The 284,423-nt window shown below is 46.6% G+C and overlaps 4 protein-coding genes and 1 long non-coding RNA gene across 6 annotated transcripts; 2 read left to right on the forward strand and 3 right to left on the reverse strand.

Moving 5' to 3' along the window:
• Positions 1 to 54,058: 54,058 nt before the first annotated feature.
• POLR1A (RNA polymerase I subunit A) lies at positions 54,059 to 154,317 on the reverse strand. 2 transcript variants are annotated; one of them, XM_040419257.1, is made up of 35 exons: positions 154,162 to 154,317; positions 145,246 to 145,450; positions 143,849 to 143,998; positions 143,659 to 143,766; positions 143,488 to 143,573; positions 141,985 to 142,073; positions 141,628 to 141,714; positions 140,015 to 140,111; positions 139,379 to 139,541; positions 135,494 to 135,667; positions 132,376 to 132,498; positions 131,561 to 131,785; positions 129,975 to 130,229; positions 129,006 to 129,197; positions 125,974 to 126,123; positions 125,643 to 125,826; positions 125,478 to 125,560; positions 119,272 to 119,430; positions 119,081 to 119,179; positions 116,602 to 116,754; positions 113,807 to 113,889; positions 113,436 to 113,601; positions 107,529 to 107,750; positions 106,534 to 106,748; positions 97,816 to 97,983; positions 97,392 to 97,527; positions 85,670 to 85,827; positions 84,886 to 85,015; positions 75,783 to 75,890; positions 75,419 to 75,442; positions 75,143 to 75,376; positions 67,321 to 67,521; positions 65,947 to 66,064; positions 64,725 to 64,889; positions 54,059 to 54,492 (listed from the first exon to the last, which is right to left on the reverse strand). In XM_040419257.1, exons 1-35 carry the CDS (start codon positions 154,236 to 154,238, stop codon positions 54,392 to 54,394), a joined length of 5,088 nt encoding a protein of 1,695 aa, XP_040275191.1. In that variant the 5' UTR covers positions 154,239 to 154,317; the 3' UTR covers positions 54,059 to 54,391. The 2 variants fall into 2 exon arrangements, with proteins under 2 accessions (XP_040275191.1, XP_040275190.1); XM_040419256.1 differs by having other exon boundaries at positions 75,143 to 75,442.
• On the reverse strand, positions 99,250 to 103,436 carry LOC120990443. The gene is made up of 3 exons (XR_005776416.1): positions 103,416 to 103,436; positions 100,574 to 100,584; positions 99,250 to 99,517 (listed from the first exon to the last, which is right to left on the reverse strand). It is a non-coding gene; the product is annotated as an uncharacterized LOC120990443 (long non-coding RNA).
• Positions 154,318 to 154,468: 151 nt separating the features above from the next.
• MRPL35 (mitochondrial ribosomal protein L35) lies at positions 154,469 to 159,906 on the forward strand (the record flags this gene model as incomplete). Its single annotated transcript, XM_040419961.1, has 5 exons — positions 154,469 to 154,589; positions 155,619 to 155,650; positions 155,723 to 155,877; positions 157,267 to 157,411; positions 159,663 to 159,906. Coding segments are annotated over 5 exons (642 nt in total), but the record flags the coding sequence as incomplete, so codon positions are not given.
• Positions 159,907 to 180,243: 20,337 nt separating this feature from the next.
• On the forward strand, positions 180,244 to 217,593 carry PTCD3 (pentatricopeptide repeat domain 3). The gene is made up of 23 exons (XM_040419259.1): positions 180,244 to 180,497; positions 182,504 to 182,544; positions 190,498 to 190,534; positions 191,356 to 191,401; positions 191,482 to 191,550; positions 191,722 to 191,826; positions 194,854 to 194,977; positions 196,635 to 196,747; positions 198,152 to 198,216; positions 198,416 to 198,503; positions 198,582 to 198,642; positions 199,966 to 200,048; positions 200,736 to 200,880; positions 201,681 to 201,731; positions 202,064 to 202,150; positions 203,134 to 203,162; positions 207,432 to 207,538; positions 207,654 to 207,732; positions 207,839 to 207,929; positions 208,156 to 208,241; positions 209,918 to 210,066; positions 217,023 to 217,063; positions 217,453 to 217,593. The coding sequence occupies exons 1-23, from the start codon at positions 180,439 to 180,441 to the stop codon at positions 217,461 to 217,463; spliced, it is 1,767 nt and encodes a 588-aa protein (XP_040275193.1). The 5' UTR covers positions 180,244 to 180,438; the 3' UTR covers positions 217,464 to 217,593.
• Positions 217,594 to 222,792: 5,199 nt separating this feature from the next.
• Positions 222,793 to 267,278, reverse strand: IMMT (inner membrane mitochondrial protein). The gene is given in 16 exon segments (XM_040419279.1): positions 222,793 to 223,707; positions 224,179 to 224,313; positions 224,392 to 224,476; positions 224,478 to 224,525; positions 225,304 to 225,527; positions 227,010 to 227,024; positions 230,113 to 230,242; positions 230,462 to 230,597; positions 231,198 to 231,301; positions 231,429 to 231,565; positions 233,192 to 233,311; positions 233,966 to 234,100; positions 237,557 to 237,653; positions 244,011 to 244,200; positions 250,712 to 250,782; positions 267,094 to 267,278. Coding segments are annotated over 16 exon segments (2,280 nt in total). The 5' UTR covers positions 267,139 to 267,278; the 3' UTR covers positions 222,793 to 223,099.
• Between the last annotated feature and the right edge of the window lie 17,145 nt (positions 267,279 to 284,423).

Here is a 284,423-nt window from a genome sequence, read left to right on the forward strand (position 1 = left end):
CAATTTCCTCTCCAAATTGAAAGCTTTGTTGGTAGCAGAGAATGCTGACACTCAGGTGGATGCTTGCAGAATGTGGAGCTAGCATACAGGTAATAAAATATGGGCTGCCAGGAGAATATATATACCTTTATTAGACTCTATGGTGGCATATACAGTACAGGCTCTATAGGAGACAGGCAAATATGGGTTAATGGTGTACAAATGAGTATTCAGTAAACAGCAAACTTTGGGAAAAAAAAACATTATTATAATATTATAACCTATGTATATTTATATTACCCATGTTCTAAAATGGTGTTACTGAGTATTTATTAACATGCTAGGGATTCAGCAACTTTTGTAGGAGTTCACTGGTTTCTGCAACTCTGTCAATTATATCTTCAGAATCAAGGTTCATTAGTATATCTTTTTCTGTTGCCATCAGCATGAAAGAGTTCAAATGTTCCTTGGAAATTGAATTTCTCAGACGGTTCTTAATAAACTTCAATGTAGAGAAACTTCTTTCACAGGCAACTTAAGTGACAGACAGTGTAAGCAAAAATTTGTAGGCTAAACCAATGACATTGTAGGCATCGGTTAACAAATGATAGCGCTGTAGAATTTTATAGCACAGTTCTTACATGTTGAGCAAGACTTGTTTACCAGTTCTGCCTCTGTTAATTTGCTTTCCTCATTTTCCACATCTGCTGTAATCGTGTACTCTTCAAGGGGTGATGTTTTCCGCCTGTCCCAATGCAATGCAAAATTTGCCAGCTGGGAACGCAAATTTTCAGATGTTGCTTCCTCGTCAAATTTAATTAACTGTTGGCTAAGTTCTTCCATTGCTGGTGCTGTAAGTCCACATCTTCTTATGTCAGAAAAGCAGCTTGGCTCCAAGCAAGCTAAATCGACAAAGAGAGCTCCACGGGACAGAAATCGGCGATTCATGCTCTCTGTGACCATATCAAGGATTACATTGTGAACATGTATTTCATAGGCTGAAATAGCATCACAAACTGTTACATCTTCAGCAGTCTCATCTGCCATTCGTTTTCTTTTTCTTTTTTGAGGTAGAGTGGTCTGTATGTCAAGGTAGAACGTTTCTTCTTCTTCTTGAAACTTGTCATTTGCCCACTTAACAAAATTATCAGCAGATCGCTGTCCAGATTCAAAATCCCTTGCAACTGTCCGAAGTTTCTCATATGTTCCCTCTACCGTTTGAAAAGCTTTTGAGATGTCCATTTGACTTGTCTGTAGATAGTTGGACAATGGTGTTGTCAATTCAAATATTCTCAGAAATATTTGAGCTGTGAGTATGGTTTCATATTTCGGCAAGGATTCTGCATACGATTTTGCTCTTACTCGGACCTCAAGTCTTGATGACACATTGTCTTCTATTCTGTTCAATGTGCAAATTAAGCTAAAAAACAAAGCAGAATCAGGATTTGAAAACTCCCCAAACACTTTTCTCAAAGCTGCATCTTTTGACCACCAGCGAGTTTCACCAATCACCGAAATTCTTCGATGGTGAGGGTCTTGACTGACTTGTTCCCAGGTATTCATACGCAGGTAAGAATCACGAATAAACACTGCAATGTCATTCAACAAACTGAATAATGATGCACTTACAACCACTGTTTTTGTAGTATCTGCAAGTACTAAATTCAGTATGTGTGCATAGCACCAAATGTGAATTTGGCCTGGTGATTTAGTTGACAGCCAAGAAGAGAAACCATTGTATTGGCCCTGCATAGTTGCTGCTCCATCCGTTGAACTGCCAATGCATTTCGTAATATCAAGTTTGCATGAATTTATGACGTTCATTACCAACTTAAAAAGATTTTGTCCTGTTGAAGATTCACATTCAACCACTGCAAGAAGCTTCTCATTGATGCAATTGGTCACATAACGAACAATTATGGAGCACTGATCCTTGGAGGTTATATCTTGAGTTGTATCAACTTGAATTGAAAACATCCCAGCTTCCTGTACTTTGTTGGATATATTTTCCTGGATGAGCAGCCGAATAGTTTCTACTACTTTGTTAACAGTTGTTTTTGAGAGCAATGTTATCAAAGATCCTCTTCCTTTCCCTCCAGAAGACTGCAATTTTTTGCTGTGTTCAATACATTTGTTTACATGCTCTTTCAGACAAATATAATACTTGCTGAGAAGGAGAATGAGCTCTAAAAAATTTCCGTGTTCTTTTGTTATGTCCTCTAGACTGTATGCGGCCTCAGTTCTCTATCATCTTTGGTGAATAAGTCTGATGTTACATCAACACATTCCACTAAATCATCTTCTGCATTTATTTGTTCTGTGTGTGTTGCCCCTGTACTTGGCCCTGCCATGGAATCACTTGAACTCTGTGGATAATGACTGAACGTATCCGTAATTTTAACACATTTCTGAGCATCGAGTTCCAAAGACTTTCTATATTTCTGCCTGAATTTTTCTGCTCCTCCCTTTTGTTTTTTTGGAGACATGTTTTTATTGCCTAAGTAAAAGAATACAAATAATGTAATGCTTCTAACCTATCTTATGCTTTCCTAAGTTAACATTTAATTATTAAAACAGCATGCCCATGAGATATCTGTTTAGACTAGGGCAGTGGTGGGCAAACTTTTTTGTCAACTGAGCCAAATATCGCCAAAACCACGATTGAAATTTCTTTCGAGAGCCACATTTTTAAAACCTAAAATATTGCGTCAACAGTACCAGTGAGGACTATGAGGGCTCATGCACACGACCGTGTGCCCGCCGTTGCCATATTGCAGGCCGCATACGGCGGGTACGCAATACACGGGCACTGGCCGTGTGCAGCCCGCATCAAGGACCCATTCACTTCAAAGGGTCCAGGATCCGGGATATGAGTGCTACAGAGTGCTTCCAGGGTGCTTCTGGCTGTGCCTCCGCACCGCAAAAAAGTAGCGCATGTACTACTTTTTTGCGGTGCGGAGGCACAGCCAGAAGCACCACGGAAGCACGTTGTAGTACTCATATCCCAGATCCTGGACCCATTGGAGTGAATGGGTCCATGATGCGGGCTGCACACGGCCGTGTGCAGCACGCATCATGGACCCATTCACTTCAGCATGCGCTACTTTTTTGCGGTGCGGGCAGTCGGATGCAGATCGCGAACCCCATTTAAGTGAATGGGTCCACGATCCTCATGCAGCTGCCCCATGGTCTGTGTCCGTGCATTGCGGACGGACCGCTATTTGTGGTCTGCAGCACAGGCACGGCGCCCTTACATTCGTGGAAATGAGCCCAGAATGTGTTTTTACATACTTTTATATGTACTTTCTTTTATTTGGATCTTGATTATTATTTCATTTTATCTTTATCATTTTTTACTTTTATTAAACTTGTCTGCAGATGTGGATGTAATGTGGATGACGCACTTATGGGGGATATCTGTGGATGACGCACTTATGGGGGATATCTGTGGATGACGCACTTATGGGGGATATCTGTGGATGACGCACTTATGGGGGATATCTGTGGATGACGCACTTATGGGGGATATCTGTGGATGACACATATATAGCATAAGATGCTATATACAGTGGGGGAAATAATTATTTGACCCCTCACTGATTTTGTAAGTTTGTCCAATGACAAAGAAATGAAAAGTCTCAGAACAGTATCATTTCAATGGTAGGTTTATTGTAACAGTGGCAGATAGCACATCAAAAGGAAAATCGAAAAAATAACTTTAAATAAAAGATAGCAACTGATTTGCATTTCATTGAGTGAAATAAGTATTTGAACCCCTACCAACCATTAAGAGTTCTGGCTCCCACAGAGTGGTTAGACACTTCTACTCAATTAGTCACCCTCATTAAGGACACCTGTCTTAACTAGTCACCTGTATAAAAGACACCTGTCCACAGAATCAATCAATCAAGCAGACTCCAAACTCTCCAACATGGGAAAGACCAAAGAGCTGTCCAAGGATGTCAGAGACAAAATTGTAGACCTGCACAAGGCTGGAATGGGCTACAAAACCATTAGCAAGAAGCTGGGAGAGAAGGTGACAACTGTTGGTGCGATTGTTCGAAAATGGAAGGAGCACAAAATGACCATCAATCGACCTCGCTCTGGGGCTCCACGCAAGATCTCACCTCGTGGGGTGTCAATGGTTCTGAGAAAGGTGAAAAAGCATCCTAGAACTACACGGGAGGAGTTAGTTAATGACCTCAAATTAGCAGGGACCACAGTCACCAAGAAAACCATTGGAAACACATTACACCGCAATGGATTAAAATCCTGCAGGGCTCGCAAGGTCCCCCTGCTCAGGAAGGCACATGTGCAGGCCCGTCTGAAGTTTGCCAATGAACACCTGAATGATTCAGAGAGTGACTGGGAGAAGGTGCTGTGGTCTGATGAGACCAAAATAGAGCTCTTTGGCATTAACTCAACTCGCTGTGTTTGGAGGAAGAAAAATGCTGCCTATGACCCCCAAAACACCGTCCCCACCGTCAAGCATGGGGGTGGAAACATTTTGCTTTGGGGGTGTTTTTCTGCTAAGGGCACAGGACAACTTATTCGCATAAACGGGAAAATGGACGGAGCCATGTATCGTGAAATCCTGAGCGACAACCTCCTTCCCTCTGCCAGGAAACTGAAAATGGGTCGTGGATGGGTGTTCCAGCACGACAATGACCCAAAACATACAGCAAAGGCAACAAAGGAGTGGCTCAAGAAGAAGCACATTAAGGTCATGGAGTGGCCTAGTCAGTCTCCGGACCTTAATCCAATCGAAAACCTATGGAGGGAGCTCAAGCTCAGAGTTGCACAGAGACAGCCTCGAAACCTTAGGGATTTAGAGATGATCTGCAAAGAGGAGTGGACCAACATTCCTCCTAAAATGTGCGCAAACTTGGTCATCAATTACAAGAAACGTTTGACCTCTGTGCTTGCAAACAAGGGTTTTTCCACCAAGTATTAAGTCTTTTTTTGTTAGAGGGTTCAAATACTTATTTCACTCAATGAAATGCAAATCAGTTGCTATCTTTTATTTAAAGTTATTTTTTCGATTTTCCTTTTGATGTGCTATCTGCCACTGTTACAATAAACCTACCATTGAAATGATACTGTTCTGAGACTTTTCATTTCTTTGTCATTGGACAAACTTACAAAATCAGTGAGGGGTCAAATAATTATTTCCCCCACTGTAAGTGCCCTCCACAGATATCCCCCATAAGTGCCCTCCAGTAAGTAAAGTAATGTATTAGTGGGGGGAAGGGAGCAAGCAGGGACACTTGCGGAGGGGGCCGGTGCACACACCGGGGGCAGCTCCTACCTTTCTGCTGCAGGACATTTCGCTCCTCCTGGACCTGAGCGGCGGCCTCTTCACCACTCCTCACATGGCTGGTGTTCTGCCGAAAGTCCGCCGCTGCCCGCCCCTTCTGCTGCTGTGCGCAGCGTGACATCTCACCCTCCGTCATGCGCCTCCTGCCCCGCCTGCCTGCTTCATTCATAAAGTGGAATGAGCAGACAGACGGGGCAGGAGGCGCATGACGGACATTTTGCAAGCTTGAGCGGCGCGATATGGCGGCCGCCCACCCGCCAGCCCGAACCAAAGAGCCGCATTCAAGGATAAAAAGAGCCGCTTGTGGCTCGCGAGCCGCACTTTGCCGACCACTGGACTAGGGCTTTATCTTATTTTTGTACTAACCTAATACTTAAAAGACAAGCTTTCAAGAGTTTTCCTTTCTTCCTCGGTACGCTTGAGTATTAAGGGTAGGTTTACATCTGCGTTATACCATTCCATTATAGGTTTCCGTTTCAAACGGAATATAACGGAATGGCCAGATGGAATGCAAAATGGAAACCTTTAAGAGGCATTCAGTTTTGCTCTGTCCTAATAGAAGTTTATGAGAAAGCATAACGGATCAGTCTGGGTCCCCTTATGCAAGACGGAAAACAAAGTCCTGTCGACAGAACTTTGTTTTCCGTCTTGCATAACAGGAACCAGATGGATCCGTTTTGATTCCTATAGACTTTTATGAGGAAGGAGAGCAAACTGAAAGCCTCTTGCAGAGTCTGCACTGTAAAAGAGAGAGACAGCAGTGGCTGTGAAGGGAAAAGTTCCAGAGCACAATGACAGCCCCAGAGCCTTTCTGCTGCCTGACCAACCGTATGCTGCCACAGCGCCAGCCCAGCCTGCAGGACATCAGAGAGGCCTGGGGTACACATTATAGCACCACTACATTTACTTACTACATTTATAATAAAACTATTTACTTATAAAAGAAGCTATTCAGTTGTCTGCTTTGCCGTCATCTGCTTGCTTCCACTGATTATTTGCCCTCCTTTATGTCTCTCCTCAGTGCGCAGGCGCACTGTTATGGGGGATCTGTGGATGACAGTATGACACACTGTTATGGGGGACCTGTGGATGACACACTGTTATGGGGGACCTGTGAATGACACACGGTTATGTGGGCATCTGTGGATGACACTGTTATGGGGGCATCTGTGGATGACGCACTATTATGGGCATCAGTGGATGACACACTGTTATGGGGGCATCTGTGGATGACACTATTATGGGGGCATCTGTGGATGACGCACTGTTATGGGGGCATCTGTGGATGACGCACTGTTATGGGGGACCTGTGGATGACACACTGTTATGGGCATCAGTGGATGACACACTGTTATGGGCATCTGTGGATGACGCACTGTTATGGGGGCATCTGTGGATGACGCACTGTTATGGGGGACCTGTGGATGACACACTGTTATGGGCATCAGTGGATGACACACTGTTATGGGCATCAGTGGATGACACACGGTTATGGGCATCTGGGGATGACGCACTGTTATGGGCATCAGTGGATGACACACTGTTATGGGCATCTGTGGATGACACTATTATGGGGGCATCTGTGGATGATGCACTGTTATGGGGGACCTGTGGATGACACACTGTTATGGGCATCAGTGGATGACACACGGTTATGGGGGCATCTGTGGATGACACTGTTATGGGACATCTGTGGATGACGCACTGTTATTGGCATCTGTGGATGACACTATTATAGGGGCATCAGTGGATGACACACTGTTATGGGCATCAGTGGATGACACACGGTTATGGGAACATCTGTGGATGATGCACTGTTATGGGGGATCTGTGTGGATTTTGGAATGATGGAATCTGACACAGATGCGGGGGGGCATCTGTGGATGACACTTATGGGTGGCCGGGGGGGATCTGTGGATGACACACATATATGGCAGCGCAAGCATCTTGTGCTATATAAATGTGTCATCGTCCACACGATCCACAGATCATATCTCCCCCCCCATAACAGTGTCCCTCCCTATTGTAAGACGTCACGGACCCCGCCGTTCCTTATGTAAGTGAGCTATTGAGCTTGCAAATAAACTTGTGCAAAGTATATGAGTAGTTAGTAACTACTCATATACTTTGCACAAGTTTATTTACAAGCTCAATAGCTCACTTACATAAGTTACTATCTAATATAATCTATCACTATCATCACTAACTTACTGCCTGGGACAGTCAGGAGGACTCCAATTTTATTCAATCACAAGTACAAGTTCAATTCACAGTTTTTCTTTTTCACAGACAGACAGTGCAGTAGTCAGTGCTGCAGTGCACAAAAGACTGTCATTCACGGCCGGCGGCAGGCGTAACGTAACGTGGCGTCACTCACTACGTCACGTCGCACGCGCATGCTCCTCCCACTTTATTAACGAAGGCGGAGCAGGCGCGTGACGTCGGAGTGAGTGACGCTGCCGGCCGCCGAAAGATGGAGTCACGGAGGCGGAGCACAGACTGTCTCTACTCTACAGACTCACAGACAGTCAGTATGTGATGTGTCTTCTTTGTGTCACTCAGTCATGATGATTAAGCTGTGCGGCCGGGGTTGGCCATACCCGGCACACCCACTCGAGCCCTGAGGCGGCCCCCCTGAGGCAGCCCGGACCACCGGGCAAATGCCCGGTCTGCCCTATGGCCAGTCCGGCCCTGACCACTCACCACCGCATGATAATTATATTGTATGTTAACAGGATGCGCCATCTCGGCGCATTGCACAATCCACTGCACATGTCCAGGGACATCAAGACGTATCACGTCTTTCAACGACATGAGGTGATCAATGATAGAGACATCTCCATCGTATCTTTCCTTTGCGCATGTATAATAAATCAAAATACCAGAGCGCCATCTTGACTCAGGGAAAACCAAAGGGCAAACACAAAGGACCAGGCTGGAGCATTAAATGAATTACACGCTAAGGACAGTGTTTTGTGCAACACCCGCCATGTGTGTAGAGTTGATACTTAGTAACAGCCCTCCGCCCTCTAATACGCGTATGCGTCAAGAAAGGCGGAGACCTACCCAACTCCTGTCACCTTTCCACATGTCATATAATAGTGAAATTTAAGCAAATATTGCAATTCAGTCCATAATGCCCTGTAGCTACCGTAATCAGACATGGAAAATGAAAAAATAAAATTAAAAATGCAAATAGGTGTTATCTGTCATTGTAATCCTGCCTATGATAATAATGAGATGACTGCTGAGTAGTGATCTGTAAAGTACAGGCAGTATTAGCCGATTGAGGGTTACATGAATGATGTGAAAACTGCAAGATATCAGGCTGTTTTTTTAATTTTTTTATTTACCTTATATATACAGGTGCATCTGAATAAATTAGAATAACATCAAAAAGTTTATTTATTTCAGTAATTCAATTCAAAAAGTGAAACTCCTATATTCCATAGATTCATTACACACAGAGTGATTTATTGCAAGTGTTTATTTCTTTTAATATTGATGTTTATGGCTTACAGCTAATGAAAACCCAAAAGTCAGTATCTCAGAAAATTAGAATAATATATATTTAGAATATTAGGACCAATTCAAATGATTTTTAACCCCTTCACGCAACATCACGTACATGTACGTGGGGGAATGTGGTGCCTCACCGCATCCCCACGTGCATGTACGTGATCGGGTTTCACTGTCAGTGCAGGGAGCGAAGCGCTGAAGCTCCAGTGAAGCCGGCGTGCTGGGGTTGCTAGGCAACCAGAGAAGCCGGCAGGAGCTGTATTGGAGCTCTGACCCGCCCACGATCGCTGTGATTGGTCCATTACTGCAGAGGGACCAATCGCAGCGCATCGGGGCAGGTAAGGGGGGGTTAGGGAGGGACTATGTGCTTCTCCTTCTCTGATCGCCCCAATTCCTGTCAGGGAAGCGATCAGAGAAGGAGAGAGTGTGAAAATCTTCCCCACCTATGACGAGTATACTCATCATGGCGCACTGCTACTTAGCGCGCCATGATGAGTATACACGTCATGGAATAAACTGTCACCATGTCTGCAGACATGGTGACAGCGCTGAGATCCCGGCTGTCACACACAGCCGGGCACCTTAGGTCAATGCCGAGGGGGGTCCTGTGACCCCCCCATGTCGGCGATCGCTGCAAACCGCAGGTCAATTCAGACCTGCTGTTTGTAGCGCTTTCTGCGGTTTCTGATCACCGCGGGGATCAAAAACTTTAGTATGCCCAAAATAAAGAGGTTTCACCCCCCCTGCACCCCTGAATGATGTTATGTGGGCGGGTGGTGCAGGGGGGGTGTCGCAGGCGGTGGGGAGGTGCGGTAAACTGTGGGAGGCAGGCGGTGCGGCAGGCGGGATCGCGATCCCCCGCCCGCCTCCCCTTCAATGATCGTTGGTGTACAGTGGGTATACCAGGGTGCCAGCACATTGCTGGCACCCTGGTATAAACGGCTGACATCTGCGATGCGATGTCAGCCGTTTAACCCTTTCCATACAGCGGTCCGTACGGACCGCTGTATGGAAAAGGTTAACAGCGCAGGGAGCTCCCTCCCTCTCCCATCGGGGGGCTGCTGTGCCTTTGCAGCCCCCCGATAGGAGAGGGAGAGAGCCCCCAGAGAGCCCCCCTCAGCCCTGTGCTTACCCTTCCCCGTCTGCGCAGTTCTGACCAGTACTGAGCAGACGGGGAAGGTTCCCATGGCAACAGGACGCCTCTCAGGCGTCCTGCTGTCCATGGTGCTGAACAGATCTATGCTAAAAGCAAAGATCTGTTCAGTGTAAGTAAAATACAGTACAGTGCAATATATATTGTACTGTACTGTATTATACAGACATCAGACCCACTGGATCTTCAAGAACCAAGTGGGTCTGGGTCAAAAAAAAAAAAAGTAAAAAAAAGTGAAAAAAGTAAAGTTTCAAAAAAACACATTTATCACTGAATAAAAAAAAATAAAATAAAAATACACTACACATATTAGGTATCGCCGCGTCCGTAACGACCTGATCTATAAAACGGTCATGTTACTTTCCCCGCACGGTGAACGCCATAAAAATAAAAAAATAAAAAACTATAAGAAATTGAAATTTTGCCCACCTTACTTCCCAAAAAAGGTAATAAAAGTGATCAAAAAAGTCGCATGTACGCCAAAAAAGTACCAATCAAACCGTCACCTCATCCCGCAAAAAATGAGCCCTTACATGAGACAATGGCCCAAAAAATAAAAAAAAATATGGGTCTCAGACTATGGAGATACTAAAACATGATTTTTTGTTTGTTTCAAAAATATTATTGTGTAAAACCCTGATAAATTATGAAAAGGTAGACATATTAGGTATTGCCATGTCCGTAAGAACCTGATCTATAAAAATACCACATGACCTAACCCCTCAAGTGAACACTGTAAAAAAAATTAAATAAAAACAGTGTCAAAAAAGCTATTTTTTTGTTACCTTACATCACAAAAAGTGTAATAGCAAGCGATCAAAAAGTCATGTGCACCCCAAAATAGTGCCAATCTAACCGTCATCTCATCCCGCAAAAATGATACCCAACCTGAGACAATCGCCAAAAAACTGAAAAAACTAGGGCTCTCAGACTATGGAGACACTAAAACATGTTTTTTTTTTGTGTCAAAAATGATATTATTGTGTAAAACCTAAATAAATAAAAAAGTATACATATTAGGTATCGTCACGTCCGTAAAAACCTGCTCTATAAAAATAGCACATGATCTAACCTGTCAGATGAACGTTGTAAATAATAAAAAATAAAAACAGTGCCAAAACAGCTATTTTTTGGCAAATTTTCCATTTTAATTCATTTTTTCCCATAACAAAGCAAGGGTTAACAGCCAAACAAAACTCAATATTTATTGCCCTGATTCTTTAGTTTATAGAAATACCCCATATGTGGTCGTAAACTGCTGTATGGCCACACGGCAGGGCGCAGAAGGAAAGGAGCGCCATATGGTTTTTGGAAGGCAGTTTTTGCTGGACTGGTTTTTTGACACCATGTCCCATTTGAAGCCCCCCCCGATGCACCCCTAGAGTATAAACTCCAAAAAATGACCCCATTTTGGAAACTACACCCCTCGAGGTATTCAAAACTGATTTTACAAACTTTGTTAACCCTTTAAGTGTTCCACAAGAGTTAATTGCAAATGGAGATTAAATTTCTGAATTTCTATTTTTTGTTACTTTGCCTCACAAAAAAGTGTAATATAGAGCAACCAAAAATCATATGTACCCTAAAATAGTACCAACAAAACTGCCACCTTATCCCGTAGTTTCCAAAATGGGGCCACTTTTTTGGAGTTTCTAACCTAGGGGTGCATCAGGGGGCTTTAAATGGGACATGGTGTCTAAAAACAATCCAGCAAAATCTGCCTTCCAGAAACCATATGGTGTTCCTTTCCTTCTGCGCCCTGCCGTGTGGCCATACAGCAGTTTACGACCACATATGGGGTGTTTCTGTAAACTACAGAATCAGGGCCATAAATAAAGAGTTTTGTTTGGCTGTTAACCCTTGCTTTGTAACTGGAAAAAAAATATTAAAATGGAAAATCTGCCAAAAATTTGAAATTTTGAAATTGTGTCTCTATTTTCCATTAAATCTTGTGCAACACCTAAAGGGTTAACAAAGTTTGTAAAATCAGTTTTGAATACCTTGAGGGGTGTAGTTTCTTAGATGGTGTCCCTTTTATGGAGTTTCTACTCTAGGGGTGCATCAGGGGGGCTTCAAATGGGACATGGTGTAAAAAAAAACAGTCCAGCAAAACCTGCCTTCCAAAAACCGTATGGCATTCCTTTCCTTCTGCGCCCTGCCGTGTGCCCGTACAGCGGTTTACGACCACATATGGGGTGCTTCTGTAAACTACAGAATCAGGGCCATAAATAATGAGTTTTGTTTGGCTGTTAACCCTTGCTTTGTAACTGGAAAAAAAATATTAAAATGGAAAATCTGCCAAAAATGTGAAATTTTGAAATTGTATCTCTATTTTCCATTAAATCTTGTGCAACACCTAAAGGGTTAACAAAGTTTGTAAAATCAGTTTTGAATACCTTGAGGGGTGTAGTTTCTTAGATGGGGTCACTTTTATGGAGTTTCTACTCTAGGGGTGCATCAGGGGGGCTTCAAATGGGACATGGTGTAAAAAAAACCAGTCCAGCAAAATTAGCCCTCCAGAAACCAAACGGCGCACCTTTCACTCTACGCCCCGCTGTGTGGCCATACAGTAGTTTACGGCCACATATGGGGTGTTTCTGTGAACATCAGAGTCAGGGCAATAAAGATACAGTCTTGTTTGGCTGTTAACCCTTGCTTTGTTAGTGGAAAAAATGGGTTAAAATTGAAAATTAGGCAAAAAATATGAAATTCTCAAATTTCATCTCCATTTGCCAATAACTCTTGTGCAACACCTAAAGGGTTAATGACGTATGTAAAATCAGTTTTGAATACCTTGAGGGGTGTAGTTTCTTAGATGGGGTCACTTTTAGGGAGTTTCTACTCTAGGGGTGCATCAGGGGGCTTCAAATGGGACATGGTGTAAATAAACCAGTCCATAAAAATCAGCCTTCCAAAAACCAAACGGCGCACCTTTCACTCTGCGCCCTGCTGTGTGGCCGTACAGTAGTTTACGGCCACATATTGGGTGTTTCTGTAAACGGCAGAGTCAGGGCAATAAAGATACAGTCTTGTTTGGCTGTTAACCCTTGCTTTGTTAGTGGAAAAAATGGGTTAAAATGAAAAATTAGACAAAAAAAATGAAATTCTCAAATTTCCTCCCCATTTGCCAATAACTTTTGTGCAACACCTAAAGGGTTAACAATGTATGCAAAATCAGTTTTGAATACCTTGAGGGGTGTAGTTTCTTAGATGGGGTCATTTTTGGGTGGTTTCTATTATGTAAGCCTCGCAAAGTGACTTCAGACCTGAACTAGTCCCTAAAAATTGAGTTTTTGTAAATTTCGGAAAAATTTCAAGATTTGCTTCTAAACTTCTAAGCCTTATAACATCCCCAAAAAATAAAATATAATTCCCAAAACAATTCAAGCATGAAGTAGACATATGGGGAATGTAAAGTCATCACAATTTTTTGGGGTATTACTATGTATTACAGAAGTAGAGAAACTGAAACTTTGAAATTTGCAAATTTTTCCAAATTTTTGGTAAATTAGGTATTTTTTTGTGAAAAAAAAATAATTTTTTTTGACTTCATTTTACCAGTGTCATAAGGTACAATATGTGACAAAAAAAACTATCTCAGAATGGCCTGGATAAGTCAAAGCGTTTTAAAGTTATTAGCACTTAAAGTGACACTGGTCAGATTTCCAAAAAATGGCCTGGTCCTTAAGGTGAAAATGAGCCCGGTCCTGAAGGGGTTAATACAGAAATGTTGGCATACTGAAAATTATGTATAGTACATGCACTCAGTACTTGGTGGCTCCTTTTCCAGGAATTACTGCATCAATGCTGCCTGGCATGGAGGCGATCAGCCTATGGCACTGCTGAGGTCTTATGGAAGCTCAGGTTGCTTTGATAGTGGCCTTCAGCTCATCTTCATTGATGGGTCTGGTGTGGTTATTACACCATGTATTGGTATTTTTGGCAGTGTGATACAAAAAAATATGCAATAATCTAAACTGAGTCCGGTCATTAAGGTCCTGATTCAGCTGTCACTAAATGGTTAATTAATTTTCACAAGAATATCTTGTAAAGTCTCACCAGGGGCACAATGTTTACCTCTTTGGTAATGAACTTATTCTAGGATCTGTAAACACTTCCCTCCCCGATGACTACTCCTCAAACCACAGCGGCAGAAAGTGTCTTCTTGAGACTAATCAAATTGTAGAAATTCTACTGGGAACGTCACCTTGGGCACCAGGTAGATCTTTCTCCATGCTGATATTTGAAACATTACATAGATGTGAAGTGTGTGGTAAGTGTAGCTATATACATAATATATACTCTGAGGACCTTAATTCAAAGTTAAATAAGAACTCTGGGATTGTTCTTCTTCACCTACAGTGTATATAGTGCAGAATAGGCCTTTATTAAAGAATAAGATGAAGGTTGTTGTGTATGTCTGTTTTATTTGATGTTTATTTTGTGGGTTGTCATCCATCTTGATACCTTGTTTCACTCAGATATCGTTTTCATAATGAATCCTACATTTTCCATCAGAGAGGAGTCTCACCACACTGCCGTGTTCTGTGTCCTCTCAGGTCATCCATAATAGATCAGTGACACAGCTACTATCCTCTCCGCGGGGTCTCCATGTTTTCCTATGCGATGCAGCTTGAGCCTGTTATCTATGCAGGAAGCAGGAAGACCAGTATAAAGCGACAGGTCATAGAACTACACTGGAGAGTCAGCACACACAGATAGTACAGACAGGCAGTGTGAGTCAGGAGGATTATATAACTGCAGCTAATGACTGTATACACTCGCCTACTATATATCTGCACTTTTGGTTCTTTAGATAGAGGAGACATATCTTCAACAGAATATAAGGCTATACAGAGGGGCATGAGAGCTACCAGGGGGGATTTGATTGGTGGTGTTGTCATCCTGTAGTTCACATAGAAAGTCTGTTGGGAGACTGACCATTGCTGCCTAAACATTAGAGCAAGCTCTGGGCTGCAGGTCAGACTTGAAATCCCATGACCAGGTTCCCATGATGAAAAGGTTCAAAATGTACACTTTCCTCTTCGTCCTACCGCAGCACCATAGGGATTTAGCAAGTAGAAAAACAAAGGAAGGGTTAAATACTGGATAAGGAGCTGAGTACTCTATAAGCTTCATCGTTGAGTGTAGTATTTGACAAACGTAGAAGACAATGACCAAGAAGCCGCATTACAAATGTCTTGAAGTGACCCCTGCACCTTCTCCGCCCATGAGGCTGCAGTGGATCTTGTGGAATGAGCTCTGAGGGAGGTTGGTGGAGAAAGATGTTAAAATCTGTATGATTCTGCAATTGCCATATGAATCCACCTGGCAAGCGGTTCTTCGGATGCTGCAGAAACTTTTTGTACGTCAGCTAACAATACAAAGAGATTTTCTGAATTTCTAAAACTTTTAGTCTTCTCCAGATACAGAGAGCTCTTTTAACATCTAGTGTATGCCAGTTCCGCAGTAGGTTGTGGATAAAAAGTGGGTAAGAAAGTTTCTCTATTGGTTTCTGTAGACACCACTTTAGGCAAGATTGCAGGTACTGTTTTCAAAAGAACTCCATCCGGAACAAACTTTAGAAAAGGAGGATTAGCAGACGATGCTTGTAATTGTAGTTGCTATGAACACTCGTTAGCGATGATCTTTTCAATTCTTGGCCAGTGTAAAGGGCCCTTTAGATGCAGTTTGTCTTAGATGAGGATAGAAGAGTTCTCTCTGTAGAAGAAGATCTCCTTGAAGGGGCAGTTCCCAATATTCTCACTTTGAATGCTATAACAAAGTCAGAAACCACATCCTTCTTGGCCAGTATGGGGGACAGAAGAATCACTGATGGTTTTTCTAGAAAGATCTTTGCTAGGATTCTATGAAGAAGACATACTTGGGAAGTCTTCCAACTAATTGAAAATGCATCCAGGAAATTCAGGTGATCTGTCTTGTAAATTGAATAATAATTCTTTCTTCCCACGTGTCTGTCAGCAGCTTGAAGTATTTCTTGTTTGGTTCCCAATCTCCCTCTTTCAGGGTCCGATGACTCAGGAGGTCCGCTTGAATAGTCAGACATCCTTTTTATATGCAACGGTCTGAAATGTTGCAACTTAAATTCTGCCCAAGATATTATGTTATTGCATTCTTAGAGAAATCTGTGACATATGGTATCCCCTTGATGGTTGACATAAAACACCGCACTTGTGTTGTCTAAACTAATACTGACTTTTTCTGTATAAAGTTTCTTGAAATAGAGAAGGGCCAGCCTGATCGCCTTGAATTCCTTTAAGTTTGAGGAAAGGAGAATATCTTGGCTGGACAGCTTCCTTTGAATCTACTGACTGTTGCAATGAACCCCCTCCGCTCCACTTGGAATCATCTGTGGTTATGATTACATGGTTTGTGAATTGAAAACACCTTCCTACAGGAAGGTTCTTGCTTTGTAACCAGAAATGCAGATTCATATAAGTTGTTGGTGAAAGAGTCCATTTTTGTGAAAGCTTTAAAGGATTTCTGTCCCGGACTCTCAACACCCCCTGCTGCAGATTTCGAATATGGGCTTTTGCCCAGGGTACTGCCTCAATGGCAGTGGAAAATAGTCCTAAGATTTTCATAGCTTCTTTGATGGACACTTGAGGGGCTGGATAGAAGAGGATATCTTTTCTTTGATCTTAAGAAATCTGGTGGAAGAAAGAGTTTCTGACAAGTCTGTCACAAATCCCAGGAACATCTCAAAAGTTGAGTAGTGGTCTGCAGATGAGTCAGAAGAATATCTGGAGTTTGAGCTGTCAGGAGCCAATCATTGGTACAATATAACTTGTATTGTATGCCTTGTACTGATTTTACTATATTTTGGTGAATACTCTGGGTGCTGGAGATAACCCGAATAGCATGGCATGAAACTGGAGATGAAGAACAGTTCCTTGTGACATGACTGGAATTCTAAGGAATTTTCTGTCCTATTCTCTTATTGGAATTTGGAGATAGGCATCTGTCAAATGCAGTGAGACCATACAATCTCTTTTTTTTTTTTTAGATGACAATTTATGTAATGGAGATCTATAATAAGCCACCATGTGCTGTCTGGTTGTCAGGGATCGAACCAGGAGACTCCGGCGTCCTAGGCTGTAGCCTTGCTCACTAGACCACAGAGCTTCCTGGACAGTTTGTTACTTTTTTGAACCACCTCCTTGACCTGAATGTTCCTGCTTTTGGTTTGACCAATCAGATCTGTGTACGCCCTATTTAAGGAAGACCATGTCACTTCCTCCCTTGCCAGATTATTGAGCTATCTCAGCCGTAGTCTTGCTTCAGCCTCTCAGTATTTTGTCTGCTAACCTGCTCGTGTACCGAACTCTGCCTCCATCGACTACTCTCCTGCGTCATCCTAAATCCTTGCACCTGCCATCTCGTGTACCGAACTCTGCCTCCATTTGACTACTCTCCTGCCTCAAATTAACAGGTTGTGGGTAGCTTATTTCATTTGGTTTAAAACTTAACATTTAATTATGTCAATAATAAAAAAATAGGCCCTTAAATATAGACACTAAAGAAGAGAATATATCTGTAACCACTGGTTACACTAGTCTCCTGAAAAAATAGACGGAGACGGGAAGGAACCATAAACAGGGATAGCGTAAGAAATAGATAGGGTGAAGGGTACGTGAGTACCAAGGCAGAGGGACACACTGCTGGGACTATACCCTAGATGTCCCTAGTCTGTCTAAGTCACACCACTATCTAATGCAAAATACCTGCATTCGCCCTCCCTAAAGATGGACTGCCCAGCTTGGCCCGATAGACAGAATAGATGGTCCTATGATAAAATGAATTGCTCTATCGGGTATGGGCACAAAAGTTGGCAAAATGGACGTAGTGATTGGATTCCAGGTCGGATGGCAATGCCGTTGTGAGGGATCGCAGAACCTGGTCAATGTCAACCACAAAATAGATGGTAATAATCAGAATAGATACAGTGTCCCAACGCGTTTCCTCAGTGATGTCTGATTCATCAGGGGACAAAATTATATACAAGAGGCTCCTTAATATAGGGGTACCTCTTCCAACCAAAGCACGTGACACAGGATGGTATCTAGTTCCAGATATTGAGTCCTGTGTAGACCCAGACTATATATCAACCACCATCCGGTTATATGTCACAAACCGGATAGTGAGTCATGAACAATCCTGTGTCACTTAATCGCAGCGGTCTATCAAGATACATAGACTGCTGTGACTTAAATCCAAATATAGTGAATACACCACATATAAGATTACAAATAAATAACGATGAGTCAAGGTGTCAATTTCGTTTGCAGTGTAACAGATCCATGCTAGTTGTAACCCCCAGCATAAGTTAAAGATCCGTACAGTGCTAAATATGAGCCATACTGAATCACTATAATGAATAAGTATGTCAGCGTGGTACACTTATCTGTCCAGTTCTAAATGACAACCGTTCCCAGATATCGCTAGGTGGAAGGTGCTCCTTGGCGTCCCGCGTGTAGCAGTGGCAATGGAGCCGCGTTCGCGGGACGCCAAGGAGCACCTTCCACCTAGCGATATCTGGGAACGGTTGTCATTTAGAACTGGACAGATAAGTGTACCACGCTGACATACTTATTCATCATAGTGATTCAGTATGGCTCATATTTAGCACTGTACGGATCTTTAACCTATGCTGGGGGTTACAACTAGCATGGATCTGTTACACTGCAAACGAAATTGACACCTTGACTCATCGTTATTTATTTGTAATCTTATATGTGGTGTATTCACTATATTTGGATTTAAGTCACAGCAGTCTATGTATCTTGATAGACCGCTGCGATTAAGTGACACAGGATTGTTCATGACTCACTATCCGGTTTGTGACATATAACCGGATGGTGGTTGATATATAGTCTGGGTCTACACAGGACTCAATATCTGGAACTAGATACCATCCTGTGTCACGTGCTTTGGTTGGAAGAGGTACCCCTATATTAAGGAGCCTCTTGTATATAATTTTGTCCCCTGATGAATCAGACATCACTGAGGAAACGCGTTGGGACACTGTATCTATTCTGATTATTACCATCTATTTTGTGGTTGACATTGACCAGGTTCTGCGATCCCTCACAACGGCATTGCCATCCGACCTGGAATCCAATCACTACGTCCATTTTGCCAACTTTTGTGCCCATACCCGATAGAGCAATTCATTTTATCATAGGACCATCTATTCTGTCTATCGGGCCAAGCTGGGCAGTCCATCTTTAGGGAGGGCGAATGCAGGTATTTTGCATTAGATAGTGGTGTGACTTAGACAGACTAGGGACATCTAGGGTATAGTCCCAGCAGTGTGTCCCTCTGCCTTGGTACTCACGTACCCTTCACCCTATCTATTTCTTACGCTATCCCTGTTTATGGTTCCTTCCCGTCTCCGTCTATTTTTTCAGGAGACTAGTGTAACCAGTGGTTACAGATATATTCTCTTCTTTAGTGTCTATATTTAAGGGCCTATTTTTTTATTATTGACATAATTAAATGTTAAGTTTTAAACCAAATGAAATAAGCTACCCACAACCTGTTAATTTGTTCTTGATTAAAAGGGTTTAGCTCGCTATTTAGTGATTATAGCCTGACCCGCTGAAATACGGTTCTGTAAACTATACTCTCCTGCCTCATCCTGAATCCTTGTACCTGCCATCCCGTGTACCGACCCAGGACTGCCTGACTACTCTCTTGCCTTCCTCATTCTTCGGCACTCATCTACCACGTGCACCTTATCGGGTCCATTGAGCCACCGCCATTCCTGCATATCGGGATCATTCATCCATTCCGTTTCCGCGCTCCTCTGTTCCTGTGTCGCTGCCATTGGACTCCTTCCCCTCTTCGAGTAACCTCTACAAGCAATTGTGCAGGTAACCTTAACACTGGTTTTGGCATGGGAGATACTTTTGAATAGACTCTGTGGCCCTGTTCTTCCACTAGAAATGGTTCCAAGGTTTGCTTTAGAAGAAACTTGTCTATTAACTGAAAATTCTTAAATATCCTTGTTTGTTTAGTAGAAACCTCTTTTGGCTTATTTAAAAACTCTAAAGCTAGGACCAAACTGACAATCTCCAAAATCCATTTGTTTGAAGTAAGCTCTGACCAAGACCAGTAAAAGTTCAATAATCTTGCTTCTACAGTGGCCATACTTCTGGTGTTAGATTTTGGCAGGAATTCTGCTTGGATTTAGACTTGACTTGGAACTTGTTCCTGAAATTGCCCCAAGACTTTCTCTGGGCAAATCTTCGAAAAAGCCCTTCCTGTACGTCTTCCTCCACGAAAGGAACAAAAATGCTGCCTTTTAGGAATGTAAGGAAACACAAGCCGCTTTCCATCTTTATTGGCCTCCAAGATCTTCTCTACAGTAGATTGGTGCCAGTCTTCCTGGTTCAAATTGTTTTTGGATATAAATTAACAGCATTAGAGATTTTATAGTAAGATAAATTGTCACAATAGTTTAGTAGAAGCGAGCAAGTGTGAAAAAAGGAAAGTGACTTATTAAAAATACCTTTAATTAATGATCAAGTGGGTATAGGTATAAATATACCAACCGTGAAAGAGCTACGTTGGCTGAGGAAACTCAGTAAGGGAGTAGCGGTCCCTTGGACAAAGAAACAAACATAATGACACTGAAAGCACAAAAAATATATAGGAATAGGTACGCAGGAAAATAAAGGATGGATAATTAGTAGTAGCCCGGATGGTGTGGGGCTAAAAATAAACACCAACTACCCCTAGGGTCCCTAGAGATCTGCTGTGCCCAGGGAAACCCCCTGAAGGTGGAGGCTCCCTGTCCCCGTACCTAGTGCTAACCAGTCCCTGGAATTCCCTAGTTACAAAAGTTCCAGGAAAAATAAAATAACGAATAACTGGTGCTCTGTATGGATGTGTGTCACCGTTATTCTCTAGTGAACAAAAACTGTTGGTCACTGTGCGTTCCCAACAGAAGGATGGTCACCAGTAAACCCCGACGCGTTTCACCTAATGCTAATCAGGCTCATCAGGGGGTACAATGAAGTGTGGTACTTAGCTTTGTAACCAGATGTTGAGACCACGATACTTTAATCCGCTGCTGGTCCCCAAGAGAAGGAAATGAACCTCTTTCCGCTCAATGGTGCCTAGAAATGAGTAAATAGAGGTGTAACTTATACAGTGGCCTATCGGTGGTAAGTCACCAAGGTGGATCCAAAAAGCCATGCACGCAGAGCCCACACAGGACTCACAGCTGGCCAATAGTCAGAAATAGGCAGCATAGTTACACATATTATAACGTTACAATGGTTAGTGAAAAAATTCCCATGTAACTATATTACTGATCCAGACCCATAGACAAGAGAAGTAAGGCCCCGTTATAAATTACAGGCGGTAAAGATGGGGGTTAGTCCAAGCAGAGGTCGAGCTTTAAGGGTCCAAAGCTGACCCCTGCTACAGTAGAGTCAACTATTTAAAGACTCCCGCCGGTAAATCTTCGCTTCCGGACGCTCAGGAACGAGTTCCGGTCTTTGGAGCGCATACTGGAACGCAACTGACTGAGAGTCACTTCCGGGATCATGAAACGCAAGGTGGAGCGCATGACGAAACCGGAAGTGACGCTGCGTCAGTCGCCAGAGCCCGGTGGAACGCATCAATGGAGCACAAATGCTCCACCGATGTCCACAAGCGCTGCTGGAGCCCTATTTGGAGGCCCCTCTAGGTGGGGACCACTCAGGAAGCAGCAGCTAGTGGGAGGGAACAAATAATGTCTCCCTATCCTTGAACAGGGGTCAAAAACGGGGCTAAGGGACCTTATGAAAGTTTTTCTTACATATAATGATATAAATAATTATAGGCACGAATTTAATAAATATCCGTGTAGTCTCCTAATCATTGGAACGGAGACCGCACAAAGTTTGATAGAGATGAGGGGATCGGATGGTAGGATCACCTATATAATAAGATGCTTTACGCATCGATTAGGACAGTTAAGAGGGCAACATACCTAAATGATAAATAAAAACTAGACACCGACTGAAGATACATATTAAGGACAGGGAATTACTAGATGAAACATGTAAAATTTAATCTCTCGTTAAGGCCCAAAGGGGATTGGGACTGAAACCGATAGATCCATGAAGCCTCTTTCTTCAGAATCTTTTTGTCCCAATCACCTTTTCTTTCAGGTAGTGGAAGTACCTCTAGTACGGAAAAGCGAGCACAAGTCACATCCCCCCTATGGAAGTTGTTAAAATGATGGGCCACTGGGGTATCTTTCTGCTTCCTAATATCGTTTAAGTGCTCACAAACCCTTCTTCTGAACTCTCTTTTAGTTTTACCAATGTAGTCAAGAGGACAACTACACTGACAGATGTATACAACACCTTTAGTTCTGCAATTAACAAAGTCCCGGATGGTAAAGGGACGTTGTGTCACAGAGCAGATAATTATTTTTGAGGTGTTAATGGAGCTACAGGCTTTACAAGATCCACACCTGAAGACACCCAGGGGCTTTCGATCCAGCCAGGTGCCTTCTTTTTTGGGGCCCTCATAATGACTCTGGACCAGACGGTCACGCAGGCTTCTCCCTTTACGGTAAGTCACCTGGGGGTATGCCCTGATTGCCTGCGTTAAGTCTGGGTCCATTGTGAGTACTGGCCAATGGGTGTCTTCAGGTGTGGATCTTGTAAAGCCTGTAGCTCCATTAACACCTCAAAAATAATTATCTGCTCTGTGACACAACGTCCCTTTACCATCCGGGACTTTGTTAATTGCAGAACTAAAGGTGTTGTATACATCTGTCAGTGTAGTTGTCCTCTTGACTACATTGGTAAAACTAAAAGAGAGTTCAGAAGAAGGGTTTGTGAGCACTTAAACGATATTAGGAAGCAGAAAGATACCCCAGTGGCCCATCATTTTAACAACTTCCATAGGGGGGATGTGACTTGTGCTCGCTTTTCCGTACTAGAGGTACTTCCACTACCTGAAAGAAAAGGTGATTGGGACAAAAAGATTCTGAAGAAAGAGGCTTCATGGATCTATCGGTTTCAGTCCCAATCCCCTTTGGGCCTTAACGAGAGATTAAATTTTACATGTTTCATCTAGTAATTCCCTGTCCTTAATATGTATCTTCAGTCGGTGTCTAGTTTTTATTTATCATTTAGGTATGTTGCCCTCTTAACTGTCCTAATCGATGCGTAAAGCATCTTATTATATAGGTGATCCTACCATCCGATCCCCTCATCTCTATCAAACTTTGTGCGGTCTCCGTTCCAATGATTAGGAGACTACACGGATATTTATTAAATTCGTGCCTATAATTATTTATATCATTATATGTAAGAAAAACTTTCATAAGGTCCCTTAGCCCCGTTTTTGACCCCTGTTCAAGGATAGGGAGACATTATTTGTTCCCTCCCACTAGCTGCTGCTTCCTGAGTGGTCCCCACCTAGAGGGGCCTCCAAATAGGGCTCCAGCAGCGCTTGTGGACATCGGTGGAGCATTTGTGCTCCATTGATGCGTTCCACCGGGCTCTGGCGACTGACGCAGCGTCACTTCCGGTTTCGTCATGCGCTCCACCTTGCGTTTCATGATCCCGGAAGTGACTCTCAGTCAGTTGCGTTCCAGTATGCGCTCCAAAGACCGGAACTCGTTCCTGAGCGTCCGGAAGCGAAGATTTACCGGCGGGAGTCTTTAAATAGTTGACTCTACTGTAGCAGGGGTCAGCTTTGGACCCTTAAAGCTCGACCTCTGCTTGGACTAACCCCCATCTTTACCGCCTGTAATTTATAACGGGGCCTTACTTCTCTTGTCTATGGGTCTGGATCAGTAATATAGTTACATGGGAATTTTTTCACTAACCATTGTAACGTTATAATATGTGTAACTATGCTGCCTATTTCTGACTATTGGCCAGCTGTGAGTCCTGTGTGGGCTCTGCGTGCATGGCTTTTTGGATCCACCTTGGTGACTTACCACCGATAGGCCACTGTATAAGTTACACCTCTATTTACTCATTTCTAGGCACCATTGAGCGGAAAGAGGTTCATTTCCTTCTCTTGGGGACCAGCAGCGGATTAAAGTATCGTGGTCTCAACATCTGGTTACAAAGCTAAGTACCACACTTCATTGTACCCCCTGATGAGCCTGATTAGCATTAGGTGAAACGCGTCGGGGTTTACTGGTGACCATCCTTCTGTTGGGAACGCACAGTGACCAACAGTTTTTGTTCACTAGAGAATAACGGTGACACACATCCATACAGAGCACCAGTTATTCGTTATTTTATTTTTCCTGGAACTTTTGTAACTAGGGAATTCCAGGGACTGGTTAGCACTAGGTACGGGGACAGGGAGCCTCCACCTTCAGGGGGTTTCCCTGGGCACAGCAGATCTCTAGGGACCCTAGGGGTAGTTGGTGTTTATTTTTAGCCCCACACCATCCGGGCTACTACTAATTATCCATCCTTTATTTTCCTGCGTACCTATTCCTATATATTTTTTGTGCTTTCAGTGTCATTATGTTTGTTTTTGGATATACTATCGCCCGACCATGGTTTTAGCCAGATAGTTCTTCTTACTGGCTACACGCAAGGCAAGATTTTTGAGGAGCCTCTAATAACATCCAATAGGAAATCACACATGAAATCTGCAGCAGGTTTCAGCATAGAGACTTGTTTCAACAGTTCACTTCAAGAGAAACCTTCTTCAATGACATAATTAAGCTGAGAAAGCCATACTCTGAAAGCCCTAGAGACAGGGCAGCTGCACAAGCAGCTTTATTAAGAGTAGATGAGTTAAATCAAACTTTCTTCAGGACAATGTCTGCCTTCCTGTCCATTCCATCACCTATGATTAGTCATCAGCTGGAAAGAATGATTTTCTAGACAACTTGGCTTACTGCCTGATAAACTTTATCCAGCTCCTCCCATTTTTCTGACTCTACAGGATCTGTCTTATAAACTTTCTCAAAACCTTGACCCAATGTCTAGTCGTTTATCTGGATTTTATCAGCACATGTTTCATAATAATATTCAATGCCAAATGACTGGGAAACATAGAAGCCTTCTTTTTTTGGCAAAGAAAAAAGACTGTTTTGATCTTGGCAGGAAGTACACATCTTCTACTTTCCATAATACCCTGGGCTGATTTTATAATTTTAGCAGCGTTCTCCTTTCTGAAAAGAGAAAAATCTTCAGAAACTGGGTCCTCAGAGTCAGATGAAAACACTTGCCCCTCAGAGCAGTCAGAATCAGAGATAGATAGGGCCAAGAGCTTTTGTATTTTTTCTTAGCCGAGCAAATATTTTTTTTGCTTCCTTTTTTAATACCAGACTCTCTTCATGATAGCAGTTGGAACATAAATTCATAGTCATAACCTTCTAGTAAAGGCTTAATACACCTAATACATAACTATGAGGCGGCTTGTTTGTGGCTTTTCTTTCTACATTGAGTTGAAGACTCTATAAGGGTGCTGATACACATACTTTTACAAGTTCAAGGGTCCGACTGCCAGGTACTATCAGCAACCAGACCCCTTAATGCAAATCAAAGACCTGCCCTCAGTGCCAAGTCACCGGAAGTGACATTAGGCAGAACATGGCGAATTAGCATAATAAAAATAAAAATACACTTACCATGAGGGAAAAAAGCAACAGTACTATAGTAGTTATATTCTTGTACATAGGAGCAGTATTATAGTAGTTATATTCTTGTACATAGGAGTAGTATTATAATAGTTATATTCTTGTACATAGGAGCAGTATTATAGTAGTTATATTCTTGTACATAGGAGCAGTATTATAGTAGTTATATTCTTGTACATAGGAGCAGTATTATAGTAGTTATATTCTTGTACATAGGAGACAGTATTATAGTAGGTATATTCTTGTACATAGGAGCAGTATTATAGTAGTTATATTCTTGTACATAGGAGGCAGTATTATAGCAGTTATATTCTTGTACATAGGAGACAGTATTATAGTAGTTATATTCTTAACCATATTTCTTTTTATTGAAAGAAAATTCAAGGCCAGCGCACATATATGACAATTCAAGGACGGCATTGAAATACAAAATAATGTCAGGTTACATATCACATGTGAGCGATACAAGTTATAATTCTCGCTAAACAGAGACTGATATTTAAGAAAACGAAAAAAGGAAAATGAAAGGATTGAAAGGTACAATCAGGGGGTATAAGGGGGGGGGGGAGGTGAGGGAATTAGGTAACATCTGCTCTTTTATGCGAAATTCCTATAAGACTTCCATGGGGACCACATTTTTAAGAAGCGAGAGCGTGAGTTACTTTCCCAGTGCGCAAGCTCCTCAAAACGATAGATTTGATCTACCTTGTCAGTCCACATTAGAATAGTCGGTGGGGAGTCATTCTTCTACAAAAAGGGGATAAGTAGTTTAGCCGCTGTAAAAAAGCATCGTTGGGAGGTCATGTTTGGTGGGGGTGAAAGAACTGTTAGGGCACCAGAGTAGGACTAATTTAGCATCTAGGGATATTTTAGTATTGCATATCTGATTCACTAATTCCTCAATTGATTTCCAAAATGGTTGGATCCTCTTGCAGGTCCACCAAATATGAGACAGCGAGCCAATATCCGTACCGCATCTCCAGCACGCTTCTGGGTTTAATTTATGCAAGAACTCAGGTGTCTTGTACCACCTACTAAGAAGCTTAAAGGAGTTCTCCTGAATCCTCACACAACGAGTAAAGCCGTGTGAATGAGCCAGAATAAACGCTTTCTCCGGTTCCGTAAGGGACAGGGATAACTCCCGTTCCCAGGAGAACACATAATGTAACTCCGGGGGTAAGGAGGAAAGTATTTCTTTATACATCTGAGATAATGGTCTAAGGGGGGGTCTTATAGCTGAAACCTTCTTTTCCAGCCAATAGGGGGAGCCATTGCCTGTGAAGGGCCCAGTACACTTTCTAGTATCCCTTTGGAAATTTGCTAGATGGAAAAAAGGTGCAGCTTTAACTTCAGGGAGACCTAATACTTGATCCCAGTTCAAACTACCATCCGGGAGGAGGACATCTCGCAAAGGAATGTTAGCGAGCTTAGACCAAATCCCGGAGGGGTTTAATATGGAAGGATGAATGTGGCTTTGTAGTAGTTTAAGTGGCCTACCTGGATTGGGGAAATTAAAAATTTGGGATTGGACCATTTTGGACCACTCCACCAGCATACCTTTCCAAACCGGGGATGAGTAGTAATGATTGGCCGAGATAGGCCTAATGCCCCACAAGGTAAGTAGTTCTTGGTTCGTAAAAAGTGTATTTTCAAGACGGGCACAAAGGGAGTCATATTGGCGAGACATAATAGCAACACATCTACAAAGTTGTACCGCCGTGTAGTAAAATTTCACATCTTGCATCCCAAATCCTCCGAACTTCCTGTCTCTCGTGAGAACAGAGTAAGCAATACGGGGTGATTTGCCATTCCAGAGGAAGCGTGTGAATATCCTGCGAATTTCAGCAAAGTATGAGTTTGGTAACCAAATAGGAAGGGATTGTAGCAGGTACAGGAATTTGGGAAGAATAAAGGTCTTAATGTAATTCTTTCTCCCTACCCAGGAGACAAACGGAAGTTTCAAGTTTTGTAGATGAGTGCAAACAGTTTTCAGGAGCGGCATATAGTTAAGGGAGGCCAAATCTTGAACATTAGCCGAAATATGAGTCCCCAAGTACGTAATGTCTCTGGAAGCCCATGTGAATGGCGTTGCACGCTTAAGAGCATTAATTACAGCTTGTGGGCAGGAAATATTAAGTGCCATGGATTTCCCGTAGTTAACTTTAAAATTAGATATAAACCCAAAGTCTTCAAATATGTTCAGAAGCTTGGGCAAAGCCTCTTTGGGGTTGGAGGTCATGACTAAAAGATCATCCGCGAATGCTGCAGTAACATGTGTGCCAGAACCCACCTGAAGGCCTTTGATATCCGGGTCCGCTCTGATTTTACATAAGAGTGTCTCCATTACTAAAATAAATAGCGCAGGAGAGAGGGGGCACCCTTGCCTCGTCCCATTGGTGATGCAAAATGGTGGTGACAACGTGCCGTTGACTTTGACCCTGGCAGAGGGGGACGAATACAAAGTATGAATAGCTGTAATGAATTGGTCCGGGAGGCCAAACCTCGACAGGGTCCGTGACATAAAATGCCAGCTGACCCTGTCGAAGGCCTTTTCCGCATCGGTGCTCACCAACACCAAGGGCTTGGTGGATCTTTTAGCCCAATTTACAAGATGTAGAAGCCGTACAGTATTTTCCGACCCCTGTCTGCCATGGACAAAGCCCACTTGTTCTTCATGCACAATGTCGGGTAGAACATCCTGAAGCCTAGTGGCCAAGATCTTCGCCCACCACTTCACATCATTATTAAGCAAAGAGATCGGCCTATAGTTACTGCAGCATGTCGGATCTTTATTCTCCTTATGTAGGACCGTGATGTGTGCCAATAAGGAGTGTGGAGCCAGGGAGCCTCCATTGAGAAGGTAATTGCACAGATTTCTGAAGCGGGGAATTAAAACGTCCTTAAAGGACTTGTAATACGTAATGGAAAAGCCGTCCGGTCCCGGGCTTTTGCCTGAGGGGATGGACATGAGCACCTTATGAATCTCAGAGTCAGTTATGGGTCTAGTCAGCTGAGATGTCTTAACTGGGGACACTGAGGGAAGATCCAGAGTCCGCAAAAACTTATCTGTGGCCTCTGAAAGATCTCCAGCAGTAGCCCCCTCAGGAGGAGGTAAGTTGTATAAAGCTTCATAAAAGGCGCAGAATGCCTTAGCAATGTCTGGAGTAGTTTTGTGTACTTTACCTTTGGGGTCCTTAATAGAGGAAACAAAGGAGTCAGAGAACTGCTTCTTGGCAATCGCCGACATCAGTCTGTTTCCTCTATCCCCATGTGCATAGGCTTTAAATCGTGATCTAAGGACCAGTTTAGCAGAAGTTACATTTAATAGGTTTTTTAAGCGTACTCTAGCTTCAGTAAGCTCCGTCAGGGTGCGTTTAGCCTGTGACTCCTTGTGAGAGGATTCAAGGCGAGCAATTTCTGCAAGTAAGCCATCTAAGGCCTGCGTCCTCTGTTTCTTCACATGTGCCCCTAATGCTATAAGTTCCCCCCTTATTACTACCTTATGGGATTCCCATAGTATGGAGGGAGAGGGCGGGGATTCTGGGGTGTCATTAAGCTCAAAAAATTCGGATATCGAGGCCCTGATTTTGCAAACATGGGTGGGATCCAAAATCAAGGTGTCGTTTAGACGCCATAAACGTTCTTTTTTCTGTGGACCAGACAGGGAGAAGTTTATAATAACAGGAGCATGGTCTGATAGCGTGATACTACCAATCCGGGCCCCAGAGACATTACGTATGTGCGAGTCAGACAGGAACAAATAATCTAACCTGTGAAAGGACATCTTGGCATGTGAATAAAATGTATAATCTCGGCCATTGGGGTTCAAAGCACGCCATACATCAAGAACCTTCAATTTCCTCAGGGAGGTTTTCAGCCTTTTCAGCAGCCTATAAGAAACAGACGGTCTACCTTCTGAGGTGTCCACTGCCGGCTCTAGGGCCACATTGAAGTCGCCCCCTAAAACCAGCGATCCTTCAGAGAAAGATGCTAATAAAACAAGGGTCTGAACGAGCCATGGTACTTGGCCTCTATTAGGTGCATATAAATTAGCAAGTGTGACTGGGGAGTCACCAATTACCCCCTTTACAAAAATGTACCTGCCCTCAGGATCCGCTAAGATAGCGGAATGCTTGAAGGGAAGGCTTTTATGTATAGCTACGCTTACTCCCCTACTAGCCGAGTCATGCGTACTATGAAACCACTGGACAAACTTCTTAGGAGGAAGATTAGGGATTTTATTTGTTCTAAAATGTGTCTCCTGGAGGAAGACCACCGAGACCCTATCCCTCAGCAGAAGGGAAATGGTTTGAGACCTTTTGCATGGCTCGTTCAGCCCGTGTGCGTTCAGAGAGGCGACTACAATTGATGACATGACAATATATGTATTAGGGAGAAATGGCACATATTACCCATGAAAATGTCTAAGAGAGCATAACACGTGTGAGCAGGATGAGGGAAGGAGGGAAAAGGGGAACATATAACATAAAATAAATTAAGAAAAATAATAAAAATAACCATCAACATGTTGGGCTGGTAAAAAACCAGCTCAGATGAAATATTCATCTAGAGAAAAGTAGGTGTTTACTTATCACCAACCAAGACAGGATTGGATTGGCGAGGGGGCAAGTAAAGCACCTTGGTCTACTACAAAAGGGAGACCAATAACATAAAATACTTCCAGCACCGGAATCTATCCGGACATTCCCCTGCAATTGGGGAGAGAAAGGATCGCCTACTTGGAGGCAGAGTTCCAAAACATCAGAAAAGTGTCCCGATTAAAGCGTGGCTTCTTGCAAAAAACTCTAGGCCATATATGTAAAATATGCCAACAACAGGACGATCAGAAAAAAGGCCATTACTTTCTACGCAAACAATAAACACTTAACCTAAGAGACAGTCATCCCTCATGTAGAAAAGTAAGTTAGGCCATATTATTAGCAGCTCATGCTAGCAGGTGAAAACAACCAAAGTCACCTTGGTTTGGGCTCAAGTGAGGGCCCTGTCCATCTTGCTGCGTCCCAGGCGGTCTGGCTTACTTGCGGATGCCGTTTGCCAAGAAGACACACGCGGCGGAGTAGGTAGGGGGCCATCTTGGTCGGCTGGTAGCCACGAGGGGATCTCCACCGGAGGGACATCTAGGGACCTCCAGACTGACTCCAGGTCTGCCGGCGACCTCACTGTGAGCAGTTTACCATTCCTGGAAACTGCCAGCCCAAAAGGATAAAGCCACCGGAACGGAGTTGACGTCTTCCTGAGAACATCAAGGAGAGGCTTGAATAAGCGCCGCTTGGCCAAGGTGGATGGCGCCAGATCCTGGAACATCTGTATCGGCACATTTTCGTACTCCAGCACCTCCATCTCTCGTTGCCTTTTTAGGAGGGCTGCGGTGTCTACATAGCTCAGTAGGCCGCAAATTACGTCACGTGGTGGCTCTTGTGGTTTAGGCCTAGGGCGCAGCGCCCTGTGTATGCGCTCCACCACGATCCCCTCCGCTCTGTCTGGCCCAAGCATTGTGGAGAACAGCTCACGCGCCACAGTCGGTAAGGCCTCCGCCGCAATCGTCTCAGGTAGGCCGCGTATGCGTATATTGCACCGGCGACTCCGGTTCTCCTGGTCCTCCAGTTTCAGGAAGGCCTCATTCAGTAGCTCCTTATGGGATGCTAGTACTTCTGACGCTTTACCTTCATAGGTCATGATGGCGTCTTGCGTGCCCTCCAGCGTGACCACTCTCTGGCCTAAGTGCTTCATATCATCTTTGATGTCCGCCAGATCTTGTTTAATAGGTGTAAGGGCCGATTCAAGAACCCGGCGAAGGGTCCGCTCCGATAGAGGCGGATCTCTGGGCCTCCTGTCTGAAACATCAGAGCCGCTGCCCGCATCAGATAGTTCTCCTGCGTCAGAGTCCTGTGCTATAGACGCCGCCATATTGGCGCCTTTCTGTGCTGTAGCTCTCTGCGTTTTTCGGAGAAACTTCTCCATCTCAGGCTGTCTGGAGCACAGTGGGGTAGACTCTGAGCTTCTTCTATTCTTTTCTTTGCCAGGTTTCCCCATAATCAGGCAAATTATAAGCTTTTATAGGGTAAATGAGCCGGAATGCTGGAGGAGCTCAAGCTCGTGCGGCTATTCAGCAGAGTGGCTCGGCTCCGCCCCCTATAGTAGTTATATTCTTGTACATAGGAGCAGTATTATAGTAGTTATATTCTTGTACATAGGAGGCAGTATTATAGTAGTTATATTCTTGTACATAGGAGCAGTATTATAGTAGTTATATTCTTGTACATAGGAGCAGTATTATAGTAGTTATATTCTTGTACATAGGAGCAGTATTATAGTAGTTATATTCTTGTACATAGGAGGCAGTATTATAGCAGTTATATTCTTGTACATAGGAGGCAGTATTATAGTAGTTATATTCTTGTACATAGGAGACAGTATTATAGTAGTTATATTCTTGTACATAGGAGACAGTATTATAGTAGTTATATTCTTGTATATAGGAGACAGTATTATAGTAGTTATATTCTTGTACATAGGAGCAGTATTATAGTAGTTATATTCTTGTACATAGGAGGCAGTATTTTAGTAGGTATATTCTTGTACATAGGAGACAGTATTATAGTAGTTATATTCTTGTACATAGGAGACAGTATTATAGTAGTTATATTCTTGTACATAGGAGCAGTATTATAGTAGTTATATTCTTGTACATAGGAGCAGTAGTATAGTAGTTATATTCTTGTACATAGGAGCAGTATTATAGTAGTTATATTCTTGTACATAGGAGGCAGTATTTTAGTAGGTATACTCTTGTACATAGGAGACAGTATTATAGTAGTTATATTCTTGTACATAGGAGACAGTATTATAGTATAAACTGGAAAACCAAAATAGCAAGTTCTACCAGGAGTACAGATATTCTAAATTCCCTACTGGGGTTATCTCTACAACAAGTGGTTGAGGAGCCAACCCGGAGGGAGGCCATTTTGGATTTGGTATTCACAAACGGGGATTCGGTATATGATGTCATTGTAGGCGAAACCTTGGGAACTAGTGATCACCAGTCAGTGTGGTTTAATATAAGAACTGTGAAAGAGTCCCACCACACAAAAACAAAAGTTTTAGATTTTAGAAAAACAGACTTTTCAAAAATGAAATTAGTCATAAATGAGTCCTTATCAGACTGGAACGGATTACATGGAGTCCAGGAGAAATGGGACTACTTAAAAGGTGCATTATTGAAGGCGATAGAAAATTGCATTAGACTTGTCAGTAAAAGCAAAAAAAGGAGGAGACCACTGTGGTACTCAGCAGAAGTGGCCCAAATCATTAAAAATAAAAAGCTAGCATTTTGTAATTATAAAAAAACCCAGAGCAATGAAGATAAGGAAATCTACAAGATTAGGCAGAGAGAGGCCAAGCAAGTTATAAGAACTTCTAAAGCGCAGGCAGAAGAAAAACTAGCTCAGTCTATGAAAAAAGGGGATAAGACATTCTTCAGATATATAAATGAAAAAAGGAAATTAAAACAAGGAATAACTAAATTAAAAACAAAGGACGGAAGGTATGTAGAAGAGAATAAAGGGCTAGCCGACTGCCTTAATGAATACTTCTGTTCAGTTTTTACAAAAGAAAAAGGAGAAGGACCTCCACTAGAAAGAATGACTAATAAATCGTTTGATGCATGTATCTTTACAGAGGAAGATGTTCTAAGTTTGCTGTCTAAGGTGAAGACAAATAAGTCACAGGGGCCTGATGAGATACACCCAAAATTATTAAAAGAGCTTAGTGGCGAGCTGGCAAAACCGTTAACAGATTTATTTAACCAATCATTAGTAACAGGAGTCGTCCCGGAAGATTGGAAATTGGCTAATGTCGTGCCCATTCACAAGAAAGGTAGTAGGGAGGAATCGAGCAACTATAGACCAGTGAGTCTGACATCAATAGTAGGCAAATTAATGGAAACCCTATTAAAGGATAGGATTGTGGAACATCTAAAATCCCATGGATTGCAAGATGAAAAACAACATGGGTTTACTTCAGGGAGATCATGTCAAACAAATCTTATAGATTTTTTTGACTGGGTGAATAAAATAATAGACGGTGGAGGTGCAGTAGACATCGCATATCTAGATTTTAGTAAGGCTTTTGACACTGTCCCACATAGAAGACTTATCAATAAACTGCAGTCATTGAGCATGGACTCCCATATTGTTGAGTGGATTAGGCAGCGGCTGAGTGACAGACAACAGAGGGTGGTAGTCAATGGAGAACATTCAAAACAAGGTCATGTTACCAGTGGGGTTCCACAGGGATCTGTACTGGGACCGATTTTGTTTAATATCTTCATAAGTGATATTGCAAAAGGCCTCGCTGGTAAGGTTTGTCTTTTTGCTGATGACACAAAGATAGGTAACAGGGTTGATGTTCCTGGAGGGAAACGCCAAATGGAAAAGGATTTAGGAAAACTAGAAGAATGGTCAGAACTCTGGAAACTGAAATTTAATGTGGATAAGTGCAAGATAATGCACCTGGGGCGTAAAAACCCAAGGGCAGAATATAGAATATTTGACACAGTCCTGACCTCAGTATCTGAGGAAAGGGATTTAGGAGTAATTATTTCAGAAGACTTAAAGGTGGGAAGACAATGTAATAGAGCAGCACGAAATGCCAGCAGAATGCTTGGGTGTATAGGGAGAGGTATAAGCAGTAGAAAGCGTGAAGTGCTTATGCCGCTGTACAGAACACTGGTGAGACCTCACTTGGAGTATTGTGCGCAGTACTGGAGGCCATATCTCCAGAAGGATATAGATACTCTAGAGAGAGTTCAGAGAAGAGCTACTAAACTAGTACATGGATTGCAGGATAAAACTTACCAGGAAAGGTTAAAGGACCTTAATATGTATAGCTTGGAAGAAAGAAGAGACAGAGGGGATATGATAGAAACTTTTAAATACATAAAGGGAATCAACTCGGTAAAGGAAGAGAGCATATTTAAAAGAAGAAAAACTACCACAAGAGGACACAGTTTTAAATTAGAGGGGCAAAGGTTTAAAAGTAATATAAGGAAGTATTACTTTACTGAGAGAGTAGTGGATGCATGGAATAGCCTTCCTGCAGAAGTGGTAGCTGCAAATACAGTGAAGGGGTTTAAGCATGCATGGGATAGGCATAAGGCCATCCTTCATATATGATAGGGTCGGGGGCTATTCATAGTATTCAGTATATTGGGCAGACTAGATGGGCCAAATGGTTCTTATCTGCCGACACATTCTATGTTTCTATGTTTCTAGTTATATTCTTGTACATAGGAGCAGTATTATAGTAGTTATATTCTTGTACATAGTAGCAGTATTATAGTAGTTATATTCTTGTACATAGGAGGCAGTATTTTAGTAGGTATATTCTTGTACATAGGAGACAGTATTATAGTAGTTATATTCTTGTACATAGGAGGCAGTATTATAGTAGTTATATTCTTGTACATAGGAGCAGTATTATAGTAGTTATATTCTTGTACATAGGAGGCAGTATTATAGTAGTTATATTCTTGTACATAGGAGGCAGTATTATAGTAGTTATATTCTTGTACATAGGAGGCAGTATTATAGTAGTTATATTCTTGTACATAGGAGGCAGTATTATAGTAGTTATATTCTTGTACATAGGGAGCAGTATTATAGTAGTTATATTCTTGTATATAGGAGGCAGTATTATAGTAGTTATATTCTTGTACATAGGAGGTAGTATTATAGTAGTTATATTCTTGTACATAGGAGCAGTAGTATAATAGTTATATTCTTGTACATAGGAGGCAGTATTATAGTAGTTATATTCTTGTACATAGGAGGCAGTATTATAGTAGTTATATTCTTGTACATAGGGAGCAGTATTATAGTAGTTATATTCTTGTACATAGGAGCAGTATTATAGTAGTTATATTCTTGTACATAGGAGCAGTAGTATAATAGTTATATTCTTGTACATAGGAGCAGTATTATAATAGTTATATTCTTGTACATAGGAGCAGTATTATAGTAGTTATATTCTTGTACATAGGAGCAGTATTATAGTAGTTATATTCTTGTACATAGGAGCAGTATTTTAGTAGTTATATTCTTGTACATATGGGACAGTATTATAGTAGTTATATTCTTGTACATAGGAGGCAGTATTATAGTAGTTATATTCTTGTACATGGGGCAGTAAAATAGTAGTTATATTCTTGTACATAGGAGCAGTATTATAGTAGTTATATTCTTGTACATAGGAGGCAGTATTATAGTAGTTATATTCTTGTACATAGGAGCAGTATTTTAGTAGTTATATTCTTGAACATAGGGGGCAGTATTATAGTAGTTATATTCTTGTACATAGGAGGCAGTATTATAGTAGTTATATTCTTGTACATAGGAGCAGTATTATAGTAGTTATATTCTTGTATATAGGAGGCAGTATTATAGTAGTTAAATTCTTGTACATAGGAGGTAGTATTATAGTAGTTATATTCATGTACATGGGGGCAGTATGATAACACTTATATTCTTGCATTGGGGGCATTAATATAGTAGTTATATTCTTAAACATGGGGGGCAGTATTATAGTAGTTAGATCTGGGAACACAGGAGCCAGTACTATAGCACTTGTTGTCAGTAATAGTTGCTGGTATCACGTATGCATCTGCTTTATTATCACTCAGTCACATACATTAGAATAAGTTGAAATTTACTATGTATCTATATGCAAGTTGTAGAAACACAACATTCATCTACTATCGAGAAATACTAGTAGGTGGTTAGTCAGCGTTGTGTTTCCAGGAATATGTCAAATAACAGGACTGGATGTACTTCAAACATGCTGGAAAGCCATTGACTACAGCAGGCACTGTCCTTCAGGACAGGGACCTTGGCTCAAACATTACACTTGTGATTATCATATGATTTTATGCCAACCATAGAATCAAAATATCCATGATCCGATCACATTGTGAGTGCAAGCTGTGACAGATCCATGTAGCACCGATATGTTCAAGCCTAATTCAGGTTTTCTGGGATTTCTTTTGTTTTTAGTTATGCCCTATAGTATGTATGACCTAATGAGAGAGTCATGCTCATCTGCTCCCTGCACATTGGTTCCTATTCGGCCATCTTACAATCCCCATCTTGTTTACTGTTGGTCGGGGTGCGATCTTGATCACATGCGATGCTGCAGACAATGACTGGCCTCAGCAGTGACATATCGTCAAGCGGAACATGACCCAGCAGTGGCATGCCGATTGGGGACATGTCACTGCTGAAGCCAGTCATTGGCTGCAGCAGCGCACCCTGACTGTAGGTAAACAAGCCTAGGACCAGAAGTAGGCAAGTATGACTCTATTAGGTCATACACGCTATGAAGTGTAACTAAAAACTAAAGAAATCCCAGAAAACCCCTTCTCTATAATTCATGTAACATACTGCCAGAGGGCAAATCATTTCCTTTCCTCAGTTCTCCTAGTTATGAATCACATGTATAAAGATGTATATAACCTACAGCGCGGCGGGCGGCTGATTAGTACCTGTTACACTGGATGTGATCGCTATCTTAATGACCGTCAGCAAATCACAGTAATGTGGAATAATACGCTAAGCAGCCAAAAGCCATTACGTATCCCTGTCCTGTCATCAAACATGGAGAAGCTCATTACATTGTATTCTGGTCACACCCTACTGCTTATAATGGCTGAGGTCAAAGCTCGGAGAGCCCATGGGTCACTTAACGTTACGAAATGTGTTAAACACCGTAGCCTAGCACTGTGGAAAAGGTATATTGACGACTGTCTGATAATGTGGGAGGGTGAGGAACAAGGGTTAAAAGACTTCCTTAATGACATAAATAATAACAGCTGGAACCTAACGTTTACGAGTGAAATCAGTTCTGAGAGTATCAACTTTTTAGATCTCACAATATTTGTGCAGGATAAGAAATTAAAAACGAGAACCTTTTTCAAGCCTACTGATGTTAATGGGTATATTGACAGTTTCCACCATAGCCCCTGGATAGATAATATCCCAAAGGGACAACTAATGCGCATCCAAAGAAATTGCACGGAAAGAGAGGACTACAGAGAACAAAGTGAAATTAAGACAGAACGATTTGAAGAGAAAGGGTACAACAAGGACGCTTTAGTAAAGATCAGGGACATTGGAGAAACAAGGGAGAAAAACCGTAATTACCGGTAATTTTGTTTCCTTGAATCCACCATGACGGCTACCATGGAGAGATGACCCTTGACCTCTATAGGGGCAGGAACACAGAGAGTTTAAAAGGCCACCACCCACTCTCACTCTCAGTGTTTACAGATTACCAAAGTGGGTGCAGCCTAATGAATATTATAATAGCATATTCAACCACCAGTGAAAATAGTATATACACTGCTCAAAAAAATAAAGGGAACACAAAAATAACACATCCTAGATCTGAGTTAATTAAATATTCTTCTGAAATACTTTGTTCTTTACATAGTTGAATGTGCTGACAACAAAATCACACAAAAATTTAAAAATGGAAATCAAATTTTTCAACCCATGGAGGTCTGGATTTGGAGTCACACTCAAAATTAAAGTGGAAAAACACAGTACATGCTGATCCAACTTTGATGTAATGTCCTTAAAACAAGTCAAAATGAGGCTCAGTAGTGTGTGTGGCCTCCACGTGCCTGTATGACCTCCCTACAACGCCTGTGCATGCTCCTGATGAGGTGGCGGATGGTCTCCTGAGGGATCTCCTCCCAGACCTGGACTAAAGCATCTGCCAACTCCTGGACAGTCTGTGGTGCAACGTGACGTTGGTGGATAGAGCGAGACATGATGTCCCAGATGTGCTCAATTGGATTCAGGTCTGTGGAACGGGCGGGCCAGTCCATAGCATCAATGCCTTCGTCTTGCAGGAACTGCTGACACACTCCAGCCACATGAGATCTAGCATTGTCTTGCATTAGGAGGAACCCAGGGCCAACCGCACCAGCATATGGTCTCACAAGGGGTCTGAGGATCTCATCTCGGTACCTAATGGCAGTCAGGCTACCTCTGGCGATCACATGGAGGGCTGTGCGGCCCTCCAAAGAAATGCGACCCCACACCATTACTGACCCAATGCCAAAACGGTCATGCTGGAGGATGTTGCAGGCAGCAGAGCGTTCTCCACGGCGTCTCCAGACTCTGTCACATCTGTCACATGTGCTCAGTGTGAACCTGCTTTCATCTGTGAAGAGCACAGGGCGCCAGTGGCGAATTTGCCAATCTTGGTGTTCTCTGGCAAATGACAAACGTCCTGCACGGTGTTGGGCTGTAAGCACAACCCCCACCTGTGGACGTCGGGCCCTCATATCACCCTCATGGAGTCTGTTTCTGACCGTTTGAGCAGACACATGCACATTTGTGGCCTGCTGGAGGTCATTTTGCAGGGCTCTGGCAGTGCTCCTCCTGTTCCTCCTTGCACAAAGGCGGAGGTAGCGGTCCTGCTGCTGGGTTGTTGCCCTCCTACGGCCTCCTCCACGTCTACTGATGTACTGGCCTTTCTCCTGGTAGCGACTCCATGCTCTGGACACTACGCTGACAGACACAGCATACCTTCTTGTCACAGCTCGCATTGATGTGCCATCCTGGATAAGCTGCACTACCTGAGCCACTTGTGTGGGTTTTAGACTCCGTCTCATGCTACCACTAGAGTGAAAGCACCGCCAGCATTTAAAAGTGACCAAAACATCAGCCAGGAAGCATAGGAACTTAGAAGTGGTCTGTGGTCACCACCTGCAGAACCACTCCTTTATTGGGGGTGTCTTGCTAATTGCCTATAATTTCCACCTGTTGTCTATCCCATTTGCACAACAGCATGTGAAATTGATTGTCACTCAGTGTTGCTTCCTAAGTGGACAGTTTGATTTCACAGAAGTGTGATTGATTTGGAGTTACTTCATACTCTCTGACAAAGTTTACCCAGGGTGGGAATATCTGAGCCGGCATGGTGGATTCAAGGAAACAAAATTACCGGTAAGTCTAATTACGGTTTTCCTTATAATCCACCATGACGGCTACCATGGAGAACTACCAGATTACTAGGTAAGGGGGGGGAAACGCTGCTTGCAGAATTTTTTTTTACGACCGAAGGTCAGGCTGAAACATCCAGACGATAGTGTTTTATGAAAGTATTTATACTAGACCAAGTGGCCGCTTTGCATATAGTAGCCAGTGAAACACCGGCCTTCTCTGCCCAGGAAGAGGCCATAGCCCTAGTGGAATGGGCTCTAATGTTGGTTGGGCTATTCAGGCCCTCCATGGAGTAGCAGCAGGGCCGACCTTAGGTGTTCAGGTGCCCTGTGCAAGCTAACCATGTGGCGCCCCCCCCCCCCCCCCCCCCAAAAAAAAAAAAAAAACACTGCTTGTTGCTGGCATCATGGCACTATCCAACAAAGTAGTTACCAGTAGAGATGAGCGAACTTCTGTTTTAAGTTCGGCGTCTAAAGTTCGGCTTCCGGTTAGCGGAGGATCCCGATATGGATTCCGAATTCCGTTGTGGTCCGTGGTAGCGGAATCAATAATGACCATTATTGATTCCGCTACCACGGACCACAACGGAATTCGGAATCCATATCGGGTTCCCCCTTAACCGGAAGCCGAACTTTAGACGCCGAACTTAAAACAGAAGTTCGCTCATCTCTAGTTACCAGCCCACACACCCCAAAGGCCGGTGTAATGTTATACTTCCCTACTTCGTGAGATTTCCCTATCTTCGTCACTTCCGGTCGCACCGGACATGACGTGAGGAGGTGTGCAGCGCCGCGCAGGCGCACAACGACAGGTTAGGGAAATTTCACAGCAGAGTGCGCATGCGCCAGGAGCCTCGCCGGCGGTTAGGGTAGGGAAAAACTATGGGCCAATGCGCAGGCGCAGTGATCGGATGGATGTTCTCAGCTGAACACCGGCCGACACTGCGCATGCACCGGGAGCCTCACCAGCGGTTAGGGAAGGGAAAGGAAAAATTACGTACGGGCCAGTGCTTTTTCCCTACCCTAACCACTGGTGAGGCTCCCAGCGCATGTGCAGTGTCGGCCGGTGTCCAGCTGAGAAAATTTGTTTCCAATGTAGTATTAATAACTAAACAATTAAATAATAAACATATTGCATTGTCTACTTACCACCAGGACAATAAGATGATCTGGACTCTGGCTGCAGTCTGGCTCTGGGGACTCCATTGTCACTCTCTTCTCCCCCCCCTCCCTTGTCACTCTCTTCCACCCTCTCCCTTGTCACTCTCATTATTCCACACCCCCTCCCTTGTCACTCTCATTATTCCCCCCCTCTCCCTTATCACTCTCATTATTTCCCCCCCCTCCCTCCCCCCTTGTCACTCTCATTATTTCCCCCCCCTCCCTCCCCCCTTGTCACTCTCATTATTTCCCCTCTCTCCTTGTCACTCTCATTATTTCCCCCCCTCCCCCCCTTGTCACTCTCATTATTTCCCCCCCTCCCCCCCTTGTCACTCTCATTATTTCCCCCCCTCCCCCCTTGTCACTCTCATTATTTCCCCCCCTTGTTACTCTCATTATTCCCCCCCCTCCCCCCCTTGTCACTCTCATTATTTCCCCCCCCCCTTGTCACTCTCATTATTTCCTCCCCCCTTGTCACTCTCATTATTTCCTCCCCCCTCTCCCCTTGTCACTCTCATTCTACTCCCACCTCCACCTCTAGTGTAGAGTGGCCGAGCTCTGTTCGATCCGCGGTACAGGAGCATTTGTTTCCTGTACCCGGCCGGACTGACAGGAAGTGCACACTAAGTGAGTACTTCCTGTCAGTCCGGCCGGGTACAGGAAACAAAAGCTCCTGTACCGCGGATCGAACAGAGCTCGGCCACGCTACATTAACATCACACAGCAGGCGCAGGCAGGATTCTTTAGAGCGGCAAGCGCTCAGCCTCAGCCGCTCAGGCGGCGCAGCATGAGGGGCGCCGCCGGCCGCCTGAACTTATATGAGAAACTTTTTTTTTTTTTTTTAAACCGCAACGGGCGCCGGGCGCCCCCTGCTAAATACAGGGGACGGGGAGGGGGCGATGGAGGGGGCGAAGGGCCCGCCCCGAGGGAGAACACGTGCCACCTCGCCTGCCGCATATTACATTGCGAGCTGTCGCCGCCCGGCGCCCCTGTTGCTATGGCGCCCTGTGCGGCCGCACAGCCCGCACACCCCAAAGGCCGGCCCTGAGTAGCAGCATGAGATGGTGGCCTTTGACACTTTTTTTCCTTTGTTCTGACCGGCGAACTGAACTAGGAGGTTATTGTCTTTCCTAAATTCTTTAGTAGCGGCCAAGTATAACACAATGGTGTCTCGTACATTAAGGAGATGGAATTGAGATTCTTCCGGCTGAAGGACATCTGGAGGAAAAGATGGTAAAATAATTTCTTGATCCCTGTGGAAGTTCAAAACGACCTTGGGGAGAAACCCGGGATCTAATTTTAGAACTATCATATCTGGAAAAACTGAGAGGTAAGGTTCTTTACATGAGAGGGCCTGGATTTCCCCTAGGCGTCTGGCTGATGTAATGGCAATCAGAAAAGACGCTTTGTATGATAGATGTTTTAATGAGATGTCTAACAAAGGAGTGGTACTTTATTCGTAAGGGATGGTCTTATTCTGGAAGCCGCTCTCATGAATCGTTTAATCCACCTGTGGTTTGATAGGTCAGAATCAAAGAATGCTGCTAGGGCCGATATTTGCACCTTTAATGTGTTAGGTTTAAGCCCCATGTCTAGGCCCTTTTGGAGAAAATCTAGAATTTTTTGGATGCAGGGAGGTGATTTGTTAGGGCAGGTATCCCCTAGCCAGGAACAGTACCTTTTCCATATTTTTATATATATGGCCGTGATTTCTTTTTTACGGCTCAATTTTAGGGTATTGATGACTTTCCCTGAGAGACCTTTACTTTTCAGCATTTCGCCCTCAGGATCCAGGCTGAAAGACAGAACAGGCTGGGGGTTCTGATGACTGATTGGGCCCTGTGACAGCAGGTTTGGATGGTATGGGATTTCCCATGTTTTCCTCTAAGGCTAGGTCTTTCAGGATGGAGAGCCAGCTTCTTTTTGGCCAGAATAGGACCACCAGTATTACTGTTGTTGGATCCCTCTTGATTTTTTGAAGTACCCTGGGGATTATGGACCAGGGAGGAAAAGCGTATGCCAGGTTCCATGTCCACCTGGTTGAGAACGCATCGATTGCCCACGGTCGGTCTCTGGGATTCAGGGAGCAGAAGCGTTTGACTTTTGCGTTTTCTTTTGACACGAACAAATCTATTTGAGGAGTTCCCCACTTTTCGCAAAATTTTAGGAAAGCATCCTGGCACAGGGACCACTCTCCCTGATCTATAGTTTTCCTGCTCAGGTAGTCTGCTTCTAGGTTTTCTGAGCCCTTTAAATGGACCGCCGTTATTGATAGGACATGTTCTTCTCCCCACTGGAAAATTAGTTCTGCCAGTCGGATTAAACCTTGGGATTTTATGCCGCCCTGGTGTTTTAAGTAGGCTACTGTTGTAGTATTGTCCGAAAATACTTTTAGGTGTTTTTTTAGAAGTTGGCTTTGGGCTACTTTTAAGGTTCCCCACACTGCAAGCAGTTCTCTGTAATTTGAAGATTTCGTACTTACTGCATCTGACCATTTGCCTTGCCAATTTGAGGAGTCTATTTTGGCACCCCATCCCTGACTGCTTGCGTCCGTTATGATTTGGACCTCTGGGGTTGTTTCCCAGGTTATGTGATTTAACACGTTTTTTCTTACATTCCACCAGTTTAGATCTAATTTTACGTGGTGTGGAATTAATATTTTCCTGTCCAGTGAGGACTGTTTTCCGTACCAATTTCTTAAGATCCAAGCCTGCATTGTTCTGGAGTGGGCTTGGGCCCAAGCCACCGTAGTGATACAGAATGTCATGGATCCCAGAAAGCTCATGGCTTCTCTTATTGAGCACTTTTTCTGAGCCTGAAATTTTTGTACTCTCTCCCTGAAAGCCACCAGCTTTTCTATGGGGAGGGATGATGACTGGGTCACAGAGTCCAGAAGTACTCCCAGAAATTTTATTTGGGTGTTTGGAGTTAAACATGATTTTTTTATGTTTATTATCCAGCCCAGTTTTGACATTTCTTGTAAGACGTAGTCGGTTATATTGTGTGTCTCTGTTGATGAGTCTCCTACGATGAGAAAGTCGTCTAGGTAGGGAATTTTTTTTTACTTTCTTTAGTCTGAGAAAAGCGGTCATTTCTACCACAATTTTCGTAAATATCCTGGGGGCGAAGGAGATGCCGAAGGGTAAAGCTGTAAACTGAAAGTGGTTTATTACGCCTTTTTCGTCTTGCAGAGCGAACCTTAAGTAGGCCTTAGACTGTTGAGGTATGGGGACGTGATAATACTCGTCTTTTAGGTCTATGGACGTCATGTATGAATCTTTTTTGATTAGTGGAATGATGGAGGAAATGGACTCCATTTTGAATTTACTGTAGAATATGTGTTGATTTAACCCTTTTAAATTTATTATAGTATGGGAGGATCCGTCTGGTTTCTAGACCAGAAATAGTCTTGTGTAAAAACCCCTCCCTCTTTCTGGGGTGGGGACCTCCGTTATCATGCCTGCTGATTTTAAATCTAGGACTCCCTGCCAGATTTTTTGCAATGTTTTGGTGTTGTGAGAAGTTAACTGAAACCTTCTTGGGGGGGATTGAGGAAAGCTCTATACGATATCCGTTCTGGATTAAGGTTATGACCCAAGGATTCTGGGTCACTTCCTGCAAAGGTAACAGAAATTTCCTCAATCTGCCCCCTACTTTGGCGTCATTGTTTGTCGGTTTGTTTATTCTGGGGGTTGAGGAGGAACCCTCTGCCTTTGCCCACTTTGGGATAACTCCACCGACCCGTTTTACCTTTGCCTCTATATGATTTAGACTGAGAGGAATAGGGCCGAAAGTTTTTTTTTTTTTTTCTTCTCCTTAGGCAAAACCTTTTTTGTGTCTGCTGCCTTTTCCAATATTGTGTCCAAAACAGGACCAAACACATATTCGCTGGAGAAGGCAATAGAGCAGAGTTTTGCTTTAGATGTTCTGTCTCTTCTCCAGGATTTAACCCATAAGGCGCGACGTTAGATAGAGCTGCATCCTTGGCAGCAAAACGGATGGATTCTTCGGAGGCGTCCACTAAAAAGGCAGTGGCAGACCTCAGTAAGGGAATTTAACCAAAAATTTCCTCCCTAGGGGTTTTATTTTTTATGTGGTTTTCAAGCTCATTTAGCCAGATATACATAGTTCTGGTGACAGATGTGGCGGCAATGTTGGTCTTGATACCATACATAGAAGCCTCCCAACATTTGCGTAGCAGGGCATCGGCTTTCCTTTCCGTAGGATCGGACAATTGAGAGGAGTCCTCGAAGGGTAAGTAAGTCTTTTTTACCACTTTAGCGACTTGTACATCGATTTTTGGTGTCTCATTAAATATTTTTGTTTCTGTTGGGTGAAACAGTAACCTTTGTTCAATTCCCTGGAGACTCCCAGTCTTCTTTCGGGATCATTCCATTCGTCTAAGATCATATCTCTAATGTTCTCGTTCACAGGGAAAACTTTAGATCTTTTTGCTCTGAGCCCCCCGAACTTTTCGTCCTGAACCGATTTAGGTTTCTGGACGTCCTCTATGCCCACAGTAGACCGTACAGCTGCCAATAGGTCGTCAATTTGTGCGAATGAGAAGAAAATTTTTCTATCATCCTCAACAATTTCACCTTCCGACAGACTGTCATCACCATCAATTGGTCTAGGTTCGGAAGGGCCCAAGTCCATGTCCTCTGCATCAGAGGAGGATGGAATTGAAATTTTTGTTTTTTTGGCGGAGGTACGGAAACAGATTTAAGAGAGGCTAGCGAGGATTTGATTTCACTTTGTATCATCGATTTAACCTCCATTAGGATGGATGGCTGTTCCTCTTTCATTAGGGCATAAATACAGGGCTGGCAGAGTTTTTTTTGTATAACCTTCCTGCAGCATTTTAGCACAAGTAGCACATCTTGTGTTTCTGGCTTTGATCTTTGCCTTTGCTCCCTATAAAAGAGGAGCAGCTATACATTAGCCCAGTATTTGCATATAAAAGACAGGATACATTTGTTTCATGTTCCCCACAGGGTAACTCACAGTTGGAGTGGCCAAGGGGGGTTCCGCCTGATCCATGGTGCTTGCTGGGGTGTCCGGAGTAGACATGTTCTCCAACAGGGAGGACTCACAGTGGAGGCCGCATAATTTGAAAGTGCCACTTTTCATCAGGCTGAGCAGCGTCTGACTTTATCACAGCGCGCCCGGCATGCGTGCGCTCCACTGTCATCTAGCTCCGCCCCCACCCAGAAGTGTCCAAGTGCGCGGCCAGCGGCAATAGTGATACCGGCGTGCAGCGCTGGATTTGCGGTCAGCTTCCTCATATGGAAGGGAAGGAAGGCCCCGGGTTCTCTGTGGAGGGAAAGCAGGCCCACAAGCTTGAGGACGAGTTCTCTCCCGTTGCTCCACCTCTGCCCAGCATTGGAATGAACCGCAGGAGGGACGAGGGAGCTCAGGATGATTTCTTCAGGTGTATACAGGTACCCATAACCATCCTAACGATACCTCCTGCCGGAGGTGCTCTGTGTGCAGGTGCTCCATAGGGACAGGAAAACACAGAGGGTGAGAGTGGGTGGTGGCCTTTTAAACTCTCTGTTTTCCTGCCTCTATAGAGGTCAAGGGTCATCTCTCCATGGTAGCCATCATGGTGGATGATAAGGAAAAAGATGTAGGGAGGAAAAAGAGAAGGATTTTAGGTTTATTTAAAAAAAACTTGCTACGTAAAAATTGGTCAATATTAAAAAATGACCCGACTTTGGGGGATATTATCCCTGACAAACCAGAATTTTATTCCGAAAAGCACCAAACTTGAGGGATGTTTTGGTGCATAGCCACATCCCTATAAAAGGTTGAAAAGAAAGGAAAAAAACAATTCACATGGTGCAGTTTCTGCATTGCTTGCAGGAACTGCACCATAGAAGATAAAAAGAAAAGGAATATTCAAAAGATAACATCTAAAAATGGTCAGATTTATGATATTAAGGGAGAAATCACTTGTGAGCTTATGGGGGTAACATACCTTCTGAAATGCCTTTGTGGATTAATATATATTGGGAGGACCATGCATAAACTAAAAAAGAAGAATCCAAGAACATATTAATAATATTAATAAAGGTCTTGAGACCCACATGGAAAAAATCCGAAGGGATTGTGGTTTGTAGGGATAGAAAGAGTTCAACAGAACTGGAGAGGTGGAGATCCGGTGGCGGCCATTAATCGCCGGGAAGTAGAATGGATTTTCAGAATGCGGTCCTTGCAACCGGATGGTCTGAACATCGACTTTGATCTTAAACCCTGCCCGGCTGAATAGCTGGGAGTAGTTGGGTTTAGTAGCGATATATGAATCAGAGTAGGAATTTTCATTGGCTAGTAAAAATCACGGGGTGGACTTTTTATGAATGGATCTATGACGCATGAGTATAGTAAAATTATGCTAGGGAGTAGATTTAGTGTCCTTATGTTCTAAATTGTTGGAATAATAGGATTTGATAATAATTGAAGCTGTTACTGTATTAGGTTTAAAGAACGTTACTATTTATATATTTTATGGAATTTAAGAAAATGGGTGTTTTAAATGGAAGGGGTTGGGAGGAGTATGTATGTTTTCTGTCATCCCAAGACCCATATAAAAGGAACGCCCATATGTGGGTGTAATAACCCCTCCTGATGAAGCTGTCGTGGCAAAACCTGGGTTGGGCGGTCTTGTAACTACGGTCAACTTTTACACTTTGTTCTATGCCTACTGATTTTATACTTTTGTGAGTATAATAAAACCTATTTCTATACCGAAGATTGGTGGGCCTTCACTATGTGCCTTAACCTTTATATCCACAGAAGGGTTGTTTTGTGATAAAGACTATCCTCTGGCGGAATCTCAATGTTTGGCAGCACTAAAAAAAAAAACTGACGTATCCTATCCTTATTAAGACTCAGGAAATATAGCCAAAGTAAGGCAGCGCGACTCCTTCATTGAATTGACCGTAGCCTAGGGGGTAAAACGGGAGGAAGTTAATACAAGGTACTTACTAATGCATTGTGAATGTCCATACTGCCTCCTTTGCTGGCTGGATTCCTTTTTCTATCACATTATACACTGCTTGTTTCCATGGTTACGACCACCCTGCAATCCATCAGTGATGGTCGTGCACACAATAGGAAAAAGCACTAGCCTATGTGCGCTCCCGTGGTCCCAGCCACCAAGTTGTCCGGCACTTTTTCCTATAACGTGCAAGCACGACCACCACTGCTTTATTGCAGGGTGGTCGTAACCATGGAAATGAGCAGTGCATAATGTGATGGAAAAATGAATCCAGCCAGCAAAGGAAGCAATATGGACAATCACAATACATTTAGTCAGTGCCTGGAATTAACTTTGACTACATGATAAAGGTCATTTGCTGAAGTGAGACAACCCCTTTAAGAGCATCTTCCGGCAGTGCAAAGTGGAAACGAAGACCGGCGAGAAAAAAAAGAAAACAGGCTTTGTAAATGACCTCCAATAAGTTTCACAGTTCGCTGCAGTATGTCATGTCTAGTGGAGAACCCGAGGAGAAGGAGCATGGTACAAGAGATTCAAAGACCATCATCAAAGCAATCCCCGTGTCAGGCAAAAAGTATAACATTATGTATTTGTTTGCACCAGGATATGTTGGAAACAGTCAACAAGCTGACGTTCCGTTTTTTGGGCGGATCCATTGCAATAATGCCTATCCTTGTCCGGAAACAAAAAAAAAATAGGACATACAATATTTTTTTTTTGCGGGGCAACGGAACAAACATACTGATGCAGACAGCACACGGTGTGCTGTCCGCGTTTTTTGCGAACCCATTGAAATGAAAGGGTCCGCATCCTATCCGCAAAAAAACCCAAAACGGTACGGACACTAAAACAAACCACGTTCGTGTGCATGTAGCCTAAGGCATTTCCCAGAATGCTAATCACTACAGCGCACAACTGCAGATGCAGCTCCTGCAGGTTTTGCAGAGATTTCAGCTCTGAAGCCTGCAGAATGTTATTTTGATTTGCATTGTAAAGGGTGAAATTCATGGTGAAGAACAACTGCAAAATCTGCAACGCAATAGGCATGTTATGGATTTGAAAATCTGCAGCGTGCCGTGATATCTACGGTGGAAAAAAAATCTTCTAGTAAACCCCACTCCCATGTACTGTGCGGTATGGTACAGGTAAGGGTTGGATGTAGTGGTACAATTAGACCTCAGTCACCTGGGCACCTTAATCAGTAGGATGAATGGCCCCATTCTGCCATCCCTCAGCGCCTACACAGTGGAGAGAAGCTGCACCGAGTGTCGACCATACAACTGCATGGGTGGTGTGAAAAGCAGAGCGCCATACAATTACAGTACTGGTCTGGCATCCCTGTTATCGGGCCCCAGTGTTCAGACCCCCGCCTTCTGGGCCACAGCTCCATACAATTACAGTACTGGTCTGGCATCCCTGTTATCGGGCCCCAGTGTTCAGACCCCCGCCTTCTGGGCCACAGCTCTATACAATTACAGTACTGGTCTGGGATCCCTGTTATCGGGCCCCAGTGTTCAGACCCCCGCCTTCTGGGCCACAGCTCCATACAATTACAGTACTGGTCTGGCATCCCTGTTATCGGGCCCCAGTGTTCAGACCCCCGCCTTCTGGGCCACAGCTCCATACAATTACAGTACTGGTCTGGCATCCCTGTTATCGGGCCCCAGTGTTCAGACCCCCGCCTTCTGGGCCACAGCTCTATACAATTACAGTACTGGTCTGGGATCCCTGTTATCGGGCCCCAGTGTTCAGACCCCCGCCTTCTGGGCCACAGCTCCATACAATTACAGTACTGGTCTGGCATCCCTGTTATCGGGCCCCAGTGTTCAGACCCCCGCCTTCTGGGCCACAGCTCCATACAATTACAGTACTGGTCTGGCATCCCTGTTATCGGGCCCCAGTGTTCAGACCCCCGCCTTCTGGGCCACAGCTCTATACAATTACAGTACTGGTCTGGGATCCCTGTTATCGGGCCCCAGTGTTCAGACCCCCGCCTTCTGGGCCACAGCTCCATACAATTACAGTACTGGTCTGGCATCCCTGTTATCGGGCCCCAGTGTTCAGACCCCCCGCCTTCTGGGCCACGGCTCCATACAATTACAGTACTGGTCTGGCATCCCTGTTATCGGGCCCCAGTGTTCAGACCCCCGCCTTCTGGGCCACAGCTCCATACAATTACAGTACTGGTCTGGGATCCCTGTTATCGGGCCCCAGTGTTCAGACCCCCGCCTTCTGGGCCACAGCTCTATACAATTACAGTACTGGTCTGGCATCCCTGTTATCGGGCTCCAGTGTTCAGACCCCCGCCTTCTGGGCCACAGCTCCATACAATTACAGTACTGGTCTGGCATCCCTGTTATCGGGCCCCAGTGTTCAGACCCCCGCCTTCTGGGCCACAGCTCTATACAATTACAGTACTGGTCTGGCATCCCTGTTATCGGGCCCCAGTGTTCAGACCCCCGCCTTCTGGGCCACAGCTCCATACAATTACAGTACTGGTCTGGCATCCCTGTTATCGGGCCCCAGTGTTCAGACCCCCGCCTTCTGGGCCACAGCTCTATACAATTACAGTACTGGTCTGGGATCCCTGTTATCGGGCCCCAGTGTTCAGACCCCCGCCTTCTGGGCCACAGCTCCATACAATTACAGTACTGGTCTGGCATCCCTGTTATCGGGCCCCAGTGTTCAGACCCCCGCCTTCTGGGCCACAGCTCCATACAATTACAGTACTGGTCTGGCATCCCTGTTATCGGGCCCCAGTGTTCAGACCCCCGCCTTCTGGGCCACAGCTCTATACAATTACAGTACTGGTCTGGGATCCCTGTTATCGGGCCCCAGTGTTCAGACCCCCGCCTTCTGGGCCACAGCTCCATACAATTACAGTACTGGTCTGGCATCCCTGTTATCGGGCCCCAGTGTTCAGACCCCCCGCCTTCTGGGCCACGGCTCCATACAATTACAGTACTGGTCTGGCATCCCTGTTATCGGGCCCCAGTGTTCAGACCCCCGCCTTCTGGGCCACAGCTCCATACAATTACAGTACTGGTCTGGGATCCCTGTTATCGGGCCCCAGTGTTCAGACCCCCGCCTTCTGGGCCACAGCTCTATACAATTACAGTACTGGTCTGGCATCCCTGTTATCGGGCTCCAGTGTTCAGACCCCCGCCTTCTGGGCCACAGCTCCATACAATTACAGTACTGGTCTGGCATCCCTGTTATCGGGCCCCAGTGTTCAGACCCCCGCCTTCTGGGCCACAGCTCTATACAATTACAGTACTGGTCTGGCATCCCTGTTATCGGGCCCCAGTGTTCAGACCCCCGCCTTCTGGGCCACAGCTCCATACAATTACAGTACTGGTCCGGCATCCCTGTTATCGGGCCCCAGTGTTCAGACCCCCGCCTTCTGGGCCACAGCTCCATACAATTACAGTACTGGTCTGGCATCCCTGTTATCGGGCCCCAGTGTTCAGACCCCCGCCTTCTGGGCCACAGCTCCATACAATTACAGTACTGGTCTGGCATCCCTGTTATCGGGCCCCAGTGTTCAGACCCCCGCCTTCTGGGCCACAGCTCCATACAATTACAGTACTGGTCTGGCATCCCTGTTATCGGGCCCCAGTGTTCAGACCCCCGCCTTCTGGGCCACAGCTCTATACAATTACAGTACTGGTCTGGCATCCCTGTTATCGGGCCCCAGTGTTCAGACCCCCGCCTTCTGGGCCACAGCTCCATACAATTACAGTACTGGTCTGGCATCCCTGTTATCGGGCCCCAGTGTTCAGACCCCCGCCTTCTGGGCCACAGCTCCATACAATTACAGTACTGGTCTGGCATCCCTGTTATCGGGCCCCAGTGTTCAGACCCCCGCCTTCTGGGCCACAGCTCCATACAATTACAGTACTGGTCTGGGATCCCTGTTATCGGGCCCCAGTATTCAGACCCCCGCCTTCTGGGCCACAGCTCCATACAATTACAGTACTGGTCTGGCATCCCTGTTATCGGGCCCCAGTGTTCAGACCCCCGCCTTCTGGGCCACAGCTCCATACAATTACAGTACTGGTCTGGCATCCCTGTTATCGGGCCCCAGTGTTCAGACCCCCGCCTTCTGGGCCACAGCTCTATACAATTACAGTACTGGTCTGGCATCCCTGTTATCGGGCCCCAGTGTTCAGACCCCCCGCCTTCTGGGCCACAGCTCTATACAATTACAGTACTGGTCTGGCATCCCTGTTATCGGGCCCCAGTGTTCAGACCCCCGCCTTCTGGGCCACAGCTCCATACAATTACAGTACTGATCTGGCATCCCTGTTATCGGGCCCCAGTGTTCAGACCCCCGCCTTCTGGGCCACAGCTCCATACAATTACAGTACTGGTCTGGCATCCCTGTTATCGGGCCCCAGTGTTCAGACCCCCGCCTTCTGGGCCACAGCTCCATACAATTACAGTACCGGTCTGGCATCCCTGTTATCGGGCCCCAGCGTTCAGACCCCCGCCTTCTGGGCCACAGCTCCATACAATTACAGTACTGGTCTGGCATCCCTGTTATCGGGCCCCAGTGTTCAGACCCCCGCCTTCTGGGCCACAGCTCCATACAATTACAGTACTGGTCTGGCATCCCTGTTATCGGGCCCCAGTGTTCAGACCCCCGCCTTCTGGGCCACAGCTCCATACAATTACAGTACTGGTCTGGCATCCCTGTTATCGGGCCCCAGTGTTCAGACCCCCGCCTTCTGGGCCACGGCTCCATACAATTACAGTACTGGTCTGGCATCCCTGTTATCGGGCCCCAGTGTTCAGACCCCCGCCTTCTGGGCCACAGCTCCATACAATTACAGTACTGGTCTGGCATCCCTGTTATCGGGCCCCAGTGTTCAGACCCCCGCCTTCTGGGCCACGGCTCCATACAATTACAGTACTGGTCTGGCATCCCTGTTATCGGGCCCCAGTGTTCAGACCCCCGCCTTCTGGGCCACAGCTCCATACAATTACAGTACTGGTCTGGCATCCCTGTTATCGGGCCCCAGTGTTCAGACCCCCGCCTTCTGGGCCACAGCTCCATACAATTACAGTACTGGTCTGGCATCCCTGTTATCGGGCCCCAGTGTTCAGACCCCCCGCCTTCTGGGCCACAGCTCCATACAATTACAGTACTGGTCTGGCATCCCTGTTATCGGGCCCCAGTGTTCAGGACCCCCCCATGATGTTCTACAGTAGCTGAGGTGTGAATTATTATGCCCTGTAGCAGATACAGCATGTATCATGAGGTTCTGCAGCAATTGATGTCTGTATCATGATGTCCTGCAGCAACCAAGATGTGTCAATTATAATTGATTTCCTGCACCAGCTGATGGATGCAGTCAATGAAAGCTTTATTAACTCCTTCCTGACCACACACCCACCCCTTAAATTTAAGGTAGAAGTTGGGTATTTAAATTCGGCGCCCACTTGCAGAAGCCATAGCTGCCAGACACCCGGGACTAATGTCTGCAATTGGTGATAACACCGATCGTAGACATTTAATCCTTCAGATGACATTGTAAAATGTGACGATGGCATCTGAGAGCCAAAAACGCAGAAGAGCAGCGCTTCCGGGGCTGGAATGGATCCCCTAGTGAGGAAGGTGAGCCATTCATTTCCTGAGGCAGCCTCTGTCTGTCCGTCCCCCTGAATGATCCAAGGATGCAGCAGCTATGTACCTATGGAGAGGGGTTGATAGAAACAACGTGAGATGTGAGCCGATGATTGCATGTTCAAGTTCCCTAGGGGAACTTTAAAAAGTGTAATGTAATGTAAAAAATATACAAAAATACAAAATCAACCACCTTTCCCTAAAATTATAATAAACAATTAAAAAAATAAACCTCATAGGCATTGCTGCATCCGAAAACACCTGCACTATTAAAATAAAAAAAATATTTATCTCATGCAGCGAATGGAGCAACAGGGGAAAAAAAATAAATCAAAATGGCTGATCTTCCCAAACGGGAAATGTGTTTTTTTTTTTACAGTAGTAATTAATTTATTAAGTTATTACGCAAAGTCTCGCGAAGTTATAACATCGGCTCATCTGAGCCAATACATTCTAATACTGTATGGAGCGCTCGCTCCGTACAGTATTCACACCAAGTATTATGCGAATCGACTTCGGATGAACGCTCATCTCCAATTGCAATGTACAGCTCACCCTGCAAAAAATAAAAAGCTAAGGAGGTCAGAATACAGCCATGCAAAGATAAAAGTCGTTTTCAGTTGAATTTTTTCCAAAGTTTTTATTTTAAGTATTACACACGATTGGCACAATATACTTTACTATAAAGCTATAGGTACTCATCCATTTTACAATTGTAAACATTTACAGGCAGTGGTCCTCGTAAAAGTCCCACCTCTACTAAGCACAGCTGTAATGTGGAGGACGCCAGGCAGCAGCTGTAAAGGCCGGAGTTCATTATTCCTGTAGTAACTGCAGCTCCGCTCCCCGCTGATTCCCGCTGCTGGATGATCTGTCCGAGGCAGGAGTCCGCCACCGCTGTGTAAGGCACTATCTGCTATATTAACCCTCTGGCGCCAAGCCTCTAAGTGTAAGTCCTCGAGGTTTATTTCATTGGCTGCTTGAGGTCAAACAATCCAGTGCCTCCTTTTACAACTTTCCCAACCACCAGACATGCGGACGGAGACTGAAGATGGTCCTTGGCACCTGGAAAAACACAACAATCCTTGTATTAGAAGCATTGGTTACACACAGATGTAGCAGAGCTGTGCAAGATCATGAAGCGTTATCTCCGGATCGGTCGGGGTCCAACACCCAGCACAGCCGTTGGACTAAACCGTGGATGGGGCCGGAAGCAGAAGGCTCCAGGCACGGTGTAGTGCGGTTTTGTTCTCATTCAGCGCCGCTGCCCCTTTACTTTTTAACAGAGCTGTAGGTCCCCTTTAAGTACCTTCACCAGATATCTACAACTTTTGACCTCATCCATCTCCAGCTCACTAGTGATAAATGAGATGAGAGCAGAGTTGTGTATGCAGCACGTACAGCGGACCCCGCGTTCATATAAACACAGTGCTGAGCCGCATTCACAGTGTATACACGCACCGCCATTTATGGCGAGGAGACCGGATCCGAAAATAGGGGAGACGCCCAGGTGTCGAGTGCAGTCGCCATAAGGAATGTATAGAAATGCCAGGGGACGGCACCAGCCGCATCACATTTACCTGCTAAATTTTTGTCAAATCTGTTTTTATTGGAATAAAAAGATTCCCAAAGCAAGATAATGCAAACTCAGACCTTTGCACGGGGTCTGCCCGATTAAGACATGAAACTGATGTTCACACATTGACGATGTTAAACATAAATGAGGCTTCCAGGGCACTGGCCCGACATCACAGGTAGGTGAGAATACAGTTTCTCTAAAAAGAAGGTCGGTCTGTCATCGATTAAGTGTGAAAATGAAAATAAACTAAAAACAACTAAACTAAAACTAAAACTCAACTAACTTGGGATAAGCTATGGCTGAGTAGGTAAATGATCACCCTTGAGGAACAAGCGCAACTGGTCACATGGGCTAGAACCAGACTGTAGAGTCCTCCCCCCGGTCCAAATGTAACTCCTACTCTCGGGCAGATCTGCATTTTTGACATGCGCTATCCACGGCTCCCACACCTGGAGATACCTTCCCCTAGCATTATATGTCCAACCCACTAACTCTTCCATACGGCATATATCATCCATTTTCTCATACCACATTTTCAAGGATGGTGGTTCCTTGTCCCTCCACTCTATAGGTATTAAAAGTTTAGCTGCTGTGATCATATGCGTGGGTAGGTTCGTTCTGCCCGGCCTAAAGGTCAGCTGAGGGTAACCACAGTAGTACCAGCTCCGGTGAGAGTTTCAGATTCGTAGAGCAAATCCGGTTAATTATCCTCTCAACATCTTCCCAGAACTTCTTCAGCCTCGGGCAGAACCACCAGATGTATGATAAAGAACCTTTATCCCTGCCGCATCTCCAACAAAGATCATCGGACATCAGGCCTATTTTATGCAGTAGTTCAGGGGTTCTGTACCACCTGGATAGAATTTTCAGGGAATTTTTGCATTTGGAGAATCCATGGGAGTGGGTCAGTATGTAATGTCTAGCTCTGTCATCTAGGGAGCCGTTCAGCTCTCTCTCCCAGGCTCCTCTATATGAGGGGATGTTGTTATATCTAGCTTTCAGCAGTTGTGTGTAGATAAGTGATATGCACTTCGGGGGAGGGGGGGGGGGGGACCTTTGGAAGCAAAGTGTATGTTTCCAACCAAGTGGGTTCCGGAAAGGGAATAAACTTAGATTTTTTTTAAACTTACTACATGGAGGCCTCAAAATCCTTTTCTTGCAAGAAATCCCATTTTTTAACGTGCTCTCCAGTAAAAGTAGCATAATAATCATCTCGGATAGGTGTTTTTGCCAGGTCTCCTATCACAACTCCCAGCAGGGATAACCAGATAGCAGCTAGCTCAATACGTGTTGTATTAAGTATATGGTGGTAAAACTCTAAGGCCTCTTTCACACGGGCGTGTCCGGATGCGTCCCGGTGCATTGCGGCAAACCCGCACGAGTAGGAACACAATTGCAGTCAGTTTTGACTGCGATTGCGTTCCGATCTTCAGTTTTTATCGCGCGGGTGATAAAAAACCGACTGTGGTACCCAGACCCGAACTTCTTTACAGAAGTTCAGGTTTGGGTTAGGTGTTCTGTAGATTGTCGTCACTGCGTTCATCACATGGTCCATCACCATGGTGATGGATCATGTGATGAGCGTAGTCACGTCATCAAAGGTCCTATTCCTCACAGATAAAGACAGAAGAGATGCCGGCTGCGCGAACAAGTCCAGCCCTATTGCACTATGCATTCTGTATTCAGAATGCTATTATTTCCCCTTATAACCATGTTATAAGGGAAAATAATACAATCTACACAACCTTGAACCCAAACCTGAACTTCTGTGAAGGGTACCACAGTCGGTTTTGCACCCGCGCGATAAAAACTGAACATTGGAATGCAATCGCAGTCAAAACTGACTGCAATTGTGTTCCTACTTGCGCGGGTTTGCCGCAATGCACTGGGACGCATCCAGACCTTAATCCAGACATGCCCGTGTGAAAGAGGCCTAAGAGGTGCTAGGGGCGACAGTTTCCCATATTAAGAGTCTATGTTTTATTACAAGCGATGATAGTGCCTCTTGTGAGATCACTGATCAGGGAATCTTTATCCGGTTTTTCAAAAGGGAACCATAACATGTAGTCAGCTGAATTGCCCAACAGAGCTATGTCCATCTCCACATGCATAGGTGGGGGAGCTGACCTCGTCAAGGCAACCCATCTTTCCAGATGTATGGCTTGCATATATTGTTCTAGGTCCGGGAGAGAGATGCCCCCCTGTTTCTTTCTCCTGGTGAGCAAGGCCAAGGGAAGCCTAGCTTTTTTTATTTGCCCAAATATACCTCCCTACTATCGATTTGACTTTAGATATGTAGTTGGCCGGTAGATACAATGGTAGGGACCTCCGAGTATACAACAGCTGTGGTAAAATATAAGCCGTAATCACACTTTTCCTCCCTAACCAAGACAGGAACGGTATAGAACTTTTGGCTAGAAAGCTTTCCATCCTGTTCAGCAGAGGAGGGAAGTTCAGTCTGAATAGTAGCTTGGGGTCATTAGGAATGTTAATTCCCAGATATTTAATAGATGTTAAAGGCCACTTAAAGGGAGTCAAATTCTTAAGCTTATTTTGCTGTGTGGAGGAGAGTGAAATTCCCAACGCTTCTGATTTGTCTACAGTTGTGGCCAAAAGTTTTGAGAATGACACAAATATTACTTTTCACAAAGTTTGCTGCTAAACTGCTTTTAGATCTTTGTTTCAGTTGTTTCTGTGATGTAGTGAAATATAATTACACGCACTTCATACGTTTCAAAGGCTTTTATTGACAATTACATGACATTTATGCAAAGAGTCAGTATTTGCAGTGTTGGCCCTTCTTTTTCAGGACCTCTGCAATTCGACTGGGCATTCTCTCAATCAACTTCTGGACCAATTCCTGACTGATAGCAACCCATTCTTTCATAATCACTTCTTGGAGTTTGTCAGAATTAGTGGGTTTTTGTTTGTCCACCCGCCTCTTGAGGATTGACCACAAGTTCTCAATGGGATTAAGATCTGGGGAGTTTCCAGGCCATGGACCCAAAATGTCAACGTTTTGGTCCCCGAGCCACTTAGTTATCACTTTTGCCTTATGGCACGGTGATCCATCGTGCTGGAAAATGCATTGTTCTTCACCAAACTGTTGTTGGATGAAGTTGCTGTTGGAGGGTGTTTTGGTACCATTCTTTATTCATGGCTGTGTTTTTGGGCAAAATTGTGAGTGAGCCCACTCCCTTGGATGAGAAGCAACCCCACACATGAATGGTCTCAGGATGCTTTACTGTTGGCATGACACAGGACTGATGGTAGCGCTCAACTTTTCTTCTCCGGACAAGCCTTTTTCCAGATGCCCCAAACAATCGGAAAGAGGCTTCATCGGAGAATATGACTTTGCCCCAGTCCTCAGCAGTCCATTCACCATACTTTCTGCAGAAGATCAATCTGTCCCTGATGTTTTTTTTGGAGAGAAGTGGCTTCTTTGCTGCCCTTCTTGACACCAGGCCATCTTCCAAAAGTCTTCGCCTCACTGTGCGAGCAGATGCGCTCACACCTGCCTGCTGCCATTCCTGAGCAAGCTCTGCACTGGTGGCACTTCGATCCCGCAGCTGAATCCTCTTTAGGAGACGATCCTGGCGCTTGCTGGACTTTCTTGGACGCCCTGAAGCTTTCTTAACAAGAATTGAACCTCTTTCCTTGAAATTCTTGATGATCCTATAAATTGTTGATTGAGGTGCAATCTTAGTAGCCACAATATCCTTGCCTGTGAAGCCATTTTTATGCAATGCAATGATGGCTGCACGCGTTTCTTTGCAGGTCACCATGGTTAACAATGGAAGAACAATGATTTCAAGCATCACCCTCCTTTTAACATTTCAAGTCTGCCATTTTAACCCAATCAGCCTGACATAATGATCTCCAGCCTTGTGCTCGTCAACATTCTCACCTGAGTTAACAAGACGATTACTGAAATGATCTCGGCAGATCCTTTAATGACAGCAATGAAATGCAGTGGAAAGTTTTTTTTGAGATTAAGTAAATTTTCATGGCAAAGAAGGACTATGCAATTCATCTGATCACTCTTCATAACATTCTGGAGTATATGCAAATTGCTATTATAAAAACTTAAGCAGCAACTTTTCCAATTTCCAATATTTATGTAATTCTCAAAACTTTTGGCCACGACTGTAGATTAATCTTAAAGTTTGACAATCTACTAAACTGCTGGAAAATGTTCAGAACCTCAGACATAGTTTCAACCGGGTCAGTAAGCATAAGGAGCAGATCGTCGGCAAATGAAGCCATCTTATGGGTGTAGGCGTCAATTCTTAATCCTCGAATAGTAGGGCATTGTCTGAATTTTAGGAGCATAGTCTCTAAAGTAAGTATAAAGAGCGTGGGGGACAAGGGGCATCCCTGCCGCGTGCCATTTCGGATCAAAAAGGCTTCAGACAGAGTCCTGTTTACCATAATGGAGAGGAGTACAATGAAAATATGGCTTTAACAAACTGTTCCGGGAAGCCAAATGCTTCTAAGGCGCTACGCATATATAGCCAGTTGACTCTGTCGAATGCCTTTTCAGCGTCTGTCCCTAGTAGAACCAGTGGGACCCGGCTTCTCCTAGCATGACACACGGCATGGACAACTCTGCTGACATTATGTCTCCCTTCACGACCCGGAACAAACCCTACTTGCTCTTCCCCCACAAGCCCAGGCAGCAGTTTTGAGATTCTAGTGCTCAACAGCTTGGCCCACCATTTTAAATCACTGTTAAGCAGGGAGATGGGTCTATAGCTCCCACAGGCCTCTTGGTCTTTACCCTCTTTGTGTATCACCGTAATATGTGCTGCCTGAGCCTGAGGGGGAAGAGTTTCACCCTGGAGTAAGGAATTGCACATTTGACCAAAGTAAGGGATAAGTATGTCTCTAAACTCTTTATAATAAGCTATGGGAAATCCGTCCGGTCCTGTGCTTTTCCCAGATGGAATGGTTTTCAGGACTTGCGGCACCTCCTCTGCTGTAAAGGGCCGAAGTAGCTCTAGACTGTTCTCTTCCGAGAGGGTGTGAATTTTAATTGAGCCTGAAAAGTCTTTAATATGCAGGGCCATATCAGGGTGTGGTGGGGTTGTGTCTTTCAGGTTATAAAGGGATTCATAAAAAGTTACAAAACTCCTTTGTAATGGCCGGTGTGTTTGTGAGTCTATTACCCTCTGGGGATTTTATCGCCTGGAAGAAAGATTTCTCTCTCTGAAACAGGTTAGTCATTAATTTGGAGCTTTTATTACCATGAAGGTAGGGTTTGAAACGTAGAGCCTGCAATATTTTTGCTGTTTTAACGTTAAGAAGGTCTTTCACCTGTCTGCGTAGGAAGAGAAGAGACTTATAAACCTCTTCAGCTTGCGACCTCTTATGTAGACTATAGAGTGTAGATATTTGTAGCAGTAAGGAGTTCAGCTCTTTTAAATCTCTGCCTCTTTACCCTGGAGCCCAGACTAATAGGTTCCCCTCTAATCACTTCCTTGTGCGCTTCTCACAAAATGGAGCTCGATACCTGTCCTGAGTCGTTATTTTTGAAATAATCCCTTAATTTTTGTGAGATTAACTGCGCGTGTTTGGCGCCATCTATTAGGGTGGTGTTTAATCGCCAAGTCCAGGATCTATGCGGCAAGTCCGCAAACTTCACCTTTACACTAATGGGTGCATGATCGGAAATGGCCATATTGTCGATTCTCGCGTCCGTGACTAATGGGAGCGATTGGTTAGACAAGAAAATATAATCCAATCTCTGGTGCGAATCATGTACTCTAGAGTGGAAAGTATAGTCTTTATCCTCCGGGTGGAGTAGTCTCCAGACATCAGACACTCCCAGATATGACAAAGCAAGGTGAAGTCTACGGAGCTGCTTGGCCGACATGCTTCTGGCACTGGATGTAGTATCTTTCAAGGAATCAAAAATCATGTTCAAATCTCCTCCTATGACTAATAAACCTTCTGCAAAGGATTTCAAAGTCTCAAGCGTACGTAGAAGCCATCTAATCTGGTGACAATTAGGGGCATATAAATTTGCCATAGTGAATCTTCTCTTTAACCAGGAGGAATCTACCCTCCAGGTCTGCGAGTTTTGCTGACAGTTGGAACGGGACATTTTTCCCAACACCAATAGAGACCCCTCTCGAGGCCGATGAGTGGGACGCATGATACCATAAGGGAAATTGCTTGCTGACTACATTGGGTATGCGCATATGCCTGAAGTGAGTCTCTTGTATAAGGGCAATGTCAATGTGTTCCTTCCTTAGGATGTGATAAAGTTGACTTCGCTTTTGAGGTAAATTTATGCCATTGAGGGAGTAGATCTTCCCTTCAGCCATAACCACATGTACTTCTTACATAAATGACTAGTGAAACCGCAAGTGACAAGGGAGACATGGCAAGAACAATAACAGTTAAGAACTCCTATAAACAAATCAAATGGGCTATATGGCGCGGTGACGTTCCATGACACTAGGAAGCACCTGATGGCCAAATAAGTAAGGCCGGTGGGGGGGGAGGACATGGATGGAGAGGCCGTCAACAGCCAGGTGGGGATCTCTAATGGTTCCATCCGTAGCGCATCCCATATCTTGTCATCTGGTGACTGCAACGTGAGCTGTCTACCATCTATAGTGGTAGTTAATCCAAAGGGAAAGAGCCATTTCACAGGGAGCTTCCTCTCCCTTAATGCATTTGTCAGCGGGCGAAAGGCTCTTCTTTTAGCAAGTGTACTAGCCGCTAAGTCCTGGAACAATAAAATCCTGTGGTCTTCTAGCATGAGGTCGCCCGAATCTCTCGCTGCTTTAAGTAATGCCGCAGTGTCTAGGTAGTTCAAGAGAGCACACACCACATATCTGGGTGGATCAGTGGCTGGTGGTTTCGGCCGCAGGGCTCTATGCGCCCTTTCAATTATAATGGCATCAGCGCGTTCTTTGCCTAGAAGCATTTCAAACACATGGCGCACTGTGGCGGTCAGGTCTTCTGCATTGACCGACTCGGGGATCCCTCTCAGGCGGATGTTCTTTCGCCGTCCCCTGTTTTCTTGGTCTTCCAGGTACATGAAGGCATTATTCACCTGTTTACAGACCGAGGCGAGTTGTTACTGCATCCCCATGCTGTGTTGCGTCATGAGGGTATGCGAGTCTTCTAAGGCCTCCACTCTGTGTCCCATATGAAGGACCTCTGTCTTAATGTCCGATAATTCCTTTAATACCGGGGACAAGGCCTTGTCTAGCGATTGGGCCAGGGATTGTTGCAGAAAGGCCCTGGTTAATCGGCAAGGAGTCACGCTCACCTTGTGGCTCGGAGCATACATCGGAGCTGTCTCCTTCGGAGTCGTCTTCCCGCGCCGCCTCTGTCAGTGCAGATCGCGCCATCCTCCCTCGCTCTGACTGAGAGGAGGTCTTCTTATTAAGGAATTTGCTCATATTACTCTGTGTATTCTTCACTTTAGGGGTACTCTCCACATCTCCTCTTTTCTCTCTGCCGATTTTCCCCATAATTGCCATGGGTAGCTCTGAAATAGGCTGTAAGACCGGGCTTATGGTGAGGAGCTCAGGTGCACACGTCCTCCACCATGCTCAGTCAGCTCCGCCCCCCCGACTACCCCTACCTGCTAAATTTTTGGAAGTGCATCTCCGCATAAACTTAAAAGTCTTCCTTCTGGGCAATTTTTTTTTTAGGATTGCACTTTATTCATTTTGGGCTAAAAGTATTTTTATGTAATATGTAATATTAAAAAAGAAAGAAAAATCTGTCTATTTGCAGACTGAGCCTCCTGAGTTCCATTAGCTGACGGCTCATGTGAAGCCTTTATCTCTGATCTCCTGACCTCATTAACACTCATTAGAGGTAAACGCTTTTCAAACTGATAGATAAGAATATGGCTTAAATGAGTGTTTCTGACATCAAAGATAAGGCTTCACATGAGCAGTCAGCTGACGGGACAAAGTATTTTTACTCTTGCAACCAGACTGATTGTTTAACCCTTATATCTATGTAAAGAAAAAAATCTGAAAATTTTTAATAAATACCAACTGAATAAAATATTTTTAGCCCAAAATGAGTAAAATGCGATAATAAAAAAAATAGCCCTAAAGGTGTATTTACCCTTTAAAGATCTGGAAGACTACAGCACCGTACTCCGTGTAGTTTCCGTGCTGGTCCATTCAAGTGAACGAGAGCCTTCTGCTTCCATCCATACACTGTATAGTTTCCAGTGCCATAAACAACTGATCGGCGGGGTGCCGGGTGTCGGACCACCACCAATCTGACTTAATCAGAGGATAGATCATCAATATCTGTAGCCCAGGAAATCCCTTTAAACATTGTACCATCGCAAATACGGCATCTGATCTAGCTTGTACTGATTTCACTTCTGCTCTATTCACACCCTGAGCTGCATTCAAAATTCTACGGGCTTATTCCGACTGTACAGCTTTCTGGTACTAGTAGAATTTTGAATGCAGCTTTGGAGGTGACTAGAGAATAAAAAAAATAATCAATTTATAAGACAAGAAGGCAATTTTTATTAGGCTGTCTATGGGCAGGGGGGTGTTCTGTGAGGCTTTATTTACAAATGGATAACAACCGTTAGGGTCCATTCACACGTCCGCAATTTCGTTCCGCATTTTGCAAAACGGAATTGCGGACCCGCACTTCCGGGTCCGCAATTCCGTTCCAGAAAAAAATAGAACCTGTCCTATTCTTGTCCGCAATTGCAGACAAGAATAGGCATAATTCTATTATTGCTGGCAATGTGCGGTCCGCAAAATGCGGAACGCATATTGCCGCTGTCCGTGTTTTGTGGATCCGTAAAACACACACGGATGTGTGAATGGACCCTTGGAGCACGACAGGAGTTGTACTTTCAGGACTGCAGATTACTGGCCTCTCTACTAAAGGCCAGAATGGGTGACTTGTGGTTCCCATCCATGAAATGACATATGATATATACGTAATGATCTAATAGTACAATTATATAAATGGTCACCCTTCTACCACCAGGGCAAGTTGGCACACGCTTACTCCAAGAGCAGACAAGTCGTCAAGGGCATAGAAATGTTATTGGGAAACTTCATTACAAGTAATTTACTTTATGAGGACATGAGCAAATACCTGCCGGGAACAATCAATAGATGAGAAGGAAGCAACTCAGGATGAGCAAACTGCGGCAGCTCAGAAAAGTCGCTTGGCACAAACATGGAGCTTTCTCTGGCACAACTCATCTGAGCAAACGAAGCGAACTGACGACTGTAGATTAGATGCCATTACCCAACATAGATTCTTTAAAGGAACACTACAGGCAGAATGGATACATTGATTTATGCCTCGAACAGGGCCTAAGGCCTAAGCATGATGGTAATGTCCAAAATTAAGCAGCAAATTGGACAGCCCATGAAGTGGCGGTGCCAGCAGTGTTAGGCCTAAGCCCAGCAGGCCCCTGATCATCAAGGATTTGGGAGAAATACTGCAGCGCTCCATGTCTTCAATGCAATTCCTAATTTATTCACCAAGAGTGCGACGTTTCGACTACAAGGAGTCTCTTCGCTCTGCTTAAAAAAAAAGACTCGTAGTCGAAATGTCGCATTCTTGGTGAATAAATTAGGAATTGCATTGAAGACGTCGAGTGCTGCAGTATTTCTCCCAAATACCCAGCCTGAGGGCCACCTCTCCATCTACAATGTGGAGCAGTAACTGTGCCCCTTTCCTCTTCTGGAGTACTCACCACTCATTGTAGCATCCTTCAAGAACTTGAAGCTGGTCTCAAAGGTCATTTGTTGGAAAGGGGAAGAGCTGGACTGAATCCCGTAGCGGTTGAGAGGCCGATAAGTTCCCTCAAAGCACATGTAGTCTGCTACCAGGGACAGGTGTCGGGGGTCTACCTCAATACCTGTAGAAACCGAGGCGAGAAGTAATTAATCCTCCATGTTACACACAATTCTTAGCAAAATGTTGTCCTTAAAGGCTATGGACACCTTCGGGGCAATTATTATATTTTTTTTTATGATTGCATGTTACTCATTTTGGGCTTAAAATGATTTCCATTGGTCTTTATTAAAAATATTCAGCGGTCTGAGATACAGGGGTTAAAAACATAAAATAATTAGTATGTTTGCAGAGTATCACTTCCCAGTCCCATCAGCTGACAGCTCATGTGAAGCCCCGGATCATTAAACCTTCACTAGAGCTAAACTCTTAAACTGATAAGAATATGGTAAACAGACAGATTTTTTTAACCCCTGTATCTCAAAAACAGCTGAATATTTTAAATCTAGACCAATTGAAAAAATTATTTAAGTGAGAAAAATCATAAAAAAATGCCCTAAGGTGCCCATAGCCTTTAAAGGCTATTTCTTATTGTGTATCCAGCTTCTGTGCAAACCTAAATATCTCCATGGTAACAGACTACAGCTGTGTAGTCTGCCATTATACTCCTTTCAATCTGTCCACTGACCTAGCGAACGCATGTTAGGGAGGCTTCGCACTTGTGTTAGGCGATTCCCTTATAGGTTCCGGAATATAATGGAATTCGTAAGACGGAATGCAAAATGGAAGCCTTTTAAAGAGGCATTCCGTTTTGAGCCGTCATAATACAAGTCTATAGATCTGTCGACAGAACTATATTTTTCCATTCTGCATAACGGAAACAAGACGACAAATTCGTTATGCTGCCAATAGGCTTCTATTATGACGGATGAAAACGGAATGCTTCCTAAAGGCCTCCATTTTGCATTGCCATTATTACGAATTCCATTATATTCCGTTATAAATGGAGCCTATAAAGGAATACCCTAACACAAGAGCGAACACACCCTTAACAAGGAGTCAAGACAGATGGAATGGATTAGGACTGCAGGACCAGACTACACAGGGCATGCTTGTAGTCTGTTACTATGGCGATGCTTAGGTCTGTATAGCAGCTGTAGATAATTATTGGAGCTCCTTACCGTATACAGCAAACACATCTTTAATTTCTTTCTGCACCACCCTCAGCGCAGCCTCTATGCCGTACGTGTTGGCCATCGCATGGATATCATTGGTATACAGGCGTCTCAGGTTCAGGATCTGTGAGGGAAGGAGACACCAACGAAATGAATAAGGTGACAGAAAAGATATATATACGGCAAAAAGCTAAAGGAAAATATTAGGATATGGAGGTCATATCATAGCAAGAAGAAAAAATTATTTCTAGTCGACATTCAGATCCAGTGGTCGCCAAGGTGGCTCCTGAGGAGTGGACGACCCCTCAAAAGTTGATCTGACACATTGTGCATAAATATATGGGTCCAGATGGCGGTCCTATTCAATAATAAACAGCTTCCCCTGCCTGAGTGTGCAGATATAGCGGTCCATCAATGAGTAGGGCTGCCTACTGGGAGGGACTAAGTCTAGAGCAGGGAGGGACTTAAAGGAACACTCCAAGCCAAATCGAGATATTGTATTATGCCTAGGGGGTGGAGCATGACTTCAAATTTTTGCATCTGCCCCCTCCCTAAGTGGATAACGACATGTTCTCCTGAAACTCTGCAGGCGGTGCTGGCGACGTGCCCGCTGCGCATCAAAGAGTAACTGAGGGACGCGGGCAAATCTCAGCGGCCGAACAATAGCTCAGTAAGACATTAGAAAGTCCATTGTTCGGCTCAGCAGAAGGCTGCCAGGTTTTACTTTTCATGGTTTCTGTAGTGACCTCTGGATTTTATACCCATGGATATGCAGAGCAGGTGGACAGATAGAACATGGCACAAATAGACCGCCCCATGCCGATAGAGTCGGGAACCTCATTTAGTTTGCACTCTGTACCCTCACATCAAAATAGTTCTCCACCGCCTCGCCCAGTAGGATGATGGACACAACATGAAGTGGGCGATCTCAGTGCCCGCTAGTTTTACTGATGGAGAACGCCACATTAAAGAAGAACCTGTCACTACTCCCGACATGTCTGTTATAGAAGCTACTCTGGACCATCTTTTCATAAAACTATGCATTGGGCTACTCCCTTATTATTCCTCCTGGAAATGTACAAATAATTGACCAGTGGGCGCCTTTTCAGTAGGATGTCTCTAGGACAACGTCGACCCTGTTGGGCAGGGGAGTAGGGAAACACCCAAGAGACAAGAACAACAGTTTCCAAGAGGAATAACGAGAGGAACGGCACAACCCAGAACTGTTATTTTTAATGGGGAATCTAAGCAGTTACTAAAACAGACATGTAAGCAAAGCGTCTGCGTTGTTACAGCTTCAATTTATTGCCTCTTGATCTGCTGCTCCGCAGACAAATACCTAATGTAATAATGGAGGAATTCTCGATCATGCCGACTTACATCTGAATATTTAAACATCTCCTGGAGATTGATGCCCTCTGTGTTCAGAATCAGCTCCTTCTCTCCTCTATGGTTAGTGGTATCGTTGAGGAGACAGCGGCTTATTCCTCTGGTCTCGTGGATCACGACATTTTGTGCCAGGGACGAGATGAGAGAGGAGATATCGAAGTGGACCTTCATGAGCGGCAGCTTCAGCGTGATCTGCAGAGGAGACGTCAGCACATTGCAATACAATAGTATAGAGATAACGACAGTAATGCGGCAGACAGGACAATACTGATGCTACGCCGCTATATACTGACGACTGGGGATTATAGAGGTTCGTCTTATCAGGGACTGTAGGAGCCACAGCGATCAGGAATGTTAACATAGCTTCCACTTCTAAATGATTCAATATATTAGGGCACCAAAGAGCGGGGTCTCCCAGGCACTCCTCTATTAGCCATTGCAAAAAAAAATAATATACAAATACTAATGATAGGACGACCTCCGCGGGAACATTTGAAGGTGTTCGTTGTAACACTACAGTTATTCTACAGGGGCTTATAATTCTGCTGCCAGGGGTGATCTTGTGCTGGGGGTCGGCTCCGAGGTGTTCCTGCTGCAGCAAGTTGACGCCACAGAAGGGTGCGATGCGAAGTCTGTGGAGGCATCCGGGGGGGGGCGGCATGGGGCAGGCACATCTCACAAAAGTGAGCACACTCCGCACATTTCTGCAAATATTTTATTCTATCTCGACTTTGATACAATGTAAAGTAGTCAGTGTACGACTTGTATAACAGTGTAAATTTGGTGTGGCCTCAAAATACAGAACTAGATGAGAGAAAGTGTCACGTAAGGACATGGAGATGGCGGAGAGACAAACAAGACAGGCTGGCATGGCTTTTGGCAAGGAATAGAAGACACACTGGGTGGTAATAGCAGGATGAACTGCGATAGGATGGAAGCCTCCAGAAGAATCAGGGCACATTAACCTGAACAGATATAGGTCATCAGGTCTTCTGCTAACAAAGAATGGTTGGATTTATCGATAGGCAGAGCAGGCCTGTGCCTATAGGTGGCCGTATGGGAAGGACACCTCCTGGAGGCTTTACTTATATATGAAGATGAAGGCACAGCTAGCTCAGCTCTCTGGTAGTTTGTTACAATGTGTCAGTCAGCCAAGAGATGCTATTTATCTTCGTCAGACTACTACTCCAATCAGACAGTGATGGGAAGAGCAATTAACATGCTGATCCCTTAGTACGGTCAGCATTTTACCCTCTTGTCCATCAGTAGTGTTATTTCATGGCTGCAGGAATGTCCTTACCGTAGAAAAGGGTTAATTACTCTGATCGGTAATTGGATTTTCCAATAGCCTCCCCCAACGGCACTGACAGGAGGGTGCTCCCCGCCCCCAGGACAGGACACAACACGGGAGCTCAAACTTTAAAAAGGGGCCTCTCCTCCCCTTACCTAATCTGTAGATAAAGTACACGGTAGTGAGGCAAGAACAAAATTATATTCGTCCAACCGGAACACAAGAATGAACCTGAAATTACAAATGCAAACAATGAAGGGTGGGAAAACCCCCAGTGCCGTCGGGGGAGGCGAATGGAAAATCCATTTACCGGTAACAGTAATTAACCCTTTTCCCCGGCGCCTCCCCCAACGGCACTGACAGGAGGAATAACAGAGAAGTCTTACTAGGGTTGGATTACGGCAGAAAGAATTCAGCGCCCAAAGGCTAAATCCTGATTATGTGTGACATTTAATTTGTAATGGTTGAAGAAAGTCATTGGATTAGGCACACAGCTGCTTTGCAAATCTGTTCAATCGAGACGGTCGCATTTTCTGCCCAAGAGGTCGACACAGCCGTGTTGAATGGGCCCCAAGTCCCTTCGGAGGATCTAGGTTCTTTTGAGCATAACAGAGAAATTGCCTGCTTTATCCACCTTGCAATGGTGGCTTTACCGGCCCGCCTGACCTTTGTTAGGCCCCTGAAACTGAAGGAGGAGGTGATCCGATTTTCTATCTTCTCTCCGGATTTTTAAGTAGGCAAGCACACAACATCTCACATCCAGGTTGTGAAAGCGCCTCTCCAGGTCTGTTGAACGTGACGGACAGAATGGTGGTAAAATGATTTCCTGACTACAGTGAAGTCTGGATACTACCTTCGGTAGAAAGGATGGACAATGTCTTAAGATTATCCTGTCATCCAGGATCCTAAAATAAGGAGGACAGCAAGAGAAGGCCTGTATTTCCCCCACCCTTCTTGCCGTTGTTATGGCGAGGAAGAAGGTAGTCTTTAATGCCAGGAGTTTGAAAGAAATATCCTCAATAGGCTCAAATGGAGAGTCCATCAGTGCCGGAAGGACTAGGTTCAAGTCCCAAGGTGGAATGGTAGAGTGTAATCTGGGGGAATCTCTGATTGATCCCTTGATGAACCGTCTGATTAGAGGATGATCAGAAAGATTTGTCTAGAAAAACCACTAAAGTGGAGATCTGAACATTAAGGGTGGATGGCTTAAGCCCTTTGTTTAAACCCGTCTGCAGAAAATCTAAAATGACAGGTATGTTGAGTAAGGGACTTTGCTGAATCCTGTCACTAGAAAACAAAAGGAAGCCTTTCCATGTTCTGAGATAGATCTTGGAGGTTATGATTTTTCTACTCTTTAGTAAGGTAGAGATTACAGGGTCAGAGAGACCCTTCTTTTTTTAGATTTTTGCGTACAATCTCCATGCTGTCAACTTCAGCTGAGAGATCCCTGGATGGTGTACTGGCCCTTGTTAAAGAAGGCCTGGAAACACTGGAAGGGTCCAGGATATTCATTGCGACAGCTTGGGTAAGAGGGGAAACCAGGCCCTTTTTGGCCAACATGGAGCAATCATGATGACCTGTGCTGTCCCCCGCCACTTTCATCAGGATTCTCGGAATCAGGCTGAATGGGGGGGGAATAGTAGCCCCCAGGCCACTATCTCCGGACCCCCTGGGGGGGACAGGGAACCGAATCTTTCTACTTTCCTGTTCTTCCGGTCTGCGAATAAATACAGAATCGGAATACCCCACATCTTGGTAATCTGAAGAAAGACATTGGTATGTAAAGTCCATTCTCCCTCTTTTAGAGTTTGACGGCTGAGGAAGTCGGCCACCATATTGCGGTTTCCTTTTAAATGCAAGGCCGTTAGAGAGGATAGGTGTTTCTCCACAAAAAGAAAGCTATCCCTTGATGCTGCTGCCAGAGATCTTCTCCGGGTACCTTCTTGCCGGTTTAAATAAGCAACTGTCGTCATATTGTCAGACAGGAATTTGATACGATCGAGAGAGGTTCTTGAGTGAAGGGCTAGAAGAACTTCGTAGACTGACTGAGCTCTCTTAGGTTTGATAATGCATTTAACATGGAGTCGTCCCAGACTCCTTGAACCACAAGGTCCCCCGCATGGCCCCCTCCCAGCCTCGACTGCTGGCATCTGTAGACACCACTAGAAGATTTTCTTGATGCCAGAAGACACCTCTCTGCAGATTTCTTCTTATCCTCCACCAAGCCAGGGAACATTTTACGAACTGTGGATTTGAAACTTTCGTGTCCAGAGAGATTCTGTTGCCATCCCAAGATGCTAGAAGAAAGGCTTGCAGAATTCTGGTGTGGCTCTGTGCCCATCTGACAGCAGGGATTGAGGATGTCAGAATTCCCATGATTGTCATGACGTTTCTGATGGCAGTGGATCTTAGACTGCAAAACTGATTTACTTTTAGTAAAGGAAGGACATCAGTAAGCAAGATTCGAGAGGAACCCCTAAAAAGACTTTTCGCTGAGCCGGAACGAGGTTGGATTTTTTGACATTTATGATCCATCCCAGATCCGTGAAGGTCTTTTGAAAAAGGTCTAGATGTACCAGAAGCTGATCTTCTGATTCTGCTGCCAGACTCCACTGCAGCATTAACCTCTTCACGAATCAGACTCCGCATGGAGTCTAAGAAGGAAGGAGATTCTTCAGCCACCACTTTTTCAGCACATTTGGGGCAAAGTGATTTCTTGGCTTTCGATATAAAATGACTTTTTGCAGATAGAGCATTTTTTGCGACTAGAATCAGACCCAGGTGCCTTGGAGGTGGAGGTGTCTCTACCCAATGAAATTTAAACAAAAATAAAATAAATAGGGTTCAGAGAACTTGCAAGGAATAGACACCAGCACCAGGCAGCCAAGGTGGATAATAGGCATAACATCAACCATACGCTAATATCTGCCCAAGTCAGGAGGAGAGGCCTACCGGGCTGATGGTGCTTCCGGCCACATCCAGAGGCTTGCGGCCGTAATCTGGGTCAGTAGGAGCCGACATCGCAGGAAAGGGAACAGCACGTGTCGTTGCTCCCTAGATCTGGCTTCCATTTAAATTTCCTGGCCCTTGAGTGATGTCTGTGAAGTCATGACGTCCATGCGCGCGAGACGCCGCAGCGCAAAGACGTCACGACGTACGCAACACCCCCTACCAGAACGAGACTCCTCCCCCTTCGGGAGTCTCCGCCCATCGGAATGCCGCAAGAATACCCTGAGCTCCCCAAATGGAGCATGCAGGATAGAGCCTGGGGCTGCCTTACAACAGGACTTACGCCAAAGGTACAGGGAAGGGAGGCCACGCGTCCCCGGAGCCCCTGTCCACTGCAACGGCCCTCCCACTAGTAGGGGGAAGAGACCAGGCCGTACGCTTGGTACTGCTGCAAACCTACTCAGGAACACAGGAGGAGCTTCCACGCTATCTGGGACAGGAAACAACACTGATTAGGTAAGGGGAGGAGGCCCCTTTTAAAGTTTGAGCTTCCATGTTGTTTCCTGTCCTGGGGGCGGGGAGCACCCTCCTGTCAGTGCCGTTGGGGGAGGCGCCGGGAAAAACACAAAGCCGAGTAATATTTATTGCCTGAGAAGCAGAAGTAGGATTCCTCTACACGGCTTCTCAAATTACCAGCGCCACCGTAGGTCTAACCTGTTCTGCACAATTTATGAAGAGTGTGGTGAATGGGAGTCCTCAGGTCAACCTACCCTCATATTCTGCAATGCCCGTGAGCTGCAAAGCTACAACCATTACTGAACGGCAAAAGCCACCGGTTAACATATTATATGCTCTCTGCAGTTTCCTTAATTCTTAGACTTTAAAAGCCCATGGACAGGGATAAGTATTGTTCATGGGAAAACCCCTGTAAGGCTACTTTCACACTTCCGGTAGCCTCCTCCGGCAGGCTGTTCTGGCCGAGAGGCGGCCGGAATAAAACTGCAGCATGCTGTGTTTTTTGTCTGGCCGCCTGTGGCGAAACCAACCTCGCCACTGGGTTTTGGAGAGGCCTGTTTACCAGCCTCTTGCCCTACAACTATGGCCCCGGGACATATTACCCTTCAAGAACAGTGTAACAGAACTATGCCGCATGTCTGGACTGTTAATAGGACCGAACTCGGTCAGCGGTGTATACTAAAGATTCTGTGGAACTAAAATCGGATGCGCAAATACACGAACACCGCTGACCCTTACCTTCTTCCATACGGAACTTTCAGCTCCAGAGACTAAGTCCCGTTCGAAGATGGGACTTAGTCGTTTTTTCTGCATGAAATTGACAGACCGCACAGCCCAAATCTATGGAACTGTTTTGGGCAGGAAATTGTGCTTGCGGTCGGTCATAAAGGACTTCCACTTAACTTTTGATCCGCTGGAGGGATTTGTGTGATTTTTGGAAGTGGTTATATTTGATGTATACTGAGTTTAAATATCTAATTTTTATGGAGATGGAATGTATGGTTTTAAAGTTATAGAGTATGTGTAAAAACTGTATTTTTACTGTCTGTGATGGTTATGTTAATCCATAATTATATCACAGACAGAAGGGAGGATTTTGTGTGTTTGGGTGGGGATTCCTGTCCTGTTGTCTCTCTGTGTGTATTGGCGATGTCCTTTGTCCTGAGAGATAATTGAATTACTTCTCGGTTGTCTCCAGGACAGAGGATATTGTGTATTCGTCTGTCTGTGATGATTGCATCAACCCAGTGTGAGGTAATTCTATCACGGACAGAGGGGAGGATTTTGTGGGGATGTGTTGTAATATATTGATTGGTTGTATTTCAAACCCCTGTGGGCAGTACTATGTTTTTGGTTTGTGAATAAAAGAGGCTGTACGTGAAGTACAGTCAGTTCCTGTTTTACCCTTTATCATGTTGAGGCTGATATTTGGGTAACTGATCGACGCGGGGGATTGCTATACGCTGGGAGATTTGCTATACTCCCCTGGCTATAACTACTAGCTCTTGTAAGAGCTTGTTCCTGCTTTCTGGATGTAGGAGAGGTTCAAACACTGGAGCCTGGAGCGTTGTCGTAGGTCCAGGGTGGGTAGGAGACGGTGAGACCTCAACCAAGCTTCGGCGGTTCGTGGGGTCTGCAGTGCGTACGGTGTCAAGTGGAGTGCTTGGAGTCCACGGAAAGCACTAGGAGCATCCATTCAACGGAGGTACCCGGTCGGGGTGCTAGGCGTTCCGTTACACCACCTCTCCGGCCCCCCCTCAATATAGTGAATGGGGGTGGAGCGGACCTCCGCCAGCACAGTGGACTTGCGGTAGCACGGATCCGGCAGACTGTTCCCCGCTGGAAAAACAGCCTGCCGGTAAAGGCTACCGCCAATCTGAAAGTAGCCTTAGTCCTTCATAACCAAATGCTGAAGCCTGTTCTCCAGGAAGAAACAAGCAGCAATCACAATCTCATAAAAGGTTCCTCGTAGGCGGAACCCCATTTTCATCAACTAAGATTACAAAAGGGTGGACAACCCATCTAAAATTGACCTTCTATCCATAGGCAATGGAAGTAGCCACTGATATCAGCTAAAAATATTGCAGAGGTAAACTAAGAGTGACATCAGGTTCCTCGCAGGCAGAACCTAGTTTTCATCAGCTAAGTTTACAAAGGGTGGACCAAATGTTAAAAAATCCCCGGGCTCATCCCTGTTGCATATTTCTTTCTTGTGGCCCGTATGCAGAACCATTCACTTCAATGGGGCCACAAAAAAGACAGAAATGACTCTGTGTGCATTCCGTGTCCGTATGTCCTCATGGCCGTTCTGCAAAAAAATAGAACATGTCCTATTATTGACTGCATTACGGACAAAGTATAGGACTGTTCTATTAGGGGCCGGCCCTTCCATTCCGCAAAATGCGGACTGCAAAACACCAAACGGTCGTGTGCATGAGCCCTAAGATTGAGCACTTATCCACAGGCAAAGGAAGTAGAAACTGATATCAGATGAACACACTGTACATGTGCGGAAGTAGACTAAGGGGACTCCCTACATAAGGCCTCATGCACACGGCCGTCCGTTCATTGGGGACTGCAATTTGCGGTCCCCAATGCACGGGCAACATCCGTGCGGCTGCCGAAGACGGATCCAGACCCATTCAACTTAAATAGGTCCGTGATCCATCCGAACCACCCGCAAAAAAAAAAAATTAGAAGATGTTCTATTTTTTTGCGGTGCGGAGGCACGGAGAGAAACCCCACAGAAGCACTCCGTAGTGCTTTTGTGGAGTTCTGTGCCTCCGATCCGCACCAGACCTTCCAGATTTCGGACCCATAAAAGTGAAGCTGTTTGCAGGCCACAATACGGGCATGGCCGGGGAACGGCCACGTGCATGAGCCGTAACCAGCATGGTGGCCCACAGCAATGTCTTATTAAATAATGACCCTGGAAGCTTCAGGCTGATTCGGACAGTGGAGTCCACCGTTGTATCTCTTTCTTTAGGAGACCAGAATGACAACTCCTGTCTTAACCATATTTTCGGTCTGCCTGACACGTGTCCTGCTGTATCTCACCTGACACCACAAGCTTCTTTCTGAGTCATAGGAATAGTCTTCGACGCTGGGATTGAGATCCAGGACAGCGTTCACCCGGTCCTCTGACAACACGTTCTCCGTTATGTTTGTTTCGGTTTCTCTCTCAATGGAGGAAGGCGAGGGACTGCGATCTTCTTCATCCTCCTCACTCTCAACCTTTTTCTCAGCGGGAGCATTCTCCTCATCCTGCTCCTCTCCATTCTCCGCTCCCTCCTGCTCCTCTCCATTCTCCGCTCCCTCCTGCTCCTCTCCCTCTTCCTCTCCACTTTCATAATCGACCTACCGGAGAAATGACTATGAAGAAACGGCTATAAAACACAACATAAACCAACATGGCTGACACTTCAACCCATGCGCTGTAAAGACTGCATTATGTCCCTCATACAAGCAAAACGAAAAAGTGCAGAATAAGACAATTCTCAGTTATCCGGTATCTGGGGAAATAAATAGTGGTTATACACCTGCTTGACAGAGGCCAAAAGGAGAAGCTTTTGGCCTGTCGGGTGACCTGGGGGTCTATGGAAACGTCTCACATATACTCCAGGAGCTGCATATGAAAAATAGACATTACAAAAAGTTCATCTTGAAAGGTTTAGTGAAGACATCTCAGACACTTTACCTCTTCCTCTTGCTTTTTTTTCCGCATTGCATCTGTGGCATCGGCATCACCCTCCTCGGCATCAGCGTCCACAATGTCTTGTTCTTCAGCCTCGGCTTCTTGGTTCTCCTAAGAAACACAGGAGGGCAAGCTCTGTATTATGATGTGAGGTTACATGGATCTACTGGCAGTTCTTTCCTCCTCATGGCTTGGCTTTTGCTCTGATGTGTATTGTACAGACCAATCAACTGCATTTACCACAGGTGACCCTAATCAAGGTGTGGAGACATCTCAAAGATGAGCAGGAGAAATGGGAGGCCCCAGGGCTAAATGTCAAGTGTCATAGCAGAGGGTCCGAACACTTATGTCCATGCACAGTTTTTCCTTTTTAATAAATCTGCAAACATTTCTAAAATTTTGTATTCACTTGCAGATTGATGGGGAAAACTTATTTTTTTTTTATTTCAGCACAAAGCCTCAACATAACAAAATGCAAAAAAAGTGAAAGGGTCTGAAAGCTTTCCGAATACACCGTATATTAGCATTTATTTCACTTTTCAAAGTTTTTTTTAAACTTTATTTGTCCATGTTAATTTAAAGTCTGAAATTCATTACAAAGCATTTTTTGTATGTTTTTTTTGTGAAAATGCAGTGTTTTTTTCAGGCATTTTTTCCTTAAAGGGCCTCTGTCAGCAGATTTGTACCTATGAAAGCGGCTGACCTGTTGCATCTGTGTTGGTCCCGTGTTCCTATGTGCCCGCATTGCTGAGAAAAATGCTGGTTTTAATATATGCAAATGAGCCTCTAGGAGCAACGGGGGCGTCGCCATTACACCTAGAGGTTCAGCTCTCTCTGCAACTGCTGCTCCCTCTCCACTTTGATTGACAGGACCAGGCAGGGGTGATATTTTCACCGCCTGGTCCTGATATCTTCAATGCCCTTTAGGGTCCATTCACATGAGCGTAAGCGTTTTGCGGTCTGCAAATTTGCGGATCCGAAAAACACGGGTATCGGCGGTGTGCGTTCCAAATTATGAGAGAAATGCCTATTCCTGTGTGCATGTTCTATCTTTTTTGCGGGGTTGCAGAATGGAACCACGGAGGCGCACAGTACGCGGTGTGCTGTCCTCATCTTTTGTGGCCCCATTGGAATGAACGAGTCCGCACCCGTTCCGCAAAAATCGCAGAACGGATGCGGACCCAGAAAAGGAGACTTTTGTATTACTTACCAGTAAAGTCTCTTTCTCGCTCTTCCTTGGGGGACACAGGAGACCTTGGGTATAGCTCTGCTCCCTAGGAGGCGTGACACTAAGTGAAAGCTGTAAGCCCCTCCTCCATCAGCTATACCCTTCAGCCTGGAGAAGAGACTGCCAGTTGCGTGTCCAAGTAGTGAAAGATAACCACCAACCGGAAAAAGAACTGTCGAGCCCCAACGGGGGCAACCAAGCCGGAACCACAACTGTAACCCAAATGAAGGGCGGGTGCTGTGTCCCCCAAGGAAGAGCGAGAAAGAGACTTTACTGGTAAGTAATACAAAAGTCTCCTTTTCTCGCCCATATTCCTTGGGGGACACAGGAAACCATGGGACGTTCCAGAGCAGTCCCAGAAGGGAGGGACCAGAACAAACTCAACCAACACCAGAGGCATCAATCAACTGCCGCCTGCAACACCAGACGGCCTAAAGCAGCGTCAGCCGACGCATGAGTATGCACCCTGTAGAACTTGGTGAAGGTGTGCAAGGAGGACCAAGTGGCCGCCTTGCAAATCTGCTCCGTAGAAGCCCGATTCCTCTGAGCCCAGGAAGCCCCGACCGCTCTAGTGGAGTGAGCGGTAACACCAAGGGGCGGAACCTTGCCCTTGGCGAGATAAGCCTCAGTAACAGCCATCTTGACAAAACGGGCGATAGCAACTTTGGATGCCGCCATCCCTCTGCGCGACCCCTCCGGGACCACAAAGAGCGAGTCAGTATGCCTGAAAGAGCTGGTTACTTCCAGGTAAATCTTGAGCGCCCTGACAACGTCCAGGCGATGAAGCTTCCTCTCCCGCGGGTGGGAAGGGGAAGGACACAAAGAGGGGAGAACGATGTCCTCGTTCAGATGAAAGGCGGAGACCACCTTAGGAAGGAAGGAAGGGACCGGACGAAGAACCACCTTGTCCTGGTGGAACACTAGGAACGGTTCCAGACAGGAGAGTGCAGCCAATTCGGACACCCTCCGAAGAGAGGTGACGGCTACAAGGAAAATAACCTTGCAGGACAGAAGTCGCAAGGAAACCGTCCGCAGAGGCTCGAAAGGGGAAGCCTGGAGCGCTGAGAGAACCAGGTTCAGGTCCCAGGGCGGTACCGGAGGACGGTACGGGGGAACCGCGTGAGCCACGCCCTGAAGGAAGGTCTTGACAGGACCAAGGGGGGCCAGTGGGCGCTGAAACAAAATGGACAGCGCAGACACCTGACCCTTCAAAGAACTAAGGCCCAGCCCTTGGGCCAGTCCGCTCTGCAGGAAGGACAAAACGGTGGGGAGAGAAAAGCGGAGCGGAGGAATCCCCAGATCGGCACAGAACCCCAAAAAGGTCCTCCAGGTCCTATAATAGATCCTAGAAGAGGACGGCTTACGGGCGCGGATCATGGTGCGGACGACGTCCGCAGAAAAACCCCTACGTGTCAGGACGGTGGTCTCAACAACCACGCCGTCAAACGTAGGGACCCTAAACGCGGGTGGAAGATCGGTCCCTGAGAGAGAAGATCTTCCCTGGCGGGCAGCGGCCAGGGCGCGTCTGCCAGGAGCAGCATGAGGTCGGCATACCAAGACCGGCGGGGCCAGTCCGGAGCGACCAGAATCACCGAGACGCCTTCCGCCGCGATCTTCCGAAGGACCTTGGGCAGGAGAGGGATGGGAGGGAATATGTATGGGCGCGCGAAGCCTCGCCAAGGAAGAACGAGGGCGTCGGCTCCGCAAGCTCCCGGATCCCTGGCCCTGGACAGATAGGCGGGGACCTTGTGATTGAATTTTGAGGCCATGAGGTCCACGTCCGGTATGCCCCAACGAAGGCAAATGGCCTCGAATACCTCCGGGTGAAGAGACCACTCGCCGGGGTCGACGGTGGTGCGACTGAGGAAGTCCGCCGCCCAATTGTCCACCCCTGGAATAAAAATTGCAGATAGGGCCGGGACGTGGGCTTCCGCCCAACGGAGAATGCTGGTGACCTCCCGCATTGCTGCAGCGCTGCGAGTGCCCCCCTGGTGGTTTATGTACGCCACAGCCGTGGCGTTGTCCGATTGTACACGAACAGGATGACCCTTCAGCAGATGAGTCCAGTGTCGTAGAGACAGAAGGGCCGCTCTCAGCTCCAGGACATTGATCGAGAGTTTGGACTCCGATGGAGACCAAATGCCCTGGACGGATCGGGGAGGAAACACGCCTCCCCAGCCCAAGAGACTGGCATCGGTTGTAACCACCAACCAGTTGAGTGGCAGAAAAGACCTGCCCAGAAGAGGGGACTGTAACCACCAGCGGAGAGATGACCGCACCGGAGGCGATAGACGGAAGGGATGATCCAGAGACTCCGGCGATTTGTCCCAGGAGGAGATGATCGCCCGTTGGAGAGGGCGGGAGTGAAACTGCGCAAATGGGATCGCCTCGAAGCAGGCAACCATCTGCCCCAAGACCCGTGCAGAAGCGGAAAGACGGTCGACGGTGGAGAAGGAGACCCCGAACCGCCCCACGGAGGATCAGACGTTTTTCCGAGGGAAGACGTACCTCCGCCGCTCCTGTGTCTAAAAGCATTCCCAGGAAGACTAGTTGTCTGGAGGGGGGAAGGGAGGACTTGGGGAAGTTGATGACCCAACCGAACCTCGCTAGAGTCTCTAGAGTGAGATCCACGCTGGCAACCGCTTGAGAAAGGGACGGAGCCTTGATGAGGATATCGTCCAAGTACGGTAGCAGAAAAACACCCCTGGAACGGAGTAAGGCCAAGACCGGGGCCAGGACCTTGGTGAACACCCGGGGGGCTGTTGCCAGCCCAAAGGGAAGGGCGACAAACTGGAAGTGGAGGTCCCCCACGGCGAATCGGAGGAAGCGATGGTGACACCGGGCTACCGGAACATGGAGGTAGGCATCCTGTATATCGATGGAAGACATGAAATCTCCCTGCTCCAGGGAAGCCACCGCGGAACGGAGGGACTCCATCCGAAACCGTCGAAGGAGGAGAAAACGGTTGAGCTTTTTGAGGTCCAAAATGGGCCGCACCGAACCTCCCTTCTTGGGAACTACAAAGAGGTTCGAGTAGAACCCTTGGAACCTTTCCTCTAGAGGAACGGGGGTAATCACCCCCCTGTCCAGTAAGGCTTGAACGGCCGCGGAGAACGCAGCCGCGCTTTTCGGGTCCCGCGGCGGGCGGGAGCGAAAGAACCGATCTGGAGGGAAGGATGCAAATTCGATTTTGTATCCGGAGGACACAATTTCGAGGGCCCAGGCGTCGGAGACGTGAGCCATCCAGACGTCCCTGAAAAGGAGGAGCCGGCCCCCCACCCGGGTGGGTGGGGGCGCGCCTTCAGGCAGAGGACTGCTTTGCTGCGGGTGTGCGGGCAGCCTGCGGCTTGCGCCAGGAGGGCTGCGCCCGAAAAAACGGCTTCCTACGCTTGTCCTGGGGAGGAGCCGAAGCGGCAGCTGTGGTGGGAGCCCCAGAGGCCCTGCGGGAGGACCGAAAACGAGACGCACCAGGGCGTCCGCGGGGGGCGCCCCTGGCTTGGGGTTGAGGAAGATGGGTGCTTTTACCACCCGTGGCCTCCGAAATAAGTTCGTCAAGGCGGACCCCGAAAAGGCGGGAACCCGCAAACGGTAGCCCCGCCAAGGAACGTTTGGAGGCAGCGTCTGCTTTCCAAACCTTCAGCCAGAGCTCCCTCCTGACGGAAACTGCCAGGGCGGAGGAGCGTGCAATAAGGGCTCCCGCATCAAGGGAGGCCTCACAAACAAAATTCCCGGCCCGAATAATAAGCTGGGCCAAGGCACGTAGGTCCTGGATGGGGACGTCCGAGTCCAACTCCTGTTCCAGCTGCGCACCCCAAGCAGAGATTGCTTTCCCTGCCCAAGCAGAGGCAAAAACCGGTCTGAGAGCAGAACCGGAGGCAGCAAAAATGCCCTTGGAAAGGGTCTCCATGCGACGGTCCTCCGCTGACTGAAGAGAGGACCCGTCGGGAACAGGGATGGCCGTGTTCTTTGACATCCGGGCCACAGGGGGGTCCACCTTGGGTGGGGAAGACCATGTGGCCACGACATCGGCTGGAAAAGGATAGCAAATGTCCAGCTTCTTGGGGTTGACAAAACGGGCGTCCGGGCGAGCCCAAGCCTTAGACACCACAGAGGAGAAATCAGAGTGGATTGGAAAGACTTTTGAGGCCTGCCTGGGTCTGATAAAGGAGACGCTAGCTGCGTCCGAGCTAGGGGGATCATCCTGCACCTTAAAGGTGTCACGAATATCAGAGATGAGTTGACCCATCGCTGAGGCTAGCTTGGACGGCAGGGCCGAGTCCATTTCCAAATCTGAAACCGCCAATTCACCTTCAGAGAGCGAATCCTTTGGAGAGGAGAGGCTCGTCTGGGTGCGCACGCGTGGCGGGGAGAGTGAGGCCTCAGAGGAGGAGGCTCGCTCTACTCTAATACGCTTCTGAGAGTGCCTAGCTCGGGAGGGGTCACTAAGAGAGAGTGAACCCGCTGCAGCGGCAGAAGCAGTGGACCCGGAGGGCGCGACAGTCAGAGAGGCGTCCTGCGGGGTAGGTGGCCTGTCTATTAGGCGGCCCACGACATGAGTGAGGCTTTCCACGGCCTGGGACAGGGATCTAGCCCAGTCAGGCGGGTCAGAGGAAGCAGGGAGCGACACAGTGGGCGACTGAGGCTGCGGTGGAGCTCGGCATGCAGTACAGTGCGGATCAGACTGCCCCCGGGGAAAAGGTTCCCTACAAGCAGTACAGGCATGGTACCAAGGCTTGGCGGCTGCAGAAGGGTCTGACATGGTGGAAAAAAGATGTTGCACTTAAAGTGGGAGACCCCAAAGAAAAGTGGTGGCACGGAGGGGGTTAACAGTCCTACCAGACCCGGATGATGCAAGCGGCAGCGGTAAGGGGAACAGACTGAGGAGGCTGTGGAGGAGAGGCAGCAGCACGGAGATGAATGGCTTCAGGATCGCACGGCAGAGAGAAGCACTGAGAAGTGGAGCCCGATGAAACCGGAAGTAGCGGAGCGCATGTAGGAAGCTCCGCCCCCCCTCTGCCGCGCTGAAGAAGAAGAAGCAGAGCCGCGCGCGCGCGGCAAAATGATTTTAACCCCCAAGGATGATGAAGTGCCGGCCAAGATGAAATGGCGCCGTTCACGCCAAGTAAGCGGCCCCCGCCGCGCCTGGATGTGGCAGACGGCTTGCTTTTGCCTGCAGCCGTCCCCTGAAGGCAGCGTCCCTGCCAAGGACTTGCCCAGATAAACTCCCCTGCCTGGTAACGGTCCCGATATGCCCGGGGGTGGGGGGGGGGGAGGGGGGGGGGGGGGCGGTCGATGTAGCAGTGGCCATGTAGCAGTGGCCATGGGGGATGTAGCAGTGGCCATGCGGCCATGGGGGATGCAGCAGCGGTGGAGGGAGGAAGGGGAGGCTGGAGCAGCCACTCTCACCATACGCTGTCTTCGCCCTCAGTCCATCCAGCGGGGGTCGCCCCTTCAGCTCCTGGCACCGCAGTGGCAGGAAGCCGGGGGAGGGACTTGGCGTGCGGGCGACCCTGAGCTGGCGGGACGCAGGGGAGCGAGGCTGCCCTGGTCCACCTTGTCTTCTGTCGGGGAGGCGGCAGTGCGGAATTACCGGCACTGGCGCAACTCAACCCCGGGAGAAACAGAGGGGTCTAATGCGCCTCTGTTGTCCCTGTAGGTAGAAAAAATCGAATTAAAAACAACAAATAACGCAAAAATAAAAAATCATAGGAAAACAACCCTGCATAAGCAGGGGGTGTCTTGCCTCCTTGGACACTAAGCAAAAACTGGCAGTCTCTTCTCCAGGCTGAAGGGTATAGCTGATGGAGGAGGGGCTTACAGCTTTCACTTAGTGTCACGCCTCCTAGGGAGCAGAGCTATACCCATGGTTTCCTGTGTCCCCCAAGGAATATGGGCGAGAAATACGGTTGTGTGTATGTATGGACCCTTAAGCATCTCCATGGAAGCTGGAAAACAAATCTAAAAAATCTAAAATAAATAAATAAAAAATATGAAAAAGGCAGGACAAAAAAAGGTAAAAAGGCACAGTATTTCTGGGTGCTAAGGAAGTCCAATAGAAAAACATATCTTTTTTGCTCATTATGCAACCAAAAATTCAACACCCAAACCTCCCACGACTTAATATCACAGTTGTAAATGTGAAGCGGCAGGAGACTGCTGAGTAAGCAGCCCCTTGTCTTCTGCAGTCACTTCATTAACATGTGACGGTCAATAAAGTGCAGCAAGCTGGCGGTATCCGTGCTTGGCACAGAGCAGTGTGCCTTGTATTATGACTGGGCGCTTTCACATCGGAGCCCGGAGATAAGTCTATTGATTTTTGCCTGGATTTATGATTTGAAAGTGTTGATAGCATGTCGAGAGGACAGAGATCAGCGAGGGTTCGGCTGCTGGGACCTCTAAGACGGTATCGGTCCTGGCTGCCTATAGAAAGGAGGCCACACAACATGCGGTGGCTCCCAAGTAAAGTGGATGAAGATGGGCAGACCCTCATCCCGAAACTAACAACATAAGACCCCTTTAAAGTGGATCTGTCAGCATCCCCGACATATCAGTTCTAATGAATACATGTTTTACCTACAAAACTCTGGAGCACTCCCTGTTGCACTGTTCCTCTATTATTCCTCAAGGACACGTATGTATGAAGTGACAAATAGGTGCCCGCTGTGAATAGGGTGCGTCTCTACAGAAATGGAGCCGTCAACACACAGACAGGGGATGGTAACACACACAGTTGTCAATATATCGATACATTTCCAGGAGGAATAACAGAGGAATCACAAAACACGTTTGCTAATGGGAGTACAAATAAAACAGACATGTGCAGGTAGCAGACGTGTCTACATGGACTTTAAAGGGGTTGTCCCATCTCATTGTTTTCACGGAAAGATGGGACTAAGTATGGGCCCCTAGGTGGAAACAGCAAGATGGAACAACCCCTTTAAAGGACTAGAATTTACGATAGGCCTATCAATATGAGATTGGTGGAGATTAGGGATGAGCGCTCCGTACAGTATTAGAACAAAGTTTTATGCGAATTGACTTCGGATGTTTCATTCGCTCATCCCTAGTGGAGATCCAACTCTGAGTACCCCTACTGATCAGCTGATTGAAGGGTCTCCTTCACTGTCTACCAGGCACAGCTCCATAGTTTAACTAGTGGCTATGTCTGGTATTGCAGCTTAGTCCCATTCTCTTTAACCCCGTAATGACTTGTGCCATATATGTAGGGTGCAAGTTGGGGGTTTAAACACAGCGCCTGATTAGAAGCCGACAGGCGTCCTAGTTGCTGAGCTCCTGCTGTTTTACACAGCAGACACCCGGAGGCATTGTCCATGATTGGTAATAATGGCGATCATGAACATTTAACCCCTCTGAAAGAGTGGTTAATTCCGGGTGTTTTTTTTTCCCCGGGAGCGCTTCTGAAGGATCCAAGGCCTGCCACAGCAATGCTCCTATGGAAGATGCTGAAGACTAGCCGCTATGATGTCTCCCATACACAGATCCTCTTCCCCTGTCTCTATGAAGCACACATTTAAAGGCGGCATGAAGGACATTATACAGCAGTATTGAGCAGTGTAGCCGTGAATCCAGCACTGGAGTGAGGTAGAAAAGCAGCATCTCTGTCCCCCAGTCTAATTCCAGAAGATCATACTCCCTCAGTGCCCTCTCCTCTCCGTAGACACCCATGGGCACCTCATTGTGCTGGTAATCTGTCTTGTTTCTTAAGATGGATTTTAGCAGTGAATTGAGGGTGAATGATCAGTGCAGGAGGTCTGGGACATCTAAGAAGCTGCTAGTATTATAAATGGCACATGGCAGGTGGAGAGAGGCCACTTACAGGAGCTGTGCCTCAGTGAGTACCTATTCAATGTTACCGACCTGCGTTGCTGCTCCTTCCCCGCCTTCATCATCCACATCTTTTCGAGACGCCTTTCTGCTGGTTACATCCCTGTAAGAGGCAAGTTTTGCACTTCTCCTTTTGATGGCTTCTAACATAATTCGGAAGAACCTGCAGATATTGCAATGGTCAACAATGCATTCATCATACCTCAGACACAGGATAACACTACAGGAATAACCATGGTAAGGCTAGGATCAACCTTCTTTAATGCCTCAGTACACCGCACCATATCCCTATGACTTCCCCCATACACAAGTAATAACAGCAAGGATCTTCTATATAAGTCAATCGAAAGAAGAGCATCCCAACCAGTGGCTCTCCAGATGCTGCAAAACTACAACTCCTAGCATGTCTGCAGCGGGCCGCTAGGAGTTGCTGTTTTGCAACATATGGAAACCCACAGATTGAAAACCATTGCTTAAAATACTTCCCTATACTTCCTACTCCCGGGCTACAATACTTCCTACTCCCGGGTTCTGTAGCTAGGGGCATGACACGTAGGTTCTGCTTTTGCAAGATAACTGCTCAGGCCACATGATCTGCCATAGCGAGGGAAAAATGGCCTCCAACTGGTGGCTGAACACAATCCGACGCCCAAATTGCTCCCTCCTCTGCCGTATCCTTCTCGTCACATGTACTTTATGAAAGAGAGAAGCTAAGGGAATATGGTAAATATGCCCCTTGCAAATGGATCCTGTGCGGGTGTGCCAAGCTCCAGGAAGGTGGAGCTGTCCTCGAAGTTTTGAAGTCAGGCATACATACCTGGTCTCCATAATGCGTAGCACATCCTCAGGTCTCAAGCATTTCTCCTGCCGATAATATTCATATGGCAAGAAGAGGAATTTTATTTTGTAGACGTGAAATTTCTGGTATTTCTCTTCAACGCGGAAGGTTTCTTCTACATCCAGCTTGTGCAATACCTAGAACAGGGAAATTACCACTCCGTGAACACCACCACTAGGGGGAAGCAAACTGAAGATGTGCAGTTTCATTGAGTACATTGCTGTAGTATGAAAAAGGTTACAGGCTCCAACATTCATTATTTCATTCATTTTCAAACACCCCTAATTCAGTTGATCCTAGTTTCTAAGTTTTCTCATATAGACTTGTCCCTCCTAGATATACACTCACCTAAAGAATTATTAGGAACACCATACTAATACGGTGTTGGACCCCCTTTTGCCTTCAGAACTGCCCTAATTCTACGTGGCATTGATTCCACAAGGTGCTGATAGCATTCTTTAGAAATGTTGTCCCATATTGATAGGATAGCATCTTGCAGTTGATGGAGATTTGAGGGATGCACATCCAGGGCACGAAGCTCCCGTTCCACCACATCCCAAAGATGCTCTATTGGGTTGAGATCTGGTGACTGTGGGGGCCATTTTAGTACAGTGAACTCATTGTCCTGTTCAAGAAACCAATTTGAAATGATTGGAGCTTTGTGACATGGTGCATTATCCTGCTGGAAGTAGCCATCAGAGGATGGATACATGTTCTCATTCTGTTTACGCCAAATTCGGACTCTTACCATTTGAATGTCTCAACAGAAATCGAGACTCATCAGACCAGGCAACATTTTTCCAGTCTTCAACAGTCCAATTTTGGTGAGCTCGTGCAAATTGTAGCCTCTTTTTCCTATTTGTAGTGGAGATGAGTGGTACCCGGTGGGGTCTTCTGCTGTTGTAGCCCATCCGCCTCAAGGTTGTGCGTGTTGTGGCTTCACAAATGCTTTGCTGCAGACCTCGGTTGTAACGAGTGGTTATTTCAGTCAACGTTGCTCTTCTATCAGCTTGAATCAGTCGGCCCATTCTCCTCTGACCTCTATCATCCACAAGGCATTTTTGCCCACAGGACTGCCGCATACTGGATGTTTTTCCCTTTTCACACCATTCTTTGTAAACCCTAGAAATGGTTGTGCGTGAAAATCCCAGTAACTGAGCAGATTGTGAAATACTCAGACCGGCCCGTCTGGCACCAACAACCATGCCACGCTCAAAATTGCTTAAATCACCTTTCTTTCCCATTCTGACATTCAGTTTGGAGTTCAGGAGATTGTCTTGACCAGGACCACCCCCCTAAATGCATTGAAGCAACTGCCATGTGATTGGTTGACTAGATAATTGCATTAATGAGAAATAGAACAGGTGTTCCTAATAATTCTTTAGGTGAGTGTATATTTTTGATCTGTGTGTTCAGGATGCTGCTGCCTTCACTTGCTCTCGTATATCGGCACAGCTTCATCCCTGGACTGATTTCTTCTACATGTCATGAGGGATCTCTTCTCCCTTGTGCAGAAAGTCACTGTTGCTAAGGAGTGTGTGAATCCCACCTATCTGCATAGTCTGCCATGAATGTTCTCCTCTCTATCTACATTCTGATACAGAACAGATTTTGTGATCTGTCTTCACAAAAAAAAAAAAAAAAATTTTTTTGTATATATATATATATATATATATATATATATATATATATATACATACACACACACATATATATATACATACACATATATATATATATATATATATATATATATATATATATATATATATATATATATATATACACACAAAGTTAGTGTTACTTAAGCAGCCCATGGCCACTGCTGCTACGTTCTCCCAGGTGGGCATGAGCATTGCGCTGCTCACCTCTGCTCCTCTGCTCCGGCAGCTTTCCTTTGCTCCCTCATGGCAGGCCTAGCTGCTAGAGCCGACTGGCTGTTCCTGGCTGCAGCCTGCTTCTTGCCTTTGCCCTTAGGGCACGCTCAAGCACTCTCCAGCTCTTAAAAAGGACCAGTGTGCATGCATTCTAATTCACACCAACCAACGCCTGATCACATTAGACTACCTAAAGGATAACGGTCACGTTTTCATCAAAATAATCTATTTTAGCATATGTTACTGCTGCAGCAGCATTATGCATAAAGCAATGTTTAGTTTCTTCACATACCACTGTTTTCCTTGAGTTTTCCCCTTAGTTACGGCTGTTTTGAATCCTACAATATGAGGATCTTCTCAAGATGGCTCCTCTGCCAGTTCTCTGAGGCCAAAACTGCTTTCCCTCACTTCCCATACACACTTGCTGTAGCCAGCAGCTCCCTGCCAGCCAATCAGATTGGATTACTGAGAGACACGCCTCCTCACTCTGAAGCCTAATGCAGGCATGCAGTGTGAAGGACCGCCCCTCTGTATTCCTGTCTTCTTAGCCAGAGACAGACAAGCCATAGCAACTGCCTTTTAAGGGAGCAGTGGAAAGGGACAGAGGACATTAATGAAAGCTGTTATTATAAGGTAATTACAGATCTTTTGACAATCATTGACAGACTAACTCAGGTATACATGCCTAGCTCTAATAAACTAGCAAATAAAATAAAAAATATAAGACAGTTATCCTTTAAAGCAACATCCTCTATGGGAGAGTGCCTGATCAATAGGTTGTCTAGCCTGCTAGTTCCCTGGAAAGGTGCCTCTCTGACTGATCTCTGTATCGACACTGAGCTGTCCACCCTGACCTCGGACTGTTAATCAGATTTTTACGTACTCTGCCTGCCCTGACCAAGGCTTTATCTGATCCCTAAGCGCCCTGCACTGGTGTCTCTGACCCCCATGGCTCAGCAGTCAAGCAAACAGACTACTCCAGAAGGTAGCAGCCTGGTGGTTCGTTCCCTGCAGCGAAGTCCAGGGTGAAAACCAGGGGAACGCCAGGAAAACGCCCTTAATTAACACAGTGGCAGCACACTCGCTGAGTAGCAGCAGGGAGGAGAAGATCTAACACAGAGAGGAGGGACAGCAGAACTGTGAGCTGTCAGAATCAGCAGCACCAACAGCTAGGTGAAGGAGTTGCATACACTTTGTAACAGCAAAATGGTAGGAAATGTTTTTTTTTTTTATTATTTTTTTTATAAATAACTTAAGTTACTTAATTCTGAAATTAGCAAATTGTACAATAAAAAAATAAATAAAAAAAATCAGTGCAAAAAGATGTCTAAAACATTTTTGGCATCAAGAGGCCTCACAGTAGCAGATCCAAATAACTATTAATTATCATGTAGAGAATTCAAAGCACTGTGCCCAATCTTAGACCACCAAAGAAGGGGGGCTTTACACAAGACCAAAAGGAATCAAATATAAACCCCTTCTTCCACCCTTCGACTATCACACTCGCGTTTTTGGGGCGGATCTATCATGGATCTGTTACAATAATACAACCGCATGCATCCGTCATGAACGGATCCGTTTGTATTATCTTTAACAGAGCCATGACGGATCCGTCTTGAACACCATTGAAAGTCAATGGAGGACGGATCTGTTTTCTATTGTGCCAGATTGCGTCATAGAAAACGGATCCGTCCCCATTGACTTACATTGTGTGCCAGGACCGATACGTTTGGCGGAATGGAGATGGAACGGAGGCAAACTGATGCATTCTGAGCGGATCCTTTTCCATTCAGAATGCATTAGAATGCAAACTGTTTCGTTTTGGACCGTGTGTGAGAGCCCTGAACGGATCTAACAAGCAAAAACGCGAGTGTGAAAGTAGCCTAAGGATGGCGGCATTACCCTAGACCACCAGGGAATCAAACATGAATCACTTTTTCTACCCTAGACCAAGTAAAGGAAGATTACCCTAGGCCACCAGGGAACCAAAAATTTAGCCCCAACCTTTTACACTAGATGCAAGAGAATCAAATATTAACCCTATCTTCTACTCTTGACTGCAGAGGATGGGGATGTTACACTAGAACACCAGGGAATCAGAAATTAACACCCCCCCCCCTCTCAAATTTACACCCCAAAAGAGCCCAGCCAAATATTTACCCCCTCTTCTACCCTAGACTGCAGAGCCTTATCGTAGACCAGCAAGGAATCCAATATTAACCCCTTTTTCTACCCGAGAAAGAAATAAAGGAAGATTACGCCACTAGAATATTATCCATCCTATAGATTAGATCACCAAGGAAAAGGTCATTTTCTTAGGCCATAAACAAAAAAGTGTGTGATAAAGTTGTGCGCAACTTACAGAAAAGCTATCGGAGATAAGATAATGAGCCTCACTTCTCTATTCATCTCATTGCGGAATGTGAACAGCAATCAATGCTTTTATAAAATATCTCATATTGGAAAAATGGGGCAGATAACTTGAGATGAACAGAAGGATCCCTATTCTCGCTCTACCTGGGCTTGCTGTACTAAGTGGGCTTGTGAATAAGTGGAGTTTAAACCCTTCAGGACCCTGCCATTTTTCACCTTAAGGACCCTGACATTTTTCACCTTAAGGACCCTGCCATTTTTCACCTTAAGGACCAGGCCATTTTTAGCAAATCTGACGTGTCACTTTATGTGGTAGTAACTTTAAAACGCTTTTACTTATCAGGGCCATTCTGAGACAGTTTTCTCGTCACACATTGTACTTCATGACAGTGGTAAATTTGAGTCAAAATATTTCATTTTTATTTATTAAAAAATACAAAATTTACCCAAAATTTTGAAAAATTCGCAATTTTCAAAATTTCTATTTCTCTGCTTTTAAAACAGATAGTGATAACTCCTAAAATAGTTATTACTTTACATTTTCCATTTGTCTACTTCATGCTTGGATCATTTTGTAAATGACTTTTTTGGGGACGTTAGAAGGCTTAGAAGTTTAGAAGCAAATCTTGAAATTTTTCAGAAAAATTTCCAAAACCCACTTTTTAAAGGACCAGCTCAGGTCTGAAGTCACTTTGTGAGGCTTACATAATAGAAACCACCCGAAAATGGCCCCATTTTAGAAACTAAACCCCTCAAGGTATTTATAACTGAATTTACAAACTTTTTTTTCAAAACGTTTTAATCAATTTTTACAGTAACAAAGCAAGGGTTAATAGCCAAACAATACTCAATATTTATTACCCTGATTCTGTAGTTTACAGAAACACCCCATATGTGATCGTAAACTGCTGTACGGGCACACGGCAGGGTGCAGAAGGAAAGAAATGCCATGTGGTTTTTGAAAGGCAGATTTCACTGGGATAATTTTAAGTTGCCATGTCACATTTGAAGACCCACTGATGCACCCCTAGAGTAGAAACTCCAAAAAAAAGACCCCATTTTGGAAACTACGGGATAAGGTGGCAGTTTTGTTGGTACTATTTTAGGGTACATACGATTTTTGGTTGCTCTATATTACACTTTTTGTGAGGCAAGGTAACAAAAAATAGTTTTGGCACCTTTTTATTTTTTGTTATATACAATGTTCATCTGACAGGTTAGATCATGTGGTATTTTTATAGAGCAGGTTGTTACAGACGCGACAATACCAAATATGACAAAGCATTTTTGAAAAAAAAAGATTTTTTTGTGTCTCCATAGTCTGAGAGCCATAGTTTTTTTATTTATTGGGCGATTGTCTTAGGTAGGGTCTCACTTCTTGCGGGATGAGATGATGGTTTGATTGGTACTATTTTGGGGTGTGTATGACTTTTTAATCGCTTAGTATTGCAATTTTTGTGATGTAAGGTGACAAAAAAAAAAAATGGCTTTTTTGACACCGTTTTTATTTTATCTTTTTTACGGTGTTCATCTGAAGGGTTAGGTCATGTGGTATTTTTATAGAGCAGGTTGTTACGGATGCGGCGATACCTAATATGTTAACTTTATATATATATATTTTTTTACATTTAACACAATGAGGAAAGTAGGGAGAAGACTGGGCAGAACTGTACACCGATGAAAAATAGAACTGCTGGTAACAAGAACCTGTTACTTACAAACATCAACCAAAGTAACCCAATCGCCATGTAAACATGTGCTCCATGAACAATGCTACTAAGTGTGTGTCCTGTGCAATGTATGCGTGCCTTGAAGAGCCTTTCGAGGGTGAATACATTTGCACTAGATGCAATCATGTTGCATATTTGGAAGCCCAGATCTTGGATCTAAATTAGCAGCTTGAAATACAAAAAAACTGTAGAGAGGCTTAGACCTCACTGTGCAGGCGCTGACTGGGGTCAGTGAAATGGAGGTGGGAGGAGGAGGGCAAGATCATGACTATCAGGTCAGCAGGTGGGTTAATGTAGGAAGAAGGGGTAGAGGGAAAAGTGCCAGGGAGGCTAGTCCTGAGCTGGAACGCCCTAGTAAATATGCCCGTTTGGCTGATATTAGGGATGAAAGCCCAGGGCCAGCAACACTGCAGCCGGGCGTTTCTCCTAGAAACCAGGAGGATGACGGCTACAGGAAGGATGGGAAAAGGAGTGCAGCAAAGGTCAGACATGTTGCTGGTGGTAGGGGACTCTATTATTAGGAGGACAGACAGAGTCATCTGTCGCCCAGACCGTGAATGCCGAACAGTGTGTGGTCTTATAGGAGCTCGAGTCCGGTATATTGCGGACCCGATTGACAGATTGCTGGGTGGGGCTGGGGAAGACCCGGCGGTCATGGTACACATTGGCACCAATGACAAAGTCAGTGGGAGATGGAAGGTCCTTAAAAATGATTTTAGGGAACTAGAAGAGAAGCTCAAGTCCAGGACCTCCAAGGTAGTGTTTTCAGGAATTCTACCAGTGCCACGAGCATCACCAGAGAGACAACGGGAGCTTAGGGAGTTAAATAAGTGGCTCAGAAGCTGGTGCAGGAAGGAAGGGCCATTAAGAACTGGTCCGACTTCTCTGTCGGTTACAGGCTCTACAGTAGGGACGGGCTGCCCCTTAATGGGGAGGGTGCAACTGCCCTGAGGGGAAAAAAATGGTTAGACGGCTGGAGGAGCTTTTAAACTAGGATCTAGGGAGAGGATGGGGTGGGGGGGGGGGGGGGGGGGGGAGGGTCATACTAATAAGAGGGTAGCTAGTGTAGATAGAGAGTAGGATATAGGAGGGGACAGTGGGGATTTAGTGGGGGCTGGGGTTAGTGAGGCAAGTAGGGAGAAGACTGGGCAGAACTGTACACCGATGAAAAATAGAACTGCTGGTAACAAGAACCTGTTACATACAAACATCAACCAAGGTAACCCAAAAATCCAGGATATGGACTTTACAGGTAATAGTAATTTAAAATGTATTTTCACAAATGACAGAAATCTAACTAGCAGAATGGGGGAGCTGGAGGCTATGGTACTAGAAGAACACATAGATGTAGTTGGTGTGGCTGAGACATGGTTGGACTCTTCACATGACTGGGCCGTTAATATTGAGGGTTTTACACTATTTAGGAAAGACAAGGTCAATAGAAAAGGTGGTGGCGTGTGCCTGTATGTGAGGAGTGATCTGAAGACAAGTGTGAAAGAGGCAATTGTGGGTGCGGATGGTGAGTATGTGGAAACCTTATGGGTAGAAGTTCAAAAGGGATATAAACACTGAAAAAATAATAATTGCTGTAATCTATAGACCCCTAACATCACAGAGGAGATAGAAGCTCAACTGTATAACCAAATAGAGCGGGCGGCACAGGCTGGAACAGTGGTCATAATGGGAGATTTTTAACTTCCCAGACATTGACTGGGGTCATGGTTCTGCCTCAACCGCAAAGGGGAGAAGATTCCTCAACTTTATGGGCCAGTTTGTAGAAGCCCCACTAGGGGCGATGCTCTGTTGGATCTGGTAATTTCGAATGATGCAGAGCTCGTTGGAAATGTTACTGTTCGAGAAACACTAGGTAATAGTGACCACAATATAATTATATTCCCCCTAAACTATAAGAAGCAAACTCTGTCAGGCAGAGCAAAGACACTGGATTTCAAAAAGGCTAATTTCCCTGGGTGGAGGGCAGCATTTCAGGGCATAGACTGGGAGCAGCTACTGTCACATAGTAATACAGAGGATAAATGGGAGAGCGTTAAATCCACATTGAGTAATTGCACTAAAAAATGTATTCCTTTAGGTAACAAGTATAAACGGATAAAATTAAACCCCCAATGGCTTACAGCTACTGTAAAAAGGGCAATAAATGACAAAAAAAGGGGTCAGCTGGAGCGTTTGAAGATTACAAAGGGCTTAATAATATCAATTATGTAACTATATGTAACTATGACCTCAATGGGCATGTCTTCCATGTAATATCCTAATCTATAATCTGGTTTATATGATTAATTAAACCCTTCCTTCCCGAGCCGCAGCCAGACGAATCAAACATCTTATCTGTTCCCAAGAGAATAAACAGCATTAGAGATAAAGCACCAAGACAAACACAAAGATTAATACGCTGCCCTGTTAAAGGGGCAGAGCCAGAAAAATTGGAGAAAAACAAAAACGTGGTCTTTCCTTATATCCCGGGCATTGCTTTTGTCGAGGGGTCACAAATGAAATCTACAATAAGTAGCATTACTGAACAGATATGGCCATCCTGGCTTATGCTCCGCTCTGAACATCTTTTCAGAGTTTACATAAAGATTAATCTACAGGATTTGGGGTTAACGTTCTCTGGTGAGCAGTGGACCACGGCCTTTTCCTGTCTAAAATAAAATATTAGATGTGCTTTGCACTATGAGTCCTTGATGAAGACCACACTAAGGTGGTACTATACGCCTGATCGCTTGAGTCATATCTCTCCCGATTTCTCATATTTATGCTGGCGGGGATGTGGCGGTAGAGGTACATTGTACCATATTTTGTGGTCTTGTCCGAGGCTGCGGGACATATGGAGGGCTACATTCTCTCTTGCCTCGGATTTACTGGGTCTCCAGCTCCCGCCATCTCCTTCATTGGCTCTCTTATGGATTGATTTGGTTAGGATACCATGTGAGGGGAGGGTGGTACTGGGACACCTTTTTCTTTCAACCAAATTGGCCATAGCAAAAAATTGGAAATCACGGCACGTTCCTAGCCTAACGGAGATCATCCGTAGGCTAAATTCTACTTATATATATATGAGCGTGCGTTGACGGGAGCTGGGGACGCAGCCGGGAGGTTCGAGAGGGAATGGGGCATATGGAGAGCCTCCCCGCTCGCCTTACCATCCTGACTGATATACTCAAAGCACACTCAACATATAGCTTGATGTCCTGTAGTATAAAAGTATATCTCTATAAAACCATACCTGTAAAAAATTATATCTCGGCAAATATTGTCTAATGATTGCACTGTATGTCTTATGTTTGTTTTATGTTTTTCTTTTAGTCCATTTTTGTTTGTTGCGTATTTTACTGCTGTATGGATTTCGGCTAAGTTGGTGCTGCCAATGTGGCTATGTATAGCGCTGACTGTGTAGCCGTTTGTCTTTTTTATGCATAACAATGTATGTCTTTTTTCTTAAAACTAATAAAAAATATTGATAAAGAAAGATTAATCTACAATAGAGTTGTTGCGATACCAAATTTTTGATTCGGTTTCGATACCATAAAAAAGTATTGCGATACTCTATACCATTCGATACCACGCGAAAAAATAAAACCAAAAAAGCCACGTGCATTCTGCATTTTAAAAAATGGCGAATCGCACAGTTTTATTTATTTTTTTCTATTCCGGCGTTCACCGCATAGATTTTTTTTAATATTTTAATAGTTTGGACTTTTCTGACGTGGTGATATGTAATAGGTTATTTATTGTTTATACATTTTATATGTGAAATTGGGAAAGGGGGTGAATAATACTTAATATTTGGTGGGGCTTTTTTTTTACTTTTTGTTTTTCCACACTTTTTATTTAATAAGTATTTCCCCCCTTAGGGGCCAGAACCTGGGATCTTTCATCCCTTGTCCTATTCACTCTGATAGATGTCTATCGGGGTGAATAGGACTTCACACTGTCCCTGCTGCTCTGTTACCATGGCAGCCAGGGCTTCAGTAGCGTCCTGGCTGCCATGGTAACAGATCGGAGCCCCAGGATTACACAGCTGGGGCTCCGATCAGAAGGTGCCACTGCACCACCAATGAGGAGGGGAGGGGAGAGGACCCTGTGGCCACTGCCACCAAGGATTTTAATAATGGGGGGGGGAGGGGGCACTGCGCCACCAATGATAATTACCCCTTAATACAGGAGGTGGGTACTGGCAGATCAGCGGCAGGTTAACCCCTCAGGTGCTCCATATGCTAATTACTATCGGAGCGATGGGGAGGAGACAGCAGCTTCTCTAGTGGGCGTTCCTTCTCACTGGCTGTAGCGCTGTCCAATCGCAGCGCAGGGAGAAGGAACACCCAGGAGAGAAGCTGATGTCTCCTCCCATCGCTCTGATAGTAATTAGCATGTGGAGCAGGAGAGGAGACAGAAATGGAGCACTGCGGGCGAACGGAGCGGCGCCCAGGAATAATGGTGAGTGCTGGGACATCGCTGGGCGCCGCTCTGTGTAGGAAAAGTCCTATCATTGGTGGCGCACTGCGCCCGCCCCTCCTCCGCCCATTGGTGGCAGCGGCAGCATGCAGCACAGGGGGAGGAGAAAACTGCTTCCTTCTCCCCTGTGCTGCTTGAGAGAACATGAGCGGGCCGACAGCAGCGCGCTCATGTTCAGGAGATACTAGACTGCGCAGCAGCGCAGGCTAGTATCTAAAAAATGGAAATCCCGGTATCGTATCGATTGGGTATCGACATTTCGATACCCGCAACAACCCTAATCTACAACAAAAAACGGTTGCGTAGCTTTGTAAATACTTGGTATATCTTACAGCCTCTTTGCAGTCCAGAGCTGAATTCACAATTCTGCAAGCTTCAGAGCTTAAATCTCCCAGCATACTGTGCTGGAAGAATGTCCGCAAAAGATCTTGCAAAGCATGTACGCCACGCCTAAGCATGGAATTCACAATTCTGCAAGCTTCAGAGCTTAAATCTCCCAGCATACTGTGCTGGAAGAATGTCCGCAAAAGATCTTGCAAAGCATGTACGCCACGCCTAAGCATGGAATTCACAATTCTGCAAGCTTTAGAGCTGAAATCCTCCAGCATTCCGTGCTGGAGGAATGTCCGCAACCGAGCTTGCTCTGGTGTTCTGCAAAGCATTTATGCCATGCCTAAGCTGCTGTCCCTGCAGCTGCTACGGTACTATTTATCCAGCTGCAGTTATGACATACCAGTCATGACCATTCCAACCAATCGCTGTCCACAGCGGTGTATTGTGCACCGATCAAGTGGTTATCGGCCCGTCCTCACTGCAGCAAGTTACACATGGGCCACTGCTGCGTTGGTGAACTTCATCTGGTGCAGAGACGTTCTTCTGTTGTTTAATGACCTTTCCTCTAGTCTATTTTTTCCAATCTTGGAAAATACAAAAAAAATCTGAGCAGAATTGTGAATGCAGCTCTTGTGGTATAATACTGGACCTGATGAAGGAGCATTTACGCATTCGTTGGGCGACACAGGATATGGTACTTATGACCTTCCAACACTGCACGTAGCAGAGACGAGTTAGTTTGGAAGCTCTTTGAGATTACATAGCTAGTCCATTGTGACTTATGCAGACGATCCAGCTTTGCTACATCCGTATATTGTAAGGCAACAGCATCCAGATATCTGCTGGTGGAACCGCGATGTAAGCACCAACGTACCGACACAACCCCGCCGTCAGCGACAGCGTTCTGCTTACCTCACCCAGACACACACGGGTCAGTTGCTTCTTCAGTTTTCTTACTCTTCTCGTAGCTTTCTTAGTGGGCAGGACGGGCACGCTCATCATGGGAGTTTTAATATTGGAGCTTGCAATCAATAAAATTTCTCTGAGTCTGAAACACAAATTTTTAAAAAAAAAAAAAAAGATACAACCTTAAAGTGACATCTATTAGGACGTACGGACGTAACCGTAAGGTGTCTTCTGCTCATCATCCTCCTATCTATAACCCAAAGTGGGAGCAGCACAAGATTCTTCGCATGGCTATTTGTAATACCGCATTTTACCTGTAGTGGCCGCTGCAGGGAAAGTGAGCAGCCGAGCTGCGTGGGGATCCCGCTGAGGGGAACGGGGAAATAAAACTAAAGGGCGAGCTGATTCCTGGAAGCATAAAGACACTTACCTGGGGATACCTAGAGTGACGTTCATCTCTCCTCTGCCTGCAAAGTGGAAGGTGTTCAGTGTCATCTGGGTGGAGGGTTCTCCGATGCTTTGAGCTGCAAGAAGGCCCACCGCATCCCCGGGGTCACACAGGGCTCTCTGCCATTTCAGCTGCAGCAAAGTCCTTAAACTGTAATAGTAAAGTAGTCATTTCAGGGACCTGTACTACAAAATGCAGAGCAAGGACTGGGCTTTCCTGTGAGATGTCCTGCATGCCAGGACGCCATGTCACCATATAGTCCCCCGCTGGTGCAGAGTGTATCCAGAAAGGAGCCTCTATACAGCATGTCAAAGCATAAGCACCCCAAGATGTTGTATGGAAGACAATGCATAAATGGTTACGCTCCATAGGGGGTACGTGTCTGATTGGTCCTAGTGGTCAGGCGTGTCCAATGCCGCACCGCGAGACCGCTGGACACACAGTATAGTGCTCTCCAGCAGGATCCACCAGTCCCACAGAGATGAATGGAGAGACAGTGTGATCTGTGCCCTGCTTCAAATGAGGCGGGAGATCATGACCAGCGAGGACGGCCCCCCCCCCCCCCCCCCCCCCCCCCCCCACTATCAGAACGTCTATTCATGGGAAATCCCTTTAAATACTATAACAGATGGAAGCAATGGGGGAGGCTTTAATCCCCCTTCCATTTCAATCCCCTTTTGATAGGCTGTCTATACAAGAGGAGGAAGTGGAAACCAAAACGGCGGGCAGCCATTTTAAATAGCTCACAGGGAATTACAATCTCTCCTAACCCACCCCCCCTCCGACCCGCACATATAAGCTTGGCACGGCTGAGCATGTATGTATACAGAATAGACAGAAGGGAGTAAGCCCATGCCACGCTCCTCTTCTTATCTCCCCAACAACTAAAGGATCAGGCATGCTTAAATCCAACAGTCTACTCCTTATGTCCCCTACCTCAGAGCCAGGAGCCCACATACAATTAGATGGTCAAAACTAAACAGGTTTGGCCGTCAATCTAATAGTATGACCAGCTTTAAGGTGGATTTAGACTGCCCGATCAGGAACGACTGATCCTGCGAATGGTCATTTCCGACAATCTGCCCATGTAAATGTGCCGCCAAATACTCATTCATCAGGTCATCCTGTCGTTCATGCAGGCACCACCAATCATGGCTTCTGGGCAGCAGATCGTTGTGGTCTAAACAGCGATCTGCTGCCCAGAAACAATCATTCTGTATGAGGGACGAGGGATCGGTAGAGCAGCGGTGTCCCTTCACGGAGCGAGCCAGCCGACTGTCAGGAAGGAAAGGCCGTAACGCTGTGTGGTGTAAACCCGCCTGTAGTTTGACAGTTGCGTAAAGCAGATCTACGGTGGATCTGTCGCCCCCATTAGTCTATCCAGTAAATGGCTCATCTAGCACTGTAGGGTTAGGCTACTTTCACACTTTGCGTTTTTTGCTAGATCCCGGCAGGGCTCAGGAAAAAACGCTTCCGTTACTGATAATACAACCCGTCTGCATCCGTCATGAACGGATCCGGTTGTATTATCTTTAACATTGCCAAGACGGATCAGTCATGAACTCCATTGAAATTTAATGGGGGAAGGATCCGTTTTCTATTGTGTCTGAGAAAACGGATCCGTCCCCATTGACTTACATTGCGTGTTAGAACGGATCCTTCTTGCTCCGCATCACATCGCGGACTGAAAAAAAAGGAGATTTTTGTATAACTTACCAGTAAAATCTCTTTCTCGCTCTTCATTGGGGGACACATGATCCGTGGGTATAGCTATGTCCTCTAGGAGGCGCTGACACTAGTAAAAGCTGTTATCTTCCCCCCCCCCTGGCGGCTATACCCCCTCCAGCCTGGAGAGAGAGCTTCAGTTTGTGAGAAGCAGTAGGAGAAGCAAGTAAACCAACGAAACAACGTGGAACACCAACCATGCCAAGAGGACCCAACGGGGTCCAAACCAGCAACAGCTACAACTGTGGCCGGACAACAATACTGGGTGGGTGCTGTGTCCCCCAATGAAGAGCGAGAAAGATTTTACTGGTAAGTTATACAAAAATCTCCTTTTCTCGCCATATTCATTGGGGGACACAGGAACAGTGGGACGTCCAAAAGCAGTCCACAGGGAGGGAAAAACCACAGACTCATGGAAGCAAGCGTCCCTGCAGGCATCTAGAAACTGCCATCTGCAAGACTATGCGGCCTAAGGCAGCGTCCGCCGATGCATAAGTATGCACCTGGCAAAATTTGTGAATGTGTGTAAGGAGGGCCAAGTAGCCGCCTTACACAACTGAGCAGCCGAAGCGCGATTCCTCCGCGCCCACCGCTTGGTGTAGAAGTCATGACACCGAAGGTCGGAACTCTGCCTCGGGCGCGGTATGCTTCAGCAATTGTAGATAGAATTCGGCGTGCGATTGCCATCTTGGAAGCCGCCAATACCCTTCGAGTACCCTTCGGAATGACAATAAGGGGGATCCGCACGGCGGAAGAGACCAGAGGCTGCTAAATAGATCTTCAGAGCTCTGACAACGTCCAATGGTGTAACTCTGTTTCCTTAGGGTGAAAGGAGAGGGGCACAGAGAGGGAAGGACGATTCGATTTCCTCGATAATATGGAAGTCAGAGACCCCTTTTTCGAAGAAAAGAAGAGCCAGGCCAGCGAAGCACCTTGACCCTACGAAGAACCAGGAAGAGTTCTATGCAGAGAACGCCGCCAGCCCAGACACCAGTCAGATGGAAGAGATAGCGACCAGAAAAATACCTTCCAGGACGGGAGATGAAGAAACTCTCCCACATAGAGGACTAAACTCATATCCCAAGGCTGTAATGGAGGACGGTACGGAGGAACCGTATGAGTTACTCCATAAAGAAGGTCCTCACAGGCCCCAGGAACCTGAGAGAGCTGGAAAGGATAGAAGGCGACGACGCCTGACTCTGCAAGAACTAAGACCAGACCAAGGTCCAACCCTGATTAAGGTCCGGAATAGATCCTGGACGATGCAAGTTCACGGATGACATCCGCCGAAAAAATCTCTTTGCATAGAATGGCGGTCTAATAGCCACTCCGGCAAACGAAGAAACCTAAAATGCTAATGGAAGACCGGACTCTAAAGGAAGGACATCTCTGAGTGGCAGTGACCAGGACGTCCCCTAGAAGGAGACAAGGTGTGCGTACTACGTGCAACGGCTAATCCCCAGGACGACTAGGACAGTCTGAATACCCTCCATCCTGATCTTCCGTAGAACTCTGGGTAGGAAGAGGAAGGGGGGAAAAACGCAAAGGAGGGAGAGGCTTTACCAAGGAATCAGGGCGTCCACGTCACAAGCTTCCAGATCACTGCTCGGGAGAGAACGGTGGGAAGCTTCCGAGAGTCTAGAAGCCATCAAGTCCCCGTCTGGGAGACTCCAATGCAGACAGGCCGCCTCGAACACCTTCAGCAGTCCAGGAATATAGAAGGGAGAGGCCGGCAGCCGCTTGTTCGAGGGGGAAGAAGAAATAGAAGGGTGTTCCGTACCAGGAATGGAACGTCTATCATCACGGCAAGACGTGACAGAAACCCCGCTCCGTCTGGTGTAGGGAATCTCTCAGTCTACCCCCGGAATGGGTGGGGAGAAGTAAGATCACCAGAGGGCTGACGTGACCTAGACATTAGAGATGTCTTAAGAGAGGAATATATTATACAGGTAACTCACCCCGGACCAACGTGAAGGATTCACCTGCAGAAGGGGAGATGTGGAGCGTGCCACATCCTACCAGCCGGGTCCGGAACTCTGGAATAGAAGGCCACTAAAGAATATCCCATGCAATGTAGATGTAGCCAGGTATTGAGTGGATGTACCAAAAAACTCCGCCTGCGGAGAGGCCAAGTAAGGGGAACCACAACTGTATCGCAAGCCCATACTCCAGCGGAGGAGGGGGCCATACCGCAGAGGCCACCAATCCAGATGTAGAAGAATCCGCCACCTGACGAAGGATCTGTGCAGTAAGAACCATAGTAAGTAGTGGTAACACAAATACCACTCTCTCAGAAGTAGCCAGCGCCTGCCCCGTCGGCGCAAACTAAAGGGAAGCCGTGAGGCCATCCGTAGGAGCCATGGCACCATACTGCCCCAGTTGAGAAGAGCTAGCTTAACACTGTACCTGAAAGGCTCTGAACAGGAGCAACAGGAAGCTAGCGTCAGGGTAGAACCCCCAGCTGAGGGGGACTGCAGAGTCAAGAACGCTCGGCTCGCTTAAACGTACTCCCCAGAACATGCGCAATGGCATATGAACTACGCAGTGATGAGGACAATGTCCTGACCGACTGGAACCGAGGAGACCCATGGAGAAGGGTGGTCTGTAGGACCCATAAATGTTGCTAGGCAATACCTCTGAGAGACAGAGGATGGCACAACCATGCCCCAAACCAGTACCGAAGATAAGAAGGATACCAAGTGGAAACAGCGACTGTATCCACAGGCGGCACCCATACACCACAGATGCAGAGCACCGTCATCCGCGGGTATAGACTGTTGCCACGCCCCAGAGAAGAAGCTAAGGCATCTAGCGCTGTGGCGTAGTTGAACAATAGTAAACTAAGATGCTCAGGTATTCCCCTGTAAGCGGAGAAAGGCTAATGCTGCCCCCTACCGAAGGGGGGGTGCATACATCCGGCACTAAAACCAGTGTAACTGTACTTAGTCCACCTACTGCAGGGGGCAGAACATAAGGCAAGTACTGTATCTGTAGTAGAGAGATTACACGTTTATGGAAGGCAATGCATATGGCGAATCCAGCACCCTGTGAGAGTGCAAGTACCCCTCCAAGGAAGGGGTAATGCCTACAGTAAACACTGTAACCGGTGATAATGCCAGAACGCCACATATGAAAGAGGCTAATGCATACGGTACGTACTGTACCCAGTGGAATGCAAAACCGTCCCCTAAGAAAGGGGAACGCCTACTGGCGTCACTGAACAGCGCTGTAGCAGTTAGTTCACCTATAATGCCTACGGTAAGGATTGTATGCAGCAGTCGCAAATACCCCGCCTGAAGGAGGGGGTAATGCAGACGACAAGGACTGCTGAATACCGTGGACGCAATCTTGAAGATTGCATCAGATTCGAGTGAGAGCCCGAATCACAATACCCCCCCCCCCCACCCCTCCCCTCGGCCCAGCTTGGTACCACACAGACAGGGAGGGGGGGGAGGGGGGCTGCGGTGACGAGGCTGCCTGTAGGGGGGCCATTATGAACGCACATCTACCTCGTCCTCTTTAGTTGTTTGTTTAGAAAACTAGGATGCCAAAACGATAAGTGGGCAAGAGGCAGGAAGGGGTTAACAGTGTTACCTTGCAGGCACCTTGTACTGAGAAACCTCAGAATATCTGGAGCTGGCCGCAGGAGGTGGCTGACCAGAAGGGGTTAAGCTGCCCAGAGCAGGGAGGTCTTGCCTCCTATTGACACTAGAAAAAACTGAAGCTCCCTCTCCAGGCTGGAGGGGGTATAGCTGCCGGGGGAGGAGCTAACAGCTTTTACTAGTGTCAGCGCCTCCTAGAGGACATAGCTACACCCACGGTCTCTGTGTCCCCCAATGAATATGGGCGAGAAACACTGCTTGCAGCGTTATTCTTTCCGTGAAGGGAGCGCAACCAAAAAGCCGGAATGCATTCTGGTGCGCTCCATTTTGTTCAGTTCAGTTTTGTCTCCAATGACAATGAACGGGGACAAAACGGAAGCTTTATTGTGAATACATCTGAAACGCATACCGCTGCCATCATCCGTCAACACCTCTCAACTGTTACACGGTCTTATTCATGACGGATGATGGCAGCGGTATGCTCTGGAAGGCGTTTCAGATGTATTCCTTTTAACCCTTCAGTGCTAGGCGAGTCGTTTACTGGATTTCACACGCGACCGGAGCGGAGGTCTCATATTACTGGAGAAGCTGGCGCGAGTTTTCTTTTTTGTCTACTGCTTTACTAAATATATGTATTCCATAATATAGCAATTCTGCAGTAGCACATTGAGCTGCTCCTCTGTTATTCCTCCTGGAAACATACACAAACACACCGACAAGTGGGTGTTACTAGTCAGTTCTGCTAACAAGCGTATCACGGAGAAGGCTAGCCTGAGGGAATGAGAGGGGACCAATCATAGCCATCAGAAACATAGATTTCTCCAAATTACAACAACTACTAAAAAATAAAATAAAAAAAAAGACATAAAAATAAAGAAGAAAATAGGAATTTACGGCACCAACTGCATATGTAAAATGACCCAACAGGTCTGTTAGTGCCCATCTGGTGGTAAAGATCGGGAACAGGACATCAATAATATCTGATCGGTGAGGGTTCCGACAACTGATCTGCCACTGATCAGCTGTTTGTCGAGGCCACGGCTCTGAGATGAGCCCTGCAGCCTCCTCACAGCGCCGTACATTGTATAGTGGTCGTGCTTGGTACTGCAGCTCAGGCTCATTCACTTGAATTAGGACTGAACTGCACATAGGCCACGTGACCGACAAACGTGACGTCACCGACCTAGGAAGAGGCTGCAGCGCTCACCACAGCATCATGGCCGCTTCAAACAGCTGATCGGCAGGGGCAAATTAATAATTAAAGGCAAACATAGAAGACACTGCCACACCATTAGAGATAATGGGCCTCATTCCGAAAAAAAATGCATCCAAGAAGTCTATAGTTCACACTATCAGAGACGCAATGGAGGACATTTTTTGAGGCCAGTGTTCCCATCAATTAGTCGGGCCCTCCATGCACCAGAAACAGCCAGAGGATAGCCTAGACTTTGGTTATAAATCTGTTGGGTTGTGCTAAGCCCCGCCTCTACCAGGATGCCCCACCCCTTTTCTCGCCACTTCAGAGAAGGTTCCAAATCGTGGCTCAAAGATAGCGTGCGAAACTAGCGTGACATAAAATATTTGATAAATGTCCCTCGACGTATCAGCGTATTTGACTGATAAGGTCAAATAACGCTCCGTACAAGAGTCCAACACGATTTCAAAAGTTCATCAGTCGTTAATGGCCATGAATTACTTTATTGGCAGAAGCAACGGGCGTTCACTTGTTTTCATTGCAATCCGAACATTTGGTTTTGCCAGAATAGATTTTAACCCCTTGAGGACCCTGGGATTTTCCTTCTTCACTGCCGGCCTTCCCATAGTCATAACTTTTTTACTTTTCCATTCACATAGCCTTATGAGGACTTATTTTTGGCGGGACAAGTTGTACTTTCTAATGGCACCATTTACGGTTGCATACCATGTAGTAGGAAACGGGGAAAAAAATTCCAAATGGGGTAGAATTGGGAAAAAAATGCAATTTTGAAAAAGGTTTTTATTTTTTTTACACAATACACTATGCAGTAAAATTGTCCTGTTATCTTCATTCTCCAGGTCAGTACGGTTACAGCGATGCCACACTTGCATTTTAATACTGAAGAAATAAAAATAAAATTCAAACCTTTGAGTTATGTAGTTATGTGTACGGGGATGTGTGAGGGCTCAGTGCGGGAATCTGTTATTTTCAGTGATTCAAATTCGAAGTGTGTGCGACTTTTTGACCACTTTTTATAAAAAAAATTATTGGGTAGTTGAAGTGACAAAAATATGGCAAATTGGCCGTTTTAATTTTTTTTCCCCGTTACGCCATTTGCCGTATGCCAATAATAATAATATTGTTACATTTTAATTGTATGGGCATTTTCGCACGTGCCGATGCCCATGATGCTTATTTTTTTTAATGTTATTTTTATTTTAAGGAAAGGGGTGATTTGAACTTTTTTTTTATACTTTTTAAAAAAAATTTAAGTCACCTTGGGTGACAATAACTGGCCATCATTGAACAATTCATTTCGAATATAACAATACAATGCTGCCACCTAGTGGCCTGTATTGGTATAAACCTGAAATAAGCACCGAAGCCTGCTTGAGGCTTTGGTGTATTTCAGCAATGTAACAGGTTCCCCGATCTCAGTCGGGGAACGCTGTTACCGGAGCGGAAGCGCGCGACTTCCGCTTCCGGGCTAATCAGATGCCGTGGTCACATTACGTCGGAGGTCCTTAAGTGGTTAAGATAGAACAATAGGTGGTATTCCCAGAATGAACACTTACCTGTGTACCCTGTGGATAGGTGGTAAGTGTCTTTTCACTGGGGGTCCCACCGACCACAAGGAGTTTTCCATGATTTTTATGTTGATGTCCTATCCTCAGGAGACAGATCCCGGTGGATCTCTTAGCATAGGACATCAACATCCTGCTAGAATGGTGATAAATATATTCTGGGAAAACCCATCCCCTCTCCTGACATGTCTGCTTTAGTAACTACATGCATCCTCCCCATATAATAACATCTATTCTTATGACTCTCCGATGTAGCATTCCTTTATTATTCCTGCTAGAAGATATGACTGAATTGCTAGCAGTTTGCAGTGAGGTTCCAGATGGGTGTTACCAGCTGGGGACGTGATCCAATCAGTGCTGCCAGTGTCAGACTCTGTAGAGACACACACGCAACTGGTAAACACCCATCCGGACCTCCATTTCAAACTTCTAGCATGAATAATAGAGGAATGACTCAACAAAGAGTCATATGAATTGTTATGACATGGGAGATGCGGGTAGTCTGAGGTAGTCTTTTTGCGTAAATTCCGAAACCCGCTGACCTGGACTAGTGCTACCACCACACACTAAGGTAGACTTTGCTGTCCGTTACCTGTCAGATGGCACTTTGGACTTGCCGTAGCTGGAGTCGCCCCGCGTTTCCCGCTGCTCGATGTACCGATCGACTTTGTCTTGAAAACTTTCAGACACGGATCCAAAATAAAGATCTGGACGGAGGACTGAGAGGCAAGGGTCGGGCAGGCGAGGGGACCGTTTTATGTACTTCCTCTGCAGCTTTGGGTCCAGGGCACGCCAACTATCAATCAGCTGGAAGAAGAAAAATATTAAAGGTTTCTACGCAAGTCTTCCACCGTAAATGTACGTCAGATGTCGGGTTTTTAAACATGTCTCCCGCTCAGAAGCCGAGCAGGCACAATTGGCACAGCAGACTAGGGCAGGCTAAGTCGGTGATAAGCAATAAATGCCGATCACAGGCATTTAACCTCCCAGATGCCGGGGTCCACGGCAACCAAGGCATCTCAGAGGGCTTTCCCTGGGAGCGCTGTGATCTCAGGGCCCAAACGACTCCCCCGCGCCGAGATTGGGAAAGCCATTCAGTTGCTGTGGCAGCCTCAACCCCTCTGAAGTATCCGAGGCCTGCCATAGCCATTTTCTTATGGAACCCTGCCTGTGGCTCCATAGGAACGTAGCGATTCTCCCATAGACTGCAATGGCAATTCACTGCAGTCTATGGGAGAAGCAATAAGACGATCAAATGGTCAGCCTGGGGGAACTTAATAAAAATGTAAAAAAGTTTTAGAAAAATATTAATAAAAATATAAAAACATAATAATAATCTTTTCCACATATAAAAAAAATAAAAATAATAAAAGACCACAAGGATCGCCATGTACCAAAATGCCCAAACTTCCACTTAAACAGAGCTCAGCTGCAATAACAGACACAACCATTGGGCAGCTGTGGCGCTGTTTTCCAAAGAAAGCAGTCATAATGACAACCCGATTTAAAGTCCCATTTTTATACTTGTTCAGACAGTCGTGGTCTATAGTTTACACATCGCACATAGGTCACAGTAACTGCGCTCACCTGAGTAATGGCCTCTTCCCGTCCATATTCACTCAGTCCCTCAGGTATGTGCTCTTTAAAAGCCGCCAGCTTCTTTTGGGAGTACAAGAGGAATGCCCCAAGCCTTTGGGAAGAACCAGCATGTTTGTCTCTCCACTTCCGGATAGCCTGGCGGTAGCGGTTAGCCTGCTCAGAATCCATTTTACACAAGACTTCATCCAAGCGTTTCAACTGTCTGATCACCTAATAAAAGAGGATTCCAACAAAGGATAAAGGAAAGCTTAAAGGGCATCTCCAACACTGGACATTATTTTATATATAGATGTATTGTGTACACTGTGTATACTCCAGAGCAGCACTCAATCTTCTGCTGGTGCAGTCACTGTGTACATACATTACCTGTACTGATACTGATGTTACATCCTGCATTATACTCCAGAGCTGCACTCACTATTCTGCTGGTGCAGTCACTGTGTACATACATTACTTATCCTGTACTGATCCCGAGTTACATCCTGTATTATACTCCAGAGCTGCACTCACTATTCTGCTGGTGCAGTCACTGTGTACATACATTACTTATCCTGTACTGATCCCGAGTTACATCCTGTATTATACTCCAGAGCTGCACTCACTATTCTGCTGGTGCAGTCACTGTGTACATTACATTACTTATCCTGTACTGATCCTGAGTTACATCCTGTATTATACTCCAGGGCTGCACTCACTGTTCTGCTGGTGCAGTCACTGTGTACATACATTACTTATCCTGTACTGATCCTGAGTTACATCCTGTATTATACTCCAGAGCTGCACTCACTGTTCTGCTGGTGCAGTCACTGTGTACATACATTACTTATCCTGTACTGATCCTGAGTTACATCCTGTATTATACTCCAGAGCTGCACTCACTATTCTGCTGGTGCAGTCCCTGTGTACATACATTACTTATCATGTACTGATCCTGAGTTATATCCTGTATTATACTCCAGAGCTGCACTCACTGTTCTGCTGGTGCAGTCACTGTGTACATACATTACATTACTTATCCTGTACTGATCCTGAGTTACATCCTGTATTATACTCCAGAGCTGTACTCACTATTCTGCTGGTGCAGTCACTGTGTACATACATTACATTACTTATCCTGTACTGATCCCGAGTTATATCCTGTATTATACTCCAGAGCTGTGCTCACAATTCTGATTGTTTTTGGAAACAGTCAGCAGGCTACGTAGCAGACACATCCCTGACAGTTTAGGTGAACTTCCATAATACAGAAGAAGAGGCAGGTTCACATATGGCTTTCTGTAATATTTGTTAATTCCCATTTTTCCTGCAGCCTGGAATGTAACAAATAAATACTAATCTTTACAAAATCATCTATGTTGGATATTCATACAAACCAGGAAAAAATAATAATAGATAAAATAAGATCAAAAGTAACAAGCCTGCCTGCTGATGCTTTCCAGGTATCTACAGCTCTTTTCTTCATTTTAAAATGAGCCACTGACCAATAATGTGGCTAAATGCTCCTAAAATTCTGAATTTTAAAAGTGTAATATTCTAATACATTGAGTTTTTGGCTCATTATTATTAATGAATGATAGGCAGATAGCTAATGGTCTCCTGGTTGTTTTAAGAGCTAAAGATCACTTAATGATAAATCCAAAGGTTATGGTGTTCAAAGGATTCATGCATGGGCCCCAAAAAGCCAATAGCAAACATCATAAATTCCATGTGCAAAGATTATTTTACGACCCTGTGTTATCAGCTCACTGCCATATGTCATCAGGTGTACGTTATATACCCCCTATCACTCAAAAGGTCAATAGCAACCGATAAAAAAATAGCAAGGTAATCCTACTCCGCTGCCATTATCATAGGCTTCCTCTCATCACAGGTTTGATATTCCAAATGGGTTTGCAAGTTCAAAATGTACACGTGTCTTACATGTGAATTTATAAATTACAAAATATACATCCCAGGAACAGACAGAAGTAATCTGAAGTAACTAACAAACTATACAGCGTATATAATACTGCCCCCTATGTATAAGAATTTAGCTACTATAATACTGCTCCTATGTACAAGAATATAACTACTATAATACTGCCTCCTATGTACAAGAATATAACTACTATAATACTGCCTCCTATGTACAAGAATATAACTACTATAATACTGCTCCTATGTACAAGAATATAACTACTATAATACTGCCTCCTACGCACAAGAATATAACTACTATAATACTGCTCCTATGTACAAGAATATAACTACTATAATACTGCTCCTATGTACAAGAATATAACTACTATAATACTGTCTCCTATGTACAAGAATATAACTACTATAATACTGCCCCTATGTACAAGAATATAACTACTATAATACTGCCCCTATGTACAAGAATATAACTACTATAATACTGCTCCTATGTACAAGAATATAACTACTATAATACTGTCTCCTATGTACAAGAATATACCTACTAAAATACTGCTCCTATGTACAAGAATATAACTACTATAATATTGCCTCCTATGTACAAGAATATAACTACTATAATACTGCCCCTATGTACAAGAATATAACTACTATAATACTGCCCCTATGTACAAGAATATAACTACTATAATACTGCTCCTATGTACAAGAATATAACTACTATAATACTGTCTCCTATGTACAAGAATATACCTACTAAAATACTGCTCCTATGTACAAGAATATAACTACTATAATATTGCCTCCTATGTACAAGAATATAACTACTATAATACTGCTCCTATGTACAAGAATATAACTACTATAATACTGCTCCTATGTACAAGAATATAACTACTATAATACTGCCTCCTATGTACAAGAATATAACTACTATAATACTGCCTCCTATGTACAAGAATATAACTACTATAATACTGCTCCTATGTACAAGAATATAACTACTATAATACTGCTCCTATGCACAAGAATATAACTACTATAATACTGCCTCCTATATACAAGAATATAACTACTATAGTACTGCTCCTATGTACAAGAATATAACTACTATAATACTGCTCCTATGTACAAGAATATAACTACTATAATACTGCCTCCTATGTACAAGAATATAACTGCTATAATACTGCCTCCTATGTACAAGAATATAACTGCCGCTCCGAGCTGCAGGTCTCTCCCTATCACTGCTCAAAGTCGTCTGCTTTCTGCTGCAGCTCTCTTTTTAAGGACTCATTTAGACGACCGTATCCACTTTTGCGGTCGGTAAATTGTGGATCCGCAAAACATGAATACTGGCCGCATGCGTTCCACATTTCACAAAACGGAACGGTTAACTCTCCATTATAGGACATGCTCTATCTTTCTTGCGGCGCCATGGAACGGAAGTACGGATGCGGACAGCACATGGTGTGCCGTCTGCACCTTTTGCGGCCCCATTGAAATGAATGGGTCCGCATCCTTTTTGCAAAATTGCAGAATGGATGCGGACACAAATATACGGTCATCTGAATTAGCCCTAACTGTCAAAGCTTCTAATGGAAGATATGGCTGCTGGAAGTTAAAAGAAGGAACAGAGTGCGATATTACAGAGGTGGACGGAAAAGTAAGGAAAAGAAGAAACAGAAGGTGGCGCTATACAGATACATTTTCTTGAATAACTCAGCGGCTGTACTAAATTTTTAATTACATTCAATTACAAAAGTATTAAAATCCAGGTGCTGCTTTGAAAAATATAAAATATAGAAATAGACCTAAAGGGGTTCCCTGGGAATTAAGAAAATGAAATACTTAAATAGTACTTCATTATAAATATATTACCAAATACCTTTCATTAGTTATAATGGCTCGTTTTGTCCGGGGAGCAATCAATAGGAGTAGGGATGAAACATCCGAAGTCGATTCGCATAAAACTTTGTTTCAATACTGTACGGAGCGTGCGCTCCGTACAGTATTAGAATGTATTGGCTCCGATGAGCCGAAGTTATTACTTGGCGAAGTCTCACAAGACTTCGCATAACTTCAGAAATTGATTTAGATTCTAAAAAAAACTTGGAACCGAACCCGAGTTCGGGAAATGTTTTTTTACAGTACAAATTAATTTATGAAGTTATTGCACGAAGTCTCGCGAGACTTCACAAAGTAATAACTTCGGCTCTTCGGAGCCAATACATTCTAATACTGTACAGAGCTCTGCTCTGTACAGTATTAGAACAAAGTTTTATGCGAATCGACTTCGGATGTTTCATCCGAAGTCGATTCGCTCATCCCTCATTAGGAGAAATAAAATGGCCGCCATCCTATTAGTACACACAAAACCTGTCCTGATTACACAGGAGGACAAGTTAAAGAGCTGCGCCATCTTTCTCTCTTACTTGTCAGGGATTACTATGATCTTGAAAACATTTTAATATGATCTTCAGATGAATCTCTGTAGGAATGGAGTTCATTAGGAGACATGAAGTACAGAGAGGAGGTGGGGGTGTAGATGATGAGCAGCAGCACTTGTACGCAGTCTCCATTACCACAGTCTGTCCTGTCCATCTTCTCTGTACTTCATGTCTCCTCATGAACTGCATTCCCTCATAGATTCAGCTGAAGATCTTATCATCTGTATTCAGGATCATAACCCCCGACAGGTAGAGCAGAGAGGAGGATGAGGCAGGTCTTTACCTCAGTGTTGTGAAGTAACTTGTCCTCCTGTGTGATTAGGACAGGTTTTGTGTGCACTAATAGGACGGCGGCCATTTTATTTCTCATAATGATTGCTAATGAAATGTATTTAGGAATATATTTATACTAAAGTAATATTTAAGTATTTTCATTTTCTTAATTCCCGGAGAACCCAGAAATAAGGAAGCCAAACTCTCCCGCTACCGTTTAATACCGTTACCCTTTCTTTGATGATTGGTAAATGTGGCCATTCCCATATGTGTCATCCTTTAGGCCTCTACTCCACACCTTTCTAGGGCCCTAGTGCACCCTATAGTTTGCATGATAATCGGGCCCCTGTCATAAGTTCCCACAGTCTATGACTTGCTAATTTTCTCCTCTTTTGACTTGGTCCTTCCTTTATTTACTTTTTGTGTGGCATTTTGTATTGGACTGTATGCCTTAGGATTGACGTGCCTGGAGTAATTTGGTGTACCAATGGCTTAGGTTTTGTGGGTTCCGTCATTTTCTTCTTTGTCTAGCTTCCAGGATGGATCCAATGGGTGCCTCACGGTACAGGACACCCTCTGATTGTATTTTTTGCCATTCTGGGCACTCTGCATTCTTAAAATTACATTCCTTGCCTATTCATTTTTATTTGTAATGTGTGAAATGCTGTATTACGTCATATATTCTGCTCATCCGAAACTTTATGCGCCTTGGTTTCTTGTTCAAAAATCAATAAACATGATTGTTCATAAAAAAATAAAATAATGATGATTTTGAACTGCAAAATTTCCAGCTGGACTTAGACCTCACTAGGAGGAGCTCAGGAGTCAAATGTATACCGATTATACATAGAACTCAATAGTAAAACAGTATACTGGAACTTCCTTAGCTCCCCCTAGTGGTAGCTGTAAATAGTCACAATTTTAGCATATAAAACTGTCGCAACTCTTTGACCTTTGACAGTCACTTTACGCTGGAATTTAACTCATGTGTTACATACCCCGTGGCTAATAATTTACAGCTTACCCTCCTGTGGGTCACTCAATACAACAAACATAACCATAGATTGTAGAGACAGGATGAGGATCAGAACTGTTAACTATTAACATGGGATTACTTTATTGACTGTGCCGTTAACTCACCTTCCTCAGAAAAAGAGGGAAAAATAAATAAAAGAATAAAGCCTTAAAAATATTCACAGGATTCAAAAGTCACAGGAGTCCTGGGTGCAGCGCTAGTAATCTCACAGGGACATACCTCGTAGTTCTCAGCAATAAACGGAAACTGATTCGGCTGCAGAAACTGCGTCTTGGGCACGTCCAGTCCGTCTTCGCCGTACAGGAACTGCACCACGCTGCCGTCGCTATCACGCACTGTGAGGTCATACTGAACCACCAGCCCCTCGAGATGCTTGATGATGCACCTAGAAGAGGGAGGAAAAGTCGGCTACTCAAAGGGAGCTTTTCATAAAAATATAAATAAAAAATAAAATTAAATAAGAAAAGTTATAAAGCGAGTAAATCTGCAGGCTGTGCACAGAAGAGTCTCGTAAGAAGACCATCATATCCAGACTGAAGATCTAGGACTACCTGATTATCTCAACCATTATGTGACGGCAACCCACTGACCTCTGGAGATAACCCGAACGACTTGTCTTCACAGCAGTGTCCACCAGACCTTCTCTCCCCGCCATACAGTGATAGTAGAACTCCTACAGTAGGGCAAAAGGATACACAGGTTCAGGAAGCAGGAACATTTTTGGTTGGTCATTTTTTTTTTTATCAAAGATGGCTACAGCTTCTTCTGGAACCAAACTAGACCTCAATCAACTGCCCGCTCTCCGATTCTGTTCCATATTGCAACTCTAAGGCCCCTTTCACACGGGCGAGTATTCCACGCGGATGCGATGCTTGAGGTGAACGCATTGCACCCGCACTGAATACCGACCCATTCATTTCTATGGGGCTGTGCACATGAGCGGTGATTTTCACGCATCAATTGTGCGTTTTGTGAAAATCGCAGCATGCTCTAAATTCTGCGTTTTTCACGCAACGCAGGCCCCATAGAAGTGAATGGGGTTGCGTGAAAATCGCAAGCATCCGCAAGCAAGTGCGGATGCGGTGCGATTTTCACGCATGGTTGCTAGGTGACGATCGGGCTGGGGACCCGATCTGTATTATTTTCCCTTATAACATGGTTATAAGGGGAAATAATAGCATTCTGAATACAGAATGCTAAGTAAAATAGGGCTGGAGGGGTTAAAAAAAAAATATATATATTATTTATCTCACCTTAGTCCACTTGATCGCACAGCCCGGCATCTCCTTCGGTCTCCTTTGCTGAACAGGACCTGTGGTGACGTCACATGATCCATCACCATGGTGATGGATCATGTGATGGATCATGTGATGACCGGAGTGACGTCACCACAGGTCCTGTTCAGCAAAGGAGACAGAAGGAGATGCCGGGCTGCACGATCAAGTGGACTAAGGTGAGTTAAATTATTTTTTAGTATTTTTTAACCCCTCCAGCCCTATTGTACTATGCATTCTGTATTCAGAATGCTATTATTTTCCCTTATAACCATGTTATAAGGGAAAATAATACAATCTACACAACTACGATCCCAAGCCCAAACTTCTGTGAAGAAGTTCGGGTTTGGGTACCAAACACGCATGATTTTTCTCACGCGAGTGCAAAACGCATTACAATGTTTTGCACTCGTGCGGAAAAATCGCGCATGTTCCCGCAACGCTCCCGCAACACCCGTCTGAAAGAGGCCTTATGGTAGAGAAAAGTGGGGGGAAAAAAAGTGCTATTTATGTAGCAGTAGACAGCCACTATATCCATTAACTGGCTGGGAGGTAGCTTGCTGCAGTAGAAAGCTTCTCCCCAGTGAAGGAGAACACAGCTTTAAGGGATTGTCATTTCACCAATGTCTGATAGGTGCAGGTCCCAGAGGTGGGACCCGCACTTATCTCTAGAAGGAAGCCCGTAAAGTGAAGTAGAGAGGACGGCAGCGGCCCTCCATTCATTTCTATGGGACTGCCAAAAATAGCCTAGGGCTCAGCCCCACAAAAGTTCATGGATGGGTGGCCACGCTTGCAGGACTTCCAAATATAACAGAGTGCGCCAGGGCAACCGCACATGTGTGGTCCTCTCTCACTTCACTTTATGAACTCCGTTCTGGAGAGAGGTGCGTGTCCCAGAAGGGCACCTATCAGACATTGGTGCTTATCTTAACTTAAATGGTGACACAAACACCCTAGAGGCACTAGAACAGAGCTTATTAGGCCCACCAGTGGAAATGGGTGCAGACCCCACACTCCACCTTCAAACACAAGTCCCTGGTAATTATATGGTGTCCATGGCTACATCATCAATGACATCTAGTAGGTTATAGGTAGAACTCCACATAAAGGCAGGATTGTCCATTGCTGGAGCTCATGGGCCCAGTTGTGGTGGAGCCTTAATAGGTCAGAACCTGTGTGCATTATAAGATCTCATCCATCTCTGTGGGGTGTGGAGGACAAAAATAAATAAAAAATATTGACTTTCTTAAAGGGACTATGCCATGATTGATGTCCGATTTTTATTTTGTACATCATATAGTAGTGACATGTCTTTCTAACAAAGCTAGAACCAGCCCTGAACCTCACATGGATCCAGAGATCCCCCCACTCATTGCTCCAATTTATTTCAGGCTGGCAGCTTAGGGGGGGGGGGGGGGGGGGGATGTCCTTTCTACTGCAGCTCTCTCCTTATCACAGCTCAGGAGGTGTCTCTTTTCTGCTGTAGCTCTTTCCCTGCAAACGCCACAGCTGGTGGCAGTTGAAGATTTGAACTGGGCACGTGCGACCACCCCGGTGAGGTGGACAAGAAATAAGTAAAAGAAGAAACAGCAGGTGGCGCTATGCAGATACATTTTACGGCCGGTTGAGCAGGCAAACCCCAGGAACAAACCATTCGGCCCCGATAAATGTCTGCTCATCTGACAATTACAACTCATGTTGACGAGCAATCACTACCTCGATCGCTCACCCCATAGAGAGTCATTGTTTGTGGGTCACAGGACCATCTGCTGCCCAGAAGCTGTGAATTTAGTGTCTGCCTCAGCAATGCTTTGACCTGATGAATGAGTGATCGGCGGCACTTTTATATGGGCCGATTATCAGGAACAAGTGTTGGTATGAATGTTTTTGTATAGGGACCTTCAGACTGTGATCTGGGAAAGTGTTGGTTCATTCCTCATCTTCTACTGTGAGGTCTATCAAACATCCCTCCTTCAGATAACCTAAAGAGCACCCGCTACCATGAAGGACTCCATATAAGAGGTCCACTACTTGTTTCCCCATAGTTTGGAATAGGTCGCAGTCTTCGAGAACCGACATTGTGCCATTCACACGGTAGAATAGTCACATACCGGGGGTTTGATGCCGGTGAGGAAGCGTCCAGTCACAAAGCCGCCGGATCGTGGTGCAAAATCATAGGGTTGAAAACAAGGTAGGGATTTCCCAGAAGGCATCAGTGGTGGCCGCCGACCTTCCAATTCAATTTGACCCAAAAGGCAAGAGATCTGTTAAATAAAAAAAAAAATGGAACACAATCAGACACTAGCACAGCGGCTGTATAGAGATACCCATATAAGAAGCACGTGCCTTCACCCAGCTTAAAGGGGTTCTGCACTTTGTTTTAACTGATGATCTATCCTCTGGATAGATCATCAGCATCTGATCGGTGGGGGTCCGACACCCGGGACCCCCTCCGATCAGCTGTTTGAGAAGGCAGCGGCGCTCCAGCCTTCTCACTGTTTACCGCTGGCCGAGTGACGTCACGACTAGTATCAATGGCCTGGACGGGGCTAAGCTCTGAAAACTTTGAAACTTTTCGGACCTCCATAACTTTTTTTTATAGTTATATCTGAGCTGTGTGGGGGCTCATTTTTAGCGGGGCGATCTGTAGTTTTTATTAAAACCATTTTGGAGAGTGTAAATTTTTGGACACATTTTATTAAATTTTTATGGGGAAGAGAAGCGATGAAAAAATGGTGAATCGCCATTTGTATACGTTTTTTCCATTAGACCATTCACCGTATGGGATAAATATTTTTATATTTTAATAGTATGGGCATTTTCAGAAGTGGTGATGCCCATGTTTATATTTTTATTGTTTATGTATTTATTTTATTCTAGGCAAAGGGGTGTGATAAACTTTTTTTTTATATATTTTTAAACGTTTTTTTTTTTTTACTGTTTTATAGCCCCTCTAGGAGGCTACAAAATACATCACTTAGATTGATGACAACTTATACTGTATTCCCATTTAATGACCGTAAAAGTTGATTTTGCAGATATCCTATGTTGGCCTGTCACCTGCTGGCCAACATAGGAACTGCAGTTCTAATACGCTGGGTCTCTTCAGAGAGACTTAGCATATTAGAATGAATGATCGGCATCCCCGATCGCCGCAAGCGGATTCTTGTCTTAAAGCGGACCTTTCATGGGTTATTTTTATTCTAAATACCTTTACTTGCTGATGCTACCACCCTGCCTGCTATGCCGCTCTCTGCTGTGATTGGATCGTGGCATAGCCAGGGAGAAACCCTGGCGTCTCGTCTTCCCTGTATTGATGCTCAGTATTTACATACCGAGCGGGAAAACTACAGGGGGCACAGCGGGGCGTAGGAGACATTTAATAAAAAAAAAATAAAAAAAACAGGCAGGGTGGCAGCATCACCCTGCAAGTAAAAGGTATTTATCTAGAATAAAAAAAAAAAAAAACATGAAACATTACCCGCGGGTCTCTGCTGTTTGAAACAGCAGAGACCCGTTAGCCATGGGGCCCACTGCAAGTGTGAGGCGGGCGCCATGTTTAAACTCCCGAGTCGTACATGTACAGCTCTGAGTGGCTAAGGGTTAAAGGGGCTCTTTCGTGATTGACATGAAAATAAGATATGACAGTTTAAGAATGGAACTGAGCATGCACGTCTACCTCAGCAAGGTGGAAAGTAATAAAAGAAAAAAGACAGCAGGTGGCGCTATATAGATACATTTTATTAAATTACTCTGTGGCTATACTAAATTCTTAAAGAGGCACTTCCGAAAAATGTCTTTATTCTCTGACCTGTTAGAGAGGTACATGATTTAAACTGTAGTATAGGTAATCTTCTTACCAGTGACTGTATTTGCGAGTTATAACCTCCCTTCTGATCCTCAGCCGTGTCATGTGACCAGCACTCTGATCTCCAACTGACACAGGGCAGGAAGTCAGTTACTTTTCTGACATTGAGGCTCCCATAGGAAAACACAATGACACCGGCTTCCTGTCCGCACATAAGATGCTGTGTTATTGGAGAGTCAGAGTGAGGTCACATGACACAGCTGAGGATCAGAAGGGAGGTTATAAATATATATTTTTTAAATGAAATAAAGATGAAAAAAATTATCTAACAATAAAAAAATAGGTGCTGCAATTAAAATGCAACACAAATAATTTTGACATTTAGGAACAAAACACTGGGGTCTTTAAGGGGTCAATAATTGGTTACTATTAATTGCAACCCATAAGGGTGCAGCCACGTGCTCAGGTTTCCTAATGTAGTTTTTGCGTTTGGATGAACCTTCGTTAGCAACTACCGTGCAGCGCAATACTGCTGACGATTGCCCGATGAACGAGCAAACTCATTAGTTTGGCAATCCAAATTTTTTGAAAAATAATCATTTGCAGGCGGCAGATTGTGCTGTCTAATGAAAATCTGCTGCCGTTAAACCACTACACAGTACGATCACTCCTCCCCATGTTGTGGAGGAGATCACTGCATGTGATAGCAACCACCAACATGGCAGTATTATGGTGTCCAATATGTAACACTATGCAGAGATGATGCAAGCCGTGATCGGTACCTGCATGGTGTTGACAGTGGATCCTTTAGCTCCAGACTGGACCATCAGCTGCAAATTATTCTCTGGGAACCGTCTGTGGAGACCAAGCGGCATACACACCTAGAAGATACAAAAGCCTGAATGAGGTTAACCTGGAAGACACTGAAGCCCAAGGAGCTCCTTTCGGACCTTGCGTGCCTTCAGATCCTCACCTTGTTTATCTCATTGCTCACTAGATTCACTTCCTCCTTGAACTTCAAGTCAACCATGTTGAAGTCCCTCTGGTCTTTACTTAGATGGGCGTTCTCCCATTTCTCCTTAGCCTCCTCATCGGAGGCCAGCTGAGAGAGGTTGAAAGCTGCTCGGATCGCCTAAAAAAGGTGAGAAAGCCCATCGTCAGCCTTGTCCTTTAATGCTATCTTTTACATGCTACCCCCATAGAGGACAAAAGTCTCCACTTCTAGTTTTGCCCTGACCCTTTGAGGGATTTGTAGAATACACAGCTCACGCCAACACGGCTCAGTTCCCAGTCATGACTTACCTGTGGGCACCGGTTTACTGGAGTCACTAACGTTCGCTTTGTTTTCTCCGTCTGCTCTCCTTGTATTTACAAGAAATAAAAATTCTAGAGCATAATTTCTTAGACCTCTGTGTTGTGCCATCCCTCTGTAATTCCTCCTGGAAACGCAAGACTAAGGCCTCTTTTTACACAGGCGTTGCGGGGAAAAGGTGCGGGTGCGTTGCGGGAACATGCGCGATTTTTCCGCGCGAGTGCAAAACATTGTAATGCGTTTTGCACTCGCGTGAGAAAAATCGCGCATGTTTGGTACCCAAACCCAACTTCTTCACAGAAGTTCAGGCTTGGGATCGGTGTTCTGTAGATTGTATTATTTCCCCTTATAACATGGTTATAAGGGAAAATAATAGCATTCTGAATACAGAATACATAGTACAATAGCGCTGGAGTTAAAAAAATAAATAAAAATTACTTAACCCACCTTAATCCACTTGCTCGCGCAGCCCGGCATCTCTTCTGTCTTCATCTTAGCTGTGTGCAGGAAAAGGACCTGTGGTGACGTCACTCTGGTCATCACATGGTCCGTCACATGATCTTTTACCATGGTGATGGATCATGTGATGACCGGAGTGACGTCACCACAGGTCCTGTTGCTCCACACAGCTAAGATGAAGACAGAAGAGATGCCGGCTGCGCGAGCAAGTGGATTAAGGCAAGTTTAATTTTTTTTTTTAAATTTAACCCCTCCAGCCCTATTGTACTATGCATTCTGTATTCAGAATGCTATTATTTTCCCTTATAACCATGTTATAAGGGAAAATAATAATGATCGGGTCCCCATCCCGATCGTCTCCTAGCAACCGTGCGTGAAAATCGCACCGCATCCGCATTCATTTCTATGGAGCCTGCGTTACGTGAAAAACGCACAAAGAGGAGCTTGCTGCGATTTTCACGCAACGCACAAGTGATGCGTGAAAATCACCGCCCATAGAAATGAATGGGTCAGGATTCAGTGCGGGTGCAATGCGTTCAATCCGCGCGGAATACTCGCCCGTGTGAAAGGGGCCTAAAGGCTTCATGCACACAACTGTGTTTTGTGGATAGCACACTGACCAGTTTATTTCTATGCAGACATAAGCACACATTTTGCAGATCCATGTGACCATTCAGCAAATTGTAGAAGACGTATTATTCTGCTCTGCACTGCAGATGAGGATAGCCCTTTGTATTTATGGGAGCATGAAAAATGCAGAAAGCACGGAGTATCTGTTTGAGGACCAAAATATTGTGTGATTGAGGCCTAAGAGTTCCCGCTCTCCTTGTGAGCAGGCCAGGACACATCCCTAGTCTAACATTGTTAGAACTGATAGAGCATGTCCCTTTGCACCATCCTATTAGAAAAGGGGAATGGAAATGCCCAGTGGTCAACTTATTCATACATTTACCAAAGGAACAACAGAGGAACAGCACAAGGCTATGTTTGAAAAAAATAATAGGTATTCATTGCAAGATAGGATTCCTATTTTTTGCCTGTGGAGGGGATGCTGAAATATGCAAATCCCGGGAGGCACATAAGACTGGTGGTCCCCTTTAGCTTTCATTCATCCTGATCAGCTCCGCTGCTAGAGGTACTCCATTCCGGGAATTAGAGGATGACCACTGCTCCTGAAATGGAAGACTGCGGACATCCATGCTACTAATCACTGGGGCTCCCAACAGTTGGACCCGCCCACTGACGACACATTTATAACCCAATGTTTGCAGTGGGATAACCCCTTTAAGGGCGCGCCATACAGCCCCTGTCGGGGGCAGTCCAGCTCGGTCACCATATTGCAGATTTGAACAGGAGACATGACGGCTTTCAATGATTTTCATACAGACAGACCTACGGACAGTGTATACACGGGGATCAATGAGACATTCAGAAAGATTTGGTGTCAGGCTGAGCAGAGGGAACAGCTGGGTCACTTCTGATAACGTATTGATGGGAACGAGCGGTGACGCAATGGGTTTTATTCCTCCAATTGATCAAGTCCAGGGCAGGATTATTGATTAATGACTGCAAAACACACATTCACTTCCTAGAGCATCAGACTTCAATGGGGATGGGGCGAGACACTTACAGTTTTGTAGTCTCTCCAGCACAATGTATGTGTGGAGATCACCATTGCTCACATATGTCCCGGTCCGCACTGGGGCTCACAACTTAAAATTCCAAATTTACCCATCAACATGTTTGCAGCTCCATCTCTCCCTGCATGGAGACCGATGCAGAAGACGACATACAGAAGCTCATATGGAAGCTCCTGCAAGCTTAGATGCAATGCTCTACATCACCATTGCTGCCCGGGTGAATGTACCCCTCTTACTAATAGAAAGGGAAAGGACGTTAACAACAATTATCACTATTAGAATGGAGGAGCATCAAATCCTTAAAGGGATTATCCAACCCCTATAATACCCCCCCCAAAGGTTATACTTATCCTGGCACCCACGTTACTCCTGATGCCCACATAGCAGCCGCATCTCCCCGTCGCACTGATCAAACCATCTGGCTGTGGTGGGTGTGGGGCAGTTTCGGGGTGGGCGGGGGAAGTAGAAGCCAATAGCAGGCCACGACGGGATTATTTAAATGGCTGTCTCATCTCAGACAATGGAGGCATATTGCTAGTTGGGGGACCGACACCTATACAGAGAATCGAGCCCCGAAAGCTGTGGAGGGCGCTCTGTGCATGCTCAGCCACCCCCCATTCATTTCTATTGGGCCACCGAAAATAGCTGAGCGCTGGCCATTTCCTTCGGGGCCATAGAAGTGAATGGGAGCGGTGGCCGATCATGCGCGGTGCGCTACCATTCACCTCTATGTGAAGAGCGATTGGTGGTGGCCGCGCTTCCTACCGATGCCCCCTGCAGCCAAAGGGGGCATCGGTAGTTGCGATTAACACTGTAAGCCTCGCTGAGGAGGCTTCTAGTGTTTATGCTGCAATTCTTATTTTGGCCACCAGATGGCAGGCCAGAATAAGAAATGAACAATCTGCAGTCCAAAACTCATTTTAAAAATCCCTGATAGCACAAAATGAAAAAAAAAAAAAAATATGTATTTATAGGCTCATATATGAGCTTCAAAATCATCACTAAAAAAAAAATGTAAAAAAATAAAGTTTAACTCACCCCCCCCCCTTTCCGTATAATAAAATAAATACCTAAATAACAATACAGGGAGTGCAGAATTATTAGGCAAGTTGTATTTTTGAGGATTAATTTTATTATTGAACAACAACCATGTTCTCAATGAACCCAAAAAAACTCATTAATATCAAAGCTGAATATTTTTGGAAGTAGTTTTTAGTTTGTTTTAGTTTTAGCTATTTTAGGGGGATATCTGTGTGTGCAGGTGACTATTACTGTGCATAATTATTAGGCAACTTAACAAAAAACTAATATATACCCATTTCAATTATTTATTTTCACCAGTGAAACCAATATAACATCTCAACATTCACAAATATACATTTCTGACATTCAAAAACAAAACAAAAACAAATCAGTGACCAATATTATAGCCACCTTTCTTTGCAAGGACACTCAAAAGCCTGCCATCCATGGATTCTGTCAGTGTTTTGATCTGTTCACCATCAACATTGCGTGCAGCAGCAACCACAGCCTCCCAGACACTGTTCAGAGAGGTGTACTGTTTTACCTCCTTGTAAATCTCACATTTGATGATGGACCACAGGTTCTCAATGGGGTTCAGATCAGGTGAACAAGGAGACCATGTCATTAGATTTTCTTCTTTTATACCCTTTCTTGCCAGCCACGCTGTGGAGTACTTGGACGCGTGTGATGGAGCATTGTCCTGCATGAAAATCATGTTTTTCTTGAAGGATGCAGACTTCTTCCTGTACCACTGCTTGAAGAAGGTGTCTTCCAGAAACTGGCAGTAGGACTGGGAGTTGAGCTTGACTCCATCCTCAACCCGAAAAGGCCCCACAAGCTCATCTTTGATGATACCAGCCCAAACCAGTACTCCACCTCCACCTTGCTGGCGTCTGAGTCGGACTGGAGCTCTCTGCCCTTTACCAATCCAGCCACGGGCCCATCCATCTGGCCCATCAAGACTCACTCTCATTTCATCAGTCCATAAAACCTTAGAAAAACCAGTCTTGAGATATTTCTTGGCCCAGTCTTGACGTTTCAGCTTGTGTGTCTTGTTAAGTGGTGGTCGTCTTTCAGCCTTTCTTACCTTGGCCATGTCTCTGAGTATTGCACACCTTGTGCTTTTGGGCACTCCAGTGATGTTGCAGCTCTGAAATATGGCCAAACTGGTGGCAAGTGGCATCTTGGCAGCTGCACGCTTGACTTTTCTCAGTTCATGGGCAGTTATTTTGCGCCTTGGTTTTTCCACACGCTTCTTGCGACCCTGTTGACTATTTTGAATGAAACGCTTGATTGTTCGATGATCACGCTTCAGAAGCTTTGCAATTTTAAGAGTGCTGCATCCCTCTGCAAGATATCTCACTATTTTTGACTTTTCTGAGCCTGTCAAGTCCTTCTTTTGACCCATTTTGCCAAAGGAAAGGAAGTTGCCTAATAATTATGCACACCTGATATAGGGTGTTGATGTCATTAGACCACACCCCTTCTCATTACAGAGATGCACATCACCTAATATGCTTAATTGGTACTAGGCTTTCGAGCCTATACAGCTTGGAGTAAGACAACATGCATAAAGAGGATGATGTGGTCAAAATACTCATTTGCCTAATAATTCTGCACTCCCTGTAAATATAAACATCATGGGTATCACCGCGACCAAAAACTCCTATACTTTTAAAATATAAAAAAAATTTCCATTATGGCGAATGTCGTAACGGAAAAAAGGGTCAAAATGGCCGATTTGCCATTTTTTTCATCGCTTCTCTTACCCCAAAAAAAATGTAATAAAATGTGATTGTCCCACAAAAAGTGAGCCCCTATATAGCTCAGTAGACAAAAAGTTATGGGGGGCAGAATATGGTGATGTAAAAAAAAAAAAAAGAAAAAAGAAGTTTATATTTATTTTTTACACTATTTAGACATAAAAAAACTATACATATGGGGTATCGTTGTAACCATACTAACCCAGAGAACAATGGGCATGGCTCAGTTTTGCCGTAAACAAAACGCAGTGGGAACAAAACCCGTAAAACTGTGGAGGAATTTAGTTTTTTTCCTTCCAATTCCACCCCATTTGGAATTTTTTAATCGCTTCCCACTACATTTTATGCCATAATTAATGGTGGCATTAGAAAAGCACAACTAGTCCCGCAAAAAATAAGCCCTTAAACAGCTATGTGGAAATATAAATGAAAAAGCAATGAAGAAGAAAAAAAATATTTAAAAAAATTCCTTTGCCTTGGTTTTCCTGCTTAGAGCATCCTAATTGCTAATTTTGTTAAAACAAGTCACAATCCTATTGGTGCATTTGTATTTTTAGGTTGTAAGGGTAACACCCAGGATTTTGCTAATAAAAAAGGGTCTTCTGCTGTTTGAGAGGAGGAAGACTCAAATACCACCTCATTCTTTTACCCCTATACTAAATGTAAAGATCTGGAGCATTGCAGACAACAGAGTTCGATCTCTTATTTAGGGATCATACAAAAATTCTACCATGACTCCCCCCTCTGTCGCCATCTAGCTTACATACCAAATACTGCACCCTAAGTATTTCCTTGTATATCCTGTATTATGTAGGATTTAAAAAATGTGTTCTAAAGAGACAACAGGTGAAAAAGACAGGATCCACAGTGTATCTCAACCAGCTTTCCCAGAATGTCCAACCTGCCTCGCCCTCTATTTGTTGGGCATGCAGGAATGCCGGGCGACATCCCCGATGGTTGCAGAGATACGACAATGACATACCTTCCCACCACAAAGTGTGGAGCTTTCCACGATCTTCTGTCTGGCCGCATCAGCGTAAGGTCGAACCAGAATGTCCTCCACCCCTGCAAGGAAACGCAGTTACCGCACATGGAAGAAACGGACAATGTGACAGCTGGAAAGAAGGAAAAGTTCATTGTAACGTACCCATGGTGAAGCCCCGGTAGAGCTGCAGGTAGGCTGTGAAGAGGCGGGCTAGGCAGGTCAGCAATTTCCCGCTGGTCTCACCACCATAGAGCTCATAGCAGCAGTGGACAAGACCGAAGGAGGAGCTGCCATAATGCGCTTTATCCAGCACCCCGCAGAGCAGCTCTCCATCTCGTATGATGACCTGGAAGAGTAGACGTGTACAGGTAATCACCAGCACTAGTAAAGTTCTCTCTACTGGGGAGATTTCAATTCTACAAAGTGACAATTATTTGGGGCTTTTTGTGGTAGACCGGGTGAAAAGTAAAAAAAAAAACCTCAAGATACTCACCTTCGACTCGCACATAGAATCTGAGGCAAAACCAGGGATGGGCCGGGGGGTCTCCTTCACCCACGCTTTCTGATCGATCTTTGCTTTTCCCGTCAGGTTGAGAGGTATATAGTGATCTGGGATGACGTTGATCAGTAACGTAGAGACCACCTGTGATAGTAAAGATGGGAGAGAAGTCAGGAATTCTGGGTACTATTCTCTATAGAGAAGGAGGCCATCAAAAACCGCATAAGATGTTTGGATAGTATTATATCGGGTGGTGACTGGTACGGCAATCACAACCCACTTCTTTAATAAACTTTATTAAAAAATGAACAGAATATAGTGGGTTGTGATTGGCTCTAGGGAACCATGTGATCAGAGCATAACCATGTTGTGATTGGCTCTAGGGAACCATGTGATCGGAGCGTAACCATGTGACCTTTCTATGAATGGAAAGGGGAGGGTTATTGGAAATGTGTGGGATTATACGCTCGGGGAAGCAGTGAAGGAGCTATATTTTCATGTTAAAATACCGCTAGCATTTGTGGATTTTCAGGCATTTATGTTTTTTTATTGTTTGAAGTAAGATTGTGGAGTTATGATGTGTATCCTAGAGGAACAAAAAAGAAAAAGTTTTTGCATAGAAGGGCGGTCCGTGGATGTGATCTAGGACTAATAAATACCGCACCTGTGAGAGAGGATACCATCATCGCCCCTGACGAAGCTGGACTGGCGAAACCCGGGTCGGGTGGACTTTTTGTGATGAGAGTATATTGATTTTGAAGGCTGAATTTTTATGTCCTTTTTGTAAGTAGAATAAACTGCTTTATGCGGAATTACCTGGTGGAACTTCACTATTGTGTTATAACTTCCCTCTAGGGTGCAGGTGTAGGTGAGTGCGCCAGCCTCTGGAAACGAGGTGAAACAACTGCGCATTTGGGATAAGAATCTGGGATTGGAACCCTACACTCATAGGCAGCGCGATCGACATGTATTGGAACTTTGACTGTGAAGCAAACTTTACCCACGTCGCTTGGTGGATCTGCAGCGCCGATAAGTAACCACAGAGATCAGAGACTGCTTGAATTTTACCTTGTGTGTGCGGCCAGCAGCGACAACGCTGCGGATGTTGCTCCCTAGTGGTCATAAAGTGCAACAACTGCTATAAATAAGTCGATGCCTGTTTTCAATATATTTTTAGAACTGGACTGAATTCATTTTTTACCCATTAAGGACCAGCGCCGTACATATGCAGCATACGCTGTTATCGGCGAAAACGCTGATGCCGGCGTGTTAACAACTTGTATGCCACGGTCAAAGCTTTGACCGCGGCATGCAGAGGGTTTGCGGACCAATCAAACAGTCACCTGATCCCGCAAAAAAATTTGCCCCTACATAAAACAATCTAGCAAAAAATTAAAAAAAACTATGGCTCTCAGAATTTGGAGACACTAAAACGAATTTTTTTTTGTTTTAAAAATGCTGTTATTGTGTAAAACTTAAATTAAAAAAAAGTATACGAAAAAGTTATACAACCCAATGAACTAACCCATCAGGTGAACACCGTAAAAAAAAAAAAAATAGCTGTTTTGGCACCATTTTTTGTTATTTACAATATTCATCTGACAGGTTAGATCATGAGGTATTTTTATAGCGCAGGTTGTCACGGACGCCACACTACCAAATATGATGGTTGTTTCAGTTTCACATAATAAAGCATTTTTGAAAAAAAATAAAAATTTTTGTGTCTCCATATTCTGAGAACCATAGTTTTTTTTGGGGGGGGGGAAATTGTCTTAGATAGGGTCTCATTTTTTGCGGGACGAGTTGACGGTTTGATTGGTAAGGTTTTGAGGTGCGTATGACTTTTTGATCGCTTGGTATTTCACTTTCTGTGACGTAAAGTGACAAAAAATTGCTTGTATTGTTACCTTGGCCTCACAAAAAGTGTAGTATAGAGCAACCAAAAATTATCTGTACCCTAAACTAGTACCAACAAAACTGCCACCTTATCCCATAGTTTCCAAAATGGGGTCATTTTTTGGAGTGTTTCTACTCTAGGGGTGCATCAGCGGGTTTTCAAATGTGACATGGCAACTTAAAATTATCGCAGTGAAATCCTTCCAAAAACCACATGGCGTTCCTTTCCTTCTGCGCCCTGCCGTGTGCCTGTACAGCAGTTTACGACCACATATGGGGTGTTTCTGTAAACTACAGAATCAGGGTAATAAATATTGAGTTTTGTTTGGCTGTGAAGCCTTGCTTTCTTAGCGGCAGTGAAGGCCGAGAGGCAGCCGGACTAAAAGTACTGCATGCTCTACTTTTAGTTCGGCTGCCTCTCGGCGTGCGCTGCTGTGCTGCCGCCAGAACTCCGCCCCCATTATAGTCAATGGAGACGGAGCGGCAGTCCGGGGGCACGCGTGAACTAGCGGCGGGACGGAACGAACAGGCTGTTTACCAGCAGGAACAGCCTGCCGGAGTCCCCTGCCGCTAGTGTGAAAGTACCCTTAAACGGATTGTCCTTCGAAAAATATTCTACATCGTTCAAATAAGCACCTGAATGTGAATATTTTTGTAATTGTTTCTAATTAAAAATTTAATACAGACAGTGCGCTATTCAAGAAAACATATCTGCATAGCGCCACCTGCTGTTTGTTCTTTGCCTTTTTTTCTGCATCCACCTCAGAAACCTCGCTGAGGTGGCTGCACATGCTCAGTTCCATCCTTCAACTGCCACCAGCCCTATCCACTGCAGTAGAAAGGGACATGCTCCCTGAGCTGTCATAGGGAGAGAGGTGCAGCGGATAGGACACGCCCCCTGATCTCTGATAGGAAGAAAGCTGCAGCAAGAAGTACACGCCCCCTGAGCTGCCAGGCTGAAGATCATCCAGCAATTGGAGCAGTGCATTGGAAGATCTCTGGATCCATGTGAGGTACAGAGCTGGTTCTAGCTTTGTTAGAAAGAGATTGTCATGTCCTATATGATGTCCGATTTTCAGTTTTTACAATAATCATGAGATAACCCCTTTAAATGGAAATCAAAATGTCACCTGTTTTCCAGTCCATAGTCTGCAGGGTTTCATAATTGCAGGTGGAAGGGTTTTCACCCGGCCCTTCTTATCAGTCAGACCTCTGTATACCAGCTCCATGTACTGATCTCTGGTAAAGAAGCAACCACGGATGGTCATGCTGGCTCCAGACACCATGTGATCTTGGATGAGTCCGGCTAAGGGAGTGCCATCCTGACAGACGGGAATGGAATAGATTAGCCTCCTATGAAAGGTTATAGACACACTAGAAATGTCTTCATTCACACAGAGGTACTGCGACTCCCCCCAACAATTGGTGTAGAAGAAGAAGGATCATACTAGAGTAAGGCCAATTTCACACTAGATTGCACCTGTACTACAGCTGTAAGCTACCATTAAAGGACTCTTAAAGGGGTTTTCTGAGACTGACATATTGATGACTGATCCTCGGGGGTGGCCTCCTCACAGCGCCGTACATTGTATAGTGGCTGTGCTTGATATTGCAAGCTCAGCCCCATTCACTTAGGCCATGTCACCCATGAACGTAACATCTCAGGTCTAGGAAGAGGCCTAAGCGTCGTTGCCTCTTCGTATAGCGGATCGCCGATCTCATATTGATGGCATATTCTGGAGGAAAGGTCATCAATATGTAAATCCCGGAGAACCCCTTTAATGCATTTTGTGTTATTAAAGGGCTGTGCCAAGTTAGAAACATTCCCTATCCACAGGAATTATCTGATCAGCAGGGGTCCAACTGCTAGGACCTCCATCAATCATGAAAGTGGCAGGCCGGAGTTCCCATATGAATGGAGAGACAGGTTGTGTATGTTCCCAGCCGCTCTATTCAGTGTCTATGGAACTGCCAGAGACAGGCGACCTCTGGAATTCTCCACCCGTCCCATACACATTGAATGAAGGGGCAGCGGAGCAGCACAACCCGCTACTTCATACATAAGGGTGCACCGGCCAAAGCCTATCCCCCCTCCTTACCTTGGGCACTAAATACTGCTCGTCGGTACACGCTAGGGTGTAGGCCTCAGCTCGACCAAGTTCACTTTGAGGAAAATGAGCGTTCATTTCGTCTCCGTCAAAGTCGGCATTATAGGCCTTGCAGTTGGCGTAGTGAAGTCGCAGCACTTTCTCTCCTGGGAGGATTCGAGCCTTGTGAGCTTGGATGGACGGTCTGTGCAGTGTGGGCTGCCGGTTGAGTAGCAGGACATCGCCATTCTTGACGTGACGATAAACCTGGGATACACAGAGAAGCAGGTAACAATAAGTACACAGCCAGCCGCATAGTACTCCTTATCCCTACCATAGAAATCAGCGTATAGAGGCAACAGGGACAACGCTGGAGTCAGGAGGGGCGAGTAAACAACTGGACATCAGGTATGAAAAATGGACCCCTTCTCTGCCCTAGACCACCAGGGATGCAAATATGTTGCCCTTTGGCTTGTTTAGTGGTTCAAGGCTCTAAAACGACCAGAAGTCTTGGCATTAACCCCTCCCCTACCCTAGACCGCAAGGAACATGGTAATAAACTCTTCCAGAGCACAAGGGATGACCACCAGAGATGTATTAAAGGGGTTTTCTGACTGTTTTATACTGATGACCTATCCTCAGGACAGGTCATCGGTATCTGAGTGGTGAGGTGCCTGCCAATCAGCTATTTGAGGAGGCCACAGTGCGCCAGCGAGCGTTGCAGCCTCGTCACAACTTACCAAGCACAGCCCCGTACATTGTATAGCGGCCGTGCTTGGTATCGCAGCTCAGCCCCATTCACTTGAATGGGACCGTGCTGTGCCCAAACCACGTGAACGATGAACGTGACGTCATCGGCCTAAGGTAAGCTGCAAGAAGGCCATGTCGTTCACCAGAGCTGAAAGTTGGGGGTCCGAGATACTGATGACATGTCATCTGTATAAAAAAGTTGGAAAACCCCCTTAACCAATTCACTGACCTAGAGCACCAGGATTTTTAACAAAAGGCTTTATTATTCAAGGCCTTCAGGGTTTGGGGTATTAAACCCTCCTGCACTCTAGAATACAAGCGAAGATGTAGACAATAAACCCTTCACTACCCTAGACCACCAAGAAACTTACCATAAGCTCCTTCACTACCCTGCCAGGAATTGACCCCTTCACTGCCCAAGACCACCAGGGACGTTGGCACAGACACTAAAAAGCAATTTATCTAGACACTGAAAAAACCTTTGTCTGAAGGGACGGTACTGTGTAGCTAGCTGTCATAGGGGTATATGGCAACATTTACACCATTTTGGAACGACATAGTGCTCAGGTCCCTTACCGCAACACCCACTAGTCACAGTGGATACAGGGACCATCGCCTGTCACCCAGCTTCTCTAGATACAAATATAACTTAAAAAGGCCTGAGTGGGTGGCCAGAAAAGTACTGTACATGGCACATGACTGCGCTGTGTCCTCCACAGTAGAAGGCAGTCAACCCAACATAGGCGAGGACAAGCGGGTGACCTCCTCACCTTTATGAGCCATAAGGTGGATAAAGATGTGCACAATTACTGTATGTTTCTGAGACATTTCAACACAAAGTCACTTACAATTTTCGAAGTCAACTTCTGTGAACCGGTGGATGGCGTGAGCAGCTGCTTGGCAATGGCTTCCCGCTGTGGAAGACTAGAGGTCAATATTGTGCGAGACCCATCTTCACAAACCACCATGGAGGCCCCGGGATGCACATTGGGTCCGTTGATGACCGCCTGCCTTAACTCCTGCACGTTCCACGTTGTGACAGGCTGGGGATAGGTCAACTTGGTGGCAAATACCTACACAAAAAGACATAGCACAGGGATGAATATACTGTTAACCGCAGCGTTAGGCCTCATGCACATGACCGTATCAGATCTGTGTTAAAATCTGCACTTTTTGAGATCAAGTATAGGACATGTTCTAAGTTTTTGTGGAACGGACACGGACAACAGATGCGGAATACTGTTTCTATACAACACAAGCTGCAGCATGCTCCCTCTAGTGGTGGCTGCAGGCAGGCAGCATGCTCCCTCTAGTGGTGGCTGCAGGCAGGCAGCATGCTCCCTCTAGTGGTGGCTGCAGGCAGGCAGCATGCTCCCTCTAGTGGTGGCTGCAGGCAGGCAGCATGCTCCCTCTAGTGGTGGCTGCAGGCAGGCAGCATGCTCCCTCTAGTGGTGGCTGCAGGCAGGCAGCATGTTATCTTTTAAAACTGTCTAGCTGGAGGATTTGGAGCTTTCCATGAGCTCTCCTGTTCCATTTCTGCCCCTCCTCTGTACTATGGGAAAGGGGAGCAGTCTTGTTGTAGAGCTTTTGCTCCAAATAAACAAAATACAGATGCCCCAAAGAAAAGGGGACCACATTTCTGTGGGTACCTTCAGACACATACCATTGGGATGCCAATCTCATTAGTACTGATGTACATATCAGGGCAAATAACAGACCGAGCTGCGTAGTCCACACGTTTTCCCATCATGTGTTTCCGAAATAGACCTTCCTTCTTCTCCAGTAGCTGTAATAGAAGCATAGGATTCATATAGCGCGGTGATCAGTCATATATACCGCACATACAGAAGTAATCTACATAAAATATATGATAGTGCGTTGCAACCAGTACTGTACTCCAGAGCTGCACTCACTATTCTGCTGGTGCAGTCACTGTGTACATACATTACTTATCCTGTACTGATCCTGAGTTATATCCTGTATTATACTCCAGAGCTGCACTCACTATTCTGCTGGTGCAGTCACTGTGTACATACATTACATTACTTATCCTTTACTGATCCTGAGTTACATCCTGTATTATACTCCAGAGCTGCACTCACTGTGTACATACATTACATTACTTATCCTAAGTTACATCCTGTATTGTACCCCAGAGCTGCACTCATTATTCTGCTGGTGCAGTCACTGTGTACATACATTACATTACTTATCCTAAGTTACATCCTGTATTGTACCCCAGAGCTGCACTCATTATTCTGCTGGTGCAGTCACTGTGTACATACATTACATTACTTATCCTAAGTTACATCCTGTATTATACTCCAGAGCTGCACTCACTATTCTGCTGGTGCAGTCACTGTGTACATACATTACTTATCCTGTACTGATCCTGAGTTATATCCTGTATTATACTCCAGAGCTGCACTCACTATTCTGCTGGTGCAGTCACTGTGTACATACATTACATTACTTATCCTTTACTGATCCTGAGTTACATGCTGTATTATACTCCAGAGCTGCACTCACTATTCTGCTGGTGCAGTCACTGTGTACATACATTACTTATCCTGTACTGATCCAGAGTTACATCTTGTATTATACTCCAGAGCTGCACTCACTATTCTGCTGGTGCAGTCACTGTATACATACATTACATTAATTATCCTGTACTGATCCTGAGTTACATCCTGTATTATACTCCAGAGCTGCACTCACTATTCTGCTGGTGCAGTCACTGTGTACATACATTACATTACTTATCCTGTACTGATCCTGAGTTACATCCTGTATTATACTCCAGAGCTGCACTCACTATTCTGCTGGTGCAGTCACTGTGTACATACATTACATTACTTATCCTAAGTTACATCCTGTATTGTACCCCAGAGCTGCACTCATTATTCTGCTGGTGCAGTCACTGTGTACATACATTACATTACTTATCCTAAGTTACATCCTGTATTATACTCCAGAGCTGCACTCACTATTCTGCTGGTGCAGTCACTGTGTACATACATTACATTAATTATCCAGTACTGATCCTGAGTTACATCCTGTATTATACTCCAGAGCTGCACTCACTATTCTGCTGGTGCAGTCACTGTGTACATACATTACTTATCCTGTACTGATCCTGAGTTACATCCTGTATTATACCCCAGAGCTGCACTCACTATTCTGCTGGTGGAGTCACTGTGTACATACATTACATTACTTATCCTGTACTGATCCTGAGTTACCTCCTGTATTATACCCCAGAGCTGCACTCACTATTCTGCTGGTGCAGTCACTGTGTACATACATTACTTATCCTGTACTGATCCTGAGTTACATCCTGTATTATACCCCAGAGCTGCACTCACTATTCTGCTGGTGGAGTCACTGTGTACATACATTACATTACTTATCCTGTACTGATCCTGAGTTACATCCTGTATTATACTCCAGAGCTGCACTCACTATTCTGCTGGTGCAGTCATTGTGTATATACATTACTTATCCTGTACTGATCTTGAGTTACATCCTGTATTATACTCCAGAGCTGCACTCACTGTTCTGCTCTCTTTAGATTATAGGACCTCAGTTTAGCTGTTAGGGATTGTGTCTAACACACCCGTCGACTGTCCAACAACAACCAGCAGAACAGTGCCCTGTGCTTGGCGGTTTCTCCAGCTTTCATATACTGTAATAGGAAGAGCTGCACATCCCCGTTTTAGCAATAGGTTGGGGAGGGGCATATACCCTGTGGATATAAGAAGTCTGTACCTCGTCTCCATCACTCTCCATAGACTTCTCTACAGACCTCCACACACAAGCATGGCATACTTCTGATAAACCTTTAGTCAGTACTGGAGATCCATCGTTCAGACATTTCTGGTATATCAAACACTGCCAATAACATGTCTGTCACTGAGCACCCCTTTAAGATTTATCTATATCAACCCCGGTAACCCCTTTAAAATTTAAAGGGGTTGTCTCATTTTAGCAAAGTATTTATTATGTAGAGAAAGTTAATACAAGGCACTTGCTAATGTATTGTGATTGTCCATGTTGCCTCCTTTCCATCACATTAAACACTGCTCGTTTCCATGGTTACGACCACCCTGCAATTCCAGCAGTGGTGGCCGTGCTTGCACACTACAGTAGAAGGCAGTGGCCTATGTGCACTCCCACGGTCCCGGCCACCAGAGACGACAGTGCTTTTTCCTATAGTGTGCAAGCACGACCACCGCTTGCAGGGCGATAGTAACCATGGAAACGAGCAGTGTGTATAGTGATGGGAAGGAGACAATACGGATAATAACAATACATTGGTAAGTGTCTGGTATTAACGTTCTCTACATGATAAATGGTATTTGCTGAAGCGAGACGACCCCCTTAGCGCTCTTTCACACGAGCGGATGCCGTGCGGGTAATTCGCTGCGTGAAAGAGAACTAAGCGCCGTTCCGGACAGCAGAGACACGGAGCAGTAACAGGACTGATAACGCTCCGTGCCTCTCTGTGATCTTTTTACTACAAAATCACGGGGACAACTTTATCTCGCTGTGATTTTGTAGTAAAAAGGTCACAGAGAGGCACGGAGCGTTATCAGTCCTGTTACTGCTCCGTGTCTCTGCTGTCCGGAACGGGGCTTGGCTCTCTTTCACGCAGCAGATTACCCGCACGGCATCCGCTCGTGTGAAAGAGCCCTTAAGATAGTCATAATGGCCGTGAACCAGGAGGAGGAGACGGAAGGCGCCAGCATCCTACCAGTGGCTATAGGGGAGCCTCCACATACCTGACGGATTCCAGGATACTTGTCAGTCATCAGTTTGTCCATCTCGCTATCAAACACGATGTTTACGTGCCCTTGTAAGCGAACCCAAGCGTTATAAAGTTTATCTGTGAGACTTCGGCCATGCAGCGCCACCAAGAAGGATCGATCGACGATTTGCACAGGGTTCGTGCTGTCCTGAAAAAACACAAAAATAAAAAATACATTAAAATTACCTTGAAGAGAACGTGCCATCAGAAAATGAGCTATTGTTTAACGGGTTTTTAAACAGGATGTTCAAACATTTTTGATGACAGTATTTTTTTAATTTTTATCTTAATATATATAAAAAAAAATATATATATATTTTTTTTTTTTCGCACTGGCCCCAAGTCTCATAATAGGCTGACACTTCCTGCTCTGTAGAGATTTCTTCTCAGCAGCCATCTCATTATCATCACAGGCTGGATTACAATGCCAGGTAACTGCTAAAAAAATAAAACGCTTAAACACAATGTGTCTCCAGGTCAATCACACTTCTGTGAAATCAACCTGTCCAGTTACGAAGCAACACTGATTGTGAATCAATGTCTCCTGCTGTTGTGCAAATTGAACAGACAACAGGTAGAAATGATCGGCAATAAGCAAGACACCCCCAATTAGAGGAGCGGTTCTGCCGGTGGTGACCACAGACCATTTCTCTGTTCTCATCCATTTCTCTTTTTGGCCGTTGTTTTGGTCACTTTTGCATTTTGTCATTGCTCTCACCCCTAAGAGGTAGCATGAGGCGGTGTCTACAACCCACAGAAGTTCCTCAGGTAGTGCGGCTCTTTCAGGATGGAACATCAATGCGAGCTGTGGCAAGAAGGTTAGCCGTGAGTGTCCAGAGCATGGAGCAGATACCAGGAGACGTGGAGGCGGCCATAGGAGGGCAACAACCCAGCAGCAGGACCGCTACCTCCTCGTTTGTGCAAGGAGGAGCAGTACCAGAGCCCTGCAAAATGACCTCCAGCAGGCCACAAATGTGCATGTGTCTGCTCAAACGGTCAGAAACAGACTCCATGAGGGCCCGACGTCCACAAGTCGGTGTTGTGCTTACAGCCCAACACCTTGCAGGGCGATTGCCATTTGCCAGAGAACACCAAGATTGGCAGATTCCACATTGGCGCCCTGTGCTCTTCCCAGATGAGAGCAGATTAGCACTGATCCCATGTGACAGAGTCTGGAGACGTTCTGCTGCCTGCAATATCCTCCAGCATGACCGGTTTGGCAGTGGGTCTGTAATGGTGTGGGGAGGGTCTTTGGAGGGCCGCACAGCCCTCCATGTGCTCGCCAGAGGTAGCCTGACTGCCATTAGGTATCGGGAAGAGAAAGCACATCTGGGACATCATGGATATTCATTTTGATTTACATTGTTCATTTTTATGTTTTATTGTTCTCAAACAATGAACAAAGATTTGTAACTGGAATATTTTATTTATTGAGATCTAGGATGTGGTATTTTAATGGTCCCTTTATTTTTTTTGAGCAGTGTAGATAACACAACATTCACAATAGGTGACGTCACAGCTTATGTACTCCCCCTCCCTGCACAATGACCTCTGCAGAGGTCACAAAGCATGCTCACACCACATTCTCCCATCAAAGTCAAAGAAATCACTTCTCAACAGCCATCTCATCATCACAGGCAAGATTACAATGAAGGATATATATATATATATATATATATATATATATATATATATATATATATATATCATTGAGTCCCCTCCAGTCCATTGCTTCTATGCTCCTATGGGCTATTAAGAATCTCTCTAAATGCTATTAACAGAAGCTCAAGATAACCTAATGTAAAAAAATAAAAATAAAAATAAAATAGGATTTTTTGTGCTTACCTGTAAAATCCTTTTCTCGCTGAGTTCATTGGGGGACACAGAAGACCATAGATATAGCTGTTGCCACTAGGAGGCGACACTAAGTATCAGCTCCTCCTCTCAGCTATACCCCTCCTGCAGACACTGAGCTAATCAGCTTGTACGAAAGCAGTAGGAGAAGCCAACAGAAAATAATAAAAAGGAAGAAAGACGGAAATGGGTCAAAACCAAGAAATGGAGGGACCCATCAAGGAGAGCCAGCAATGTACTTACGGGGTGGGAGATGTGCCCCTAATAAACTCAGCGAGAAAAGGATTTTACAGGTAAGCACAAAAAATCCTATCCTTGCTCGTATCATTGAGAGACACTAGAAGACCATGGGACGTTAAAGAGCAGTACCATGGGGAGGGAACAAGACCAGAACCAATCCAAAACCTTTCATAAGGCCCGGGGGAAGGACACACCAAAAAACCCTAAAAAAAACGGGCAGGAAGAGCCATTCCCTGGAAGGCCAGCCAGAGAGAGGCTGAACACACCAGAGGCCAGGGACGGGCGTACCGATGCCCAGAGGAGAAGCAGCGGCTGCCCCGGAGGTATGAGACCGCTGTAAATGCACCGCAGGGCCTGGAGGAAGGTGAGGGGGCTGGGGACGGGAGACGAGACCGAGGGCTGGTGAATCATGCGCTACAGAAACAGGGCCGAGGTTCTGAAGAAAGAAAAAAAAAAAAAAAAAATTTTCCTGTGTTCACGAGAGAACGGGACCCAGCAGGGAAGATTAACCCCTAGAACCCAGAGAAGGGGGTCTCAGGCAAAGGGGGGCCAGCACTGTCACCTTCCTCAGTGTGCTGCCCCTTGGGGAGGGTGTCTACACTGGTAACAGGGGGGGACTTCTAGAAGTAGGAGACAAGGTGACACTGTTGCTGGTGGGTAACAACGGATTTGAGATCCACTGTTCCTCCTTGTCTTCCAGAGGTGGGGAACGAGCAGCGGGCTTGAGGACCCGCTGGTCTCCCACCTCAAGTGTGGGGAAAACAGGTGGTTGGAGCCCACCTGTAGCCCAGACCTGAAAAATAAAAATGGATAAATGAAAAATAAAAAAGCTTTGGCAGACCAGCAGGAAAACATGTCTGCCTCCTACGGACACCAAGCTAAAACTGATTAGCTCAGTGTCTGCAGGAGGGGTATAGCTGAGAGGAGGAGATGACACTTTTTTGCTTAGCGTCGCCTCCTAGTGGCAACAGCTATACCCATGGTCTTCTGTGTTCCTCAATGACACGAGCGAGAAAAAAAAAACTGCAATCAAAAATTAAAAAGCAGATTAGAAAATAACGTCTGTGATACATAGCCAGAAGGGACGACAGAAAGGGAATGTACGCCGCAAACAAAGCAGTCACTCCCTCTGCTGGTGATCCCAAGTATGACAGCCCACGAATGCTACTTTAATACCGTATAAATATGAATATTTTAATACAGATGGAAATGTTTAATGCTGGAGATATTAGACGCGTTCAACATGTGTGGATTTCATGCGATAATCTCAAATACTGAAACCATTTCCCAATTTCACTTGTGACAATTCGGAGTGAAGGCGCCATCTACTGTTCACATAAAATACTACCTAATCTAAGAGTTATGGTGCCATCTAGTGCTCTCACAGAGTATTATCGTCAAAATATCCGAAGCCATGACGGGAAAGCGTTAGCGCGAATTTATAAAATAAAAATAAAAAAGTAATAATTAAGTAGGTCATCAGTATCTGATCAGGATGCGACAAGAATTTCCGCCTGCCGATCAGGTCATCTCCATCTAGCTTGTTCTGCCAGCGATATAGTATAATGGTCATGTAGATAAGTTGTCTGCTCATATTTCCAGCTGCTAAACGACCAGCACAAGTCAGTGGTCGTGCATCGTCTAAGGCAGCGGGCGATCACTTGACAACACTAAACCCTACAGTCTTCCGGTCACGTAATCCTACGCCACTGGGGCCATACAAACGGCTGCAAGAGTCGAGCGAGACTCTCAGGTCACATCTTACCTCGATGACTTCTGTCTCTGTACCATTTGGAGTCTTCATTTGCTCCTCGGCCATCACCGCCAGCAACTTCTGTATGATGGTCACATCTTTGAGGACGGCCTGGAGGTTAACCGTCTGCCCGTTGGTGTACATCTGATCTGCCATGCGATTGATCGGGCGGAAACTGTGAAACCAGAAGTGTCCATTACAAGGAAGACAACACGAGAGGGCCATATGTGAGGGCAGCCTAGTGGGGTAGTCACATCCCTTCTCTGACCCCAAGCACGACACAGACCCAGATTTTGGTGCCCTAGATTTTTGGACAGGAAGTATTTGTCTGACATTTACTATTATCAACCATATCGGCTTTTTTGCGGCCAATTTCTTGGTCACACAGCATGCCGCCCGCCTACAATCACTCAGCGAGAGCCCTATTCTTCCCCCTTATATTTCATTGTGCAGAGACCCACCTGTCTGAATCGGCTTGTACTGTTAAAATATGATCTGATATCAGTGACCAAATGTCTATGTCCATAATAGAAGGTCACATGAGAGAGACATTTCTAGGAAGCGACTGTCAATGAGGACATCAGCAATGCCAGATGTGGCTGACGACTCCTCCTAAAAAAGTGTTGTGAGTAACGAGGAAGACATTACCGAGATGGAGGAACCACTACAAGATCAAGGAAGAACATGTCCAGGGAGAAGTCGTCGCCGATCGTCATGCCAGAAAACAGGCACTGGAGGAAGAAACCTGGAAACAGAACAAGCAGCAGTCACAAGACAGAATTTAAAGGGAACCTGTCACCTCCTAAATGCCGGCAGTACCTCGGGGCAGCCCGCACTGTGATACTAATCATACTTTTCATCCTGCAGACCGATGCTGCATAAGGTCAGAAAACGATCTTTTATCCTCCGTCCGCGCTAATTTGCATGTCAGCTTGAAGTCAAGGGGGCAGCGGCCTACTTGCTTCAAGTCAAGGTAACCACCCCCTCTCTTGCCTTTGAGCGACAGCCCACAGTTCGGCTTCGCTTTCCCAAGTCTCGCGCATGCGCGGTGCCCTCTATTTTACTGCGCGATCCCATGTCAAGGCATTGGACTGCAGGATGAAAAGTATGATTAGTATCACACTGCGGGCGGGTTTACGTGCATTTAGGAGGTGACAGGTTCCCTTTAGAAGGCAGCTTCATCAATATTTTTGGGACTTGTTCACAATTATATAGATATTGCAAATAGTCAGTGCCTAGCCTAGCATATTGCTAGGATATGCCATGTCAGATAGGACCCGCACCCATCTCCAGGACAGGCCCACCCAAAGTTAAAGAGAGTGCACTGCGTAAGTGCGGCCACCATCCATTCACCACTATGGGAGTTCCAGGAGGTCCCTAGTTGTCTAACTGTCCATGCGGAAGCAGAGTACTCTCCACTCACCAATATGGGACTTCCAAAACAAAGTGCGCTCACTCGGCTATTTTCTTAACTCCCATTGCAGTGAATGGAGGAGACGCCGCTCATGCCCAATGCGCTCTCCTTCACTTTGGGAACTGCGTTCTGGAGATAGGAGAGGGTCCTACGGGTGGGACCTGCACCTAGGATATTGATGGCATGTAGTAGCAATATGCCACCAATGACTTAGATGGGAACAGAACTTTGACCTGTTGCTCCCCTTTAAGCGGCATGGCCAGAAGTATGTGACCCTCAGTTCTAATGGCTTTTACCACCCCTTGTATACCAGGCGATTGGCATAATGGGCCTTTCAGGCATGGTCAGGATAGGGAGTGGAGGGCAGAGGGAATTGAAGCAGCATCAGGATGGCAGAGGGGGCGCATAGTCATTCATTTAGGTCTTTGACACCACTGCCATCAACTTTTATACAGCTAGAATACCCCTTTAATTACAAGCATAAAATAATGCATCAAGTCATGTGGCAACAGAAACCAACCATTGTCCATAGTGATCACCACCGCCGAGGCCAGCGAATGGACACTTCGCCCATCTTTGCCTCAACACTGTGACTGGTCATGCGGCACCAGATGGCATGCGCAGCGCCAAACGGAGATTATAAATGGCGATTTACTATTTTAGGCCTGTTTCGCACTGGCGTTACTCGATCAGTCTGCTGCCAGAACGAGTAACACCAGAGTGAAACAGGCCTAAAGCTTGTAGGGGGTGCAGAAAACCTCTTGTTGTGATCAGTGACAAATCACCCCCCCCCCCCCCCCCCAGGTTATATTGTGTGTCAGTAGACACAGAATCATCGCGGCATTACCTTCATTTTCCCACAATGCGTCTATGTGCTCCTTAGTAGTGCTGGGGGTCAGGTAGCCTCGCTGTGTGAGCTCGCCGGTGTCCTTAACTGAAAGAAATAAGAAAAAGAGTAAGAATCCCAGGGCCGAAACACAAAGAGAAGGAGTGAAGTGCTAAGAAAACACTGAAACTTCATGCATTTTATTACATACTATGAGCCAAGAATCTCCTAGGGTTCAAGGAAAACCTGGGCATGATGCCACCAGTGGCAGACGTGCCGTGGTGGCAGTGCTTGGTAACACACTTTTTTGACCTTTGATTCACCCACAGATAGCACGGGCTTCGCAAAATGGGGGGGGGGGGGGGAGATCTAACTCACTTTCTGAGACTTCGTCGTCCGTTTTCTTGGAGCTCATCATGATGGTCAGCTTGCTGTTGTGCTCTTTTCGTACTATGGAGCGCGGTGCCCTGAGCAACAAAGAAATCATTGTAAGCAGCAGAAATAAAGCTGTAAGCGCCACCTCGCGCCACTCACCAATATAGGACGCATGTTTTAGAAAGGTTGGGCGTCTGCGGATTCAGCTCCCTTTCCAACTCATAAGGGGGCGATCATTCAGCTTTCTCAGGCAACCGAATGGCAAGTCTTTTGAGTACTGCAGGGGCAGGGAAGTGGGGGGGGGGGGATGTGTATTTTTGAGATCTGTACAGGCAGTGGACCCCCAACCCCCTTCACTCAAACTCTAAGAATACCATTAAAGAGGTCAAAAACGGTTTTCTATAGAGATTAGGACTTGCTATAAAATGAACCAGAAAAAAGGGTTTGATGACCTGGTGGTCTAGGTGATAGTGGGGGCAGGATGAATTCCGGTTTTCCTGGTGGTCTAGGTGATAGTGGGGGCAGGATGAATTCCGGTTTCCCTGGTGGTCTAGGTGATAGTGGGGGCAGGATGAATTCCGGTTTCCCTGGTGGTCTAGGTGATAGTGGGGGCAGGATGAATTCCGGTTTCCCTGGTGGTCTAGGTGATAGTGGGGGCAGGATGAATTCCAGTTTCCCTGGTGGTCTAGGTGATAGTGGGGGCAGGATGAATTCCGGTTTCCCTGGTGGTCTAGGTGATAGTGGGGGCAGGATGAATTCCGGTTTCCCTGGTGGTCTAGAGCAGTGAAGGGTTTTTAATACCAACTTCTCCGATGATCTAGGGCAGGGATGCTCAACCTGCGGACCTCCAGTTGTTGTAAAGCTACAACTCCCAAGATGCCCTTCTGTAGGCTGTCAGGGAATGATGGGAGTTGTAGTTTTGCAACAGCTGGGGGGGCGCAGGTTGAGCATGCCCGATCTACAGTAATGGTGGACTCAATGCCAGCACCCCTGGTGATCTTTATTAGTGAGAGGGATCTGCTTCCCTGATGATGCAGGGTAGTGGAGGAGCTTAAAAGGGTTTCCACGATTTTATAACTGATGACCTATCCTCTGGGGGTCCGACACCGCTACTGTATGAGCCGCGGCCTTCTCTTGGTATGTGCTTGGTATCGCACTTCTACGGGGCAGACCTGAGTCTAGGCCATGTGGCCAATGAACGTGTTGTCATTGGCCTAGGAAAAGCTGAGAGAAGGCCGCGGCGCTACCACGAGTTCTGGTGCCTTCTCAAACAGCTGAGCGGCGGGGGTCCCGGGTGTCAGACCCCCACTGATGACCTACCCGAAGGATAAGTCATCAGTTAAAAAGCCTCAGAAAACCCCTTTAATGTCTGCATTTTCTTCTCCTTGCCCATTGAAATTGGTGGAAAGGGGGACAGAACGAATGGCGCAGATGGGATTCTTACGGCTTTCAGGAAAGTCTCATCTTATAGGCCAAGATCTCAATGTGGTCTCCTCCACAACTCACTTGCAATGAGGACATTTCTTGGAAGCCATTTGCGTTTTCCAGAAGTCACTTAAGAGCTTGTTCCTGGCCAAACAGATATTCTTCACCTGAGAAACAGAGCAGTAGGAAAAGATGAGTCCAAGAAGGTAAGTACCGGGATAACACCACCACCACCACCCCCCGGATACTTACACAGGATACGTCCCGCTTCTTCGGGTAGGCTTTCAGCACTTTCTTGGTGTAGGTTTCCAATTCCTCCTGAATCTCGTTACCGCTGACTCCAACGTTCCCTTCTAAGAACTGGAGGCAAAAGACGGAGCAGAAGTAAAGTCCTGAATCTACGACTGGTCATAGAGGACGCTATACGCAGAGCTTCGCTTACCCGGCTGAGGACGGCCTCTACTTCGTACATCTCCTGGAGGGCTCCTCGGTCCAGTAACTTCAGCTGGTTAAGCAGCAGATGGATGGTGGAGCGAGGACATGTCAGCAGGTGACAGCGGAAGCAGGAGCCTCGCACAAGGAGGTACAGTTTCTAAACAAGGATGAAAATTAAATGAAAGAGCATAAGTCAGCAGGATCAACCCTATTAAACTAGGTAGGCTATTCTGAAGGCCAAGCCATAAATGCCCAGTAGGTGCCTGTCCCATCTCCTTTGTCAGGCCGGCATACCTTTATGCAACTCTATCCTATAGAAAAGGGCCACCACAAAAAGTGCACTGTTCAGTATATGGTCTTTGCCGAAATGCCCCCTAAACCACCCACATTACCTCACAGCTGGTCTGGTTTCTAATGATGTCCTTGGCTAATTCGTCTGATGGGTGATGTATGCAAATAAGGCTCTTGAAGTCAAGGGGGTAGCGGCCTTGACTCATAGTCAAGCTCGTCGCGTCCCTTTCCTGCCCTTTGCTTTTGATTGATGGCCTTGACTTTTTGTTCCTTCATGTGCGGTTCCTCAGGAGATCTTGCGCCTGCGCCGCGCGCCCCTCTGTAGTGCACTTGACTTGGCTCGTCCCTGCAAGTCGGCGCCTGAAGCCAAGTACATTAGAGCAGGACTCACCGCGCAGGCGCAGAAAACAAGGGCGCGAGATCTCCTGGGGAATCACACATGAAAAAAATTTTTTTTTTAAATAAGCGAACGAGCAGGAACAGGGGGCGCAGCAAGTATGACGGCAACCTCTTTGTTTGCATACAGTGAGCGGTGGGATAAAAGTGGTCTTCTTGCGATTTTGCCCATCAAGGACATCGTTGGAAACCAGATGACTTCAGCTGTGAGGTACTGTGGGCGGTAAAGGCGGCATTTTGGTGGAGACAGGTTCCCTTTCATCCCATGACAGGCTCTACCAGTTACTCGAAGGCTTTGTATTCGCAGCCTTACCCCATTTACACAGTTTTGCGCACTTTCTTTCACATAATAATAAAGATAGCAGCAGGGAGGGGGAGGAGGCTGTATAAAGAAAATCAGAGAGTGGAGAGAGGACAAGCATCCAGGCTGCACGGCATCACGGTTTGCAAGAGGATGAAGGCGAATTACATGGGCGTTGTGGGGAGCAAGCATCCATAGGAAACTCTACCGTGGGAGGAGAAGGAAATGTCACACCCCCAGCATCAGTGACAGCCACCACACGGGAGAAGAGATCCCTTAGGAGGATGAAGCTGCACTGATACAGGAGAGAAAGTGAAGGCAGCAGCATCCAGGACACACAGACCTCACATCCAGCATGCATGTCCTTCACACGGACACGGTCATATTACAAATAGCGGAGACGGGCGATCACCTACATCAAAGAGCAGGGGATTATAGACAGCGAGAGGCAGCTCGATGTGGCCCAGGTGTCCGGGGCAGCTCATGAAGTCCTGAGAGCAGGTGGCGCAAAATTCTTTGTTGTCTGGCGGGCCCAGGGCCAGGTCATACAGGCCGTTCACCATAGGATTGCCCGCCGGGTCCAGGTACTGGGGATTGGTGATGGCTTTCACACTCAGCATCCTAGAACACAAAGACACCGTCACAACTCTCAGAAGGAACAGATACTTTCTGAATTTTGAGATTTCATCCAGTCCAGGGGTGAGAGCAACGACCAGCGGTCATCACACGTCTTCTGACTGGTCAGGATCTCAGCAATGTAATGTATGGAGACAGTGACTGCACCAGCAGAATAGTGAGTGCAGCTCTGGAGTGTAATACAGGATGTAACTCAGGATCAGTACAGGATAAGTAATGTATGTACACAGTGACTCCACCAGCAGAATAGTGAGTGCAGCTCTGGAGTATAATACAGGATGTAACTCAGGATCAGTACAGGATAAGTAATGTATGTATACAGTGACTGCACCAGCAGAATAGAGAGTGCAGCTCTGGAGTATAATACATGATGTAACTCAGGATCAGTACAGGATAAGTAATGTATGTACACAGTGACTGCACCAGCAGAATAGTGAGTGCAGCTCTGGAGTATAACACAGGATGTAACTCAGGATCAGTACAGGATAAGTAATGTATGTAGACAGTGAATCCACCTGCAGAATAGTGAGTGCAGCTCTGGAGTTTAATGCAGGATGTAACTCAGGATCAGTACAGGATAAGTAATGTAATGTATGTACACAGTGACTGCACCAGCAGAATAGTGAGTGCAGCTCTGGAGTATAATACAGGATGTAACTCAGGATCAGTACAGGATAAGTAATGTAATGTATGTACACAGTGACTGCACCAGCAGAATAGTGAGTGCAGCTCTGGAGTATAATACAGGATGTAACTCAGGATCAGTACAGGATAAGTAATGTAATTTATGTACACAGTGACTCCACCAGCAGAATAGTGAGTGCAGCTCTGGAGTATAATACAGGATGTAACTCAGGATCAGTACAGGATAAGTAATGTAATGTAAAGTCAGGTCCATAAATATTGGGACAACGACACAATTCTAACATTTCTGGCTCTATACACCACCACAATGGATTTGAAATGAAACAAACAAGATGTGCTTTACCTGCAGACTGTCAGCTGTAATTTGAGGGTATTTACATCCAGATCAGGTGAACGGTGCAGGAATTACAGCAGTTTGCATATGTGCCTCCTACTTGTTATGGCACCAAAAGTAATGGGACAGAATACTAATCATAAATCAAACTTTCACTTTTTAATACTCGGTTGCAAATCCTTTGCAGTCAATTACAGCCTGAAGTCTGGAGCGCATAGACATCACCAGACGCTGGGTTTCATCCCTGGTGATGCTCTGCCAGGCCTCTACTGAAACTGTCTTCAGTTCCTGCTTGTTCTTGGGGCATTTTCCCTTCAGTTTTGACTTCAGCAAGTGAAATGCATGCTCAATCGGATTCAGGTCCGGTGATTGACTTGGCCATTGCAGAACATTCCACTTATTTCCCTTAAAAAACTTTTTGGTTGCTTTTGCAGTATGCTTTGGGTCATTGTCCATCTGCACTGTGAAGTGCCGTCCAATGAGTTCTGAAGCATTTGGCTGAATATGAGCAGATAATATTGCCTGAAACACTTCAGAATCCATCCTGCTGCTTATGTCAGCAGTCACATCATCAATAAATACAAGAGAACCAGTTCCATTGGCAGCCATACATGCCCACGCCATGACACTACCACCACCATGCTTCACTGATGAGGTGGTATGCTTAGGATCATGAGCAGTTCCTTTCCTTCTCCATACTCTTCTCTTCCCATCACTCTGGTACACGTTGATCTTGGTCTCATCTGTCCATAGGATGTTGTTCCAGAACTGTGAAGGCTTTTTTAGATGTCGTTTGGCAAACTCTAATCTGGCCTTCCTGTTTTTGAGGCTCACCAATGGTTTCCATCTTGTGGTGAACCCTCTGTATTCACTCTGGGGAAGTCTTCTCTTGATTGTTGACTTTGACACACATACACCTACCTCCTGGAGAGTGTTCTTGATCTGGCCAACTGTTGTGAAGGGTGTTTTCTTCACCAGGGAAATAATTCTTCGGTCATCCACCACAGTTGTTTTCCATGGTCTTCCGGGTCTTTTGGTGTTGCTGAGCTCACCGATGCGTTCCTTCTTTTTAAGAATGTTCCAAACAGTTGTTTTGGCCGCGCCTAATGTTTTTGCTATCTCTCTGATGGGTTTGTTGTGTTTTTTCAGCCTAATGATGTCTTGCTTCACTGGTAGTGACAGCTCTTTGGATCTCATCTTGAGAGTTGACAGCAACAGATTCCAAATGCAAATAGCAGACTGGAAATGACCTCTGGACCTTTTATCTGCTCATTGTAATTGGGATAACGAGGGAATAACACACACCTAGCCATGGAACAGCTGAGAAGCCAATTGTCCCATTACTTTTGGTCCCTTAACAAGTAGGAGGCACATATGCAAACTGTTGTAATTCCTGCACCGTTCACCTGATTTGGATGTAAATATCCTCAAATTACAGCTGACAGTCTGCAGGTAAAGCACATCTTGTTAGTTTCATCAAATCCACTGTGGTGGTGTATAGAGCCAAAAATGTTAGAATTGTGTCCATGTCCCAATATTTATGGACCTGACTGTATGTACACAGTGACTGCACAATAAGAATAGTGAGTGCAGCTCCGGAGTATAATACCGGATGTAACTCAGGATCAGTACAGGATAAGTAATGTAATGTATGTACGCAGTGACTGCACCAGCAGAATAGTGAGTGCAGCTCTTGAGTATAATACAGGATGTAACTCAGGATCAGTACAGGATAAGTAATGTAATGTACGTACACAGTGACTCCACCAGCAGAATAGTGAGTGCAGCTGTGGAGTATAATACAGGATGTAACTCAGGATCAGTACAGGATAAGTAATGTAATGTATGTACGCAGGGAATGCACCAGCAGAATAGTGAGTGCAGCTCTGGGGTATAATACAGGATGTAACTCAGGATCAGTACAGGATAAGTAATGTAATGTATGTACACAGTGACTGCACCAGCAGAATAGTGAGTGCAGCTCTGGAGTATAATACAGGATGTAACTCAGGATCAGTACAGGATAAGTAATGTATGTACACAGTGACTCCACCAGCAGAATAGTGAGTGCAGCTCTGGAGAATAATACAGGATGTAACTCAGGATAAGTAATGTATGTACACAGTGACTGCACCAGCAGAATAGTGAGTGCAGCTCTGGAGTATAATACATGATGTAACTCAGGATCAGTACAGGATATGTAATGTATGTACACAGTGACTGCACCAGCAGAATAGTGAGTACAGCTCTGGAGTATAATACAGGATGTAACTCAGGATCAGTACAGGATAAGTAATGTATGTACACAGTGACTCCACCAGCAGAATAGTGAGTGCAGCTCTGGAGAATAATACAGGATGTAACTCAGGATCAGTACAGGATAAGTAATGTAATGTATGTACACAGTGACTCCACCAGCAGAATAGTGAGTGCAGCTCTGGAGTATAATACAGGATGTAACTCAGGATCAGTACAGGATAAGTAATGTATGTCCACAGTGACTCCACCAGCAGAATAGTGAGTGCAGCTCTGGAGAATAATACAGGATGTAACTCAGGATAAGTAATGTATGTACACAGTGACTGCACCAGCAGAATAGTGAGTGCAGCTCTGGAGTATAATACAGGATGTAACTCAGGATCAGTACAGGATAAGTAATGTGTGTACACAGTGACTCCACCAGCAGAATAGTGAGTGCAGCTCTGGAGAATAATACAGGATGTAACTCAGGATAAGTAATGTATGTACACAGTGACTGCACCAGCAGAATAGTGAGTGCAGCTCTGGAGTATAATACATGATGTAACTCAGGATCAGTACAGGATATGTAATGTATGTACACAGTGACTGCACCAGCAGAATAGTGAGTGCAGCTCTGGAGTATAATACAGGATGTAACTCAGGATCAGTACAGGATAAGTAATGTAATGTACGTACACAGTGACTCCACCAGCAGAATAGTGAGTGCAGCTCTGGAGTATAATACAGGATGTAACTCAGGATCAGTACAGGATAAGTAATGTAATGTATGTACGCAGGGAATGCACCAGCAGAATAGTGAGTGCAGCTCTGGGGTATAATACAGGATGTAACTCAGGATCAGTATGTATGTACACAGTGACTGCACCAGCAGAATAGTGAGTGCAGCTCTGGAGTATAATACATGATGTAACTCAGGATCAGTACAGGATATGTAATGTATGTACACAGTGACTGCACCAGCAGAATAGTGAGTGCAGCTCTGGAGTATAATACAGGATGTAACTCAGGATCAGTACAGGATAAGTAATGTATGTACACAGTGACTCCACCAGCAGAATAGTGAGTGCAGCTCTGGAGAATAATACAGGATGTAACTCAGGATAAGTAATGTATGTACACAGTGACTGCACCAGCAGAATAGTGAGTGCAGCTCTGGAGTATAATACATGATGTAACTCAGGATCAGTACAGGATATGTAATGTATGTACACAGTGACTGCACCAGCAGAATAGTGAGTACAGCTCTGGAGTATAATACAGGATGTAACTCAGGATCAGTACAGGATAAGTAATGTATGTACACAGTGACTCCACCAGCAGAATAGTGAGTGCAGCTCTGGAGAATAATACAGGATGTAACTCAGGATCAGTACAGGATAAGTAATGTAATGTATGTACACAGTGACTCCACCAGCAGAATAGTGAGTGCAGCTCTGGAGTATAATACAGGATGTAACTCAGGATCAGTACAGGATAAGTAATGTAATGTAAAGTCAGGTCCATAAATATTGGGACAACGACACAATTCTAACATTTCTGGCTCTATACACCACCACAATGGATTTGAAATGAAACAAACAAGATGTGCTTTACCTGCAGACTGTCAGCTGTAATTTGAGGGTATTTACATCCAGATCAGGTGAACGGTGCAGGAATTACAGCAGTTTGCATATGTGCCTCCTACTTGTTATGGCACCAAAAGTAATGGGACAGAATACTAATCATAAATCAAACTTTCACTTTTTAATACTCGGTTGCAAATCCTTTGCAGTCAATTACAGCCTGAAGTCTGGAGCGCATAGACATCACCAGACGCTGGGTTTCATCCCTGGTGATGCTCTGCCAGGCCTCTACTGAAACTGTCTTCAGTTCCTGCTTGTTCTTGGGGCATTTTCCCTTCAGTTTTGACTTCAGCAAGTGAAATGCATGCTCAATCGGATTCAGGTCCGGTGATTGACTTGGCCATTGCAGAACATTCCACTTATTTCCCTTAAAAAACTTTTTGGTTGCTTTTGCAGTATGCTTTGGGTCATTGTCCATCTGCACTGTGAAGTGCCGTCCAATGAGTTCTGAAGCATTTGGCTGAATATGAGCAGATAATATTGCCTGAAACACTTCAGAATCCATCCTGCTGCTTATGTCAGCAGTCACATCATCAATAAATACAAGAGAACCAGTTCCATTGGCAGCCATACATGCCCACGCCATGACACTACCACCACCATGCTTCACTGATGAGGTGGTATGCTTAGGATCATGAGCAGTTCCTTTCCTTCTCCATACTCTTCTCTTCCCATCACTCTGGTACACGTTGATCTTGGTCTCATCTGTCCATAGGATGTTGTTCCAGAACTGTGAAGGCTTTTTTAGATGTCGTTTGGCAAACTCTAATCTGGCCTTCCTGTTTTTGAGGCTCACCAATGGTTTCCATCTTGTGGTGAACCCTCTGTATTCACTCTGGGGAAGTCTTCTCTTGATTGTTGACTTTGACACACATACACCTACCTCCTGGAGAGTGTTCTTGATCTGGCCAACTGTTGTGAAGGGTGTTTTCTTCACCAGGGAAATAATTCTTCGGTCATCCACCACAGTTGTTTTCCATGGTCTTCCGGGTCTTTTGGTGTTGCTGAGCTCACCGATGCGTTCCTTCTTTTTAAGAATGTTCCAAACAGTTGTTTTGGCCGCGCCTAATGTTTTTGCTATCTCTCTGATGGGTTTGTTGTGTTTTTTCAGCCTAATGATGTCTTGCTTCACTGGTAGTGACAGCTCTTTGGATCTCATCTTGAGAGTTGACAGCAACAGATTCCAAATGCAAATAGCAGACTGGAAATGACCTCTGGACCTTTTATCTGCTCATTGTAATTGGGATAACGAGGGAATAACACACACCTAGCCATGGAACAGCTGAGAAGCCAATTGTCCCATTACTTTTGGTCCCTTAACAAGTAGGAGGCACATATGCAAACTGTTGTAATTCCTGCACCGTTCACCTGATTTGGATGTAAATATCCTCAAATTACAGCTGACAGTCTGCAGGTAAAGCACATCTTGTTAGTTTCATCAAATCCACTGTGGTGGTGTATAGAGCCAAAACTGTTAGAATTGTGTCCATGTCCCAATATTTATGGACCTGACTGTATGTACACAGTGACTGCACAATAAGAATAGTGAGTGCAGCTCCGGAGTATAATACCGGATGTAACTCAGGATCAGTACAGGATAAGTAATGTAATGTATGTACGCAGTGACTGCACCAGCAGAATAGTGAGTGCAGCTCTTGAGTATAATACAGGATGTAACTCAGGATCAGTACAGGATAAGTAATGTAATGTACGTACACAGTGACTCCACCAGCAGAATAGTGAGTGCAGCTGTGGAGTATAATACAGGATGTAACTCAGGATCAGTACAGGATAAGTAATGTAATGTATGTACGCAGGGAATGCACCAGCAGAATAGTGAGTGCAGCTCTGGGGTATAATACAGGATGTAACTCAGGATCAGTACAGGATAAGTAATGTAATGTATGTACACAGTGACTGCACCAGCAGAATAGTGAGTGCAGCTCTGGAGTATAATACAGGATGTAACTCAGGATCAGTACAGGATAAGTAATGTATGTACACAGTGACTCCACCAGCAGAATAGTGAGTGCAGCTCTGGAGAATAATACAGGATGTAACTCAGGATAAGTAATGTATGTACACAGTGACTGCACCAGCAGAATAGTGAGTGCAGCTCTGGAGTATAATACATGATGTAACTCAGGATCAGTACAGGATATGTAATGTATGTACACAGTGACTGCACCAGCAGAATAGTGAGTACAGCTCTGGAGTATAATACAGGATGTAACTCAGGATCAGTACAGGATAAGTAATGTATGTACACAGTGACTCCACCAGCAGAATAGTGAGTGCAGCTCTGGAGAATAATACAGGATGTAACTCAGGATCAGTACAGGATAAGTAATGTAATGTATGTACACAGTGACTCCACCAGCAGAATAGTGAGTGCAGCTCTGGAGTATAATACAGGATGTAACTCAGGATCAGTACAGGATAAGTAATGTATGTCCACAGTGACTCCACCAGCAGAATAGTGAGTGCAGCTCTGGAGAATAATACAGGATGTAACTCAGGATAAGTAATGTATGTACACAGTGACTGCACCAGCAGAATAGTGAGTGCAGCTCTGGAGTATAATACAGGATGTAACTCAGGATCAGTACAGGATAAGTAATGTGTGTACACAGTGACTCCACCAGCAGAATAGTGAGTGCAGCTCTGGAGAATAATACAGGATGTAACTCAGGATAAGTAATGTATGTACACAGTGACTGCACCAGCAGAATAGTGAGTGCAGCTCTGGAGTATAATACATGATGTAACTCAGGATCAGTACAGGATATGTAATGTATGTACACAGTGACTGCACCAGCAGAATAGTGAGTGCAGCTCTGGAGTATAATACAGGATGTAACTCAGGATCAGTACAGGATAAGTAATGTAATGTACGTACACAGTGACTCCACCAGCAGAATAGTGAGTGCAGCTCTGGAGTATAATACAGGATGTAACTCAGGATCAGTACAGGATAAGTAATGTAATGTATGTACGCAGGGAATGCACCAGCAGAATAGTGAGTGCAGCTCTGGGGTATAATACAGGATGTAACTCAGGATCAGTATGTATGTACACAGTGACTGCACCAGCAGAATAGTGAGTGCAGCTCTGGAGTATAATACAGGATGTAACTCAGGATCAGTATGTATGTACACAGTGACTGCACCAGCAGAATAGTGAGTGCAGCTCTGGAGTATAATACAGGATGTAACTCAGGATCAGTACAGGATAAGTAATGTATGTACACAGTGACTGCACCAGCAGAATAGTGAGTGCAGCTCTGGAGTATAATACATGATGTAACTCAGGATCAGTACAGGATATGTAATGTATGTACACAGTGACTGCACCAGCAGAATAGTGAGTGCAGCTCTGGAGTATAATACAGGATGTAACTCAGGATCAGTATGTATGTACACAGTGACTGCACCAGCAGAATAGTGAGTGCAGCTCTGGAGTATAATACATGATGTAACTCAGGATCAGTACAGGATATGTAATGTATGTACACAGTGACTGCACCAGCAGAATAGTGAGTGCAGCTCTGGAGTATAATACAGGATGTAACTCAGGATCAGTACAGGATAAGTAATGTAATGTATGTACACAGTGACTCCACCAGCAGAATAGTGAGTGCAGCTCTGGAGAATAATACAGGATGTAACTCAGGATCAGTATGTATGTACACAGTGACTGCACCAGCAGAATAGTGAGTGCAGCTCTGGAGTATAATACAGGATGTAACTCAGGATCAGTATGTATGTACACAGTGACTGCACCATGGGCTCGGCAGTATAACACACCCCTGTAACAGACAGAACAGCCGTTACCTGATCTCCTCTGAAGAGTAAACGGCGAATGAGATGCGCTGCAGGCGCCGCCATGGCACATCCTTGGAGAACAGCATGGTGCTGAGTGCTAGCTCTCCGGCCAAGCCGCCTCACTGCTCCACACACGTGTAGGACCCGGAAGCGGAGTCTTCCACTGTGCAGCCTGGACAGGGGAAGCGACTGGGGAATATGACCTGACACTCACAGCAGTCGGTTTGACTGTTCTACATTATATGGGTATAACAGACGTATATTTCAATATTATTTTATACTAAGAAGCTAGGTTACAGGATGAGGCGTATGTGTATGTCATAAAACGCCCCCTCTCTCTTCCCATTGGTACAGTCCGGTAGCTGAGGCTCTGTCAACATGGCGCTGCCCTGTGGGTCGCTGCGGGCTGCCTGTCTCAGGACGGGTCCACTGCTCAGGTAGAGGGGGGTACTGGAGGGTGGCGGTTGGGCTTGGGGGAGCAGAGTGTGCTAGGTTTATGTTTTGGGTTGTAAGGACGAGACCATTACATTTGTGGGGGTGATTGGGGTACATCACCTCTGTTAGAGGGCAAACCCTTATTACCCTCAACCAAGATCAGGGAGCCTGGCATCTATGGATCTGAATGGGATTGTATCTCTGGGACTTGTAGTACTACCCCTGTATCTGGAGCTAGTGGCGTTTCGCTGTATGTCCCTTTCTGGCACCTGTAGTTGCTTAAAGGGATTGTCCACCATTTTACCGTTATGTGTGACTACGTTCACCTTGTTCTGCAGACTGTATTGCTGGATGGAAATGGAAACCGTCAGCAAGCTTGTTGTCCATGACAACCTGGGGCTTACTGTGCAGAGCCCACACTTCCCAAGCTCGGTGCAGACGCTGAACCAGCGAGGAGAGCGAGATTACAGCTCTGAAGCCTGCAGAATTTTGAATGCAGCTCCGGGCCCTCACAGTACTGCGGCCCCTTCATTTTGCTGATCGCTGCGAGTCCTGTTCTGTTTTTGTTATTAAAGGGTTATTCCGATTGATAAGAAGTTATCCCCCTATTGGTGGGGGCCCCGCACCTTGGTGGCTGGTCGAGCATGTCACAGGGCCCCCATTCTCATGATTGATGGAGGATGCGGCCTAATAATTATCCCCTATAGCTGGACTACCCCTTAAATAGGGCAGTTGCAGAGAGAGCAGAGCCTCTAGGTGTAATGGCGACGCCCCCGTTGCTCCTAGAGGCTCATTTGCATATCTTAAAACTTCATTTTTCTCATATGAACATGGGACCAACACAGATGCCTTCAGCTGCCGAGCGCACATGTAACAGGTCAGCCGGTGTCATAGGGACAAAACTGCTGACAGATGCCCTTTAAGGGAAAGCTCCAGCGGCACCTGTCAGATCTGCCTATTAGGCAAATAAAAATGCGTCGTTTTGCAGCGTTCTTGTCTTTTTGACTTTTCTCTTCTGTTTTTTTTTGCAGACAATGGCCAAAAACCTTCCCTCCATCTGCAGGTAGGTGCTCCTCGTAGTCATGTCCTCTTCGGATGGGCCAACATGGCCGCCTTATAAGACTCTGTTGTGTTTCTGTCCCCAGCTCTCGTCCGGCCGCTGGCGAATCCCTGCGCGTCCAGCGATGTGCGACGTTTTTCTGCGTTGTGCGCCCCCCTCACCAGATCCGTCCTTCTTCTTCCAGCGTCGCATAGGCTCGCCCCCACCCAGGGCGGCTCCATTCTCGGCAGGTAAGTGTCCATGTCGTATGGCGTTAAAGAGGGTCTCCGCCTACATGTCAGCCACAGCCTCCCCTGAGAGTCTGGTTGCTAGGAATACTCGGCTTAAAGGGGTTGTCCACTTTTTTTGGGGGGGGGGTATGACAAACCCTCCTCCTGCAGAACGCACATTGCCGGTGTACGTGTTTTGCAGATCCGCGGATCCGCAAAACACACACGGACATGTGAATGGACCCTTAGGGCTCACGCACACAAACGTATTTTTGGTCCTTGTTTTTTGCGGCCCATATACGGAGCCATTCATTTCAATGGGGCCGCCAAAAAAAAACGGAAATCACTCCGTATGCATTCCATATCGGTAAGTCCGATTCGTAAAAAAGTGGAACGTGTCCATTTTGCAGGCAAGGACAGGCGTTGTTACAATAGATCCGCAAAAAAAAAAAAAAAACGGATGTAACACGGACGTCACACAGATGTCATCCGTTTGTTTTGCAGACTGCAAAAATACATATGGCCGTGTGCATGAGCCCTTAAGCCTCGTTCCCACGCCTGCGTTCGTGCTCAAATCCGTGAAAAAGTCGTCAGTGCTGCCTCCGTGAAGAATCCGTGTGTCTGTTTTTTTGCTGTCTGTGTGTCATCCGTGTTTCGCAGACACTGTGCAGCTGAAAAATTTAATTTTCAAAGGATCTCTTCCTAATGATCTGTGAAACGTGGATGACGTGTTACATATGTGGTTTTCACGGACCCATAGGCTATAATGGGCATGTGGGACAAAATAGAGCATGCATCCTTGCTAAAAAAACACGGACCGCGGTACAACACGGAAGTGCGAATACACACAATAAAATGAATGGGGAACGCATTATGTCCGTGGAACGCTTACATGTGAATCAACGCATTCCTAATGTTTCATGCATTCCCATTCCTTATGTATCAATTCCTCGCCTTCAAAATCTCTGCTTGCAGTCAGTGAATGAAAACACACTCGTTTCCATTCACAGGCAGTAAACCAGTACATAGCTGGTCCTGGTATCCAGTCTAGACAATGCTGTGGACCCCAGACTGATACATTGTAACAAACCAGCTGCTAATGAGCATTGTCTAGGCCAGGGGTCGGCAACCTCCGGCACCCCAGCTGTTGTGAAACTACAACTCCCAGCATGCTCCATTCATTTCTATGTGAGTTCTTAGAAGAGCAGGTATGCATGCTGGGAGTTGTAGTGCCGCAGTACCGTTGTATCCACTTCTCAGCACAGAGCACCACTAGGCATGTGCAGCTATTGTAGCCTCTGGATGTAAAGAAGTATAATTATTCACTGACAGCAAACACATATTTTGAACATGGTGAGAAATCGGGCCGTAAAGCAGATTAGAAAGTTGTCCGTTTTTTTGCCTCCTTAGCGTGACTCCGTTGCTTCCCAGCCTCCTTCAGCAGCCTTCGAGGACGGTCACGTATATAAGCCTCCAGAAGGGGAAGCGCAAGACTGTGCGGTCTGTAACCCAGCGCTTTATGCGCCTGCACTGCGGCCTGTGGATCCGGAGAAAGGTAAGAGACGTGGAAGTCTACATCCCCCTCCCAAACTCCAGCTGTTGTGGAACTACAAGTCCCAGCAAGAACGGTGTTGCAAGCTTGCATGCTGGGAGTTGTAGTTCCACAGCAGCTGGAGGGTGTATATCTATGTCCTGCACCTAGAGCAGTGATGGCTAACCTCGAGGCACTCCAGCTGTGGTCAAACTACAACTCCCAGCATTCATTTCTATGGAGCTCGGAGAACAGCCAAGCAAGTGTACATCTTGGGAGTCGTAGTTTTCCCACACCTGGAGTGCCGGAGGTTAGCCTTCACAGACCTCCATCTCTGAGTGTCTACAAAGAGATCTCTCTGGAGGACCTGACGCATCTACTCATTACACAGACGGCCCACTCTTCCACACCACCGTATGGCTTTTTCAGTGTTTTGCGGTCCATTTTTCACGGATACGTTGTTCCGTTTTTTTGTCTCCGTTCCGTATGGCGTATACTGTATAATTACCGTACATAAAAAAAAATTGGGCTGAGCATAAAATTTTCAATAGATGGTTCCGCAAAAACGGAACGGATACGGAAGACATACGGAGTACATTCTGTGTTTTTTTTTTTTTTTATATATCTTTCAACGGAACGGAAATCCGAAAATGGAATGCATAGAGTACATTCCGTTTTTTTTGTGGAACCATTAAAATGAATAGTTCCATATGCGGGCCGTATACGGAATGCAAAAAACGGAAAAAAAAACGGTTGGTACAGGAGGCCTAATAGTCACTGTGTAATGCATCATCTCCCCTGTGGGGGCGCTGCAGGGGAGCCGGACACTTATTGCTGGGTTCCAACTGATCATTGGATGATCTGTAACTATGCGAACAAATAGGGCCTGGTTCAGCAACCTCCAGCACTCCAGCTGTTGTGAAACTACAACTCCCAGCATGCTCCATTCTATAGGAATTCAGAGGACACTTGAGCAAGTGTGCATACTTAAGAGTTGCAATTACATAACAACTGGTTGGTGACCCCTTTAGGCCTAGAACGTATTTTCTTTTCGTGTCCGTTCCGTTTTTTTTTTTTTTTTTGCGGACCATATACCGAACCATTCATTTTAAGGGGTCCGCAAAAAAAAACGGAAGTTACTCCGTGTGCATTCCATTTCCATATGTCCGTATTTCCATTCCGCAAAAAAATAGAACATGTCCTATTATTGTCCGCATTACGGACAAGGATAGGACTGTTCTATGAAGGGCCAGCTGTTCCGTTCTGCAAAATACGGAATGCACACAGACGTCATTCGTATTTTTAGCAAATCCGTTTTTTGCGGACCGCAAAATACATACGGTCGTGTGCAAGAGGCCTTAAACTTTTACCGAAAGCCCAGAAGATGTAGCAGTACCGCACTCCGCATGCTGAGAAAGCAGAGCGCCCCCTTTCCGTGCTTTGCGTAAAAGTTTGACTTCCCCCTTTAAAAGCTCTAAACGCGTCTGCAAAAATGAAGCAATTTTGTAATGGGAATTAATTAAAAATGTCCTACCGTTTTGTGTCTACAGCTTCTTTATAGTCTAATGTGTCTCCATGGTAACAGACTACAAACAATCTCTGTAGTCCTGCAGCTCTCTAAAGTAGGGACAAATGGAAGGACGTGTTGGAGGCCTACAGTACAGACTTTGTAGGTTATCTGTAACCATGGAGACACATGGGACTGTATAGGAGCTGCACACAGAGAACAGTAGATTTTTATTTTTTTTTATTTTTTTTAAGACCAATTGTTCATTTTTGTATTTATGATCTATTAAAAAAAAAAAAAAAAAAGAAGAGGTGCTGAAGGTGGACATAGCCTTTAATGTTTTGATAGTAAAGACTATGATCCCTATTGGATGGAAGCATTTAAAGGAGTTCAGATATTGATGACCTATCAGAAATATTGGCCATCAATATTAACCGGTGGGGGTCTGATCAGTTGTTTGAAGAAGCTAGGGCACACAAGTGTGCTTACCAAGAACAGTGCCGTACATTGTTTAGTGGCGGTGCTTGGTACTGCAGCCCAGGCCACATGACCGGTGAACGTGATGTCAAGAGGCCGGAGCACTGTGGCCAGGAGTCGGACCCCCCACCGATCCGATATTGACTTATCCTGAGGTTTGAACTCCCAGAAAACCCCTTTACTGACAGGATGATACATGTATAGTAGTATAATCACTCCCATCATTGTAGTGTGTGGCCCTCTAACATTATGGAAGTTAGGAGCCCACCTTGTTTTGCTGTCCATCTCCAGGCTGGTTATAAGAAGAAGCTGTGGAAGAAGACGGCGGCCAGGAAGAAGCGACTCCGAGAAATCGTCTTCTGTAACAAAACCCAGACCAAACTGCTGGACAAGATGACCACCTCCTTCTGGAAGAGGAGGAACTGGTACCCCGACGACCCCTACCAGAAATACCACGACCGCACCAACCTCAGAGTGTAGCCCCCCACCATGTGCGCCCCTTACTGTGCAGTGTAATAAAGTACGTCTAAGCGGAGTCATCGTCTGTGCTTTTCACTTCCCGGAACTGTAATATTGATGATTGGTCAGAGATCACTCCAACTGTGGTGAGACTACGACTCCCAGCATGCACTCTTGCTCGACTGGTTCTCAGAACTCCTATAGATGTGGACAGAGCATGCTGGGAGTTGTAGTTTCACCACCGCTGGAGTCCCCGGGATTGGTACAGGTCCTACCGCAGAACCATTCATGGCCACTACCCAATGTGTGGCGCTGTGTTGTTCAGGAGCACAGTTGGTGGGCGTGCCAGGAGTCAGACCACGCCCCTCCAGTATAGATGACCGATCGCATTCACATACATCGGATTTGGGATGAGCAATTTGGCAAGGACTCCGCACTGAAATCCATCAGATCTTAACCGTGTGAATGGGGCCCAAGAGGAAACAAGATGTCATTAAAGGGGTTGTCCAGGATTTTACTGTTGATGGCCTATCCTCAGGACTCTGTACCGCCACCGATCAGCTGTTCTGCAGTGGGTCCTGCACTGGAACAAGACAGCGCCACCCAGTGTGTAGTGGACGGAGCTGGTTACTGCAGCACTTCTCCAATTAAAGGGGTATTCTGGTTGTTACAAATTCTCCTCTATCCGCAGGATAGGGGATAACTATTAGATCAGTGGGGGCCCTACCTCTGGGACCGTCACAGATCATGAGAACGCAGGCCCTGTATCCCTTGCAGCCCCCTAAAATGAAGGGAGCGGCTGGTTGCGGCGTGGCCTCTCCATTCTTTTCTATGGGAGTTCCTGAGATAGCCTAGTACAGTGCTCCATCATCTCCAGAGCTACCATAGAAGTGAATGGAGCGGCCGCACGCCTGACTGGTCTAATAGTTATCCCCTAGCATGTGGAATACCCCTTTAACGTCAATGGTGCAGTAACAAGCTCTGTCCACTACACAATGGATGGCGCTGTGTAGTTCTGGAAACAGCTGATTAGTGGGGGCGCTGGGCCCCTGACTGTCAGATATTGATGGTACATCCTGAGGACAGGCCACCAGTAGTAAAATCCTGGAATACCCCTACTACATCTACTTGGGGGGGGGCTCAACCATAAGAGTACACAAGGAGATACTCCGAACTGCTTAGACTGTAGGGTGGTCTTTAACCACTTCATGACCGGGCACATTTTGTAACTTTTTTTTTTGTACATGTGTATTTGAAAGTCATAACTTTTTTCCGTTTGGTCCTGTAACTTTTTGTGTCTTTTTTTCAGTCAAAATGGGGCTTTAATTATTTTTTTAATAACCAAGAAAAAAAAAAGGGGGGGGGGGTCAAATATTTTTTTTGTTATTGTAATGTTTTCTCTAATCGCACCCTTTTAGTAAACAAGACTACATAGCATCGGAATTGAGGGAAAATGCCCTTGTTGCTCATAGCAACCAAAGTCTTCCCCTTTAAGTTGGTAAATGAAAGGCGGACGCTGATTGGTTGCTATGATATCCATATGCCCCGCCTCCATTGATACTGTGGCGGTGTTCTGCCAGAATGCTATACCCGGAAGTGACGCGGCCGCACCGGAATCAGCTGGAGGAGGGTGTGCGAGCGCAGAGCCACTGGTAAGGAAAAATTATAGCAGCGCAGTGGGAGAAGCGCGCCCACTTAATGCGCAAAACCGTCCGGGACACACTGCGCGCATTCTGCCAGGGGTGCACAACGTTTCTTGGTTGGGGGCCACATTGCCAGACTTAACCAATGATGAGGGCCGAAATTAAAATTTAAATGTGTATTAACAACTGAAATATTGTACTTATGGCATATTGAACACACATTATATACCATTAATGTCTGGTTACACTTCCAGGACTCCCATCTAATGGGAGAAATACTTGTGAGCAGCCACAAGACATAGGCATACATGTCTGTTACCAGATGGTTGGGGGCCACACAGAATGGTATCAAGGGCCGCATGTGGCCCCCGGTTGTGCACCTCTGTGCTAAGGTATAGTATTCTGGCAGGCCATATTTCTGTGGGGGCACAATCCTGGCCATACCTCTGAGGGGGCACAATCCTGGACATAGCTCTAAGATGGCATAGCTGGGCATATTTCTGCAGCTATATACTCCTGTCGGCCACACACATCACACCGCGCGTGGGTATAGTATTCTGGCAGGCCATATTTCTGAAGGGGCACAGCTGGGCATATTTCCGTGGAGGCACAATCCTGGCCATAAAGTAGAGGACTGGTGGCTCACCTGACTAATACAATGTACAGGTGCTCTAGGTTCGGCTGATTCATCCAATCAGAAAAGGCTAGGTATAGAGTGCTGAATATAATGAACCGCCAGCCTTCACCTGGGCACAAGCAGGAAGCAGTACAGGTAGAATCAAAATACATTTATTTCCTATAAACATCAACCACAAAAAGTATTCAGTTAAAAAGATGTACAATAAAATAATACATTTGCTGGATCCACCCTTTCATTGGGGGAGGAAACCCCCGTTACCATAGTGCCACGTAAATGGGAGTATAAGGCCTCTTTCAGACGGGCGTTGCAGGAACACCCGCAATTTTTCCGCGTGAGTGCAAAACATTGTAATGCGTTTTGCACTCGCGTGAGAAAAATCGCGCATGTTTGGTACCCGAACTTCTTCACAGATGTTTGGGCTTGGGATCGGTGTTCTGTAGATTGTATTATTTCCCCTTATAACATGGTTATAAGGGAACATAATAGCATTCTGAATACAGAATGCATAGTACAATAGTGCTGGAGGGGTTAAAAAAAAAAAAAAAAAAAAAAATTAACTCACCTTAGTCCACTTGATCGCGATGCCCGCCGTCTCCTTTACTGAACAGGACCTGTGGTGAGCATTCATTATAGGTCAAGGACCTGTGGTGACATCACTCCGGTCATCACATGATCCATCACCATGGTAAAAGATCATGTGATGACCAGAGTGACATCACCACAGGTCCTGTTCAGTCAAGGAGACAGAAGAGATGCCGGCTGCGCGATCAAGTGGACTAAGGTGAGTTAAATTATATATATTTTTTTTTTAACCCCTCCAGCCCTATTGTACTATGCATTCTGTATTCAGAATGCTATAATTTTACCTTATAACCATGTTATAAGGGGAAATAATAATGATCGGGTCCCCATCGTCTCCTAGCAACCGTGCGTGAAAATTGCACCGCATCCGCACTTGCTTGCGATTTTCACACAACCCCATTCACTTCTATGGGGCCTGCATTGCGTGAAAAACGCAGAATATAGAGCATGCTGGGATTTTCACGCAACTCACAAGTGATGCGTGAAAATCACCGCTCATGTGAACAGCCCCATAGAAATGAATGGGTCAGGATTCAGTGCGGGTGCAATGCGTTCACCTCCCGCATCGCATCCGCGCGGAATACTCGCCCGTGTGAAAGGGGCCTAAATAGAAATAAGATCTCAATACATAAATCAATATAAAGTAAGCGTATATAATATAGGAATAAAAAATCAAAGCATATATAAAGTGCAGGATGGGTGGACGTTCGGCCATTGCCTCCACCATGTAGTGCTATTCTCTTGTCATTAGCACTCTAGATGTTAATTGGTGGAGTATTTCTCCAGCGAGCAGGTAAATCCTATATATATAGCAGCTGTGATGTGGTGGCTGTCCTTGTTTTGCTGATGATATCGCCACTCTACGGTCACACACATGGCGGACTTTTATGGTTATTGTACGGCAAATGCAGATAAAATCTTCATTACAGTTTGTCTGCTTGTTTAGCGTCCGAGTCTTCTCGTTTGGCGTCCCATGTGGGTATGACGTCACCGTGTTTGGCGTCCCACGTGTTTATTTCTATTTATACTCCCATTTACGTGGCACTATAGTAACAGGGGTTTCCTCCCCCAATGAAAGGGTGGATCCAGCAAATGTATTATTTTATTGTACATCTTTTTAATTGAATACTTTTTGCTGTTGAGGTTTATAGGAAATAAATGTATTTTGATTCTACCTGTACTGCTTCCTGCTTGTGCCCAGGTGAAGGGTGGCGGTTCATTATATTCAGTACTCTATACAATCCTGGCCATAGCTCTGAGGGGGCACAGCTGGGCATATTTCTGAGGGGGCAGAAACTGCTGAAACAGAAGAGATTGCCTTCTTCTAGATAAAATGTCCACAGGACACATGCTGCAGACATGACGTAACTTTCATCTTCCAGTGATTTAATCTTCCAGAGAGAGACCATTATGTTATAAAGATACCGCCTTCCTCATGCCATACCGCCTTTCTTCACAGGGGATTGAACTTTCTCCATGCTGGATACCACACTCTGGCTTTTCTCAGCCAGTTTCCTAATTTTGACTTATATAGTAAAAAAAAAAAATATATATATATAAATGTGATGAAATGGTGGATTTCAGAGGAGAAAACACAAAAAATAAATAAAAAAGGAAGATGACTCTGTTTCTGATGTTGAACACAGATTGGAGCGCCTTTTTATTGTTCCAGATGTTTTTGGTGACAGGTAGTTGGACTCCGTTAAGGACCTGAAGCTCCTCTACTCGCTGTCTGGGTACACCTCTGTCCTCTTCATCTTACGCTGCACCTAACCGGGAAAAAAAAAAAACACACAACATTTATATTTACATTATGGTAGAACACGTTAAAATAGGATATTTGACGGCTGGAAAACAAATTATTTAAATAAATGGTAACACAATACAGTATAACTAATAAAATAAAAAAAAATCTACTTTCGTAGTACACAGTTTTAAAGGAAAAATGGAACTGATGGTTATGGAAACAAAAAGAACAGGTTTATTTGCATATGCACACAACCTTTAAAGACAGTAAAGCAAACCTTAAAGGGGTTGTCTGAGTTCAGAGCTGAACCCGGACATATCCCCATTTTCACCCCGGCAGCCCCCCTGACATGAGCATCGGAGCAGTTCATGGTCTGATGCTCTCCTTTGTCCTGCACTAAATCGCGCAGGGCAAAGGCATTTTTTGGAGATCCGGTGATGTTCTGGGGCTCTCCAGGAAGCCCGGTGACGTCACCGGCACTGATAGGCGGGATTTAGCGCTGCCCTAGCCAGTAAAACGGCTAGAGCAGCACTAAAGCCCACCAATCAGAGCCGGTGACGTCACCGAACACACTGCCGGGCGGAAGCTTCCGCCCGGCAGTGTGTTATGATAAACAAAAGACCTTGCCCTGCGCGATTTAGTGCAGGGCAAAGGAGAGCATCGGAGAATGAGATGTTCCGATGCTCAAGTCAGGGGGGCTGCCTGGGTGAAAAAGGAGACTTTTGTATTACTTACCAGTAAAGTCTCTTTCTCGCTCTTCCTTGGGGGACACAGGAAACCATGGGTATAGCTCTGCTCCCTAGGAGGCGTGACACTAAGTGAAAGCTGTAAGCCCCTCCTCCATCAGCTATACCCTTCAGCCTGGAGAGAGAGATTGCCAGTTGCGTGTCCAAGTAGTGAAAGATAACCACCAACCGGAAAAAGAACTGTCGAGCCCCAACGGGGGCAACCAAGCCGGAACCACAACTGTAAACCCAAATGAAGGGCGGGTGCTGTGTCCCCCAAGGAAGAGCGAGAAAGAGACTTTACTGGTAAGTAATACAAAAGTCTCCTTTTCTCGCCCATATTCCTTGGGGGACACAGGAAACCATGGGACGTTCCATAGCAGTCCCAGAAGGGAGGGACCAGAACAAATTAGACCAACACCCAGAGGCATCAATCAACTGCCGCCTGCAACACCAGACGGCCTAAAGCAGCGTCAGCCGACGCATGAGTATGCACCCTGTAGAACTTGGTGAAGGTGTGCAAGGAGGACCAAGTGGCCGCCTTGCAAATCTGCTCCGTAGAAGCCCGATTCCTCTGAGCCCAGGAAGCCCCGACCGCTCTGGTGGAGTGAGCGGTAACACCAAGGGGCGGAACCTTGCCCTTGGCGAGATAAGCCTCAGTAACAGCCATCTTGACAAAACGGGCGATAGCAACTTTGGACGCCGCCATCCCTCTGCGCGACCCCTCCGGAACCACAAAGAGCGAGTCAGTACGCCTGAAAGAGCTGGTTACCTCCAGGTAAACCTTGAGCGCCCTGACAACGTCCAGGCGATGAAGCTTCCTCTCCCGGGGGTGGGAAGGGGAAGGACACAAAGAGGGGAGAACGATGTCCTCGTTCAGATGAAAGGCGGAGACCTCCTTAGGAAGGAAGGAAGGGACCGGACGAAGAACCACCTTGTCCTGGTGGAACACTAGGAAAGGTTCCAGACAGGAGAGTGCAGCCAATTCGGACACCCTCCGAAGAGAGGTGACGGCTACAAGGAACGGACAGAAGACGCAAGGAAACCGTCCGCAGAGGCTCGAAAGGAGAAGCCTGGAGCACTGAGAGAACCAGGTTCAGGTCCCAGGGCGGTACGGGGGAACCGCGTGAGCCACGCCCTGAAGGAAGGTCTTGACAGGACCAAGGGGGGCCAGTGGGCGCTGAAACAAAATGGACAGCGCAGACACCTGACCCTTCAAAGAACTAAGGCCCAGACCTTGGGCAAGTCCGCTCTGCAGGAAGGACAAAACGGTGGGGAGAGAAAAGCGGAGCGGAGGAATCCCCAGATCGGCACAGAACCCCAAATAGGTCCTCCAGGTCCTATAATAGATCCTAGAAGAGGACGGCTTACGGGCGCGGATCATGGTGCGGACGACGTCCGCAGAAAAACCCCTACGTGTCAGGACGGTGGTCTCAACAACCACGCCGTCAAACGTAGGGACCTTAAACGCGGGTGGAAGATCGGTCCCTGAGAGAGAAGATCTTCCCTAGGCGCGTCTGCCAGGAGCAGCATGAGGTCGGCATACCAAGACAGGCGGGGCCAGTCCGGAGCGACCAGAATCACCGAGACGCCTTCCGCCGCGATCTTCCGAAGGACCTTGGGTAGGAGTGGGATGGGAGGGAATATGTATGGACGCGCGAAGCCTCGCCAAGGAAGAACGAGGGCGTCGGCTCCGCAAGCTCCCGGATCCCTGGCCCTGGACAGATAAGCGGGGACCTTGTGATTGAATTTGGAGGCCATGAGGTCCACGTCCGGTATGCCCCAACGAAGGCAAATGGCCTCGAATACCTCCGGATGAAGGGACCACTCGCCGGGGTCGACGGTGGTGCGACTGAGGAAGTCCGCCGCACAATTGTCCACCCCTGGAATAAAAATTGCAGATAGGGCCGGGACGTGGGCTTCCGCCCAACGGAGAATGCTGGTGACCTCCCGCATTGCAGCAGTGCTGCGAGTGCCCCCTTGGTGGTTTATGTACGCCACGGCCGTGGCATTGTCCGATTGCACACGAACTGGATGACCCTTCAACAGATGAGTCCAGTGTCGCAGAGACAGAAGGGCCGCTCTCAGCTCCAGGACATTGATCGAGAGTCTGGACTCCAATGGAGACCAAATGCCCTGGACGGATCGGGGAGGAAAGACGCCTCCCCAGCCCAAGAGACTGGCATCGGTTGTAACCACCAACCAGTTGAGCGGCAGAAAGGACCTGCCCAGAAGAGGGGACTGTAACCACCAGCGGAGAGATGACCGCACCGGAGGCGATAGATGGAAGGGATGATCCAGAGACTCCAGGCGATTTGTCCCAGGAGGAGAGGATCGCCCGTTGGAGAGGGCGGGAGTGAAACTGCGCAAATGGGACCGCCTCGAAGCAGGCAACCATCTGCCCCAAGACCCGCATGCAGAAGCGGAAGGACGGTCGACGGTGGAGAAGGAGACCCCGAATCGCCCGACGGAGGGTCAGTCGTTTTTCCGAGGGAAGACGTACCTCCGCCGCTCCAGTGTCTAAAAGCATTCCCAGGAAGACCAGTTGTCTGGAGGGGGGAAGGGAGGACTTGGGGAAGTTGATGACCCAACCGAACCTCGCCAGAGTCTCTAGAGTGAGATCCACGCTGGCAACCGCTTGAGAAAGGGACGGAGCCTTGATGAGGATATCGTCCAAGTACGGTAGCAGAAAAACACCCCTGGAACGGAGTAAGGCCAAAACCGGGGCCAGGACCTTGGTGAACACCCGGGGGGCTGTTGCCAGCCCAAAGGGAAGGGCGACAAATTGGAAGTGGAGGTCCCCCACGGCGAATCGGAGGAAGCGATGGTGACACCGGGCTACCGGAACATGGAGGTAGGCATCCTGTATATCGATGGAAGACATGAAATCTCCCCGTTCCAGGGAAGCCACCGCGGAACGGAGGGACTCCATCCGAAACCGTCGAAGGAGGAGAAAACGGTTGAGCTTTTTGAGGTCCAAAATGGGCCGCACCGAACCTCCCTTCTTGGGAACTACAAAGAGGTTCGAGTAGAACCCTTGGAACCTTTCCTCTAGAGGAACGGGGGTAATCACCCCCCTGTCCAGTAAGGCTTGAACAGCCGCGGAGAACGCAGCCGCGCTTTTTTCGGGTCCCGCGGCGGGCGGGAGCGAAAGAACCGATCTGGAGGGAAGGACGCAAATTCGATTTTGTATCCGGAGGACACAATTTCGAGAGCCCAGGCGTCGGAGACGTGAGCCATCCAGACGTCCCTGAAAAGGAGGAGCCGGCCCCCCACCCGGGTGGGTGGGGGCGCGCCTTCAGGCAGAGGACTGCTTTGCTGCGGGTGTGCGGGCAGCCTGCGGCCTGCGCCAGGAGGGCTGCGCCCGAAAAAAACGGCTTCCTACGCTTATCCTGGGGAGGGGCCGAAGCGGCAGCTGTGGGGGGAGCCCCAGAGGTCCTGCGGGAGGACCGAAAACGAGACGCACCAGGGCGTCCGCGGGGGGCGCCCCTGGCTTGGGGTTGAGGAAGATGGGTGCTTTTACCACCCGTGGCCTCCGAAATAAGCTCGTCTAGGCGGACCCCGAAAAGGCGGGAACCCGCAAACGGTAGCCCCGCCAAGGAACGTTTGGAGGCAGCGTCCGCTTTCCAAACCTTCAGCCAGAGCTCCCTCCTGACGGAAACTGCCAGGGCGGAGGAGCGTGCTATAAGGGCTCCCGCATCAAGGGAGGCCTCACAAACAAAATTCCCGGCCCGAATAATAAGCTGGGCCAAGGAACGTAGGTCCTGGATGGGGACGTCCGAGTCCAACTCCTGTTCCAGCTGCGCACCCCAAGCAGAGATTGCTTTACCTGCCCAAGCAGAGGCAAAAAAAACGGTCTGAGAGCAGAACGGGAGGCAGCAAAAATGCCCTTGGAAAGGGTCTCCATGCGACGGTCCTCTGCTGACTGAAGAGAGGACCCGTCGGGAACAGGGATGGCCGTGTTCTTTGACAGACGAGCCACAGGGGGGTCCACCTTGGGTGGGGACGACCAGGTGGCCACGACATCGGCTGGAAAAGGATAGCAAATGTCCAGCTTCTTGGGGTTGACAAAACGGGCGTCCGGGCGAGCCCAAGCCTTAGACACCACAGAGGAGAAATCAGAGTGGATTGGGAAGACTTTTGAGGCCTGCCTGGGTCTGATAAAGGAGACGCTAGCTGCGTCAGAGCTAGGGGGGTCATCTTGCACCTTAAAGGTGTCACGAATATCGGAGATGAGTTGACCCATCGCTGAGGCTAGCTTGGACGGCAGGGCAGAGTCCATTTCCAAATCTGAAACCGCCAATTCGGATGTAGCAGCGGTGGGAGGGAGGGAAGGGGAGGCTGGAGCAGCCACTCTCACCATACGCTGTCTTCGCCCTCAATCCATCCAGCAGGGTCGCCCCTTCAGCTACTGGCACCGCAGTGGCAGGAAGCCGGGGGAGGGACTTGGCGTGCGGGCGACCCTTGAGCTGGCGGGACGCAGGGGAGCGAGGCTGCCCTGGTCCACCTTGTCTTCTGTGGGGGAGGCGGCAGTGCGGAATTACCGGCACTGGCGCAACTCAACCCCGGGAGAAACAGAGGGGTCTAGTGCGCCTCTGTTGTCCCTGTAAGTAGAAAAAAACCGAATTAAAACAACAAATAACGCAAAAAATAAAAAATTATAGGAAAACAACCCTGCCTAAGCAGGGGGTGTCTTGCCTCCTTGGACACTAAGCAAAAACTGGCAGTCTCTCTCTCCAGGCTGAAGGGTATAGCTGATGGAGGAGGGGCTTACAGCTTTCACTTAGTGTCACGCCTCCTAGGGAGCAGAGCTATACCCATGGTTTCCTGTGTCCCCCAAGGAATATGGGTGAGAAATAAGGGTATGTCCGGGCTCCGCTCTGAACCCGGACAACCCCTTTAACAGATAATAGTGTAACAACAAATAACATTCAGATGTAATGTGCCACATAAGTGGAATAAAGCAAATAGTCAAAACAAAACATAGGCAAGTATTTTACTGTGGCCGTGACAGACAGACAGACAAAAAAAACGCTACTCACCGGCAGAATAACAGGAACTTCCGCTGGGAAAACTGCCTCCCTCCCATACATGAGAACAAACGGAGAAAATTTGGTTGTGGTGTGGACCTTTGATCTGATGGAAAATAATGTCGCTTCCAAATGCACGTCCCAGTTGTTCTGGTTTTCCTTGACCAGTTTAGAGAGAGCTCTAGAATGAATAAAGAAACATAAAACACATTTACAAAACTCTACAAAGTTATGGCTCTAACCACTAATAGAGACAAGTGGAATGTAAGAATAAAATGAGTTAAAGTGAAACCTGTGAAGCAAAAAGTTCAAATAAAACCTTGAATGAAAAGTAAACCTGAATGAAACTTACCTCCTAATATAGTCATTCGTTTTCTCATCCAGACTGTTTGCCTGCGGATGATACGCCGCTGTCACGCTTCTTTCTATGCCTAGAATACTGCACATCCGGTCATTAAGCTTTAAGAAAAAAAAAAAAAACAACAACCGGTATATAAAATGCTCACTTATATATAAAAAATAAAAAAAACCTGTTACTAAGGGCTGTTTCACACTTGCGTTGTCCGGATCAGTCGTGCACTCCATTTGCCAGAGGTGCCCGCCGGATCTGGAAAAACGCAAGTGAACTGAAAGCATTTGAAGACGGATCCGTCTTCAAAATGCGTTCAGTGTTACTATGGCACCCAGGACGCTATTAAAGTCCTGGCTGCCATAGTAGGAGCGGGGGAGCAGTATACTTACAGTCCGTGCGGCTCCCGGGGCGCTCCAGAATGACGTCAGAGCGCCCCATGCACATGGATGTCCAATGCGATCACGTGATCCATGCGCGTGGGGCGCCCTGACGTCACTCTGAAGCGCCCCGGGAGCCGCACGGACGGTAAGTATACTGCTCCCCCGCTCACCACTACACTTTACCATGGCTGCCAGGACTTTAGCGTCCCGGCAGCCATGGTAACCATTCAGAAAAAGCTAAACGTCGGATCCGGTAATGCGCCGAAACGACGTTTAGCTTAAGGCCGGATCCGGATCAATGCCTTCCAATGGGCATTTATTCCGGATCCGGCCTTGCGGCAAGTGTTCCGGATTTTTGGCCACAGCAAAAAGCGCAGCATGCTGCGGTATTTTCTCCGGCCAAAAAACGTTCCGTACCGGAACTGAAGACATCCTGATGCATCCTGAACGGATTTCTCTCCATTCAGAATGCATTAGGATAATCCTGATCAGGATTCTTCCGGCATAGAGCCCCGACGACGGAACTCTATGCCGGAAGACAAGAACGCAAGTGTGAAAGAGCCCTAAATCAGTCAGACATGTATGGTAAATGGAAAGTAAACATACTTTATTTACAAATTCTCTGCCCTGGTCAGAAAGTATCCTTTTTGGACAACCATGTCGGTATATCAGGGAACAAAGATGACGTCCAACCTCGGCAGCAGTTTTGGTCTTCATAGGGAAAGCCTCTACCCACTTGGAGAAGTAATCTGTGGTCGTTAAAATGTATTGGAAGCCATCCTCTGTCTCTGGTATAGGGCCTGTCAGGTCAATCCCAACCAGCTCCCAGACAGCAGACACCTGATGGGAGGAAAAAAAAAGGATCTATATTTATTTGCACTAGACCAATAATAATAACGGTTATGTAATGATATAGTAGACATTCACCTTAACACACTGTAACGGCTGGGGAGCAGCTAACGGAGGCTTTTCAACCACCTGGCACTTTGCGCATTCCTGGATCTGTAAGAAATCAGTGGGTAACCTGTGTACAGTATTCAGAAAATTTGCAAACCTAAAAAATTAATTAGTGCGTACCCAGTTCTTAATATCGTTTGTCATTCCATGCCAATAAAATCGGGAGGAGATTGCCAACCGCGTCTTATTAATCCCTGAATGGCCGCCGATCGATGAAGAATGAAATTCATCAAATATCCTCCTCGCTTCTTCTCTGCATTTTAAGACTGTTTTTCTGCCGACAAAGAGCTTTCCTTCTGTAATAAAAGGAGACATTGAAGAGCAACGTTCTTCTAAAGCAGGCATCCTCAACCTGCTGTTGTAAAACTACAACTCCCACATAGCCCTGCTGTAGGCTGTTCGGGCATGCTGGGAGTTGTAGTTTTGCAACAGCTGGAGGGCCGCGGTTTGAGGATGCCTGTTCTAAAGCAACCAACATGGCTCATATAGATGATCCTCACCCTTTATTGTATATTTGGCAGTGCTCTTTCGAAAGCATTGTCTCTGCGACTTGTTATACCCGAATGGGTAATCTCCTGTCGAGAGGAATTGGAGGATTTCATCGTACTTCTCCATACCTAGAAACGTAGAATACAATTCTTAGGTGAAGTATTACAATCCCATTACTACTCCCATAGCAGCAAGAATTACTTCGACAGGTATATGAAAACAGATAATCAGTAAATGAGGAGTGCACATGTCCGTTAGCTATGAGGTATTAACTACGGATTCCATCCAACAGATGGTGGATCAATCCGTATCTGTGGCTATACAATCAGCCATGGTGTCTATTCAGGACTCCATTACTAAGTCCTTTTCTTTAATGGTGAATCAGGGAACTCCTCAGGTTTACCCTTCTACCCCATCAGATAACTTTCTCTCAGCGAAAGACTCTGTTACGGCCCTAGCCAAAGGCTTCAAAAAAAATCTGTCAAGAAAAGAAAATTTTGTGATGACCCTATTGTCCCCAATATCTCTAAATCCCATACCATGGGGACCGGTCCAGACTCAAATAAAAACCCGCATAATTTAGGCGGTAAGAATAAACGTGGCGAAGAATCCCACAAAAGACCCTCCGCCCTACCAATATACGGGCTATGAGAGGGCTAAGAGTATCTCTTACAAAGAAACATCTTCCACATCTCCATCCACTGAGTCGGGAGACGAATTACCATTTTACTCTAATGCCGACGACTCAAATGATAATGAGAATTCAACCTCAGTTAACCAACTCTCGGAGTCCCTGGTCCTAGACAGTCAGGGTATTCCCTTTTTCAGCCCTGACCAAATAAAACATCCCAGATCTGGAGAGTGGGTTCCCCATCCTCAAATATCAAAATTTCTATCTCTATGGGTTAACAAATCCTTAGACAGATCCTCCAGTAACATATTGAAAGCGGAATGTCCGAGGCCTACCCTACCTCAGAAAGCATCCCAAACTTCGGAACTAGATCCTATTATCACCAAATACTTAAATAAAAACAGGTATAAATCCCAAAAGAGGCCTGCTTAGATCATTCAAATTATGCCAGGATAAACTTCTAGACCTACTAGGGCCTCTCACAAAAATATTGGACTTATCCGAACAAGCTGCTGCTACAAATCAACCCGTAGACACATCAGTCCCTCGCGGCTGGGCCCAAAGAGCCACGTTTCTTTGGAAATATCAACTCTGCTCTCAGCGCGGAAAGAAGACATAATGTCTTAATGAAATTAGACCCACAACTCACTCACCTGGCCAACTCAGAACCTGGTCCATCTGCTGAGGGGCGTCTCTTCGGAGACACTCTCATCAAGAAAATAGGAAAGTTTGTCGGAGTGTTTACCTCTCTTGACAAAGCTAAAACATCTCTGAAAAAAGTAGGTCAGCCAAAAAGGCTTTCCCAGCAGAGCTTCAAACTTCAGACAATTTCAGCAGGCCTCCTTCCACAGACAGACCTGCTACCTCTACATCATCTGCCATACCTACACCATTCCTCCCTACCAGAGGACGTCCAACGAGAGCTCGAGGTCTTCAAGGTTTCTCTAGATCATCGTCAGGCAAGTCTTTCTACCCTAAACTATCCCCACATACCTCTAGGGGGAAGACAAACATTTTTTCCAGCCAGACTTGGGCTTCACCAACTTCATGGGTCCTAAATACACTGCGTGCAGAATTATTAGGCAAATGAGTATTTTGACCACATCATCCTCTTTATGCATGTTGTCTTACTCCAAGCTGTATAGGCTCGAAAGCCTACTACCAATTAAGCATATTAGGTGATGTGCATCTCTGTAATGAGAAGGGGTGTGGTCTAATGACATCAACACCCTATATTAGGTGTGCATAATTATTAGGCAACTTCCTTTCCTTTGGCAAAATGGGTCAAAAGAAGGACTTGACAGGCTTAGAAAAGTCAAAAATAGTGAGATATCTTGCAGAGGGATGCAGCACTCTTAAAATTGCAAAGCTTCTGAAGCGTGATCATCGAACAATCAAGCGTTTCATTCAAAATAGTCAACAGGGTCGCAAGAAGCGTGTGGAAAAACCAAGGCGCAAAAAAACTGCCCATGAACTGAGAAAAGTCAAGCGTGCAGCTGCCAAGATGCCACTTGCCACCAGTTTGGCCATATTTCAGAGCTGCAACATCACTGGAGTGCCCAAAAGCACAAGGTGTGCAATACTCAGAGACATGGCCAAGGTAAGAAAGGCTGAAAGACGACCACCACTGAACAAGACACACAAGCTGAAACGTCAAGACTGGGCCAAGAAATGTCTCAAGACTGATTTTTCTAAGGTTTTATGGACGGATGAAATGAGAGTGAATCTTGATGGGCCAGATGGATGGGCCCGTGGCTGGATTGGTAAAGGGCAGAGAGCTCCAGTCCGACTCAGACGCCAGCAAGGTGGAGGTGGAGTACTGGTTTGGGCTGGTATCATCAAAGATGAGCTTGTGGGGCCTTTTCGGGTTGAGGATGGAGTCAAGCTCAACTCCCAGTCCTACTGCCAGTTTCTGGAAGACACCTTCTTCAAGCAGTGGTACAGAAAGAAGTCTGCATCCTTCAAGAAAAACATGATTTTCATGCAGGACAATGCTCCATCACACGCGTCCAAGTACTCCACAGCGTGGCTGGCAAGAAAGGGTATAAAAGAAGAAAATCTAATGACATGGCCTCCTTGTTCACCTCATCTGAACCCCATTGAGAACCTGTGGTCCATCATCAAATGTGAGATTTACAAGGAGGGAAAACAGTACACCTCTCTGAACAGTGTCTGGGAGGCTGTGGTTGCTGCTGCACGCAATGTTGATGGTGAACAGATCAAAACACTGACAGAATCCATGGATGGCAGGCTTTTGAGTGTCCTTGCAAAGAAAGGTGGCTATATTGGTCACTGATTTGTTTTTGTTTTGTTTTTGAATGTCAGAAATGTATATTTGTAAATGTTGAGATGTTATATTGGTTTCACTGGTAAAAATAAATAATTGAAATGGGTATATATTTGTTTTCTGTTAAGTTGCCGAATAATTATGCACAGTAATAGTCACCTGCACACACAGATATCCCCCTAAAATAGCTAAAACTAAAAACAAACTAAAAACTACTTCCAAAAATATTCAGCTTTGATATTAATGAGTTTTTTGGGTTCATTGAGAACATGGTTGTTGTTCAATAATAAAATTAATCCTCAAAAATACAACTTGCCTAATAATTCTGCACTCCCTGTACTATCTTAGGTTATCAGATAGATTTCCTATCCCCTCCTTCAATACTCTTCTCTACTCTGGATCAGAACCTCATAGAATCAGAGATAAAAGACCTCTGGTACAAAGGAGCCATCATCCTAGTTCCCCCCCTACATCTAGGTTTTATCAGCAACATCTTTCTAGTAAAAAGAAAGATGGAGGTCACAGACCAGTCATAAATTTAAGAACCCTCAACGATTTTGTCACTTATCACTTCAAAATGGAGGGAATCCATGTTCTCAGGGACCCGTTACTTCCCCAAGATTGGCTCATAAAGATAGATCAAGGACGCCTTCCTTACTGTACCTATATACCCTTGCCATCAACCTTACCTACAATTCTTCTGGAACAACCAAAAAGGGCAATTTACTTGCCTTCCATTTGGCCTATCATCCGCCCCTTGGTGCTTCACCAAACTAATGAAACCAGTAGTTTCATCCCTAAGATCCCGAGGTGTACGTCTAATCATCTATTTGGACGACCTCCTAATCATGGCACAATCCCTTCCACTAATCCGACTTCATCTACAATGGACTTTATCCCTTCTGACCAATCTTGGGTTTCTAATCAACTCCAAGAAATCCATTCTTTCCCCATTCAAGGAAATAGAATTCCTAGGTTTGAATATCAATACTGTTTCAGCTTTCCTACCAGGAAACACTCCCTGATTCGGAAAGAAATCCGATCAGTTTTAAATAAACATCTGGTATCACTACGCACTATTGCACGGATTGTGGGGCTGTTATCGGCTTAAATACAAGCCATCTTCCCCGCCCCATTACACTACAGAGCCCTCCAACGCCTAAAGGCACAACATTTACGGGAAGGAACAAAATCCTCCTCTCTCCAGAAGCTAAGGAAGAACTTCTTTGGTGGCTCCAACACATCCAGGTCTGGAATGGAAAAATGATATTCAATTCCTTACCAGATCTGGTCCTAGAATCAGACGTCAGTCAATCAGGCTGGGGCGCTCGTTGCGGCCCTTATTCCACAGGAGGAAAATGGTCAGAAACAGAATCTCTCTTACACATCACCCGTTTGGAGCTTCTAGCAGGTTCTTTTGCCTTGAAAAGTTTTGCAAAAGACAGGTCACACTGCTGCATCCTACTGCGTATGGACAATATCACAGCAGTACAACACATCAACCGTCTAGGGGGCACCGCTTCCAAATTTTTAAACGATATTGCCAAGGAATTTTGGCATTTCTGCTTGGACAGGGATATCACCCTGAGAGCAGAATACCTTCTGGGTTTGATCAATTCGGTTGCCGATAGGAATTCCCAATACCTATCGGATTCCAGCGATTGTCAATTGGATCGTCTCATCTTCGGACAAATCAACAACCTATGGGGCCCCCTCCACATGGATCTATTCGCATCATGTTTGAACAGCCAATTACCCATCTTCAGCTGGCGTCCAGATCCGGAGGTTCTGGCTCTGGATGCTCTTTACCAAATCTGGCCACAGAAACACCTTTACGCTTTTCCCTCCTTCGCCTTAATTTCCAGAGTTCTCCTTAGGACAATTTCCCAGAAATCAACATTGGTGATCATCACTCCCTGGTGGCCGTCTCAAGCATGGTTCCCCACATTACTCAGTCTGGCCATAGATATCCCAAGAATTCTACCACTTTCCCAGGATCTTCTCCGAGATCCTTCAGGACATTTTCACCCTCTGATCTTGTCGGGACTCCTATGATTAGTAGCCTGGTTGATCTCAGGCAATCGGGATTCGATCAAGGCCTTTCACAATCTACTCTTGACATCCTCTTTGACGAATGGGCCCCAGGTACCAGAAAGGCTTATAGATCAGCCTGGAAAATGTGACTTCATTGGTGCTCTCAACGGGATTTGGAGCCCGTTCATGCATCTATTACCTACCGTATATCATAAACTTCTTATCAGCATCCTTTGAATTTAGGAAGGCCTATAGAACCATAAACTTTTACCGTTCCGCGATATCAGTGGAACATGCCCCAGTTAACTCCATCCCTGTTGGTAAACACCCAATGATCTGCAAAATTATGAAGGGCATACGTTTTAGGATACCTCCTGAACCTAGATACCACTCCACTTGGGATGTTACCCTCCTCCTAAACCTCTTCTCGTCTTGGAGGACAACGAACTTCTACCCCTAAAACTACTTTCCTTTAAACTCACAACTTTTTTACGTCTCATATCCATTAAAAGAGAGTGTCAGACGTCAGAGCTTTGGACATCATTCATAGATCCTTTACTTTTACACTAGCGTTTTTCTTTTCCGGTGTTGAGTTCCGTCCTAGGGACTCAAATCCGGAAAAGAACTGATCAGTTTTATCCTAATGCATTCTGAATGGAGAGTAATCCGTTCAGGATGCATCAGGATGTCTTCAGTTCAGTCTTTTTGACTGATCAGGCTTTTCAGAAAACCGTAGCATGCTGTATTTTTACCTCTGGCCAAAAATCCGGAACACTTTGACTGAATGCCGAATCCGGCCTTTTTCCCATTGACTTGCATTAACGCCGGATCCGGCGCCGTGTGATCAGTCAAACCGGATCCGGCTTTTGCATGTTAAACCCGAAAAATGTGGAAAAAAAAGAAAAAGTCCATAAATGGCGGATCCGTTTTTTCCAATGCATTTTTTCATCGTGATCAAAATCCTGATCAGGATTCAAATGCAATCCGTTTTCACATGATTTTCCGGATCCGGCGGGCAGTTCCGGTGACGGAATTGAACGCCGGATTTAAACAACGCTAGTGTGAAAGTAGCCTTACTCCTAACAGAGTAACCTTCCGTATTGTTAGACGAACCAAAACCAACCTAAACACTGTTTTCTACCCAGCTTTCCCTTTTCATGATAAACTGTGTTGTCCACTGTCTAAAGACATATGAACTTATGACCCAACCTCTACGCATCCCCCAATCTTCTCAACTTCTTATCTCATTCCGTAAACCACATCTTCCAGTATCTTTCCCTACACGATCCAGGTGGGTTAAACTTACCATGCAAATGGCAGGGATTAACACATCAATCTTTGGTGCCCATTCAGTCCGAGGAGCAATATCCACCAAAGCTTTCCAAAAAGGAGTCTCTCTCTCTCTCTGATATTCTGAAGGCCGCAGACTAGTCTTCAGAGTCCACTTTGAAAACACTTTATTTCAAACCTGACTCTCATATCTCTATGTCTATTTGGAAATCACTATTATTACCATGTTCTGTACTATTTAGCTTTAAACTTGCACAATGGGAGCCTCCTGTCTTCAATAAAATCTATATTTTCCGTTATAATAGCGAGGAAAATCTTCAATTACCCTATGAAATGGATGACCACCTGGGTCACACAATCATTTAGTAGTGTCAGGATGCTCTTAGAGCAGCTTGCCTTTGATCCCGATTTTCTTCTCGTTTTCCCAAGCCCCCTATATCCCGTTAACACCTTTTCTTTATGACTGTAGGAAAGAGTTTGCTTCATCAATTACCAGATTTCGTTAAGCTAATGCCAGGGGGAGGTTCACTGGACATATGTAAATCCTAATGTATTGTGTGAAGACAAACCCCCCTTTTTGGATTTGTACAGAATTGGATATAAGATCTGAACATTTTGCATAAGGCTACTTTCACACTGGCGTTTGGTGCGGATCCGTCTTGCATCTCCACACCGGCTGTGGCCCCCCCAGAAAACACACCACCGGCTGTGGCCCCCCCAGAAAACACACCACCGGCTGTGGCCCCCCCAGAAAACACACCACCGGCTGTGGCCCCCCCAGAAAACACACCACCGGCTGTGGCCCCCCCAGAAAACACACCACCGGCTGTGGCCCCCCCAGAAAACACACCACCGCTGTGCCTGTAACATAACATTTCCCTACCTCAAGAGATTTCTCTACCTCAAGAGATTTCCCTACCCAGTCGCACCGGACATGATGTGAGGAGGTGTGGCGGGTAGGGAAATTTCACAGCAGAGTGCGCATGCGCCGGGAGCCTCACCAGCGAGCGGTTAGGGAAGGGAAAAATTACGGGCCAGTGCTTTTTCCCTAACCGCTTGGTGAGGCTCCCAACGCATGCGCAGTGTCGGCCGGTGTCCAGCTGAGAACATCCATCTGATCACTGCGCCTGCGCACTGGCCCGTAATTTTTCCCTACCCTAACCGATGGCGAGGCTCCCGGCGCATGCACACTGCTGTGAAATTTTCCTATGCTGTCGTTGTGCGCCTGCGCGGCACACCTCCTTCCAAAGCTGGGAACATCATGTCCAGTGCACAGAAAGTGATGAGGGTAGGGAAATTTTACGGAACACCGCCCGGTTTCGCGCATGCGCATTAAGTGGGCGCGCTTCTCCCGCTGCGCTGCTATAACTTATACTTACCAGTGGATCTGCGCTTGCGCAGAACAGAACAACCCCTCCTCCAGCAGATTCCGGTGCAGCCGCGTCACTAAGTGCTAGCTCTCCGGTGTTCCGTTAAATTATGGTACCTGTTAAAAATCTGGTACCCCTCGTCACTTCCGCTATGACGTACCGCTTGAAAAGGGGGTGTGATCGTTGAAGTCGGCACCAGATTGGCTGAAAAGAAGTGTGCGGCCAAGGGCAGGGGAAAACATGTGCATAACCCGGAAGTGGAGCGTACCAAATTCTTTAGAAGGGGGGGGGAGTGTAACTCGCCTCTGCCCGTCAGTTTCAGGACAGTAGTGACGCGGAGTACCCCGCACACATGCTCGGGCACACGGGGAGTGGGTTCACAGCTGTGGCCTTGGTCGGATCCCAGACTCCCCCCGCCTTCTAGCAGTTGGTTCAGTCCGCTCGCGGTGTCATGGCGCTGCCCTGTGTGAGGTTGGGAGTTGTGCGGCTTGGCAGCGGGGCTCTCCTCAGGTAGGTGACGTTCATGTGTAGCCTGCACATACATGTGTGTGTATTCAGCCAGGGGATGAAGCATGCATATGACATGTCTAGAGCCCATACATCTACCTGACCTGTGACCTTAGAGGGGCACCTCCACTATGACCATCTCCTCAGGGGCAGTGGGGGTCTGCACTTCCTGTGGGTAAAGGGGCTCCTGAGGAATTGACTGCTCCATGCAAATAAATAAGGTTTGCAGGTGAGCGGGGCTGTTGTGGCAGCCGGCTGACGCTTAGTCTGCTGCACAGGCCTAGTTTTAATGAATGGGATCCTTACACAATCTCTGCCGCCACCGTCACTCCAGCTGTTGTCAAACTACAACTCCCAGTATGCTCCATTCGCTTCTATGGGAAGCCAAGCAAGTGTGCATGCTGGGAGTTGTAGTTTCACCACAGCTGAAGTGCCGGACGCTGCTGATCTCGAAACTACGACTCCCAGCATGCACACTTGCTTGGCTGTTCTCAAAACTCCCATAGAAGCAAATGGAGCACGCTGGGGATTGTAGTTTGACAACAGCCGGAGTGCCAGAGGTGGCTGACCCTTTGTGTTAGACCAGGGATGCCCAACGTGCGGCCCTCCAGCTGTTGCAAAACTACAGCTCCCAGCATGCCTGGACAGCCTAAAGCTATTGGGGCATGCTGGGAGTTGTAGTTTTGCAACAGCTGGAGTGCCGCAGGTTGGGCATGCCTGCGTTAGACTGTTACCAGCGTGCAGTCTCCTCTCTCCATGTCAGATCAGCAGAGATGGCTGCCGGCTGTTCCTCTCCACCTGCTCCTATCTGTACTGGATCATTTCCAGGATCGGGTCCGATGACGTCCAGGGAGGCCCCTGTGTCCTGTGCGGAGGGCCAGACATTATCTCAGTCCGCACCGACACCCGCTCCCACCGCTATGTTGTCAGCCAGGAAATCTCCTGTAATCCTAGTGCCACCACTGACTATAATGTGTCCCCAGAAAGCCTCCAAAATAAAAGCTGAGCCAAGGGGCACGATGTTGGTCAGCGGGGGTCACCTCGGTTGGACATCTGCCCGTCAGACAATGGCAGCATAGGCTAGTATCGTTAAAGGGGTTGCCTCACTTCAGTAAGGCCTCATGCACACGACCGTTGTGTGCATCCGCGTCCGTTTCGTCATTTTTCACAGTTTAGCGGAGGTCCCATTCATTTCTATGGAGCTATGAAAAAAAGCTGATAGTCCTCCGTTTTTTTCTCCGCGTCCGTCAAAAAAATATAACCTGTCCTATTCTTGTCAGTGGAAAACGGAGGACGGACCCATTCAAGTCAATGGGTCCGTAAAAAAAAAAAACGGAGGCACAACTGGTATGTCACCCGTGTCCGTTTTTTCTTCTACAAGACCTTGGTGCAATAAAATTACACTTTTCAATAACCTTCCTTTTTTTCCCCTGTCAGACAAAAAAAAAGGACTACGCAAGGAAACACAATTGAAGCTAAATCGGACACGGACCACTGACAGTGAAAAAACACTGTCGTGTGCATGAGGCCTAAGTGGCATTTATCATGTAGAGGAAGTTACTACAAGGCACTTACTAATGTGTTGTGATTGTCCATATTGCCTCCTTTCCATCACATTATACACAGCATGTATCCAGGGGTTATGACCACCGCTGCAGCGCAGATTTGAGGTGACCGCTGCGCATGCGTTCCTTTGTGCGCTCCCACAGTCCTGGCCACCAGAGAGACCGTCATGTTTTCCTATAGTGCGCAAGCACGACCACCGCTGCTGGATTGTAGGGTGGTCATAGCCATGGAAACGAGCGGCGTATAATGGGATGGAAAGGAAGCAATATGGACAATCACAATACATTAGTAAGTGGCTTGTAGTCACTTTCTCTACATGATTTAATGCTACTCGCTGAAGTGAGATAATCGCATGGAGTCAATGTATTTTAAGTAAACTATCAGTGTCCGTACTGAGCCTGAACAGTGACGCGTCCTGGTGTAACCCTCCGTGTTTTCTGCAGGGGTCTTTGTCGGAGCAGCAGCAGCCATCAGACATCAGCAGGTAAGTGTCTTCTCCGCACCGCAGTATATGTTCATACATGACTATTAGGGTCCATTCACACGTCCGCCAATGGGTCCGCATCCATTCCGCAATATCTGGAACAGGTGTGGACTCATTCATTCTCAATGGGGCTGGAAGAGATGCGGAGAGCACACTATGTGCTCTCCGCATCCGCATTTCCGGAGCGAGGCCCCGAACTTCCGGTCCGCCACTCGGCAAAAAAAATAGAACATGTCCTATTCTTGTCTGCAATTGCGGACAACAATAGGCAGTTCTATGGGGGGTGACGGACGGGTGTATTGCGGATCCGCAATACACCACGGACGTGTGAATGGACCCTTAGGTGTGGATCAGAATGACTCCAGCACATCCACTGCTCTGCACCATACCGAAGGGCTCGTTCACACGAACGTTTTTTTTTTTTTGCACTCCGTATACGGGCCGTTTTTTGAGTTCCATATACAGAACCATTCATTTCAATGGTTCCGCAAAAAAAAACGGAATGTACTCCGTATGCATTCCGTTTCCGTATTTCCGTTTTTCTGTTCCATTCAAAGATAGAACATGTCCTATTATTGCCCGCCAAATCACGTTCCATGGCTCCATTCAAGTAAAAAAAAAAGGAACACATACGGAATGTACTCCGTATGTCTTCCGTATCCGTTCCGTTTTTGCGGAAACATCTATTGAAAATTTTATGTCCAGCAAAATATTTTTCTATGTAATTACTGTATATGCCATACGGAAAAACGGAACCGGAAACACTACTGAAACAAAACGGAAAAAACGGATCCGTTAAAAAGGGCCCACAAAACACTGAAAAAGCCATACGGTCGTGTGAACAAGCCCGAATTCTGATGCGGAAAACGCCTCCAATCTGCTCCCTATTGTTTTCAATGGGAGGCAGTGACCGGCGCCTCCTAAGTTCGCCAAAAAAAGAAACGTTCTCCCCCATCTTTTCTCTGTATCCAAGGCTTGTGGCCCCACACCAGCTAAATCAGCCTGCACAACCTGATGAGTATTTTGTGAGCATACCCTAAAAGAGGTTTCCTGTGGGGTTTTTTAACTTATTTTTTGAATATTTTTCTATATTTTTATTTATTTCGTAGCATTTTGTAAGCTGTCAGTAAATAGTAATATTCCTATTTAGATTTAAAAGGGTTTTCTGATATTTTAATACTGATCCTCAGGATAGGTCATCAGTATCTAATCGGTGGGGGTCCGACACCCAGGACCTCCGCCGATATCGGCTCCTGTGAGCGCCGCTGCCTTCTCTCCGCTCACCAAGCACAGCGCCGTCTGTTGTATAGTGGCTGTGATTGGTATTGCGCTCACACTTGAATGGGGCTGAGCTGCTCCTTGGCCACATGAGCAATGAATGTGTCGTCACTTGGCCTAGGGAAAACTGTGAGACGACCGTGGCGTTACTGGGAGCACCGCTGCCTTCCCGAATAGCTGAGAGGCGGGGGTCCCGAGTGTCGGACCCCCACCAATCCGATACTGGTGACCTATTAAAAGCATAGGTCACCTGTATAAAAATCTCAGAAAACCTCTTTAAAGGCATAAAAGCTGTACAGATCTAATAGTTCTCCCAGCGGAGGGGGTGTGGCTCTCGTAGCACAGAGGCGCTTACCAATAGGTGAGAGTCCTAAACGGGTTATCCTGTGAAAATGATCTACTGCCCAATGTGGAATAACCCCTTTAAGTGGAAGCCCAGCTGGTCAGGTATTAATGGCAAATATGCTGATATGAAGGGAGTCGCCTATTGGGGTCACTTATCAAACTGGTGTAAACGAGAACTGGCTGAGTTGCCCATAGCAACCAATCGGATTCCTCCTTTCATTTTTCAGAGCTCCTTTGGAAAATGAAAAGTGGGCTCTGATTGGCTGTTGACATGGTAGTGATAAAACCCTCCGCTGCTAACATTTTTTCTCGCCCATATTCCTTGGGGGACACAGGAAACCATGGGTATAGCTCTGCTCCCTAGGAGGCGTGACACTAAGTGAAAGCTGTAAGCCCCTCCTCCATCAGCTATACCCCTCAGCCTGGAGAGAGAGACTGCCAGTTTTTGCTTAGTGTCCAAGGAGGCAAGACACCCCCTGCTTATGCAGGGTTGTTTTTCCTATGATTTTTATTTTTGCGTTATTTGTTGTTTTTAATTCGATTTTTTTTCTACCTACAGGGACAACAGAGGCGCATTAGACCCCTCTGTTTCTCCCGGGGTTGAGTTGCGCCAGTGCCGGTAATTCCGCACTGCCGCCTCCCCCACAGAAGACAAGGTGGACCAGGGCAGCCTCGCTCCCCTGCGTCCCGCCAGCTCAGGGTCGCCCGCACGCCAAGTCCCTCCCCCGGTTTCCTGCCACTGCGGTGCCAGGAGCTGAAGGGGCGACCCTGCTGGACGGATTGAGGGTGAAGACAGCGGATGGTGAGAGTGGCTGCTCCAGCCTCCCCTTTTCCCTCCCTCCCACCGCTGCTACGTCCCCATGGCCATGGCCACTGCTACATGCACACTGCTACAGCCATTCCCACCACCCCTCCCGAGCCCCCCCCCCCTTACCGGGCAATGTTGGAGGGGAGTTTTATCTGGGCACAGAGACGCTGCCTTACAGGGGACGGCTGCAGGCAAGCAAACCGTCGGCCAATTCGCAGGTTGAAGCAGGCGCGGCGGGGGCCGCTTACATGGTGTGAACGGCGCCATTTCATGGCCGGCACTTCTTCACTTGGGGGGTTAAAATCATTTTGCCGCGCGCGCGCGCGGCTCTGCTTCAGAGCGGCAGAGGGGGGGCGGAGCTTCCTACATGCGCTCCGCTACTTCCGGGTTCATCGCACAGTGCTGCGTGGAATCCTCTCTGCAGTGCGATCCGAAGCCGGTGCTGCTGCCTCTCCTCCACAGCCTCCTCAGTCTGTTCCCCTTACCGCTGCCGCTTGCATCATCCGGGTCTGGTAGGACTTTTAACCCCCTCCGTGCCACAGTACTGTCGCTTGGGTGTTATCCCCGTTCCTTTTCTTTGGGGTCTCCCACTTCAAGTGCAACATCTTGTTCCACCATGTCAGACCCTTCTGCAGCCGCCAAGCCTTGGTACCATGCCTGTACGGCTTGTAGGGAACCCTTTCCCCGGGGGCAGTCTGATCCGCACTGTACTGCATGCAGGGCTCCACCGCAGCCTCAGTCGCCCGCTGTGTCGCTCCCTGCTGCCTCTGACCCCCCTGACTGGGCTAGATCCCTGTCCCAGGCCGTGGAAAGCCTCACTCATGTCGTGGGCCGCCTAATAGACAGGCCACCTACCCCGCAGGACGCCTCACTGATTGTCGCGCCCTCCGGGTCCACTGCTTCTGCCGCTGCAGCGGGTTCACTCCCTCTTAGTGACCCCTCCCGGGCTAGGCACTCTCAGAAGCGTATTAGAGTAGAGCGAGCCTCCTCCTCGGATGCCTCCCTCTCCCCGCCACGCGTGCGCACCCAGACGAGCCTCTCCTCTCCAAAGGATTCGCTCTCTGAGGGTGAATTGGCGGTTTCAGATTTGGAAATGGACTCGGCCCTGCCGTCCAAGCTAGCCTCAGCGATGGGTCAACTCATCTCGGATATTCGTGACACCTTTAGGGTGCAGGATGATCCCCCTAGCTCGGACGCAGCTAGCGTCTCCTTTATCAGACCCAGGCAGGTCTCAAAAGTCTTTCCAATCCACTCTGATTTCTCCTCTGTGGTGTCTAAGGCTTGGGCTCGCCCGGACGCCCGTTTTGTCAACCCCAAGAAGCTGGACATTTGCTATCCCTTTCCAGCCGATGTCGTGGCCACATGGTCTTCCCCACCCAAGGTGGACCCCCCTGTGGCCCGGCTGTCAAAGAATACGGCCATCCCTGTTCCTGACGGGTCCTCTCTTCAGTCAGCGGAGGACCGTCGCATGGAGACCCTTTCCAAGGGCATTTTTGCTGCCTCCGGTTCTGCTCTCAGACCGGTTTTTGCCTCTGCTTGGGCAGGGAAAGCAATCTCTGCTTGGGGTGCGCAGCTGGAACAGGAGTTGGACTCGGACGTCCCCATCCAGGACCTACGTTCCTTGGCCCAGCTTATTATTCGGGCCGGGAATTTTGTTTGTGAGGCCTCCCTTGATGCGGGAGCCCTTATTGCACGCTCCTCCGCCCTGGCAGTTTCCGTCAGGAGGGAGCTCTGGCTGAAGGTTTGGAAAGCGGACGCTGCCTCCAAACGTTCCTTGGCGGGGCTACCGTTTGCGGGTTCCCGCCTTTTCGGGGTCCGCCTAGACGAACTTATTTCGGAGGCCACGGGTGGTAAAAGCACCCATCTTCCTCAACCCCAAGCCAGGGGCGCCCCCCGCGGACGCCCTGGTGCGTCTCGTTTTCGGTCCTCCCGCAGGGCCTCTGGGGCTCCCACCACAGCTGCCGCTTCGGCTCCTCCCCAGGACAAGCATAGGAAGCCGTTTTTTCGGGCGCAGCCCTCCTGGCGCAAGCCGCAGGCTGCCCGCACACCCGCAGCAAAGCAATCCTCTGCCTGAAGGCGCGCCCCCACCCACCCGGGTGGGGGGCCGGCTCCTCCTTTTCAGGGACGTCTGGTTGGCTCACGTCTCCGACGCCTGGGCCCTCGAAATTGTGTCCTCCGGATACAAAATCGAATTTGCATCCTTCCCTCCAGATCGGTTCTTTCGCTCCCGCTCGCCACGGGACCCGAAACGCGCGGCTGCGTTCTCCGCGGCCGTTCAAGCCTTACTGGACAGGGGGGTGATTACCCCCGTTCCTCTAGAGGAAAGGTTCCAAGGGTTCTACTCGAACCTCTTTGTAGTTCCCAAAAAGGGAGGTTCGGTGCGGCCCATTTTGGACCTCAAAAAGCTCAACCGTTTTCTCCTCCTTCGACGGTTTCGGATGGAGTCCCTCCGTTCCGCGGTGGCTTCCCTGGAGCAGGGAGATTTCATGTCTTCCATCGATATACAGGATGCCTACCTCCATGTTCCGGTAGCCCGGTGTCACCATCGCTTCCTCCGATTCGCCGTGGGGGACCTCCACTTCCAGTTTGTCGCCCTTCCCTTTGGGCTGGCAACAGCCCCCCGGGTGTTCACCAAGGTCCTGGCCCCGGTTTTGGCCTTACTCCGTTCCAGGGGTGTTTTTCTGCTACCGTACTTGGACGATATCCTCATCAAGGCTCCGTCCTTTTCTCAAGCGGTTGCCAGCGTGGATCTCACTCTAGAGACTCTGACGAGGTTCGGTTGGGTCATCAACTTCCCCAAGTCCTCCCTTCCCCCCTCCAGACAACTGGTCTTCCTGGGAATGCTTTTAGACACGGGAGCGGCGGAAGTACGTCTTCCCTCGGAAAAACGTCTGATCCTCCGTGGGGCGGTTCGGGGTCTCCTTCTCCACCGTCGACCGTCCTTCCGCTTCTGCATGCGGGTCTTGGGGCAGATGGTTGCCTGCTTCGAGGCGATCCCATTTGCGCAGTTTCACTCCCGCCCTCTCCAACGGGCGATCCTCTCCTCCTGGGACAAATCGCCGCAGTCTCTGGATCATCCCTTCCATCTATCGCCTCCGGTGAGGTCATCTCTCCGCTGGTGGTTACAGTCCCCTCTTCTGGGCAGGTCCTTTCTGCCACTCAACTGGTTGGTGGTTACAACCGATGCCAGTCTCTTGGGCTGGGGAGGCGTCTTTCCTCCCCGATCCGTCCAGGGCATTTGGTCTCCATTGGAGTCCAGACTCTCGATCAATGTCCTGGAACTGAGAGCGGCCCTTCTGTCTCTACGACACTGGACTCATCTGTTGAAGGGTCATCCAGTTCGTGTACAATCGGACAACGCCACGGCTGTGGCGTACATAAACCACCAGGGGGGCACTCGCAGCGCTGCTGCAATGAGGGAGGTCTCCAGCATTCTCCGTTGGGCGGAAGCCCACGTCCCGGCCCTATCGGCAATTTTTATTCCAGGGGTGGACAATTGGGCGGCGGACTTCCTCAGTCGCACCACTGTCGACCCCGGCGAGTGGTCTCTTCACCCGGAGGTATTCGAGGCCATTTGCCTTCGTTGGGGCATACCGGACGTGGACCTCATGGCCTCCAAGTTCAATCACAAGGTCCCCGCCTATCTGTCCAGGGCCAGGGATCCGGGAGCTTGCGGAGCCGACGCCCTCGTTCTTCCTTGGCGAGGCTTCGCGCGTCCATACATATTCCCTCCCATCCCACTCCTGCCCAAGGTCCTTCGGAAGATCGCGGCGGAAGGCGTCTCGGTGATTCTGGTCGCTCCGGACTGGCCCCGCCGGTCTTGGTATGCCGACCTCATGCTGCTCCTGGCAGACGCGCCCTGGCCGCTGCCCGCCAGGGAAGATCTTCTCTCTCAGGGACCGATCTTCCACCCGCGTTTAAGGTCCCTACGTTTGACGGCGTGGTTGTTGAGACCACCGTCCTGACACGTAGGGGTTTTTCTGCGAACGTCGTCCGCACCATGATCCGCGCCCGTAAGCCGTCCTCTTCTAGGATCTATTATAGGACCTGGAGGACCTATTTGGGGTTCTGTGCCGATCTGGGGATTCCTCCGCTCCGCTTTTCTCTCCCCACCGTTTTGTCCTTCCTGCAGAGCGGACTTGCCCAAGGTCTGGGTCTTGGTTCTTTGAAGGGTCAGGTGTCTGCGCTGTCCATTTTGTTTCAGCGCCCACTGGCCCCCCTTGGTCTTGTCAAGACCTTCCTTCAGGGCGTGGCTCACGCGGTTCCCCCGTACCGCCCTCCGGTACCGCCCTGGGACCTGAACCTGGTTCTCTCAGCGCTCCAGGCTTCTCCTTTCGAGCCTCTGCGGACGGTTTCCTTGCGACTTCTGTCCTGCAAGGTTATTTTCCTTGTGGCCGTCACCTCTCTTCGGAGGGTGTCCGAATTGGCTGCACTCTCCTGTCTGGAACCTTTCCTAGTGTTCCACCAAGACAAGGTGGTCCTTCGTCCGGTCCCTTCCTTCCTTCCTAAGGTGGTCTCCGTCTTTCATCTGAACGAGGACATCGTTCTCCCCTCTTTGTGTCCTTCCCCTTCCCACCCCCGGGAGAGGGAGCTTCATCGCCTGGACGTTGTCAGGGCGCTCAAGGTTTACCTGGAGGTAACCAGCTCTTTCAGGCGTACTGACTCGCTCTTTGTGGTTCCGGAGGGGTCGCGCAGAGGGATGGCGGCATCCAAAGTTGCTATCGCCCGTTTTGTCAAGATGGCTGTTACTGAGGCTTATCTCGCCAAGGGCAAGGTTCCGCCCCTCGGTGTTACCGCTCACTCCACTAGAGCGGTCGGGGCTTCCTGGGCTCAGAGGAATCGGGCTTCTACGGAGCAGATTTGCAAGGCGGCCACTTGGTCCTCCTTGCACACCTTCACCAAGTTCTACAGGGTGCATACTCATGCGTCGGCTGACGCTGCTTTAGGCCGTCTGGTGTTGCAGGCGGCAGTTGATTGATGCCCCCGGTGTTGGTCTAGTTTGTTCTGGTCCCTCCCTTCTGGGACTGCTCTGGAACGTCCCATGGTTTCCTGTGTCCCCCAAGGAATATGGGCGAGAAAAGGAGACTTTTGTATTACTTACCAGTAAAGTCTCTTTCTCGCTCTTCCTTGGGGGACACAGCACCCGCCCTTCATTTGGGTTACAGTTGTGGTTCCGGCTTGGTTGCCCCCGTTGGGGCTTGACGGTTCTTTTTCCGGTTGGTGGTTATCTTTCACTACTTGGACACGCAACTGGCAGTCTCTTCTCCAGGCTGAGGGGTATAGCTGATGGAGGAGGGGCTTACAGCTTTCACTTAGTGTCACGCCTCCTAGGGAGCAGAGCTATACCCATGGTTTCCTGTGTCCCCCAAGGAAGAGCGAGAAAGAGACTTTACTGGTAAGTAATACAAAAGTCTCCTTTTTTCTTTCTTTAAATTTATGGCAAATTTTGGTTTTGAATGAAATATGCTTTTTTTAAAATTTTAGTTGTGATCTGTGATAAAATGTTTGTTTCATTACTGCAGCTGCTGAAGAGATCGACGTTCCTAGGGGAAAGACCTGGTCAGTACCTCTTTATATGTAATGCTGTAGATGGCAGGGTGCACCCACTACCTGTCCGTGTGTCTGTCTTGTGTGGATAGCCCCTGTTTGTACACTTTATTCATCCACAAATGACCCAGGAAGGGGTTCCTTGCTCAAGACCCTTCCTCTTTTTTTTAAGTTAAATCAGCGGGTTGCTTAAAGGGGTTCTCTGGAAATTTAGAAAATGAAAATACTTAAATTTTACTTTATTATAAATATGTTCCCAAATACCTTTCATTAGTTATAATGGCTCGTTTTGTCTAGGGAGCAATCATTAGGAGAAACAAAATGGCCACCGTCCTATTAGTGCACCCAAAACCTGTCCTAATCACACAGCAGGAGAAGTTACTTCGAAACACTGAGCTAAAGAGCTGCCTCATCCTCCTCTCTGCTCTACCTGTTAGGGGAGGATCCAGCAGCTTTTTAGCATAATGTCTTAAAGTCCTGTTCTGCTGTGTGATTAGGACAGGTTTTGTGTGTGCTAATAGGACGGCAGCCATTTTGTTTCCCCTGATGATTGCTTCCTAGACAATACTAGCCATTATAACTAATGAAAGGTATTTGGGAATATATTTATAATAAAGTAATATTTTAAGTATTTTCATTTTCTTAGTTCCCGGAGAACCCCTTTTAAGAGGGTGTCTCGTACTCTGGTGGATTCCAGTTAATTTCAGTGGCCACCATGTAATACCACATTAACCCTGTAGCAGCCGCTGTAGTGGAAATGTCCACCTCTCTGTGCACATTGTGTTTTATGCTGAACATGATGCTTTCAATCAGTCCTGCTCCTCTCTGTACAGGGATAAGACAGCAGTGCTGCAGGCCCTGGCCTACACCGTCAACCATGTAAGATTTCTACCTTTTTCCTATTGTGTTATATGTTGTATATATTCTATTCCTGCCTTGCTGATCTCTGTCTCTTGCAGGACCCCACGTCCTCTGCGTACATGTTTCTGGATGACCCTTACCTCATTCCCAGCACATCCACAGATTATGTAAGAATTTCCTTCAGCTGTCTGACATTTGTGCTTCCTCAGACCGGTCCCGTTCGCCGGCTTTACGTACATTGATGACCTACTGTGTGGTGGTCTCCTTTCTTGTGGAAAATATTCTAGTGTGTTGATTTCACCCTACACAGGCTTTATTCTGTATGTTCTTTCTTGTAGAAACTATTCTCCTTGTCCAAAGAATCTGGGAAAAATGCAGCAAAATATATCGTGAATATGTATCCGAACCTGTTTCAGAAAGACTTTGCAGAACCTCACATTCCAGTAAGTGGAGAGCGCCGATTTATTTTGTGTTGTAAGTTACATCAGTATCTGATCGTGGGGCCTCAGCATTGCTGAGAACTCTGAACTGTCCTCTCACCTCTCCTCCTGCTCCCTCTTTGACCGGCTACAATCTGGCTTCCGACCCCACCACTCGCCTGAGACTGCCCTTACCAAAGCCACCAACGACCTGCTAACAGCCAAAACCAAACAACATTACTCTGTCCTCTGCCTCTGACACCGTCTACCACTCCCTTCTGTTACAAACTCTCTCATCACTGACCGGGCCCTCTCCTGGATCACATCATACCTCACTGACCGGACATTTAGCGTCTCCCACTCTCACACCACCTCTTCGTCTCATTCCCTCTCTGTTGGTGTCCCGCAAGGCTCTGTCCTAGGACCCCTGCTCTTCTCTATCTACACTCTCGGCCTGGGACAGCTCATAGAGTCCCATGGCTTTCAGTATCAATTTTTTGCTGACCACTTTCAAATTTACCTCTCTGGTCCAGACATCACCACCCTACACCACCCTACTTGGATTCTGCCCTCTCCTTCAGACCGCACATATAAGCCCTTTCCACCACCTGCTGCCTCCAACTCAAAAATATCTCCCACATCTGTGCTTTTCTCAACCATGAGTCTGCAAAAATGCATATTCATGCCCTCATCATCTCCCGCCTAGACTACTGCAACATCCACCTATGTGGCCTTCCATCTAGCACTCTGTAACCCCTACAATCTATCCTCAACTTTTCTGTCCAACTAATCCGCCTCTCCCCCCATTACTACTCTGCCTCTCCCCTCTGCCAATCCCTACATACAAGGCCGTCCACAACTTGTCCCCTCCCTACATCTCTGAGCTACTTTCCCGATACATCCCCACACGCACTCTCCGATCCTCACAAGACCTCCTTCTCTTCTCTTCTCTCCTCTCCTCTTATCGCCTCTTCCCACAATCGACTCCAAGATTTCTCCCGCGCATCCCCCACACTCTGGAACTCGCTACCCCAACATATCAGACTCTCACCTACAGTGGAATCCTTCAAAAGAAACCTGAAAACCCACCTCTTCAGACAAGCCTACAACCAGTGACCCTGCTGCCTCCATACTGCCACGACCAACTTCACCCGCACCTACTGTGTCCTTCTCCCATACCATGTAGATTGTAAGTCCTCACGGGCAGGGCCCTCTCTCCTTCTCTACCAGCCTGTAACTCGTCTTGTTTATGATTAGTGCCATTGTCTGTATTATGTATGTACAGCGCTATGGAATGAATGGCGCTTTAATAATAATAATAATAATAAGAGCATATAGAGTTCTCTCCACGGGAACATCAGAAACAACCAAACGTGCATTTCCAATGCTTCCATTTTGCTCTGAAGTGATAGTGCATGGTCATACTGATCTGTCCTTCTGGCACAATGTGGATCATATAACTCCCCGCATCTCCCAGACATGTGACACCTGTATGTCACCATCATGCTCGAGGGATGTTCGTAGTAAGCTCTGTAGCTCGAGATGTAAAAATGTTATGGGGGTCAGTATATGGCATCGCTAAATAATATTTTTATTTTTTTTCCTTGTTGCGATATTCACCAAATTGGATAAATTATGTTTATATTCTGATAGTTTGGGGACATGGCTGTGCAAATTGTGTTCATTTTTTGTTTCTTTTTATTATGTGGAGAGGGGGTGATTGGAATTTTTTATATTTTTTTATTTTATTTATTATTTTGTTATTTTTGAAAACTTATTTTTTTTTTGTTCTTTTTACGCTTATGTAAAACATGTTAAGTAAACATGCAATCGTTAGATCACTTCTCCCATAGACTACCATAAATTTCCATTGCAGTCTGTGGGAGATTCACTGTGTTATGACGCTATTGCTGTGGTACCCTCGGATCCTTCCCAAGGCTCAAGGCTAACGCAGCGAACAAATGGCTCCCGCCATCTCTGCTTAGGGGCACCATTCGGCCTCGAAAATCCACCACTCCCAGGGAAAAGTCTCCCGGATGTCATGGTCACAATTTACTGTAGCATCTGAAGGGTTGCTTGTCAGTTATGGGTGTTATTATCAATCGCAGACATTAGCTCTGGTCATCTGCTCCTTTAATATAGTTGAAACCTGGCAAGTATGGTACCTACTCCGCTTCTGAGCGGACGCCATGTTTAAAGTCCCAACTTCTGCTGTACATGAACGACTGCCGGGAAAGGGGTTAATGGAGATGTCCAACATGCTCTAAGTGAGGGCTGGGCCCAAAAAACAACAACAACTCTATATTTATTTTCAATTTAAAGACAGTCTTAAATTTTTTATTTTTTTGTGTGTGTTCTGGTGTAACTTCTCTAGGATATGCCCCTGTTGTCTGATGGGTGCGGGTTCCAGAGGTGAGCCAAGCACATATCTTGTAAACACTGCCGACAAAGTGGAGGCCAGCAGTGCCACCACCAAGCATTCATATTGGCCCGCCGAGCGGCGCGCCTGGCTATTTTCAGAATCCCCATAGAAATGAATGGTAGTGCACCGCACTTGCTCGGCGACTGCTTCCATTCACTTCTGTGGGGCTGACGGAAATAGCCTAGTTATGTGCTGTGCGCCCTCCTTCACTTTATCGGCTGCTTTTATAAGAGAGGTGCAGGTCCCAGCGGTGGGACCTGCACCTATCGGACAATGGGGGTACATCCTAGCAATATGCCCTCGTTGTCTGATGGTAAAACCCTGCTGCCTGTGCCAGGGTTATTTGTGTGGATGGCAGCGACTGAAAAGACAACACAAACTGCACCGGTGATAAAAAAAAAATCAATATGACTATGTTTTCCAAAAACTTATCACAGGGCACTAAAGGGGTAAATTAGTGGAATTAATTTCATTAATCGCCCAGCTCTGTCTGTAATGTAAGTGTCTGGCACCTTTTTTTTGCATTAACGTTACCCATGTACATATTGTAGCCACATATCCGGCCAGGTTTGCACTATTTTCTTGCGACCAGGAAGACGTGAGACATGACTGTGATCTATTCCTTCCAGTGTCTGATGCCCGAGAGCATCCAGCCTCAGATTGAGGGGGTCAGCGAGGAAGCCCTGAAGGAGCGCGTTCTGCTCAGAAGAGTAAACGAATCCGTCGACTTGTTCGACCAACTTCTTCAAGGCGGTACGTGACGAATTCCTCTTCCCACTAGTTTTTATGTTTTTGGTTTCTTTCTGTTCTATCACGTGCTGACCACGCAGATAACATGTGACACGTGGTTGCTTAGTTGACAGGTACATCCCCCGACGATGTACCAGACCAAAGCAGACTGCAGCTGATGGGTTTGTTATGCCATGGATGGCTCTAATAATGATGATCTTTATTTCTATACCACCAACGTATTCCGCAGCACTGTACAATCAGAGGGCCCTGTACAATCAGTCAACAATTAAAACGTGGAATGAGGGCCCTGCTCGCAAGAGCTTACAATCTATGAGGAGATAGGGGTGAGACATAAGGTAACAAGTGCTAGTTTTGGACAGTGGTCCGGCCATCTTAACACAATGGGGCAGTAGATATAAAGCTGCATGAGCCGTCACTAGCCGATATCTGTATAGATTCTGAGTGCGTGGGGTGTGGTGGATACTGATGGATGGTGGAGCAAGATGGGGTTAAAGTTGGGGGGGGGGGGGGGCAAATGGAGAAGAATTTTATTAGGGGATGTGATAGGCCAGCCTAAGATGTGGTTTTAGGAAGCGCCTAAAACTGCAGGAGTTGGCAGTTAACCTAATTACTTGCGGTAGGACACTCCAGAGAACTGGTGCAGCTCGGGAGAAGTCTTGGAGCCGGGAGTGAGAGGTTTGGAATATTATGGTGGATGTCAGTTGAACAGAGAGCATGGGTAGGGTGGTAGACAGAGATGAGGGAGGCGATGTGAATGAGCAGTTTACATTGAATCCTGTGGCCAACCAGTGCGATGACGGGCGGAGGCATCGGCGTAGCGGTTAGATTGGTTAGGATAGACTTGTGAGGAGGAGACCAATTAGTAATGAGTTACTGGAAAAGATCAGGGTCACAATGAGAGTTTTTGTTGTTTCCACAGTAAAAAGGGTGAATTTAGAGGTGCAGGTGGCTTGGGCCCACACGTGATATGATTATGGGGAATGAAGGAAAGACACCTAGTGGGTGCGCTGCCCAGGAGGTATAGTAGTGCCACACGCTGAGAGCAAAACTCATAACTGCATAAGGGACCACTCCTCTCTTCAGACCCCCAGTAAGGGCTCATTCAGACGAATGTAAGTGCTCAGTGCCTTTGTTGCGGACCACAAATAGCGGTCTGCAATGCATGGGCACCGGGCGTGTGAATCCCGTATTGGGATGCGGACCCATTGACTTGAATGGGTCCGCGATCTGCAAAAGATAGGACATGTCCTATCTTTTCAGGTGTGGAAGCATGGATCCAAAAGCCCACGGAAGCGCATTGGAGTGTTTCTGTGGGCTTCCGATCCATGCCTCTGCTCCCCAAAAGATAGGACATGTCCTATATTTTGCCATCTCTTGGGGATCACGGACCCATTCAAGTCAATGGGTCCTCATCCGCCAGTGCCTGTATATTGTGGACCCGCAGTACGGACACGGAGCCCTTCATTCTAATGATCTGCCATAAAACTGAGTGATAGGAATATTGATTTATCTGGACCATGGGCTCTCCATGCTGCTGGCCTCCATGATCCAAGGCTGAAGAGAGCAGAGGAACTGCTGCAATGTGCTAGGCCTATTACAGAGTATCACCCGCAGTTTTCTAGATTTGTTTCTTGCTCACTTTTATATCTTTCTGTAGGGACAACCCCATCAGTGGAGACCACAAACAAACTTCTGGATCTCATTTGTTTCTATGGAGACCGCGAGCCCACCACAGAGGACCAACAGGATCAGCAAGAGGATAATGAGAGTGTGAGTACTTGTGTGTGTTCTCTCTGCCTTTGTACACTAAGTCTAGATTTTAGGCTACTTTCACACTCTCGTTTTGGCTTTCCGTTTTGTGAGATCCGTTCAGGGCTCTCTCAAGCGGTCCAAAACGGATCAGTTTGCATTCTGAATGGAAAAGGATCCGCTGCAGAATGCATCAGTTTGCCTCCGTTCAGCCTGCATTCCGCTTTGGAGGTGGACACCAAAACACTGTTTGCAGCGTTTTGGTGTCCATCTGACGAAACTGAGCCAAACGGATCCGTCCTGATACACAATGTAAGTCAATGAGGACGGATCAGGTTTCACTGGCACAATAGAAAACGGATCCGTCCTCCATTGACTTTTAATGGTGTTCAAGACGGATCCGTCATGGCTATGTTACAGATAATACAAACTGATGCGTTCTGAACGGATGCAGACGGTTGTATTATCTGAACGGATCCATAACTGTGTAACTTCATTACCTTTATTAGAATGATACCAAGTTATATCATGTGCTGTACTCCAGAGCTGCATTTACAAGTCTGTTGGTTGTCATTGGCAACGGTCAGCAAGCTTCCTTTAGAGATGTATTCTCATCTTATAAAGCGATGGCATATCACTAGTATATGATTCAGCAATGCGCCCCCTTCATTCTTGGCTTTATAGGTCGGGCCCAGTTATCAGGTGATGGCATATCCTAGCGATTTTCCATTACATTGATTTTGGGTTTCTCCTTTAATTCGGCGGGATGCTTACTTTTTGCTACATCACATTACTGTACAGTGCAAGATGTTAAGAGGACCCATCCCGGAATGCAGATCACCAGACATGCCTAAAGCGATCAAGTAATCCTGGGAGAGTGGCGAGTGCAGCTCTGGAGTATATTTGGCAGGACTTCAAGGGGTTCTCCGGACTTTTAATATTGATGACCTATCCTCAGAATAGTGGAATAATAGATGAAACTGGAGATGCTGCCGTGACTGTTTTTTGATTGCTACCCTCCGAACAGGTCATCAATATCAGATCGGCGGGGGTCCGACACCCGGCACCCCCGCCGATCAGCTGTATGAGGAGACTGCAGAGTGCACGTCTCGCTTCTCTCTTCCTGCTCACCGCTGCTGTCTGTGACAAAGCAAACAGGACGGGAGACATCACGCGCCATCTCCTCATACAGCTGATCAGCGGGTGTGGGACCCCGGCTGATCTGATATTGATGACCTGTCCTGAGGATACGTCATCTATAGTAAAAGCCCGGAGAACCCCTTTCAGTGCTGAGTAACTAGATTTCTCTGCTGTTGATGACTATTGTTCCTGATGGGCACATACACATTATTCATAAAGGTGTTGAATGTCTGTAGTGGAAGTTGTGCGACTACTACTTACAAAGCGTTCATACTGTAACCGTAGCTCCAGGAAAAAGTCAAGAAGAGAAATGTTCCTCTGAAAAGGATCCCTGCTGGAAGAACATGGAGGTAACGGCATCACCACAGATGTTCGGTAATCCAAGTGTGACGACCGAGTCATCCACATCCTCCTATTGGTTATAGAGGAGACCCCCCCCTATCGGGGGAGACACTTGTGCACCACGCCTCACCTCTATTACCTCCATATGTGCACATGCAGAGGTGTTGTCTAATGGAACTTCTAATACACGTCCTTTCTGTGTTGCAGAGAAAAGAACAATGCCGAGAGAATCTTCAACCTGATGCCGGAGAGGAACGCCCATTCTTACCGCTCCATGATCCGAGGAATGGTGAAGGTACTGTACTAGTCCCAGGCAGGCACTTCTGATACGATCTCCATACCAAAGATGTGACCTTATTTTGTATTATTTCAGCATGGAGCTTACACCCAGGCATTCAGCATGTACACAGACCTTCTGAACAGCAGATACACTGGTGAGTCCAGCGCATATAAGCCTGTGAAAGGGGGACCGTCCCCACCTTCTAATGCCGCACTGTTTCTGGATCTAATATATTCTTGTAGCAGTCAGAGCTCTGATACAGTGCACCAAATCCTCTGCATAGGTATAAATTAAAGGGGTCGTCTCACTTCAGCAAATGGCATTTATCATGTAGAGAAAGTTAATACAAGACACTTACTAATGTATTCTGATTGTCCATATTGTCTTCTTTGCTGGCTGGATTCATTTTTCCATCAGACTACACACTGCTCGTTTCCATGGTTACGACCACCCTGTAATCCAGCAGCGGTGGCCGTGCTTGCACACTATAGGAAAAAGTGCTGGGCTCTCTGGTGGCCGGGACCGTGGGAGCGCACATAGGCCGGTGCTTTTTCCTATAGTGTGCAAGCACGACCACCGCTGCTGGATTACAGGGTGGTCGTAACTAGAGTTGAGCGAACCTGCCTTTTGGCAGGTTCGGGTTTTAAGTGGATTACGTGATGAATTCCGTTCTCACAGAATCCATTGCGTAAGGCCTCATGCACACGACCGTTATGTGTTTTGCGGTCCGCAAAACACTGATGAAGCCCGTGTGTGTGTTCCGCAATTTGCGGCATGACACGGACAGCCATTAATATAACTGCCTATTGTCCGCAAAACCCGGACAAGAATAGGACCACGGAACGGAGCAACGGATGCGGACTGCACATTTTTTTTTGTGGCCCCATTGAAGTGAATGGGTCTGCATCCAAGCCGCCAAAACTGCGGCTCGGATGCGGACCAAAACAACGGCCGTGTGCATGAGTCCTAATTAAATGCCAGCATGCCGCATAATACAAGTGTATGGCCATCGCCGAGGCAGGCTTGCTCAATTCTAGGTGTAACTATGGAAACGAGCAGTGTATAATGTGATGGAAAAATGAATGCAGCCAGCAAAGGAGGCATTATGGAGAATCACAATACATTAGTAAGTGCCTTGTATTAATTTCCTGTACATTTCCTGTACATATTTGCTGAAGTGAGACACCCCTTTAATTATAAAAGAAGGTCTATTTTTCAGTGTACACTGACCTCAATAACAATATTGTATACAGTGAGCTCCCCCTAGTGGTGTCTACAGGCAACCAGAATTGTATCATTGAACTATATCTAGAGACCAGTCTCGGAAAAACAGAATCCAGCCCATGATATGTCAAGAAATGAATCGGTGCAGAATTCTTCATGTGAAAGTGTGTTCAAAAGTGGACGGTCACTTGTAATTGTCATATTTACTGCTATAGGAACCCGGATAACGTGTTCTTGTGCCATTTCTCTGCAGGGGATGTGTACACCTTCAATGCACTGATATTGGCAGCTCCAGAGACCAAAACTGAGGTCAAGGATCAGTGCGCCCTGATTGTGGTAAGAGACCTTACTTATGGTAGCATTCATGACCATAGTACCGGATATTGGTAAAATACTTGCAGACTGTAAAGATGGTGCTTTGTCTTGGGGATCATCTTCTTAAAATGTAGCCTCGCTAACATAGGGTTCTTGGGTGACGTTTTTCATTGGAGTTGTGCTGTGAGGAGAGTGAATGGGGTCTTAAATCACAAATGTGAAATTCCCTTTAGCAGACCTGGGATTTTTTTTTCTCATCGTTGTCTGTGACTAATATTTGCGGTCATCATCACATGCACTAGTAACGGGATATCCTACATTAATGGTATATCTATAGGATTTTTCCTAAAATGGTTGGCAGCAGTACAGCTTATCCCTAAAGTACTACTACTACTTTACTAAAAGTACTTCAGGGACCACAGAGTGGTGGATGAAAAGCTGGACACACGGATCTTCCACCAACTATATTACAATGTGAGCTTTTGTGTGCAAGAGCAGGGCGTGAAATAGAATATTTTACCCTTGTATGGACCCAAGGACCTTATTTGTGCTCCCCCCTGATGTAGTAGGTTGACAATGTTGTAGTTCCCATTCCCTTGTATGAGGGACACGCCACAGGAAAGGATTTATTCACCTCGAGCACCGGCTTCCTCAGTTCTGAGGTTAGGTTGAACATTTTGATGATTATCCTATTTATTTATTTTCCAGGAGCTGCTAAACCACATGGTGCAACAAAAGGTTACGCCAAATTTACTAACCTTCAATTCAGTCTTGAAGAGCTTACGAAAGATTGGTCCGTCGGTGAAGGGCATGGCGATGCAAACCCTAATGGAGATGAAAGCACTTGATATCGGTAAGTTAGCGCCTGGACTGCTGTTCCTGATCCCTGTGGTGAAGTAGAGTCTTGTTCACTCTTTATCTTTTATACCAGACAGATCTTAAAGAGGGCACCTAAACCTTTACTGAAATCCTGAAGGTGCAGCAGCGCTTCTCGGCGAGCTCTGCAGCTTTCATGGGCTCCGCTCTGCTTTTCCAGCATACAAAGTATATAGGTTCTGTACTCCACATGCTGGAAAAGCCTGAGCAGAGTCCATGAGAGCTGGTGGTACAGAGCTTGCTGAGAAGCGCTGCTGCACCTTCATGTTTTAGGTCTCCTTTAAAGGGTTTATGCAACTCTAACAGTGTTGCCTAGACCTGCCCGATCCAAGTTGGGGGTGATGCCTGATCCCACCACTGGATCCAGTCTGTCGGGCTCTCTGGCCTGCAGTTCCGCTCCCACGTGCGCCGAGGACAACATCTGTCGACGGGGCACTCTTGACCTCTGCGGTGGTGACCTGCTCTTGTGATGTGACGCAGAGGGAGCAGGTCACCACTGCGGAATGTAGTCAGCTCTGCGCACGTGGAAGCGGAACTGCCGGCCCGGCAGACAGAGTCCAGCTGTAGGGATCCAGATGAGCATCGCCCCCACCCACCCTGGGTCGGGCAGGTCTGGGCCACTCTTTTATTATTGGATAACCCTTTTAAATTACATAACAGGAGATAGGATAACTTAAAAAATCATAAGTTTAGGTTTCTTGTATTTTTTTACATAATTGTAATTTCCATTCTCCTCATTTGCTCACACAACTCAGTTATACTTGTCTTTCCTTCTAGAACCGAGCCTTGCAACATACAGCCATTTGTTGGGAGTGTTTTTTAAACCTGGTGGGTACAAGAATCCTCACTGATGTGATTTACCGATGGCGGCTCATGAGTAATGTCGTCATTCTTACATTGAAGCCTGTATGCACTTCCAGCTTCATATGGGTGGTTTTCTGAAATTCTGCTAAAGTTTGGGGAAAATAAGAATATACCTGGGTATTGACAAGACGTCCATTTTGGATTCAAGTGACCTTAGCAGCCAGTGCTCATATTTACATGGGGCTATGATATGGTTGGCTGCCTTTTCATTAGCTTCCTTGGCCAAGTGATATCCTCATGAGCGCCTCTTGATGGAATTATTTTCCGTTTACAGTATTTCCTGTCTGTCTTTACAGGGGATTTATTGGGCCAGTCCCAGCTGCTGACCTCCATTCTGGATCAGACACAAGGAAAAAGCTTTACAGCCAAGGATCCCGATGACAGTATGTTTTCTTTTATTGCTGTGGAGCAGTGAGGCATTTTGTGACTGAAGTGCTGTATTCTGTTGGCTAGCTTCAATCCCTTTCTGTGCACGCTCCATTGATTTCAATATGTGGCAGAGAAGGAAGAGACTTGAGTAACTGCCGCCCATTATCTGTCACCAGTGACCTCCCTATCCAACTGTGGGCATAGACACATAGCTGTGGTTCACCTGATTTAAAATGCTGTTTTTATTTTTTAATCCAAGGCTCCATTTCAGAGTTATGATACTTTCTTAATATGCAAATTAGGCTTTTGGTGCAATTTGGGCATCACCATTGCTCTTGTTACACCCAAGCGTCCTCCTTTTTGTGGGTAGCGCCTTCCTGGCTGCTTTCATTGGCAGTGGCAAAGCAGTCAAAAAGGGGCTAGCCACAGAAAGGAGCAGAGCTTGGGTGCAACAAGAGCAATGGTGATGCCCTCATTGCACCAAAGGTCTAATTTGCATATTAAGAAAAAAATATCAGGACCGGCGCCTCGAATGAACAAAATAAAGAGTGTTTTAATTGGGTGAACTACAGCTGTGTGTCTATGCAAACAGCTGGATAGGGAAGTCACCCGTGACAGATTCCCTTTTAATCCCTGCTGGGAAAGAGGGAGACCTAGATGTAGCTAAATTAACTTGAATATCTGACCTGAACAAGCAAATATCAGTTGTCTGTCTGTACAGGTAACTTGATGGGTAATAAAGTCAGGTGATTACAGCAGCCTCTGCACTGTTTCAGCACAGCAGTACTTGTAATCTAATAAAGGTCAGGAGAGAAGTGGCAAGTGTAATGTGGACTAGCAGGCTCGTAGAGACGCTGGCCGGGTTATGTGCTTCAGGCTGCTCTAGAATAGAGCAGAATATCTGTGTCCTCGTGAAGAAACTTTATTCTTATCTATCCCATTAGTCTTGTAAAGCATCTACAAAATTAATAATTTGCATTTTTTTTTTTTTTTCCAGTGTTCTTTTTCAGTGAAGCCATGAGAGTGGTGAGTAAACCTATGAGTCTCTTCTGACTAACTGCAGTGGGGAACTTTGCTGGCCTTTCCTTGTGTTGAGCTGCTCATACACATTCAATAGCTGTTGGCCAAACGATCGTTCATCCAACATCCCCCGGCTCTGTTCTGGCTTCCCCGTACACATACACATTTGGCTCCGCCATACGTGTCTGCGTATTCTATAGGGAGAGCAGAGAAAGCTGCTGCCGGCGGCTTATCTCCCGGGAGAACAAATGGATCAGGCAAAAATATTCATTGTGCCTGATCCTTGTATCGACCAACATCATCTGTCAGGAGCTCCCAACACACACTAGTGTCAGCCGGACCTGCCGACACTAAATGGTAAAAAATTTTTGTTACATTCAAAGACCAAAATGTTATCACAGCTGAGGTTTTGCTACAGTTATATCTTGGTTATGTAAATTAAACATATATCAGAGGCACACACTTCTTTCCTGTCCTGATATTTTGCTACAATGTATCAGCCTGGAGTCCAGATTACCTGGACTGGATGCAGTTGTAGTAAACTCCCAGCTGTGAGAAATATCATGTCTGAACTGGTTTTTAGCCTCAGTAAGGACATCTTTGCATGCCGTCTTCTCAACGATTTTTTTTTCCATTGCAAAGTCTGTCAAAAATATACAGTAATTGCCCCGTTGATTGAAATGGGAATCCTCACTTCAGAATAAAAGGAATGAGCTGCAGCTTCTGTGTCCTCACGTGGTGTAGCCCGCAAGCAGTGATCTTGAAAATGGCGAGATATGGAATAACAGTGTATTAGGAAGTTGCAGAACTTTTTATAATACGGGGACTATTTTTTTTTTTATCCACGTAAAAACTCGGACAGCTATGTAGAAATAAAAATAAAAAAGTGAGGATGCAGCAAAGCAAAAACTAGATTTTTGTACTTACCATAAAATGTTTCTCTTCCGTTCATTGGGAGACACAGGCTTGACCATGGGGTATAGCACAAAAGTGTGAGGTCCTCCCTTCAGCTACACCCTTCCTAAAGAGACTAAATCCTCAGTGTCTGCAGGGCATAAATAGCTGAGGGCTTGCTGGGCTTTGTAGTGCACTTAAGGCCGCAGGTTGCTTCTTTAACATTAACTTATTGTATGATGCAAAGACAAAGCATCACCTACCTCAGGCAGTAACAGTGACAACCCCATGACAGCAGCTAGGGCCCACACAGCGCACGGGTGATGCACCAGCCCGAGTATCGTGCAGCAAGCCACACTAACCTGAAACCACTACATTTCCTGGCTGCGCTAAGCCCCAACCCATTTATAGCCAATCAGCATTTGTCTTACCACTAACCAATCAGCGGGCCTGTTATGGCTGCTCTCACATGAGGTGTACATGAGAGAAGCACTGGGATTAGCTGGGAGCAGCTGCCTGAGGGATTGTCCTACTTGGATCAGGAAGGGCGACCGACAGGAAAGAGCCGCGAGTTCAGACACCCTACGATGGAAGTGATTGCCACTAAAAAGGCCACCTTGTAGGAAAGGAAGTTAAGGGGCACCTGCTGCAAAGGCTCAAGCGGTGAGGACTGGAGAGCGCTGAGCACCAGATTAAGATCCCAAGGACTCAACGGGGGGCGGTAAGGGAGTGCAGCATGTGCAACCCACTTCTGAAAGGTCCGAACCGCAGAAAGCGAAGCCAAGTTCCGCTGAAATAGAATGGAGAAGAGCCGAAACTTGCCCTTTGAGAGAACCGAGAGCCAGCCCCAAGTCCATGCCTGACTGCAGGAAAGACTAGAGCCGCGGCAACAAGAAACGAATGGGAGACAGCTGATGACGTTCGCACCAACCAAAGTAGGACTTCCAGGCCCGGTGATAGATCCGGGAGGACGACTGTTTCCTGGCACGAATCATGGTCTGGATAATAGCATCTTAGAATCCTCGAGCCCTTAGTACGGCGGCTTCGACAGCCATGCTGTTAAATGTAGAGACCTTAAAAATCGGGTGTAAGATCGGTCGTTGCGAGAAGAGGTCCTCCCGAAGGGGAAGACGCCAGGGTTCGTCGGGGTGGACGGCGACTAGGGATGAGTGCCACACTTGACGTGGCCTATCCGGGGTCACGAGAATGACATGCAGACCTTCGGACTTGATTTTTCGAAGAAGACGTGGAAGGAGGGGAAGAGGAGGGAACACTTAAGGAAACGTGAACTGACTCCATGCAATCACGAGAGGCGTCGTACGCCAGAGCCAGGGGATCCTTGGACCGCCCAACAAAGTTCTCGACCTAGCGGTTGAAGCTGGAGGCCATGAGATCCACGTCTGGCCGACCATTAAGACGCTCCCAGCTGAGGAAGTCGGCGATCTAGTTGCCACCAGGGATGTGAACTGCCGACGGCACCGGAACATGGCTCTCCGCCCAGCTGAGAATCAGCGCTGTTTCTGCCATGGCTGCAGGCTCTGGGTGCCGTCCTGGCGGTTTAATTACGCAACAGCCGTGGAATTGTCGGACTGAACCCGAACCTGGACGTCCCCGAGGTGGTCGGTCCAATGAAGCAGAGAGACTAATCGGCCTCAATTCCAGAATGTTGATGGGAAGAGGGCATTCCCCGCACGACCATGTGCCTTGAACGGAGAGATTTTCCAATACTTTTGGGGTTGCCGCTGGCCCGCTCCGTCCCGTCCCTGAGGGGGGAGAAGGGACACACAGCCGCCCTAAAAAAGCTCTCTCCGTCCCCGTCCCCCTTCCAAGATAGGACATGCCCCGGCCGAAAGGAGAAGCCAGTCGGGTGCGAAGTATCTGCCGTGGGAAGCTGGATGGGGAGTAAGCCGCAGAGAAACTGGGGCCTCGATTACGAGCAGGTTCGGCAGGGAACGGGAACGCCCCAGGGGGGAAAAAAAAACTCAGAAATATGCCCCTCAAAGAAGCCTAACACCCCCCCCCCCCCCCATCTTTACACAAGGAGTAACCTGAGAAGAGGGAGGGAGGGGGGCATTTGGGGGCCGAGGAGAGAATACTCACCCGTCTGGTGTTTTCTGCCCCTTGGGGAGGGTTGCCACACAGGTAACAGAGGGGACTTAACGTGCGGCGGCCATGGTGATCTGAAAGCTGGTGGGATACAGAGGATTTGGGAACCTCTGGTCCTCCTTGTCTTCTGGAGACCTGGAATGAGCAGCTGGCTTGGGGACCCCCTGGTCTCTCCTCTCCTGGGTGGGAACGCAGGTAGCTAAGGCTGCCTATAACCCAGCTACAAGAAAAGAAGAGAGGGGGAAAAGAAAAAACAAAAGAAACAAAGATCAGCAGAGAGGTCTTTCTCCTATGGACACTAAGCTAAAACGGTTAGTCCCTGTAGGAAGGGTATAGCTGGAGGGAGGAGCTCACACTTTTTTGTGCTTAGTGTCGCCTCCTAGTGGCAGCAGCTATACCCATGGTCCAAGTCTGTGTCCCCCAATGATACGAATGAGAAAACAGGTTTTATTGTGCAGAAGTAGTAAACCATTTTTGCTATCGCTGTAATCGTACTGACCCAGAGAATAAAGTTATAATGTTATTTATTATTTATACCACAAATGTGAGGCTGCCTCAATATATACCGTGCTGCAGAACCCAAAATAAAGGGTGCACCCCCTTGACTGTGTGCTACTGGCCGAGCACCACTAGCAGGTTATACTCTCAGTCTCGGCTCAGTCACATTAAAGGTTTTTTTTTTTTTTTTTTTTTTTTTTTTTTTTTTTTTTCTCCCCCCCCCATCTCTGGTGGCATATCCTGCAACGTCAATGTCAGATAGGTGCGGGTCCTACCTCTGGGACCTGTTCCTATCTGCAGAACAGAGCCCGGAAAGTGAAGGAGAGCGGACCACGCATGCATGGCGCGCTGTCTATTCATTTCTATGGGACTGCCTAAAATAGCTGAGCGAGTGCCCTGCATTTTCAGAAGTCCCATAGAAATGAATGGAGAGCGCACCATGTAAGTGGGACCACCGCTCCACTGCCCTCTATTGGACTGCTGGAGATAGCACTTGGCTATTTTCGGCAGTCCGATACAAATCAATGGAGGGTGGCCGTGCATGCCCGGCTACTCTCTGCTCACTTGGGGCTGTTCCGCACCTATCTGACGTTGGAAGCATATACTAGTGATATGCCACACATTTCCAAGATAAAACAACCCCCTTAAGTTGTAGAGTAGATTTTGTCCCAGTTCTGGGTTTGGGCAGATGATGTGCAGTCATAGCAGATACATGTGATACAAGTAGAGGTGTTTCGGGGGTATTTATGTGTTATAACCTATCCCTTATACTCGCAGTGTTTGGAAGCGAAGGATTTGGACTTGGCGTATGAATTGCACAAGCTGCTGAATACTGGGGATAACTGGAGGCTGCTAGGAAAGACGTCCCAGGAATTTGCTTACTAGTGAGTATTTGGGGACTAAGTCACGATGTACATGGTGGTGGCCATATCTGCTGGTGACTGGGTTCTGCTCTCAGTCCCTGGATGATGTCACTGATGTGTGTCTGTCTCTTTGCAGTGGCAGGCTCTTCCACATAGTGTGCATGATGGAAAACGCTGACATGGTCTTGAAATGGTACCGAGAGCTGATCCCATCAGTACGTTCACTGAATGTCTTTCACTTAGTGTGATGTATTCTACGCTTTACATCCTTGGTTCTTATGTTGGTCCATTTATTTTTATTTTTTTATTTTTTTTAATCAGCTCTATTATCCCACCTCCAAAGGCTTCCAGAACTTGCTTCAGGTGCTGGAGATGGAGAACCGACTAGAGCTCATTCCTGAAATCTGGAAAGGTAAGTGAAAGCGATCACCTCTAACCACACGCAACGTTTGGGGCCATCAAGAAACGTCTTCGGCTTCTGCAAAGATTCATTCTGTTTTGTGCGTTTTTGATTAGCCTTTAAAATTGCCCCCTTCCGCTTGTGGAGGTAATGATACATCTTAAAAATATGGAGTGTCTTAAACTGTGTACAATGTGTGCATGTTTATACCCTGTTGTGTGTGTTTTTTTTTTTCAAGATATCAAACTACTCGGACATAGTAACAAGGAGTACTTACTTGAGGAGGTCCTGCACTTGATGGCCACTGGGAAACCAAATGCAGAGGTATATATCTGTTGTGCACACCCATCCATATCCAACATGAAATCTGGAATTATTACAGTTCTGACATGAGCCATTAGCGCAGGTACAGTAGGCCAACACTGCCTGTTTCCTGAAGCTTACTCTTCAGCTTTGCTGTATACACTGTGACAGAATAATCAGAGTCATTTCATTACCATAAGAGGGAAGGCAAGTTAAAGGGAACCTGTCACTGCGATTTTGTGTATAGAGCTGAGGACATGGGTTGCTAGATGGCCGCTAGCACATCCGCAGTACCCAGTCCCCATAGCTCTGTGTGCTTTTATTGTGTATAAAAAACGATTTGATACATATGCAAATTAACCTGAGATTATTGTTGAGCGAACTTGTTTTAAGTTCGGCATCTAAAGTTCGGGTTATCGAAGAATCGCGCTATGGATTCCGCTACCACGGACCATAAGTTATGGTCCTTGGTAGCGGAATCCATAACGCGATTTTTCGATAACCCGAACTTTAGACGCCGAATTTAAAACACAAGTTCGCTCAACACTACCCGAGATGAGTCCTGTCCCTGAGATGAGTCCAGCGTGAAGAAGCCCAGCACCGCCCCGCATCCTCAATCTCCTCCTTGCTCCCCGACGTCAGAAAGCTAGAGCGCCGTGATCTTGCGATGCGCATGCGCAGTTTATTCCCTGCGGCTGATGCCAGCACAGGGAAGGAACACTATGACGACACTGCGTATGCGCTAGCTCGCGCATCACGAGATTACGGTGCTCTAGCTTTCTGACGTCGGGGAGTAAGGAGGAGATTCTGAGGATGCGGGGCTGGGCTCCTTCACACTGGACTCATCTCAGGGACAGGACTCGTCTCAGGGTCATTTGCATATGTATCAAGTCAGTTTTTTTACACAATAAAAGCACACAGAGCTATGGGGACTAGATATTGCGGATGTGCTAGTGGCCATCTGGCAACCCATGTCCTCAGCTCTATACACAAAATCCCGGTGACAGGTTCCCTTTTAATGACAGCTCTGTTTTACTTCAGGAGGCATAGATGGGGCAGGACAATAACACTATACACACAGAGGAGGTGGGATAGTCACACTATGTACACACACAGAGGGGGTGGGAGAGCAATTATACACACGCAGATGAGGCTTGATAGTCTTTATACACACACATGGCAGGATAGTCACGCTATGCTCAAATAAATACACGGAGAAGGCAGGATAGTCAATTGCACTTACCGGAGATGGTGGGATATTCTTACTATGCACACACGCGCACAGGAGGCAGGATATTCACACTATGCACACACGGGCACAGGAGGCAGGATATTCACACTGCACACCCACACAGAGGAGGCAGGATATTCACACTGCACACCCACACAGAGGAGGCAGGATATTCACACTGCACACCCACACAGAGGAGGCAGGATATTCACACTGCACACCCACACAGAGGAGGCAGGATATTCACACTGCACACCCACACAGAGGAGGCAGGATATTCACACTGCACACGCGCGCACAGGAGGCTAGCTAGTCACATGCCTACACAAGAGGTGGGATAGTCACATTACACACACACAGAGGAGGTATAACTAATGCAGCTTCTTGTTAGAGGTAAGTACTTATGGCTGCCGTGTTTGCAGTGCAGAGGTCTATTCAGTTCTTTCTCTTTCTGTTACCTCCTTAGCTCCAAGCTGTATTTGCTAATACTGCCGTATCTATAAAGTCTGTGTATGAATCCAGTGCTACGTCTAAGTTCCAGCTGAAGGTGTCTGCAGCTGCATTCGGGAATATAGCATTACTGCTGACAAGAGCAGGGAGACTGGAGGAAGCCTGGTAAGATTCCTGCTCGTACATTTCCAGTCGATGCCAATTTCCTTCCAGGAGTTTAGAAGGGCCATCAATTACAATGCTCCTCCTGCTGGTTAGTATAGACGCAGGTTAACGTGATTCTTCATACCACCAGCAAAAGATTAAAAGTGTGTATTGTTCATGGGCCACACGCATAGCATTTTGTAAAATCTTTCCCTTCAGAGCTGAACCCCTTGTGCTGCAGCCCTCTTGTTTTCCCTAATCCTCTAACAGAAGGTTGTTGGCATTGTCTGCAGTGTAACGGATACAGTGGAGCTGCAGTCCAGTCCTGCTAGCTCACATGGCACACGCCAGCCCTCCATAGACTTTATACGTCTGCGTTTATCTCTGCCAAGACTTTCCTGAATGTTTTTGCAGAGAAGGCTTCTGCACACTGAGCGAGCAGGTAGCCTGTTCTCAGCCTGTGTCCCCATTGAGGTGGCAGAGACTTTTTACTGTTCCTGCCTTCTTCTTGCTCAATGAGCGCCGTGCATGCAGATCAGCGATCCGCGATTCTGCTTCTTGCTCTGGTCCGTGGTAGCGGAATCCATAACGCGATTCTTCGATAACCCGAACTTTTTAGATGCCGAACTTAAAACACAAGTTCGTTCAACACTAGAGAGGAGCGTTTGTTCCATAACTGGGGCAGAGACCAGTTCAGCCTAGTGCTGGGATGGCCAACCTGCGGCTCTCCAGCTGTTGCAAAACTACAACTCCCAGCATGCCCAGCCTGCCTACAACTATCATCCTACAGCAGGGCATGGTGGGAATTGTAGTTTCTCGCCCATATTCCTTGGGGGACACAGGAAACCATGGGTATAGCTCTGCTCCCTAGGAGGCGTGACACTAAGTGAAAGCTGTAAGCCCCTCCTCCATCAGCTATACCCCTCAGCCTGGAGAAGAGACTGCCAGTTTTTTGCTTAGTGTCCAAGGAGGCAAGACACCCCCTGCTTATGCAGGGTTGTTTTCCTATAATTTTTAATTTTTTGCGTTATTTGTTGTTTTAATTCGATTTTTTTTCTACTTACAGGGACAACAGAGGCGCATTAGACCCCTCTGTTTCTCCCGGGGTTGAGTTGCGCCAGTGCCGGTAATACCGCACTGCCGCCTCCCCCACAGAAGACAAGGTGGACCAGGGCAGCCTCGCTCCCCTGCGTCCCGCCAGCTCAAGGGTCGCCCGCACGCCAAGTCCCTCCCCCGGCTTCCTGCCACTGCGGTGCCAGTAGCTGAAGGGGCGACCCTGCTGGATGGATTGAGGGCGAAGACAGCGTATGGTGAGAGTGGCTGCTCCAGCCTCCCCTTCCTTCCCACTGCTGCTACATCGAGCCCCCCCCCCCCCCCCCCCCCACCCCCCCCCCCCCCCCCCCCCCCCCCCCCCCCCCCCCCCCCCCCCCCCCCATGGGCATATCTTACCGGCACCTTACCGGGTATCATTTGGGGGGGACTTTGTCAGGGCAAAAATCCACTTTATTAGCGGCAGGGCACGAACTCATAGAAGGGAGGTTCCCTTCAGGGAACGGCTGTAGGCTGGGGGCCGTTTTTCCTTGGCACGAACAGGCGCCATAGCTGGCCGGCACTCATCCAATCTTGGGGGTTAAAATCATTTTGCCGCGCGCGCGCGGCTTTGCGTCTCTTCAGCGCGGCGAGGGGTGGGCGGAGCTTCATAGCGCTCCGCTACTTCCGGGTTCGTCGGGCTCCACATCGCATACTGCGTGGAATCCTCTCTACGTCCGATCCTGAAGCTGTTCATCCCCGTGCCGGCTGCCTCCCCTCCACAGCCTCCTTCTGTCTGCTTCCCTTGCTGCTGCCGCTTGCAGGGTCTGGTAGGACTGTTAACCCCCTCCGTGCCAGTACTGTTGTTGGGTGTAATCTCCGTTCCTTTTGCCCTGGGGGTCTCCCATAAGGCAACATTTTCCACCATGTCAGACCCTTCTGCAGCTGCCAAGCCTTGGTACCATGCCTGTACTGCTTGTAGGGAACCCTTTCCCCGGGGGCAGTCTGATCCGCACTGTCCCTGCATGCCGAGCTCCACCGCAGCCTCAGTCGCCCGCTGGGTCGCTCCCTGCTTCCTCTGACCCGCCTGACTGGCTAGATCCCTGTCCCAGGCCGTGGAAAGCCTCACTCATGTTGTGGGCCGCCTAATAGACAGGCCACCTCCCCCGCCAGGACGCTACTTTTACTGTCGCGCCCTCCGGGTCCACCGCTTTCTGCCGCTTGCAGCGGGTTCACTCCCTCTTAGTGACCCCTCCCGAGCTAGGCACTCTCAGAAGCGTCTTAGAGTAGAGCGAGCCTCCTCCTCTGAGGCCTCACTCTCCCCGCCACGCGTGCGCACCCAGACGAGCCTCTCCTCTCCAAAGGATTCGCTCTCTGAAGGTGAATTGGCGGTTTCAGATTTGGAAATGGACTCGGCCCTGCCGTCCAAGCTAGCCTCAGCGATGAGTCAACTCATCTCGGATATTCGTGACACCTTTAAGGTGCAGGATGACCCCCCTAGCTCTGACGCAGCTAGCGTCTCCTTTATCAGACCCAGGCAGGCCTCAAAAGTCTTTCCAATCCACTCTGATTTCTCCTCCGTGGTGTCTAAGGCTTGGGCTCGCCCGGACGCCCGTTTTGTCAATCCCAAGAAGCTGGACATTTGCTATCCATTTCCAGCCGATGTCGTGGCCACCTGGTCGTCCCCACCCAAGGTGGACCCCCCTGTGGCCCGTCTGTCAAAAAACACGGCCATCCCTGTTCCCGACGGGTCCTCTCTTCAGTCAGCGGAGGACCGTCGCATGGAGACCCTTTCCAAGGGCATTTTTGCTGCCTCCGGTTCTGCTCTCAGACCGGTTTTTGCCTCTGCTTGGGCAGGTAAAGCAATCTCTGCTTGGGGTGCGCAGCTGGAACAGGAGTTGGACTCGGACGTCCCCATCCAGGACCTACGTTCCTTGGCTCAGCTTATTATTCGGGCCGGGAATTTTGTTTGTGAGGCCTCCCTTGATGCGGGAGCCCTTATTGCACGCTCCTCCGCCCTGGCGGTTTCCGTCAGGAGGGAGCTCTGGCTGAAAGTTTGGAAAGCGGACGCTGCCTCCAAACGTTCCTTGGCGGGGCTACCGTTTGCGGGTTCCCGCCTTTTCGGGGTCCGCCTAGACGAGCTTATTTCGGAGGCCACGGGTGGTAAAAGCACCCATCTCCCTCAACCCCAAGCCAGGGGCGCCCCCCCGCGGACGCCCCGGTGCGTCTCGTTTTCGGTCCTCCCGCAGGACCTCTGGGGCTCCCCCTGCAGCTGCCGCTTCGGCCCCTCCCCAGGATAAACGTAGGAAGCCGTTTTTTCGGGCACAGCCCTCCTGGCGCAGGCCGCAGGCTGCCCGCACACCCGCAGCAAAGCAATCCTCTGCCTGAAGGCGCGCCCCCCACCCACCCGGGTGGGGGGCCGGCTCCTCCTTTTCAGGGACATCTGGATGGCTCACATCTCCGACGCCTGGGCTCTCGAAATTGTGTCCTCAGGATACAAAATCGAATTTGCGTCTTTCCCTCCAGATCGGTTCTTTCGCTCCCGCCCCCCGCGGGACCCGAAAAGCGCGGCTGCGTTCTCCGCGGCTGTTCAAGCCTTACTGGACAGAGGGGTGATTACCCCCGTTCCTCTAGAGGAAAGGTTCCAAGGGTTCTATTCGAACCTCTTTGTTGTTCCCAAGAAGGGAGGTTCGGTGCGGCCCATTTTGGACCTCAAAAAGCTCAACCGTTTTCTCTTCCTTCGACGGTTTCGGATGGAGTCCCTCCGTTCCGCGGTGGCTTCCCTGGAGCAGGGAGATTTCATGTCTTCCATCGATATACAGGATGCCTACCTCCATGTTCCGGTAGCCCGGTGTCACCATCGCTTCCTCCGATTCGCCGTGGGGGACCTCCACTTCCAGTTTGTCGCCCTTCCCTTTGGGCTGGCAACAGCCCCCCGGGTGTTCACCAAGGTCCTGGCCCCGGTTTTGGCCTTACTCCGTTCAGGGGTGTTTTCTCTGCTACCATACTTGGACGATATCCTCATCAAGGCTCCGTCCCTTTCTCAAGCGGTTGCCAGCGTGGATCTCACTCTAGAGACTCTGACGAGGTTCGGTTGGGTCATCAACTTCCCCCAAGTCCTCCCTTCCCCCCTCCAGAAACTGGTCTTCCTGGGAATGCTTTTAGACACGGGAGCGGCGGGAAGTACGTCTTCCCTCGGAAAAAACGTCTGATCCTCCGTGGGGCGGTTCGGGGTCTCCTTCTCCACCGTCGACCGTCCTTCCGCTTCTGCATGCGGGTCTTGGGGCAGATGGTTGCCTGCTTCGAGGCGATCCCGTTTGCGCAGTTTCACTCCCGCCCTCTCCAACGGGCGATCCTCTCCTCCTGGGACAAATCGCCGCAGTCTCTGGATCATCCCTTCCATCTATCGCCTCCGGTGAGGTCATCTCTCCGCTGGTGGTTACAGTCCCCTCTTCTGGGCAGGTCTTTTCTGCCACTCAACTGGTTGGTGGTTACAACCGATGCCAGTCTCTTGGGCTGGGGAGGCGTGTTTCCTCCCCGATCCGTCCAGGGCATTTGGTCTCCATCGGAGTCCAAAACTCTCGATCAATGTCCTGGAGCTGAGAGCGGCCCTTTTGTCTCTACGACACTGGACTCATCTGTTGAAGGGTCATCCAGTTCGTGTACAATCGGACAACGCCACGGCTGTGGCGTACATAAACCACCAGGGGGGCACTCGCAGCGCTGCTGCAATGAGGGAGGTCTCCAGCATTCTCCGTTGGGCGGAAGCCCACGTCCCGGCCCTATCGGCAATTTTTATTCCAGGGGTGGACAATTGGGCGGCGGACTTCCTCAGTCGCACCACTGTCGACCCCGGCGAGTGGTCTCTTCACCCGGAGGTATTCGAGGCCATTTGCCTTCGTTGGGGCATACCGGACGTGACCTCATGGCCTCCAAGTTCAATCACAAGGTCCCCGCCTATCTGTCCAGGGCCAGGGATCCGGGAGCTTGCGGAGCCGACGCCCTCGTTCTTCCTTGGCGAGGCTTCGCGCGTCCATACATATTCCCTCCCATCCCACTCCTGCCCAAGGTCCTTCGGAAGATCGCGGCGGAAGGCGGTCTCGGTGATTCTGGTCGCTCCGGACTGGCCCCGCCGGTCTTGGTATGCCGACCTCATGCTGCTCCTGGCAGACGCGCCCTGGCCGCTGCCCGCCAGGGAAGATCTTCTCTCTCAGGGACCGATCTTCCACCCGCGTTTAAGGTCCCTACGTTTGACGGCGTGGTTGTTGAGACCACCGTCCTGACTCGTAGGGGTTTTTTCAGCGGACGTCGTCCGCACCTATGATCGCGCCCGTAAGCCGTCCTCTTCTAGGATCTAATTATAGGACCTGGAGGACCTATTTGGGGTTCTGTGCCGATCTAGGGATTCCTCCGCCTCCCGCTTTTCTCTCCCCACCGTTTTGTCCTTCCTGCAGAGCGGACTTGCCAAGGTCTGGGTCTTAGTTCTTTGATGGGTCAGGTGTTCCTGCGCTGTCCATTTTGTTTCAGCGCCCCACTGGCCCCCCCTTGGTCCTGTCAAGACCTTCCTTCAGGGCGTGGCTCACGCGGTTCCCCGTACCGGCCTCCGGTACCGCCCTGGGACCTGAACCTGGTTCTCTCAGCGCTCCAGGCTTCTCCTTTCGAGCCTCTGCGGACGGTTTCCTTGCGACTTCTGTCCTGCAAGGTTATTTTCCTTGTAGCAGAACCCTCTCTTCGGAGGGGTGTCCGAATTGGCTGCACTCTCCTGTCTGGAACCTTTCCTAGTGTTCCACCAGGACAAGGTAGTTTCTTCGTCCGGTCCCTTCCTTCCTTCCTAAGGTGGTATCACGCCTTTCATCTGAACGAGGACATCGTTCTCCCTCTTTGTGTCCTTCCCCTTCCCACCCTAGGGAGAGGGAACTTCATCGCCTGGACGTTGTCAGGGCCGCTCAAGGCTTACCTGGAGGTAACCGGCTCTTTCAGGCCGTACTGACTCGCTCTTTGTGGTTCCGGAGGGGTCGCGCAGAGGGTTGGCGGCATCCAAAGTTGCTATCGCCCGTTTTGTCAAGATGGCTGTTACTGAGGCTTATCTCGCCAAGGGCAAGGTTCCGCCCCTCGGTGTTACCGCTCATTCCACTAGAGCGGTCGGGGCTTCCTGGGCTCAGAGAAATCGGGCTTCTACGGAGCAGATTTGCAAGGCGGCCACTTGGTCCTCCTTGCACACCTTCACCAAGTTCTACAGGGTGCATACTCATGCGTCGGCTGACGCTGCTTTAGGTCGTCTGGTGTTGCAGGCGGCAGTTGATTAATGCCTCCGGTTGTTGGTTCTAGTTTGTTCTGGTCCCTCCTTCTGGGACTGCTCTGGAACGTCCCATGGTTTCCTGTGTCCCCCAAGGAATATGGGCGAGAAAAGGAGACTTTTGTATTACTTACAGTAAAGTCTCTTTCTCGCTCTTCCTTGGGGGACACAGCACCCGCCCTTCATTTGGGTTTACAGTTGTGGTTCCGGCTTGGTTGCCCCCGTTGGGCTTGACGGTTCTTTTTCCGGTTGGTGGTTATCTTTCACTACTTGGACACGCAACTGGCAGTCTCTTCTCCAGGCTGAGGGGTATAGCTGATGGAGGAGGGGCTTACAGCTTTCATTAGTGTCACGCCTCCTAGGGAGCAGAGCTATACCCATGGTTTCCTGTGTCCCCCAAGGAAGAGCGAGAAAAGAGACTTTACTGGTAAAGTAATACAAAAGTCTCCTTTTTAAAAACAGCTGGAGAGCCGCAGGTTGCCAGCCCTGAGCTAGAGCATCCCCATGTTGTGCTCCATCCCAGAGGATGCTAGTAGGAATACCTCATGAGCCATTTGTACTTTAAATACGTCACTTTTTAGACAGGTTTTGTGCGACTTTATAATCAGTTAGTGACTGCTGTTACATATTATTTTCATTTTTTTCTAAACAGGAAAATTCTCAAATCTTTCAAAACAAAGCATCTTGTTCCCGGTGCGTAGTAGTAGTTTAGTGAACCACGCAGGTATAACCCCCAGTAATGTACCTGCAGTACTCCTCCTCCATCAGTCATGTGAAAGGATAGAATTCATGCCTCCAGATTCTGGACAGCCGGGCTAATGGGGAAAGAATACTGCACTGCGCTGTTTTTATCTTTGGCCACAATATTGACTTTGGGAGAAATTTTTTTTTATATGGCGCAAGTTCCATGCACCATTTTCTGACATGAGTTTCGCTAGTGGGAACCCACAATAAGTAGTACTCCTTATAACTAATGTGATTTGGGAACGGGAGAAGCCATAGGGATCTTTATCCTGTTCACAGAGCAGCAGGACTGTAAGATCAGATCTGTCCCTTTTTTCATATTCTCCTTCATGTTTCAGGTCCAATGTAGTCACTGAGCTTTTAGATGGAGCTAAAGCTGCAGGGAACAAAGCTATGGCTGTAGATCTGGTGCAGCTTGTGGTCGGCTTCAGCTCGCCGGACACGGCCCAGATTGCTCAGCGAGTGCTGAACGACTTCACCCTGACGGAAGAAGAACAGAGGTAAACCACGCTCTTTGGTACAAATCTACATGAGGCTGCGCTCCACTCTGCTGAATAGTCAAGTGCATGGCGTAAGGACCGTTTCACACTTTGCATTGCTTCGAGAATAGGAGAATAGCTCAGTACCATACGACATCTGACGGCGAATTATATGGCTGGACGCAGTCACATACACGGTGCTGCCAAACACCTTCTTGATTTGTGATGCATTACCCACCGAGCGTGTGGCCATATACTGCCTGTGTATGAATCTGATTCCTCACACATTTGCATTTTTTAGAAGAGTGCTCTGTAATATCGTGCCACGTACACTTTTGCATGTTGTTTCCTACTGCTCCTTAGCGAGGATCTATAAGGATCGTTGAATAGTTACTTGTCTACTGATCCTCATGAGATGCCGCCAGGGAAAGCTCATTGTTGTGATCTGTGATTTCCACGCTGAAGATTGTCTTTTTTTATTTTTTTTTATTAGGATAATATACAAGACCTGGTCCAGAGCAGCGGCACCAGCAGTAGCAGTAGTAGTGACAGCGACCATGAATTAAGATGACAGTACTGGATTGAAGAACCTCCGTCCTCGCCACTGCAGATAACCGGAAGAGGGAAAAGGAAATTTCACTAATTATTAACTTTTTTTTCTAAGTTATTCATTATCTACTCCCTGGAGAGTTTACAATAAATTATTCCAGAAGTTTATTTTCTTCATTTTGTACTGTGAGGGTTGCCGGATGCACATGGACCGCATACGTATTATGTGGATCCGCAAATATGGATGTGGTCTTTGTGCATCCTGGAACTTTCGCGGGAGCCACGGTACAGAAGCTAATTTTTCACTGTAAATGGACACGAATAGGACAGGCGCTATAGTTTGCATAGTAATGAATGGGTCCGTGTGTGATCGGCAAAAAAATGCTACCACAGTCGAGTCGCGACCCATTATTATGAGCACGTCCTACTTTTGACGCTGGCAGCGTGTAGCTCAGGAAGGACGTCACGCGGTGAGCGTGGCTGTGGGTATATAAGGTGTGCGATTAGGATGTCTACACACACATCCCTCATTGCCGGTCGAGGGGTCTAACAAGTGGCGATATATCAGCGTTGGGAGATTATATTGGCTTTTGGGCCAAGGAATGGTGGTGATGTGAAGCGTATGAGTGGACAAATGGCACCATTGAGCATAAGTGACATGAGAAACTGCGGAGCACCACGTGCCATAGATGTGAAAGTTCAACGTCCTGCTATGAAGAGTGCGCGAGGGCGGACAGAATGCCCCCTACCGGGCAGCCGCTCAGTGACCAAATGAACTAGGGTCTACAAGACGTGTGTCTAAGGGCTCATTCACACGAACGTTGTTTTGGTTTCGCATCCGAGCTGCATTTTGTGCGGCTCGGTTGTGGACGCATTCACCTCAAAGGGGCCCCGAAACATGTGTCCTATTTTTGTCCGTTTTGCGGACAAAAATAGGCATTTCTATTATGGGCGGCCCGTTCTGTTCCGCAATTTTGTGGACTGCAAAACATGGCATGGTCGTGTGCGTCAGCCCTAAAACGGTTCAATTAATCCTACAGTGTAAAGCATACAGATGGTCACTGCATCTTTTTTGCTGCAGAATTGGACCTCCGCTGATCTGCAAAGGGTTGTATTCTCCGATCAGTCTCATTTTCTGCTTCGTCGAATGGATGGACATTGGCGTGTCAGGTCAAAAACATCAGAGAACAAGCAACCTGCAACCACTGCTGGAAGAACACAAGCTGGTGGTGGCAGGGTTATGGTCTGGGTAAGGTTTTTCTGCCATTCTTTTAGCCAACTAATCCATGTGGAAGGCACTGATTTGTGTATGAATCCATCCTTGCAGATCAGGTACACCCATATATGATGATTGTCTTCCCTGGGGTGGATGGGATGTTCTAGCAAGACAATGTGACATGGCTTGAAATGTCTACCATTGCTTTGAAGAGCATGACCAAGACTTCCAAGTACTACCCAGGCCCCCAAATTCCCCAGACTTGAACCCAATTGAGCATCGTATTTGCTCTATGTATCCTCCAGCAGCTGTGGGGGTGCAGTCAGCATGGCTCCAGATACCGGTGACAACCTACCGGGACCTTATTGATTCACTCCGAGCCTGTCTAGCTGCAGCCCGTGGTGGGTGATAAGGTTACTGGACTGTGTAATACTACTGTCAGCCCAGCTGACCGGCTTGTGGGAATCATTGCTGTTAGCTGGTGGATGAATGTTCTTTCAGCCATGTGTATGGGCAGCTAAGGTTCCTTAGTATCAGGCATGCGATCACAGATAATGTATAAGTTACTCCATCTAATCTGCCTAAGGCCTCATGCACACGGCCGTTCTGTGATTTGCAAAACACAAGATACACCCATGTGCATTTTGCGGAATGGAAGGTCTGGCGTTCAGTAGACCAGTCCTATCCTGCTCTGTGATACGGATAAGAATAGGGTATGGATGCGGACAGAACACGGAGTGAGGCTAATCAGCACTTTTCATCCTTTGCAGTTGCTTTTCTCAACCTGTGGAAGGTTCAGCTTGTCTGCTGTGTCCCAAGTGCTACCTTGGAACCGAACCAGAGTTCGGGAAATGTTTTTTTTACAGTACAAATTAATTTATGAAGTTATTGCCCCAAGTCTCACGAGACTTCACAAAGCAATAACAACTTCGGCTCATCGGAGCCAATACATTCTAATAGCTCTGTACAGTATTGGAACTACGTTTTATGCGAATCGACTTCGGATGTTTCATCCGACGTCGATTCGCTCATCCCTAGTGGTGATCTTTCTGCTTCTGAAGCTGCAGCATCTTCTCTGCTTGTCAAAAGCAATACCAACAAGCGACAGCGCTACTGGAATTGCTGAGGTGGACAAAGAATGGATGTTCAACAGAAACAGCAGGTGGCGGTATGCTAATGGGGATATCTGGGGATATGAGGAATACACTTTTAATTTAAACAAAGTTTTTAATAATTGGTTGGATTTAATTAGAAACTATATTTTTGGTGGAACATCCCCTTTAAAGAGTCACAGTACTTTCACAATTTAAGAGAATGGTGTAAATAGCAAAATTCTAAATCACTTCATTTAAAAAAAAAAATCACCCTGCATCTACCTGAAAAATAAAAAAAAAGCTGTAACGTCATGGCCACTAGGGGTCTCACTTCCACCTAATTTGCAGTCCACTGCCTGTTGTCAGGCTCGGGTATCAGAGACTCAGAAGATGGGAGAGGGAGCGTGTCAGAGCTAGCTGAGCTCCTGAGCCTGATAAACCTGCTTCTACACCGCTTTGGAAGATTATAGAAGACTCCTGCATGTCGTTTCGGAGCTGAAAATGAACAGTCTGAAGTAAGGGAAAGGACGTCACAGCAGTACAGTGCTGGAAGATTTCACGAAATGTATATTCCTCCTGCTTCTGAGTGAAATGCATCTATCTGTGCTGTGAAATAGGGAATAATACGGCTGAAATAGACATTAGGGAAGCCCAAAAATGACCTGCTCCTTAAAGGGGTTTTTCACATACAATGGGGGCATATCGCTAGGATATGCCCCCATTGTCTGATAGGTGAGGGTCCCACAACAAGAACAGAGTGGGGATATGAAGGGAGGACGCACTGCGCATGCGCAGCCCCCCTCTATTCATTTCAATGGGGCCGCTGAAAATAGCTAAGCGCTGGCTCTGCTATTTCCGTCTGCCCCATAGAAATGAATGTGAGCAGGGGCAGCGCGTGCGCAGTGCACTCCCATTCACTTCTATGGGAGCAGGGCTTGGTGATGGACGGACCCTGGAAAACCTGGGGTCCTCCAGCCACAGCTCTCACCGCTCCGTTCTCCTTGTAGGTGCGGGTCCCAGCGGTGGGAGACACACACCTCAAACAATGGGAAAACACCTTTAACAGTTATGATTGTACAAAGAAGCACAGCCATTAGGCTACATGTATGTGTTTTGCGGTCCGCAAATTGCATTTTTTTTTTTTGCGGATCCATTGTAACAATGCCTAAAACGGACAAGAATCAAACATGTTCTATTTTTTATTGCGGGGCTACGGAACGGACACAGTGTGCTGTCTGCATTTTTTGCAGACACATTGAAATGAATGGGTCCGCATCCTATATGCAAAAAAACGGAACGGACACTGAAACAAACAATGTTCGTGTGCATATAGCCTAATGCAAACTTTTTTTTAAAACTCTGATACGATTTAGGGCACAGCCATAATAGTAAATGTGTGCCATTATCTTTCTAATACGTGCATCGTACGCTTCTTGGAGAAAGCAGGTTCTGTAGTGCAGGGAGGCAGAAGTAATGAAGGGTATTCTACTGTACAGTACTCTGAGATTGACCAGAGTAGCTGTGTGAATGGAAATGAATACAAACTCGGGGTTTGTCTCCACTCTTGTCCATGAACTCTATCTGGAATTACAACCTTCACTTGAATAGGGATTAGCTGCAATACCAGACACTTATTAGGGAAATAGAATTAACCAAATTTTTATATTTCTAATCCATGGATAACCCATTTAAACGCACTGTCCACAATGGACGTTTGTTTGGTTCATAGGGTCCCCTGACAACAAGCTGACCCCAACAAGGTGGTCCTCTGCTCTGACCCCAAGCAATGGGCTATAATTGGATGAAGAATCCAGTAGCAAGTGTTCAGCTCCCCTGCAGCGTCATCTTAGGTGAAAATTATGCATTGCACAGCGCCAACTGAAATCAATGGGCTGTCTGTGTAATGCACGGACATCCTGGGTCCTCCAGACAGAGGGAAGTTCTTTCCGTCACTCTTCGATTGTGCATTGTGGGCAGGAGATGCTGAAAGGTTAACAACCCCAATGATCCTAATCTGTGCCCCATAAAAAAAAAAAAAAAAAGTGCATAGTCCCACCATACTCTCACTGATACCAGTTGCTTCTGGCCTCCACAGGACGAGGAAGTGGCTTGGTCTCGTGGCAAATCGCTGGCCTCAGAGGTCATATGTGCTTGAACAGCTGCCACTAGCAGACCGCTGAGGCCTGCGATTGGCTGCAGCGGTCATGGTACGAAGCGTGGGACAGAAAGTGGCTGGGAATGGACAGCTGCGTGTTTTTTCTTTTTTTTCTTGAACATTGGGGTTGTCGGCTCCTAGGCCGGACAACACCTTTAAGATTGGCAGAAAGAACACAAACTGCAGTGAATCGGATTTCTGATTTATTCAGAGGTTCCAGGGGGCATGAACAGTAAATGATCAGAATTATTCTCATTTGGGTTGGATCAGTAAAACCTGAATACAGGGTACAGGGCGTGGCATTCCTGGAGATTGCAGACATGATAAAGAAAGAGTGCCGCCATTTTGGAGGGGGGTCAGAGTGCAACAAAACTCTACTGTGATCTGCATAGTTTACAAACGCCAAACAACCAGAATTTAACTTAGGATTTTTCTGTGACAGGGGAACGGATTCTGCAACACTTCGAGCATCACATTACACTTCCCTTTAAGTTATTGCACTTGTGTTGTACCCAACCCAACGGCGCTGGCGTAGGCGGCTAGGATGTCGATGACCTGCTTTGTTTCTAGGGTGAGGCGCGCCTCGGTTAACCAGTCATGAGCCACCCGTCTAGACTCCCCTCTCAACTGGTTGACAAATTTTGCTGCCAGCTCCAGGTCGCCATGTTCGATGCAATAGGAGGCATAAGAAAGCAGTTTAAACGTGTCTAGGTCCTCGGTGCTCAGCTCGCTGGGGGGTCGGAGATGTTTAGGTTCGAACACGAGAATGGGACTGTATGTAGGAGAGAAGTATTGGTAGAGACTGTTTCTGGTTTCATCAATCAGTGCCACCCGGCGGGCGAGGTTACGGACGGTATAAAATCGGGATCTCAGTGCCTCCTCGCTGTAGACACCGCGATGCAGGGACTCTTGGGGCAGAGCGGCGGTCAGAGCTCCTGTAAATTCATCGTTGGAGCAGCTGGCTCTAATTCCCTGGACAGCGCCCTCCAGAGGTTCGGTGGGATGTTCACCTGAAGCGGATCTCAATGTAAATTTTAAAGCTTCAATGGAGAGCCACAAGTGATGGGCTTTTCTGGCCTCTTCTTCAGCGATGGCGTGTCCTGCAGCAGAAGACATTCAAAATGCATTAAGGTTATACCTGAGAGAATCTCCTGATGTGGAGACATGTCACCCATTACTGATAAACACACATATATATATAATATAAGCCCCTTCATTTACAAGATTTCCATGGCAAAATCTTATAGGCGGTGTTAGACTGGCAATGCCTTCCACAGGTATGAAGGATTAACCTGCCCACATGGGGCGACCTAATGACAAATGGTACCGTACAAAACGTGGGCTTTCCCTTAAAACAGTTCCAAGTCATCTTTGTCAAGTGATACCAATTCTGGCTGCCTGCAGCCACCACTAGGGGGAGTTCACTGCATACAATCTGACATGGAATAGGGACGGCCATGGGGGTAGACTGTGGAAATAAAACAATTCTGCACAATCTTTGTGATTACTTCACTCTCCATCGTCCAAGAAATTTCAGTTAGAACCAAGTTTACTCTTCCCAAATCTCTCACCTTCCACTGCCTCCTCAATGCCCTTCAGCCTGGCAACTAGGCAGTGTTAATGTCCCAGCGTGAAGCCATCAAGCTGCTCCTGAGAGAGACGTCTGAACTGCATTTCTGTTCCGGACAGTTTCTCGGAGGACGGGACTGTGGATACGAGCCACCATTGTCAGTCCTGTCTACTAAAGCCCCAGGGTCCAGTCATTCACCCAGTGCGGAGCTCACCCTGCTGGAACTCAGCCTTCAGCTCCTGCTCCTGGACACCAAGGACGTCACTCAGGTGGTCAGTGTGAGCAGCGGCTGTCTGCGATCATGGGTCCTCTTCTCCGCCTCCTCATCACCTCCCGCACTTCTTCCACCTGCAATGGAGCATGTTCTTAGTTCGGTATTTAATAGCAATGTAAGAAGACCTGCCAGGGGGTCCCATCAAGGTAATCTGGGGCTTCTTGGGGAAAACGGTGGGAGTCATTAGTTCTGACCATCACCCAACCTTTTATGAACGGTTGACTGACAGCAGTTCTCCTCGTCTTGGCTACACCATGAGGTCTTCGCTTACACCCAAGTGTGGTTTCACACGCTGCTGGTGGCTGTACGGTAGTTTCGAAAATAATTCACAACGCCCAGCACCCTTACTGGTTCAGTGGTCTGCATGTAAGTGCATCGTGGGAGGTGTCCATTTCTTCTGCCTCTTCCACCATGCACCACTCTCTATGCTACAATAGGCTGGCTAGCCTGCGTTCCCCACACCCATCAGTAACCCTTGGGCGCACATTATCCTGTCACTGGTTGTCCTTCCTTGGACTACTTTTAGTAGGTACTACTACTACTACTACTACTACATAGGAACAAACCACAAGACCTGCCATTTTGAACATGCTCTTATCCAGCCGCCTAGCCTGAGATCCTTACGCTTGACTATTTTTCCCGCTTCCAACTTTGAAAACGGACGGTTTACCTCCACCTAATATAACCTACCCTTTGACAGATGTCACGAGATAATGTCATTCTTTACCTGTCAGCCAGTGGTCAACCGTCCTATGACAATTTAGACCTACTGGACAACCCTTCATAGGATTTGGGTGGGGAATATGGACGACCAACCTCCCTCAATCTGTCTATCAGGAAGACCCCCAGTACCTTCCTGTCCTGCTCCAGCTTGATCTCGGCCCGGTAATGCTCCAGCGCCTTGGACACAGCAGTTTCCAGAGCTTTGTTGTTCTCCAGTTTCTGTTTCTCTAACGCGGCTTTGATGTGCTGTTGTTCCCGCACCCGGTACTCTGCCAGCTGCTTGTGTAACTGGTCGATGCGGCGGTGGGCATGGGCAATCAGGGAGTTCAGGTCTTCACTGCTCAGCTTGCCGGCTGCACGGACAAGGCCAATTACAATATATACGGACTGTACAGGGCAGACTCTGCGGGACAGTCTGAGCGCAGGATACTCTGCTTTCCTTTACACTTTTTTGGATATTGGACTCTTCTACTCCAGTCACATCTAGAGCTGCATTCAGAGTTGTTGTCCCCCCCCCCCCCCCCCACTCATTTATTGCACTGCTTGAAATGTCCTTTCGCTTTACACAGATTTTGTATGACAGTGTATGCAATTAAAGCCTATTCTGTACACTGGCCGCTGCCGGCATGAAGAAAAGAGGCCAAGCAGTCTCCTGGGAAACTGGTAGGATTGGGAATGCAGATCTGGGTGTGAATGGAGAAGACAACTTAATGCAGCTCGGGTTGGACTACTTTCACACTTGCGTTGTTGTTTTGCCATTATAGAGATCCGGCGGAGGATCTCAATACCGGAAAAAAAAATGTTTCCGTTTAGTCCTGATCCATTCTGCATGGAAAGAGATCCGTCCAGGACGTCTTCCGTTCCGTGACCGGACACGAAACCGCTGCAAGCTGCGGTTTTGTGTCCGGTCATAAAAATGGAAAAAGAAAAATGGCCCTGGCAATTAAAACAACGTAAGTCAATGGTGACTGATCCGTTTTATTAATTATAAGAGCTTTGTCGCACTCCGTATTGGTGTTGCTGTGCAAAGGGTCGTCGCCCCCCCCCCCCCCCCGTATACAATTAATTCAATATCACAGCAGATGATCTTCAATGAGCCAAAAAAAACTGATCCGTCACCCATGGACTTTCAATGTATTTAGTGACCGATCCGTTTTTTTACCGTTTTGATTTCAAACAACTGCATCCTAACGGAACGGATGAATCCCGATGTGCAAAATCAAAATCAAAACTCCAGTTTGGGGGGGAGCGAGATGGCTCTATCTAATTGGTACAGCACCCATGCCCATGGCTGCTACATTGTGTGGGCATGCAATCCCTCCACCAATCAGCTGGGAGGGACAGTAGGGGCGGTGATTGGAGAGGGGTGGGGGGGCGGCAGTGACAACCTCTAAAATGCAAGATAAGCACAGTAAACAAAACTTGGACATGTACAGTAATATAAAGTGACTGCCGGGTGCAGAGACACAGGAGGAGAAGAAAGCAGAGAGTCATCGGACTGACTATAATCTCCTGGACTACAACCCCCAACACTCCAGTATACATCACAAATGAGTGAGCGACGCTCTTTATAACCGCTCTGGAGAAGAAATAAGGATTCATAGCAGAGGACTTCCCTCTATTAACGTAGAATTCACTAACGGTGTACAGAAATATATTTTCTATACTGTATTAAATGGAGAGAGGACGCCCTGTCCCATCACAGAAATCAGTGACTCCGTTACTTACTCATCAGGACAGTGTATCCCGGGTTATTATACAGAGGTGACAGACAACATGACATGCAGAGTACAGGAAGGCGTCAGTGTTAGAGAGGAGACAGGAGCAGAACTCACCTAAATCGGAAATCTCTGAAACAGAAAAAGGAAGGTTTAGAGAGGTTAACGCCGGTCTGCAAAGCAACTTACAAGACTACATGCAGACCCCAGCACACCTCCCATGCATTCTCCTTATAGAGGGAGGGTGGTCCCTGGACCCTAGAAATACTACTGCAATGCAAGGTGCTTCTCTGGCTGCTGAATTTCAGTGGAATGAGCGTGCACCGGGAGGTCTGCTGGAGGCTGAGCGCAGAGAGCGCCATAGTAAAGAAGCCGGCGTACAAAACCAATAGAAACACCAAACACATACAGTAAATGCAGGGGGTCCGGACGGGTCTCTTTTAGTACAGACTTGTATTCCAAATAAAATATTACTTCTCGAGCAGCTTTCTTAGAACTCTCTGCCGTCCCTCTCTTGCTCCGCCTGGAAATGTGTGAATGAGCCGGTAAGCCATGTCAGCGGGGGCGCGTCTGTACAACGGCAGCGCCCAGATGTCCAATTATTCACACATTTCTGAGGGACGACGGAGGAGAGCTGCTCCAAAATGTTTTATGTGGAATAAAATCATGTCGAAGGAGAAGACAGATCCTGTTCAAGGCTAGGGCTTCACAAGGATGTCTGCGAGTCTCCTTATTATTACTTCCCGCTACTTTAGAGTTGTCCCCTATGTAAGTGACCTTGCAACCATCGCACAAATAAAAAATAAAAAAAGCCATTTCTGCAGCAGTAGCACGGCCACTTGGCACATCAAGGCCCTCCTGTGATTTTATCCTTGTTTATTGGTGACACTATTACAGAACAAACACCCCAACCCCCACCATCTCCCCATCCGCAGGCTGCTACCCACCCACCCACATCTATCCTCACTGCAGGCCCCAGCATGCACCATGCGGTTATATCCTAGTAACACCGGACACACAGAACCAGGGGGAAACGTGCAAAAAAAAGCATGCATTTCACGTCACATGACACAATATTCACTTCTATTATAAGGGCACTTTCACACTAGCGTTAAAGTTTTCCGGTATTGAGTTACGTCCTAGGGGCTCAATACTGGGAAAAAACGCTTCAGTTTTGTCCCAATGCATTCTGAATGGAGAGCAATCCGTTCAGGAGGTCTTCAGATTCAGTCCCTTTTACGGTATTTGACCGGAGAATATACCACAGCATGCTTTAATTTCCATTGAAATGTATTAATGCCGGATCCGGTACCAAGTGTTCCGGACAAACGGATCCGGTTTCCCGATCTGCACATGTGCAGACCTTTAAATCTGCGAAAAAGATAAAATACCGGATCTGTTTTTCCAGAAGACACCGGAGAGACGAATCCGGTATTGCATTGCATTTGTCAGACGGATCCGGAAACAAACGATATCCGTTTGCACACGGATTTCCGGATCCGGCAGGCAGTTCTGGAAAGGGAACTGCCTGGCGGATTCTTCTAACGCGAGTGTGAAAGTACCCTGGTTGTGAGGACGGGATAACATCTGCTGCCACCACATGGTGGATACAGGTACTGCCCTTATTCCAAGGCTCCCTCCCCTGAGTGTATAGTCACTGTAGACAGCGCTGGATGCAGGCGAGACTTCATATAAGGGCTCATGCACGCGGCCGTAGTTCCGGTCCGCATCCATACGTCAATTCCGCGACCCGGCAAAAGAACAGAACATGTCCTATTCTTGTCCGTTTTGCGGACAAGGATAGGACATTTCTGAAGGATTACAAAAAAAATATATTAAAATGTCGGCAGGCTCTTGGCCGGTATCAGTGTTTTGCGGACCGCAAAAACGGATACAGTCATGTGCAGGAGCCCTAACTATGTGATTATCTTATATACTTTCGTATCCAAGGGAAATAAGACATGGCTGAAAGGCTCAGACGGAAGCTCTAGGCACACACCAGCCCCCGATCATACAGAGAGGGGCACGCAGCTCAGCAGAGTAAATGTCATCTTTCATCATTTATGTATGTGCCCGCCAAAGCTGGTCAGAGAAAACAGATAGCTGGCACCCATCATCCCTGGCTCCTCTGTTAGAGGGGTATTCCATCACTTTGAGGCCGATCCTAGCAAAATACCCTTTAAACATGAATGACTGGCGTGGCCGATTGTACAGGGATGAGCGGCTGCCGGACATGACTGGTGCCGCCTCTCTCCGAGGAAGCAGGCGGGTGAAGCCCCCATATTGGTCCACGTTTCTCCCAGCAGATATTAGGTCGGACCCTCCCGCGAGTAGCAAGGCAGGCAAGCAGCTGAGCCAACAACACCCAAGCTTAAAGCCGCCACATGAAGCAGGGTCAGGTCTGACAGGAGGCATCACAGAAATCCAGACATGTCCCGTACAGGGACAAAATCCATTAACCCATTGAGGGCCCAGACAGTAAGGGCCTCAGGTCCCAAGTACAGGCATGCTCAACCTGCGGCCCCTCCAGCTGTTGTAAAACTACAACTCCCACAATGCCCTGCTGTAGGCTATTCGGGCATGCTGGGAGTTGTAGTTTTGTAACAGCTGGAGGGCCGCAGGTTGAGCATGCCTGGTGTAGCCTATACAGCAACCCATGTAGTTTGTATAGCTCCCTAGTACGTCTGTCCTGCCGTACAGGTTGTCGGGTGCTGTATGTTTGGGACTGCAGGGGACAGAAGCTCTTTACATACAGCATCCAATAGAGCACACCGACATTTTTTGCTTGATTCATTATTCGGATATCTTCCTACAGTCAGCACAGATTACAGACTCGTCCAACTGAAAAGGGAAATGGCGACGCCAAGCTCTCAATTTATTCGTATATTTTGAGGAGGAATAACAGAGGGTGCTCCCACATTCTAATTCTGTGAATATAAGTATTTACTAAAACACGATGGGTACCCGACGGTGATGGCGACATGGCTATGGTTTGTGAGGTTTAAAGGGGGTAGAAGAAACTGGCGTCCATTCCGATTTCTAGTTGTGGTGCTGCAGGGAAGTAAAGGTGGGAATACGTCCTAGAAGAGCGTCTCGCTGCAAGTCAGACATTTCTATGATGCCAGCTTACGATGTGCGATTCTACGACAGCCGAGCACTCAGCACTGACCGGGGGCGCAAACATTAAGTTCCCAAAGACAGGAATACTGCGCACACTTACTTAACCCCTTCCAGCCCGGATGCACTTCCGGTGTAATACTGTCGAGCTCCTTCTGGAAATTCTCTCGGGCGACGGCCACCAGTTCATTGTACTGAGCCACGATCTTCGCTTCGGACTGAGCGGACTGCACCTACGGTAACAGGACACAGGTCAGGCCATATAATGATGGTAATCAGGGATGGGTATAGAAACGAGTGCATGCTGAAAATACTACGTATGGGCAGTGCCCCAGGAAAGGGAGACGTGCCCATGCCGCTGCAGTCTGGCCACGTGCTACAAGCTTCACTTTAGACGGGTCTCTGAGAGGCATACATGAAGGTTTTATGTATTTGGTATACCAAGCCGCTACCTTTCTAACAACGTTATCCAGGTCCACAATCATACGATGCAAATTTTCCTCTGCAGACATGATATGAGGTTTGGCGCCGTTGACAGCGTTCTTCTTGGTGTTATCAATAACGCCCCGCATCCGCTCAAGCTCTTCCCTGAAGCAAATAAAGTCAAAGTCACTGATGTGCCAGCAGGGGGCATGCTTTGCCTCTTAAAGAGGACCAGTCACCGCTCCTGACATGACTGCTTTAATAGCTTCATGCATTCCCCATGTAATAACAAGCATCTATTCGTATGGCTCTATGATGTGCCGTCCCTCTGTTAGTCCTGCTAGAAGTTATGAATGAATTACTAGTCGTTTGCAATGTAGGTCCAGATGGGTGTTACCAGTCTGACACTGGCACCACTGACTGGATGTTAGACTATGCAGGGACAACCTCCCCCCAACTGGTAATTCATTCATAACTTCTAGCAGGAATAATAAAGGAACGGCACATGATAGAGGTAGAATAGTAGATGATCCAGAATTGTATGCAAATGAACTGTTCTTGTAAAATCCACCTTCCAACCATGTACTGTGCAAACAGGCAGGTGACTATACTGGGTTCATATGGCTTGTGTGTGTGTGTGTGTGTGTGTGTGTGTGTGTGTATGGAGCGGATCTTGTAAGATAATTTACAGGTCTATAAAGTCCAAGATATATAAAGATCATGCACTGGAAGCAATAGGCTTATGTAGAACAGGCTGATACGAACTTTGCTTTGAGTAGAGCATCAGCCGCCTCATCCACAGCTCTGCTGCGCACCTTCAAGGCATCCTCCAAATCCCTCCACTGCAAGGACTTCTGTTCAGCAGGCACCTGAGAAGCAAAAGCAAATCGTGATCACCGGTAAGGGGCAAAGCGGCAACTCGAAATCCATAAGGCATGACATTTAGGACTTGGCACACTGCGTCGTGGTGAGGGACGGAGCCGGGCATCTACTCACTTGGGCTTCATCCATCGCTTCACGCAGCTTCTGGGCATGAAAGTTGACAGCCTGTACAGCGGACTCCTGGGCGGTGACGGCCTGGAGGGTGACGCGGGCAGTACTGCTCAGAGCTTCCTCTAGTAAGACTGCTAAAGCTGAGGAAAGAGGGCAGCTTCTATGAATACATATGAATGATAATGAAAGGGCTTGAGCCAGGTTTTCATGTTTTCCACCGGTCGGCGGGGGCTGAGCTCTGGGACCCCCACCAATCCTGAGATGGAGTGGCAGGCCCAGCGTGTGCCCTGCTGCTCCATCCATTCTCTATGGGACTGCCAGAGATAACGGAGTACAGTGCTCAGCCATCTCCACCACATGAATAGATCATTAAAGGGGTGTCCTCTCTTCAGCAAACCACCTTTATCGTGTAGTGAAAGTTAATACAAGGCACTTGCTAATATGTGCCCATATTGCCTCCTTTGCTGGCTGGATATACACTGCTTGTTTCCATGGTTACAACCACCCTGTAATCCAGCTGCGGTGGTCGTGCTTGCACACTATAGGAAAAAGTACCTGCCTACGCGTGTTCCCAGCCACCAGAGAGGCCGACGCTTTTTTCTAGAGTGTGCATGCACGACCACCACTGATGGATTGCAGGGTGGTCATAACCATGGAAACAAGCAGTGTATAATGTGATGGGAAAATGAATCCAGCCAGCCAAGGAGGCAATATGGACAATCACAATACATTAGCAAGTGGTTTGTGTGAAGTTTTTTCTACATGATAAAAGCCACTTGCTGAAGTGAGACATCCCCTTTAAAGGCTATGGACACCTTTAGGGAAATTTTTTAATGATTACATTTTACTCATTTTTAGGCTAAAAATCATTGTTCAGTTGGTCTTTATTTAAAATGTTCAGTCAATTCTGAGATACAGTGTTTTAAAAAAAATTGTCTATTTGCAAGCTGTCACTTTGTTTGCTTTGAATCCAGTCATCTGATGGCTCATATATAGCTCTAATCTCTGATATCCTATAGAGCAGGAGGAGCTGAGCAGATTGATATGTAGTTGAAAGGGAAAATATCCAGTATAACAATGTATTAATTTAAATTCCTGCTCATTCGGAGCTTTGACGTCCAGGAGGCAGCCCTATCTGTGATTCATAGTCTTCCCTCTATGACTGTGTATACAGACGTAGCTGTCAATCACTGATAGGACCGCCTCCCAGACTTGAAAGCTCAAAATCAGCAGGAATTTAGATGAATAAAATACAAGTTTTACTGAATTTTTTCCTATAAAACTATACAAATCGATCTGCTCAGCTCCTCCTGCTCTATAACATGCGGCCGCAGCTGTTTAACCCGACAGGTTCCCTTTATGAGGTCAGGAGTTCTGAGATAAAAGCTGCACGTGAGCCATCAGATGACAGGATTCAAGGAAAACCGACAGTTTTGAAAAGGGACTGCAAATAGACTGATTTTTTAACCCCCTGTATTTTTGGAAATGGATGAATAGAAGAACAATTAAAAAAAGACTAGCACAAAATGAGTAAAATGCAATCACGACAAACATCCCAAGGGGTAGATGGCCTTTAAAGGTGTTTTCTGAGAATCCAATGACATTCATGGACCAAGGGTGGAGAACAGAAACAAAGACGACGAAGGTACTGACAAGCACATACAAAAAAAGTCCCATGTGTTCCACTGAAATAAATAGGAGCGCAAGAGAACTTTGTAAGCTAAGCTGCGATGTAGCCCAAAGATGAGGAATCACTGATGACCTACACTCAATCTTTTCCTTCTCTTCTTTCTCCTGCTGTACGAGGCGCGCGGCCACCTCCTCGGCAGGACGTTCCTTCAGGTGGTGAGATTCCTCATGCTCGCACTCCTTACAGTGCTCTGCTTCTATGAGGGGGAGAAGAAACAAGACGGCAAGGTGAGGTGAGGGATTCAGATCCGGATTGTAGGATAGAAGGAGGCAGTGGCCCGAGGGGCAATGATCACATCTCACATTTTGGACACCAGGAGTACTAGCCTAGGGCATCATTCACATCTCTGTTTTTTAAATCCGGTAGTCTGTCGTGGCAGAGGAAAAAAAGACTACCAGAGTCACTGTATCTGGCAGATGGACACCGCTGGATTCCCATTCCCATTCATGCACCAGTATTTCTCCAGCAGAAAGTCGGTATTTAAGCTGGAAACCCACAGAATCCCATTATATTAAATAGGGACCCGGCAGTGGCGGATACAGTAACTCCAGTAATCTGTTCCTCTGTCAGACCAGACTACCGGATTTAACAAACTGGAGACATGAATGAAGCCTAAGCTAAAGCCCAGCTTTCTCACATGCTGCCGCCACAGCAAGACCATTGGCCAGGTGAGGTTTATCACACCGGATATAGAGCCAGGACCTTGCACCAACTTCATGAAGGCCCTGATCCTGACATTGTGCTGGCAGCACACAATAGGGTAAACTGATGGCAACGCTGCTGCAGGCCTTACAGTTCCTATATGGACTACATACAGTACACCATCTCGGTCCAGAAGTCGTGCATTTACCTGAACCTGCTGGGTGTTTGGTCTTCTGCTCTCCTGTCTCGGATACCTTGGGAAGCTCCTCTTCATGCACCACTGCCGCTGGGACTGAAACGGCATCACCGGTGGCAGATATGATCTGTGCTACGTGCAATGAAGCTGCAAAGAAAAAATACAGCAATTAAAAAACTGGAATAAAGGGAAAAAATTATGTTTTGTCCCCCAATTTCATTGCACCTTAAAATTCGTTAATTTGTTCTCCCTTAGTCCTAACAGCATCACAGATGGGGTTAACCAGTCGGGGGGGGGGGGGGGGGGGGGTTAACCCCATCTGTGCTGCTGGTAGGACGTAAGGGAAACTACATTTCCGTGGACATGCCAGTCGTGTTAACAAATGGGACTGAATGCACTCCTATCATCCCATGTGCTTTTTGATTAGGTGATACATATAGCTGATTTTGCTCTCTCTCTCTCTCTCATTGGATGCTTAATCCCTTGCTAACGAGGCGACTTTCCATTTTTACTCCCTGCCTTTTTGGAGCCATAGCTTTTTTATTTTCCCATTCTCATAGGCGTATGTGGTACTTTCTAATAGCACCATTTAATATTGCATAGGATGAAGTGGGAAGCTGGAAATAAAATTCCAAATGTGGTGCGATTGGAAACAAAAATGCAATTCCGCCAGTTTTATGGGTTTTGTTTTTACAATATACCATATTTGTATAGTTTTTCTTGCTTTTTAATACTCAAAAAAAAAAAAACACTTGAAAAATTTTTTTTTTTTTTTTTTTTTTTAATTGCTATATTCTAACTTTACACAGTTGTGTGTACAGAGCTGTGTGTGGGCTCATTTTCTGTGAAGTGACCTGTACTTTTCATTGATACCATTTTGAGGTCTGTGACTCTTTGATCACTTTTTAAAAAGATTTTTGTGGGAGTTAAACGACTAAAAAAACGCAGAATCGGCCATTTTGATTTTTTTTATATTTGTTACGCCATTTACCATATGGGATGTTTTTTTAAAATATTTTAATAATAATATGGGCGGTTGAAAGTGCACTCTTCCGGGGTTAAATGTCTGCGATTGGCATTACTGCCAGTCGTGGACATTAAGCCCAGGTGTCTGCTGTTTGGAGCAGGAGCCATCTATAAAGACCCGACATGTGACACAATAATACATCACATTTTCTGAAAGGGGTAAAGGCACGTAGAGGTAACACGTAGCAACAGAGCCTATGTGCAGAGTCTGAATGTACAGTCGTGGCCAAAAGTTTTGAGAATTACATAAATATTGGAAATTGGAAAAGTTGCTGCTTAAGTTTTTATAATAGCAATTTGCATATACTCCAGAATGTTATGAAGAGTGATCAGATGAATTGCATAGTCCTTCTTTGCCATGAAAATTAACTTAATCCCAAAAAAACCTTTCCACTGCATTTCATTGCTGTCATTAAAAGACCTGCTGAGATCATTTCAGTAATCGTCTTGTTAACTCAGGTGAGAATGTTGACGAGCACAAGGCTGGAGATCATTATGTCAGGCTGATTGGGTTAAAATGGCAGACTTGACATGTTAAAAGGAGGGTGATGCTTGAAATCATTGTTCTTCCATGTTAACCATGGTGACCTGCAAAGAAACGCGTGCAGCCATCATTGGTTGCATAAAAATGGCTTCACAGGCAGGATATTGTGGGTACTAAGATTGCACCTCAATCAACAATTTATAGGATCATCAGACTTCTAGGAAAGAGGTTCAATTATTGTTAAGAAGGCTTCAGGGCGTCCAAGAAAGTCCGCAAGCGCCAGGATCGTCTCCTAAAGAGGCATTCAGCTGCGGGATCTGAGTGCCACCAGTGCAGAGCTTTCTCAGGAATGGCAGCAGGCAGGTGTGAGCGCATCTGCACGCACAGTGAGGCGAAGACTTTGGGAAGATGGCCTGGTGTCAAGAATGGCAGCAAAGAAGCCACTTCTCTCCAATAACAACACATCAGGGACAGATTGATCTTCTGCAGAAAGTATGGTGAATGGACTGCTGAGGACTGGGGCAAAGTCATATTCTCCGATGAAGCCTCTTTCCGATTGTTTGGGGCATCTGGAAAAAGGCTTGTCCGGAGAAGAAAAGGTGAGCGTTACCATCAGTCCTGTGTCATGCCAACAGTAAAGCATCCTGAGACCATTCATGTGTGGGGTTGCTTCTCATCCAAGGGAGTGGGCTCACTCACAATTTTGCCCAAAAACACAGCCATGAATAAAGAATGGTACCAAAACACCCTCCAACAGCAACTTCTTCCAACAATCCAACAACAGTTTGGTGAAGAACAATGCATTTTCCAGCACGATGGAGCACCGTGCCATAAGGCAAAAGTGATAACTAAGTGGCTCGGGGACCAAAACGTTGACATTTTGGGTCCATGGCCTGGAAACTCCCCAGATCTTAATCCCATTGAGAACTTGTGGTCAATCCTCAAGAGGCGGGTGGACAAACAAAAACCCACTAATTCTGACAAACTCCAGAAGAAGTGAATATGAAAGAATGGTTGCTATCAGTCAGGAATTGGTCCCAGAAGTTGATTGAGAGCATGCCCAGTCGAATTGCAGAGGTCCTGAAAAAGAAGGGCCAACACTGCAAATACTGACTCTTTGCATAAATGTCATGTAAATTGTCGATAAATAGCCTTTGAAACGTGATGAAGTGCGTGTAATTATATTTCACTACATCACAGAAACAACTGAAACAAAGATCTAAAAGCAGTTTAGCAGCAAACTTTGTGAAAACTACATATTTGTGTCATTCTCAAAACTTTTGGCCACGACTGTAGATGCCCACTGGCATAGAGATAGGTATGTATATATAGAAGGGTCACCTTGCCGTGGTAGGTGGGCACAGATATTTCAAAATATATTGCTGAGAACCTCATATTTATCATATCAAATTGGGGTATTCATTTATGTATAGAGTGTTGCAGTTAGAGCTTGGATAGTGCTTTATGTTCTGTCTTTAGTAGGACCGTCACAGTTATATCCTGCAGTGTGCATTCATTTATAACAAATGGGTCCTGTTTGCAGCACAGAACCTCCCATTCACTGGAGGACCCGCAATGTGTCAGGTAAACCCCTTTGATTCTTGTAAAATTCTTTTTATTAAATTTTTAAACAAATAAACAAAACATGCTTATCAATGTTACAAAGAAGGATAGCAAATATAGGAATTTTCACAATATTATAAGAAATATATAATATGAGTATGTTTAGTATACCATAAATTGCAATGTGAAAAAACGCTTATAACAATAAAGTATTGGTTGCTGCTGAAGATCTTCCAATGAAAGAATATATATATATATATATATATATATATTTATTAAAAATAAAATATAGCATCCCACTTGTATTGGCCACCATTATTAAATTAGCTTTCAGTCGTATAAGGAAACCTATATTAATAAAATATTGATATATGAACTCAATAGTAACAAAGAAAATCCTAACAGAAGTATAAAAAACACATAACACAACATAACAATGCAGGAATAGCCCTCAAAATGAGAGCGATAATAGCTACTATTCAATAGTAACCCTTTGATTCTTCACACACACACACATACAAGACATTTACCTTCCACATTTTTACCAGGCACGTGTGGTGCTTCAATACTTTCCTTCTTAGGTTGTTTGGACACTGAAGAAATCTTTAATGGACCAGAATCCTTTACCTGGGACACAAATCAAAGAAATTATACTAAACTACCTTTAGAGAGCGCAGCATAGGCTAGGTAAGGAGGACATGTGGGTCTCTATTACATGTGATAAAAAGAAAAAGAAAACAAAACGAGCGGCACTCACCGTTGATAGGCAGGTAACTTTATTCCATGGCAGGAGGGGGGTGCAAGGGTTGCAGATACAGCAGCAGGTAAGCAACAGCCGTTTCGCGCGTGTATGCGCTTCTTCTGGCTTTCCAACACTGAAGAGGTCACGGCACCTTCTTATAGTGCACAGGAAGCCGCATCATCGCAGTAATTTGCTTAATTACTAAGTAATCAACACCTGGCCTCTCAAGAGGGACGGCAGGGATTACAGTCAGGCGGGACCTCTTCAATGATGTAAGGTGCATATGTGAACATACATAAACCAATAAGAACAAATCAAATTACGAAAATACAATAAGCAAGAGTGGTTCATTACAAAAATACGCTCATATTTCATGGTCTTTGGTCGTGCCCCCGCATACAGGATCTGTGGAATCAGGTGGCACAAATATCTAAGGATAGTTGGAATTTGACGGTCCCGTTGAACCCTTTGACCTTTCTCTTTCATTATTGGGAGGAGCTAAAGGATGGAGTCCTTCTGGAGCGGAGACTGCCGACCCTTTTCCATGCACTCTGTATGGTAACTAAGAGGAGCATTTTACAACATTGGCTCCGGCCTTCGGTCCCCTCAAGGGATGACATATTAACATGCCTTAGAGAACTACTGAATCTGGAGCGAGGGGATGTTATGAAACATAAGGAAGGAAAGGGAGGCAAATTTCTAAAGAGGTGGAGAGGCTTTCTGACACAGTTCTTCTCTGACTCAGATATTGAACACATCATGAGACCCTTCACTTTGACAAAATGGTATTTGGAGGAGCAGTTGAAAGGGTCGCTAGGCCGATTGGCACAATAACAGGTTTCCTACAAACACCCACATTGTTACTAATATGATGACATCATTGTTTTAAACCATGTCTGACGAAAGGTATGGCGATTGTTTTGGCAGGAGGATAGTTAGTTTCGAATAGGGTAGGGGGGGGGGGGCAATTGAGTTTTCTCAGAGTGGGGGAGGGGGGGGTTATTTTGAAAGGTCAGGAAAATAATTGAAAGTGAAGGACAAACCTTGTTTGGAGTCTCTACTGTATTCATAGACATAAATGTCTGTTTTCTGAAAATATTTGTAACAAATATGCAATGCTTCTGAATTGTCTTTGTATATGTCCTTACTTTTGAAAATAAAAAATTTTCTTGGAAAAAAAAAAAAAAAAAAAAATACGCTCATATCTATTTTTTCATTTAGTCCCAGCGGACCCAATGCATCCGTGCGTAGGATCCATATAGTTTCTCTTCTCAGAAGCTCCCTTTCTCTGTCACCACCTCTTTCAGTGCGGTTAACTACTTCAAGGCCAGCAAAAGTCAGTTTAAAGTTTACCTGCCTATCAACGGTGAGTGCCGCTCGTTTTGTTTTCTTTTTCTTTTTATCACATATGCTCACTGCAGCTACAAGCTGAGCACCTCCGTGAGGCACCACTCCTCGGCAGTCGCATCCTGACAATTTTAGGTTTGGTGTATGCCACTGGTTATCTGCTCTACATTTTACATTGAACTTTTTGAACTTTGCTCCTTATTGGCTCCGGTAGAGCACACACGCAACCTACTCCTATGGAATCAAATTGGTTCTGTACCAAATATGATGGACAGTTCAGCAGAGTCTGAACTTAAACCGGGAGTAATGGAAGGCAGAGAGGGGCAGACGCATATTTCTTGCAGTGCAACCAAAAAGATATTTACGAAATACTCAGCACAAAAGCTCTGGAGGGAAAAGTGATACAAATGGCTGCAAAAGAAGTCCGTATTTATTGGACAGTCAGCTCGCTTAAATCCTACCAGGAAAGCAAAAGAGTGCCAAGAGGTTTAAGAATTTTCAAGGAAATATCCCAGTTTCAAGAGGACCCACTTTTTGTCACTGAATGGCATCGGATCCACCAGGAATTTTCCCTCACCATTATGGACACAGTGCTAAAACAAAACGAGAAAGAATACGCTAAAATAACAACTGAATTACAGAAAGCAAAGACCGTTTTGGCATCCCGCCATACTGACAGCCAATCGCAAGCCTTTTTGAAACGAATGGATAAAAAACTGACCATAATACAAAATAGCATAAAAGAAAATAAACGTGACAAGTTTTTACGTGATAAGCTAGATTACGACGCAGGCAAAATGTTCAACTGGGGCAACAGACAACAGACAAGGATACGTCCAAAAAGAAGGAAGAGCGACTACTGGACATCAGATTCGGACTCTAGTGCCCATGATGATACCGACAACTCTTCTATGGACATGAGCCCTTTAGACAGGGCACTAGAAGGGGAAGAGGGAATAGTAAGAAACAAAAACAAAAATATAGGGAAGCAAGGTTACAAACGCAAACAGGTATCCTGGAAACGATAGAGGAGGAACCTGTCAGTGAGGAGACCCTGGTGGTTAATTTGTCCGGGATCGAATTGCCCCGGGACTGTGAACGCGTGCTCAATAAGGGCCTCAATTACAGTCTCACGGAACAGTTCGATCCAGTACAATTCGAGATAGACCTATTTAAAGCCACCAGAAAACTTAACCTTAAAAGAATATATGAGAACCCTATAGCTCCCAAAATACCTCCTATCCACCTTGAAGGGGAACGACCTATGAGTATCGGCCCTCTAGGTTTCAGCATCAATGCTAACTTTAGCGATGAAGAAATCTCTTGCCTTGAGGCCTTGACAGATTCCGTGTTGAGGGATCAGGCACAGGATATTGAATGCCCTGCGTTTACAGCGGGGCATTCGCTCCACCTATTGTCCCCCCTTGCCCGCCGGCTCTAGCATTGACCTCTTCCAGCAAAGAGTGTTGGAGGAGGTTAAGGCTTTGGTATATCCCCGTGCTGAAAATAATCTCACAGATGCAGAGAAAAAAGCCTTAAAGTGGCTGAAAAATAGAGAGGATCTAGTGGTGAAGCCGGCGGACAAGGGGGGTAATATAGTGATACTGAGCAAGTCTTACTAGGTTTCCGAAGCACTTAGACAATTGGATGACAGACAGGTGTATGAGAAATTGTGTACTGATCCCACTTGGAAAATCCAAAATATTCTGCGCAGTTTTTTACATACATACGTAGAGAAAAATGTAGTACCACGCCAGCAGGCAGAAAAAACTGCTTCCGATTTTTCCGAGACGCCCCACCTGGTATTTTTTGCCTAAAATACACAAGTCACTGACCCAGCCCCCTGGGCGACCTATTGTCTCCGGGACTGGGTCAGTGACCGAACCGGTGTCCAGGTACATAGACTGGCTGTTGAGACCTATCGTTAAGATGATACCCTCACATTTGAGGGACACGTCGGACCTCCTCCGGTCACTGACCGATATTCAGTGGCAGGAGGAGTTCCGACTCGTGTCCCTCGATGTGGAGAGTCTCTATACCCGGATCCCTCAGGATAAGGGCATTGAGGCAGTGATGGAAGTCCTACAGAATACAGATAGAAGTGAGGACTTCAAGATGTTCATCACGGAAGGCCTGAAACTAATTCTCACTAACAATGCCTTTATGTTCGGAGATTCCTGGTATAAACAAAGGGTCGGTACCGCGATGGGGACCCCAGTGGCGTGTACTTTTGCCAATCTGTACCTGGCCCGGTTCGAAGACCGTTTTGTGTACTCGAGTTTTAATCCATTTCTGAAATATATGCATGCCTATTACAGATTCGTGGATGATGTTTTCATCATATGGTCCAGCGACGAGGCGCATTTCCGGGCTTTCGTGGATTACTTGAATACACAGAATGACATGAACATGCGATTTACTTACCAGTTTGGGGGCAATAAAATCGAGTTTCTGGATGTAGTGGTATCAGTGGTGGAGGGGGAGTTGGTGACGGAAGGTTTTCGCAAGCCGACCGCCGCCAACTCCCTCCTCCATTTCTCCAGCTATCACCCAAGCACAGTAAAACAATCAGTGCCATATGGCCAATTCAGAAGACTTGCGCGTATAAATACCACCTCAATGAGTTATGATAAACAGGCGCAGGATCTGCGCGCTAGGCTGAGACGTAGAGGGTATCCCCCAGACTTGTTGAATCAAGCTATGACAAAAGCGTCACAAGTACATCAGACAGAAGTAAGGGAGGGTAAACCCTCAATAAAAGGGCCCCCACCCTTCGCCTTTTCCTTTAAATTCAGTCCTATGGCCGATAAGATAAAACAGGTCATAAAGAAAAATTGGAGTATCCTAGTGAGGGACGATTCCCTAAAACAATTGAAAGATATGAAACCAGTGATAGCGTTTAGAAGATGCCATACTATACGCGATCAAGTGGTAACTAGCCATTTCAGGAAAAAACGTCTCACATGGCTGTCTGAACAGAGACCAAAAGGGAATAGGAGTTGCAGAAACTGTTCCTTCTGCAGCTTCAATTCCCAATTACAAGTGATCTCTGTTGCAGGGATAGAACATAGGGTTTTTCCACTTATTACCTGCCGCAGCAAATTTGTGGTTTATATAATTTTATGTAGATGCGGACGCTTCTACATCGGAAAAACTATCCGCTGCTTATTTGAAAGATTCCGCGAACACCTAAACTCCTTAAAAACAGGAAAGGGTGTTCCGCGGTTAATAGATCATGTGAATAAGGCACATAGTGGAAATCCCAATGTGCTGACTTTTGCTGGCCTTGAAGTAGTTAACCGCACTGAAAGAGGTGGTGACAGAGAAAGGGAGCTTCTGAGAAGAGAAACTATATGGATCCTACGCACGGATGCATTGGGTCCGCTGGGACTAAATGAAAAAATAGATATGAGCGTATTTTTGTAATGAACCACTCTTGCTTATTGTATTTTCGTAATTTGATTTGTTCTTATTGGTTTATGTATGTTCACATATGCACCTTACATCATTGAAGAGGTCCCGCCTGACTGTAATCCCTGCCCTCCCTCTTGAGAGGCCAGGTGTTGATTACTTAGTAATTAAGCAAATTACTGCGATGATGCGGCTTCCTGTGCACTATAAGAAGGTGCCGTGACCTCTTCAGTGTTGGAAAGCCAGAAGAAGCGCATACACGCGCGAAACGGCTGTTGCTTACCTGCTGCTGTATCTGCAACCCTTGCACCCCCCTCCTGCCATGGAATAAAGTTTACCTGCCTATCAACGGTGAGTGCCGCTCGTTTTGTTTTCTTTTTCTTTTTATCACATATGCTCACTGCAGCTACAAGCTGAGCACCTCCGTGAGGCACCACTCCTCGGCAGTCGCATCCTGACAATTTTAGGTTTGGTGTAGTGCCACTGGTTATCTGCTCTACATTTTACATGGTCTCTATTACATGATTTAGTATTTTCTTAGGTGCAGCATAGATATGCTTAAAGGGGTCCTTCAGGATCTTACTACTGGTGACCTGTCCTCAGGACAGACCATCAATATCTGGTTGGAGGAGCAGTGGACGGAGATGGTCACCACAGAACTGAAAAGGAGCGGCACTGCAGTAACCAGCTCTGTCTGCTACACAAAGGATGAAGCTGTGTAGTTCTGGCACCAAAGCTACACCAAAACAGCTGACTGGCATGGGGGGGGGGGGGGCACTGCCAATGAGATATTTATGGTCTACATTGAGGATAGGATTGATCATCAGTAAAATAAAATCCTGGACAACCCCTTGAAATCTTGGAAAATAATGAAACATTGCTAGAGAATGAAGGGGCCGCTGCATTGACTCAGTACTGTGGCCCCTCCAGTGTTGTTCCCCACAAAGTGACACCTCCAGCACAGCCCCATTCACAGGTCCGTAGAATGGGTCCGGATCCGTCACGCAATGTTGCGGAACAAATCGGGACCCAATCATTCTCTATGGGGCCGGAAAAGATGCGGACAGCACACAGTGTGCTGTCCGCATTTCCGGAGCGCGGCCCCGCAATTGCGGACAAGAATAGGCAGTTCTATGGGGGTGCCGGCCGGATCCGCAATACACTACGGACGTGTGAATGGACCCTTAGGCTGCTTTATCAAACACAGCTATCCACACATGGCTGCAGTAATGGATGCTCCACTGTGTGGTACGCCCACTTTTTCCGGTGGGGCTCTGACTCCTACCAAAGACAGATTAATGGTCCATCACCGGGGTCAGCAACCTTCGGCACTCCAGGCGCTGAGAAACTACAACGCCCAGCATTAAAATGTACTTGGAGGATTCTGGGAGTTGTAGTTTCAGAACAGCTGGAGAGTCGGAGGTTGTCGATCCCTGGTCTATCCTATGGAAAAGTTCCTTTTAGGTCAGAGACACCCAACTTACTGGTTTCTTTGGCACTGGGAGGTTATATGGTGCAGGCCCTAGAGCCAGCTCAAAGAGTTTGTCAGAATAAGGAACAGACTTCTCCACATTTTCCCGGAACCTGGGATCCCAGTTGGCGTAGAGTACGGTGCCCCCGACACCACCACCAGCGAAGAGGAGCCCCGCAGCAATGATCTTCCCAGCAGAAGACCTGCAAGAAAACACACACTTACTGCATAAGGAGAAGTATACACACAGCGGAACCACTAAGTCTGGACCTGCATCTCTTGTGTCAGCCTGGGCTTCTGTTGCCATCTTGGTGACCACCCTTAGAGTACACGCACCCTACGAGAGGCATGCAAAGGATTTCATACATGAGGACGATGCAGATACTTATATTTCAAGGGCATTTTTGAAAGATCCTCCAGAAATAAACCAGTTTACTCCCTCTGACTACAAGCAAATCATTTCCTTATTACAAAAATGTGTAAAACATTCAACTGATAATGCAAAGGTTTGATTCATGGGGCCGGACCACCACTCCCAGATGAGGAGTACCTGGTCCCATGTGTAAGCACATTTGCAGTACCTACCTAATGGAAACCGTCAGTGCCCCATAAATTATTTGTACGGCAAAATCACGTTAAGATTTATTGATTTTAGTCTACACCGTTTATTAAAGGGAACCCGTCATCAACTTTATGCTGACCTTACTGAGGGCAGCATAAAATAGTGACAGAAATGCTGATGTCAGCTAAAAGTAAGTGGTTGCCGCAGACCAGGCCTTGAAAAGAGTCAAATCTACCTGAGATGAGTCCTGGTTATTCATAATCTCCTCTCTCGCCCATCTGCTGATGATTGGCAGTTCTCTCCTAGAGAGAAAGAGAGAAAACTCGGTAGAAGACTGTCAGCCATCAGCAGGTGGGCGGGAGAGCAGGACTTCATGAATAACCAGGACTCTTCTCAGGTGGCCGGGACTCTTTTCCAGGCCCAGTCTGCAATGATTGTGAGGTTGGTTCTCGGCATCCACTTACTTTTAGCTGATGAGTCACACACCGCTGAGATCAGCATTTCTGTCACTATTTTAGGCTGCCCTGTGAGGTCAGCATAAAGTTGATGACAGGTTCCATTTAAAGGGGTTCTACACCTTTTTATTACTAAATGCCCTATTCTTTGGGTAGATCATCAGTATCTGATCAGTGGGGGTCCGACAGCCCCACGAACAGCTGTTTGAGAAGGCAGAGGCGCTCACAGTAGCACCGCAGCCTTCTTGCCGTTTCCCGCAGGCCAGTGAAATCATGACTACCATCACTGGCCTGAACGCGGCTCAGCCCACTGCAATGGAAGCAATGCTGCAGTAACCTGATCAGTCCGCTACACAATGGACAGTGCGGTGTAGTTCTGGCGCCAAAGCTACTTCAGAACAGCTGATGGGTGGCGGTGCAGGGGGTCGCTGAACAGATACAGATGGCCTATTTTGAGGATAGACAAATGGACAACCCTTTAAAGGAGTTATCTCATGACTAATGTAAAAAATTAAAATCAGACATCATATAGTACATGACAACCTCCTTATAACAAAGCTAGAACCAGCCCTGTACCTCACATGGGTCCGGAGATCTCCCCATTCACTGCTCTGCTAGATTTATATCCAGCTGACAGCTCAGGGGGAGTGTCTTTTCTGATGCAGCCCAGGGGGCGTGTCCATGCCCTCCCCGTCACAGCCCAGGGGGCGTGTCCATGCCCTCCCCGTCACAGCCCAGGGGGCGTGTCCATGCCCTCCCCGTCACAGCCCAGGGGGCGTGTCCATGCCCTCCCCGTCACAGCCCAGGGGGCGTGTCCATGCCCTCCCCGTCACAGCCCAGGGGGCGTGTCCATGCCCTCCCCGTCACAGCCCAGGGGGCGTGTCCATGCCCTCCCCGTCACAGCCCAGGGGGCGTGTCCATGCCCTCCCCGTCACAGCCCAGGGGGCGTGTCCATGCCCTCCCCGTCACAGCCCAGGGGGCGTGTCCATGCCCTCCCCGTCACAGCCCAGGGGGCGTGTCCATGCCCTCCCCGTCACAGCCCAGGGGGCGTGTCCATGCCCTCCCCGTCACAGCCCAGGGGGCGTGTCCATGCCCTCCCCGTCACAGCCCAGGGGGCGTGTCCATGCCCTCCCCGTCACAGCCCAGGGGGCGTGTCCATGCCCTCCCCGTCACAGCCCAGGGGGCGTGTCCATGCCCTCCCCGTCACAGCCCAGGGGGCGTGTCCATGCCCTCCCCGTCACAGCCCAGGGGGCGTGTCCATGCCCTCCCCGTCACAGCCCAGGGGGCGTGTCCATGCCCTCCCCGTCACAGCCCAGGGGGCGTGTCCATGCCCTCCCCGTCACAGCCCAGGGGGCGTGTCCATGCCCTCCCCGTCACAGCCCAGGGGGCGTGTCCATGCCCTCCCCGTCACAGCCCAGGGGGCGTGTCCATGCCCTCCCCGTCACAGCCCAGGGGGCGTGTCCATGCCCTCCCCGTCACAGCCCAGGGGGCGTGTCCATGCCCTCCCCGTCACAGCCCAGGGGGCGTGTCCATGCCCTCCCCGTCACAGCCCAGGGGGCGTGTCCATGCCCTCCCCGTCACAGCCCAGGGGGCGTGTCCATGCCCTCCCCGTCACAGCCCAGGGGGCGTGTCCATGCCCTCCCCGTCACAGCCCAGGGGGCGTGTCCATGCCCTCCCCGTCACAGCCCAGGGGGCGTGTCCATGCCCTCCCCGTCACAGCCCAGGGGGCGTGTCCATGCCCTCCCCGTCACAGCCCAGGGGGCGTGTCCATGCCCTCCCCGTCACAGCCGAGGGGGCGTGTCCATGCCCTCCCCGTCACAGCCCAGGGGGCGTGTCCATGCCCTCCCCGTCACAGCCCAGGGGGCGTGTCCATGCCCTCCCCGTCACAGCCCAGGGGGCGTGTCCATGCCCCCCCCCGTCACAGCCCAGGGGGCGTGTCCATGCCCTCCCCGTCACAGCCCAGGGGGCGTGTCCATGCCCTCCCCGTCACAGCCCAGGGGGCGTGTCCATGCCCTCCCCGTCACAGCTCAGGGGGCGTGTCCATGCCCTCCCCGTCACAGCTCAGGGGGCGTGTCCATGCCCTCCCCGTCACAGCTCAGGGGGCGTGTCCATGCCCTCCCCGTCACAGCTCAGGGGGCGTGTCCATGCCCTCCCCGTCACAGCTCAGGGGGCGTGTCCATGCCCTCCCCGTCACAGCTCAGGGGGCGTGTCCATGCCCTCCCCATCACAGCTCAGGGGGCGTGTCCATGTTCTCCCCATCACAGCTCAGGGGGCGTGTCCATGTTCTCCCCATCACAGCTCAGGGGGCAGCTGAAGGATGAAACTGAGCATGTGCGGCCATCTCAGTGAGCAGGACAAAGAAAGAAGAAAAAAAACAGACAGCAGGTGGCGCTACACAGATACATTTTATGGAATAACTCGGTGTCTACGCAAAATTTTGACTTACATGCAATTACAAAAGTATTCAGATCCAGGTGCTGGTTTGAAAACTGGAGAATATTTTTCGTGGGACAAACCCTTTAAAGTGTACTGCAACTGTGTACTTAACATTTGCTACATCTGTATGCCTCATGCCTGATATTAGTGCTAGGGATATGATTTACAGTCAGATGAAGCCTTTACTGTAGACGATTCACCTTCACACTGTAGAGAGGCTTCAGGTTACATATAAAGGGACACGCCGTCAAGGACACAGCGGCCCCAGACCTGAACAGCGCTGGATACCACTGGAATGTGCGTCACGGCTGAGATATGGGGACAAACACAACCCTGCAGACCACGCCAGCACTGCTTCATATACCACAAAGAAAGCGCCACTCCAGGTAACCAGATATTTGGGGTGGTGTTCTTCATTCTGACAACTATGTATTCTTGCAGTGTGATATCACTTCCTAGAAATGCCTACACATAAAATACCAGTAGGCCACATCTAACGACCGAATTGTTCCCATGGAATTAAAGGGGTTCTCCACAAAAATACAGACTATTTTGATTATTTTAGCAAGTGCCCACAGCCTGCCTCCAAAAACAAGATTCCAGTCCCCGGCTTGTTTTCTCACGGCGCTGCATGGTCACATGCTCCACTACAGCCAATGACTGGCCAGAAGCACCACATACAGCTGAAGCCAGTCATTGGCTGCGGTGGAGCATGTGACCATGACCGTGCCCATGCAGCGCCGGGAGAAAACAAGCCGCGGACTGGAACATGGACACAGCAGAGGAGCGGGGTGGTGGGGAGCAGGTATGAATCTTCTTTTTTTGAAGGCAGGGTGTGGGCACTAATCACTATTTCTGGAGAACCCCTTTAAATTGGGTCATGTTTCATCTCAACAGAATTTTTAGATTATTATTTTTTTTTTTTACAGGTCCTGCAGGGCTTGACAGCGATGGTCTAACACAGGGGTCAGCAACCACCAGCACTCCAGGCGTTGTCAAACTACATCTCCCATCATGCACACTTGCTCGGCTGTTCTCTGAACTCCCACAGGAGTGAAAGGAGCATGCTGGGAGTTGTAGTTTCACAACAGCTGGATTGCCGATCTCTGGTCTAACAGGGTGGTAAAGGGGCTGGCCACTACACATCACTAGCATCCATCTAATGATAGGGGAGCAACGGCTGCTTCCTGACACCGCACTCCAAAAATGGTCGCCGCTGGAGGGTCCCGTCCATCAGCGGGCTCCATTCACTTTGGGACACACAGTGGGGATAGACAGGGACACTAGCTGGTCCATCTCTTCCCTGATGGAAGGGACCCCCCCAGCGGCGGCCATTTTTGGAGTGCAGTGTCAGGAAGCAAATGATCAGCCACAGTAAACCACCAGACATTAGCGCCAATTGTTTACTAACGCCTATGGGCAGCTAGTAATATACAGTGGCCACTGTAAAACAGCTTAGGAAAGCGCTAAAGCCCGCCCATTAGTGACGTCACTGGGCTCACTGCTAGGCAGAAGCCTCCCCCTAGCATTCCCATACAGAGACTCTGTACATCATGGATGCTGCTCCGACGCTCCACTTAGAGGGGCTGCCCGGGGTGAAGAAGGGGATATGTCCGGGTTCAGTTATTATTTCACAGCGCTGTCCAGAGATTGTCACAAGGCTCTGTCCCCAGTGCAGATCACAATCTAATTTCAGACACACACACTAAGGCAGCGGTGGCGAAACTATGGCAGGGGTGCCAGAGGCGGCACTCAGAGCCCTCTCTGTGGGCACCCGTACCCTGGAAAAAGTCTATGTTGTACCAATATACCTTAGAATTTTCCTGCCATTTATTAGCGCAGGGCGCGCTATGAACAGCGCAGGCAGCGCACTGAATGCAGGCAGGTTATTATAGCTAAATGATAAAGCACATGGAAGATAGACTATACTGGCATTCAGGTCACATTGGGTGGGTTTTGGGTTGCAGTTTCAGCACTCGGTCTCTAAAAGGATCGCCATCACTGCACTAGTGCCAACATTTTTTATATTGATGACCTATCCTCAGGATCGGTCATCAATATCAGATTGGCCGACTGCCGACACCCCCACCAATCAGCTGTTTGTACGAGCGCTGCCTTCTCTTCTCCGTGTACCGCCCTACACAGCAAGGCACTGTCCCATCGAAGTCCATGGGGATGGCATAGCTGTAATTACACCTGCTCACCGCGGCAAGCAGGTAAACAATGAAGAGATGGCGGCACTCGTTCAAAGCACTGTGTTCTCTTCAAAGAACTGATCGGCAGGGGTGCTGGGTGTCGCCCCACTGACGATTTTGATATTGGGCCCCTGGACTCCAACGGCCAGCAGACCATATGCTGAGACCACCTTGTCCTGGGGCAGCATGGTGGCTGGAAGGTTGCCACTGTTATCTTGCAGCTCTGGGGTCCTGGGTCCACATTTAACATCTCCAAAAACATACCAGAATTTAGATTATGAGCCCCAGCGGTGACAATTCCTATATCCAACCACTATATAAGTGAATAAAATAATAATTCCCTGCAGTGCTCAGAACCACTTTCCACGTGGCTGAGAAGCACCATCAACCACATGCACTGCCACCAATATGAGAATCCCAGGTAGTACCCCCCCCCCCCATGCCCTGGTATACGTCATCAGTGGTGAATCTTAGAAAACCCCTTTAGGCTACGGGTGCAGGTAAAATCCACACACATTTCTGCGTTTTCGCACCAAATCCCATGGTTTTTAGTGCAGATTTGCTGCAGATCTAATCCTTTCATTGCAAAGGGTGAAATCAGCACAAAATAAATACAATTGCACAATTGAATCTACTCTCATTCACTTTGCTTGTACTGTATTAGGGCTCATTCACACGACCGTGGTTTGGTTCCGCATCCAAGCTTGGGTGCGGACCCATTCACTTCAATGAGGGCCGCAAAAGATGCGGACAGCACTCCGTGTGGTGTCCATATACGTTGCTCTGTTCCGTGTCCGTTTTGCGGACAAGAATAGGCATTTCTATAATGGGCCGTCTGTTCCGTTCTGTAAATCGCAGAAGGCACACGGGCGGCATCCGCAATTTGCAGACCGCAAAACACGGCACGGTCGTGTGAATGAGCCCTTAGGCTGCGGTTTTTCTGCACAAGAATCTGCATGTAACCTGCAATGTGTGCCGGTAGCCTTAGAGTATTGCATTAGTCCCGGGCTCCGCCCCCGCGGAGCGCCCACACAGCAGGTAATAAATAAATCAGTGAACACCATACCCAGATGGCTCTGTGGAATAAGCTCTTGTCACTCGCAGAGGGTTGAGCGATTTCTTCACACACAGACATTCCTACAAAAGAAAAAGAAAAAAAAAAAAAGTGTCACAAATGACCCGGCCTGGCCACATAGGATGTTTTATTTCATAAAGTCATTCCTAAGAACATGAAGGAACAGTTACAATGAAACTAGTAACAACATTATCCAATCAGTTGTCAGACTGTGCAGGGTGTAACGCCCATCTGGACCTTCATTGCAAACTGCTAGTAATTCATTCACAACTTCTAGTAGGAATAATAGAGGAATGGAACAAAAGTCATAAGAATAGATGCTCCAGGATTGTAATTACTAAATCGGACATGTCAGGAGAGGTCCTCTTTAATATGCTCCATCTTATCTTCTCATTGAAGAGAAGCCCTGGCTTATTCCCCTCTCCCCGCGGAGAGCACATGAAGACTCAGCCAAGCCGAGCTTGCATGTGTATGAGGGGATTGAGAGAATGCTGCAACGGCTTCTTTGACCTCCAGTGGGGCCTCATTCACACAACCAGATTTTCCTTCGTCATCACATACGCATTTTTTGTGGACCCATAAAAGACAGTAACCCGTACACGGATGTTGTGTGTGTGCTGTCCGCATCCGTGTCTCTGTCTCGCAAATGATAGAACACGTCCTCCTCTTGACGGTTTTGTGGACATGAAAAGGCATTTCTACTATTGGGCCTGTGAAAAACGCAGCATGCACACGGCCTGTATCCGTGGCCAAAAACATACGGTCGCATGCAAGTACCCCAACTTTATTTTTTCGACGATTGCATTTTATTTTTTTTGCCGATAGTGTGATATCTTGATTTTTACAATTTGTGCATTCTTTTATAACTTTTTTCAGGCATAACAAATAAAAAATAATAGGGGTGCACCGAAATGGAAATTCTGGCCCGAAACCGAAAATTCAGGATGCCCTTGACCGAAAACCGAAACCGAAACTGCCTTTTTGCCCAAATACTTTTAAAATACATTTTTTTTAATGATTTTATTAATAATTCTTTTTCATGAATGAAATTCATCTGTGGGTGGCGCTGTTATGGAGAGGGGGATCTGTGGGTGGCGCTGTTATGGAGAGGGGGATCTGTGGGTGGCGCTGTTTTGGAGAGGGGGATCTGTGGGTGGCGCCGTTATGGAGAGGGGGATCTGTGGGTGGCGCCGTTATGGAGAGGGGGATCTGTGGGTGGCGCCGTTATGGAGAGGGGGATCTGTGGGTGGCGCTGTTATGGAGAGGGGGATCTGTGGGTGGCGCTGTTATGGAGAGGGGGATCTGTGGGTGGCGCAGTTATGGAGGGGGGGATATGTGCACTGTTATGGGCATAACAGTGCCCAGATCCCTTTCCCCATAACAGTGCCCAGATCCCTTTCCCCATAACAGTGCCCAGATCCCTTTCCCCATAACAGTGCCCAGATCCCTTTCCCCATAACAGTGCCCAGATCCCTTTCCCCATAACAGTGCCCAGATCCCTTTCCCCATAACAGTGCCCAGATCCCTTTCCCCATAACAGTGCCCAGATCCCTTTCCCCATAACAGTGCACAGATCCCTTTCCCCATAACAGTGCCCAGATCCCTTTCCCCATAACAGTGCCCAGATCCCTTTCCCCATAACAGTGCCCAGATCCCTTTCCCCATAACAGTGCCCAGATCCCTTTCCCCATAACAGTGCCCAGATCCCTTTCCCCATAACAGTGCCCAGATCCCTTTCCCCATAACAGTGCCCAGATCCCTTTCCCCATAACAGTGCCCAGATCCCTTTCCCCATAACAGTGCCCAGATCCCTTTCCCCATAACAGTGCCCAGATCCCTTTCCCCATAACAGTGCCCAGATCCCTTTCCCCATAACAGTGCCCAGATCCCTTTCCCATAACAGTGCCCAGATCCCTTTCCCCATAACAGTGCCCAGATCCCTTTCCCCATAACAGTGCCCAGATCCCTTTCCCCATAACAGTGCCCAGATCCCTTTCCCCATAACAGTGCCCAGATCCCTTTCCCCATAACAGTGCCCAGATCCCTTTCCCCATAACAGTGCCCAGATCCCTTTCCCCATAACAGTGCACAGATCCCTCCTCCCCATAGCAGTGCCATAGACCGATCCCCCTACCCATAACAGCCCCGGCCCTGCTGCTCACTGCATCTTTATTTTACCTTACAATCGTCACGCTCCAGTAACAACTCTGCAGGCAGAGCGGAGGGCAGCGTAACGTCACTTACTCACGTGACGCACCTGCTCCGCCCACTTTATGAATGAAGGAGGCGGAGTAGGCGCGTCACGTGAGTAAGTGACGTTATGCCGCCCTCCGCTCTGCCTGCAGAGTTGTTACTGGAGCGTCACGATTGTAAGGTAAAATAAAGATGCAGTGACTTAAAGTAAACCGCCCGCCCGGCGCGGGTGACAAATCCCACACCCCATATTTTCGGCCGATATGTAACAATATCGGCCGAAATGGATTAGGCACATTTTCGGCCGATATTTTCGGCTGCCGGAATTTCGGTGCACCCCTAAAAAATAATAATAATTTTTTGCAAAAATTTTTTTTTTTCTTCTTGTTAAATAATTAGAAACATAGAATGTGTCGGCAGATAAGAACCATTTGGCCCATCTAGTCTGCCCAATATATCTGAATCCTATGGATAGCCCCTGGCCCTATCTTATATGAAGGATGGCCTTATGCCTATCCCATGCATGCTTAAACCCCTTCACTGTATTTGCAGCTACCACTTCTGCAGGAAGGCTATTCCATGCATCCACTACTCTCTCAGTAAAGTAATACTTCCTGATATGCCGTGTCGTTCTCACTATTGCCGGGGCCGAGGAGCCCACTTCTGGGCTGATGTGTTCCGAGGTTCTCTCCGATCCTGGCGGACGGCTTCTCTTCCACCCAGGGTGATCGTTTGGGCACAACGCCCAAGAGTGCAGGATCACAACTGCTTAATGTAAAATAATGAGTGCTAAAGGGTTAAAGGGAGCGTGCACGTTTAAATGCCAATTCTGTCCAGACACACACACAAAATAAAAAGGAAGCGACATATGATGGACGGCGAGTCTGCTGGGTTCCCGCTATTATGCACGCAGCAGAATCTGTCAAATAGGCTCCTAACCGAACCTCCTCCTCCGAGGGGAATCTAGCCTCAAAATTATCACAATCTGCGGTCATCACCGCAGCATATCCGTCAGAATGGTGGAAACCCTACATACCCAGTTACAGAGAATGGGATCCATCAGGAGACGGTAGTGTCTGGTATACGCCGGATCCGGCAATTACTCTACTCTGTTTCTGTGCCAAAACAGAACACCGGAATCTGCACTTAGCCTTAGGCTACTTTCACACTACACCCTGTACAGAATTATTAGGCAAATGAGTATTTTGACCACATCATCCTCTTTATGCATGTTGTCTTACTCCAAGCTGTATAGGCTCGAAAGCCTACTACCAATTAAGCATATTAGGTGATGTGCATCTCTGTAATGAGAAGGGGTGTGGTCTAATGACATCAACACCCTATACTAGGTGTGCATAATTATTAGGCAACTTCCTTTCCTTTGGCAACATGGGTCAAAAGAAGGACTTGACAGGCTCAGAAAAGTCAAAAATAGTGAGATATCTTGCAGAGGGATGCAGCACTCTTAAAATTGCAAAGCTTCTGAAAAGTGATCATCAAACAATCAAGCGTTTCATTCAAAATAGTCAACAGGGTCGTAAGAAGCGTGTGGAAAAACCAAGGCGCAAAATAACTGCCCATGAACTGAGAAAAGTCAAGCGTGCAGCTGCCAAGATGCCACTTGCCACCAGTTTGGCCATATTTCAGAGCTGCAACATCACTGGAGTGCCCAAAAGCACAAGGTGTGCAATACTCAGAGACATGGCCAAGGTAAGAAAGGCTGAAAGACGACCACCACTGAACAAGACACACAAGCTGAAACGTCAAGACTGGGCCAAGAAATATCTCAAGACTGATTTTTCTAAGGTTTTATGGACTGATGAAATGAGAGTGAGTCTTGATGGGCCAGATGGATGGGCCCGTGGCTGGATTGGTAAAGGGCAGAGAGCTCCAGTCCGACTCAGACGCCAGCAAGGTGGAGGTGGAGTACTGGTTTGGGCTGGTATCATCAAAGATGAGCTTGTGGGGCCTTTTCGGGTTGAGGATGGAGTCAAGCTCAACTCCCAGTCCTACTGCCAGTTTCTGGAAGACACCTTCTTCAAGCAGTGGTACAGGAAGAAGTCTGCATCCTTCAAGAAAAACATGATTTTCATGCAGGACAATGCTCCATCGCACGCGTCCAAGTACTCCACAGCGTGGCTGGCAAGAAAGGGTATAAAAGAAGAAAATCTAATGACATGGCCTCCTTGTTCACCTGATCTGAACCCCATTGAGAACCTGTGGTCCATCATCAAATGTGAGATTTACAAGGAGGGAAAACAGTACACCTCTCTGAACAGTGTCTGGGAGGCTGTGGTTGCTGCTGCACGCAATGTTGATGGTGAACAGATCAAAACACTGACAGAATCCATGGATGGCAGGCTTTTGAGTGTCCTTGCAAAGAAAGGTGGCTATATTGGTCACTGATTTGTTTTTGTTTTGTTTTTGAATGTCAGAAATGTATATTTGTGAATGTTGAGATGTTATATTGGTTTCACTGGTAAAAATAAATAATTGAAATGGGTATATATTTGTTTTTTGTTAAGTTGCCTAATAATTATGCACAGTAATAGTCACCTGCACACACAGATATCCCCCTAAAATAGCTAAAACTAAAAACAAACTAAAAACTACTTCCAAAAATATTCAGCTTTGATATTAATGAGTTTTTTGGGTTCATTGAGAACATGGTTGTTGTTCAATAATAAAATTAATCCTCAAAAATACAACTTGCCTAATAATTCTGCACTCCCTGTAGCGTTTCTGCTGGATCAGTCATCCCCACCCCCGCTATTGAGATCCGTGGGGAAAGCGCAAGTGTGAAAGTTGTGTTAGTGATATGCCAACATTTTACAGGGTACCTTCATTTTCACAAACTTTTGACATGCCATAGCAACGTGTCAAAAGTTTTGATTGGTAGGGGTCCGGGTGCTGACACCCCCCCCCCCTGTGATTGCTAAACCAAGGGACCAGCTTGGCTTTCTATGAATCTGAGCACTCTCCGAGAAGAGCCGAGCAGAAGCTACAGAAAACACATGGCTTGGCTACGTGCTCCTGCAATCACTGACCCCCACACATCTAACATTGTGACCACAGAATCAAGCGGTACGAAAACATGCACTGCGATTATGAGGTTGTAAGGTTATGAGACTATGTGCATGTTTTCGTATCGCTTGATTCGAATAATTTCTTTCTTTTCCTTTATTGTAGACATTATTGACTCGCTGATCTGCTATTTTCGATATTGTGAAAATCCTATGTTATGTGTGTTCCCATGCTATAGTGAAACCAAGAAATCGGTTGGTTTTAATTTTTGTTCCCGCCCATAAGGGGGTGGATGATGTCACTTTGATTAATTGATATGTATATATATGAGTCACTGTGAATTTGAGATGTATCTGTTGATGAAGGCTTTATGCCGAAACGCGTTATTTTGAAATAATCTACTCTACTGCACAATAAACGAGATTAAGATTCGCAACATATTGGCGGCTTGCAGAATTTTTCAATGATATGACATACTGCGACGCAACAGTTGCAGAAAAATCCACCACATGTCGTCGTGTTGCCCTAGCATTAAAAGGGGCAGGTCGCCGCGGAGGTCACTGTTAAGGCAGCGGCGTACTGAGGAGGTCACTGTTAAGGCAGCGGCGTACTGAGGAGGTCACTGTTAAGGCAGCGGCGTACTGAGGAGGTCACTGTTAAGGCAGCGGCGTACTGAGGAGGTCACTGTTAAGGCAGCGGCGTACTGAGGAGGTCACTGTTAAGGCAGCGGCGTACTGAGGAGGTCACTGTTAAGGCAGCGGCGTACTGAGGAGGTCACTGTTAAGGCAGCGGCGTACTGAGGAGGTCACTGTTAAGGCAGCGGCGTACTGAGGAGGTCACTGTTAAGGCAGCGGCGTACTGAGGAGGTCACTGTTAAGGCAGCGGCGTACTGCGGAGGTCACTGTTAAGGCAGCGGCGTACTGCGGAGGTCACTGTTAAGGCAGCGGCGTACTGCGGAGGTCACTGTTAAGGCAGCGGCGTACTGCGGAGGTCACTGTTAAGGCAGCGGCGTACTGCGGAGGTCACTGTTAAGGCAGCGGCGTACTGCGGAGGTCACTGTTAAGGCAGCGGCGTACTGCGGAGGTCACTGTTAAGGCAGCGGCGTACTGCGGAGGTCACTGTTAAGGCAGCGGCGTACTGCGGAGGTCACTGTTAAGGCAGCGGCGTACTGCGGAGGTCACTGTTAAGGGAGTTGGCTGCTGTGGAGGTCAAAGTTAAGGGGGATGGGCTGCTGTGGAGGTCCCATTTTAAAGTGGCGGGGCACTAGAGTTCACTGTTAAGGCAGCGGCGTACTGCGGAGGTCACTGTTAAGGGAGTTGGCTGCTGTGGAGGTCAAAGTTAAGGGGGATGGGCTGCTGTGGAGGTCCCATTTTAAAGTGGCGGGGCACTAGAGTTCACTGTTAAGGCAGCGGCGTGCCGCGGAGGTCACTGTTAAGGGAGTCGGCTGCTGTGGAGGTCAAAGTTAAGGGGGATGGGCTACTGTGGAGGTCCCATTTTAAAGTGGCGGGGCACAGTGGGGGGGGGGGGGAACTGTGGAGTTCACTGTTAAAGGGGCAGGGTGCTGTAGAGGTCACTGTTACGGGGGATACTGTCGATATCTTTTAACGACACACAGAAACATTAAATGAAATAGATTAAATATACCCGAGCGAAGCCGGGTCCTTCTGCTAGTGTATTATAAAAGTATCATAGTATGATAAAAAGATAAAAAGAAATGACGCAATATAACCACAACCATTACAATCCATCCCATCTGTAAAATTAACACAGATCCCATGGAAAACCAGCGCTCGTACAGTTACATCTACTAATAAAAGAAATAAGTTATGCCACAAAAAGCACGTGAGGACATCGGCTCTTGTCTTACCTTCTATCAGCTTCTGATTGGCTTAGCACAAGACAGATTCTTACGTCACAATTCTGGTACAAATTATCGCATATTTGGCTACACCGCAAAAAAACGCCAGAAGCAGCGATTACCTCGCTCCTGGGATGTAACATTTGAAATCCAGAGCATGTCCGGGTTTTGTGCGGATTTGTTTCCAAATACAGACATTACAGTCTGTGCAGAAATACTGAAGGCAGGAAGAAATCCGCCTGTAACTCTTGAAGGTCTATCATCAGGGATCTCAATACACTCGTCTGAAGGCGGCCGAAGGGACCTCGTGGCCAAAACTTCAATCTCTCAACATCCAACCTGCATGACCGCTGTGCTGGGTACATCTATGCTGCTCCCCCCGTCTGTGTAAAGACCCCTTTAAATTGTGTAGATGTTTTCCAGTGGCTGAGCACTGCAGCGCCGTGTGGTCCTAACCGTGAAAAGCTTCTCAGTACTTCAGTATTGTATACAGGATAAGTAACTGGTATCAGATCAGCAGGGGCCGATTGGCCATAGACCATACAGGGAAATTTCCCGGTGGACTGATACTCAGGGGGCCGCCTGGGCCCTCATCATAGCCGGGCAGTGGAAGTTTTTTGGGATGGACTGTGGTATTTGGCTCTGTTGGTATTGTATGGTATCCCAGGCCCTGCCTTTCATCAATTTCGGCCCAACTACAAAACAAGGGCCACTTATAGTATTTTTTCCAGGGCCACTTTAAGTTCCCAGTCCGCCCCAACTCCCGGCACCCCCGCTGACCAGCTGTTAGCTGCAATGCACACCCCACCGCTGCAGTGACCAGACAGTGCAGAGAGCTGTGAGGTTCCGGTGCTTGTGGCTAGCTGATGGGCGGGGGTGCTGGGAGTCGGACCCCCCGCCTATCTGATATTCATTTCCTATCCTGAGGACAGGTCATCCACATTGAAGTCCCAGACAACTCCTTAGGCCCCTTTCAGACGAGCGGGTGTCACGCTGCGGACTCTCAACGCAGCACCCGGCCCCTGACCTCCCAGCACTGCTTGGGTTGCATAGCATTATATTGACTTATGATGCTATGTAACCCTTAGGCCTCTTGCACATGACGGTATGGCTTTTTCAGTATTTTGCGGTCCGCAAAAACGGATCCCCAAAAAATACGGATGACGTCCGTGTGGATTCCGTTTTTTTGCGGAATGGAACAGCTGAACAGTACTATCCTTGTACGTTATGCAGACAATAATAGGACATGTTCTATTTTTGAACGGAAAAACGGAAACAGAATGCATACAGGGTACATTCAGGTTTTTTTTGTGGACCTATTGAAATGAATGGTTCCATATATGGACCGCAAAAAACGGAAAGTACACAGAAAAAAAAAACCGTTTGTGTGCAAGAGGCCTTACAGTTCTGGAAAGTACCGGATAACAATGACAGCATTATGTTAGTCCTATCCAGTACATTCCAGACCTCCAAGGCCCCTTTCACACGGGCGAGTTTTCCGCGCGGGTGCAATGCGTGAGTTGAACGCATTGCACCCGCACCGAATCTAGACCCATTCATTTCTATGGTGCTGTGCACATGAGCGGTGTTCACTTGTGCGTTGCGTGAAAATCGCAGCGAGCTCTATTTTGTGCGTTTTTCACACAACGCAGGCCCCATAGAAGTGAATGGGACTGCGTGAAAATCGCAAGCATCCGCAAGCAAGTGCGGATGCGGTGCGATTTTCACGCACGGTTGCTAGGAGACGATCGGGACCCGATCTTTATTATTTTCCCTTATAACATTGTTATAAGGGAAAATAATAGCATTCTGAATACAGAATGCACAGTACAATAGGGCTGGAGGGGTAAAAAAATATAAAAAATAAAAAAAATAATAATATTTTACTCGCCTTAATCCACTTGTTCGCGCAGCCGGCATCTCTTCTGTCTTCTTTCTTCAGGACCTGGGTAAAGGACCTGTGATGACGTCACTGCGCTCATCACATGGCCCGTCACATGATCCATCACCATGGTAAAAGATCATGTGATGAGCGCAGTGACGTCGTCGTCACCACAGGTCCTTTACCCAGGTCCTGAAGAAAGAAGAGATGCCGGCTGCGCAAACAAGTGGATTAAGGCGAGTAAAATTTTTATTTTATTTTTTTTTTAACCCCTCCAGCCCTATTGTACTCTGCATTCTGTATTCAGAATGCTATTATTTTCCCTTATAACCATGTTATAAGGGAAAATAATACAATTTACAGAACACCGATCCCAAGCCCGAACTTCTGTGAACATTACAATGTTTTGCACTCACGCGGAAAAATATTCTTCTGAAATACTTTGTTCTTTACATAGTTGAATGCGCCGACAACAAAAATCACACAAAAAAAATAAATGGAAATCAAATTTTTCAACCCATGGAGGTCTGGATTTGGAGTCACCCTCAAAATTAAAGTGGAAAAACACACTACAGGCTGATCCAACTTTGATGTAATGTCCTTAAAACAAGTCAAAATGAGGCTCAGTAGTGTGTGTGGCTTCCACGTGCCTGTATGACCTCCCTACAACACCTGTGCATGCTCCTGATGAGGTGGCGGACGGTCTCCTGAGGGATCTCCTCCCAGACCTGGACTAAAGCATCTGCCAACTCCTGGACAGTCTGTGGTGCAACGTGACGTTGGTGGATAGAGCGAGACATGATGTCCCAGATGTGCTCAATTGGATTCAGGTCTGAAGAACGGGTGGGCCAGTCCATAGCATCAATGCCTTTGTCTTGCAGGAACTGCTGACACACTCCAGCCACATGAGGTCTAGCATTGTCTTGCATTAGGAGGAACCCAGGGCCAACCGCACCAGCATATGGTCTCACAAGGGGTCTGAGGATCTCATCTCGGTACCTAATGGCAGTCAGGCTACCTCTGGCGAGCACATGGAGGGCTGTGCGGCCCTCCAAAGAAATGCCACCCCACACCATTACTGACCCAATGCCAAACCGGTCATGCTGGAGGATGTTGCAGGCAGCAGAACGTTCTCCACGGCGTCTCCAGACTCTGTCACGTCTGTCACATGTGCTCAGTGTGAACCTGCTTTCATCTGTGAAGAGCACAGGGCGCCAGTGGCGAATTTTCCAATCTTGGTGTTTTCTGGCAAATGCCAAACGTCCTGCACGGTGTTGGGCTGTAAGCACAACCCCCACCTGTGGACGTCGGGCCCTCATATCACCCTCATGGAGTCTGTTTCTGACCGTTTGAGCAGACACATGCACTTTTGTGGCCTGCTGGAGGTCATTTTGCAGGGCTCTGGCAGTGCTCCTCCTGTTCCTCCTTGCACAAAGGCGGAGGTAGCGGTCCTGCTGCTGGGTTGTTGCCCTCCTACGGCCTCCTCCACGTCTCCTGATGTACTGGCCTGTCTCCTGGTAGCGCCTCCATGCTATGGACACTACGCTGACAGACACAGCAAACCTTCTTGCCACAGCTCGCATTGATGTGCCATCCTGGATAAGCTGCACTACCTGAGCCACTTGTGTGGGTTGTAGACTCCGTCTCATGCTACCACTAGAGTGAAAGCACCGCCAGCATTCAAAAGTGACCAAAACATCAGCCAGGAAGCATAGGAACTGAGAAATGGTCTGTGGTCACCACCTGCAGAACCACTCCTTTATTGGGGGTGTCTTGCTAATTGCCTATAATTTCCACCTGTTGTCTATCCCATTTGCACAACAGCATGTGAAATTGATTGTCACTCAGTGTTGCTTCCTAAGTGGACAGTTTGATTTCACAGAAGTGTGATTGACTTGGAGTTACATTGTGTTGTTTAAGTGTTATATCTTCCATGTAATTTACCATTTAGCTATAATAGCCGTCTACATTCAGTGCGCTGCCTGCGCTGGTGAATGGCAGGAAAGTGGATGGCAACATAGACTTTTTCCAGGGTGCGTGTGCCCACAGAGAGGGCTCCGAGTGCCACCTCTAGCACTCATGCCATAGGTTCGCCACCGCTGGTCTAGAGTTTGGGAGAACAGGGGGCAGCAGACCCCCATCTGCCGTAGCACTCATGTAGTAATAATCATCTGACAGATTCCAGTACAATAATTCTTCTACCATTACTGCTCAACTTTTTTTTTTTGTTTTATTTTTTAGGTTATTAAAGTGATTTTTGTGACAAATATGGCCTCAATTTTTATTTTTTATTTTCTCCAACTTTTTGTTAAATAAAAAAAAAAGTGCTGGTTGCTGCTGGAGTGGAGTTGTGGATAGTGTTGAGCGAACTTGCAATTTACAAGTTCGGCGTTCGGGTTATCTAAGAATTCCGTAATGGATTCCGTTACCACGGACCATAACGGAATTCTATGAGGGCATGTACCACGGAAGCCTGTAAGAGGCATTCCATACTGCCTTCAGTCTGTGGCCAGCGTAGACTTCTATTATGACGGAATGCCTCTTATAGACTTCCGTGGCGCATGCCCTCATAGAATAAACTATTTTATAATTATTTTTTTTACTTATCTATCCCATAATGCACCTCCAGTTACATGGAAAAACAGCCCTGACAACTGACAACTTTCACTGTCCGGGCTGTCCTGGGTCTAGCAGAACGATCATGTGAACCGTCATCTGGGACCAATGAACGCAGGACCGGAACCGCCATCTCTGCTGCGTACACAACAATCCTCTGAGCGCTGAGCACAGGTGACGGGTCTTCTCTGACTATAATGGCTCCAGCAGCTAGCCGACCGTTATCAGCTCACGACATTTTGTCTCAAGAATTTTTATAATGATAGTCTATGGTGTTGCACTGCGACATGTGACATCTTGGATGTATTTTTCTGCGACTGTCACGTCGCAGCATGGTCACATGTCGCAGTGCAACACCATAGACTATCATTATAAAAATTGTTAAGACAAAATGTCGCGCAACACATGTCGTCGTGTAGCCCTAGCATTAAAGGGGAGGGGCGCTGTGGAGGTCACTGTTAAGGGGGCGGGGGACAATATTAAAGGGGCAACTGCTGTGGAGGTCACTATTAACCACCTCCGGACCGCCTAACGCAGGATCGCGTTCCGGAGGTGGCAGCGCTGCGCAGAGTCACGCATATATGCGTCATCTCACGATGGCCGAGATTTCCTGTGAAGGCGCGCGCGCTCACAGGAACGGAAGGTAAGAGAGTTGATCTCCAGCCTGCCAGCGGCGATCGTTCGCTGGCAGGCTGGAGATGTGTTTTTTTTAACCCCTAACAGGTATATTAGACGCTGTTTTGATAACAGCGTCTAATATACCTGCTACCTGGTCCTCTGGTGGTCCCCTTTGTTTGGATCGACCACCAGAGGACACAGGTAGCTCAGTAAAGTAGCACCAAGCACCACTACACTACACTACACCCCCCCCCGTCACTTATTAACCCCTTATTAGCCCCTGATCACCCCATATAGACTCCCTGATCACCCCCCTGTCATTGATTACCCCCCTGTCATTGATCAACCCCCTGTAAAGCTCCATTCAGACGTCCGCATGATTTTTACGGATCCACTGATAGATGGATCGGATCCGCAAAACGCATACGGACGTCTGAATGAAGCCTTACAGGGGCATGATCAATGACTGTGGTTATCACCCCATATAGACTCCCTGATCACCCCCCTGTCATTGATCACCCCCCTGTCATTGATTACCCCCCTGTAAAGCTCCATTCAGATGTCCGCATGATTTTTACGGATGCACTGATAGATGGATCGGATCCGCAAAACGCATCCGGACGTCTGAATGAAGCCTTACAGGGGCATGATCAATGACTGTGGTGATCACCCCATATAGACTCCCTGATCACCCCCCTGTAAAGCTCCATTTAGATGTCCGCATGATTTTTACGGATGCACTGATAGGTGGATCCGATCCGCAAAACGCATCCGGACGTCTGAATGAAGCCTTACAGGGGCATGATCAATGACTGTGGTGATCACCCCATATAGACTCCCTGATCACCCCCCTGTCATTGATCACCCCCCTGTCATTGATCACCCCCCCTGTCATTGATCACCCCCCTGTAAGGCTCCATTCAGACATTTTTTTGGCCCAAGTTAGCGGAATTTTTTTTTTTTTTTTCTTACAAAGTCTCATATTCCACTAACTTGTGTCAAAAAATAAAATCTCACATGAACTCCCCATACCCCTCACGGAATCCAAATGCGTAAAATTTTTTAGACATTTATATTCCAGACTTCCTCTCACGCTTTAGGGCCCCTAGAATGCCAGGGCAGTATAAATACCCCACATGTGACCCCATTTCGGAAAGAAGACACCCCCAGGTATTCCGTGAGGGGCTTATTGAGTCCATGAAAGATTGAAATTTTTGTCCCAAGTTAGCGGAACGGGAGACTTTGTGAGAAAAAAATTAAAAATATCAATTTCCGCTAACTTGTGCCAAAAAAAAAAAATTTCTATGAACTCGCCATGCCCCTCATTGAATACCTTGGGGTGTCTTATTTCCAAAATGGGGTCACATGTGGGGTATTTATACTGCCCTGGCATTCTAGGGGCCCCAAAGCGTGAGAAGAAGTCTGGTATCCAAATGTCTAAAAATGCCCTCCTAAAAGGAATTTGGGCACCTTTGCGCATCTAGGCTGCAAAAAAGTGTCACACATCTGGTATCGCCGTACTCAGGAGAAGTTGGGGAATGTGTTTTCGGGTGTCATTTTACATATACCCATGCTGGGTGAGAGAAATATCTTGGTCAAATGCCAACTTTGTATAAAAAAATGGGAAAAGTTGTCTTTTGCCAAGATATTTCTCTCACCCAGCAAGGGTATATGTAAAATGACACCCCAAAACACATTCCCCAACTTCTCCCGAGTACGGCGATACCACATGTGTGACACTTTTTTGCAGCCTAGGTGGGCAAAGGGGCCCATATTCCAAAGAGCACCTTTAGGATTTCACAGGTCATTTACCTACTTACCACACATTTGGGCCCCTGGAAAATGCCAGGGCAGTATAACTACCCCACAAGTGACCCCATTTTGGAAAGAAGACACCCCAAGGTATTCCGTGAGGGGCATGGCGAGTTCCTAGAATTTTTATTTTTTGTCACAAGTTAGTGGAATATGAGACTTTGTAAGAAAGAAAAAAAAAAAAAAATCATCATTTTCCGCTAACTTGTGACAAAAAATAAAAACTTCCATGAACTCACTATGCCCATCAGCGAATACCTTAGGGTGTGTACTTTCCGAAATGGGGTCATTTGTGGGGTGTTTGTACTGTCTGGCCATTGTAGAACCTCAGGAAACATGACAGGTGCTCAGAAAGTCAGAGCTGCTTCAAAAAGCGGAAATTCACATTTTTGTACCATAGTTTGTAAACGCTATAACTTTTACCCAAACCATTTTTTTTTTTTACCCAAACATTTTTTTTTTTATCAAAGACATGTAGAACTATAAATTTAGAGCAAAATTTCTATATGGATCTCGTTTTTTTTGCAAAATTTTACAACTGAAAGTGAAAAATGTCATTTTTTTGCAAAAAAATCGTTAAATTTCGATTAATAACAAAAAAAGGAAAAATGTCAGCAGCAATGAAATACCACCAAATGAAAGCTCTATTAGTGAGAAGAAAAGGAGGTAAAATTCATTTGGGTGGTAAGTTGTATGACCGAGCAATAAACGGTGAAAGTAGTGTAGGTCAGAAGTGTAAAAAGTGGCCTTGTCATTAAGGGTGTTTAAGCACTGGGGGCTGAAGTGGTTAAGGCAGCAGGGTACTGTATAGGTCACTGTTAAAGGGGCGGGCTGCTGTGAAGGTCAAAGTTAAGGGGATAGGCTGCTGTGCTGTGGAAATCCCATTTTAAAGTGGTGGGGCACTGGGGGGGGGGGGGACAGTGTTAAAAGGGACTGGGTGCTGTAGAGGTGACTGTTATGGGGGATACTGGTCGATATCTTTTAACGACACACACAAACATTAAATGAAATAGATCAGGCATCCTCAACCTGCGGCCCTCCAGGTGTTGTGAAACTACAACTCCCACCATGCCCTTCTGTAGACTGATAGCTGCAGGCTGTCCGGGAATGATGGGAGTTGTAGTTTTGCAAAAGCTGGAGGGCCGCAGGATGAGCACGCCTGAAATAGATGTCATATACCCGTGCGAAGCCGGGTCCTTCTGCTAGTGTATTAAAAAATCTTCCATAGCTACGAGTCTTCCGCAAACAGCTGACCGCGGTAAGGGCGGGTTCGCATCCACATACAGAGTTATAAGGGGATATAAAGGAAAGCGAACCGGGAGCCTCTAAGAGACATTCCGTTTTGCTCCGTCCTGATACATGTCTATGGGGCACATAACAGTTCCGTTATACATGACGGGAAAAAATAGTCCTGACGACAGAACCTATAACGGAATGCCGTAACGCCAATGCGAACCCGCCCTAACACGGATATTTTCCAAACTCCCATGGCAATGAATGATGAGCACGCCGGTCTCAGAGGCCCCTGGCGTTGGGGTCGTGTCCGATAGGTCATCAGTGCGGGAGACCGGAGGGGCCCTTCTAGGTAAGAATATTAGTCTTTATTATTTGAAGCCATTTGCCGTCTTTCTGATCTGCAGGCTCCTGGATGCGTTTGACCCTTTAGTGACCAGTGTCCTGATGGACTGACTGTCCCTTCACTCCGGGATCCAGTTCTGGTGAGGACACCCAGGCTTCCTCAGCCAGTCAGGGGCAGGCACGGAGCTGAGTGACTCGCTGAGGCCCTGGGAGTGACACCCACTACAAGGTCACGTCGTCCCAGAGCTCCATACAGCCGCACAGTGACCCTCAGCCGCTGCTGACAGGACAGAGCAGGGACTGGGGGGAGGCAGTAAACGCACCCCCCACCCTGTCACTCAGCCCACCGCCCGGCTGACACTGACTTGCTGCTCTTCCAGCATCTGCCCTCAGGACTTCCACTGGAGCCGGAGACTGACCTAGCAAAGCCAAGCTTTTCCATTGGATAAACCACACGTCCATCACAATAAAACTAAACCTTATTGGACGGCGGACACGCCACTCACACGTAAACCCGCCCTTCTACGTAACACAGTTGAAAGGTCATTGAAGCGTCCAGCGATTGGATGGAGAAGCCAGAACGACGCAATGTGATTGGTTAGTCGGGTTACTGAGCTCGCAGCCGATTGGCTGGAGGTAAAAGCAATGCGCGGTGCTCAGTCAGGCCGGAGCGCCCGGTATATAATGCCACGAGACGCTGCTAGGAGAGGCGCTGATCACGGCCGGCCCGCGCCCTCCAAACCTGGCACACTGCGCAGTGAGCTGCTTTGCTGTCAGGTCGTGGGTATTTACCTTAGCGAGCGCCGCCGCACGGGCCTTCCTGCACACCCGAAGCATGTTCCCTGTTGTAACGGGGAGTAATCAATCCGGTAACCGACTCAACACACCATGTCCCGGCACGGGATGAATGAGAAGAGTGACCGCGCAGCCCGAACTGACACCGCCCACGCCTCCTTCTATGACCACACCCCCTCTAAGACAGCAGCAGCAGCGTGCGTCTCTTTTTTTTTTTTTTTAAACAACTTTATTAAACCTCTCACAGATTAGAGCATATCGCTTAGTTTTTTTTTAAAATTGTATAACTTTATTAATACTGGATAGAAACAACATCATGTAGATTTCCAGTAATAATGCCTGACACTAACCCCCATTTCATGCTGCACTTATTTCATGAAAAATCCATGGGACGCCAACTATAGAGTATGCCCACACGTAGTGGAAACGCAGCAGAATTACGTGCGGAAAATGTGCAGCATTTAAAGGGTTTCTTATCGTTATGTAGCTGGCTGACATTAGTGATGGGCTGATGTCCGCAGAACACAACTGTATGACTTATATCTCCCTGCCTGCCGCCATGACTTTTATAATATGCAAATGAGCCTGTAGGTGCTAGTGGGGCGTTGCTGCTGCACCTAGCGGCTCCGTCCTCTCACCGCTTGGCACGCCCTTGTGAAGGCGATTGACATCCTCGGTCTCCTCCGCGCCGGCGCCAGCCATTTTAGTATTCTATATCTCCCCGCATATTTAAAAGACACTAAACATTCGCTGCAAATTTTAAGTAACATAAAATGGAAACCAGATGATATAATCGGCACATTAGATGTAAAATCACTATATACTGTAATTAGGAATAAAAAGGGTTGTGAGGCAGCCCAATATTTTCTACATAAAAAAAAGTGAGATGCCAAAATCGCAGATAACGTACATAGGGGAATGTATACTGTTTATCTTTACAAAGAAATTATTTTAAGTATAAAGATAATTTTTATCTCCAGACGTAGGATACCGTGATGGGGACGAGGTTCGCTAATTTATATGTAGGGTGGTGGGAGCATAAGTTTATACACCCGGATGGCAAGCTCCGGGCGGGCCTCGTCCTATGGCGGCGTTTTATAGACAATGTGCTTTTTATATGAAGGGGGGGGGGAGAAACACTTTTGGAATTTTTTAAAGAGATAAATACCGTAAAAATTATTTTTATTTAGAATTGACACCGAATTATAGTGTAAAAGAGATAAAATTTTTAGACCTTACTATTTATATTGAAAAAAAAAAAATCTGTACCAAAACATTTAATAAACTTACGGATGCCAACAGTTTTATTTCCAAGGAAAGTTGCCACCTACCACGGTGGCTTGATAATATACCTAGGAGTCAGTTTTTAAGGAATTGCACTGAGATAGAGGAATATAAAAAAAGAAGCGGAACATATGCAGAAAAGGGGTATAATAAAGAAATATTAATAAAATGAAAATGAACTGCAGAAAAAAGAGAAGAAGGAATTCCACCTATTATTATACCGTATAATGGTCAGACAAAACTGTTTAGAAAAATAGTGAGTAAATATTCGGGTATCTTAAAAGAGGACAAGGTAATTGGAGATTACCGTATTTTTCGCCCCATAAGACGCACTTCTTCCCCCCCAAAAGTGGGGGTAAAATTCCCCTGCGTCTTATGGGGCGAATGCTGCCATTTTACATGGCAGTCTGTGATGCTGCAGCATCGCACACTGCGATGTATCAGCGGAGAGGGAGGAGGGGGCATCTGGAGTCCGGGAACTTGCGGCGGGGCCCGGTGCAGTCACTGTACTCTTACACCGGGCAGAGCGTCTGGCAGCGTTACGTCACTCACTGACGTCGCACGCCTGCTCCTCCCACTTTATGAATGAAACAGGCGCACAACGTCAGTGAGTGACGTAACGCTGCCAGCCGCTCTGCCTGCTCCGGATGCTCGTTAGTAAGTGCTGATACAGGGGAGAGCGCAACTTTAGTTAAAGTTATTAAGAGGTTAAGGATTACTGTTTAGAAATACTGTTGTGAGCGGTGGGGCCCGGTGTATTGGGGGACAATGTTATGGGGGGGAATCTGTGGATGACACATATATAGCAGTGTCATATACAGATCTCCCCCATAACAGTGTCATCCACAGATCCTCCACCCCATAATAGTGTCATCCACAGATCCTCCACCCCATAATAGTGCCATCCACAGATCCTCCACCCCATAATAGTGCCATCCACAGATCCTCCACCCCATAACAGTGCCATCCACAGATGCCCCTCCCCATAATAGTGTCATCCACAGATCCTCCACCCCATAATAGTGTCATCCACAGATCCTCCACTCCATAACAGTGCCATCCACAGATGCCCCTCCCCATAACAGTGCCTTCGACAGATCCCCCCATAACAGTGCCATCCACAGATCCCCCCATAACAGTGCCATCCACAGATCCCCCCATAACCGTGGGTCATCCACAGATCTCCCCCATAACAGTGCCATCCACAGATCCCCCCCATAACAGTACCATCCACAGATCCCCCCATAACAGTGCCATCCACAGACCCCCCACATAACAGTGCGTCATCCACAGATCCCCCATAATAGTGTCATCCACAGACCACCATTAGTTAAAAAAAAACCAAAAGCACACCTTTTGGTTCAAAATATTTTTTTTCTTATTTTCCTCCTTAAAAACTTAGGTGTGTCTTATGAGCCGGTGCGTCTTATAGGGGGCGAAAAATACGGTACATCCCAGATGTCCCAAGGTTCGCATATCGAAAAGCAAGAAATATAGGGAATATGGTGGCATCTACAAGAGAATGTGTAGCAATATGTAATAAAAAGAAGAAAAATAAAACATTTCCAAATGGCTTTTTTCCATGTAAAAAATCCCCAAATAATAAAAAACAACTTCAGATAGAGAATAAAGACGGTTCATACATATGTGACATGCAACAGTCGGGGAGTAATATATGCAATTATATGCCCCTGCAACAAGGTTTATATTAGACGTACAAAGAGACAATTAAGAGAATGGGAGAACATGTATATAACATCCAGAGAAAATTTGAGGGGCATCAAGGCATTATATAGAGAAACATGAAGGGAAGTTTGAAGGGTCAATATTTTATGGGTTGGAAATAGTAAAGATAAATGAAGGGGGGGGGGGGAGATTACATTAGGAGCATGTCAAGAAAAGAAACAAAGTGGATTTTTAATATGGACACATTGGCAACGAAGGGTCTAAATGTGGAAATAGAGCTGTTTGCTTTTGACTAAATGATGTATGTATAATGAGAAGAACAGGACTGTTGAAAGTAAGGCGTGGTACATGAAGAGTTAAGACAGGTAAATTAAGTAGGTATGAAAGGGTGGTATCGATTGATTCCCTGATGAAGGACAACGCATTGTCCGAAACACGTTGGAGGTTTGGCACTTGTAGCGATACGTAGCTCGTATAGTGACGTTCATTAGGCCGCTCCACGTGAGCGCGAGCTTTCAAACCCATCAGCACAGAGTAACGCCACCGGTGCGGGGGGTACTCCAGCGAAAAAGATACCAGACCCTCAAAATCCTGAAATCAAGCCTGCAATAGGAGTTGAGTAGAGATCACGGAGGACGTTTCAATAGCAAGGTAATCTTGATTTATGTATTGACACATAACTGTGGTCTCTCTCTGGCAGGGTTAACAGGAAAAGTAGTGGGGAAGGTAGTGCGCGGTATCTTGTATTAAAGTGTTTTTGGCTAAGCATCCCTAGCAGCAGGCATTGCGGTACTGACAACTTAGGGAGCATCAGCGACGGTGGACTAGTAAAACTATAAACTTACACCACATAATTTGTTGCCCATTTTCACCTGATTACAGCAATACCCCATATGTGCTTGTATACTGCTATATGGGCGTACCACAGGGGTCAGAAGGAAAGGAGCACCAAATGGCTGATGGAGGGCAGATTTCTCCAGAATAATTGTCAGGCACCATCTTGAAATTGAACACACCTTGATCCACCCCTAGAGTGGAAACCCCCAAAAAGTGACCCCATTCTGGAAACTACACCCCTCAAGGAATATATCAAGGCATGTAGTGAGCACTTTGGCCCCAAGGGTATTTCATAGAATTAGGAAACACTTGACTGTGAAAATTAAAAATTAAAAAAAAAAATCTAGAAAAAATGATTTTACGTCTAGATTTTTCACTTTCACAAGGGGGGACTGGAGAAAATACACCCTATAATTTGTTGCCCATTTTCTCCTGATTACGGCAATACCCCATATGTGCTCGAACACACCCTGATGCACCCCTACAGTGGGAACCCCCAAAAAGTGACCCTATTCTGGAAACTACACCCCTCAAGGACTATATCAAGGCATGTAGTGAGCACTTTGACCTCAAAGGTAGTTCATGTTATTGGCTGTGAATATGAAAAATTAAAAAAAAAAATTCTAGAAAAAATGACTTTTCTGGCTAAATTCTTCACTTTCACAAGGGGTTAAAGGAGAAAATGCACCCCAGTATGTGTTCCCCATTTTCTCCCCATTTAGGAAACACCCCATATGTGCTTGTAGCCTGCTTTATGGGCACACAACAGGCAAACAGCTAAATGGGAATTTGGCTGGCCTGAATTGGCAGACATGGATTTTAGCTGCCATGTCGCATTAAAAAAATTCCTGAGATTCCAAGAAATTAAAAACCCCAAGAAGTGACCCCATTGTGGAAAGAGCACCCCCGTACGAACATTTTAAGTGGTGGAAAGGGTACTTTTCAGCAAACAGGTGTCTCAGAAATGAATATGTATTGGTTGGTGAAAAGTGGATATGTAAGCAATGCGGACAAAATCAGAGATATAAGGTGATAAAACTACAGGGAGCATCAAGGATGAAATTATTCCATGGATGAGTGGTAGATTCTGAAACACTCCTTCATGCACAGGCCAGGTTTTTCAGGGCAGGTTTCGCAGTGGTGAATGGTGTCCTTCCTAATCCCCCTTTTGGAACACACCCTGCATCTTTTTTGGGTCCTTCCCTTTCTTGCTGTCTGGGGGACTTCACCTGGGAAATGTTGTCCTGGTAGAACACGGCCACTGTAACTTACAGAAGTACTGGGGCCCTCTTCTGCTTGGTTTGGAAGAATTAGGGCCTTGATCACTACTTCTTAAAAGTGAAGAAATGTCCCTGTGTGTCCTCTAGACTTAAATAGCACGTAAGCATTGTACAGTGCCATCTGTACTAGGTGTACGGCCGGCTTTTTGTACCACACTGTTGTTTTTCGTGTGGCACTGTAGGGCTTCAGAACTTGATCTGAAAGATCCACCCCACCTACGTGCCTGTTGTAGTCCAGAATGCAGTCTGGTTTGGGACAGTGGTAGTGGTACCACGTACAGGGGCAGGGGAGCTGGTGTTACTGTGAATGGCGGTCAGCAAAAGGACGTCCCTCTTGTCCTTGTACTTAACCACCAGCATGTTCTCATGGAGGAGAGCCCTACCTTCACACATTCTAGTGGTTGCAATATCAGGGACCTAGGGAGGCCTCTCGGATTTTTGCATACTGTGACGTAAGCCACATTACCTCTGGCACTTAGGGACTTGAATAGGGGGATGCTGGTGTAATAGTTATCCACATAGAGGTGGTAACCCTTATCCAGCAGTGGGTGCAGTAAGTCCCACACTAGTTTCCCACTAACTCCTAGGATGGGGGGCATTCTGGGGGTTCAATCCGGGAGTCTTTCCCTTCATAAAACTGAAACCTATATGTGTACCCGGAGCTACTCTCACAGAGTTTATACATTTTTATGCCATACCTTGCTCGCTTGCTGGGCAGGTCCTGGCGAAATCTTACTGTCCTCTTGAAATGTACCAGGGACTCATCTATACAGATATTTTGATCTGGGGTGTACACTTCAGCAGATTTGGTGCTGAAGTGGTCAAGGATGGGCCTAATTTTAAAAAGCCGATCAAATGTTGGGTCATTTTGGGGCGGACACTGTGCATTATCATTATAATGCAAAAATTTCAGAATCGACTCGAATCTATTCCGGGCCATGGAATTACTGAATATTGGAGTGTGGTACAAGACATCCGCACTCCAATACTGTCTAATTTCTGTTTTTTTAACAAGCCCCATATGCAACACAAGCCGCCAGAAGATTTTCACTTCTGCTACTGTAACTGGGGTCCAACCAAGGGGTCTTGCATATGGCGATGTGGGGTTCTGGGTAATAAACTGCTGGGCATATACACTCACCTAAAGAATTATTAGGAACACCATACTAATACAGTGTTGGACCCCCTTTTGCCTTCAGAACTGCCTTAATTCTACGTGGCATTGATTCAACAAGGTGCTGATAGCATTCTTTAGAAATGTTGTCCCATATTGATAGGATAGCATCTTGCAGTTGATGGAGATTTGAGGGATGCACATCCAGGGCACGAAGCTCCCGTTCCACCACATCCCAAAGATGCTCTATTGGGTTGAGATCTGGTGACTGTGGGGGCCATTTTAGTACAGTGAACTCATTGTCATGTGCAAGAAACCAATTTGAAATAATTCAAGCTTTGTGACATGGTGCATTATCCTGCTGGAAGTAGCCATCAGAGGATGGATACATGTTCTCATTCTGTTTACGCCAAATTCGGACTCTACCATTTGAATGTCTCAACAGAAATCGAGACTCATCAGACCAGGCAACATTTTTCCAGTCTTCAACAGTCCAATTTTGGTGAGCTCGTGCAAATTGTAGCCTCTTTTTCCTATTTGTAGTGGAGATGAGTGGTACCCGGTGGGGTCTTCTGCTGTTGTAGCTCATCCGCCTCAAGGTTGTGCGTGTTGTGGCTTCACAAATGCTTTGCTGCATACCTCGGTTGTAACGAGTGGTTATTTCAGTCAACAAGGCATTTTCGCCCAGAGGACTGCCGCATACTGGATGTTTTTCTCTTTTCACACCATTCTTTGTAAACCCCAGAAATGGTTGTGCGTGAAAATCCCAGTAACTGAGCAGATTGTGAAATACTCAGACCGGCCCGTCTGGCACCAACAACCATGCCACGCTCAAAATTGCTTAAATCACCTTTCTTTCCCATTCTGACATTCAGTTTGGAGTTCAGGAGATTGTCTTGACCAGGACCACACCCCTAAATGCATTGAAGCAACTGCCATGTGATTGGTTGACTAGATAATTGCATTAATGAGAAATAGAACAGGTGTTCCTAATAATTCTTTAGGTGAGTGTACATTTGTTTGGGCCACGATAAAATCTACTAAGTCTTCACTGAAAAAGGTTTTGAAAAAATCAATTTCTGTGAAGCCCATGCAGTCAGTTTGGATTCCAGAGTTTCCCACAAACTCTGGAATTTGGGGCTGATAGTAATTAGGGGGTGGGGTCCATATGGGGTCACTCTGGGGGGCTGCCTCCGCTGTTGTTCTAGGGCGTCTCCTAGAGTGTCCCTCATCAGCAGATGATGATGAGGGGTAGAGAAAAGTGGCGTCCTCTTCTCCCTCGCTGGCAGTCTCAGTATCGGAGGCAAGGATGGCGTATGCCTCTGCCGAGTACATTCTCCGGGACATTTTTATTTAGAATGCAATCGCAGACAAAACTGACTGAACTTGCTTACAAAATGGTCCGAGTTTCACTGAACGCATCTGGAGCCAGTCCGTCACGCTCGTGTAAAAGAGGCCTAAAATGGACGTTAGCAATCAGCGATCAGCAAGTGCAAAAAGCATGCACGTACAGCACGTGCGTGCAAAAATCTACTCTCACAGTACCTGAAATTGAATTATATACACTGCGTGCAGAATTATTAGGCAAATGAGTATTTTGACCACATCATCCTCTTTATGCATGTTGTCTTACTCCAAGCTGTATAGGCTCGAAAGCCTACTACCAATTAAGCATATTAGGTGATGTGCATCTCTGTAATGAGAAGGGGTGTGGTCTAATGACATCAACACCCTATATTAGGTGTGCATAATTATTAGGCAACTTCCTTTCCTTTGGCAAAATGGGTCAAAAGAAGGACTTGACAGGCTCAGAAAAGTCAAAAATAGTGAGATATCTTGCAGAGGGATGCAGCACTCTTAAAATTGCAAAGCTTCTGAAGCGTGATCATCGAACAATCAAGCGTTTCATTCAAAATAGTCAACAGGGTCGCAAGAAGCGTGTGGAAAAACCAAGGCGCAAAATAACTGCCCATGAACTGAGAAAAGTCAAGCGTGCAGCTGCCAAGATGCCACTTGCCACCAGTTTGGCCATATTTCAGAGCTGCAACATCACTGGAGTGCCCAAAAGCACAAGGTGTGCAATACTCAGAGACATGGCCAAGGTAAGAAAGGCTGAAAGACGACCACCACTGAACAAGACACACAAGCTGAAACGTCAAGACTGGGCCAAGAAATATCTCAAGACTGATTTTTCTAAGGTTTTATGGACTGATGAAATGAGAGTGAGTCTTGATGGGCCAGATGGATGGGCCCGTGGCTGGATTGGTAAAGGGCAGTGAGCTCCAGTCCGACTCAGACGCCAGCAAGGTGGAGGTCGAGTACTGGTTTGCGCTGGTATCATCAAAGATGAGCTTGTGGGGCCTTTTCGGGTTGAGGATGGAGTCAAGCTCAACTCCCAGTCCTACTGCCAGTTTCTGGAAGACACCTTCTTCAAGCAGTGGTACAGGAAGAAGTCTGCATCCTTCAAGAAAAACATGATTTTCATGCAGGACAATGCTCCATCACACGCGTCCAAGTACTCCACAGCGTGTCTGGCAAGAAAGGGTATAAAAGAAGAAAATCTAATGACATGGCCTCCTTGTTCACCTGATCTGAACCCCATTGAGAACCTGTGGTCCATCATCAAATGTGAGATTTACAAGGAGGGAAAACAGTACACCTCTCTGAACAGTGTCTGGGAGGCTGTGGTTGCTGCTGCACGCAATGTTAATGGTGAACAGATCAAAACACTGACAGAATCCATGGATGGCAGGCTTTTGAGTGTCCTTGCAAAGAAAGGTGGCTATATTGGTCACTGATTTGTTTTTGTTTTGTTTTTGAATGTCAGAAATGTATATTTGTGAATGTTGAGATGTTATATTGGTTTTACTGGTAAAAATAAATAATTGAAATGGGTATATATTTGTTTTTTGTTAAGTTGCCTAATAATTATGCACAGTAATAGTCACCTGCACACACAGATATCCCCCTAAAATAGCTAAAACTAAAAACAAACTAAAAACTACTTCCAAAAATATTCAGCTTTGATATTAATGAGTTTTTTGGGTTCATTGAGAACATGGTTGTTGTTCAATAATAAAATTAATCCTCAAAAATACAACTTGCCTAATAATTCTGCACTCCCTGTATATACAGTTGCAAGAAAAAGTATGTGAACCCTTTGGAATGATATGGATTTCTGCACAAATTGGTCATAAAATGTGATCTGATCTTCATCTAAGTCACAAATATAGACAATCACAGTCTGCTTAAACTAATAACACACAAAGAATTAAATGTTACCATGTTTTTATTGAACACACCATGTAAACATTCACAGTGCTATGTGAACCCCTAGACTAATGACATCTCCAAGAGCTAATTGGAGTGAGGTGTCAGCCAACTGGAGTCCAATCAATGAGATGAGATTGGAGGTGTTGGTTACAGCTGCCCTGCCCTATAAAATACACACCAGTTCTGGGTTTGCTTTTCACAAGAAGCATTGCCTGATGTGAATGATGCCTCGCACAAAAGAGCTCTCAGAAGACCTACGATTAAGAATTTTTGACTTGCAAAAAGCTGGAAAGGGTTATAAAAGTATCTCCAAAAGACTTACTGTTCATCAGTCCACGGTAAGACAAATTGTCTATAAATGGAGAAAGTTCAGCACTGCTGCTACTCTCCCTAGGAGTGGCCGTCCTGTAAAGATGACTGCAAGAGCATAGCGCAGACTGCTCAATGAGGTGAAGAAGAATCCTAGAGTGTCAGCTAAAGACTTACAAAAGTCTCTGGCATATGCTTACATCCCTGTTAGGCTACTTTCACACTAGCGTTGTTTGAATCCGGCATTCAATTCCGTCACCGGAACTGCCCGCCGGATCCGGAAAAACGTGTGAAAACTGATTACATTTGAATCCTGATCAGGATTTTGATCACAATGAAAAAATGCATTGGAAAAAACGAAACCGCCATTTATGGCCTTTAACTTTTTTTCAAATTTTACGGGTTTTACATGCAAAATCCGGATCCGGTTTGACGGAACACACGGCGCCGGATCCGGCGTTAATGCAAGTCAATGGGAAAAAGGCCGGATCCGGCGTTCAGTCAAAGTGTTCAGGATTTTTGGCCGGAGGTAAAAATACAACATGCTACGGTTTTCTGAAAAGCCTGATCAGTCAAAAAGACTGAACTGAAGACATCCTGAACGGATTCCTCTCCATTCAGAATGCATGGGGATAAAAGTGATCAGTTCTTTTCCGGATTTGAGCCCCTAGGACGGAACTCTATGCCGGAAAAGAAAAACGCTAGTGTGAAAGTACCCTTAGCGAATCTACGATATGTAAAACACTAAACAAGAATGGATGTCATGGGAGGATACCACAGAGGAAGCCACTGCTGTCCAAAAAAAACATTGCTGCACGTTTACAGTTTGAACAAGAGCACCTGGATGTTCCACAGCAGTACTGGCAAAATATTCTGTGGACAGATGAAACCAAAGTTGAGTTGTTTGGAAGAAACACACAACACTATGTGTGGAGAAAAAGAGGCACAGCACACCAACATCAAAACCTCCTCCCAACTGTGAAGTATGGTGGTGGGGGCATCATGGTTTGGGGCTGCTTTGCTGCGTCAGGGCCTGGACGGATTGCTATCATGGAAGGAAAAATGAATTCCCAAGTTTATCAAGACATTTTGCAGGAGAACTTAAGGCCATCTTTCCACCAGCTGAAGCTCAACAGAAGATGGGTGTTGCAACAGAACAACGACCCAAAGCATAGAAGTAAATCAACAACAGAATGGCTTAAACAGAAGAAAATACGCCTTCTGGAGTGGCCCAGTCAGAGTCCTGACCTCAACCCGATTGAGATGCTGTGGCATGACCTCAAGAAAGCGATTCACACTAGACATCACAAGAATATTGCTGAACTGAAACAGTTCTGTAAAGAGGAATGGTCAAGAATTACTCCTGACCGTTGTGCACGTCTGATCTGCAACTACAGGAAAACGTTTGGTTGAAGTTATTGCTGCCAAAGGAGGTTCAAGCAGTTATTAAATCCAAGGGTTTACATACTTTTTCCACCTGCACTGTGAATGTTTACATGGTGTGTTCAATAAAAACATGGTAACATTTAATTCTTTGTGTATTATTAGTTTAAGCAGACTGTGATTGTCTATTGTTGTGACTTAGATGAAGATCAGATCACATTTTATGACCAATTTGTGCAAAAATCCATATCATTCCAAAGGGTTCACATACTTTTTCTTGCAACTATATATTTAGAAAGAGAGAGACTTAATATATATATATGTATACACTCACCTAAAGAATTATTAGGAACACCTGTTCTATTTCTCATTAATGCAATTATCTAGTCAACCAATCACATGGCAGTTGCTTCAATTCATTTAGGGGGGTGGTCCTGGTCAAGACAATCTCCTGAACTCCAAACTGAATGGCAGAATGGGAAAGAAAGGTGATTTAAGCAATTTTGAGGCATGGTTGTTGGTGCCAGACGGGCCGGTCTGAGTATTTCACAATCTGCTCAGTTACTGGGATTTTCACGCACAACCATTTCTAGGGTTTACAAAGAATGGTGTGAAAAGGGAAAAACATCCAGTATGCGGCAGTCCTGTGGGCAAAAATGCCTTGTGGATGCTAGAGGTCAGAGGAGAATGGGCCGACTGATTCAAGCTGATAGAAGAGCAACGTTGACTGAAATAACCACTCGTTACAACCGAGATATGCAGCAAAGCATTTGTGAAGCCACAACACGCACAACCTTGAGGCGGATGGGCTACAACAGCAGAAGACCCCACCGGGTACCACTCATCTCCACTACAAATAGGAAAAAGAGGCTACAATTTGCACGAGCTCACCAAAATTGGACTGTTGAAGACTGGAAAAATGTTGCCTGGTCTGATGAGTCTCGATTTCTGTTGAGACATTCAAATGGTAGAGTCCGAATTTGGCGTAAACAGAATGAGAACATGTATCCATCCTCTGATGGCTACTTCCAGCAGGATAATGCACCATGTCACAAAGCTCGAATCATTTCACATTGGTTTCTTGAACATGACAATGAGTTCACTGTACTAAAATGGCCCCACAGTCACCAGATCTCAACCCAATAGAGCATCTTTGGGATGTGGTGGAACGGGAGCCTCGTGCCCTGGATGTGCATCCCTCAAATCTCCATCAACTGCAAGATGCTATCCTATCAATATGGGACAACATTTCTAAAGAATGCTATCAGCACCTTGTGGAATCAATGCCACGTAGAATTAAGGCAGTTCTGAAGGCAAAAGGGGGTCCAACACCGTATTAGTATGGTGTTCCTAATAATTCTTTAGGTGAGTGTATATATATATGTATAATTCTCTAAGGGTACTATTACACTAGCGTTATTCTTGTATTGAAATCCAGTAAAGGGTCTCAATACTGGACAAAAATCTGTTTTGTCCTACTCCATTCTGAATGGAAAGCAATCCGTTCAGTACAGTCGTGGCCAAAAGTTTTGAGAATGACACAAATATTAGTTTTCACAAAGTTTGCTGCTAAACTGCTTTTAGATCTTTGTTTCAGTTGTTTCTGTGATGTAGTGAAATATAATTACACGCACTTCATACGTTTCAAAGGCTTTTATCGACAATTAGATGACATTTATGCAAAGAGTCAGTATTTGCAATGTTGGCCCTTCTTTTTCGGGACCTCTGCAATTCGACTGGGCATGCTCTCAATCAACTTCTGGGCCAATTCCTGACTGATAGCAACCCATTCTTTCATAATCACTTCTTGGAGTTTGTCAGAATTAATGGGTTTTTGTTTGTCCACCCGCCTCTTGAGGATTGACCACAAGTTCTCAATAGGATTAAGATCTGGGGAGTTTCCAGGCCATGGACCCAAAATGTCAACGTTTTGGTCCCCGAGCCACTTAGTTATCACTTTTGCCTTATGGCACGGTGCTCCATCGTACTGGAAAATGCATTGTTCTTCACCAAACTGTTGTTGGATTGTTGGAAGAAGTTGCTGTTGGAGGGTGTTTTGGTGCCATTCTTTATTCATGGCTGTGTTTTTGGGCAAAATTGTGAGTGAGCCCACTCCCTTGGATGAGAAGCAACCCCACACATGAATGGTCTCAGGATGCTTTACTGTTGGCATGACACAGGACTGATGGTAGCGCTCACCTTTTCTTCTCCGGACAGGCCTTTTTCCAGATGCCCCAAACAATCGGAAAGAGGCTTCATCGGAGAATATGACTTTGCCCCAGTCCTCAGCAGTCCATTCACCAAACTTTCTGCAGAAGATCAATCTGTCCCTGATGGTTTTTTTGGAGAGAAGTGGCTTCTTTGCTGGCCTTCTTGACACCAGGCCATCTTCCAAAAGTCTTCGCCTCACTGTGCGTGCAGATGCGCTCACACCTGCCTGCTGCCATTCCTGAGCAAGCTCTGCACTGGTGGCACTCCGATCCCGCAGCTGAATCCTCTTTAGGAGACGATCCTGGCGCTTGCTGGACTTTCTTGGACGCCCTGAAGCCTTCTTAACAAGAATTAAACATAGAAACATAGAAACATAGAATGTGTCGGCAGATAAGAACCATTTGGCCCATCTAGTCTGCCCAATATATCTGAATCCTATTAATAGTCCCTGGCCCTATCTTATATGAAGGATAGCCTTATGCCTATCCCATGCATGCTTAAACTCCTTCACTGTATTTGCAGCTACCACTTCTGCAGGAAGGCTATTCCATGCATCCACTACTCTCTCAGTAAATTAATACTTCCTGATATTACTTTTAAACCTTTGCCCCTCTAATTTAAAACTGTGTCCTCTTGTGGTAGTTTTTCTTCTTTTAAATATTCTCTCCTCCTTTACCGAGTTAATTCCCTTTATGTATTTAAAAGTTTCTATCATATCCCCTCTGTCTCGTCTTTCTTCCAAGCTATACATATTAAGGTCCTTTAACCTTTCCTGGTAAGTTTTATCCTGCAATCCATGTACTAGTTTAGTAGCTCTTCTCTGAACTCTTTCTAGAGTATCAATATCCTTCTGGAGATATGGCCTCCAGTACTGCGCACAATACTCCAAGTGAGGTCTCACCAGTGTTCTGTACAGCGGCATAAGCACTTCACTCTTTCTACTGCTTATACCTCTCCCTATACATCCAAGCATTCTGCTGGCATTTCGTGCTGCCCTATTACATTGTCTTCCCACCTTTAAGTCTTCTGAAATAATTACTCCTAAATCCCTTTCCTCAGATACTGAGGTCAGGACTGTGTCAAATATTCTATATTCTGCCCTTGGGTTTTTACGCCCCAGGTGCATTATCTTGCACTTATCCACATTAAATTTCAGTTGCCAGAGTTCTGACCATTCTTCTAGTTTTCCTAAATCCTTTTCCATTTGGCATTTCCCTCCAGGAACATCAACCCTGTTACATATCTTTGTGTCATCAGCAAAAAGACAAACCTCTTTCCTTGAAGTTCTTGATGATCCTATAAATTGTTGATTGAGGTGCAATCTTAGTAGCCAAATTATCCTTGCCTGTGAAGCCATTTTTATGCAACGCAATGATGGCTGCACGCGTTTCTTTGCAGGTTACCATGGTTAACAATGGAAGAACAATAATTTCAAGCATCACCCTCCTTTTAACATGTCAAGTCTGCCATTTTAACCCAATCAGCCTGACATAATGATCTCCAGCCTTGTGCTTGTCAACATTCTCACCTGAGTTAACAAGACGATTACTGAAATGATCTCAGCAGGTCCTTTAATGACAGCAATTAAATGCAGTAGAAAGGTTTTTTGGGATTAAGTTAATTTTCATGGCAAAGAAGGACTATGCAATTCATCTGATCACTCTTCATAACATTCTGGAGTATATGCAAATTGCCATTATAAAAACTTAAGCAGCAACTTTTCCAATTTCCAATATTTATGTAATTCTCAAAACTTTTGGCCCCGACTGTATGCATCGAGGTGTCTTCCGTTCCGTCCCTCAATTTTTTCAGGCCCAAATCCCGGAACAATACAGCACTTGCCGGATCCGGCATGAATTTCCATAGAAATGTATTAATGCCGGATCCGGTAACAAGTCTTCCGGAAATTGCCGCATCGCCGGATCAGGTTTTCTGGTCTGCGCCGGGATATAGGAGAAGCTGATTTCGCTTTTGATCTTTGAAAAAAATGTAAATACCGGATCAGTTATTCCGGATGATACCAGATGATCCATCTAATGGATCCGGAAAAAAAGGATATCAGTTTGCATACTGTTTGCCGAATCCGGCAGGCAGTTACGGCAACAGAACTTCCGGGTGTAGGGCTGACGTCATCGGCGCAGGTGCACTGAGGAAGGAGCGGCCGTCCTTCTCTCAGAGCGCCTGCGCCGAATGACAACCGGTACGGCGCAGGCGCGGGATTTGAGGCTGCAGGCAGGGCCAGCGAGAGGAGGAGAGCGCTCGCTGGCCCTGTCAATCAAGTGGAGGAGGGGGCTTTTTTTCAAACAGAGGATGCGGCGGCTACCAGCAAGTCCACCCAACTTGCTGGTAGTGAAGAAATTTACATATAATAAAAGTACGTTTTTTACTGTAATTACTGCACAGCCCGAGGTAAGAGGGGCATATATGGAATCTGCTTACATTAACAAATATAATAAGTCAGAAACTGAAAATTGGCGGTTGGGGGGTGACAGAAGCCCTTTAAATAAATTTAAAAAGAGCACTGCACCAAATAAATGACCCCAGGTGCTGAACAGCGGATTACGCTTGGCGTTCACAGCTCACACACAAAAAAAGTGGTACAGAGCAGGAAAAAAAAAAGCCAGATAAGGCCTCATGCACACGACCGTGCAGTTTTTTGCGGTCCGCAAACCGTGGATCCACAAAAAATGGAAGCCGCCGGTGTGCCTTCCGCAATTTGCGGAACGGAATGGTCGGCCCATTGTAGACATGCCTATTCTTGTCCGCAAAACGGACAAGAATAGGACATGCTATATTTTTTTTTGCGGGGCCACGGAACGGTGCAACGGTTTCATTGTGGAAGCGCTCATCTCTATATTCATCTCATCTGAACGGTGCGGGGCAGGGGAGAGGCGTCTCCCTTGCCCATTCCTCTGATAGGCTACAGGCACTAGGCCTGCAGCCTATCAGAGGCCAGTGCAGGCAGCGTGATGACGTCATCGTCCCGCCTGAGCCGTACAGAGCGGGACACAGGCCGGAAGAGGCCTGCATCGCATCGCAGTGTCATGGAGGTAACTTAAGTATAAGTGTTTATTGTTTTCATTATTTTTAGTACAGTATGGCAAGAAGGGGGGTGTATATACTGGCACATTTTGGGGGATACACTATGGAGAAGGGGGGGGAAGAGCACTATGGGGGCATTATATAGGGGCATTTAATACTGGCACCCATTTTGGTGCCACTATGGGGAAGGGGGAGAGAAGCATTATGGGGGCATCTATGTGGGGCAGTCTATAGGGGCATTTTATACTGCCACATTATGATGGGGACGGGGGAGGAGCACTATGGGGGCATCTTCTGGGGGAACTATATAGGAGTATTTTATACTGGCACAAATTATAGGGGCACTATGGGCACCTTAGCTCAACTGGGGGCACTAAGTGTTTTTTGTAGTGGCACACAGTACGGGTCATTGGATCAGATGAGAGCACTCTGGGGACATTGGCTCTACTCGGGGCACTAAGAGGAGGTATATATATATTTTTTTTACTGCCACACAACAGGTCATTTTTTGTACTGGCGCACATTATAAGGGGGCTTTATTACAACTGGGGGACTATGGGAGCATTATTACTTCTGGGACACAATTACTGTTGGGGGCACTGTAGGAGCACTATTACTACTAAGTGCACTCTGGCACAGAATTATTACTATTGCTGGGATTTTGGGGAGCACTATTACTGTGGGGGCACCCTGGCACAGTATCAGCTTAGCACAGTTATTTTTGGGGGACATTATGGTTACACTATTAGTGTCAGGGGCACTATTTGCTAGGTGCAGTTATTTTTTAGAGCATTGTGTTCCAATAATTATTGAAGGGGGCGCTATCTGTGTGTAACTAGTATTTTCAGGGGATTTATCTGTTTCTACAGTATTGTTTTGGGGGGCACAGCATCTCAGTATTGGGGGTG

Source organism: Bufo bufo, chromosome 2, assembly GCF_905171765.1.
Source record: "Bufo bufo chromosome 2, aBufBuf1.1, whole genome shotgun sequence".
Classification (NCBI taxonomy): Eukaryota; Metazoa; Chordata; class Amphibia; order Anura; family Bufonidae; genus Bufo; species Bufo bufo.

Coding starts and splice junctions, on each gene's coding strand:
- PTCD3 (XM_040419259.1), top strand. CDS start 180,439: ATGGCGCTGCCCTGTGTGAGGTTGGGAGTTGTGCGGCTTGGCAGCGGG. Junction 201,732..202,063: donor GGGAGTGTTTTTTAAACCTG/GTGGGTACAAGA, acceptor CTGTCTTTACAG/GGGATTTATTGGGCCAGTCC. Junction 210,067..217,022: donor GGGAGACTGGAGGAAGCCTG/GTAAGATTCCTG, acceptor TTTTCTAAACAG/GAAAATTCTCAAATCTTTCA.
- POLR1A (XM_040419256.1), bottom strand. CDS start 154,238: ATGCTGTTCTCCAAGGATGTGCCATGGCGGCGCCTGCAGCGCATCTCA. Junction 145,451..154,161: donor TACTCTTCAGAGGAGATCAG/GTAACGGCTGTT, acceptor TTTGTGTTCTAG/GATGCTGAGTGTGAAAGCCA. Junction 135,668..139,378: donor CAGAGACAGAAGTCATCGAG/GTAAGATGTGAC, acceptor GTGTTTTTTCAG/GACAGCACGAACCCTGTGCA.